General features: G+C 45.0%; 1 protein-coding gene across 3 annotated transcripts; it reads left to right on the top strand.

The window, feature by feature from the left end:
• The first annotated feature begins 53,280 nt into the window (after positions 1–53,280).
• Positions 53,281–254,078, top strand: RGS14 (regulator of G protein signaling 14). 3 transcript variants are annotated; one of them, XM_044280803.1, is made up of 15 exons: positions 53,287–53,422; positions 58,616–58,637; positions 75,695–75,855; positions 88,545–88,637; positions 94,596–94,739; positions 103,061–103,225; positions 105,655–105,784; positions 136,245–136,345; positions 165,222–165,425; positions 174,407–174,483; positions 183,318–183,444; positions 206,531–206,612; positions 218,789–218,841; positions 234,844–235,012; positions 253,237–254,078. In XM_044280803.1, exons 1-15 carry the CDS (start codon positions 53,378–53,380, stop codon positions 253,620–253,622), a joined length of 1,959 nt encoding a protein of 652 aa, XP_044136738.1. In that variant the 5' UTR covers positions 53,287–53,377; the 3' UTR covers positions 253,623–254,078. The 3 variants fall into 3 exon arrangements, with proteins under 3 accessions (XP_044136740.1, XP_044136738.1, XP_044136739.1); XM_044280805.1 differs by lacking the exon at positions 75,695–75,855 and having other exon boundaries at positions 53,281–53,422; XM_044280804.1 differs by lacking the exon at positions 103,061–103,225.
• Positions 254,079–288,358: the final 34,280 nt, after the last annotated feature.

Genomic DNA, 288,358 nt, shown 5'->3' with positions numbered 1-288,358 from the left:
CTTCACCTTCAATCTTTTACAGGGTCAGCTCACCTGCAGGCCTTTACCTACAACCTTTTAGAGGGTCAGCTCACCAGCAGGTCCGCACCTAAAATCTTTTAGAGGGTCAGGTCACCAGCAGGTCCGTACCTAAAATCTTTTACAGGGTCAGCTCACCAGCAGGCCCACACCTAAAATCTTTTACAGGGTCAGCTCACTAGCAGGCCTTTGCCTAGAATTTTTTACAGGGTCAGCTCACCAGCAGGCCTTTACCTACATTCTTTTACAGGGTCAGCTCATCAGCAGGTCCGCACCTCAAATATTTTACAGGTTCAGCTCACCTGCAGGCCCACACCTAAAATCTTTTACAGGGTCAGCTCACCTACAGGTCCTCACCTAATTATACCTAATAGGTAATTTGCACGCATGCTGCCTGGCTTTGATGTGGTAGCCATAGCTGTTTCTCAGGCTCCCTCTCCGGAATCGAACCATGATTTCCCCGTTACCCGTAGTCACCATTGTTTGCGCTGAAAATAACATTGAAAGTTGATAGGGCAGACATCCGACTGGATCATCACCGTCACGGGGACGTGCCATTGGCCCCAGGTTATCTAGAGTGACCAAAGTGACAGCAGGCCCTCGCCCATAATGTTTTAGATGGTCAGATCAGCAGGCCCTTGCTTTAAATGTTTTTGAGGGTCAGTCAACAGCAGGCCATCAATCATAATTTTTCAAGGCTGTTTATGATGCACTCCTTTATGTGTAACAAAGGGTGTATTGGAGTGCCGGTACCTTGTAATTTTTGGTAAGGTGCCAGGGTCTTTCATTGTTGCTTTAGTTCCAACTGTGTAGACTTAACACTAGTGTTGATCGAGCACCAAAGTGTTCGGGTGCTCTTGCCGAAGACATCGAGCATAATGGAAGTCAATGGGAAAACCCAAGCATTAAACCAGGGGTCTGAAGAAGAGAGTGCCTGGTTCATAGGAAAAGGTCAGAAAATGGTGGAGACACCACCGAAATGGTTCAGGAACAGCATGGTAAGGATGTCTGGATGCATCTTGGACTCCCAGGTCACTGCTGGTAACGATGTTGTTCGAGTAGTGCGCCACTTTTACAGACTGACAATAATACGCACCAAACCGAAGATAAAATTGATTTTAGAGGAAAAAATTTTAGGAAACATTCTCTCCTGTATATTTACTTGCATATAAAGTGCAAGTGCTGCCAAAAATTGCAAGGAAGAGGCACTCCGATACCACCTGTATATCACATAAAGGAGGTTCTCATTCACATTGTGGTACAATTGTTCAGGTAGTGGGACTCCTACAGTCATAAAGCCTATGCACTAAACATTACAAGGAACCGGCGCCCCAATACACCTTTTCATACACAGTCTTGAAAAATTATGATTGATGGCCTGCTGGTGACCCTCAAAAACATTTGGAGCAAGGGCCTGCTGATCTGACCATCTAAAACATTATGGGTGTTGGCCTGCTGTCACTTTAGTGACTCTAGATAACCTGGGGCCGATCACACATCCCTGTGATGGCGACAATCCATTCAGATGTCTGCCCTATCAACTTTCATGTTATTTTCAGCCCAAACAATGTAGACCATGGGTAACGAGGGAATCATGGTTCGATTCTGGAGAGGGAGCCTGAGAAACAGCTACGGCTACCACATTCAAGCAAGGCAGCATGCGCGCAAATTACTATTAGCTATAATTAGGTATCGGCCTGCAGGTGAGCTGACCCTGTAAAAGATTTGAGGTGTGGGCCTGCTGGTGAGCTGACCTTGTAAAAGATTTTAGGTGCGGGCCTGCTAGTGAGCTGACCCTGTAAAATATTATAGGTGAAGGCCTGCAGGTGAGCTGCTCCTCTAAAACATTATATGCGAGGGCCTGCTGGTGAGCTGACCCTGTAAAGCATTATATGTGAAGGGCATATATGCAAGGGCATTATATGCAACGAATAAGCATGTGTTGATATGATGGAAAAGGACAAGGAGGATGAGAAAAGGAAGATTCAACCATATACCCTTGTTTGTGGTGGAAGGGGTGCATGGGAATACAGTGTATTCCATACATTATAAACAACACATTTAAAGTACCTTTATGTTCGTCAGCTATCCGCTGGTGGAGTCAGGAAGTCATGGTCAATCTAGGCATTGTTCATTTTTATAAGAGTCAACCTGTCAGCAATTTCAGTTGACAGGCGGATATCTGTTATAATGCCACCAACAGCACTAAATACCCGCTTAGACAAAACACTGGCGGCAGGGCAGGCCAGCACCTCCAAGGTGTAGAGCGCCAGTTTGTGCTCTGTGTCTAGCTTGGACACCCAGTAGTTGTAAGGCACTGAGGGATCATTGAGGATGCTGACACGGTCTGCTATGTACTCCCTGACCATCTTCCAAAATTGTTTCCCTCCTTGTGACACTAGGCCGCGCATCAGTGTGAGGGTGCTGGTGGGGTGTCATGAAACTGTCCTATGCTTTGGAGAGTGTTGCCCTGCCTCTGTTGGAACTGCTGTGTGTTCCCCTTGTCTCCCCTCCTCGGTTGGCTAAGGAACTACGGACTCTGCCGCCAGCAATTGGAGCAATTTTTCAACAAGGATCTTCTGGTGTTGCACCGTTTTTCTCGTCCTCTCCACCAGAGGAATGAGAAATGAGAAGTTCTCTTTGTAGCGGGGGTCGAGAAGGGTGAACAATCAAGTAATCCATAATAAAATGCGTATAACACGCAGTTTGTGGGAAAGTCAGCCTAACATAAAGTCAGCCATGTGTGCCAGAGTCCCAACAGGCAAGACTTCGCTGTCGTCATCAGGAGGATCACTCTCAATCTCCTCATCCTCTTCTGCCCACCCACGCTGAACAGATGGAATTAAACTTCCATGGGTACTACCTTCTGTAGCGGAGGCAACCGTTTCCTGCTCCTCCTCCTCATCGTCCAATTTGCGCTGAGAAAACAAACTGATAGTGGTCTGGTTATCACCCTGTGTAATGTCTTCCCCCATTTCCACCTCTTCCACATGCAAAGCGTCATACTTAATTGTGAGCAGCGAGCGTTTGAGTAGACACAGTGGGATGGTTACGCTGATAATAGCGTTATCGCTGCTCACCATCTGTGTTGATTCCTCAAAGTTTCTTTAAACCTCACAGAGGTAGACATCCATGCCCACTCCTCGACTGTGAATAGCGGAAGCTGACTGGAAAGGCGACGACCATGTTGCAGCTGGTATTCCACTACAGCTCTCTGCTGCTCACAAAGCCTGGCCAACATGTGAAACGTTGAGTTCCAGCACGTGCTCATGTCGCACAACAGCCGGTGAGCTTGCAATTTCAAGCGCTGCAGCAGCGTTGACAGACCAGCTGAAGCTGTCGATCACTTGGGCAAATGTGCACACATGCGGCGCACCTTTACCAGAAGCTCAGGCAAATTGGGGTAGGTTTTGATAAACTACTGAACCACAAGGTTGAACACGTGGGCTAGGCATGGGATGTGTCTGAACTTGCCGAGCTCCAAAGCCGCCACCAAGTTACGGCCATTATCAGACACAACCATGCCTGGTTGTAGGTTGAGTGGTGAGAGCCACACCTCAGTTTGTCCCCTAAGCATATCAGCTTCAGCTGGCCTGTTGTGGCTTCCCCACTGTCGTGCTACACTGCTTACAGCTAATGACTGGTGCTGCACATGGATAATTCGGAGGTGGAAGTGGAGGAGGAGGAGGAGAAGTGGCTGAAAACCCTGATTGACATAGGGTCCGCAATCCTTGGCGTCGGTAGCATCTGTGCCATCCCAGGGTACGACTCGCTCCCCGCCACCACAACATTCACCCAGTGTGCCGTCACGGAAATATAGCGTCAATGGCCGAATGCACTTGTCCATGTGTCCGTGGTTAAGTGGACCTTCCCAGTAACTGTGTTGGTCAGGGCACATGTGATGTTACGGGACAAATGTTGGTGTATGGCTGGCATGGCACACCTTGAAAAATAGTGGCGGATGGGGACTGCATAATGCGGGACGGCAGCCAATATCAGGCTGCGGAAGGTCTCAGTGTCCACAAGCCTATATGGCAACATTTCCAGGGCCAGTAATTTGGAAAACTGAGCATTTAGTGCTATGGCCTGTAGGTGGGTGGCTGGGAATTTTTGCTTGCGTTCAAAGGCCTGGGGTAAGGACATTTGGACGCTGCACTGGGACATGGAAGTTGATGTGGTCGCTGATGGTGCTTGCAAAGGTCCAAGTACAGGGCGGGAGGCATCCGGGCCTACGCCTTCGACAGGGGATTGGCCAGCACGTAACATAGGGGAAGAGAAGGCAGTGGTTTAACCCGCAGACACAGATTGTGGACCCAGGCTTTTGTCCCACTTATTAAGGTGCTTGGATGCCATGTGGCAGATCATACTGGTGGTGAGGTTGCTAGTGTTCACACCCCGGCTCATTTTCGTATGGCACAGGTTGCAAACTACTATTCTTTTGTCTTCCGCACTTTCCTTAAAAAAGCGCCATACTGCAGAACATCTACCCCTTGTCAAGCGAGATTTCTGCAAGGGTGTTTTCTGTGGAACAGTTGTGTGGCCTGTTTGGTGTGGCCCGCTTCTCCCTTTTGGCACCCCACTGCCTCTTCCAGCCTGTTGCGGTACTGCAGATCCCTCCCCCTCTGTTCTGCTGTCCTCTCTCGGCTTTCCACTTTCCCAGGTTGGGTCAGTGACCTCATTGTCCACCACATCCTCTTCTACTTCCTCACTCTGATCATCCTCCTGATTTGTTGACCTAACCACAACCTCAGTGATTGAAAACTGTGTCTCATCCTCTTCATCAACCTTTTGAGACAGTAATTGCAGTTGACTCATTGGCAACTGTGTCTTATCATCATCCACCTCATTAAACACTAATTGCCATTCCCACCGTCATATTCTTGTGACTGTGGCTGCTCAAAAGGTTGGGAATCACCATCAGCATCACAGCCACTTCCCTGTCCCTTACGGCTCGCCTTTTTTGATATATGCTTGAAAGTATGTCATATGTACAGTAGTGTAGGATTTGGAAGTGTATGCGCAAATTTTTTTACAAAGGTATTTGTGATGATGAAACGTTATATAGGACAGGTACCACAGGTAATGTCACTTTTTGCAGTGTCTACAGATAAAGTACACTGGATGTCACTTATATTTTAGGGATGAGCACACTTTAAACAGGAGATGTGGCGTGGATAATTTAACTGTCCGCAGTGGACACCGTCTACAGAAAAAGTACACTAGATGTCATTGATATTTTAGGGATGTGCACACTTTACACTAGAGATGTGGTACGAATAATTTAACTGTCCGCAGCGGCCCATTACATGGTATTTAGCGCAGGTTGCGCTACAAACACATATTGCTGCTGTCACACACAATAGTTCTTACAAGGACTTTTGGGTCTCTGAAATGTTTTTGTACAAAACAAATATTCAATTACACTCCCTACACTCTCTGTCCCTTCCTATGCTCGGCTCTCCCTGACTACGAATGAGCTGAACATGCACCCGATGACACGTTCTGGCCAGCCAATCACTGTAATGCCAGTAGCGAACGTGGCTACTGGCATTACAGTGAGGGCAGTACCCACCTGCACGTTTATTGGCTGCGTAGCAGCCAAGAAAAGTGCGGGGAGGAGCATGCTCGATCAACACTACTTAGCACGCAATGGCTACCATGATATACAGTGTGGAACATAAGTATTTGATACACTGGCGATTTTGCAAGTTTTCCCACCTACAAAGAATGGAGAGGTCTATAATTTTTATCATAGGCACACTTCAACTGTGAAAGACAGAATAAAAAAAAAATACAGAAAATCACATTGTATGCTTTTTAAATAATTAATTTGCATGTTATTGCATGAAATAAGTATTTAGTACAATAAAAAAAGAGAGCTTAAGATTTGGCACAGAATCCTTTGTTTGCAACGTTTTCTGTAGCTCTTGACCACGTTTGCACACACTGCAGCAGGGATTTTGGCCCACTCCTCCATACTACTCATGGATATACTTATCCTTCTTCTTCCTCCAAACACGGCGAGTGGAGTTGATACCAAGAAGTTGTATTTTGGTCTCATCTGACCACATGACCTTCTCCCATATTACTTTATTTTAGCGGCTCACCTTCTTTTTTGCTATGGGTAAGGTGCGCTGACTATATGACTCACCCCGTCAGACTGAATAATTGTGTTATAGATATGGACAGGCACACTTCATTTGGAGTATCCCAGAAATATCAAATGAATGCCTTTCAAATATTCATTTATTGATCCAAATTGTAAACAAACATAAAAAGGGTTAAAAATAGAACCATATAAAAAGCAATTTCCTATCCAGTATTAAAATATACTATAATAATTTATACCCATGCCCCTCTGTCTGCTGTGTATGTAGTGAACAGCTGTTTGCCTTTACCTCCTACACAGCCACCAATGGGGGACTCCACACATAACGTCTAACCATTCTATATTTCCTTTAATTTATACCCAGTATATTAACAATACCAGAAAAATTAATAAAATATAATAGAAAATAAAATCAGGCAAACTATTTTTTTTAAAATACCGGACTGTTACTTTACTGCCACGGGGGAGGGGGGGGGGGGGGGGGGCTATTGGCGCCATGATACTGGCACATGGAGGGAGGAGGAGAGAGGCACTTGATATTCGCACATTAGGGGGCAGGGGGAGAGGATGGCACTATGCTACTGGCACATTGGGGGCAAGAAATGGACATGAATCATGAGGGGCAGAAATGTGAAATGATGGGGGAGGCAAGAAATGGACATGAATCATGAGGGGCAGAAATGTGAAATGATGGGGGGAGGCAAGAAATGGACATGAATCATGAGAGGCAGAAATATGAAATGATGGGGGAAGGCAAGAAATGGACATGAATCATGAGGGGCAGAAATGTGAAATGATGGGGGGCGCAAGAAATGGACATAAATCATGAGGGGCTGAAATGTGAAATGATGGGGGGCGCAAGAAATGGACATGAATCATGAGGGGCAGAAATGTGAAATGATGGGGGGAAGCAAGAAATGGACATGAATCATGAGGGGCAGAAATGTGAAATGATGGGGGAGGCAAGAAATGGACATGAATCATGAGGGGCAGAAATGTGAAATGATGGGGGGGCAAGAAATGGACATGAATCATGAGGGGCAGAAATGTGAAATGATGGGGGGCAAGAAATGGACATGAATCATGAGGGGCAGAAATGTGAAATGATGGGGGGGCAAGAAATGGACATGAATCATGAGGGGCAGAAATGTGAAATGATGGGGAAGGCAAGAAATGGACATGAATCATGAGAGGCAGAAATGTGAAATGATGGGGGGAGGCAAGAAATGGACATGAATCATGAGGGGCAGAAATGTGAAATGATGGGGGGGCAAGAAATGGACATGAATCATGAGGGGCATAAATGTGAAATGATGGGGGGGGGCAAGAAATGGACATGAATCATGAGGGGCAGAAATGTGAAATGATGGGGGGGCAAGAAATGGACATGAATCATGAGGGGCAGAAATGTGAAATGATGGGGGGGGGGGGCAAGAAATGGACATGAATCATGAGGGGCAGAAATGTGAAATGATGGGGGGGCAAGAAATGGACATGAATCATGAGGGGCAGAAATGTGAAATGATGGGGGAAGGCAAGAAATGGACATGAATCATGAGGGGCAGAAATGTGAAATGATGGGGGGGGGCAAGAAATGGACATGAATCATGAGGGGCAGAAATGTGAAATGATGGGGGAAGGCAAGAAATGGACATGAATCATGAGAGGCAGAAATGTGAAATGATGGGGGGAGGCAAGAAATGGACATGAATGATGAGGGGCAGAAATGTGAAATGATGGGGGGCGCAAGAAATGGACATGAATCATGAGGGGCAGAAATGTGTAATGATGGGGGGCGCAAGAAATGGATATGAATCATGAGGGGCAGAAATGTGAAATGATGGGGGGGGGGGGGCGGGCAAGAAATGGACATGAATCATGAGGGGCAGAAATGTGAAATGATGGGGGAAGGCAAGAAATGGACATGAATCATGAGAGGCAGAAATGTGAAATGATGGGGGGAGGCAAGAAATGGACATGAATGATGAGGGGCAGAAATGTGAAATGATGGGGGGCGCAAGAAATGGACATGAATCATGAGGGGCAGAAATGTGAAATGATGGGGGGCGCAAGAAATGGACATGAATCATGAGGGGCAGAAATGTGTAATGATGGGGGGCGCAAGAAATGGATATGAATCATGAGGGGCAGAAATGTGAAATGATGGGGGGGGGGGGCAAGAAATGGACATGAATCATGAGAGGCAGAAATGTGAAATGATGGGGGGAGGCAAGAAATGGACATGACTCATGAGGGGCAGAAATGTGAAATGATGGGGGGGGGGGGGGGGGGGAAGAAATGGACATGAATCATGAGGGGCAGAAATGTGAAATGATGGGGGCGCAAGAAATGGACATGAATCATGGGGGCAGAAATGTGAAATGATGGAGGAGGCAAGAAATGGACATGAATCATGAAGGGCAGAAATGTGAAATGATGGGGGGGGGGGGAACAAGAAATGGACATGAATCATGAGAGGCAGAAATGTGAAATGATGGGGGGAGGCAAGAAATGGACATGAATCATGAGGGGCAGAAATGTGAAATGATGGGAGGGGGTGCGCCAAAATGTAGATTTGCTTGTGTTGACAAAAATCCTTGCACCAACCCTGGGTAAAGTACATTGCAGCCTATGTCTGCTATACTATAGATCTGTGGAACGCAACAGTAATTTTCAGAAGATCATAGAGAGGTTTTAATAACACTCGTATTCACCATGAAATAAACAATGCCTGAGCAGTGGGGGATGTCTCTATGTGATCTGACACTGTCAGCAATGATTGGGCAATGTGAGTGTGTTTAGAACATGCCCCATTGAGGAGCCTAACGCATGTAATATCCAATTATCAATTTCTTTATGCATCTCTAGGAGGAATGGTGGAGGAATGGCACAACACACAGTTCTAAGAACAGATTTTACAGCATTTTATAGCATGGAAAATGCAAGTATTTTTTAAAAACAGACTTGTCAGGAAAGTTGGACGTCCTCTTTATATTGACCATTTCAGGGACCACTATCGTACTTTGCTTCTTCTCTAACGACACTTTCACTTGTAGTTTTTATTGCAGTTTTTTAAGCCACTGTCAGGAGTGGATGGTAAAGAGAGGGCAACTATACAGCAAATATTATACTTAATTTTTTTAATCCATTTCTACTTTTGGCTTCAAGAACTGCTTCCAAATCCATTTAATCTAAATGACATTGACTACTTGTAGAGGCTGCATGCAGGGTCTGCTAACTACAGCCATTATCACAATTTTCTTCATCACAATGGAAAGTATTCACACTTTCCTAACATCAGTAGAATGTTATTGATTAAGTGCAAATGATATATGTGTGACAGGCCTGCTTCATGAATTAGAAATAGCGGCCACCGGGAATGTCGAGGAATGTAAGGAAGTAAAACAATATCAACTTCACTTTCTGTGATACTTTACCTACACAGAGGGGTACCCATAATCAGTAGCTAGCTGCAAGAGTCATTTTCAGAGTTCCTTTTGGTTGCAGAAGTCTGTACTAAAAGGATTGTCTTTTTAAATCCGACTTTTTAAAAAATAGTTGAAAGTGGCATTTTTTATGCTGCTATTATCCAGAGTAACACCTGTGTGCAGCACGGACAGCAGCTAGACGGGCGTTGTTACAGGTATCTGGAGCCATGCTGACTACAGTGCATCCCACAACTGCTAGAAAGTGTTTGGAGAAGGATCCATTCAGCAATGAAAACAATAGAGGTGGTCCCACAGATCCTCCATTTTGTTCAACCAAGGCGGGACATTTCTAGCCATGTGCCATGTTGCATGGTCTTGCATGGAAGATCTAATATGGAGTATATTCAGACCATGGTCTTGTTACCAGTGGGGTACCTCAGGGATCTGTTCTAAGACCCATATTGTTTAATATCTTTATCAGCAAAATTGCAGAAGGCCTCGATGGTAAGGTGTGTCTTTTTGCTGATGACACAAAGATTTGTGCGCAGTACTGGAGACCATATCTCCAGAAGGATATTGATACTTTGGAGAGAGTTCAGAGAAGAGCTACTAAACTAGTACATGGATTGCAAGATAAAACCAGGAAAGATTAAAGGACCTTAACATGTATAGCTTGGAAGAAAGACGAGACAGAGGGGATATGATAGAAACTTTTAAATACATAAAAGGAATCAACAAGGTAAAAGAGGAAAGAATATTTAAAAAGAAGAAAAACTGCTACAAGAGGACATAGTTTTAAATTAGAGGGGAAAAGGTTTAAAAGTAATATCAGGACGTATTACTTTACTGAGAGAGTAGTGGATGCATGGAACAGCCTTCCTGCAGAAGTGGTAGCTGCAAATACAGTGGAGGAGTTTAAGCATGCATGGGATAGGCATAAGGCCATCCTTCATATAAGATAGGGCCAAGGGCTATCCATAGTATTCAGTATATTGGGCAGACTAGATGGGCCAAATGATTCTTATCTGCCGACACATTCTATGTTTCTAATCCACCACAGGGAGGTGTATGTGATCTAAAAGGATGGATTGAGAGTGTGTTCCACATGGATGCGTGGCTCCAGAGAATGCTGCCACCACCAGCTTGTGTTCTTCCAGTAATGGTTGCTGGGTATATGTTCTCTGATGTATCACCTGACACTCCAATGTCCATCTGTTTGATGAAGTATAAAATGTGACTCATTGGAGAAGGCAACCCTTTGCCAATCAGTGGAGGTCCAATTCCGATACAGCTGTGAAAATTGAAGCCTTTTCTGCCAATTCGACTTTGTTTGCAGAGGTGTAGTGACCATCTGCTTTGGAGCCCCATATGCAGTAGGGTTCACCAAACTGTTGTTTTAGAAACACATCTGGTAGCCTCAGTTTCATAGTGGTAGTGAGTTGCTACACTTTAATGTGTTGGTCTGTGCTCAAGCACGTTTATAGCAGAGGTTCACCTCTCACATCAAAGGCAGCACATGAAATAGTTCACAAACTGAGCAGTTTCAGAAGTACAGCCACCCATGACCCAAAAGCCAATAATCATCCCTATTTGCCACTCTGATACATAGTCCCTTTTACCTATCACATCAACGAGGGATGTCTGCAGACTGTTTATCACACACCTTATAAACCCACCAAGCCAGCTCATGAAATATGACTTCCTTCATGAGCTATGTACTGCCGACACAAAAGTAGGAAGTAGTCACGATAACATGACTCGACTGAGTATATCCCTGAGGAGACTAGTGATGTGCATTTCTAGCATAAATCTCACTGTTGGACTGGGGTTCTTTGGGCCCACCAGAGGAAATTATTATTGTGCCCAACCCCCTTATGATCAAAATGTTGTAATAGATTTTGAATTAAATAGACTTTCTAGGACGTAATTAACTCCAAAGGCTGTTCCAAATAGGATTTTTCTCTTGGACCCTTAGCTTCAGAGCCTGGGCCCACTGGAGGATCCTCTGGTACTCTGATGGTCCAGTCAGATCCTGAATCCCTTCTTGCATAAAAACACACACTGAGCTAAACTTGCACATCCACAAGCAATGATGTCAAAGAAAGCAGGCTCTGAAAATAAAGATAGCAGCACAGAACTGCGCCAAAAACATATTGCAACCTACCTCCCAAAAGGTACACTTATACTTTACTATGAAATAATTAAGAATTTTGATAATGTCACATTATACTGTAATAGCTAAATAAGCATGGAGTAAGTTGGGTGAATGGGACAAAGTTGCAGTACCCAAAACCAGCTACCAAGTGTACAGAGTAATGTAAACAGTAGGGGGGGTAAGGGGTAGGAGCGCTTGTCTGCAGCCTCTTCAAGCTGCGGAATGGCAGGGTTGCTGAGAGTTGCGCCTTCACCGATCTGATATTGATGGACTACCATATGAATCCGTCACAAAAATTGTTATCTTAGAAATCTCCTTGAAGTCCTTACTACACACTGTCCTTGAGCAGTACAATTATCTCTCTTTTAGGAGGTGATCTATAGTTGAAGACATTAAGATTCTTCAACTATTTTGCTTGTTTTGCGATCCATGTTCCAAGAGATTTGTAGACACAACCTGCCATGTTCTCCTTGTAGTATAGCAATGTCCTGTCAATGAAGGTTGGTTTCCATGAGCACAGATGATCAAGGACCGTCACTAAGATATGACTAAGGGCTTTGGTGTCATGCACTGACGTGAGATATGGAAGGAGGGTTGCTATGGCAACTTTCCTGAACAAATATTGGACAATCTGCCTGCACTGTGTTTACCTGTCAGATGAAGTAAGAAACGTTCAGTGGGATGTGTGCTGCTAAATATATTTTATATATTATAGTCCTAGGTCAGGAAATAAGCCGGTACATAAAGCACATATAAGAAGTTCTTACTGGTCCTATGTCTTACACACATTTATATGTCTAGTGTGTATATATGTCATATATACAGTGCTGCCCATAATTATTCATACCCCTGGCAAATTTTGACTTAAAGTTACTTTTATTCAACCAGCAAGTAATTTTTTGACGGGAAATGACATAGGTGTCTCCCAAAAGATAATAAGACGATGTACAAGTGGCATTATTGTGGAAAAAAAAAAATTCTCAGCTTTTATTTAGATTTGAGCAAAAAGTGTCCAGTCCAAAATTATTCATACCCTTCTCAATAATCAATAGAAAAGCCTTTATTGGCTATTACAGCAATCAAGCACTTTGTATAATTGCAGACCAGCTTTTTGCATGTCTCCACAGGTATTTTTGCCCATTCATCTTTAGCAATGAGCTCCAAATCTTTCAGGTTGGAGGGTCTTCTTGCCATCACCCTGATCTTTAGCTCCCTCCACAGATTCTCAATTGGATTCAAGTCTGGACTCTAGCTGGGTCACTCCAAAATGTTAATGTTGTTGTCTGCTAACCATTTCCACTTTTGCTGTGTGTTTTGAGTCATTGTCATGCTGAAATGTCCACTGGTGCCCAAGGCCAAGTTTCTCTGCAGACTGCCTTATGTTGTCGTTGAGAATCCTCATGTATTGCTCTTTTTTCATAGTGCCGTTACTGTGATTAGATTCCCTGGTCCATTGGATGAAAAATACCCCCAAAACATTAGGTTCCCACCACCATGTTTGACAGTGGGGATGATGTTCTTTGGGTTGAAGGCTTCTCCTTTTTTACGCCAAATGAAGGAAACATCATTGTGACCAAACAATTAAATTTTTGTTTCATCTGACCATAACACAGAAGACCAGTCTTCTTTGTCTTCTCTGTCCAGATGAGCTTTTGCACAGGTAAAAAAATTACTTGCTGGTTGAATAAAAGTAACTTTAAAGGGCTTCTGTCACCCCACTAAAGTAATATTTTTTTTTGGCTACTTAAATTCCTTATACTGCGATATATCAATATATAATGTTCTTGCTCATTTTCCTTCAGCAGTTTCTTCAAAAAACGGACGTTTATAATATGTAAATTACCTCTCTACCAGCAAGTAGGGCGGCTACTTGCTCGTAGCAGCCGCATCCTCCTTTCATAAAGACGCCCCCTCCTCATGTTGATTGACAGGGCCAGAGAGTGCGCTCGTCTTCTGGCTGGCCCTGTCTGCGTTCAAAATCTGGCGCCCGCGCTGTACCTGTCTTCAGTTGGCGCAGGCGCACTGAGAGGAGGGCGCTCGGTCGGCTGCTCCTTCCTCAGTGCGCCTGCGCCGGGTGTAGATGTGACGTCATCGGCACAGGCGCATTGAGGATGGAGCGGCCGAGTGAGTGTCCTCCTCTCAGTGCGCCTGCGCCGACTGAAGACAGGTAGGGCGCAGGCGCCAGATTTTGAATGCAGACAGAGCCAGCCAGAAGACGAGCGCGTTCACTTACCTTGTCAATCAACATGAGGAGGGGGCGTCTTTATGAAAGGAGGATGCGGCTGCTACCAGCAAGTAGCCGCCCTACTTGCTGGTAGAGAGGTCATTTACATATTATAAAAGTCAGTTTTTTTAAGAAACTGCTGAAGGAAAATGAGTAAAAGCATTATATATAGATATATCGCAGTATAAGGAATTTAAGTAGCCCAAAAAAAATAATAATATGACTTTAGTGGGGTGATAGAAGCCCTTTAAGTCAAAATTTGCCAGGGGTATGAATAATTATGGACAGCACTGTATATATAAATATATATATATGTAATTATATAGCATCTGACTCGATGTCAATGAGTCACTTGTAAAATATTCTTTAAAATAATCAATGTAATGTAAACATAGTGAAGTAAGTTGGTTCATGACCAGAAGGATATTTCACTTACTAGAAATTCCATACATTGCTTCCAGATACAGCAAGATCTTGCTGGAGGCAACAAAAAGACTTGACCCAAATTTACTATTGTGGCTTATTGCATTCCAAAATGTTGTGCACTCTTTGTGCAAAATGTTGGATCTACTTGTAGACATATTAATTAAACAGTAGCTGTACAGCGCTGTGAACTAGGTACAAAATGCCAGCGCCGTTCAGCTCAGCGACCGGGTGACGATGGCTGCTCAGGACGGCAGACAGCCATCTTCTCTAGGGGCACAGGGAGATTTTTCCTCCCCCCTCCAACATGGATCGCTGCGATTGGCCGATTTCTGCAGACTGGCCAGTCGCAGCTCCGGATGATTTTTCAGGGGGGTGGAACAACGCTCCAGCCAATAGCAGCACTACAGCTGCACAGGAAAGGACTGAACTTCATTGCATGCAGCCATTCTATCTGGTGACTGCATGCAGAGATGTTCTGTGCCCCTCTGTGCTGCTGTTTGGCTTGCTGGGATTTGTGGTGCACCACCACTGAGACTTCAACTGTTCCTGTAAAGAAGAAGAAATAAGAAACTAAGAAGAACATCTGGAACTGCTGCAGTGATTTTTTTTCCCCATTTGCAGCAGTTCTGGATCCCTAAACCACCCTCTGTCCCTGTCCCGTCCCCCTTCCCCCCCATCCTTTTTTTATGGACATCATTTGGTCCATGTATGTTTTTATTTTATTTTTTACAATTTTTCAGCTCTGCACAAAATTTTCTACGTGCGAGCTGTGACCGCCAAGTGCTGTTGAGTGCATACCTGCCTTTTTTGGTCTTTTTTTTTTACCACATCTGTGCTTATTTTTTTGCCAATTTTTCCTTTTTTTGTCGAAAAGAAGAAACTGTAGTTATGGGTGTATATAAATATACATAGAGCTCTATATTTCTATATACAGTACAGACCAAAAGTTTGGACACACCTTCTCATTCAAAGAGTTTTCTTTATTTTCATGACTATGAAAATTGTAGATTCACACTGAAGGCTTCAAAACTATGAATTAACACATTAAAAAGTGTGAAACAACTGAAAATATGCCATATTCTAGGTTCTTCAAAGTAGCCACCTTTTGCTTTGATTGCTGCTTTGCACACTCTTGGCATTCTCTTGATGAGCTTCAAGAGGTAGTCACCTGAAATGGTTTTCACTTCACAGGTGTGCCCTGTCAGGTTTAATAAGTGGGATGTCTTGCCTTATAAACTGGGTTGGGACCATCAGTTGCGTTGTGGAGAAGTCAGGTTGATACACAGCTGATAGTCCTACTGAATAGACTGTTAGAATTTGTATTATGGAAAGAAAAAAGCAGCTAAGTAAAGAAAAGTGAGTGGCCATCATTACTTTAAGAAATGAAGGTCAGTCAGTCCGAAAAATTGGGAAAACTTTGAAAGTGTCCCCAAGTGCAGTCACAAAAACCATCAAGCGCTACAAAGAAACTGGCTCACATGCGGACCGCCCCAGGAAAGGAAGACCAAGAGTCACCTCTGCTGCGGAGGATAAGTTCATCCGAGTCACTAGCCTGAGAAATCGCAGGTTAACATCAGCTCAGATTAGAGACCAGGTCAATGCCACATAGAGTTCTAGCAGCAGACACATCTCTAGAACAACTGTTAAGAGGAGACTGTGTGAATCAGGCCTTCATGGTAGAATATCTGCTAGAAAACCACTGCTAAGGACAGGCAACAAGCAGAAGAGACTTGTTTGGGCTAAAGAACACAAGGAATGGACATTAGACCAGTGGAAATCTGTGCTTTGGTCTGATGAGTCCAAATTTGAGATCTTTGGTTCCAACCACCGTGTCTTTGTGCGACGCAGAAAAGGTGAACGAATGGACTCTACATGCCTGGTTACCACCGTGAAGCATGGAGGAGGAGGTGTGATGGTGTGGGGGTGCTTTGCTGGTGACACTGTTGGGGGATTTATTAAAAATTGAAGGCATACTGACAACCAGCATGGCTACCAAAGCATCTTGCAGCGGCATGCTATTCCATCCGGTTTGCGTTAAGTTGGACCATCATTTATTTTTCAACAGGACAATGACCCCAAACACACCTCCAGGCTTTGTAAGGGCTATTTGACCATGAAGGAGAGTGATGGGGTGCTGCGCCAGATGACCTGGCCTCCACAGTCACCGGACCTGAACCCAATCGAGATGGTTTGAGGTGAGCTGGACCGCAGAGTGAAGGCAAAAGGGCCAACAAGTGCTAAGCATGTCTGGGAACTCCTTCAAGACTGTTGGAAGACCATTTCAGGTGAATACCTCTTGAAGCTCATCAAGAGAATGCCAAGAGTGTGCAAAGCAGTAATCAAAGCAAAAGGGTGGCTACTTTGAAGAACCTAGAATATGACATATTTTCAGTTGTTTCACACTTTTTTGTTATGTATATAATTTCACATGTGTTAATTAATAATTTTGATGCCTTCAGTGTGAATCTACAATTTTCATAGTCATGAAAATAAAGAAAACTCTTTGAATGAGAAGGTGTGTCCAAACGTTTGGTCTGTACTGTATATAAATATATAAAATTCAATTAGTGTCAGTTTAGGATTTTGCACGAACGCACCATCTGCGTGCATGCATTTTAAAACCACCAAGTACAGTTTTTTATACTAGAGTTTTTGCACACACGCACAATTTTTTGGTGGAAAAAAAAAAGAGTTGCAGTTAGTGGTAGTTAGGTAGTTTTATATACAGTATATATAAATCTATTTTAGTCTGAGCACCGATCAGTAGTGTCCACCGATCAGTAGTGTTTTCACCGCTTTTTTTTGTGCAGAAGATACTTTTTTTGTACAGAAAAGAATTTATTTTTTGCAAATTTTTGTTCTCCTTTTTTTCTCCTAAATATATTTTCCAATTTATTACAAGCCCCTTTATGTGTGAAAGCACCTCATACCACACCCACACTAAATAAAGTTTTACACATTTCACACATTGCACCCCAATAAAATAAAAATGGCCCGTTCGACCCAACAAGTTTACTCAGCTGACGAGGCATACGCCATGCTTGCCTCTGATACTGAGTCGGCCAGTGAGGGAGAAGAGGATACCAATTTCTTCTTCTCTACCCCCCATCATCATCTGGTGATGAGGGACCCTCTAGAAGGCGCCCCAGGGTAGCAGCGGAGACAGCCCCCCAGAGTGATCCCATATGGACCCCACCCCCTGACGATTATCAGCCCCAAATTCCTGAGTTTGTGGGCAGCTCAGGAATTCAGATAGATTGTGCAGACTTTACTGAAATATAATTTTTTTTAAATCTTTCTCTCTAAAGATTTAATAAATTTGATGGTAACCCAAACAAAGTTATACCCCAGCAACTTATTTCCCAGAACCCCACGTCGCCCTGTGCTAGAACCCTAGGTTGGACCCCATTAAATGCAGCAGAGATGATGACCTTTTGGGGGCTCTTGCTGCATATGGGCGTTGTTAAAAAACCAAAGATGTATTTCTGGAGTGTAATAATATTACAGGCAATAGCTACTAGAGAAGGGTCGTTGATCCAGGGAGTTATTCTGATTGCCTGATTGGAGTCTGGAATTTTTTACTCCCCTAAAGTGGGGAAAATTGGCTTCTACCTCACAGGGTTTATTTTTTGCCTTCCTCTGGATCAACTTGCAGGTTAACAGGCCGAACTGGATGGACAAATATCTTTTTTCGGCCTTATGTACTATGTTACTGTGGCGGAACCCGCCTCGCCACTGGGCATTGGAGAGGCCTGGCTGGCCGCCTCCTACCTGCTGACTATGGCCCCTGGTGATTTGGTACGTTTGAATGCAATATTTGGGCATGTGGTATTTTATATTGCTGCTACTGGCCCTTTAATGGCCATCCGTGGACATGTCGGACTTTTAGGAACAATGCCCCTTTAAGACTGTGTAGCAGATTGCATTCAGGCTGTCTTAAATACTATGCATGTTATTATGTGTTCGGTTACATTGTATATGTGTATGCCAGGGTTCAAGTTAGTCCATTACGTTTGATAATTGTATTTTGTGGATTGCGTCTGAGACAATGCTTATTGTGTTGGTTAATTACGTCTCATACAATGCTCATTGTGTTTTGTTTATTGCGTTACAGACAGAGGGAAGGGGATTTTGTGTACAATTGCTGGGAAGGTTTAAATACTGTAGATACATATGATTGGCTGTTTTTGCAGAGCCTGTGGGTGGTACCTTGTTGGAAGATGTGTATAAATCAATGCTTGTGTTAAAATAAAGGGAGTTCCTGTTTTAAACCTCAAGGTGAAGTGTCGTCTCATTCTTGGGGGAGGATTTATTGCATGCTGTCCCAGTTTGACTGCTAGGAGTGAAAACCTATTCGTATGGTTCCTATTCAACTGCCTACAGCATTCATTGCTGGGAGAGGATTTATATGCTGGTTCGGTGATTGTGGTGTCTGCCAAAGTGCTTGGAAGCCTCAGGAAAACGCTAGGCGCATCCGTAAACGGAGGTACTCAGTCGGGGTGCCAGGAGATCCGTTACAGTGGTGGCAAGCAGTGGGATGGCGTCCTGGTGTGAGAGGAACAACACCCTGGAGACACAGGAATTATTATGGAGCGGCATAGAACCAACGAGTCCCTGGACGACGCTCGAGGTAGAAAAGGAATGTAACCGGAGGTTACAGAACCTCTTGGCACCACTGGTCAAGCCAATAGGAGAGGCAACCAGGTTGGACTGCAGAGAGAGCGCCCGACAAGAGATGTGGGAAGAAACCCTAGAAGGTGTCCAGCGTTGGCGAGGTGAGCGTCTTCCCAGCAAGGAGCAGCGGTTACAAGCCAGAGTGGCCCTACGGATACCTATGCTGGGAGAACAGGCCCAGGAGGAATTGGTGAGGCAACTTAATTCACTGGCATGGAGGGAACTGGGTCTCGATGATGCATACCAAGCGCTACGTTGGTACGCGGTTCAGCGGGTTCCCGGAATGGCCAAATTTGACAAACCCGAGGGCAAGGATTATAATGGCCCTGGCTTATTATGGGGGGCCTTTGCAGAACCGGAATTGTGGAGTGCGGCAGAGTCACGGCTTTGGGACATTTTTGACTACAGAGAGGCCGTGCTGGATCTCCCTATGGCCAAAGACCTAAGGCCAGACCTGATTGAACTGGCTGTCCAGGAATGGGAACTGGAGCAGGATTACCAGCACCTGTTCAGCTCCAGTCAGTCACCCTATACCCTGCAAGTACCACCAGAGCAGTGGGAGATCAAACAGAATTATGTGGACTTATATGATCCAGTGACACCGCCTGTCTCTAACCTGATGGGGCTTATGGACTGTACACCATTGGGAGCGGTGAGTTTCGTTCCCCCTCCCCAACAACTAAGTCCGTCATCAGGAGACCTGCATTCGGTACCTCCTACTCCCCAACCAGCCCCAGAAATGAGGGACCTTATCGACTAGTCCTGGGAAGACCCACAGATGGCAGGTGGAGATGGGACCGAGATCTCTCTACCGGCCCTACAGAGATACTGGGCAGCCGGCCCAGATCTCCAACTCCAGCAGCAGTACCAGGAGGAGGAGGTAAGCAACCCCTCCCCTCCACAGCCAACTCCAAACCAGGTACTAGGGTCAGTAGAGGAGTCGTTAGCCCCCTCTGGCCCCCTCCCAGCAGAAGAGCTGGCATCTGGGCAGAGCGCCGCTGGCCTCTGCCCTACTTGTCCCCTTACTACCCAGCAGGACTGTACTCCAGTCCCTCCAGCAGAAGAGCTGGCATCAGGGCAGAGAGCCGCTAGCCTCTGCTCCACCGACCCCCTTGTTACAGGGCTGGCTTGTACCCCCCTCGCCCCAGCAGAATTGCTGGCATCAGTGCAGAACACCGCTGGCCGCTGTTCCCCAAGTAGCCCCAGCGGTTTGCCTAGCACACCAAGGGGAGACAGCAAGCCCCACAACAGTGCAGATGGGACCGTAGTCTCTGTACCTGCACCACTGGAGATATGGACAGTCTGTCCTGGTCCACAACAACAGGACAATGTATTGGAAGGAGAGGCAGTCTGTTTTCCCCTACAACAAGGGAGGGTGTCGCAGAGAGAGGAGCCTGTTACCCCTTCCCCCCAGCAACAGCTTTGTTCAACCAGGGGAGAGGGCACCCTGGTTACCTTCCCCCCAAGTCATGGATCTACAACTGGGCACAAGTGGCAGGGGGCCATAGGGACAACTACACCTTTGGAGAAAGGCCGGCTGACTATCAGAGCCCCAGACCGCCTGGAGGTCTGGAGTCTGGATAGTCTCAATGGGAAAGGGGAGAAATGTGGCGGAACCCGCCTCGCCACTGGGCATTGGAGAGGCCTGGCTGGCCGCCTCCTACCTGCTGACTATGGCCCCTGGTGATTTGGTACGTTTGAATGCAATATTTGGGCATGTGGTATTTTATATTGCTGCTACTGGCCCTTTAATGGCCATCCGTGGACATGTCGGACTTTTAGGAACAATGCCCCTTTAACCACCTCCGGACCGCCTAACGCAGATTCGCGTTCCGGAGGTGGCAGCCCTGCGCACAGTCACGCATATATGCGTCATCTCGCGAGACGCGAGTTTTCCTGTGAACGCGCGCACACAGGCGCGCGCGCTCACAGGAACGGAAGGTAAGCGAGTGGATCTCCAGCCTGCCAGCGGCGATCGCTCGCTGGCAGGCTGGAGATCCGAATTTTTTAACCCCTAACAGGTATATTAGACGCTGTTTTCATAACAGCGTCTAATATACCTCCTACCTGGTCCTCTGGTGGTCCCTTTTGTTAGGATCGACCACCAGAGGACTCAGGTAGGTCAGTACAGTCGCACCAAACACCACACTACACTACACCCCCCGTCACTTATTAACCCCTTATAAACCCCTGATCACCCATGATCACCCCATAAAAACTCCCTGATCACCCCCCTGTCATTGATCACCGCCCTGTCATTGATCACCCCCCTGTCAGGCTCCGTTCAGACGTCCGTATGATTTTTACGGATCCACGGATACATGGATCGGATCCGCAAAACGCATACGGACGTCTAAATGGAGCCTTACAGGGGGGTGATCAATGACAGGCGGGTGATCACCCATATACACTCCCTGATCACCCCCTGTCATTGATCACCCCCCTGTCATTGATCACCCCCCTGTAAGGCTCCATTCAGACGTCCGCATGATTTTTACGGATCCATGGATACATGGATCGGATCCGCAAAACACATGCGGACGTCTGAATGGAGCCTTACAGGGGGGTGATCAATGACAGGCGGGTGATCACCCATATACACTCCCTGATCACCCCCTGTCATTGATCACCCCCCTGTCATTGATCACCCCCCTGTAAGGCTCCATTCAGACGTCCGCATGATTTTTACGGATCCATGGATACATGGATCGGATCCGCAAAACACATGCGGACGTCTGAATGGAGCCTTACAGGGGGTTATCAATGACAGGCGGGTGATCACCCATATACACTCCCTGATCACCCCCCTGTCATTGATCACCCCCCTGTAAGGCTCCATTCAGACGTCCGCATGTGTTTTGTGGATCCGATCCATGTATCCATGGATCCGTAAAAATCATGCGGATGTCTGAATGGAGCCTTACAGGGGGGGTGATCAGTGACAGGGGAGTGATCACCCTGATCACCCTGATCACCCCCTGTCATTGATAACCCCAATGTAAGGCTCCATTCAGACGTCCGCATGTGTTTTGTGGATCCGATCCATGTATCCATGGATCCGTAAAAAATCATGCGGATGTCTGAATGGAGCCTTACAGGGGGGGTGATCAGTGACAGGGGGGTGATCACCCTGATCACCCTGATCACCCCCTGTCATTGATAACCCCCCTGTAAGGCTCCATTCAGACGTCCGCATGTGTTTTGTGGATCCGATCCATGTATCCATGGATCCGTAAAAAATCATGCGGATGTCTGAATGGAGCCTTACAGGGGGGGTGATCAGTGACAGGGGGGTGATCACCCTAATCACCCTGATCACCCCCTGTCATTGATAACCCCCCTGTAAGGCTCCATTCAGACGTCCGCATGTGTTTTGTGGATCCGATCCATGGATCCATGGATCCGTAAAAAATCATGCGGATGTCTGAATGGAGCCTTACAGGGGGGGTGATCAGTGACAGGGGGGTGATCACCCTGATCACCCCCTGTCATTGATAACCCCCCTGTAAGGCTCCATTCAGACGTCCGCATGTGTTTTGTGGATCCGATCCATGTATCCATGGATCCGTAAAAAATCATGCGGATGTCTGAATGGAGCCTTACAGGGGGGGTGATCAGTGACAGGGGGGTGATCACCCTGATCACCCCCTGTCATTGATAACCCCCCTGTAAGGCTCCATTCAGACGTCCGCATGTGTTTTGTGGATCCGATCCATGTATCCATGGATCCGTAAAAAATCATGCGGATGTCTGAATGGAGCCTTACAGGGGGGTGATCAGTGACAGGGGGGTGATCCGGGAGTCTATATGGGTGATTACCCCCCTGTCATTGATCACCCCCCTGTCATTGATCACCCCCCCCCCCCCCTGTAAGGCTCCATTCAGACATTTTTTTTGGCACAAGTTAGCGGAAATTTTTTGTTTGTTTTTGTTTTTTCTTACTAAGTCTCATATTCTACTAACTTGTGTCAAAAAATAAAATCTCACATGGACGCACCATACCCCTCACGGAATCCAAATGCGTAAACATTTTTAGACATTTATATTCCAGACTTCTTCTCACGCTTTAGGGCCCCTAAAAAGCCAGGGCAGTATAAATACCCCACATGTGACCCCATTTCGGAAAGAAGACACCCCAAGGTATTCGCTGAGGGGCATATTGAGTCCATGAAAGATTGAAATTTTTGTCCTAAGTTAGCGGAAAGTGAGACTTTGTGAGAAAAAAACCAAAAAATCAATTTCCGCTAACTTATGCAAAAAATAATAAATTTCTAGGAACTCGCCAGGCCCCTCATTGAATACCTTGGGGTGTCTTCTTTCCAAAGTGGGGTCACATGTGAGGTATTTATACTGCCCTGGCTTTTTAGGGGCCCGAAAGTGTGAGAAGAAGTCTGGGATCCAAATGTCTAAAAATGCCCTCCTAAAAGGAATTTGGGCCCCTTTGCGCATCTAGGCTGCAAAAAAGTGTCACACATCTGGTATCGCTGTACTCAGGAGAAGTTGGGGAATGTGTTTTGGGGTGTCATTTTACATATACCCATGCTGGGTGAGAAAAATATCTTGGTCAAATGCCAACTTTGTATAAAAAAATAGGAAAAGTTGTCTTTTGCCAAGATATTTCTCTCACCCAGCATGGTTATATGTAAAATGGCACCCCAAAACACATTCCCCAACTTCTCCTGAGTACGGCGATACCAGATGTGTCACACTTTTTTGCTGCCAAGGTGGGCAAAGGGGCACATATTCCAAAGTGCACCTTTCAGATTTTGCAGGCCATTTTTTTTACACATTTTGATTGCAAGGTACTTCTCACACATTTGGGCCCCTAAATTGCCAGGGCAGTATAACTACGCCACAAGTGACCCCATTTTGGAAAGAAGACACCCCAAGGTATTCCGTGAGGGGCACGGCGAGTTCCTAGAATTTTTTATTTTTTGTCACAAGTTTGCGGAAAATGATGATTTTTCTTTTTTTTTCTTTTTTCCTTACAAAGTCTCATATTCCACTAACTTGCGACAAAAAATAAAAGATTCTAGGAACTCGCCATGCCCCTCACGGAATACCTTGGGGTGTCTTCTTTCCAAAATGGGGTCACTTGTGGCGTAGTTATACTGCCCTGGCAATTTAGGGGCCCAAATGTGTGAGAAGAACTTTGCAATCAAAATGTGTAAAAAATGCCCTGCAAAATCTGAAAGGTGCACTTTGGAATATGTGCCCCTTTGCCCACCTTGGCAGCAAAAAAGTGTCACACATCTGGTATCGCCGTACTCAGGAGAAGTTGGGGAATGTGTTTTGGGGTGTCATTTTACATATACCCATGCTGGGTGAGAAAAATATCTTGGTCAAATGCCAACTTTGTATAAAAAAATGGGAAAAGTTGTCTTTTGCCAAGATATTTCTCTCATCCAGCATGGGTATATGTAAAATGACACCCCAAAGCACATTCCCCAACTTCTCCTGAGTACGGCGATACCAGATGTGTCACACTTTTTTGCTGCCAAGGTGGGCAAAGGGGCACATATTCCAAAGTGCACCTTTCAGATTTTGCAGGCCATTTTTTACACATTTTGATTGCAAGGTACTTCTCACACATTTGGGCCCCTAAATTGCCAGGGCAGTATAACTACGCCACAAGTGACCCCATTTTGGAAAGAAGACACCCCAAGGTATTCCGTGAGGGGCATGGCGAGTTCCTAGAATCTTTTATTTTTTGTCGCAAGTTAGTGGAATATGAGACTTTGTAAGGAAAAAAGAAAAAAAAAGAAAAATCATCATTTTCCGCAAACTTGTGACAAAAAATAAAAAATTCTAGGAACTCGCCGTGCCCCTCACGGAATACCTTGGGGTGTCTTCTTTCCAAAATGGGGTCACTTGTGGCGTAGTTATACTGCCCTGGCAATTTAGGGGCCCAAATGTGTGAGAAGTACCTTGCAATCAAAATGTGTAATTTTTTGCAAAATTTTACAGCTGAAAGTGAAAAATGTCATTTTTTGGCAAAAAAATCGTTACATTTTGATTAATAACAAAAAAAGTAAAAATGTCAGCAGCAATAAAATACCACCAAATGAAAGCTCCATTAGTGAGAAGAAAAGGAGGTAAAATTCATTTGGGTGGTAAGTTGCATGACCGAGCGATAAACGGTGAAAGGAGTGTAGTGCCGAAGTGTAAAAAGTGCTCTGGTCATGAAGGGGGTTTCACCTAGCGGGGCTGAAGTGGTTAAGAATGTGTAGCAGATTGCATTCAGGCTGTCTTAAATACTATGCATGTTATTATGTGTTCGGTTACATTGTATATGTGTATGCCAGGGTTCAAGTTAGTCCATTACGTTTGATAATTGTATTTTGTGGATTGCGTCTGAGACAATGCTTATTGTGTTGGTTAATTACGTCTCAGACAATGCTCATTGTGTTTTGTTTATTGCGTTACAGACAGAGGGAAGGGGATTTTGTGTACAATTGCTGGGAAGGTTTAAATACTGTAGATACATATGATTGGCTGTTTTTGCAGAGCCTGTGGGTGGTACCTTGTTGGAAGATGTGTATAAATCAATGCTTGTGTTAAAATAAAGGGAGTTCCTGTTTTAAACCTCAAGGTGAAGTGTCGTCTCATTCTTGGGGGAGGATTTATTGCATGCTGTCCCAGTTTGACTGCTAGGAGTGAAAACCTATTCGTATGGTTCCTATTCAACTGCCTACAGCATTCATTGCTGGGAGAGGATTTATATGCTGGTTCGGTGATTGTGGTGTCTGCCAAAGTGCTTGGAAGCCTCAGGAAAATGCTAGGCGCATCCGTAAACTGAGGTACTCAGTCGGGGTGCCAGGAGATCCGTTACAGTTACTATGTTACAAAGATTACTCAGTATTGGAGTGTGGATGTCTTGTACGACACTTAAATTTACAGTAATGCCATGGCCTGTAATCGATTCCAAGCAATCCTGAAATTTTTGCATTACAACGATAATGCACAGTGCCCACCCTAGAATGACCCCGCATTTGACCGTCTATACAAAATTAGGCCCATCCTTGACCGCTTTAATGCAGTTTTCAGAAGTGTACACCCCAGAAAAAAATGTCGGTGTAGACAAGTCCTTATTACTTTTCAAAGGGAGGATAAGATTCCGCCAGTATGAAGGTATTGCATAAAAAGTAATAAAATCTGTGAGAGTAGCTCTGGGTACACTCACAAGTTCCGGGTTTACAAAGGGAGGGACACCCAGATTGAACCCCCAGAATGCCCCCCCCCCGTCCTAGGAGTTAGTGGGAAAATAGTGTAGGACTTACTGCACCCACTGCTGGATAAGGGTTTTCATCTGTACGTGGATAATTACTACACGAGTCTACCGCAGTCTTCCAGTTTCTAATTTCCAGTGGTACTGTGGTGTGCGGCACAGTATGCAAAAATTAGAGAGGCCTCCCTCCCTAGATCCCTGGTAGAGCAAAAAAAAAGAGACCTCCCTCCCTAGATCCCTGGTAGGGCAACCACTAAGAAAAGGAGAAAGCCGTGCTCTCCTCAATGAGAACATGTTGGTGGTTAAGTACAAGGACAAAAGGGATGTCCTTTTACTGACCACCATTCGCACTAACACCAGCTCCTCTGCCACTGCATGTGGTACCACAACCACTGTCCCCTAACAAGACTGCATCCTGGAGTACAAAATACACATGGGGTTGATCTTTCAGATCAAGTTCTGAACCCCTACAATGCCACACGAAAAACAAAAGTGTGGTACAAAAAGCTGGCCGTGCACCTCGTACAGATGGTGCTGTACAATGTGTTTGTGCTTTTCAAATCTAGAGGCCATCCAAGAACATTCCTACAGTTTCAAGAGGTGGTGATAAAGTCCCTATTTTTTTCTAACCAAGCAATCCAGGGCCCAGTACTTCTGCAAGTTACGGTGCCCGAGTTGTACCAGGGCAACAATTTCCTGGTGAAGTTCCCCAAACAGCGAGAAAGGGAAGGACCCAAAAAACATAAGGGGGATAAGGAAAGACCCCATTCACCATTGCGAAACCTGCTCTGAAAAACCTGGCCTGTGCTTAAAGGATTGTTTCAGAATCTATCACTCATCCATGGAACAATTTCATACTTGAGGTACCCTGTTATTTTACCACCTTATAACTGATTTTGTCCACAGAGCTATTAACTCATATCAACTTTTCACTAACCGCTACATATGAATTTCTCTAATACACCTGTTTTGTCGTCTAAAGTGCCCTTTCTACCACTTAAAATGTTTGTATGTGGGTGCTCTTTCCAAATTGGGGCTACTTCTTGGGGTTATTCATTTCTGGGGACCTCAGGAAATTTATTTAATACGACATGGCACCTAAAATACATGTCTGTTTATTCAGGTCTGCAAAAATTTTTTTGGTACTTTGCCTCTAGATACCTGCTGTCTGCCAATACAACAGTCTACAAGCACATATGGGGTGTTTGAAAAAAAAGGGGAGAAAATGGGGAACATTCACTGGGGTGCATTTTCTCCTTTAACCCCTTGTGAAAGTGAAAAAATGGGGTCTGCTAGTAATTTTTCATTTTTACTAATGTGTGCTTTGAAATGCTTTCTCTAGTATTTCTGCCTTCTGTGAGTCACCTGTTTGCTAAAAAGTACCCTTTCCACAACTTAAAATGTTTGTACGGGGGTGCTCTTTCTGAAATGGGGTCACATCTTGAGGTTTTGCACTTTGTCTCTAGAGACCTGCTGTGCACCAATACAACAGGCTACAAACACATATGGAATGTTTGCAAAAAGTCAAGAAATGGGGAACATATACTGGGGTGCATTTTCTCCTTTAACCCCTTGTGAAAGTGAAAAATTGGGCTCTGCTAGTCATTTTAAATTTTTACAAATGTGTACTTTGAAATGCTTTCTGTAGTATTTCTGCCGTTTGTGAGTTACCTGTTTGCTGAAAAGTACCCTTTCCACCACTTAAAATGTTCGTAAGGCCTCATACACACGACCGTTTTTTTTACGGTCCGCAAAAACGGGGTCCGTAGGTCCGTGATCCGTGACCTGATTTTTGGTGGATCCACGGACATGAAAAAAAAGTCGTTTTGGTGTCCGCCAGGCCGTGCGGAGCCAAACGGATCCGTCCTGAATTACAATGCAAGTCAATGGGGACGGATCCGTTTGACGTTGACACAATATGGTGCAATTGCAAACTGATCCGTCCCCCATTGACTTTCAATGTAAAGTCAGGAGTCCCTTTTATACCATCGGATCGGAGTTTTCTCCAATCCGATGGTATATTTTAACTTGAAGCGTCCCCATCACCATGGGAACGCCTCTATGTTAGAATATACTGTCGGATATGAGTTAGATCGTGAAACTCAAATCCGACAGTATATTCTAACACAGAGGCGTTCCCATGGTGATGGGGATGCTTCAGGTTAGAATACACTGAAAAACTGTGTACATGACTGCCCCCTGCTGCCTGGCAGGTGCTGACCCCCCCCCCCCCCCTGTTTTTAACTCACTGGTGGCCAGTGCGGCCGCCCCCCTCCCTCCCCTGTAGTTAACTCATTGGTGGCCAGTGTGGCCGCCCCCCTCCCTCCCTGTAGTTAACTTATTGGTGGCCTTAATGTTAGATCGGCCAAAAATCTACAAGCCCTTCGTTTTAAACATTACCTACATTGTAATAAAAGCACTAAATTGATGTCTGCTCTTCTAAAACACCAGAGAGATAAGTCCTTTATCCAAGCGATTAAATCCTTGAATGGAAGCAGATTTACAACTACGCCCGCCATTGCTGAGGAGTTCCGTAAGTTTTATGAATCCCTGTATAACCTAGGGGACGGGGGCGGAGGTCTTGACGTGGCCTCACAGATTAAAGAATTCCTTAAATCCATTAAAATCCCTGCCATCTCAGAGGCGGATGGCTTAGATTTGCTTAGACCCTTTACAGCAGAGGAGGTGAAGCGAGTTTTGGACACCATACCACTGGGGAAAAGCCCTGGCCCCGATGGGTTTCCCATTGCGTACTACAAAAAGTTCAGAGATATACTCGTCCCTTACTTTGTTGGCCTATGTAATTCTCTGCTCCAAGGAGAGACTCTTCCCCCCCAGGCTCAGGCAGCACATATTACAGTAATCCGTAAGGAAGGGAAGGACCAGGAAGCCTGTGGAAGTTACAGACCAATCTCCCTGCTCAACACTGATTTAAAGTGGTGGGCTAAATTGCTGAGTGCGAGGTTATCTAAGTTGTTGCCTGGGCTTGTGGGGGAAGAGCAAGTGGGTTTTGTGCCGGGAAGGGAGGGGAGGCATAATGTTAGTAGAGTGGTTCACAGTGTCTGCTACGCTAAGCGGAATGGGACCCCACTGGTACTGCTGGGAACCGATGCAGAGAAGGCGTTCGACAGAGTCAGTTGGCTATATATGCGCAACGCATTGGAAGCATTCAATTTTCCTGAACAGTTCATCAATGCCATATTTTCACTTTACTCGTCCCCATCGGCGTGAATTATGGTAAATGGAACTCGGTCGGACGCCTTCTCGATATGCAATGGCACGCGACAGGGATGCCCATTATCCCCTACACTTTTTATTCTTACCCTGGAGACTTTACTCCTTAAATTTAGACAAAGCCCAGCTATCCGGGGATTGCAGTTAGGCACATTTACTCAAAGAATGGCAGCGTTTGCTGATGACTTGCTTCTCATACTAACCGACCCACTAAACGCTATGCCTGAAGTCCTAAGTATCTTCCAACAGTTTGGGACGCTGTCCAATTTTAAGATTAACCTACCGTATATGCCGGCGTATAAGACGACCCCCAACTTTTACACTGAAAATATAGAGTTTGGGATATACTCGCCGTATAAGACTACCCCTTTTTCAACACACAGCAGTACATTACTGCATCCCACCACCATCCCTGGGTACCTCTGCCATCCCTGAATCCCACCACCATCCCTGCATCCCACCACCATCCCTAGATACCACTACCATCCCTGCATCCCACCACCATCCCTAGGTACCACCGCCATCCCATGGTATCACCACCATCCCTGCATCCCACCACCTTCCTTGTCCTCCCTCCCTGCCTCCCAGACCCTAAACATGTGCCACCTATACCCTGAACATGTTTTTGTTATGTTATTCTTCATATTCACATTCACATATGCACATCTGCGCCGCACTTAGATACGCCGCACGGAGATCTCGCACATGCGCAGGAGCGAAATGCGAGCGGCCGTGAGGATCCCGTGTATCCACGCTCGCCGCATGAAATCTCGCACATGCGTAGGAGCGAAATGCGAGCGGCCGTGAGGATCCCGTGTATCCACGCTCGCCGCATGAAATCTTACACATGCGTAGGAGCGAGATGCGAGCGGCCGGGAGGATGGCGGTACAAGGAGCATACAAGGTACAGAGCAGGGGGGAGGCATACAAGGTACAGAGCAGGGGGCGGTATACAAGGTACAGCGCAGGGGGGGGCATATGCCGTGGGTTACATCGCAGCTCTCAGCTGCTGGGGATACAAGGCAATAGCCCGGGCTCTCTCTGTTGATAATTCGGGCGTCCCGGCACTGCAGCGCCCGCCATACCCGGCGTATAAGACGACCCCCGACTTTTGAGAAGATTTTCATGTGTTAAAAAGTTGTCTTATACGCAGGAATATACAGTAGATAAATCAGAAGCACTAGGGGTATCTCTCTCAAACACACAACAAGATAGGCTTAAAGGTATGACACCCTTTAAGTGGCCTCCGACCTCTATTAAATATCTAGGTGTCAATATATCTAAGGACCCGGGACTGCTGTTCAGGATAAACTTCCCTCCTCTGCTGAAAAAGATTGAAGTCTTCTTATCCAAAAACTCTTTGCCATTCTTGTCCTGGCTAGGTAGGAAGAATGTAGTTACGGTCTATGTACTACCCCAACTATTATATACCCTTAGATCTCTGCCTCTGCACTTACCAGCCAATTTTATAGCCAAGCTTAGATTGGCGATTGGGAGATATATTTGGGCAAACAAAAAGGCTAGACTCCCCTTCAAACTACTTACTAGAAGGAAGAAACAAGGAGGTATATCACTTCCAGGGATAGAACAGTATATTCAAGCCATTCACTTGGAGAGATGGGTTGCCCTGGCGAGACCTTGTCCCTTGTCCATGCATATAGATATGGAACTCACTCTTTTAGATTATTCAGCGGACTATATGCTGTGGTTCCCCTTTAAAAAGCCAGATAAAAATGCAATACTTAGTGTTATCACACAAGGAACTGTCATAGCTTGTAATAAGACAAAAGCACTTAATATGGGGAAGGGGAAGCTGTCACCTCTAACGCCACTTAGAATGTTACCTCAGATCTTGAGCTCATCTCATGTTGAGACCAGTCCCATTTGGAAGTCGCTGCCGGGAGTAGTAGTAGTAGGGGATTTAGTGAAATCTACTGTCCAGCAAGGATATTATACCTCCCTTGGTGAAAGTAATAGTATAAAGTGGGATTTCCTTCAGGGACAGGACTTCGAGAACACATGTGCCAAATTCAAAAAGTCTAAGTTTGTTCCTCTGGAGGAACCTACCTGGCTAGAAACATACATACTGCACCCCAAACAGTTGATGAGGGATAGTGGTGATAGCTCTCCTTCTTATGTGGAAGCTTGGGAGAAAGAGTTGGATTGTGTGCTGGAGGATTCGGATGGTTTCTCTAAGTGCATCTTAACACAAGAAAACTCCCTGAAAATACTCACTAGATGGTACAGAACACCCGAGTGGTTATATCAAGTGGGGTTGGGACAAGATGATCTCTGTTAGAGGTGTGGGGAAGGTAGGGGAACGCTGTCACATATTTGGTGGTTTTGCCCGAGGCTGAAGAAATTCTGGGAGGGTGTCGAAAAAGCGATTAACCAGATCTGTTGTGTGAACCTGAAGCTCTCACCGAAATTGGTCCTACTATGGCTGCCCAGGAAGGACTTCAGACCGGGCAAAACGTGCCTACCCACATACATGATAGCAGCAGCCAAATTATTAATACCTGTAAAATGGAGAGATAAGGAGCCACCGTCCTTAGAGATGTGGCATGACAAAATGGCAGACATATGCAGAATGGAAGAATTAGTGGGGTGGACATACCATACTAGAGAGAGATATTTGCGAGTATGGGAACCATGGTTAAAATATGTGATAAGGAGGGAAGGAGACAATTTCGATGAATCTAGAAAAATTTAAGTGAACCAGCCATTTTGGAGACACACCTTAAGGTGTTGAAAAGAGGTGATTTTGAGGAGGCCGGGGAAGACAGGACCCCCATTTGTTTTTGTATGTTGTTATTTTTTCTTCTCTACCCTTATGTCTGTTTTTCTCCAAGCACTTAATTATACATCTAGGGAATGGCAAATATGTTTTGCGTGATTGCAATGGACCACCTGCCTGTATTGTCGGGTTGATACCCTGGAAGCCCAAAATGTCTTGGAATATGATAATGTGGTTATTTGTAATCTGTCATCTGCTTTGTGATGTTTATACATGATCTGCATTTATTATGTACAAGCTATATTTCCTGGAAAACAATAAAAAGAGATTTGACCAACTCATTGGTGGCCAGTGGGGTCCCCTCCCTCCCCTGTAGTTAACTCATTGGTGTCAGTGGGCCCCCCCTCCCTCCGCTGTAGTTAACTCGTTGGTGGCCAGTGGGCCCTCTCCCCTCCCTCCCCCTCCTAATTAAAATCTCCCCCCTATCATTGGTGGCAGTGGAGAGTACCGATCGGAGTCCCAGTGTAATCGCTGGGGCTCCGATCGGTACCCATGGCAACCGGGACGCTACTGCAGTCCCGGTTGCCATGGTTACTTAGCAATTTGTAGAAGTTTCATACTTACCTGCGAGCTGCGATGTCTGTGTCCGGCCGGGAGCTCCTCCTACTGGTAAGTGAAAGGTCTGTGCGGCGCATTGCCTATAGCACAGACCTGTCACTTACCAGTAGGTAAGTGACAGGTCTGTGCTATAGGCTTCTAAAATTCTAAGCCTTCTAACGTCCTAAAAAAATAAAATTACATTTAGAAAATGATGCCAACATAGTAGACATATGGGGAATGTTAAGTCATAAATATTTTATGAGGTATCACTTTCTGTTTTAAAAGCAGATAAATAGAAATTTTTGAAATTGTGAATTTTTCAAAATTTTTGGTAAATTTGGGATTTTTTCATAAATAAAGGTGAAATACAGTACAGACCAAAAGTTTGGACACACCTTCTCATTCAAAGAGTTCTCTGTATTTTTATGACTATCAAAATTGTAGATTCACACTGAAGGCATCAAAACTATGAATTAACACATGTGGAATTATATACATAACAAAAAAGTGTGAAACAACTGAAAATATGTCATATTCTAGGTTCTTCAAAGTAGACGCCTTTTGCTTTGATTACTGCTTTGCACACTCTTGGCATTCTCTTGATGAGCTTCAAGAGGTAGTCTCCTGAAATGGTTTTCACTTCACAGGTGTGCCCTGTCAGGTTTAATAAGTGGGATTTCTTGCCTTATAAATGAGGTTGGGACCATCAGTTGCGTTGTGAAGAAGTCAGGTGGATACACAGCTGATAGTCCTACTGAATAGACTGTTAGAATTTGTATTATGGAAAAAAAAAAAGCAGCTAAGTAAATAAAAACGAGTGGCCATCATTACTTAAAGAAATTAAGGTCAGTCAGTCCGAAAAATTTGTCCCCAAGTGCAGTCACAAAAACCATCAAGCCCTACAAAGAAACTGGCTCACATGTGGACCGCCCCAGGAAAGGAAGACAAAGAGTCACCTCTGCTGCGGAGGATAAGTTCATCCGCGTCACCAGCCTCAGAAATCGCAGGTTAACAGCAGCTCAGATTAGTGACCAGGTCAATGCCACACAGAGTTCTAGCAGCAGACACATCTCTAGAACAACTGTTAAGAGGAGACTGTGTGAATCAGGCCTTCATGGAAACCACTGCTAAGCACAGGCAACAAGCAGAAGAGACTTGTTTGGGCTAAAGAACACAGGGAATGGACATTAGACCAGTGGAAATCTGTGCTTTGGTCTGATGAGTCCAAATTTGAGATCTTTGGTTCCAACCACCGTGTCTTTGTGCGACGCAGAAAAGGTGAACGGATGGACTCTACATGCCTGGTTCCCACCGTGAAGCATGGAGGAGGAGGTGTGATGATGTGGGGGTGCTTTGCTGATGACACTGTTGGGGATTTATTCAAAATTGAAGGCATACTGAACCAGCAAGGCTACCACAGCATCTTGCAGCGGCATGCTATTCCATCCGGTTTGCGTTTAGTTGGACCATCATTTATTTTTCAACACGACAATGACCCCAAACACACCTCCAGGCTGTGTAAGGGCTATTTAACCATGATGGAGAGTGATGGGGTGCTGCCCTCCACAGTCACCGGACCTGAACCTAATCAAGATGGTTTGGGGGGAGCTGGACCGCAGAGTGAAGGCAAAAGGGCCAACAAGTGCTAAGCATCTCTGGGAACTCCTTCAAGACTGTTGGAAGACCATTTCAGGTGACTACCTCTTGAAGCACATCAAGAGAATACCAAGAGTGTGTAAAGCAGTAATCAAAGCAAAAGGTGGCTACTTTGAAGAACCTAGAATATGACATATTTTCAGTTGTTTCACACTTTTTTGTTATGTATATAATTCCACATGTGTTAATTCATAGTTTTGATGCCTTCAGTGTGAATCTACAATTTTCATAGTCATGAAAATAAAGAAAACTCTTTTATATGAGAAGGTGTGTCCAAACTTTTGGTCTGTACTGTATATCAACAATCAAAGAATGGCTTGGATAAATAAAAGTGTTCCAAAGCTATTACAACATAAAGTGACACATCTCAGATTTGCAAAATTAGGCCTGGTCAGGAAGGGGGCAAATGGGCCGGATGTTAAGTGGTTAAAGTCATTAATCCACTCATTTAGGCCTCATGCACAAGACCATGCTGTTTTTTGCGGTCCGCAATTTGCGAACGGTCGGCCCATTGTAGAAATGCCTACTCTTGTCCGCAAAACGGACAAGAATAGGGCATGCTATATTTTTTTTGCGGGGCCACGAAGTGAATGGGTCCGCACCCGAGCCGCAAAAAATGCGGCTCGGATGCGGACCACAAAAACGGTCGTGTGCATGAGGCCTTACTCATTTAAATACATTTTTTGCTGGTTTACTATAACATATTGTCCTTCTGTAGCAATAAGTACAAATTATAAAACTCTATGGTAGATGGGGATGCCATTGTTATTTTTTCTGCTGCTTTGAGGGAAGATTATATCTGCTAGTATAATAGTAGCTATTGATAGCATTCGCTGTGTAAGTGTATATACATAGATTGCTGTCAGCCTCTGATAGCTGTACATGGGGTAGGTGTTATCAGTGATTAATAGCATTCTCTGTGTATGGGCTTATGCACACGACCATATGACCTCCGAGACATACAGTCCGTGAGCGGGCCATATGTCCCAGAGCGGCATACATCGTGCACACGGGAGTGCACAGCATCATAGGCTTATTTATAGAACACGGTGCTTTCCCCGATTTCCGCTTGGGGAAAGTGCATCTGAAGAGGAATGTATACGGTAAACAGATACTCCAGACAGATGCCATACTGTAATATCTGTCACCCTAGAGTTTCATTGTAAAAAAAAAAAAAAGTATATTTAAATATATGTTTTCTACTGGACTTTGCATGATGGAAAACCATACAATACGGCGCTGTGTATATGTTTTTCTTACAGTGGAACTCAACGTTAACATATATGTTTTTTGCATACGTTAAAGAGGACCTTTCACTGCTCCTGACATGCCTGTTTTATTAGCTTCATGCATTCCCCATGTAATAACAATTATGAAGCATCTATTCTTATGTCTGCATGTTGTGCCATTCCTGTATTATTTGCACTAGAAGTTATGAATGAATTGCTAGCAGTCTGCAGTAAGGTTATAGAGGGGAGGTAACAAGTGTGAGTCTGTGTAGGTACACATACCCAACTTGTTACCTCCCCTCTGTACAATTACTGAAGGCTAATAGCAATTCAATTATAACTTCTAGTGCAAATAATAAAGGAATGGTACAACATACAGACATAAGAATAGATGCTTCATAATTGTTAACACATGGGGAATGCATGAAGCTTTTAAAACAGGCATGTCAGGAGTGGTGAAAGGTAGTGTTGGTCGAACACCAAAGTGCTCGGGTGCTCGAGTAGAACACCTTGGGATGCTTGGGTGCTCCGAGCACCCGAGCACAATGGAAGTCAATGGAAGAACCCGAGCATTAAACCAGGCACCCCTGCTCCGATCTGGGGAGGGTGTCTGGTTCATAGGAAAAGGTCAGAAATTGATGGAAACACCACTGAAATGGTTCGGGAACAGCATGGGGAGGATGTCTAGATGCTTCTTAGACTCCCAGGTTGCTGCTGGGAACGATGTTGTCCAAGTAGGACGCCACTTTTACAGACTGACAATAATAGGAATTCTTTCCTGTATATTTAGTTGTATATAACGTGCAAGTGCTGCCAAAAATTACAAGGAAGAAGCACTCCGATACAACCGGTATATCACATAAAGGAGGGCCTCATTCACATTGTGGTACAATTGTTCAGGTAGTGGGACTCCTACACTCATAAATACTATGCACTAGGGGAAAGGGCTGCCAAAAATTACAAGGAACTGGCACTCCAATACACCCTTTATTACACTTAAAGGAGGGCATCATACACACCCTTGAAAAATTATGATTGATGGCCTGCTGGTGACCCTCTAAACATTAGGGGTGAGGGCCTGCTGCTGAGCTGACCATCTAAAAAACATTATGGGTGAGGGCCTGCTGCCGAGCTGACCATCTAAAAAAAATTGTCGGCAAGGGCCTGCTGCCGATCTGACCATCTAAAACATTATGGGCGAGGGCCTGCTGCCGAGCTGACAATCTGAAAAATGTTGTGGGTAAGGGCCTGCCGTTGTGCTAACCATCTAAAACATTATAGGCAATGGCCTGCTGCCGAGCTGACCATCTAAAAATTTAGCGGTGAGGGTCTGCTGCTGAGCTAACCCTCTAAAACATTATGGTTGAGGGCATGCTCGTGACCCTCAAAAACATTATGGATGAGGGCCTGCTGGTGACCCTCTAAAACATTATGGGTGAGGTCCTGCTGGTGACCCTCTAAAACATTATGGGTGAGAGCCTGCTGCCGAGCTGACCTTCTAAAACATTAGGAGCGAAGGCAGCCTAATAAGCATGTTGATATGATGAAGGAGGAGGAAGAGGACAAGAAAAGGGAGATCGAACCATATACCCTTTTTAGTGCTGGAAAGGGTGCATGGGAATATAGTGTATTCAATACACCATAAAAGCCACATTTAGAGTGCCTTTATGTTCAGACGCTTTCCTCTGGTGGAGTATAGAAGTCAGGGGCAATCCAGGCCTTGTTTATTTTTATAAGAGTCAACCGGTCAGCATTTTCAGTTGACAGTCGGATGCGCTTATCAGTTATTTTGCCCCCAGCAGCACTAAATACACGCTCTGAAAAAACGCTGGCAGCGGGGCAAGCAAAGAGCGCCAGTTCGTTCCACGTGTCCAGCTTGTACACAAAATAGTTGTAAGAGACAGAGGGATCACTGAGGACGCTGACACAGTCTGCTACGTACTCCTTCACCATCTTGCAAAATGTTTCCCTCCTTGTGACACTAGGCCGCTCATTAGGTTGAGGGTGATGGCGTGGTGTCATAAAACTGTCCCAGGCCTTGGAGAGTGTTGTCCTGCCTCTGTTGGAACTGCTGTGTGTTCCCCTAGTTTCCCCTCTTCGGTTGGCCAAGGAACTACATACTCTGCAGCCAGCATTGTCAGCTCGAAATTTTTGGAGCAACTTTTCCACAAAGACCTTCTGGTATTGCACCATTTTGCTCTTCCTCTCCACCATAGGAATGAGAGATGAGAAGTTCTCTTTGTAGCCGGGGTCCAGAAGGGTGAACAACCAGTAATCGGGGTTGGCTAAAATGCGTACAATGCCAGGGTCATGGAAAAGGCAGCCTAACATAAAGTCAGCCATGTGTGCTAGAGTCCCAACAGACAAGCCTTCGCTGTCCTCATCAGGAGGATGACTCTCAATCTCCTCATCCTCTTCCCCCTCTTCTACCCATCCACGCTGAACAGATGGAATAAAACTTCCATGGGTACTACCCTCTGTCTCCTGCTCATCCTCCTCATCATCCAATTTGTGCTGAGAAGACGAACTGAGGGTGGTCTGGCTATCACCATGTGTACTGTCTTCCCCCATTTCCACCTCTTCCACATGCAAAGCGTCCGCCTTAATGGTGAGCAGCGAGCGTTTGAGTAGACACAGAAGTAGAATGGTTTACGCTGATAATAGCGTTATCGCCGCTCACCATCTGTGTTGATTCCTAAAAGTTGCATAAAACCTCACAGAGGTCAGACATGAATGCCCACTTATTGCTTGTGAAGAGCGGAAGCTGACTGGAAAGGCAACGACCATGTTGCAGCTGGTATTTCACTACTGCCCTCTGCTGCTCACAAAGCCTTGCCAACATGTGGAAAGTTGAGTTCCAGCATGTGCTCAAGTCGCACAACAGTCATTGAACTGACAATTGCAAGCGCTAATGCAGCGTTGCCAGACCGGCAGGAGCAGGGTGGCTGGGTATTTGCGCTTTTGTTCAAAAACCTGGGGTATAGACATCTGTATGCTGCGCTGGGACAAAGTAGTGGATAGGCTAGCTGATGGTGCTTGCAAAGGTCCAGGTGCATGGCGGCAGGCATCCGGGCCTGCGTCTTGGACAGGGGATTGGCCAGCACGTAACACAGAGGAAGAGGAGGCAGTAGTGTGACCAGCAGACACTGGTTGTGGACCCAGGCATTCGGCCCACCTATTAGGGTGCTTTGATGCCATGTGGCGGGTCATGCTGGTGGTGGTGAGCATGCTCTCCCAACACTAGTGAAAGGTCCTCTTTAACCTTCTCAGGTCCACCGCACGCAGGATTGCGTCCTGGCGGCGGCCCTGTTGTTCCTCCTAGACGCGCCGGCGCGTCATCTCGCATGAGGCGAGATTTCCTGTGAACGCGTGCACACAGGAGTGCGCGTTCACAGGATCGCAAGGTAAACCAGTGGATCTACAGTCTGCCAGCGGCCATCATTCGCTGGCAGGCTGTAGATGCGATTTTTTTTAACCCTTGAAAGGTATATCAGACACTGTTTTGTTAACAGCGTCTGATATACCTGCTACCTGGTCCTCTGGTGGTCCCTTTTGCTTGGCTCGACCACCAGAGGACACAGGCAGCTCTGTAATAAGTAGCACCAAGCACCACACTACACTACAGTACACCCTCCCCGGTCACTTATTAACCCCTTATTGACCCCTGATCACCCCCTGTCATTGATCACCCCCTGTAAGGCTCCATTCAGACGTCCGTATGTGTTTTGCGGATTTGCGGATCCGTAGATCCACGGATACGCAAAACATGGACACAGCGGATCTGCAAAACACGGACACCGGCAATGTGCTTTCCGCATTTTGCGGATCCGCACATTGCCAGAACTATATAGAAAATGCCTTTTCTTGTCCGCAATTGCGGACAAGAATAGGACATGTTCTATAGGCTCTACAAAAAACGCTGTGTTTGCCCGATCAGGCCTGATCTTGTGCGCACACTTGCATTCAGTCCGCCCCCACCGCCGTGACTGAACTTTTTTTTTGTGATCACTGCAAAAACACCGTAAAATCGCTGCGGCGCTATAAAGATCACTTTTGAGGGGCATGGCGAGTTCATAGAAGATTTTTTTTTTATGGCACAAGTTATCGGATTTTTTATTTTTTTTCTTACAAAGTCTCATGGTCCACTAACTTGTGACAAAAAATAAAATCGCACATGAACTCACCATACCCCTCACGGAATACAAATGCATAAAATTTATTAGATATTTATATTCCAGACTTCTTCTCACGCTTTGATCCTCATGACCCCATTTCGGAAAGTAGACACCCCAAGGTATTCCCTGAGGGGCATATTGAGTCCATGAAAGATTGAACTTTTTGTCCCAAGTTAGCGGAAAGGGAGACTTTGTGAGAAAAAACAAATAAAATATCAATTTCCGCTAACTTGTGCCAAAAAAACTAACTTCTATGAACTCTCCATGCCCCTCACGGAATACCTTGGGGTGTCTTCTTTCCAAAATGGGGTCACATGTGGGGTATTTTTACTGCCCTGGCAGTTTAGGGGCCCTAAAGCGTGAGAATCCAAAGGCCTAAAAATGCCCTCCTAAAAGATACTCATTGGAATTTGGGCCCCTTTGCGCACCTAGGCTGCAAAAAAGTGTCACACATGTGGTATTGCCGTACTCAGGAGAAGTAGGGCAATGTGTTTTGGGGTGTATGTTTTAGGGCTGCAATGATTAATCGATGTAATCGATAACCCGTTGTCGATTAATCCAGTTATCGAATAATCGCCGATTCGTTGCTATGCGGGCGCCGGGCGGACGGTTTACTTTAACTCACTGCATCTTTATTTTACCTTACAATCGTGACGCTCCAGTAACAACTAACAGGCAGAGCGGAGGGCGGCGTAACGTCACTTACTCACGTGACGCACTGCTCCGCCTCCTTCATTCATAAAGTGGGCGGAGCAGTGCGTCACGTGAGTAAGTGACGTTACGCCACCCTCCGCTCTGCCTGTTAGTTGTTACTGGAGCGTCACGATGGTAAGATAAAATAAAGATGCAGTGAGTGATTAGTCTGCTGTGAGCAGCGGGGCCGGGGCTGTTATGGGGAGGGGGAAATCTGTCTATGGCACTGCTATGGGGAGGGGGGAAATCTGTCTATGGCACTGCTATGGGGAGGGGGAAATCTGTTTATGGCACTGTTATGGGGAAAGGGATCTGTGCACTGTTATGGGGAAAGGGATCTGTGCACTGTTATGCCAATAACAGTGCACAGATCCCCTTCCCCATAACAGTGCACAGATCCCCTTCCCCATAACAGTGCACAGATCCCCTTCCCCATAACAGTGCACATATCCCCCTCTCCATAACAGCGCCACCCACAGATCCCCCTCTCCATAACAGCGCCACCCACAGATCCCCCTCTCCATAACAGTGCCATCCACAGTTCCCCCTCTCCATAACAGTGCCATCCACAGTTCCCCCTCTCCATAACAGCGCCACCCACAGATCCCCCTCTCCATAACAGCGCCACCCACATATCCCCCTCTCCATAACAGCGCCACCCAGATATCCCCCTCTCCATAACAGCGCCACCCACATATCCCCCTCTCCATAACAGCACCACCCACATATCCCCCTCTCCATAACAGCGCCACCCACATATCCCCCTCTCCATAACAGCGCCACCCACATATCCCCCTCTCCATAACAGCGCCACCCACAGATCCCCCTCTCCATAACAGCGCCACCCAGAGATCCCCCTCTCCATAACAGCGCCACCCACAGATCCCCCTCTCCATAACAGCGCCACCCACAGATCCCCCTCCCCATAACAGCACCACCCACAGATCCCCCTCCCCATAACAGCGCCACCCACAGATCCCCCTCCCCATAACAGCGCCATCCACAGATCTCCCCATAATAGTGTCGTCCACAGATCCTCCCCATAACAGCGCCATCCACAGATCTCCCCATAATAGTGTCGTCCACAGATCCCCCTATAACAGTGCCATCCACAATTTGTTTTAATATGGCCTTTGAACATAATTTTCAAGTAAAATCATATAAACCGCTTTGTTTTGTAATTTTGTCGTTTTTCCCGATTAATTGATTAATCGTAGAAATTAATCGGCAACTAATCGATTATTCAAATAATCGTTAGCTGCAGCCCTAGTATGTTTACATATACCCATTCTGTGTGAGATAAATATCTCAGTAAAATGACTAAAATTGGAAAAGTTGTCTTTTACAGAGATATTTATCTCACCCAGCATGGGTATATGTAAAAATACACCCCAAAACACATTGCCCTACTTCTTCTGAGTACTGAGATACCACATGTGTGACACTTTTTTGCAGCCTAGGTGCGCAAAGGGGCCCAAATTCTAAAGAGCACCTTTAGGATTTCACAGGGCATTTTTTGCGCATTTGGATTCTAAACTACTTCTCACGCTTTAGGTACCCTAAAATGCCCGGACAGTATAAATACCCCACAAGTGACCCCATTTTGGAAAGAAGACACCCCAAGGTATTCCGTGAGGGGTATGGGGAGTTCATGTAAAATTTTATTTTTTGTCACAAGTTAGTGGAATATGAGACTTTATAAGAAAAAATAAAAAACTAAAAATCATTTTCCGCTAACTTGTGACAAAAAAAAAACTTCCATGAACTCACTATGCCCATCAGCGAATATCTTAGGGTATCTACTTTCTGAAATGGGGTAATTTGTGGGGTGTTTCTACTGTCTGAGCATTGTAGAACCTCAGGAAACATTACAGGTGCTCAGAAAGTCAAAGTGCGTAAATTCACATTTTTGCACCATAGTTTGTAAACGCTATAACTTTTACCCAAACCAATAAATATACACTTATTGTATTTTTTTTTATCAAAGACATGTAGAACAATAAATTTAGAGAAAAATGTATATAGAAATGTAGTTTTAATTGAAAAATTTTACAACAGAAAGTGAAAAATTTCATTTTTTTGCAAAAAATTTGGTCAATTTTGATTAATATCAAAAAAAGTAAAAATGTAAGCAGCAATGAAATACCACCAAATGAAAGCTTTATTAGTGAGTAGAAAAGGAGGCAAAATTCATTTGGGTGGTAAGTTGTATGACCGAGCAATAAAGCGTGAAAGTAGTGTAGTGCAGAATTGTAAAAAGTGGTCTGGTCATTAAGGGGGTTTAAGCTAGGGGGGCTGAAGTGGTTAAACATAAGAAAAAATGTGATGTGAACTCATCCTTAGATGACTTAAGCAGAATAGAAGGGGTTGTCATCATCATGTCATTGTGCATATATAAATATTAGTGGGGGTCTTTAAGCTCTATGTTTATTAAGCAATAAGGTGTATTCATGAAGTTATGTTTGTAGATGGAACAATCTTATGTAGTCATCAACATTTGTCAGTGTACAGCTAGACTGAAAGAGTGTGAAGATGGATATTTTCCTCTGGCTTAGGCCACCAGTGCTTGGATATATTTAGAACTTCTGTCAAATTTGTTTAGCATTTTCTTCATGTCACGTAAAACCCTTTGGAAAAGCCAAAATTCACTTGATACAATGAGCAGTTGTTTAAAAATGTCTTTAAAAAGTGGTGAAGCAAATTATTATTTTCCACTGAACTTGACTGCTCTCATTAATAATTCCTTATCTCTAAATATGTCCCTTTCTTCTCATTCTTAGCGTTCCCTTCAGTTTTTGGACTTTTCTTTCTGGGAGGCCAGAAACACAAAAAGCCGACTGTCTACTTTAAGGAATAAATTCAGAGCTTCTAAATCATTCTACATCAACCGCTCACTGGAAAAGAGGGAGGTAAGAATGCAACATTGACTGAATGCCCTCCACTAAGTAAAAGGGCTGAAGGCATCAGTTTCAAATATTTGACTTATTACAAAGTCTTGATAATATTTGCAACAATTACTGGAATTTAATTTATTGACCTTGAATTCATATATCCTAGAAGATGACCTGCAATGCTGCATGTTTTGGCCATATCCCTACATTGGTGACATTTCCTTTTCACTATACTTGTCAAAAATTCTATGATAGCACAGGCCTTAGAAATAAATAAAAAAGTGTCTTAAGGAGTGGTGGAAGGTATTCAATAATTTTGCTCAGCCTGTCTTGGTTCAAATGATCACATTCTCTATGTTTAAAACCAATCCTAGAATCTAATTATGGCAGCATCAACTCTTAGTAATTCATGTTGGAAGTAAACACATTGAGTTGCTATGCTATATGATCATGATATCGCAGTCTCGTAGATGTTGCATAAGACAGTTCCTGCTTTCTAAAAGGAAGTTAAGGAATATGTGTCAGACTGCAAGTCAGAGGGATACTGTAGGTTCCTTTTTGGTGCAAACAACTAGAGTTGCAGATATTTGGTTGTTTCACTACATTGTTTTGTCTAAATCTAAAGTACTGTAAATTTTAAGTTCTTAGCTCAATATTAGGGTCCCTTTTATGGGCTAAGCATGAACAAACAAAGTGTACAAACACTGGTCCCTGATAATTGGCTTTTGTAAATGTGCAGTTCACCCGAAAAGCAAGCAAATGTTCATTTGTTGGCACCAGAAATATTAGTTTGTTGGAAGCACATCACCCTGGTTAAATAGTGTTATGCTTCCAACAAATAATAAAACTCTGTAGGGACGAATGATCATAGTAATAAATATTGATGAGCGGCAGTGGCAATATTCGTGATATTCTTTTCGATTGCGCTATTATGTGCTACTAGCTACATAAGTGATGAAAATGGTTGGCAGCAACTTTCAAGATAGTGAGGAAGAACTCCTGATCACGGTAAGTAATTGTACATTACAGCACTGTTTTAGATTAAAATTCCTTGCATGTCATAACAATAGCTTTATATGCAGATATAGTTTTTCATATTATTCGAGATCGCGCCAATTGCCACTACCAATTCGAATATTTTATCGCAATACATACAACTTACTTCACCTATAATCAGGTCTGACAACATAATACTGATTGATGAACTTAGTATTGTTATGACATCACAGCACTATTTCTGTAGCATGTATGTATTGACAGCAGAGAAATCTCTGTCACATGCACATTGCACATTTATTTTCCTGCCACACACTATAACCTATACTATCTAACACTAACTATATGGATTATATATTTCAGCTAACTATCTCTATAACCTACACTACACCCTGCACTGGACCCTATCAGCTACACAATTCCCCAATTCCCTATTACTATCTTACACTAAATATCTGGAATATTTATATGCGATTTGGAATGTAATTTAAACAAACACAGCACAGTATTCAAGCTCCTCTCTCTCTCACATGAAACTCTACAAAATGCCTGCTGGGGAGTGTCTTCATTTATATAGTGAAGGGGTAGGCCACTTTTCTGTTGGTTGCTAGGGATGTTGCTAAGCTGTGACAAAGCCTTGTCATTGGCCCACAAGCTAGAAGAAGGGAGCGATGATCACCTGATGTGTACTGTGTTAAAAAAAAAAAAGAAAAAATATATATTCGTCATTACAAATATATAGCACTATATTCTAAATATTCGCGAATTCTTGAAGTGCCGATATTCGCGATAAAAATTCGTAATACGAATATTCGCACTCAACACTAGTAATGAACCATCCCCAATCATTGCCTAATCTATTGGTACATGTAAAAGTGCCCTTAGTCTCATTTAGCTGAGTCACTGTTGGTGGATAATATTGTTTTTTATAGTGGCTAATTTACTTAGATTCTATAATTATACTAGACTGTAATGGAAATCAGTTATCCATGCACTGACTCCCTGCACTGTAAATAATTGGAGATGGAGGAAGCAACAAGATTAAACTCAGGGGTTACTGATATGTCATAGATCGGTGGTGGTCCAAGAGCTTTGACCCCTACAGGTCTCTAGAACAAGGAGTGTAACAGTCACGTACACACACACACACACACACACACACACAGTGGGGAGGATAGTGACCACTGTGCTCCACTCTCACTCCTGGCCCTGCCTACTTGCCTCACGAGTCCTGATGATAGGGGACAACTGGAACGCAGTCCCTAACGTAGGACACGTCCTGGGAGGACAGACAAGACAAATAACGGATTGTGAACGGACCGGGTCAATACCAAGAGAGTAACGCAGTACAGAGGGATAAGCAAAGAATAGTCAGGAGAAGCTGAGGTCAAATACCAGAAGAGTAATGAAGTACAACAGGAGTCCGCAAAGAATCGTCAGGGGGAAGCCGGGGTCAGAATACCAGGAGAGATGCTCAGTACAGGAGGAGCAGGCAGAGGATGGTCAGAGAACACAGGATCAGGAATCAAAAATCGCCAGGAACCTAAATTAACAGGCAACCTGTGGCCAGCAGGCTGCCTGTTAAATACTAGCTAGCTGGGGTCATGTGACGTGGCTAGCGTAACATGACCGGCACTAGGAAGTACAGCTGAGCACCGAGTGCCCAGCTCGGTGCTCAGATCTCGCCTGGTTGCTGGGGAAACTGGGGATGCCGGCCACGCGGAGGAGACATGTGCGGCCGGTCCGTCCCACCTCTTATCACCAAGGAGACGAGGACGCTGTGTGCGTCCTCGCTCATGCACAGAAATGGGATGCTTGCGGCGCTGAGGAGAGCGAGCGCCTCGGCGTCCCGTGACAGTACCCCTCCTCTTAAAGCGACGGTCTTTCAGGATGTTTTTTATGAAATTTTCGAACAAGTCTAGGAGCATGAACCTCCCTAGCAGGTATCCAAGATCGCTCTTCAGGTCCATACCCCTTCCAGTGAATCAGGTACTATAAGGAATTACGCACTCTCCTGACATCTACTATCTTAGACACTACATACTCGACAGCATCATTAACAAGAAGCGGCGGAGGTGAGTCTTTCGATAGTACAACAGGCTAAAAATATTTTTTAAGTAGAGATTTATGAAACACATTATGAATGTGGAATGACTCGGGCAGCTCCAACCTAAACGATACCGGATTGATCACCTCCATGATCTTATACGATCCAATAAAACAAGGAGAATTTTTTTTAGAAGCTACCTTGAGAGAGAGATTCTTGGAGGACAACCACACCTTATCCCCAACCTGAAAGTTCACCCCCTTGGAACGTCTCCAATCGGCCTTGAGTTTCTGAGAACTTTGAGCCTTTTCTAGGTTCGATTGAACCCGGGCCCAAACTGTGCACAGTTCAGAGGAGAGACTATCCACCTCAGGGTTAGAGGAGGAGACGGATGACCCAGAATGAAAACGGGGATGGAAACCATGGTTACAAAAGAAAGGGGAAACCCCAGCAGAAGAATTAACACGGTTATTCAAAGCAAATTCAGCCAATGGAAGGTATTTAATCCATATTTGCTGGTCATCAACAACATACAACCTCAAGAATTATTCCACGGACCGATTAAGGCCTTCAGTCTGCCCATTACTCTCAGGGTGATAGGCGGAGGAAAAAGACAATGAAATTTGACATTTTTGACAGAAAGCCCTCCAAAATTTGTCCCCTGTCTGGGATACCATGTAACTGAGCAATTTCTTTCACAAAAATGGACGCCAGGGTTTTGGCATTCGGGAGTTTAGACAGGGGAATGAAAAGGACCATCTTGCTAAACCTATCGATCACTACCCAAACCACAGTCTTACCCTCTGCCGGCGGTAGGTCAGTAATAAAGTCCATCGAGATATGGGACCAGGGTCTACTGGGAATGGGGAGGGCGAGTCCTAGGTGTCTTGGACCTAGCACAAACCTCACAGGCTGACACGTAGGACTTGACATCCCTAGTTAGAGTAGGCCACCAATAAGATCTAGAAACCAGATCCTTAGTGCCCTCAAAACCCGGATGTCCACAAAAGGCAGAATCGTGACACTCATATCGTTCATAAAGTTTTGGAACACAGCTGGGGCATTGCTGAGTCCAAAAGGCATAACCTGATATTTAAAGTGTCCTGCCGGAGTATTGAACGCCGTCTTCCATTCGTCTCCCTCCTTGATTTGGATAAGATTGTATGCCCCTTTCAGGTCAATCTTGGAAAACCAGGTTGCTCCAAGAACCTGGTTAAATAAATCTGGACTCAATGGGAGAGAGTATCTATTCTGGACAGTGATCTTATTTCATCTCCGGTAATCGATACAAGGCCTAGGACCACCATCCTTTTTCTTAACAAAGAAAAACCCCGTTCCCATAGGAGAGACAGAAGGTCTAATGGGCCCTTTACGAGGCTCTCCTTAATATAATCTTCCATGGCCTTGCGTTCGGGCTTAGAAAGATTATAAATTCGCCCCTTAGGAAACATGGCACCTTCTACTAACTTTATGGCGCAATCATAAGGTCTATGGGGTGGTAGAATCTTCGGAGTTGGTGATGAGAATACATCAGAATATTCCCTAATGACTGTGGGTAATGTATCAGACTTTACTGAGACCCCATAGAACCAAACAAGAAAAAGGCCTCACTTATAATGCCATAATTAAGGGCAAACAAGAAAAGCAACTATAAAAACCTAAAGTGTTGTCCAACAAACAACAAATGAATGCCCAATGTAAAATATATATTATTTTATTTCATCAAAATAGACAATACATGATTCTTAGAATAATAGGAATAACAAGAAAAAGGTTTAGAGAGGTCAACAGAACAACCCCTGGATGCCGCAGTCCCCAGGTCGATATTTCTATAACCCACCAAAAGATGGAACACATGTCAAGTGTATATAGAATATATAATATGGTGATTCACAGAAAAAAAGGGGGTTATTTCATATACAAACCCCAGAAAAATGATTCTGACTGTGATCATCACCTATATATACAGTATATCCACAGGATGAGACTCAAATGCTGGATCTAGATATACAAATAAGAGCATAGGCAAAATATAATGCCCCTATGGGATGTAAAACAGATAGATAAATGAGACTCCATGCACCAGACCCTCATGAGAGCTGTAAGCAAAAACTCATCCGTGGCTAACTTAATAAAAAGTCATAGCATACCATGAGACATGATGGAGGGCAGAGAAGGTAGGCACGAGACAGGCAAGAAGACCCCGACGCGCGTTTTGCCTCAGCTTCGTGAAAAGATAATATGAGTGTGGCCATAGACTCCTATTTATATCCCCCATGTGGCTTCAGGGCATAATATAATTAAATATAATGTAACAGCTAGTACTTACTATTGAGCGCTCCTGCCTGATGATGCACACTGAGTCAAACATGGCGGCGCCGCATTCATCAGGAGGAGGGGTGGAACACAAACCATGCGTTCCAACCCGCCTCCAAGGAAACATAGCGGTGTCCCCACCTGACCCAGCACGCAGCGCATCATAGCACAGCGCTGTATTAGCCAATCAGAGCAAGTGAAGATCGAAATCAAAATGGTATTAGAGCCGCATCCAGTATACTAGATACTCTTATACACATAGAAAAAAAGCCCAATATATGAAGTCCGCATGGGGGATAACATGAATAAGGAGCAATGGTAAAAAGCTGAATACATCTGAATACATATATATTTTATTATTAACAGGAAGGTTTAGCAGCGAGTATGGGGCTTGGGGCATATTAAGGCACATTCCAAATAGACGTCTTTCAGAAGAACATATACATCATATTGTCACGTGGTGGGGCACAGCGCATACCACACATTATAATGCACAAAAGTCTGCAACATCACCACCATTACACATACTGTGAATACTTTTTTCTGTGAATCACCATATTATATATTCTATATACACTTGACACGTGTTCCATCTTTTGGTGGGTTATAGAAATATCGGCCAGGGGACTGCGGCATCCAGGGATTGTTCTGCTGACCTCTCTAAACCTTTTTCTTGTTATTCCTATTATTCTAAGAATCATGTATTGTCTATTTTGATGAAATTAAAATAATATATATTTTATATTGGGCATTCATTTACTGAGACCCCAGCCTGTACCACGGACAAGCACGAGTCACACTTAGGTCCCCATTTCACCAACTCCCCCTTGGACCAATCTATAGTCGGGTTGTGTAATCGGAGCCAAGGCAACTCTACAACAGGTAAGTTCTCCAGGACTAAAAGGGAACATCTCTCAGAGTGGCACACACCCACGGTTAGAGAAACCTCTGAGGTACATGACCTCACCATACCACCAATCAGGGGAGTAGCGTCAATCGCCATGACATGGATAGGTGTAAGTAGAGCAAACATAGGAATACCCAGTTTAACAGCATACTCAGAGTCAATTAAGCTGGCTGCTGAGCCAGAATCAATAATGGCCTTACCCGGCCATTTATTAACCCCCAGAGATATTGTTATGGGTACCAAAAGTTTTCATCTTTAGGTTGCCTTACTTTAGGAGACTTGACGGAGAGGACCTTCCTAGGACACTGGTTGATCCAATGATCAGGATCTCCGCAGTAGAAGCACACTCCACGTCTGCGGCGAAGATTCCCTCCAGTCATGCCAACCTGCATGGGTTCTTCGGTTGAGACCTCAGCGTTGTCTCTGAGATAGGCCTCAGGCTGGACCACCACCTGAGAAGAGAACTGTTGCTCCTGTCGTCTCTCTCTAACCCGTCGGTCAGGTCGGACTACAAGGGTCATCATCTCCTCTAGGGTCTCTGGAAGTTGATAACTGACTAGAAGATCCTTTAAGTTATCAGACAGACCTGATTTAAACTGACTCTTAAGGGCTGGATCGTTCCATCCTGAGGTGACACACCACCTTCTGAATTGGGTGCAATACTCCTCCGCAGGTAGATTGCCCTGAACCAGTGCCTTTAGAGCCGTCTCGGCTACCAGAACCCTGCCTGGTTCATCATGGAGGGTACCCAGGGCCTGAAAAAAAAACTCCACTGATGTTAAACAACTAGCGCCAGCAGGTAAAGATAATGCCCAGTCCTGGGGATGACTCTGTAGTCGGGAAATAACAATGCCCACGCGTTGACTCTCGGGGCCAGAGGACACGGGGCGCAAACGGAAATAAAGGGTACTGGGAGCTTAATCTGGGGCTCTAAATGCGGCCTAGAGGCCTGAGGAATGGAAGAACCTTGTCCTAGCTCAAAAGAACAGAGTTTCTCTCCTAGCTACTGCACCATCTGCGTCAGGTCAGTCAGGGTCACCCGAGGCCCCTATCACCAAGGAGACGAGGATGCTGTGCGCGTCCTTGCTCCTGCACAGAAACGGGACGCCGGCGGTGTTGAGGAGAGCGAGAGCCTCGGCGTCCCGTGACAGTGAGAAGCACATGCGTAGAAATGGGATCCACAGAAGTCTACGGGCCCGTCTCGATTCTTTCATCAGCAGCGAGAAAAGAGAGCATGCTATAGATGTGCTTCTCTCCCCTCGTTCTAGGGATTGGTGGGGGTCTCAGCACTGAGACCTCTATCGATTTAAAGTTTTATATGTATCTATGACATATCAAAATTGTATTTAAAAAGTTAGTGACTTAACTATGCAAGAAACTCCTTTACATAATTCACCAACTAAACCAAGCATACACATACACATCAATATTTATTTAAATTAAAATAGTAAAAAAAAAAAAAGCAAGGTCCACAAAAAACAAGGACTGCGGATGTTATTAAATTGTAATGTAAATGATAACGTGACTACAAAGCGATAACAACACGTTCACAATAATGACCATACGAAGCGCAAATGCTTACAAATCAATACAAATGCATCTCTCATAATTCTAGAGTTTATCAATAATGTGTTGGAATATATTAAAAAGTATGCGTAATATGTGACTTGTTTTAAGTGGCCAGCTATTCTTCTAGGCATGAACTGTAGGGTTTACATCCTTTTTTTTATTATATTCCAACACGTTATTGATCAGCTGTAGAATTATGAGATATGCACTAGTGTTCTGGCAGGCAGTTCTGCAACCCAGTAAATATGTCGAGAATAGGCTGGACAAATACCAAAGGCATATTTCAATGCTAGTGTGAAACTAGCCTTAATGGGGAAGAATAGATACTGGTTCCTTGTCATTCACAGTATTTAAAAAATCCCAGAATGAAACCTTAAAGACACCAATATTTTTCTGTCCTATTGTAACAATTTACTAATAGTGTTGAGCGTGAATATTCTGATCGCGAATATCGGCACTTCGAGAATTTGCGAAAATCTAAAATATAGTGCTATATATTCGTAGTCGCGAATATTCTAGATATTTTTTTCATCAGTAACCTCACTTCTTGCTTGTGGGCCAATGAGAAGGCTGCAATATCTTTGTCTGAGCTTAGCAACATCCCTAGCAACCAATAGGAAAGTTGCCTGCCCCTTACTATATAAGAACCTCCCCAGCAGCCCTTGTATGCAGAATTTTGCAGATCTGAGAGAGAGAGAGAGAGAGAGAGAGAGAGCGCAGTGACATTGCTGTGCTCTGTGCTTTCATCTGGATCCTATTCCTTATCCAATTACATTAGATAGTTAGTGGGAGATAGTCAGTGTAGGTTAGATAGTGATATAGTGTAGCTGGTTCCAGTGCAGGATGTTAGGTAGTGTGATAGGAATTACTGTGCAGACATATGTGTTACATACATGCTACAGACATAGTGCTGTGATGTCACAACAATACTTAGTGCACCAATCAGTAATATCTACTCAGACCTGATAAAATGTGAAGTTGCATTTATTGCGGCAAAAATATGCGCATCATTAGTTCCGATTTGCGCAATCACGAATATATTGGAGCACTCTATAAGGAGTTCTTACTCACAGTCTTGAAAGTTGCTGCCAACTATTTTCTCCAGTCTCAGGAAACTTCTAGCAGCTTGACAAATGTAGCAAAAGTGAGCCACGCCTGTATTGCATGCAAATTGCATTGCTGATTTTCGCAATCAAGAAAATAATGGAATTTATGGCGAATATTAGGCCATAAATTTGCGAAATATCGCAAAAACGAATATTGCTTATGCCGCTCATCACTATTTACTAATTGCATATAATATCATGCATGTTGCTATAGAGGGTGCAGATACAGCAGTCATGCATAGGACCTGGTCCCTGAGGGGGCCCAACGGACCCTCTGCTACAGATGTTCCATTGATTCAATATATTTGTGGTAGTGACACACAATAGAAAAATAACATGAGCCTTAAAGGGCTATTTTAACCTGAAGAATGTATCACCCATGCACTGGATTTGTAATAAATGCTAGATTGGGGCCAGAGAAGGAAGTGGCATAGTTCGACCGTTCCTCTATTCAAACTCCTCCTAGCTGCATACTTGCAGCTGGCTTCAACCAGGGACTGAGGTCCCCTGAACTAATGATCAGTGGAGATCCAAGTGGTTGGGATCCCACAAATCCCCCAAAAACTTTAATAATATAAATGTAACTTTCTATTCTTTCAAAATAAATGACCATTGAAAACGCCATGTTTATGATTATACATTTTACGACTAAATTGAGTTTTATAACTAATTTTCAAAAATTATGGTCACCTTGACGTCAGAGAAGATGAGCTTTGACATGGTGTTTTGACCCCCAGCTTTCACGATGACATCTGTATACATTAAAAAATAGTTCTTCATTTGAGAACTCAGCTTCCTGCTGCGGTTAGTTTCTGCAGCAACACTTCCTGTGGCTTTGGTGGAAAGAGGTAGTATGGCTTATGGGGATGCTTGAGGTTGATAGGGTTGGGTGGTGCTGTTTTCATCCAGGCTCACTAGTTCTTCAGAAATGACAAACATTACAAAAAGCGTATGAGGGGATGCCAGGGAAAATGAAATTTCTAGAGGTTCCTCATGGCAGACTGGTAAGTGGTTCATTCTTACTGATGACAAGCCTAGCCAGATAAGGTCACTACAGAAGATATATCTGTTGACTTTGCCTTTGTTGCTGTTTCTTCACAAGACATTTAATTCATGTTAATGAATGCATGTCTCCATCATGCTGGAATGCACTATTTTAGGAGATGTGGGTTAAAGTTAAGAGTTGCAATTTGGAGCACGTTAGATATTTGTAATAATTAATCCCCTCTCGTGGCTCTTGTTGCTCAGTGTTTATGCTATCCAGCCTGGTCTGCCTATCTTCCAGTAAATATTACCGCCCCATATAAATAGGCAGATACACAGCTGTGCACAGCAATACATCCCTACACTATTTCCTGCTTGTTTTATTGCTATCTAACTATACTATGGAGGTAACTAATCTCATAGAACACATTTCCAAGGAACAGATCAGAGTAGATCGTATCAGTAAAACAATATCACACGTTCTTTCTGATGTAAAAGATGTAGAGTGAAATGCATGCACCTCAAGGATTTATATGCGAGGAGTTTTGGTACAGTATTGGCTAGCTTAAACTCCACCAATCATTGGCATTAGGGGTGCAACTAGCCATTCTGCTGCCAGAGGCAAAAACTGAAATGGCTCCAAAACTCCTCAACGCCAATCTCTTAACCAAACCCCTTCCCTCCAGCCCTATTGTTAGAGACATACTTGGAAAATATTACATACAGAGCTACAAAGCATACAGGGTAATAGAGCGCCACATACTGTGCCCACTGTGCTTTCCATTACTATACTGCAGAAACAGATAATCCCCCTTCTGCTGGCCCCTCTTGCCCCTATCTGGTGTTGCCTGAGGCAATTGCCTCACATCGCCCCATTGGTGATGCACCCCTGATTGGTATGGGGGTCCCAAATCTTCTGTTCCTCCTCACCAGCATGTCCTCTACAGGAAGGAGTTTACATGGAGGCTGCCGCTCCATTCATCTCTATGTGAAATATGAAACATCTGAGTAAGTGCACGGCTAGTAATATGGAGCAGTAATGTTCACCCCAAATTCGTACAAAATCCTCCTCTCTGCAGACCTGCTGGTGAAGAGGAGGAACGTGATGATAATATTCCACTCTAATACATTAGGATGTACTCATATCTGCATCAAGGATTTGGTTACAGATTTTTACAGAACTTAAGCATAATGGATCTTATTGGATATTTGTGACTTTTTATCTGTCAGTTTTTCATGTATTTGTCCTGCATAAAGTAATGTATAAGCCTTCTGTCTGCCAGCTGAAGCCAACTGTCTTCTTTGTGGATGGGGGTAACAGTAGTAAGTATATAAAAATGACGTAGAGAGAAAATCTAGTGTGAACAGAGCCTTATGTTATTCAACCTAATAAACACAAACATTTTCATTTAAAAAGAGGTTGTTGTTCCAAGACAAAAAGGGTTGTCCCATTATAAGAACCTATCCTCCATACTGTGATTGGCAGGGATTCAAGGTCTGGGGCCAATGAAAATGGGGGCCTGTGTTCCTCTGTTTTCAGCTCTATGGGGCTGCTACAGATAACCACTTGTACTTGGCCATCTATGGCAGACCCATTTAGTTGAATGAAGTGGTCGACACACATGCATATTAATACTACAATATGGGTCTACCAGAGATAGCTGAGCACAAGCGGTTAGCCATCTCTAGCAGCCCCATAGACACATTTGTGTCCACCACTCCATTCAAACACAGGCCTCCGTTCTTATCCTGTTTATAGGGTATATGTTCTTATGATAGGACAACCCCTTTAAAAGTTTATCTGTGACATTGGTGCCCTACCCTTAGGAGGTCTGAACTATGAGAACCCACTGATTAGCAGAATGAAGGGGTATGCAGTAAAAGAGTGATGTGCCAGGATAGACCATGAAATGAAATTCACAGAGAGGCCCTTGGTTTTTGTGAAACACATACAGCTTTCTTATTAAGTGCAGATGTCTTATTATTGTATGTGCCTTATACAAGGTAAAATGGGTAGAAACCTTAAAACAATAACATATTTACCATTTAATATTGTCCCAAAATGGTTGGTCAAATATCTGTACACTAGGTAACTTACAACCTATCATTGCTGTTCAGCGCAAAATAAATGATAGTTTGCTGTTGGAGTACGATGTAGCGTAGAGTGACAGCATGATCTAGTTCAAGGATAAGCAACCTCCGTCACTCCAGCTGTTCTGAAACTACAACTCCCAGAATCCTCCTTTCACTTCTATGGGAGTTACAAGAACAGCCGAATAAGGCCCCATGCACACGGCCGTGTTTCACGGCCGTGTGCGGGCCGTGGAACCGCGGCCTGGATCCCTCCTGCGAGCAGGAGCGCACGGCGTCACTGGTTGCTATGACGCCGTGCGCTCCCTGCTGCCACCGCAATACAGTAATACACTGGTATGATCTATACCAGTGTATTACTGTACTGTGCCGGCAGCAGGGAGCGCACGGCGTCATAGCAACCAGTGACGCCGTGCGCTCCTGCTCTCAGGAGGGATCCAGGCCGCGGTTCCACGTGAACAACGGCCGTGTGCATGGGGCCTAAGTGTGCATGCTGGGAGTTGAAGTTTCATAGCAACTGGAGTGCCAAAATTGCAGATCCCTGATCTAGTTAAAGGCACTGGGTGTAGCGCACTAGCACTATGAAAACGGATATAAATAACAGATCAGTTCTCAACAAACAAGACTGTCACTGAAAATATAGAATTAACATTTAACCTTTAAAGAGCCTCTGTCAGCAAGATCGACCCTATTAAAGTAGACATATTGTCTGGTAGGGTTGATTATGCTGATTAAAACAGTAACAGCTTGAATACCTTGTAGCAGAGATACCTTGATTTTTATGTTTAAGCACATTAGGTAGTTCGAGCACTAGGGGGGGGGGGGGGGGGGGGGCAGCAGCTCTTGGAGCATCATTACAGCTAAGCCCTCCGTCACTCAGTTTACTCTCCCTCCCTTATGATTGACAGGGCTAGACAAGAGCCCTGCCTGCTCACTCCTGCCGCTGTGCCACCGATATGATTCTTCCTTGTAGATATTATTGTAAATTATTGGTGTCAGTGTGTTGAAGCAAAGCCATGCATTCTACTAGGTATGGATAATTTGCTAATTGGCTTATATTTGGGTGCCTGTCTGTACAGAAAGGAGAGAGTGCTGTGTGGGGACAAGCAAATATGATCATGTGATCATATATGACCATGTGATCCTCCCAGCAGCTGTGCTCCTCCACTATGTGTGAAGCCACTGGTGTTGTCGAACTACCTAATTTCCATAAATATAAAGATCAAGATAACCATAACCATTCAAGCTACAAACAAAATAAATATATTGTTTCACCCAGCACGATCAACAATACCAGGAAATATGTCTGGTTTAATAGGGTTGATCATGCTGACATCCTAAGAGAAAGATACTAGATCCAGTTACATAAATGGAGAGGTTAACATCTAGCAAACATAAAACTATGTGCCGTGGGCAATCCACAGGTACTCTTTCATGCACAGGGATAATTAACAATGTTCTATAAGCCTTTTGATACTAGGAATTAATAACATTCATAAAGGCAATTAAAGATAAAAGGATGTGTGCCCATACACATTAGAGAGCTGTTGGCCTAGTATCCACTTCCCCTACAGAAGTGCCCTTTCCTTTCTGCATAGCATGCATCTATTTCAATGGGGAGAGGCAGGGACGAACTGTGAACTTGAAGTGGTCCTGGAAAAATGTCCCATGTGGTACGCAGGTGCAAAATAACAGACGGTGAAGCAACACAAGTAGATAAGGCCGTATGCAGGCTGGGACAGCAGAAGTAGGTTCGGATTATCAAAGTGGCTGATGCTGGATAATAAATTTGGCCACCTTTACCCTGGGTTCAGACCTGAGCGTTTTACAGCGCGTTCCTACGCGCTGTAAAACGCACAACAGGCAAGAACCAATGATTCCCTATGGGAATGGTTCTCACCTGGGCGTTTTACAGCGCGTACGATCGCGCTGTAAAACGCCCGACGCTCAAACAAGTGCTTGAGCTTTTTTTTGGGCGTTTGTCGCGCGTTCCCGCACATAGATATTCGGGAACGCGCGACAATGTGTGCACGCCTGTCTCTGTATGCGCGATTGTAAACGCCCATACAATCGCGCATACAGAGCGCTCGTTTCAGAACGCTCAGGTCTGAACCCAGGGTTAGACTTTCTAGTCTGTTTATACCAACTATTCATTGGCTTACTTTACACCTGAAGTTGGTGCCAAAATGTTAGTGCTCTTTGTCCCAACTTAATTCACACCCCCTTTATTGTAGCATACACCCTTTCTGTGTTTTTGTTTCAGTATGATCATACTTGCTTTGACCACTTACATAATATACTGCACTACTAGTAGGCTCCTATACTTGGCAGACCTGTAAAACATTGTTAAAGGGGTTATCCCATGATTTATGTAAAAAATGAAAATCAGACATCATATAGTACACGACATTACCCTACTAACAAAGCTAGAACCAGCCCTGTACCTCACATGGGTCCAGAGATCTCCCCATTCACTGCTCCAATTGGTCTGCTAGATTACCTTCAGCTTTGCAGGTTGGGGGCCATGACCTTTTTGCTGCAGCTCTCTCCCTGTAGCTGCCACTGCTTGTTACAGAACATATGGCTGGAAGCAGTTGAACATTGAGTGTTTTGTGGATTCGCTAATTGTGGATCCACAAAACATGGATACCGGCGGTATGCATTCCGCATTTTACAGACCGCATATGGCCGGCACTATGATAGAAATGCCTATTCTTGTCCGCGATCTTTCATTGAAATGAATGGGTCCGCACCCGTTCCGCAATTTTGTGGATCTGAATGAGCCCTTAAACAGAGAATGTCTGACCATCTCAGTGAGATGGACAAAAATAAGAAAAATACCAAACAGCAGATGGCGTTAAACAGATACATTTTATTGAACAACTCACCGGCTCTACTAAATTTTTAACTACAAGCAATTACAAAGGTATTCAGATCCAATTGCTGGTTTGAAAAATGTAGAATAGCATATCTTTCGTGACAACCTCTTTAAGTATTGGCACTGTTCGAGGGAAAGGGGTGGTTATTATTGCAGTGGAGTGACAATTATTGATGTATATGTATAACCAGCTGTGTATGCATGTATGTACATCATCAGTTACAACTGTATTATTCCTTTTCAGGTTTTGGCAGTATCTGATGGAGGTAAGTCACCTGAATTAAAGCACTGTGCTCCCCGTAGCATGCTGGGCTGCACCTTTTTGCAGCAGAGTTAAGGCAAAACTGTTAGGGAGTTAAGTGTTTCCAGCCTTATGTAAAGAAAGCTTAGTGGTTGCACAATGAAAAGTTATGTAACTTTCTAATATTCTTTGAGTTTTAACGCCGTACTACTTCCAGTTAGTGATGGACGAACATGTTCGCGAACCGCAAATTCGTAGCTGGTCCCATAATTACTAGAAGTGCACAAATAGTCCCACAACATGGACAGTGACATACCAGATGTATTATTCGAAATTGCGATCTTACCGCTGGTCCAGTGGCGTCACGACTAGTATCAACTAGCGTGGGTGGGGCTAAGCTCCATTCAAGTAAAACAGAGCTTAGCCCCTTAGCGTGACGTCACTTGGCCAGCGGTAAACAGCGAGAAGGCCGCGGCGCTGCCCACCGATCAGATGCTGATGATCTATCCAGAGGATAGATCATCAGTTAAAACAAAGTGCAGAACCCCTTTAAGCAAAAAGCATAGATGTGGTATGCAATAACAAGTGCTCAGCGGGACTAAATCAGGTAATCAGAAACCATATGTCCTACCACAATCCGGGGGGTTCCAGTGCACATCCATGAATCCCGGAGGGAAAGCAAAAACCATCTATCCCTGGGCTAGATGATGATGTGGTATTGAAGGACAGGGTGGGCAAAGAACTGTCCCTGATATTGCCCTACAGGGGGGTGCTATTCTGGCCCTGATAGCCTAACCACAGACCACCCGCCCTGATAAGAGCGACCGCACCCAGAACCTTACCCTATATAAAAATGGCCCTAGTAACCCCCTAGCCCTCTGACTTCCAGGTGATCACTATATAGATCTATGTGTTTTTGACTCATAAAAGTATATTATAAGTATATCGCACCCCTCTGTGTATCACACCTATCGATAGCACACCTATATCAGTCCTTAAAAAGACTTTTGTGGCCCTATTAGCTAGCGTTTGGTGTCCCTAACAGCCTGTCCCTACTCCACACAGCAACCTCTCCCTACACTGGCAAAACACTGAATGTAAAATGGCGGCCAGATCAGGTTTATTTATAGGGTAGGGGGTATGTCCATGTGCTGAAATGTCTCAATTGGCTGTCCTGTGCCACCTGATGGATGTGTCATAGGTCAAAGTTCATCATAATGTAAAAGAATATGGCAAGCGCAAATTTCTCCATATGTTTGCATGTTCGACGAATCGCGAACACGCAAAGTTCGCCATGAAACGACCGCCGAGCGAACCGCAAGGCCATCTCTACTTCCAGGATCTCTGCTTGCTGGCAGTGTTTAGAGATTTTCTTTTTTGGGCTACCTGCACATGTTTCGGAATTGCATAAAAAATTTCTACAGTAATTCTCCAAGAATCCATAAGGAAATATGCAGTTGAAAAAATCCATACCAGAACATGTAGATTTTAGTGCAGATTCCATTGCAGATGTGGCATTTGGTGTGGCAGGCGCAGCACTATGAAGTGCCTTTTGCGCTGTGGCATTAGAAGAATTTTGATATCTATGACTTTTAGTCTAACCAGACTGTCTATTACTCTGTAATTCCTCTAGCACTGTTCTATGGAAACAGTAGGTTTAAAGAGTACACCAAATGCTTGCAATAACATCTTTATTAACTTCAACTTTTCTTAATATATAACACTGCCGCCTCCGCAGCAGATAATCCATGCACATAACACGTGTTGAAAAGATATCGCCAAATGGCAGTATGATTAAGATGTTGGTTCAACTGTTCAATCTTGTCATTCAACATAAAATGGTTGATATATTTCTCTCTTGAGTATCTGTACTCTCACTTTAAGTTATTTAAGCACTTTATGATCTCTCTGAGAGGTATATCTGAGATTTAACAGTTCTACTGGCTAAACTGGGTTTGCAATTTGCAGTAACTATTTGCAGATGATCTGGTATGGTTGTATGCAATTTGGATTGCAATATGAATTTGAATTTGGATTGTTAACTTTGTATGCTTGCAATTTGTATTTGCAATTTGGTGGAACTGTAAGTCAACACACATATAACTGGTTCTAATCACTATACTAACAGTAGGAACATTATATAACTGTTTTAAAGACCTATTTTGGCCTCTCTGCTTCCATACAAACACAGCTGTGGAGTGAATGTCTCCTCAGCTCCTGTCTCTGGTGAATAATGATTCCAGCAGCTCCTGCTAGGGGAATTCCCAGACATGCTGTGTGTGAGGCTAGCTGTGATTGGTGAAAACTCTTGCTGTGTGAGAAGCTGGCTGTGATTGGTCTAGACTTCTGCCCAGCAACAACAGATTAACAATGTGCTTTTTGTTGTTTCTGCTGTGTCACTGAGCTTACCTTACATAAAAAAAATGAATCTTAAAGCCATATTATCTTTTTCTGCTTCTGTGAACACAAAATATAACAGTTATATGACATTCAAAACATGATGTCACAGTAAATAACTCTGATTTTGTCTTTAACACATAAACATAGGAACTGTATTAAGACTATTGGCAGGTCTAGCTGTTTACACATATAAGCTATACTAGCAACCTAGCACAGGTCCTAGCTGGCCAGGTACATTTGGCTAGTGTGAAACTACAAAAAAAATAGAATACTCACATCCCCTGGTGCTTCTGTAGCTCCATTGAACTACTACAATACCAGACTTTTTATAGAACCTGGTCTCCTGCAATGACATCTCACCCCATGTGACTGCTGCAGCCTAAGATTTCCACAGCATACATTGCACAGCAGAAGATCGAACCACCGTAATACTACTGTCCTGTATATTGCAATATAATGAATGAATGGAGTTGCATTGTGACTCACAAGTTTCTATGACCCTGAATCAGTAGTTGCAAAAAAATTCAAATCTGCTGGATTTCTTATGACTGTGGTTTGCAGTACGTACTGTAGTGGGTCACAGTGCCACACCATTTACTTTCCATATGCTGCCATGTTCAGTAAAATAGCTGACTCAATAACTAGCTGCAGACTGTCTAGAGACAATGGGATGTTTTGATCCACACGACAGGGAGATGCAGCAGTGTCCGTGCAGGGACCCAGAGCGACGCGGGTGCCAGGGAGCAGGTACGTATAATCAGTAGTTGCAAAAAAATTCAAATCTGCTGGATTTCTTATGACTGTGGTTTGCAGTACGTACTGTAGTGGGTCACAGTGCCACACCATTTACTTTCCATATGCTGCCATGTTCAGTAAAATAGCTGACTCAATAACTAGCTGCAGACTGTCTAGAGACAATGGGATGTTTTGATCCACACGACAGGGAGATGCAGCAGTGTCCGTGCAGGGACCCAGAGCGACGCGGGTGCCAGGGAGCAGGTACGTATAATGTATATGATGGGCCTGGGCATTGGGGGGATCTTTTAGAATTTGGATAACCCTTTTAAGTTAAACCAGAAAACTAGCATGAAAAAGTCACAACCTGCAGGTTTGTTACTTTTTTAACATCCCTTGCACAACTTTGTTTTTTGCGCAAGTGGCATCTCTCCACTAGTAATTTTGGGCAAGCATGCTCTCGGCCGAACACCGCGTGTGCTCAAGCGATGCTCCCCGCACATTTGTAGGCTGTTATGTAGCCAATAAGCATGCACATAGGTACTGGCACTCACTGTAATGCCGTAGCCATGTTGGCTACTGGCATTACAGTGATTGGCTGGCCGGATCGCGTCATTGGGTTCTATATAGCACCTGATGACACGTGTTCGGCTGAGTCTTAGTCAGGGAGAGCTGTGCTGAATAAGGGACAGATAGTGTAGGCAGTGAAATAGTAATATTTTAGTGAACAAACTTGTTAGAGACCCAAAAGTCCTTTTAAGGACTATAGTTGTATCTGGCTGCAATATATATTATTAGCGCAACCTGCTCTAAATTGCGTGCAATTGTTAGGGCTGCTTCTGATAGTGACACAACCTCTTCTATATCTTTTATTTTACATTTGCGCAACCTAAATATCTGTGACATTCAGCCCAATTGTTTGGCCGCTGGTGACAACGACATTACCAGCGATACATCTCCTGTATAACGTTTGCGCATCCTAAATATCAGTGACATTCAGTGTACTTTTTTCATAGACGCTGCGGACAGCAACATTATCTGCGGTACATCTCCTGTTTAACATGTGTGCCTCCTAAATATATCTGTGACATTCTGTGTACTTTATTTGCGCACACACTTACAAAACCTGCGCTACTGTACGTGTGACATTCTTGCAAGCATATATACCATTTAATATGAGCAAGGTGAGCAGTAAGGGACGGGAAAGTGCACGCAGAGGCCGTGGCCCTGGCACAGTGAAACTGTGCCTGCTGCCAGAGCACAAGAAACACACTCATCCATGATAGCTAGCTTCATGTGCCAGTTTGCAGGGCGGCACAGGACACCACTCTCAAAGTCAGACCAGTGCGACCAGGTGGTCAGTTGAATTGCAGCAGATAATGCTTTCAGTCGGTTAAGCACCACCCTGTCTTCCAGAAAGTCCAGTCTCAGTAGCCAAGAGTCTGGTCAACAGAATCCTCACCCTGATACTCCTTCCTCCCACCATTGAGAGTCTTGGCAAACAAGTGATCCCACACTCGGATATTCCGAGGAGCTCTTTTCATCGCCATTCCTTGATTTGAGCATCTCGACAAGCCCGCTTGAAGAGGGACATGAGGAAATATTGTGCCCCGATTCCCAAACTCTTGAGTATCCACAGTCACAAGAAGATGGCAGTGGGGAACGGCAATTAGTGTTTCACGAGGTGGATGATGATGATGAGACACAGTTGCCAATAAGTCAACCACAATTAGTGTCTCAAAAGGTTCATGATGAGGATGAGACACAGTTGTCAATAACTGAGGTTGTTGTTAGGTCAAGTCAGGAGGATAACCGGAGTGAGGAAGTGGAAGAGGAGGTGGTGGACAATGAAGTTACTGACGCAACCTGGGGTGGTGGCAAGCCGAGCAAGGACAGCAGTACAGAGAGGGAGGGATCCGCAGCACCGCAACAGGCTGGATCAGGCAGTGGGGTGGCATAAGGGAGAAGGCGGGCCACACCAAACAGGCCCACAACTGTTCCCAGGAGCTCCCCCTTGCGGCAATCTCCCTTGCAAAGGGGTAGGTGTTCCGCAGTCTGGTGCTTTTTTTAAGGAAAGTGCGGACGATAAAAGAATTGTCATTTGCAACCTGTGCTTTACCAAAATGAGCAGGGGCCTGAACACTAGCAACCTCACCACCACCAGCATGATCCGCCACATGGCATCAAAGCACCCTAATAGGTGGGCCGAACGCCTGGGTCCACAATCAGTGTCTGCTGGTCACACCACTACCTCCTCTTCCCCTGTGTTATGTGCTGGCCAATCCCCTGTCTAAGATGCAGGCCCAGATGCCTCCCACCATGCACCTGGACCTTCGCAAGCACCATCAGCTAGCGCATCCACTTCTTTGTCCCAGCGCAGCGTACAGATGTCTATACCACAGGCCTTTGAACGAAAGCGCAAATACCCAGCCACCCAGCCACAGGCCATAGCACTAAATGCACACCTTTCCAAGTTGCTGGCCCTTGAAATGTTGCCATTTAGGCTTATGGACACTAAGACTTTCCAAAGGCTGATGGTGGTGGCTTTCCCGCATTACTCTGTCCCCAGCCGCCAATATTTTTCACGGTGTGCAGTCCCAGCCTTACACCAACATGTGTCCTGTAACATCACCCGTGCCCTGACAACGCAGTTATTGGGAAGATCCACTTAACGACTCACACATGGACAAGTGCTTTTGGCCAGGGACGCTACATTTCCCTAATGGCACACTGGGTTAACGTTGTGGAGGCCAGGAGCGAGTCATACCCTGGGATGTCACAGGTGCTACCAACGTCAAAGATTGTGGCCCTACTTCCATCAGGGTTTCCGCCACCACCTACGTTCGTGGCTGCAACCGCCAGTTCTCCTCTTCCGCCTCCACTTCCACCTCTGAATTATCATCTTGCAGCATCAAGACATCAGACATCAGTCAGTAGCTGGAAGCAGTGTAGCATTGCAGTGGGGAAGCAGCAACAGAGCTGTGGCAGGGGATAAGAGACCAGACTGAGCTGTGGCTCTTGCACTCAACCTACAACCAGGCATGGTTGTGTCTGATAATGGCTGTGACAATGCTGCAGCAGCGCTTGCAATTGCCAGCTCACCGACTGTTGTGCGATGTGAGCACGTGCTGGAACTCGACTTTCCACATGTTTAACAGGCTTTGTGAGCAGCAGAGGGCAGTAGTGAAATGCCAGCTGCAACATGATCGTCGCCCTTCCAGTCAGCTTCCGCTCTTCACAAGTGACGAGTTGGCATTGATGTCTGACCTCTTTGAGGTTTTACACAACTTTGAGGAATTAACACAGATGGTGAGTGGCTATAACGCTATTATCAGCGTAACCATCCCACTTCTGTGTTTACTCAAACGCTCGCTGCTCACAATTAAGGCGGACGCTTTGTATGTGGAAGAGGTGGTAATGGGGAAGACAGTACACAGGGGAATAGCCAGACCACCCTCAGTTCGTCTTCTCAGTGCGAATTGGATGATGATGAGGAGGAGGACCTGGAGACGGTTGCCTCCGCTACAGAGGGTAGTACCCATGGAAGTTTTATTCCATCTGTTCAGCGTGGATGGGTAGAAGAGGATGAGGAGATTGAGAGTCATCTTCCTGATGAGGACAGCGAAGTCTTGTCTGTTGGGTCTCTGGCACACATGGCTAACTTTATGTTAGCCTGCCTTACCTGTGACCCTCGCGTTGTATGCAAAATAGTGCAATAACAGAAGGTCCTTGTGGAAAAATTGCTCCAAAAGTTTCCAGCTGACAACACTGGCGCAGAGTACATAGTTCCTTGGCAAACCAAGGAGGGGATATGAGGGGAACACACAGCACTTCCAACAGAGGCAGGGCAACACTCTCCAAGGCCTGGGACAGTTTTATGACACCCTGCCAGCACCCTCAACCTGATGTGCGTCCTAGTTTCACAAGGAGGGAATAATTTTGGAAGATGGTGAAGGAGTATGTAGCAGACCGTGTCAGCATCCTCAGTGATCCCTCTGTGCCTTACAACTATTGGGTGTCCAAGCTGGACACATGGCACGAACTGGCGCTCCACACCTTGGAGGTGCCGTCCTGCCCCGCCACCAGCGTTTTGTCAGAGTGTGTATTTAGTGCTGCTGGGGGCATAATAACTCATAAGCGCATCTGCCTGTCAACTGAATATGCTGACCGGTTGACTCTTATAAAAATGAACAAGGCCTGGATTGCCCCTGACTTCTCTACTCCACCAGAGGAAAGCGGCTGAACATAAAGGCACTCTAAATGTGGCTTTTATGGTGTATTGAATACACTGAATTCCCATGCACCCCTTCCACCACTAAAAAGGATATATGGTTCAATTTCCCTTTTCTCATCCTCCTCCTCCATTATATCAACATGCTTATTTGGCTGCTCTCGCTCCTAATGTTTTAGAGGATCAGCTCAGCAGCAGGCCCTCAACCATAATGTTTTAGAGGGTCACCAGCAGGCCCTTGCCCATAATGTTTTTGAGGGTCACCAGCAGGCCCACAATCATAATGTTTTTGAGGGTCACCAGCAGGCCCTCGCCCATAATGTTTTAGAGGGTCACCAGCAGGTCCTGGCCCCTAATGTTTTAGATGGTCAGATCAGCAGCAGGCACTCGCCCCTAATGTTTTATATGGTCAGCTCAGCAGCAGAACCTCACCACTAATGTTTTAGATTGTCAGATCAGCAGCAGACCCTCGCCCCTAATGTTTTAAATGGTCAGATCAGCAGCAGGCACTCGCCCCTTATGTTTTAGAGGGTCAGCTCAGCAGCAGACACTCACCCATAATGTTTTAGATGGACACATCAGCAGGCCCTTGCTCTAATAGTTTTTGAGGGTCACCAGCAGGCTATCAATCATAATTTTTCAAGGGTGTGTAGGATTGCCTCTTTTATGTGTAAAAAAGGGTGTATTGGAGTGCCGGTTCCTTGTAATTTTTGGCAGCCCTTTCACTTAGTGCATAGGCTTTATGAGTGTAGGAGTCTCACTACCTGAACAATTGTACCACAATGTGAATGAGGGCCTCCTTTATGTGATATACAGGTTGTATCGGAGTGCCTCTTCCTTGTAATTTTTGACAGCACTTGCACTTTATATACAAGTAAATATACAGGAAAGAATGTTTCCTAACAATTTTTCCTCTAAAATCGATTTTATCTTTGGTTTTGTGCGTATTATTGTCAGTCTGTAAAAGTGGAGTCCTACTCGGACAACATCGTTCCCAGCAGCAACCTGGGAGTCCAAGATGCATCCAGACATCCTCCCCATGCTGTTCCCAAACCGTTTCAGTGGTGTTTCCATCAATTTCTGACCTTTTCCTGTGAACCAGACACCCTCACCTCTTCAGAGCACAGGGGGTGCCTGGTTTAATGCTCTGGTTCTCCCATTAACTTTCATTGTGCTTTGGTGCTCGACCAACACTATCCACTGGCCTTGCCAATTTCCCAAAAAGGGGTATAGCGGGGATGTGGCCGACAGCCCCAATATATTTAGCATCTTCTACACCAGTTTACTGGTGCAGAAGAACACTGAAATCTAGTAGATTGCAGTTGAGGTGCACAAACTCTCTTCAGAGAGACCCAGCCTATTAGAATTAATTGCCGGCATCCCCGGTCATCACAGGGGGATGCAGGTATTTACCCGTAATCGCACACTTCTGAGTTTTTCACCCTCTAGATGCTGTGATCACATTTGATCAAGGCATCATAAGGCTGTAATGTCCACAATCAGCATTATTGCCGGTCATGGACATTAGCTGCAGGCCTCTGCTGTTTGAAACAGTAGAGATCTGCTGGCTATGACGCCCGCTGCACACATGAGCGGGCGCCATAGCTAGCAGGTCTCCACTGTTTCACACAGCAGAGGCCCGCGGCTAATGTCCGTGACCGGCAATAATACTGATCGTGTACATTACAGCCTTAACATGTACGGCACTGGTAACAAGCGGGTTAAGGGCTCATGTACACGACTGTTGCCTGTTTTGCAGTCCTCAAAATTGCGTATCCACAAAACATGGATACTGGAATGAAAAGATTTTGCGGAATGAAACGTCCAGGCCATAGTCCTATCCTTGTCCGTAATGTGCACAAGAATAGCACATGTTCTATATACAGATGCAGACAGAAAATGGTGTGCTGTCCGCATCTTTTGCAGCTCTATTGAAGTGAATGGGTCCACATCTAACCCACAAAAAATGTGGATCGCATCATGACAAAAGAATACGTTCTAAGGTCTCATGCACACGACAGCATTTGGGAACAGCATCCGATCCATATTTTTTGCAGGTCAAACACTCTTACCATTAAAGAGGACCTTTCACCTTGAAAAACATTGTGAACAAAGTATGCTGACATGGAGAGCGGCACCCGGGGATCTCACTGCACTTACTATTATCCCCGGGTGCCGCTCCGTTCTCCCGTTATGCCCTCTGGTATGTTCACTCTCTTAGTTATAGTAGGAGGAGACTGCCCTTGTCCTGTGGGCGTCTCCTTCTCCTAGGCTGCAGTGCTGGCAAATCGCAGCGCACAGCTCACAGCCTGGGAGAAAAAAAACTCCCAGGTTGTGAGCTGTGCGCTGCGATTGGCCAGTGCTGCAGCCTAGGAAAAGGAGATGCCCACAGGACAAGGGCAGTCTCCGCCTACTATAACTTAGAGAGTGAACATACCAGAGGGCATAACGGGAGAACGGAGCGGCGCCCGGGGATAATAGTAAGTGCAGTGAGATCCCCGGGCGCCGCTCTCCATGGCAGCAAACTTCGTTCACAATGTTTTTCAAGGTGAAAGGTCCTCTTTAACCTCTATGGGTCCACAAAAAAAAAATGCATTTGTGTGGCCATTCCATATAGTACATATCCTATTCAATTTCACTCGGCAGATAAAATTAGCCATTTCTACTGATGAGTGACAAAATTACAGTCTTCTGTACTGTTGGTTATAGACCATTAGGCGCCTTCTTTCCATTTGTCTTTTTTTTTTTTTCATTTTAAAATTCACTTTTATTTTTCTTCATTAAAAGTATTATTGATAGGCAAGAATATGATTAAAACTTGCAGTTGAGAGCTGCTGTGTTTGTCACATTTGTGTAGCTTCTGCACTTGCAACAATGTCGACATTGATAGATACATCTCTTATCTCAGGAGACCACAGCTGTGCGCTGCTGACAGCTTCCTCACTTCACATATAATTGCTCTGTCTCCTATTACAATAAACACAGCCTCTACAACTGTCCCTAAAACAGATTAGTCGTCCTGCCCCCTGACATGTTTCACCACTACATGGCATCCTCAGGGGATTGGGTAGATGCAGAAACTGGGTCCGCAGGGGCATGACGTGAGGCTACGGTGGGCCGATGGGGGTAGTAGTTGCATTTACTCCCGGTTAGCAGATCTTCCCTAGGCCAGCGTGCAGTGAAGGGGAAGACAGCACTAAATCCTCCAGGGCACTCTCCAGTACAAGGCTGACCAGTCAGATGGTAGTTGAGGTGGCCTTGATGGTATAGGTGAATATAGGGTGCTTTTGGGCCTGGGACCTCGGTGTTTCGTGACACCAGCACAGTTAGGTGCAAAGGTTGGTGATGGAAAGAATGATGAGTCGGTTGTAGTAAAACAGTTGAACTTTTACTTAGCAATCATTTGTCTTCAGGTAGTCAGAACAGTTCATTTATATGGTAAAGCAATAATATAAGTATTGGTTCAGATGTATTCCTTATAACAGGCTTGGCAATTGTTATTTGAGGAGTTTTCCTTACTTTCTATATCTGTATATCCCTTGTCCACTCTCTAGCACTCAGGTACTGGATATAAGAACTCTTACTAGTCAGTAGCAATCCACAGGGCGGTCTCCCTGCTAACAAGCATCAGTCTTCTGCTCCATTCTTTGGAAAGGATGCTCACTGAAGAATTACGGTCCACTATGTCCCTAGAGGCATGTGGTAAAGGATAATTTTGCGCATTAATCATCCGGCTGTGTTCTGGTACTTTTAGGTTCCTCCTGGTCACTGCTGGTTGTGAAGTCTTTTGGCTCTGTGCTATGCTGCTGTAATATTATTATGCATACTCCCTTAGCCTGGCCACAGTCAAGGGGCTGGAATAGCAGCTACATGGTGGACTAGGTCTGATCTGCTCAATCCAGTTCTCTCTACCACAATAACCTACTTTATTAGTAAACCTCAGACTATATAAAAGTGATGCCAGCATCACCTAGGGGCGACTAGATGTAATGACCTCCTAACAGCCTATTAATAGGACATACAGGTATATACAGAAATACATTAGACAAAATATCAAAAGTTTGAAGTGCCCACAACCATCACTGAGTGGGACACCGCACAGAGACAGTATCCGTATTCTGTGGATCCGTGGTTTGCGGACCACAATATGAATATGGTGGTGTGCATGAGGTCTAAGGCTGTGTTCACACCTGTGTTATTTCCATTCTTCTGCTCTGCTGTAAGAGCAGAACAATGAAAATAACGTTAGTACCACAGAGATATTACCGCCATTCCTGCCCTTCGTCACTCGCGTTGTGTGCATAACTGTCTGGTGGATGTTATGTCACACAGAGAGGCTCAGCAGAGAACTGGGAACTGGATTGCCGATGTGTTTCCAATCCCGCAGCCCCCGGTGAAATCACAGCATGATGAGTTATGTCACTGGTGCGCAAGTGCTGTTTTGGCCTCACCACATTTAGCATCTTTTACACCAGTTTTCTAGCATTAACTAACACTAAAATCTTCTCCAACCAGAGGCTGGCATAGATTTCTGTTTGGGCACCTGAACTGATGGATGCTGCGCCTCATTTATTATGAGATGTATGCCCCGTCATAAATTAGGTGCAATCTGACAGCATGCCTGCTTATCATAGCCCAGTGTTAGACCACACCCCTTTAAAATTAACATCATGTGTTAAACCATGCTCCCAAGCCACACGCCCTTTTGTTCATTGCTTAACATGGCCGCTCTTTTTTGTTGGAAAAAGTGCCAACCCAAAGCATCTACCAAAGTGACCTGGTAGCCCCAGCTTTAAAGGGGTTCTCTGAGCTTTTAATATTGATGACCTATGCTCAGGATAGGTCATTAATACAGTCCTGTTTAAGACCAACTGAAAAATGGCAAAAAATCATATTTAGCATGGCTGGAACTTAACAAGGTTCCAAGTAGAGCTTCAACATGCAACAAGAAGAAATGGGAGTGAGACAAAACATTTTTTGACCATTCAATTTAATGAAAACAATGAATAAACTGAAACAGGCTGATCAAAAGTTTAGGACCACACCTCCCAAAAAAAAACTAAACCCCCCAAAAATAGAAATCCAACTTTCAAACATGAACTCAGTAATGAGTAGCTCTGCCGTTATTGTTCATCACTTCAAATATTTGTTTCGGCATGCTTGATGCAAGCTTTTCTATGAGGTGAGTGTGAACATTTCTCCAAGTGGTGAAGACGGCCGCACGAAGACTTCTGGAACTGTTGTCCATTTTTGTAAACTTCCCTTGCCATCCATCCCCAAGGGTTCTCAATTGGATTTAGATCAGGGGAACACGCAGGATGGGCCAAAAGAGTGATGTTATTCTCCTGGAAGAAGTCCCTTGTCCTGCGGGCATTGTGTACTGTAGCATTGTCCTGTTGAAAAACCCAGTCGTTACCACACAGACGAGGGCCCTCAGTCATGAGGAATGCTCTCTGCAACATCTGGACATAGCCAGCGGCCGTTTGACGCCCCTGCACTTCCTGAAGCTCCATTGTTCCACTGAAGGAAAAAGCACACCAGAACATTACGACGCCCCCTCCACTGTGGGCGTAGAAAGAATCTCAGGTGGGATCTGCTTGTCATGCCAGTAACGTTGGAAACCATCAGGACCATCAAGGTTAAATTTATTCTCATCAGAGAATAAAACTTTCTTCCACCTTTGAATGTCCCATGTTTGGTGCTCTCTTGCAAAGTCCAAACGAGCAGTTCTGTGGCGTTCAAGGAGACGAGGTGTTGGAAGACGTTTTTTGTTTTTGAAGACCTTCAGTCGCAGATGCCGTCTGATGATTATGGGGCTGCAGTCAGCACCAGTAAGGGCCTTAATTTGGGTCGAGGATCGTCCAGTGTCTTGACGGACAGCCAATTGGATCCTCTGGCTCAGTGCTGGTGAAATAATTTCCACTATATTTTTGTGTTCCATAACCCTCAGGATCATTTCAAGAAATTCCAAATGACTGTATTACTGCGTCCCACCTCAGCAGCAATGGCGCGCTGTGAGAGACCCTGCTTATGCAGTTCAACAACCCAACCACGTTCAAAAAAGGCGAGTTTTTTTGCCTTTGCCATCACAATGTGTGACTACCTGACAGAAAATGACAATGAATCCACATCTTTGCAAAGATTTGGCCTTTTAAAGGTATGTGGTCCTAAACTTTTGATCAGCTGAAAAACAGCCTGTTTCAGTTAAATCGTTATTTTCAATTAATTGAATGCTCAAAAAATGTTTTGTCTCACTCTCATTTCTTCTTGTTGCATGTTGAAGCTCTACTTGGAACCTTGTTAAGATCCAACAATGTAAAATAAACTTTTGATCAGGACTGTATCAGATCAGCTGTATGAAGGGAAGGCAGGCACCATGAGCGCGTGCCCTCTCCTGTCTCTCTTCCTGCTTGCTGCTGCTACTGTATGTCTATGACGAGCAGAAAGAGAGAGGGGAGACAGCAGGCGTACACAGTGCACGTCTTCCCTTCATACAGCTGATCGACAGCGGTGACAAGTTTTAGAGAACCCCTTTAAAGGCTATTTGGGGGTAATTTTTTTAAAAATTATTATTGCTTTGTACTCATTGCGATCTAAAAAAAACACTTTTCATTTGGTCTTTATTAAAAATGTTGAGCCCTTTTCTCTATACACTTGAAATTCTCTAGAATCATGCTGTTTTGACACTGTTCGTCAGGCAGCTCAGCTGACGGCTCCTTATCTCTAATCTCTGACCTCCTAAACACTCATTATAGCTAATTTATTATCTTACTGATAAGAATATGGCTTAAATAAGTGTTTATGGCCTTTTAGTAATTTATAGATAAGGGTTATTAGATGACAGCACAAAGTGAAAGTAGGATTCACACAGCTAGAAAATCAGTTAAGCCTTTGTGACAGAACAGTTTATTATTTTGTTTTAAAAAGGCCAGTAGAAATAAAAAGATTTTTCAGCCCAAAATGAGTAAAATGCAATCAAAAAAAAAAAAAAAAAAAAAAAAAAAAATATAGCCTCCGAAGGTGTAAATAGCCTTTAAAGGGGTTATCCAATACTATAAAAATGTCCTCCATATGCTGGGCCCCTCACAATGAATATACTTACCCCGCTCCCCTTGCCGCTCCGGGTCCCCCTGGAGCTAGGTAAGTATATTCACTGTGAAGGGCCGGGCATATGCGAGTCATTTTTATAGTATTGGATAACCCAGGTAGAATCGGGTTTTGGGCTACCTGATTAGTCAATCCTCTTTGAGCTAAATACAGAAACAACAATAATTTATCTTCTGTCCTAGACGCCATCCTTACTATCATTATAATAACAGCTGTTACTTACCTGTAACTAGGTACAAACAGGTTTCTGTACATTTGAATGTAAACAATAATACATTTGTTCACTGACAGCAAGCAGATCCTGAAAATGTTTGGGAATTGAGATGCAAATGAAACAATAATTAAAGGCTATATACACCTTCAAGGACAATTTTTGTTTATAATTGCATTTTACTTATTTTTGGCTAAAAATCCTAATTTCTGTCACAAAGGGTTAACAGTTTTTCTAACTGTGTGTCTAGTACAGGCATCCTCAAACTGCGGCCCTCCAGCTGTTGCAAAACTACAACTCCCAGCATGCCCAAACAGCCTACAGGTATCATCCCTTAGCAGGGCATTGTGGGAGTTGTAGTTTTGCAACAGCTGGAGGGCCGCAGTTTGAGGATGCCTGGTCTAGTACTTTCACCTTGTGCCAGTCATCTAATAAACCTTATCTATAAACCACTAATTTAACAACTTATTTAAGCCACATTCTTATCAGTAAGCTAATAACTGATCTATAATGATTGTTTATAAAGACAGAGAGCAGAGATAAGGAGCCTGTCAGCTCCCCAACTGACAGAAAAAATAGAAAATCCTGAGGCTGCTTCAAGAGCATCTCAGTTATGTACAGAAAAAAATGCTCCATATTTTAAATGAAGACCAACTGAAAAAAAGATTTTTAGCTCAAAATCAGTACAATACAATGATAAAAAAAATCCAAAGATGTAGATAGCCTTTAAGCTTATTTCTCATAGGAGTGTCTTAAGGCTGTATTAGACAGCCAGATGAGGCAGGGAAGGGAAGCATTCCTTCCTAGCAATTGTCTGCTCACTAGTGGGGAGACCACTTATTACATGCATCATTATTCATGTGATCATTATGCCATCACTCGTCCCTATGCTGTCCAATTGTTTGCCAGCAGCAGATCGTGATTACACAGCACAATCTGCCACCAGAAAACAATGTTTAAGCAATCTTAAAAATCTGGATTGCCCGATGAACAAGTGTTTGCTCATTCATTGGGTAATCGGCAGCAGTATTACACTGCGAGAGCATCGTTAAGGATGAACTGACTGACATTAAGCCAGTCTAATACAGGCTTTAACCACAGGTAACTAGTCTGCTTAACGGCATATTCCTCTTAACCATCTCTCAGCAACTTCTGCCAGTAAACACAGAAAGAATTGTCAGAAACTGTCCTGGCAGTGTTTTTGAGATAAGAGGAGGTGAACAAGGCTCTTGTCAAATGTCAAACATGTATCTTCCCTTTTTCTTCTGCTTCAATAGCACAGACAGTGCATTCGGAAAATCTTCAGACAAACTTTTTTCACATTTTGTTATGTTGTGATCGTGTCCTTAATAAAAAGTTCAAGTTTCTCTCCCTCATACTCCACTCAGCACTCCATAATGAAAAAGTGAAAACACAATGTTCACTAATTTATTGAAAACCAGAAACTAAAATTCTACAAGTACCTGCAAGGACCTCAGAGCAAAATTTCAAGTGTCATAGTAAATGTTCTTATGTACATGCAAAATTGAAGTTTTTCCTTTTTAATATATTTGCAAACATTTCTGTTATCACATTCTCATTATGGGGTATTGAGTTCAGTTTGAGAAGAAAACTTGATTTTAGCACAAGGCCACAACATAAAAAAATGTGAAAGGGTCTGAAGACTTTCCGAATGAATTAAGAGAGTACAGGAACATATTTTTTAGAAACATGCACAGTCATGATGATCATTACAAAGGTAAGTGGGGCTTTATATGTTTGGACCCTAGCAGTAATATATGGGAAACCTATTTATACTAAACCTACATTCACACTGTCAGTATTTTGGTCAGTATTCTGCATCAGTATTTGTAATTATATTAAGAAAAGAGAGAAAAATATAAGGCTCCCTTCACACAAATTTAGATAGAGATTTTTGGAGTAAGAAAAATTAGCATGCTTTTTTATGTGACAAGCATTTTTATGACGTTTAAAAAAAAAATTTGTAGCATTTTTTTTATTGTGTGTTTTGCATATTTTCAAACAGTAGCAAAAACCCTACATTGCCAGACCATGTTTCCATAAAAACAAAGTCATAGACTGAAAATATGCACCGCAAATTAAGAAAAATGCCACAACAAAAATTGCATTGTTTGTATTGGATTTTATCATTACTATAGGCTTCCAGCTAACATTTGGCATTTTTCTTTTAAAAAAACACATAAAAAGACATACAGTGTGTGTGAAAGCAGCTTAATGGAGGGAAATGTTGAATGCTTTACACCCACTCGTATAGTTTTTGCGTGGGAATACTGATACAAAATAATGACCAAAATAGGCAAATGTGAAAGTGGCTTTTGTTGAAATAAATGTTGAAATAGAGTTGTAAGTTTGCTTATCTGTTTCAATTATTTTGTAGAGTTGAACAACACTGATTTAGATGGGCGAGGCAGTGACCAGAGTCTCAACAGTTTGCCTAGTGTCCAGACTGCTGGACTTGGGTCAGAACATTCAGTCGCCAGCTGGGCAGTATCATTTGAAAGGCTTCTTCAAGATCCACTTGGTGTTGAGTACTTTACGGTATGTTAAAAAGCACATAACATGATAACATAGTTCAGGGAAAAAGAAAATTCCTTCCCGACTCCAATCAGGCAATCAGAATAAGGGCTCGTATTTTGTGCTCTGTATACGGGCCGTTTTCTGCGTTCCGCATACAGTCCGTATACGGAACCATTCATTTCAATGGGTCCGCAAAAGATGCGAACAGCATTCTGTGGTCTGTCCGCATCCGTTGCTCCGTTACGTGGCCCCGCAAAAATGATGAGTCCTGTCCTATTCTTGTCCGTTTTGAAGACAAGAATAGGCATTTCTATAATAGGCCTCTTGTTCTGTTCCAAAAATTGTGGAAGGCACACGGGCACCATCCGTATTTTGCGAATACGCAATTTGCGGACCGCAAAAAACGGCACGGTCATGTGAAGGAGCCCTAACTCCCTGGATCAACGACCAATCTGTAGTAATTATGTTGTAGAAATATTAATAGTTGTAATCATCTCGCATCAAAGTTTGTGTAAGGAAAAAGGTAAATACCCTTTCCATCAGGCGCAGTCAGAGACAGACCCGGTTGTTACCATCTTGATTGAATTCTGAGCAACCCCTCCCGCCCCGCCCAGTCTGCGTCCTTTATTTACTAACAAAAGTAAAAGGGGCTGGGCCAAGACAAGGATACAGGAAGTGATGACATATCAAAGGACAGGGAGGGGCAATCAATGTGGCTGGGCAGACAATGGACACACCCCATCCCTGTATATGGAAGGATGAGTCATGCCCATTACCCGACCAGCCAGGTGGCCGCCCACCCCCATCACTGTCAGCATGGACCTCATTCAATACTGCTCCAAAGTGATCAGTATCTAATAAAGATCATTCTACTGGTTCTCATAGGTTTGAGATTATCTGCGAGGCATTGCTACGGCTATTGTCAGTATACGGTACAAGTATACCGACAAGGCAGATATGCATGTCTTAAAAGCAGATATGTATCCAGAAAGGGATAGCGAAGCCGCAGCAAAGGTATAATATGTATCTCTCGTTATGCAGACTTCACTTCTCTAATGTGTATAGACATTTGAAGGGAAGAAGCCCAGTGCTTGCACTTAGTGCTCACAAACCGGAAAACGCCCCCCTACACACTGAGAACACGTCTCCAAGCCCATGAGAAGGTTTTCATACTGACGGTTTTGCCACTGCTCCCGATTCAGCCAAAGTACCCTCTGCTAGAGTGCTCTCTGGCTAAATCCGACACAGGGAGACAGATGACAATCTATAAAAACTCACACACATCCTAAGGTAAAATGTCCGCATAATAAAATTTCCACAACAATTATAACCTGTAATATTATTACCCTCCAGAAACACATCCAGGCTCCTCTGGAACGCTTTTAGTGAACTTACCATCACCACCTCCTCAGGCAGAGAGTTCCATAGTCTCACTGCTCTTACCGTAAAGAATCCTCTTCTAGGTTTGTGTAGAAACCTTCTTTCCTCTAAAGCCTCATTCACACGTCCGTGCTCAAATCCGTGAGCAGGTGGTCAGTGATGCATCCGTGAAGCTGTCTGTGAAGGATCCGTGTTGGGTCAGTGTGTCAGTTTTTTGCTGTCCGTGTTGCATCAGTGTTTTACTGACACTGAACAGCTGAAAAATATTTTTCAAAGAATCTTTTCTTAATGATTCGTAAAACATGGATGCAACATGGATTGCATTAGTGGTTTTCATAGACCCATAGACTATAACGGCCGTGATGGATCCGTGAACATGGACAAAATAGAGCTTGCATCCGTGCTAAAAACACAGACCTACGGACCGTGCTAAAACACACATTAAAAAGAATGGGGACGTGTGCTGTCCGTGGAGAACACGTACAGCACACGTCCATGAAACACTGATGTGTGAATGAGGCTTAAATGTAGAGGGTATCCCCTTGTCACAGTGACGGGTATAACTATATCATGGGAGACATCTCTGTACTGGCCTTTGATATACTGTATATATACATAGTTATTACATCGTCTTTTTTCTAAAGTGAATAACCCTAATTTTGATCATCTTTCTGCTTACTGTAATCCACCCATTCCAGTTATTACTTTAGTGACAACTTTTGAACCCGTCCAAGCGCTCACAAGTCTTTCTTGTGCACAGGTGCCTAAAATTGTACATAACATTCCATGGGGAGATTTATCAAAACTGATGTAAAGGAAAACTGGTTTAGTTGCCCGTAGTAACCAATCAGATTCCACCTTTCATTTTTCTGAACTCCTTTGAAAGATGAATGGTGCGCTCTGCTGAGGCCTTATAAATCTTGCTGCAAATAACACGAGACTTGCTTTGTCTGGCGTCTATGACATTATACTTTGGTTTTGCACATAAATTACTGTTTCACATTCCAAAGCTGAACTTGGCTTCGTTAACGAGATTATGAAACAGTAATTTATGTAATTTCTATGCGTACAACCAAAGTGTAATGTCATAGATGCGAGATGAAGCAAGTCTTGCGTTATTTGAAGCAAGAGTTTTCTCAGCGAAGCCCATACATTTAAGCGCATTAGGGAGGAGATATTGTAGACAGAGTTTTCAAACAAATCAGGTTAACTCAAGTCTAGTTGCTACAGTTAAGTTTACTGCCAACTAACATTTCTAAGTCCTTTTTAAGTCAGTTTTATAATGAAATTCCAAATTAGTACATATGATGCAGTATGAGAATACATAAGAAATCCCTACATCTAGTATATGCAAAGGTACAGTTATAGGGGCATAATACAACCTAAAGGGGTTGTCTCACTTCAGTAAGTTGCATTTATCATTTAGAGAAAGTTAATACAAGCCACTTACTAATGTATTGTGATTGTCCATGTTGCCTCTTTTGCTGGCTGGATTCATTTTTCCATCACATTATTCACTGCTCATTTACATGGTTATGACCACCCTGCAATCCATCAGTGGTAGTAGTGCTTGCACACTATAGGAAAAAGTGTCAGCTTCTCTGGTGGCCGGGACCGTGGGAGCTCACAAAGGCTAATGCTTTTTCCTGTAGTGTGCAGGCATGACCACCACTGATGGATTGCAGGGTGGTCTGTAACCATGGAAACGAGCAGTGTATAATGTGATGGAAAAATGAATCCAGCCAGCAAAGGAGGCAATATGGATAATAAAATGCATTAGTAAGTGGCTTGTATTAATTTTCTCTACATGATAAATGTCACTTACTGAAGTGAAACAACCCCTATGAAAACCTTTATGCATGAAAAGTTAAAAAACGGTGTAAGGGATTAGGTAGCGGGGCTGTCGTCTCCTGGGTAGACAGGCACCGTTTAGCAGGCACACCGAAGAAGTTACAGTCCACACGGCAGGAACTTCGTTTAACTGACCTCAGCCAGTTTTATTGTCAGGTTGAGGTACAGAACATAAAACATAGCAAACAAAAATCCTAAGCCTGTCCGGCTCTAACTATACAGCATGAACCCTCCCTGACCAAGTGCCGGCCTAATACCAAGCACCTACACAAAATAGCAAAGTCCGTACCTCTTGAAGTGCTCGCACAGGCTCCATGCAGGTAACCTGTTCCCAGGCTGAGAGAGCTGTGTCTGCATTCTCAGCCTTATATCAGGCTAGCACACCTGAGAATTACCTGACAGCCCAAAAGCCGGACTGTCCGGATGGAGTGGTGCCCACCCTTCTCTCCCCACTCCAGCAACACAGGCCGTAAGAACAGGTTTTATGCAAACCCGAATTGCACAGACCTCTCCTGAACATTTCCCTGGTTGCTTTTAAATGACGGAAGTGAGAAATCTTGGGCACACATAGACCCCATCCACTACTTCTCCAGACACTCTGTCACATATCCTCCCCCCCTGTTTCAGACCCGGGGCTGGAACACATCTGGACATCAGACAATGTACACGGGACAAGGCATCTGCATTTCCCATTTGGGTCCCTGGCCTGTGCTTTACGGTAAACTGGTACTCTTGCAGGGCTAAGAACCATCTTGTTACCCTCCTATTTTTTTCCTTATTCTCACACATCCATTTTAAGGGAGCATGATCCGTGACCAATTCAAAGTGACGGCCAAGCAAATAGTAGCGGAGTGCTTCCAGGGCCCATTTAATAGCGAGGCACTCTTTTTCCACAATTGCATATTTTTGCTCATGGTCATTAAGTTTCCTGCTCAGATACAGTACAGGGTGTTCCTCTCCATCCCTTACCTGTGACAGTACTGCCCCCAGTCCCACCTCAGACGCATCAGTCTGTAGGACAAACCCTTTCTTAAAATCTGGGGTTATCAGCACTGGCTGAGCGCACAGGAGGGTTTTTAAAGTCTGAAATGATTTTTCAGCCTTTTGTGACCACTTGACCATGACAGAGTCTTTCCCTTTTGTCAGGTCCGTTAATGGGGCTGCAAGGGAAGCAAAATTAGGTATAAATCGCCGGTAATAGCCTGTAATCCCCAAGAAGGCACGGACTTGCTTCTTGTTTACCGGTTGAGGCCACCTTTGTATGGCTTCGATTTTGTTTAACTGGGGCTTTACTAGGCCTCGGTCTATGATGTAACCTAGATACTTAGCATCTTCAAGACCAATGGCACATTTTTTGGGATTAGCTGTGAAGCCTGCCTCACACAGGGAATTGATAACCGCCTGCACCCTAGATAGATGGGATTCCCAGTCTGGACTTTGGATGATGATGTCATCCAGATATGCGGCTGCGTACTGTCTGTGGGGTCTTAAAATCTTATCCATCGCCCTCTGGAAGGTTGCAGGGGCTCCATGCAAACCAAACGGCAAGACCACATAATGAAACAACCCATCAGGAGTGGCAAAGGCAGTTTTCTCTTTGGCCTCATTTGTCAGGGGAATTTGCCAGTATCCCTTGGTTAGGTCTAGAGTGGTTATATACCTGGCATTTCCGAGCCTGTCAATGAGCTCATCAACACGGGGCATTGGGTAAGCATCAAACTTAGATATGGTGTTCAACTTTCGGAAGTCATTGCAAAACCTCCAGCTGCCACCTGGTTTGGGGATCAGAACTATAGGACTGGACCACTGGCTATGGGACTCTTCAATTACCCCAAGTTCCAACATTTTCCTCACCTCTTCAGAGATAAGCCCTCTCCTGGCCTCTGGTATTCTGTAGGGCCGCAGCTTAACCCTTTTCCCCGGTTCTGTAATGATGTCATGTTTTATGACAGAGGTGCGACCTGGGATCTCTGAGAAAAAATCCCTATTCTTAAAGAGGAATCCCTGCACTTCTACCTTTTGTGTCTTGGCCAGGGAGTCGGGAACTGTTACCTCTGGCAACAGGGGCTTCCCAGAGCACCGCTGCTCTGGTGGGAAGGAGGTGTCAGCTGCAAGTGATAGTCGATCTTTCTACGGTTTTATAAGATTAACGTGGTATATTTGCTCAGGCTTCCTCTTACCTGGTTGACGTATTTTATAGTTTACCTCATTTACTTTCTCTATCACCTCAAAGGGGCCTTGCCACTTAGCCAGGAACTTACTCTCTACTGTAGGGATCAGTACCAGAACCCGGTCACCTGGTGCAAAGGTACGTACTCTGGCACTGCGGTAATACACCCTTTGTTGTGCCCCCTGAGCCTGGGCCATATGTTCTCGTACAATAGGCATCACCGCAGATATACGGTCTTGAATTTGTACCACATATTCTAGGACACTTCTATAGGGGGTAGCTTCTTCTTCCCAAGGATCTTTTGCTATATCTAGCAGACCCCTAGGGTGGCGACCATATAGCAACTCAAATGGGGAGTAGCCTATAGAGGACTGAGGCACCTCACGGATGGCAAACATGAGATAAGGGAGAAGGAAATCCCAGTTTTTCCCATCTTTGTCTACCACTTTTTTAAGCATGGCTTTTAGAGTTTTATTAAATCTCTCTACCAGTCCATCAGTCTGTGGATGGTAGACAGAGGTACGCAGCTGTTTAACTTTGAACAGTTTACATAACTCCTTCATGATGCGTGACATAAAGGGGGTACCCTGATCTGTTAGGATCTCTTTTGGTAGTCCCATGCGGCTGAACATCTGCACCAACTCTTTAGCTATGGCCTTCGATGACGTATTACGTAAGGGTATAGCTTCCGGGTAACGAGTAGCATAGTCCATGATTACGAGAATATGTTGGTGGCCTCGAGCAGATCTTACAAGGGGCCCCACCAGATCCATGGCTATTCTCTCAAATGGTATTTCAATGATTGGTAGAGGTACCAGGGGACTACAATAGTGTGGCCTAGGAGCCGAAATTTGGCACTCGGGGTAGGTGTCACAATAGTCTTTAACATCTTTATGGACCCCAGGCCAAAAGAACCTTTGAAGGACTCTGTCTGTAGTCTTTTCAGCTCCCAAATGCCCCCCCATAAGGTGACCATGAGCAATATCTAGTACCGTGCGTCGGTACACTTTAGGAACCACCAGTTGTTCCACCAGATCCTCTCCCCTTTTTACCACCTGGTACAACAAGTCATGTTTCACAGCCATATGCGGGAAACAAAGTCTGCCGTCCGGTTCCACCAGTTTACCATCAATAGACTTCACATTTTCCCTGGCTCTAGTAAGGGTGGGATCTTTTAATTGCTCAGCACCAAATTGCTCTTTCCGTACTGCCAGGTCTGGCAAATTGTCATTAAGTGAGTCTTCCCTCTCTGGACTGCTCTGACCCTCTTCTAACCTATCACTATGGTCAGAGACCTCAGGCTCCCCTACCATGACAGACAAGGGAAACGATTCACCATCAACAGAAGTCTCTCTTAAATACCCACACCTTTCGGTAACCGGTGGTAGGTCATCTCCATCCTGACAGGCATTTGAAAGTTTATGTTCCCATAGCTGCCAGAAATGTGGAAAATCCCGCCCCATGATGACATCATGCATTAACTTAGGCACTAAACCAACTATAAATTTTTCTGCCCCGAATCGGGTATTTACATCTACCACAGCAGTGTGATAATTACAGGTGTCTCCATGTATGCAAGTTACCGCCATGGTTTTCGTTTGCCATTTCCTGGGGTTTACCAAATCCGTTTTTACAAGGGTGACCAGACTGCCTGAGTCCAACAAGGCACTCACATCTTTACCTTCCACCGTAATAACACACATTTGTTTCTCCCCCGCAGTATTTAGTAATGCTACACACGCAGGCTGGGCATACAGTGATAAACGGCGGTTTATATATGAGGCATCACATTGCATTGGTTCACCATACATTGGGCAATTGGCAACAACATGACCTGGCATTTGACATCTGAAACATTTTATTAAGTCCCTATTAAGTCTCTTATAGGCCACAGATCTCCCTGGCATGGCTTGCCAGCTTCTAGAGCCTGGGCCTCCAGTCTCTCCACTTGCACCCACAGATACATCGCTTCTGCCAGCCCCCTTTTCCCTTAGAACAGTCTTACCAGGTAGTCCCGGAGATCTCCGCTGCAGGGCTGGGGGGCGCTGCGGCAGACTCAGTAGCTCCTCTGCGGATGTGTACCTCTCCACCATCTCCACCATCTGGTCAGCATTCTTGGGGTCACCGTGGCTCACCCACTTGCGCAAGGTAACGGGGAGGGCCCTTAAGTACCGGTCCATCACAACCCGTTCCACCATCTGAGGGCCTGTCAGGAACTCCGGCTCCAACCACTTCTTGGTCAGGTGTATGAGGTCGTGCATTTGGGAACGTGGAGGTTTATCCATACTGTAGTCCCAGTTGTGCACACGCTGAGCACGGACCGAAAGAGTAACCCCAAGGCGTGTAAGGATCTCCTTTTTTAGCATAACATAGTCCATAGCATCCTGATTCTCCAGGTCAAAATATGCCTTTTGGGGTTCTCCTGAAAGGAAGGGGGCCAACAGTCCGGCCCACTGTGCCTTTGGCCAACCTTCTCGCTCGGCAGTCCTTTCGAAGGTGGTAAGGTAGGCCTCCACGTCATCTGCGGTTGTCATCTTTTGCAGAAAGTGACTAGCCCTTATGGCGGCATGAGGGGCCTCTGCCATCCCTGGGACCCGTCCAGCGACACTGGTCAGTTGGTGCACCACAACTGCTAAGGTCTCCCGATCTTTTCTTTGCGCCTCTTGTGCAGCCTCCAGTTGGGCCGTCAGCCTGCGGCTGGTTTCCTCAAGCGCCTTTTGCTGCACTCGGGTAGCCTCCTGCTGCACTCGGGTAGCCTCCTGTTGAGATGCAACAGCTTGCAACATAGCTTTAACCACATCCTCCATTTTCCAAGAGGCAGAAAACAGTCTTTGGTGCACCGCACAAAAATGGACTCTGTCCCTTTAAATGTTCATTTTTTTATTTTTTATTATGCCAGAATTTGGTGTGCCCGCATCCTCCACCACATGTAAGGGATTAGGTAGCGGGGCTGTCGTCTCCTGGGTAGACAGGCACAGTTTAGCAGGCACACCGAAGAAGTTACAGTCCACACGGCAGGAACTTCGTTTAACTGACCTCAGCCAGTTTTATTGTCAGGTTGAGGTACAGAACATAAAACATAGCAAACAAAAATCCGAAGCCTGTCCCGCTCTAACTATACAGCATGAACCCTCCCTGACCAAGTGCCGGCCTAATACCAAGCACCTACACAAAATAGCAAAGTCCGTACCTCTTGAAGTGCTCTCACAGGCTCCATGCAGGTAACCTGTTCCCAGGCTGAGAGAGCTGTGTCTGCATTGTCAGCCTTATATCAGGCCAGCACACCTGAGGAGTAATTACCTGACAGCCCAAAAGCCGGACTGTCCGGATGGAGTGGGGCCCACCCTTCTCTCCCCACTCCAGCAGCACAGGCCCTAAGAACAGGTTTTATGCAAACCCGAATTGCACAGACCTCTCCTGAACATTTCCCTGGTTGCTTTTAAATGACAGAAGTGAGAAATCTTGGGCACACATAGACCCCATCCACTACTTCTCTAGACACTCTGTCACAACGGATAAGTTAATAATCGGACCAAAATGCAGCCGAAAAGAAAATTGCACTTGGATGAATGCACATTTTAACCATGGTTCAATAAAAAATGCTATATACTGTATATATTTTAAATTATTGGGAATTATATATATCAGATGACGTGTTTAGAATAATTCAGTCAATGTACCCATTGATTTGGTGCTTATGCAGGAGTCTCGGCAGATATACAATCAATATTTATCCAATATTTCCTTGTGCCCAATCAATGTGTCGACCTCATAGAAATAAATGGAGCGCTGGCCGCGCAAGCACAGCGTGCTTCCATTAATTTCTATGGGGATTCCGATTTTCGGTGGGCCAATAGGAAGGCTTTGTGGTGGCTGGACCAGGCACCGCCGGTCACCACTTTGCCGGCCTCGTGTCAGGCTTTGTTTTAGAGATAAGTGCGGGTCCCAAAGGTGGGACCCGCACCTATCAGACAATGGGGGCATATCTTAGTGATATGCCCCCATTGTCTGAGATGACACAACCCCTTTAACTTGTAATTTACAATGATAAATGTAACACACCAAATATTATAAAAAAGAAAAAGTGCATGTCACTAAAACAAAACCGCTATATGCTCTTGAAAATTATTTACAATACACCCTATCTTTGGTGCAAGGGTGAAAATATGCCAGACTGAACCTGACCACCATTAGACAACCACAACAGAAGGTCCTATACGCTACACAAAGGTGTCTTCTTACCCATCTGGCATTTGCATACCGTGGTCATATTATTTTGTCCTAGGGTGTCACGTAGAGGTATCTATTGGCATAGCATGCAGAGTTGGGTCTCGTGTGTGGCTGTATGGGATAATGTACCAGATAACCCTGAAAAATACTGTATAAAAGAAAGGAGGCTACTAAGCCTAACCATGGAGCACCTGCCCTGACAAGGGTGACCCCATCTTGAACCTCACCCTAGATATGGATCTTGACCCTATAGTGCCCGTAGCATTGCCTGACATGCCATGTTTCTATCCAGATGGCTATACACCTCAGAGGACCAACTAGCAAGACAATCTAAATGAGCACAGATGATATTACTAGAGGGCAATCGTGAGGTAAATTGTGATCCTACCCGTCACCTCACTAATCACGATGGGTATAATTATAAGCAGTCAATCGTTGCTTTCCTTTTTATTTCACATACAGCACCTTTTAAAGATGGTGCCTGCTATGTGTACTCCTAGAAGTCCCACCCAGCGCTGCGTGATACATCATTATGCTTAGCTGGTCAAATTTAGCCTTCCTGAAGTTCAGCATTTTTGTGCCTCCCCTAAGAAACACTTTTTTGAACGACAATTGGAAGGTTATTATTTTATGGTCACTATTTCCCAGGTGTACCCCAACTTGCACCTTTGTTGTTCTGTCAAGTCTATTGGTTAGTACTAAGTCCAGCATGGCTGTTCCTCTATCTTGAATTTGTCTTTTGGGAACGATAATTGCCTTGAGTTAAGAACCTGTTTCCTTTATGAGATTTATAGGTTTCAGTTTCCCAGTCTAAATCTGGGCAGTTGAAGTCATGCATCATAAATACCTCCATTTGCCTGTTCGCTGTGTGTGTGTGTGCCCTCACATAATTACTGCTCCCAACACACCAACTTACAGATAGGTCAGAATGGCCAAAATCATGGGCAATTCATCAAAATGACCATCTTGCTTCTCTTAGTCCAAGTCTGTCAACTTGTCAAAATGCCTTTGAGTGTGTTGTAGTGGCATTTTAGCAGTCAACTATTCTTTACCAAGAGGTACACTACCCAAACGTAGCCTCTGAGAGTGTTTTTATAGAGCAACAGGGAAGCACTTTTATGCCCTCCAGTAGCAAGACTCAGTGTCTAATCAGTCCACACCTGTAATCATTTACGCACCTGTCAAGTACTTTAATTTCATTGTTCTATGTAGAAATGGGAACAATTGTCATTACAAGTGTCAACTCTAGATGAAACATTTCATTGTTGGTAATCTTAGTTTTTCAAGCTGCAACAAAAAAACAATAGACACAGTTTTGGTTGGTATTATAAAAACTAAAGGTCCATGATTAATTTTTTCTGTGAGATGGTCACAGCACAATCACAGGTCACAGTGAGGTTATATGACCTCAAAGTTTACCTTTGGGGAAAAAGTTGTTGACTCCATAGGAGACTCCTAAGGTAGCATGATAGTTGCGATAATTAGATTTTACCACCACAACATCTAAGTCAGCCTAACCTCTTAAGGACTGAGCTTAATTTCATTTTTTCATTTTTATTTTTCCTCTCCAAATTCCAATAGCGATAACTTTTTATTTTTCTGTTCACATAGCCATATAGGACTTATTTTTTGTGGGACAAGGTGGTACCATTTAATTTGCCAATCTCTTGTACTGGAAAACAGTAAAAAATTATTTGTGGGGTAAAACAAAAAAACAAAAAAAAACACTATTCTGCTAGGGTTTTTTGTTTTGACATTACAGCATTACAGTTTCTTGTGGGATGAACTTTAGTTTTTATTGATACCATTCTTGGAGCACGTACAATTTTTTTGGGGGACAAGTATCACCTAACACCTGAGACTCCTGCTGATCAGCTGTTTGAGAAGACACAGAAGCTAGCAGTAGCGCCATGGCCTTCTCTCAGCTCATCAAGCACAGTGCCGTACATTGTATAGTGGCTGTGTCTGGTATTAAAGCTCAGCCCCATTCACATCAATAGGGCTGAGCTGCACCTCGGCCACATGACCAATTAACATGATATCACATGGCCTAGGTAAAGCTGGAAAAGGCTTCGGGCTAATTCAATTTGAATGTTGCAGCCTTCTCAAACAGCAGATACACATCCCGGGTTTCGGACCCCCACTGATCAGTAAAAAAAAACTCTCAGAAAACCCCTTTAGTGATACAACAGGGTGCTCATACATTGCTTTGCGGAATCAATGAAAGAGCTGTGCGTCTGCACACTTCGCCCTCTCCTGCCCAGCACTGATCAGTTCAGGCAGGGGAAGAGGCTGAATGATCATTCAGCACATAGAGGGGAGTGTTAGAAACACAGCCCTCTCCATCTTGAAGGTCTCCACACTACAGTAAAGGAGAAAAAAAGGGCAGATTAAGCTACAGCTGAAGGACCTTTGATGATGTCACGAGTGAGAGGGGCTAAACCAGGAAGACAGTAAGTGCTTGTAAGTGTAAAGAAAAGTGAGTTTTTATTAAAGATAGTGGGGTTGTTTTAGATGGGGTAGGCCTGCTCCTCATCATAAATTGTGCAGGAGATATCAATTGTGTGTGTGAGTGGGGGAATATTTGTCAGGTGTGTATGCAGCAGAACTGTGTGTGTATGAGTAAGATAAGCCCTTCGAATAAATGCCCAAAGCTTGTCTTCTAAGGATTGTGGTTAATGCCTCCACCAGGTTGTCACATTTACGGTGGGGAGGAAACCATGTTGTCAGCTTACTGTTCTGCATGGCAGTAGAGTCAACAAGCTAAAACTGGTCTGGCTGAGAAGTATGGGATACCTCACGCTTAGCTTCTTTAAGAAACAGTTAAAATAGAAATAGTTGTGTACATGACTGTAATAGACTGGTGTTAGTTGTCAGCAACAAATGCACTGTCCACTCATCATTGCATGTTAACCAGTGCATTTCTTCATACCACTAATGCCACCAGTTACCACAGGAGGTCTATAAAAGGGTGGGAATTGGCCTTGAATGCTGGGTCGTTTGTCACATTCTTGTTTGTTAACTGTATGATTGTTCATTATGTAATCCAATTATACACATCTTAAATCCCTTTCTGTAGGAATTTTTAAAGAAAGAATACAGTGCTGAGAATATATACTTCTGGAAATCATGTGAAAAGTACCAGAGCATTCCAGCAGATGATCCTGAGCAGGTATTAACGTGGTCATTTTCTTTTACATATTTTATAGTAATTTGGACATGTTTTTTGCTCAAATGTGGTGTAAACATTTGATGTTACACAAAGTAACAGTATACATTTAGCAAAATAGTAGTATACATTTAGCAAGGCTATTACTTTTAAATATGATACATATCTATATAAAGATATATGATATATATCTGTAGGACAGAACAATAGACACATTTTTGTTGTGTAGTGAAGTACAACTCTAGTAAATAATGATAAGTTTACCAATGGTTGTGCACACATTTCCACGATCTGATAGAATTAAACCCACTAAAGCAGATGGCCAGCACAGGAACAAAAATATGAATAAAAAAATATATAACAGATCAACTGGAATAGTTGATGCATTTCAGACCTACAGTAAGTGTCATAATGTCTAGTACTAAAGACTAGTAAGTATGTAACACATCAGCTATTGCTTTTGGTCCGAGTCATATGGTTTAACCCCTTAATGCATAATGCCATACATGCACAGCATTATGTGCCTGCAATTGTATGGAGCGGGCTGCTGGATCGCTGCAATGACGGTGAACGGTGATCGCGCCGAACCCCCTCATTTAACCCCAAAGATGCTGCAATAAACAGCAGTTGTGGAATCTGTGAGATAAGGCAGAGGGATGCAGCTCTCTCTCTCTTCTGATTGGAGCCCCCGCAGTGAAATCACAGAGCTCTGATAAGTTACCATGACAGCCTGGGGCCTGCTGAGTCTTCCCAGGGTTGTCATAGTAACCTCCCAGCTAAGATGTGCATGAGGCACAGCTCAGCAGGGTGCGCATCAAAATCCTATTCACTCTAATAGACCTGTATTAGGGTGAATAGGACAAGTGATCAAAAAATCCCATTTACTAGCCCCCTAAGGGGGCTAATATTTATTAAAGGGGTGTTCCCATCTCAGACAATGAAGGCATATGACTAGGATATGTCCCCATTGCCTTATAGGTACGGGTCCCTCCTCGTGTGCTTAAATAGCAGATAATAAACACTAAATTGACAAAATAAAAAGAATTGTAAGGGCCTCGGCCTGGGAGTAGTGGAAGGGTTTGGCTATAACAGGCAACACAGTGGCAATCTTCACACTGATGCACCCTAGGGCCTGGGCAGTGAAAGGAAGGTGCACCCTTTCTTCCTTTGGGGCACACCCTAATGTTGAGTCTCCAGCCTGATGGTACTTGGGGTGTCCTTGATGTTTAAGGTTTGGGTGCAAGGCTGTAGATGTAGGGTGGAATGGCTGGTGTATGGTGCAGGAGTCAGTAACCAGGCCAGATGTAGAAAGTAAACGTCTCTCTTTACTAAAGTGCAGAATGAGAATTGTAGTACATCCAAAACATGGTATCAAAACACAGTTCCAACAATTCACAGTGCAAAGCTCTCCAGATAGAAATGTATGGATTTGAGCAAGGATGGGAACATAGTACTCTTTCCTCTCTATCTTTTCAAACTCTCTCTCAGCAGAATCTATAGCTGGCAATATTACTCTTGCTATCCTGGCTGTAATATCCAGCTGAGGGATACAGAGCCAAAATACGACTGGCCAGGTCGTGTTCAAGTGTGACAAGTGCCTAACAATGTCTCTCTCACAGCAGTAACGTCTATCAGCTTTGATCAGAAAATACCTTACTGTCTGACTCCAATGCTTGGCCATGCAGATTCTGGACCTTCTTGGTTCTTTCCTTTATATCTTTTTCTTTCCTGAGTACTGTACAAATGGTGAGATATCTCACTCAGTAGATAATCCTAAGAGAAGATGATTCTCTCGAATTTTGGCCTAGTCCTGTGAGGAGTGGAGTATATGGAGCTGTATACTCCTCTTTCACTGCTAACAATCACTGCTTCCTTGCAGGGGTTGTGTCAGAGTTGGTTAACTTCATCATTTCCATACTGGGAATATACATGGTAGGGTTGAGGGAATCAAAGTATCCAAAGTGGACTTCGATCCGAATTTCAGGAAAAATTTGATTTGCAGCAAGGTCGAACTTCCTTGTGCTTCGTGGTAATGAATCAATTTTCCCTGAAATGGAGGAAAAAATCATACTCACCTCACCCATTTGCATGTGAAGAGGCCACTGAGGCCATCTTGATTGAAGATCCTGCGTAAATTCTTGCATGCGGTGACGTTTGACGTCACCATGCCGGCTGGTGTGATGATGTAATCACATCACTGCACGAGATCTCACATGATGTCTTCAATCAAGATGGCCATGGCAAGCCTCTACGTGATCAAGTGTTTCAAAGAACGCCAAAGAAGCAGAATCAAAGTTTTGATAACTTTGCTTATCACTAATACACGGCATAAAATGATATAACAATAAATAACAAAATAATTTTGTAAGTACCCTGGTCTGGGCACTTTATACACATAAATAATATAGACATAGTGATGAAAAGTATATAACCAAGTGTGTACATAGAAGGTGTATTTTACTAGTTATGGATCTATGTGATCCTGTAATTTAGCCTGTGGCCACCTTCTCCTGGGATCCTCAGGAACATGCTGGAAGACACACACTTTTTCGCTCTAATTGTAATAACAAATGTGGTAGTAACAATGATGCCTAGCCACATCAGTTACTCGCCTCACCAGTGGATGTTCAGCAATCGGTAGCCCAGAGGTAAATGTAATGATGCAAATCACCCAATAATTTCTCAATCACAAGATCATAAATGGACTATAATGTACAGTTTTAGGCACCAAAATTGTATGAATGAAAAAAGGAGACAGATGTTAGTGTGCAAAGCCGACTCGAAGTGACCCTCACTTTCTGCAAAGTGTACCCCTAGACTTAACCCCAGTAACCCCAGTTTTTCTATCTTGTTTCCTCCAGTTTCCATAAGAGGATATTGCATTTGCTTCTATAGTCTAGAGGTCTCTTGCCCCTGTGACAAACCACCCGCCAATCCGGTCGTACTATGCCACAGTTGCCATACAGTTCTCGGCCACTAGAGACTTCTGGAGGCGAATCCATTGTAAGCACAGGAGACATTTAAGATTGGTTGGTGTACCCATACATGATACAGTCGCTATTGTATGTACAATCAGTAAAATAAAATTATCAATTTCGCACTGGAAATAAAATTAATTTGCTGCCACCACTCTTCATATTGAATCGGGACGAAGAGACCCTGGCTAGCTAATCCTAAAGGGAAGAAATGGTTATTTGCAACCTAGCTAACCAATTAACAATTTATAAAAATAAAACAATGCAGTAATATGTCTTTTCTGAGGACAGAGTTCTTAGCATAGATCAGATCATCAAGTAACAAGGGCAAAACTGGAACAATGAAATTGTCAGCTTTTATTCTAAAAACTATACACGAAAATATATACATTAAAACTGACAGATAAATATACCTGCCAGTCGAAGAGATTGGTTGGATAGAAATAGGAAGGGCTTTTTTTCTGGCGGAACGCACCGGAACAGCGTTCCGCCACCTTTTGACATCGCAGCCTGAGATGCTCCAGCATCGCAGGCTGCGATGTATCAGCGGGGAGGGACTGGGAGGAGGAGCTGGGGGCCGGTGCGTTCACTGTGCTCCGGCCCCCAGCTCCAGACTAGTTATAAAATGTGTACAATTAATAAGAATTCTATTCATGAGGCCCCCTCTGTAGTAGAACATTCAATATAGCCACCCATCCTACTCACAGGGCTGTTATCTTAATGCAGGCCGGCCGGGCAGACGAGCGGCAGCGTCACTGACTGACGTCACGTGCCTGCGCCGCCTACTTTATGAATGAAGATAACAGCCCTGTGAGTAGGATGGGTGGCTATATTGAATGTTCTACTACAGAGGGGGCCTCATGAATAGAATTCTTATTAATTGTACACATTTTATAACTAGAGTGTACTGGAGTGGCAATGGGGGGGGGGGGGGTTGTGGATGGCACTGTTATGGGGTGGGGGGGTCTGTGGATGGCACTGTTAAGGGGGGGGTCTGTGGATGGCACTGTTATGGGGTGGGGGTCTGTGGATGGCACTGTTATGGGGTGGGGGGGTCTGTGGATGGCACTGTTAAGTGGGGGGGTCTGTGGATGGCACTGTTATGGGGTGGGGGGTCTGCGGATGGCACTGTTATGGGGTGGGGGGGTCTGCGGATGGCACTGTTATGGGGTGGGGGGCTGTGGATGGCACTGTTATGGGGTGGGGGGTCTGTGGATGGCACTGTTATGGGGTGGGGGTCTGTGGATGGCACTGTTATGGGGTGGGGGGGTCTGTGGATGGCACTGTTATAGGATGGGGGATCTGTGGATGCCATCCCCAGATCCCCCATTAACAGTGCCATCCCCATCTGGGAGGTTTCTTTGCTGGGCTGGGCTTTTATAGCCCACCCAAATTTTACTTGCATCCCTGTTCTCTAAAGGGGTGGTTTTAGGGGGCGGTCCTAGGGGTGGGTAGGGGCGTGGCCAGGGGAGGGGGGGTGAGTTCCACCACCTTTTCTCTGAGAAAAAAAGCCCTGGAAATAGGTAAGAGGTGGAAGGGAGTATAATGTCTGTAAGTTCTGAATTACCGTGGTAGAGTCCAGTAAAAGATAAAGTCTTTGTAAGGAATAATCCAAGATGGCGGTGTGCCCGTGTCCAGTGGGCAGTTGTGATGTTAGTCGACGTCAGATGATAGATGAAGGTCGCAGGACCTAAGTGTGTCACTGTTTTGACACGTACAGGTCCAGCCTTGTGTAATTGGAACAGGTGCAGTCCTTTGCCCCATCGGGAGAAAATCTGGCAGAATCTTTGCTTTGCCCGTTTCTCAGTACCCGTAAGTCAAATCAAGAAATAGAGTTGATATTTATAATCAGTACAATTTTACGCATCATCTGATACCAAATATGACTGGAAGAGCATACAGTGTGCCTGAGAACCATTATATCTCAGAGCGGGAATCTCCGATTGGCGGATTTCCTGGAAGGTGGGTTATAATAATCTGAACAATTCCTGAAGAGATTATTTATTTAGTATTTTCCTATCCTATGAAATATGAGGGAAATATGGGAAAATATGAGCTCTATGGAATGGCGGAATTTCTCCGTGTATCCTCCAGCTGTCTGATACAGATCTGTCCTTTTCTTTTAAAGCTCTCTGAAGGCTTAAGGTGGGAGGCTTCCTGCTGGGTTGGAGCCGCTCCAACTACAGAAAGGGAGTTTTTATGAGATTCTGTCAGAATACCAGATTGATGGGTACTTAACCTGGCATGGGGGCAGGAAGAGGTGCTAATTGTATCTCTGATCTGTGAGCAGTAACTTAAATTTGAATTACTTCTGGGTTGAAAAAAGATTTTAGCTCTTTGTGGTGATTCTGTGATTTTAAAACAGGACGCATTTGTGATTTCTTCGTATTGCTGAGGCCGCGAAGCGTCACAGCCCCCACCCTCATTCCTTTCCCCTCAGATAGTGAAACATATTTAAAGATGGTGCGCATTTTCTACTCATATTAAGCCAACACAAAGTAAGAGTTGTGCGTGTTGATGTAGGGAAAGTGATACATTGTTGTGTATCATAATCATAGTGCTTGTGGTAGTAATCAGGACATCCTGTATACACTGCATGTACAGAAAAATATTGTTGTATAATTCAAGGAAATGTCAAATGAGTCATGAAAAATCCAAAAACCTAAAGACACTAATTCTAAGAATAGCAACCACAACAGGTTTACAAATTTATTAATCATGGCTACCATTAGGTATGAAGTCAGTGCTCTTTTGAAGATGGTTTTATTTCCATTTTTGTGGATTCGTGCGGCTAGCCTGTGTGTAAATGAACCTCAAACAACATGAAAGATCTCCTGGCTATGTCAAGATGGACATTTTAACCATGGTTCAAAAGGAATTATGTGAGAATAAAAAAAAATCTCTATACATTTTAAGTTTGTGGGAATTGCCTATTATATATCACATATCAGATGACGTGTTGAGAATAATCCACATTGTTTTGAAGCTTTTGCAGGAGTCTCGGCAGATATACAATGAATATTTATCCAGTACTTCCTTGTGTCCAGTCAATGTGGATCAGCAGGCGCTTATTACAGAGGAGATGCTGGAGAAACCAACCCCTGACCTTTTTAAAGGTCAGCAGCTGCAGGTAACTCAAATGGTTGGGTATCTTTCCTACAAATTTCCTCAAATAAGCCAGTTTATCGCCATTTTTACTTGCAGCATATGTGTGAAATTTCTGCAGCCATCCCATTCATCTGAGTAAGGTTTGCAGAAATGCATTCAGACCACCCATTTAACAAGTTATATCCACAAATAAAATAAATGCAGCAATGGAAATGAAGAACATTTACAGTGGGGATTCCAGGTGTAGGTAGTGTCATGCATAATTTTTTGTACAAGGAAGGACTTTGTTGCCAACAAAATCCTCCATCTGAACACACCCAAAGGGCTCATGCACACAACCCTATGTGTTTTACGGTCCGCAAAAAATGAATCCGCAAAAAGTACAGATGATGTCTTGTGCATTACGTATTTTGCGGACCGTAAAACACATACGGTTGTGTGCATCGGAACAGCTGGCCCCTAATAGAACAGTCCTATCCTTGTCCCTAATGCAGACAATAATAGGACATGTTCTATTTTTTGCGGAACAGAAATACGGACATACGGAAACGGAATGCATACTGAGTAACTTCCGTTTTTTGCTGACCCATTGAAATGAACGTTTCGGTATATGGTCCGCGAAAAACCCAAAACGGACATGGAAAGAAAATAAGTTTGTGTGCATGAGCCCTAAGGGGTTGTTCACATGGCAGATTTTCAAAATGCACTGAAAAAGTCAGCTTGGAATCCACACTTTTTTTTCCAGCACTTTTTTTTATGTTTTTTTTTTGCGGTCTTTTTTAACCAACCAATGTGTGTTCAATACAAAGCTGCAGCTCAAGGTTTTTGGTGCGGATCTGCACCAAAAACACACACATGGACAACTTACATGGGGCTGTTTTTAATGCTTCCCATTCACTTCAATAGGAGATTTAGTGCGGAATCCACCCCAAGATAGGGCATGCGTTTTTCCAGGCTTTTTTGGAAGCTGATTTTGGGCAGAAACGCTTCAAAATCAGCGTAAAAAAACTCTACGTGAACTGACCCATAGAATCAGAATGTTGGAACCCGCACTGATCAGAAGAAAATTTTCTTGGTCTTGTTTTACCAGACACAATTTTACTCTTTGGTTAAGGACTCATGCACCAGAACGGAACCGTAGTGCTTCCGTGGGGTTCCCATCCGTGCTTCCACACTGCATCTCCAGATTTGCGGACCTATTCAAGTGAATGGGTCCGCATCCGTGATGCGGAATGCAGTTGCATGCCTAGGGTGTTTGGCACCCGGAGCGGGTCCTTTCTCTGGCACCTTCCCCCCAATACTTGACCACATACCTCTTACATCCAGGGACATCTCCTTTCATGTACACCTTCTCTTTCCCCTTCTCCTCCGTTAGACCGCCATGACAAATTCTTTCAGCCGCATCTCGTCTCTACAGAGTTTGTAACACAGACATGTTAGATTTCTGAGATTTCCAAAAGAGCTGTCAAAAATGAAAGGTGGAATTTGATAGGCTGCTATGGGCAACTAAGCCAGTTCTACTTTACACCAGTTTGATAAATTACCCCAAATGTTCCTATAGTGTTTACAGCTGCTATAAAGTCCCCTAAGGTGCCCCCAGTATTAATAACACTCTCTATTGTGCTCCAGACAATAATCCCTGTATAGTGTCCCCAGAAATAATAGAATTGCCCCTACAGTGCCTCCCCAATAGCAACGTCCCCCAAGCTGCCCCCATAAAGTAATTTCCCCCACACTGCCCCTACACAGTCATTTCCCCCACACTGCCCCATATAATAATTTCCCCCACACTGCCCCATATAGTAATTTCCCCCACACTGCCCCATATAGTAATTTCCCCCACACTACCCCCACATAGTAATTTCCCCCACACTGCCTCCATACAGTAATTTCCCCCACACTGCCCCATATAGTAATTTGCCCCACACTGCCCCATATAGTAATTTGACCCACACTGCCCCATATAGTAATTTGACCCACACTTCCCCAAACAGTAATTTCCCCCACAGTGCCCCATATAGTAATTTCCCCCACAGTGCCCCATATAGTAATTTCCCCCACACTGCCCCATACAGCAATTTCCCCCACACTGCCCCATATAGTAATTTGCCCCACACTGCCCCATATAGTAATTTGACCCACACTGCCCCCATACAGTAATTTTCCCCACATTGGCCCATACAGTAATTTCCCCCACACTTCCCCATATAGTAATTTCCCCCACAGTGCCCCATATAGTAATTTCCCCCACAGTGCCCCATATAGTAATTTCCCCCACAGTGCCCCATATAGTAATTTCCCCCACAGTGCCCCATATAGTAATTTCCCCCACAGTGCCCCATATAGTAATTTCCCCCACAGTGCCCCATATAGTAATTTCCCCCACACTGCCCCCATACAGTAGTTTCCCCCACATTGCTCCCCCACAGTAGTTTCCCCCACATTGCTCCCCCACAGTAATTTCCCCCACACTGCCCCCCCACCGTAATTTCCCTCACATTTCCCCCATAAAGTAGTGCCCCCCACACAGTAGTGTCCCCCACACAGTAATTTCCCCCACACTACCCCTTACAGTAGTGTCCCCCACACAGTAGTGTCCCCCACACAGTAATTTCCCCCACACTGCCCCCATACAGTAGTGTCCCCCACACTGCCCCCACACAGTAGTTTCCCCCACCCCCACACTGCCCCCACACAGAAATTTCCCCCACACTGCCCCCAACTACCCCCATAGTAATTTGCCCGACACAGTAGTTTCCCCCCACATTGCCCCATATAGTAATTTTCCCCCCTCATAGTAATCCCTCCCATAATTATTGCCCCCACATAGTAATCCCTCCCATAATAATTTGCCCCCAGACAGTATCCCACCACAATATTTTTCTCCCTCCTGTGTCCCCTAAAGTTGGCACATAAAGAAAATGAATAAATAAAAATAAATAAAAGCTAAATACTCACCTATGTCCAGGCGCTTGCTCGCAGAGTAAGGTGCGCACACTTAACTGTGCTGCTAAGTCCCGCACAGGCACGCGCGAGGACGTCATCGCGCACGCCCTGCGCTGGGATTTCACTACCATATAGGCCTTAGGCATACTAGGCCTGAAGCCAATGGAGGTGATCGGCGGCGGGGCAGGCAGGGAACTATGCGCTCCTGTGCCCTGCCGCAGTATGTGGGCGTCAGCGCTCCAGCAATGAGCCCTTCCATCTGTATTGATGGAAGTGTTTATTGCTTCTGGGCCTGACACCCGTGTGAGAGCCGTCACTCGGGGCAGACTTCCCCCCGCCCCTCCCTGGGTATGCCACTGGTGGAATGCACAGGGCTGGTTCACCGTGTATTGCGGAACCGCCGTATGCGTTCCGCGGCACGGAGCACAGAAACTGGAATTATAGATTTAACCGATCCTGGTTGTCACTGAGATTTCTCATTTTACCAAATGACCGATCAGCCTAGTTATACAGGCATATACAGTCTTGATCAAAAGTTTAAGACCACTTGAAAAATGGCAAAAAATCTTATTTTACATTGTTGGATCTTAACAAGGTTCCAAGTAGAGCTTCAACATGCAACAAGAAATGAGAGTGGGACAAAACATTTTTTGAGCATTCAGTTAATTGAAAATAACGATTAAACTGAAACAGGCTGTTTTTCAGCTGATCCAAATTTTGGGACCACATGCCTTTAACCACTACAGGGATTGCGTCCTTGAGACGGCCCTGTTATTCCTCCTGGCGCGAGACGCGAGATTTCCTGTGAACGCGCGCGCCTCGGCAGGTAAACGAGTGCATCTACAGCCTGCCAGCGGCAATCATTCGTAGATGCGATTTTTTTAACCCCTAAAAGGTATATTAGATGCTGTTTTGATAACAGCGTCTAATATACCTGCTACCTGGTCCTCTGGTGGTCTCTTTTGCTTGGATCGACCACCAGAGGACACAGGCAACTCTGTAAAGTAGCACCAAGCACCACTACACTACACCCCCCCCCCGTCACTTATTAACCCCTTATTAACCCCTGATCACCCCATATAGACTCCCTGATCACCCCCTTGTCATTGATCACCCCCCTGTAAGGCTCCATTCAGACGTCCGTATGTGTTTTAGGGATCCGCGGATCCACGGATCCGCAAAACACATACGGACGTCTGAATGGAGCCTTACAGGGGATGATCACCCCATATAGACTCCCTGATCACCCCCCTGTCATTGATCACCCACCTGTAGGGCTCCATTTATAAGTTCGTATGTGTTTTGCGGATCCTTACAGGGGGGTAATCAATGACAGGGGGGTGATCACCCCATATAGACTCCCTGATCACCCCCCTATCATTGATCACCCCCCTGTAAGGCTTCATTCAGACGTCCGTATGTGTTAGGACATGTTCTATAGGCTCTACAAAAAACACAGTGTTCGCCCCGATCAGGCCTGATCTTGTGCGCACACTTGCGTTCAGTCTGCCCCACTGCAGTGACAGAATTTTTCTGATCACTGCAAAAACACTGTAAAATCGCTGCGGCGCTATAAAAAGATCACTTTTGAGGGGCACGGTGAGTGCATAGAATATTTTTTTTTGTTGGCACAAGTTAGCGGAAATAGTTTTTTTTGTTTTGTTTTTTTCTTACAAAGTCTCATATTCCACTAACTTGTGACAAAAAATAAAATCTCACATGAACTCACCATACCCCTCATGGAATCTTAGACATTTATATTACAGACTTCTTCTCAAGCTTTAGGGCCCCTAAAAGGCCAGGGTAGTATAAATACCCCACAAATGGCCCCATTTTGGAAAGAAGACACCCCAAGGTATTTGCTGAGGGGCATAGTGAGTCCAAGAAAGATTACATTTTTTGTCACAAGTTAGCGGAAAGGGAGACTTTGTGATAAAAAAACAAAAAAAATCAATTTCCGCTAACTTGTGCCAAAAAAAAAAAAACTTCTATGAACTCGCCATGCCCCTCACGGAATACCTTGGGGTGTCTTCTTTCCAAAATGGGGTCATCTGTGGGGTATTTATACTGCCCTGGCATTTTAGGGGCCAAAAAGCGTGAGAAGAAGTCTGGAATCCAAATGTCTAAAAATGCCCTCCTAAAAGGAAATTGGGCCACTTTGCGCATCTTGGCTGCAAAAAAGTGTCACACATGTGGTATCGCTGTACTCAGAAGAAGTAGGTCAATGTGTTTTGGGGTGTCTTTTTACATATAACCATGCTGGGTGAGAGAAATATCTCTCTATAATGACAACTTTGTATAAAAAAATTGGAAAAGTTGACTTTTAGAGAGATATTTCTCTCACCCAGCATGGGTATTTGTAAAAATTCACCCCAAAACACATTGCCCTACTTCTTCTGAGTACGGCGATACCACCTGTGTGCCACTTTTTTGCAGCCAAGATGCGCAAAGGGGCCCAATTTCCAATGAGTACTTTCAGGATTTCACAGGGCATTTTTACGAATTTGGATTCCAAACTACTTCTCACGCTTTAGGGCCCCTAAAATGCCAGGGCAGTATAAATACCCCACATGTGACCCCATTTTGGAAAGAAGACACCCCCAAGGTATTCCAGGAGGGGTATGGTTAGTTCATGTAAAATTTTATTTTTTGTCACAAGTTAGTGGAATATGAGACTTTGTAAAAGAATAATAAAAAAAATAATCATTCTCTAACTTGTGACAAAAAATAAAAACTTCCATGAACTCACTTTGCCCATCAGCGAATACCTTAGGGTGTCTACTTTCTGAAATAGGGTCATTTGTGGGGTGTTTCTACTGTCTGGGCATTGTAGAACCTCAGGAAACATGATAGGTGCTCAGAAAGTCAGAGCTGCTTCAAAATGCGGAAATTCACATTTTTGCACCATAGTTTGTAAACGCTATAACTTTTACCCAAACCAATAAATATACACTTATTGCATTTTTTTTATCAAAGACATGTAGAAAAATAAATTTTGAGAAAAATTTATATAAAAATGTAGTTTTAATTGAAGAATTTTACAACCGAAAGTGAAAAATGAAGTTTTTTTGCAAAAATTTCGGTCAATTTTGATTAATATAAAAAAAATACACAGCAATGAAATACTACCAAATGAAAGCTCTATTAGTGAGAAGAAAAGGAGGTAAAATCCATTTGGGTGGTAAGTTGTATGGCCGAGCAATTAATTCAAAATAACGATTTAACTGAAACAGGCTGTTTTTCAGCTGATCAAAAGTTTAGGACCACATGCCTTTAAAAGGCCAAATTTTTGCAAAGATGTGGATTCATTGTCATTTTCTGTCAGGTAGTCACACGTTGTGATGGCAAAGGCAAAAAAACTCTCCTTTTTTGAACGTGGTCGGGTTGTTGAACTGCATAAGCAGGGTCTCTCACAGCGCGCCATCGCTGCTGAGGTGGGACGCAGTAATACAGTCATTTGGAATTTCTTAAATGATCCTGAGGGTTATGGAACACAAAGTGGAAGACCCAAAATAATTTCACCAGCACTGAGCCAGAGGATCTAATTGGCTGTCCGTCAAGACACTGGACGATCCTCGACCCAAATTAAGGCCCTTACTGGTGCAGACTGCAGCCCTATAACCATCAGACGGCATCTGAGACTGAAGGTCTTCAAAAACAAAAAACGTCTTCAAAGACCTCGTCTCCTTGAACACCACAGAACTGCTTGTTTGGACTTTGCAAGAGAGCACCAAACATGGGACATTCAAAGGTGGAAGAAAGTTTTATTCTCTGATGAGAAAAAATTTAACTTTGATGGTCCTGATGGCATGACAAGCAGATCTCACCTGAGATGTTTTCTACGCGCCACAGTGGAGGGGCGTCATAATGGTCTGGCGTGCTTTTTCCTTCAGTGGAACAATGGAGCTTCAGGAAGTGCAGGGGCGTCAAACGGCCGCTGGCTATGTCCAGATGTTTTAGAGAGAATTCCTCATTACTGAGGGCCCTCGTCTGTGTGATACCGACTGGGTTTTTCAACAGGACAGCTCTGCAGTATAAAATGCCCGCAGGACAAGGGACTCCTTCCAGAAGAATAACATCACTCTTTTGGCCCCATCCTGCATGTACCCCTGATCTAAATCCAATTGAGAACCTTTGGGGATGGATGGCAAGGGAAGTTTACAAAAATGGACAACAGTTCCAGACAGTAGATGGCCTTTGTGCGCCCGTCTTCACCACTTGGAGAAATGTTCCCACTCACCTCATGGAAACGCTTGCATCAAGCATGCCGAAACAAATTTTTGAAGTGATCAACAATAACGGCGGAGCAACTCATTACTGAGTTCATGTTTGGAAGTTGGATTTCTGTTTTGGGGGGTTTAGTGTTTTTGTGGTCTTAAACTTTTGATCAGCTGAAAAACAGCCTGTTTCAGTTTATTCGTTGTTTTAATTAAATTGAATGGTCAAAAAATGTCCCATTTCTTCTTGTTGCATGTTGAAGCTCTACTTGGAACCTTGTTAAGATCCAGCAATGCTAAATATGATTTTTTGCCATTTTTTAAGTGGTCTCAAACTTTTGATCAGGACTGTACAGTATGTACAAATAACTAGGAAGATTTACAATTTCCTGTTGTCACTATTCAGAAGCAGAAAGGGAATAAACAGATAGAATACAAAATCGGACTGATCTCGCAGATGTGCACATAAATTCATATCACTTAGGCCTCATGTACACGAGGCCTCTGTTCTGTTTTTCTTTTTGCGGATAGGATGGGGACCCATTCATTTCAATGGGTCAACAAAAAAATGCTAATAGTTCATCCGTTTGTGTTCCGCGTCCGTTGTCTGTATTTCCTTTCAGCAAAAACAATAGTACATGTCCTACTTTTTTCACATTTGCGGACAAGGATAGGCATTTATTACAAGGAATCTGTGGAAAAAATTGGATCCGCCCAAAAAAACGGATGCCGCATTCGGCACAACTGTCGCGGATCCGCAAAAAATGGAAGGCGCCCGTGTTGCTTTCTGCAATTTGCGTAATGGAACAATATATAAATGCCTATTCTTGTCTGCAAAGCGCGGACAAGAATAGGACATGTTATATTTTTATAGCAGGGCAGTGGAACGGAGCCACGGATGCCGACAGCACACGGAGTACTGTCCGCATCTTTTGCGGCCGCATTGAAATGAATGGGTCCGCATCCAAGCCGCCAAAACGGCGGCTCGGATGCGGACCCAAACAATGGCCGTGTGCATGAGGCCTAAATCATAGGAACTGTTTGGATCTTGAATGCTTATTAACTGAACATTTGGAATGTTTCCTGTTGTATAAGCTTTTTCCGATCTGTCCTTGGAAACATAGCAAAGAAATAAAATCACTAGTTCTGATTTTGCTTTTTGTTTTTTTTTAAATGACAGATCTTCAATTTGATGAAGTTTGACAGCTATGCGCGATTTGTTAAATCCCCGCTGTATCAAGAGTGCATGTTGTCAGAGGTGGAAGGACGCCCTTTGCCAAACCTTAATTTGTCACCTACCAGTCTAAGCTCAGGCAGCACTGCAATCACCTCTGGGGCAGTAAAGGTAATCTACAATCTGTAATGTATAGGAAATAGGCAGGCTCCACTACTGAAGTAAAGTAGGGTACAAACAAGTCCCACATGCCCAAAACAAGAGAGAGAGACAAAGTTGGCATGAGATGGAGGACCCAAAAATAATAATAATATTAAATATATAAAAAATATCACAAATGACCACAGTTAAAAGCAATTGAAAGGCAAACAATGCCATGACACAAACTGTCCTATTCATGTGACTAGGGTTGGCAGAAATCTATGTACATGCAAAATCAATGGTAGTCAGCTACATGAGACAAATTTTCAGTTAAATCTGCTGCATGTGAATAGACCCTAAGGCCTCATTCACACATACGTGGACCACGTACGCGCACGGCGTTCTTGGTTGCTATGATGCCGTGCGCTTCGTGCCGCCGCTGTACAGTAATACTCTCGTATGATATATACTAGTGTATTATTGTACAGCGGCGGCGGCACGAAGCGCACAGCCTCATAGCAACCAATGAGGCTGTGCGCTCGTGCACTCAGCAGGATGGGTTTTCACGGACCGTGGTACACGTATGCGTGAATGAGGCCTTAGAAGGTCAATTCTGTGGAGAGCTATACCTGTCAGAACACTTCTAGAGATGCTTATTGGAAACATTTGGAGACATATTTATGGCATATCTATAGAATGTGTCATAAATGTCTAAAATATCCAGGTTCTACCTGTATGACCTGCTCCTGTCTCAGGAAAGGGGCCCCACTGAGCACAGATGGGAAAGGACAGGGGGCTGCACATGCATAGCAGATCCGGCTGTATCATCTCTAAAATAGCCATGACGAATGTGGAAAAACGGAAGCGTTTTTCTCCGGTATTGAGATCCCCTGCAGGATCTCAATACCGGAAAATTTTAACGCAGATGTGAAAGTAGCCTAACCCTTCAAAGATCACCTGTTAGCTCTAGTAACATGTCTGTTTTAGTAAAAACTTGACTTCCAAATGGGGTTATTTCTCAGAACTGTGTGTGGGGTAATTTCTTTTGTTATCACTCCTGGAAATGTATCAATAAACTGACAAATGGCCATGAACATTCTTCTTGTAAATAGAATGAAGGCCTCAATGGCAAGGTGTTTCTTTTTGCTGATGACACAAAGATTTGTAACAGGGTTGATGTTCCTGGAGGGATACACCAAATGGAAAAGGACTTAGGAAAACTAGAGGAATGGTCAAAAATCTGGCAACTAAAATGTAATGTTGATAAGTGCAAGATAATGCACCTGGGGCGTAAAAACCCAAGAGCAGAATATACAATCAGTGATACAGTCCTAACCTCAGTATCTGAGGAAAGGGATTTAGGGGTCATTATTTCAGAAGACTTAAAGGGAACCTGTCACTAGGATTTTGTGCATAGAGCTGGGGACATGGGTTGCTAGATGGCCACTAGCACATCTGCAATACCCAGTCCCCATAGCTCTGTGTGCTTTTATTGTGTAAAAAAAACGATTTGATACATATGCAAATTTAACATAAAAGAGTCATATCTTACTTGTGTGACAGGGAAAAGAGTCATATTTTCAAGCTCTGACTCATCTCAGGCTAATTTGCATATGTATCAAATCGTTTTTTTTACACAATAAAAGCACACAGAGCTATGAGGACTGGGTATTGCGGATGTGCTAGCAGCGATCTTGCAACCCATGTCCTCAGCTCTATACACAAAATCCCAGTGACATGTTCCCTTTAAAGGTAGGCAGACAATGTCACAGAGCAGCAGGAAATGCTAGCAGAATGCTTGGGTGTATAGGGAGAGGTATAAGCAGTAGAAAGAGTGAAGTGCTTATGCCGCTCTACAGAACACTAGTGAGACCTCATTTGGAGTATTGTGCTCAGTACTGGAGACCATATCTCCAGAAGGATATTGATACTATGGAGAGAGTTCAGAGAAGAGCTACTAAACTGGTACATGGATTGCAGGATAAAACTTACCAGGAAAGAATAAAGGACCTTAACATGTATAGCTTGGAAGAAAGATGAGACAGAGGGGATATGATAGAAACTTTTAAATACATAAAGGGAATCAACAAGGTAAAAGAGGAGAGAATATTTAAAAGAAGAAACACTGCTACAAGAGGACATCGTTTTAAATTAGAGGGGCAAAGGTTTAAAAGTAATATCAGGAAGTATTACTTTACTGAGAGAGTAGTGGATGCATGGAATAGCCTTCCTGCAGAAGTGGTAGCTGCAAATACAGTGGAGGAGTTTAAGCATGCATGGGATAGGCATAAGGCCATCCTTCATATAAGATAGGGCCAGGGGCTATCCATAGTATTCAGATATATTGGGCAGACTAGATGGGCCAAATGGTTCTTATCTGCCGACACAGTCTATGTTTCTATGTAAAGGAAACTTTTCAAAGACAAAAAGATCAATTTTTTTCTATTCCTTACTTTAAGAAAAAGAAACTAAGACCTGGGACGTCATTACCAATTGGTGTTGAGGCATCCGGATTAGACAATTTAGCAGATGGTTCCAGAGTAAACAGTAGGTCCTTCAAGAGAAAAGATCGAAGAGGAAATGTGCGAGGTGAATTTAATGTATTCTAATATTTTACTTTTTAGATGCTGATTAACTGTAACAAAAAAAATGCTATTATGAATGGGACACATTTACAAAAGCACTGTATATTTTTAGTGGCCACTTTTCTTCTGCAAAAATGGCATAATTTAAGAGGAGCATGGACATCCAATAATTTACTATACAGTGTGTTCAGAAAGTCTTCAGAACCTTTCATGATGAGAAAGTAAAAACAGAACTTTCAGAATCTTTGCTAATTCATGGAAAAGGAAAAAAACTAAAATAATGCATTGACATAAGCATTCAGACTAGAGTTGAGCGAACACCTGGATGTTCGGGTTCGAGAAGTTCGGCCGAACATCCCGGAAATGTTCGGGTTCGGGATCCGAACCCGATCCGAACTTCGTCCCGAACCCGAACCCCATTGAAGTCAATGGGGACCCGAACTTTTCGGCACTAAAAAGGCTGTAAAACAGCCCAGGAAAGAGCTAGAGGGCTGCAAAAGGCAGCAACATGTAGGTAAATCCCCTGCAAACAAATGTGGATAGGGAAATGAATTAAAATAAAAATTAAATAAATAAAAATTAACCAAAATCAATTGGAGAGAGGTTCCATAGCAGAGAATCTGGCTTCCCGTCACCCACCACTGGAACAATTCTAGTAAGAAGCAGGGCGGCAATACCAGAGGGTTAGACGGATCGTTAGTGATAGGGATATGTGTCAAACAAGATTAGACGATATGACCAATAAATTTAGAGAGCGAGGCTACCCCCCTGATCTATTGAAAATACAGCGTAATAAAGCTGAGATTACACCACCAGATAGAACTAAGAAAGAAACAAGGATCCCCTTAGTGATTAAATACCATCCCTGGTCCCAGCGCCTTAGGACTATTGTTAATCAACATTGGCACATATTATCTAAGTCCTATCCACGGATAGGAGAGTTCCAGAGGCCACCCATGATATGCTATAAACGGGCAGAAAATATTAGGGATAAAATAGTCCGGGCGGATGTGGGAAGTAATAAAATAGAAAGAGGACAGAGTACTTTATCTACACCTAGACGGGGCACTTTTCCTTGTTTAAACTGTGTCAATTGTTCCAGCGTTATAAAGGGTTCATGTTTCTCCCACCCTCACTCAGGTGAAAATATTCCAATAAGGGGCACGTTCACTTGTGATAGTAGATTTGTGGTTTACATTCTTAAATGTCCATGTGGATTACTATATGTGGGGGAAACCTCAATGAGAATGAAGGACAGACTAAGTAAACACAAATCTACTATCCGTAAACAGAATTTATTACTCCCAATACCCCTTCATTTTTATGATAAAAAACACAACATCTCGCAGTTGAGGTATCAGATTATTGAAGGTGTATCATTACCCCGTCGAGGGGGTGACAGAAATAAATTGTTATTGAAAAGGGAGGCTTACTGGATCCATCGTCTTCAGACAATGGAGCCCAGGGGCCTCAATCGTGAGTACAATGTGTCCTGCTTCCTATAAGGCATTCGGCCTTATGCAATCTGATAAATATATTTCTTTTTTTCTTCAGCGTGATTAATCACTGCAAGAATGGACTATGTGACTGAAAATCTTCGCCAGTATAGAGTGGATATGTTTTTTGCGAATTTTCAATTGCGAATTTTCAATTGCGAATTTTCAATTTTCAATTGCGAATTTTCAGTTGCGAATTTTCAATTGCGAATTTTTCAATGCGAATTTTTCATTGCGATTATTTGATATGCGAATTTTATTTAATGAGGGAGGCGGAGCTTCTTTGATGATGTCAGTTCCTTTGTGTTTCATTTATGTATAAATAGCTGGAGTGTAAGATGTTTTATGCAGTCTGATGAAAGCACATCTGTGCTGAAACGCGTCACTATGCCATTTTGAATATGTGACTGAATAAATCTACATTGTGATCTACATCAGCGAAGTGCCGGTCCTTTCCTTTGAAACCACCACTGGAACAGTCCATTCTCAGATATTTAGGCCCCGGCACCCAGGCAGAGGAGAGAGATCCCGTAACAGAGAATCTGTCTTCATGTCAGCAGAGAATTAGTCTGCATGTCATAGCAGAGAATGAGGCTTCACGTCAGCCACCACTGCAACAGTCCATTGGCATATATTTAGGCCCAGCACCCAGGCAGAGGAGGGAGGTCCCGTAACAGAGAATCTGTCTTCATGTCAGCAGAGAATTAGTCTGCATGTCATAGCAGAGAATGAGGCTTCACGTCAGCCACCACTGCAACAGTCCATTGGCATATATTTAGGCCCAGCACACACACAGGCAGAGGAGAGAGGTCCCGTAACAGAGAATCTGGCTTCATGTCAGCAGAGAATCAGTCTGCATGTCATAGCAGAGAATGAGGCTTCACGTCAGCCACCACTGCAACAGTCCATTGGCATATATTTAGGCCCAGCACACACACAGGCAGAGGAGAGAGGTCCCGTAACAGAGGATCTGGCTTCATGTCAGCAGAGAATCAGTCTGCATGTCATAGCAGAGAATCAGGCTTCACGTCAGCCACCACTGCAACAGTCCATTGTCATAAATTTAGGCCCAGCACCCAGGCAGAGGAGAGAGGTCCCGTAACAGACAATCTGGCTTCATGTCAGCAGAGAATTAGTCTGCATGTCATAGCAGAGAATGAGGCTTCACGTCAGCCACCACTGCAACAGTCCATTGGCATATATTTAGGCCTAGCACACAGGCAGAGGAGAGAGGTCCCGTAACAGACAATCTGGCTTCATGTCAGCAGAGAATCAGTCTGCATGTCATAGCAGAGAATGAGGCTTCACGTCAGCCACCACTGCAACAGTCCATTGGCATATATTTAGGCCCAGCACACACACAGGCAGAGGAGAGAGGTCCCGTAACAGAGAATCTGGCTTCATGTCAGCAGAGAATCAGTCTGCATGTCATAGCAGAGAATGAGGCTTCACGTCAGCCACCACTGCAACAGTCCATTGGCATATATTTAGGCCCAGCACACACACAGGCAGAGGAGAGAGGTCCCGTAACAGAGAATCTGGCTTCATGTCAGCAGAGAATTAGTCTGCATGTCATAGCAGAGAATGAGGCTTCACGTCACCCACCACTGCAACAGTCCATTGGCATATATTTAGGCCCAGGCACCCAGGCAGAGGAGAGAGGTCCCGTAACAGACAATCTGGCTTCATGTCAGCAGAGAATCAGTCTGCATGTCATAGCAGAGAATGAGGCTTCACGTCACCCACCACTGCAACAGTCCATTGGCATATATTTAGGCCTAGCACACAGGCAGAGCAGAGAGGTCCCGTAACAGACAATCTGGCTTCATGACAGCAGAGAATCAGTCTGCATGTCATAGCAGAGAATGAGGCTTCACGTCACCCACCACTGCAACAGTCCATTGGCATATATTTAGGCCTAGCACACAGGCAGAGGAGAGGTTCATTCAACTTTGGGTAGCCTCGCAATATAATGGTAAAATGAAAATAAAAATAGGATTGAATGAGGAAGTGCCCTGGAGTCCAATAATATATGGTTATGGGGAGGTAGTTAATGTCTAATCTGGACAAGGGACGGACAGGTCCTGTGGGATCCATGCCTGGTTCATTTTTATGAACGTCAGCTTGTCCACATTGGCTGTAGACAGGCGGCTGCGTTTGTCTGTAATGACGCCCCCTGCCGTGCTGAATACACGTTCAGACAAAACGCTGGCTGCCGGGCAGGCCAGCACCTCCAAGGCATAAAAGGCTAGCTCTGGCCACGTGGACAATTTAGAGACCCAGAAGTTGAATGGGGCCGAACCATCAGTCAGTACGTGGAGGGGTGTGCACACGTACTGTTCCACCATGTTAGTGAAATGTTGCCTCCTGCTAACACGTTGCGTATCAGGTGGTGGTGCAGTTAGCTGTGGCGTGTTGACAAAAGTTTTCCACATCTCTGCCATGCTAACCCTGCCCTCAGAGGAGCTGGCCGTGACACAGCTGCCTTGGCGACCTCTTGCTCCTCCTCTGCCTTGGCCTTGGGCTTCCACTTGTTCCCCTGTGACATTTGGGAATGCTCTCAGTAGCGCGTCTACCAACGTGCGCTTGTACTCGCGCATCTTCCTATCACGCTCCAGTGCAGGAAGTAAGGTGGGCACATTGTCTTTGTAGCGTGGATCCAGCAGGGTGGCAACCCAGTAGTCCGCACAGGTTAAAATGTGGGCAACTCTGCTGTCGTTGCGCAGGCACTGCAGCATGTAGTCGCTCATGTGTGCCAGGCTGCCCAGGGGTAAGGACAAGCTGTCCTCTGTGGGAGGCGTATCGTCATCGTCCTGCCTTTCCCCCCAGCCACGCACCAGTGATGGACCCGAGCTGCGTTGGGTGCCACCCCGCTGTGACCATGCTTCATCCTCATCCTCCTCCACCTCCTCCTCATCCTCGTCCTCCTCGTCCTCCAGTAGTGGGCCCTGGCTGGCCACATTTGTACCTGGCCTCTGCTGTTGCCAAAAACCTCCCTCTGAGTCACTTCGAAGAGACTGGCCTGAAAGTGCTAAAAATGACCCCTCTTCCTCCTCCTCCTCCTCCTCCTCCTGGGCCACCTCCTCTTCCATCATCGCCCTAAGTGTTTTCTCAAGGAGACATAGAAGTGGTATTGTAACGCTGATAACGGTGTCATCGCCACTGGCCATGTTGGTGGAGTACTCGAAACAGCGCAACAGGGCACACAGGTCTCGCATGGAGGCCCAGTCATTGGTGGTGAAGTGGTGCTGTTCTGTAGTGCGACTGACCCGTGCGTGCTGCAGCTGAAACTCCACTATGGCCTGCTGCTGCTCGCACAGTCTGTCCAGCATGTGCAAGGTGGAGTTCCACCTGGTGGGCACGTCGCATATGAGGCGGTGAGCGGGAAGGCCGAAGTTACGCTGTAGCGCAGACAGGCGAGCAGCAGCAGGATGTGAACGCCGGAAGCGCGAACAGACGGCCCGCACTTTATGCAGCAGCTCTGACATGTCGGGGTAGTTGTGAATGAACTTCTGCACCACCAAATTCAGCACATGCGCCAAGCAAGGGATGTGCGTCAAATTGGCTAGTCCCAGAGCTGCAACGAGATTTCGCCCATTATCACACACCACCAGGCCGGGCTTGAGGCTCACCGGCAGCAACCACTCGTCGGTCTGTTGTTCAATACCCCGCCACAACTCCTGTGCGGTGTGGGGCCTGTCCCCCAAACATATGAGTTTCAGAATGGCCTGCTGACGTTTACCCCGGGCTGTGCTGAAGTTGGTGGTGAAGGTGTGTGGCTGACTGGATGAGCAGGTGGAAGAAGAGGAGGAGGAAGCCGAGAAGGAGGAGGTGGCAACAGGAGGCAAAGAATGTTGCCCTGCGATCCTTGGCGGCGGAAGGACGTGCGCCAAACAGCTCTCCGCCTGGGGCCCAGCTGCCACTACATTTACCCAGTGTGCAGTTAGGGAGATATAGCGTCCCTGGCCGTGCTTACTGGTCCACGTATCTGTGGTTAGGTGGACCTTGCTACAGATGGCGTTGCGCAGTGCACACTTGATTTTATCGGATACTTGGTTGTGCAGGGAAGGCACGGCTCTCTTGGAGAAGTAGTGCCGGCTGGGAACAACATACTGTGGGACAGCAAGCGACATGAGCTGTTTGAAGCTGTCTGTGTCCACCAGCCTAAATGACAGCATTTCATAGGCCAGTAGTTTAGAAATGCTGGCATTCAGGGCCAGGGATCGAGGGTGGCTAGGTGGGAATTTACGCTTTCTATCAAATGTTTGTGAGATGGAGAGCTGAACGCTGGCGTGTGACATGGTTGAGACGCTTGGTGACGGAGGTGGTGGTGGTGGTGTTGGTGGTACATCCCCTGTTTGCTGGGCGGCAGGTGCCAACGTTCCTCCAGAGGCGGAGGAAGAGGCCGAGGCGGCAGCAGCAGAATAGGCCGAGGCGGCAGCAGCAGAAGAGGTAGCAGGGGGAGCCTGAGTGACTTCCTTGGTTTTAAGGTGTTTACTCCACTGCAGTTCATGCTTTGCATGCAGGTGCCTGGTCATGCAGGTTGTGCTCAGGTTCAGAACGTTAATGCCTCGCTTCAGGCTCTGATGGCACAGCGTGCAAACCACTCGGGTCTTGTCGTCAGCACATTGTTTGAAGAAGTGCCATGCCAGGGAACTCCTTGAAGCTGCCTTTGGGGTGCTCGGTCCCAGATGGCGGCGGTCAGTAGCAGGCGGAGTCTCTTGGCGGCGGGTGTTCTGCTTTTGCCCACTGCTCCCTCTTTTGCTACGCTGTTGGCTCGGTCTCACCACTGCCTCTTCCTCCGAACTGTGAAAGTCAGTGGCACGACCTTCATTCCATGTGGGGTCTAGGACCTCATCGTCCCCTGCATCGTCTTCCACCCAGTCTTGATCCCTGACCTCCTGTTCAGTCTGCACACTGCAGAAAGACGCAGCAGTTGGCACCTGTGTTTCGTCATCATCAGAGACATGCTGAGGTGGTATTCCCATGTCCTCATCATCAGGAAACATAAGTGGTTGTGCGTCAGTGCATTCTATGTCTTTCACCGCTGGGGAAGGGCTAGGTGGATGCCCTTGGGAAACCCTGCCAGCGGAGTCTTCAAACAGCATAAGAGACTGCTGCATAACTTGAGGCTGAGACAGTTTCCCTGGTATGCATGGGGGTGATGTGACAGACTGATGGGGTTGGTTTTCAGGCGCCATCTGTGCGCTTTCTGCAGAAGACTGGGTGGGAGATAATGTGAACGTGCTGGATCCACTGTCGGCCACCCAATTGACTAATGCCTGTACCTGCTCAGGCCTTACCATCCTTAGAACGGCATTGGGCCCCACCATATATCGCTGTAAATTCTGGCGGCTACTGGGACCTGAGGTAGTTGGTACACTAGGACGTGTGGATGTGGCAGAACGGCCACGTCCTCTCCCAGCACCAGAGGGTCCACTAACACCACCACGACCATGTCCACGTCCGCGTCCCTTACTAGATGTTTTTCTCATTGTTATGGTTCACCACAACAACAAATATATTATTTGGCCCAATGTATTGTATTCAAATTCAGCGGGATATAAATTTGAGGCCTAGTATTTAGGCGCTGGGTGACCGGTATGGATTTAGTGACAGAATTAGACTTGGAAATGCACAGAAGCGTGTGTGTGTGAAGTTATTCTGAATGACCCAATGTGCACCTTGAATATTATATACCCTTTTAGGGATAGATTTCAAATAGCTCTGATATAGCAGAAACCACTAAATTATGAAATTGCTAAATTGGGAATTGTATTTCAACCCAGAACAAGAAATGTGCTTGAACGGACACTAAATAACTCGCCCAGCTACAGCACTAACGAGAGATTTAGCAGGATATAAATTTGAGGCCTAGTATTTAGGCGCTGGGTGACAGGTATGGGTTTAGTGACAGAATTAGACTTGGAAATACACAGTAGCGGGTGTGTGTGAAGTTATTCTGAATGACCCAATGTGCACCTTGAATATTATATACCCTTTTAGGGATAGATTTCAAATAGCTCTGATATAGCAGAAACCACTAAATTATGAAATTGCTAAATTGGGAATTGTATTTCAACCCAGAACAAGAAATGTGCTTGAACGGACACTAAATAACTCGCCCAGCTACAGCACTAACGAGAGATTTAGCAGGATATAAATTTGAGGCCTAGTATTTAGGCGCTGGGTGACAGGTATGGGTTTAGTGACAGAATTAGACTTGGAAATACACAGTAGCGGGTGTGTGTGAAGTTATTCTGAATGACCCAATGTGCACCTTGAATATTATATACCCTTTTAGGGATAGATTTCAAATAGCTCTGATATAGCAGAAACCACTAAATTATGAAATTGCTAAATTGGGAATTGTATTTCAACCCAGAACAAGAAATGTGCTTGAACGGACACTAAATAACTCGCCCAGCTACAGCACTAACGAGAGATTTAGCAGGATATAAATTTGAGGCCTAGTATTTAGGCGCTGGGTGACAGGTATGGGTTTAGTGACAGAATTAGACTTGGAAATACACAGTAGCGGGTGTGTGTGAAGTTATTCTGAATGACCCAATGTGCACCTTGAATATTATATACCCTTTTAGGGATAGATTTCAAATAGCTCTGATATAGCAGAAACCACTAAATTATGAAATTGCTAAATTGGGAATTGTATTTCAACCCAGAACAAGAAATGTGCTTGAACGGACACTAAATAACTCGCCCAGCTACAGCACTAACGAGAGATTTAGCAGGATATAAATTTGAGGCCTAGTATTTAGGCGCTGGGTGACAGGTATGGGTTTAGTGACAGAATTAGACTTGGAAATACACAGTAGCGGGTGTGTGTGAAGTTATTCTGAATGACCCAATGTGCACCTTGAATATTATATACCCTTTTAGGGATAGATTTCAAATAGCTCTGATATAGCAGAAACCACTAAATTATGAAATTGCTAAATTGGGAATTGTATTTCAACCCAGAACAAGAAATGTGCTTGAACGGACACTAAATAACTCGCCCAGCTACAGCACTAACGAGAGATTTAGCAGGATATAAATTTGAGGCCTAGTATTTAGGCGCTGGGTGACAGGTATGGGTTTAGTGACAGAATTAGACTTGGAAATACACAGTAGCGGGTGTGTGTGAAGTTATTCTGAATGACCCAATGTGCACCTTGAATATTATATACCCTTTTAGGGATAGATTTCAAATAGCTCTGATATAGCAGAAACCACTAAATTATGAAATTGCTAAATTGGGAATTGTATTTCAACCCAGAACAAGAAATGTGCTTGAACGGACACTAAATAACTCGCCCAGCTACAGCACTAACGAGAGATTTAGCAGGATATAAATTTGAGGCCTAGTATTTAGGCGCTGGGTGACAGGTATGGGTTTAGTGACAGAATTAGACTTGGAAATACACAGTAGCGGGTGTGTGTGAAGTTATTCTGAATGACCCAATGTGCACCTTGAATATTATATACCCTTTTAGGGATAGATTTCAAATAGCTCTGATATAGCAGAAACCACTAAATTATGAAATTGCTAAATTGGGAATTGTATTTCAACCCAGAACAAGAAATGTGCTTGAACGGACACTAAATAACTCGCCCAGCTACAGCACTAACGAGAGATTTAGCAGGATATAAATTTGAGGCCTAGTATTTAGGCGCTGGGTGACAGGTATGGGTTTAGTGACAGAATTAGACTTGGAAATACACAGTAGCGGGTGTGTGTGAAGTTATTCTGAATGACCCAATGTGCACCTTGAATATTATATACCCTTTTAGGGATAGATTTCAAATAGCTCTGATATAGCAGAAACCACTAAATTATGAAATTGCTAAATTGGGAATTGTATTTCAACCCAGAACAAGAAATGTGCTTGAACGGACACTAAATAACTCGCCCAGCTACAGCACTAACGAGAGATTTAGCAGGATATAAATTTGAGGCCTAGTATTTAGGCGCTGGGTGACAGGTATGGGTTTAGTGACAGAATTAGACTTGGAAATACACAGTAGCGGGTGTGTGTGAAGTTATTCTGAATGACCCAATGTGCACCTTGAATATTATATACCCTTTTAGGGATAGATTTCAAATAGCTCTGATATAGCAGAAACCACTAAATTATGAAATTGCTAAATTGGGAATTGTATTTCAACCCAGAACAAGAAATGTGCTTGAACGGACACTAAATAACTCGCCCAGCTACAGCACTAACGAGAGATTTAGCAGGATATAAATTTGAGGCCTAGTATTTAGGCGCTGGGTGACAGGTATGGGTTTAGTGACAGAATTAGACTTGGAAATACACAGTAGCGGGTGTGTGTGAAGTTATTCTGAATGACCCAATGTGCACCTTGAATATTATATACCCTTTTAGGGATAGATTTCAAATAGCTCTGATATAGCAGAAACCACTAAATTATGAAATTGCTAAATTGGGAATTGTATTTCAACCCAGAACAAGAAATGTGCTTGAACGGACACTAAATAACTCGCCCAGCTACAGCACTAACGAGAGATTTAGCAGGATATAAATTTGAGGCCTAGTATTTAGGCGCTGGGTGACAGGTATGGGTTTAGTGACAGAATTAGACTTGGAAATACACAGTAGCGGGTGTGTGTGAAGTTATTCTGAATGACCCAATGTGCACCTTGAATATTATATACCCTTTTAGGGATAGATTTCAAATAGCTCTGATATAGCAGAAACCACTAAATTATGAAATTGCTAAATTGGGAATTGTATTTCAACCCAGAACAAGAAATGTGCTTGAACGGACACTAAATAACTCGCCCAGCTACAGCACTAACGAGAGATTTAGCAGGATATAAATTTGAGGCCTAGTATTTAGGCGCTGGGTGACAGGTATGGGTTTAGTGACAGAATTAGACTTGGAAATACACAGTAGCGGGTGTGTGTGAAGTTATTCTGAATGACCCAATGTGCACCTTGAATATTATATACCCTTTTAGGGATAGATTTCAAATAGCTCTGATATAGCAGAAACCACTAAATTATGAAATTGCTAAATTGGGAATTGTATTTCAACCCAGAACAAGAAATGTGCTTGAACGGACACTAAATAACTTCGCCCAGCTACAGACAGCGTAACGAGAGATTTAGCAGGATATAAATTTGAGGCCTAGTATTTAGGCGCTGGGTGACAGGTATGGGTTTAGTGACAGAATTAGACTTGGAAATACACAGTAGCGGGTGTGTGTGAAGTTATTCTGAATGACCCAATGTGCACCTTGAATATTATATACCCTTTTAGGGATAGATTTCAAATAGCTCTGATATAGCAGAAACCACTAAATTATGAAATTGCTAAATTGGGAATTGTATTTCAACCCAGAACAAGAAATGTGCTTGAACGGACACTAAATAACTCGCCCAGCTACAGCACTAACGAGAGATTTAGCAGGATATAAATTTGAGGCCTAGTATTTAGGCGCTGGGTGACAGGTATGGGTTTAGTGACAGAATTAGACTTAGAAATACACAGTAGCGGGTGTGTGTGAAGTTATTCTGAATGACCCAATGTGCACCTTGAATATTATATACCCTTTTAGGGATAGATTTCAAATAGCTCTGATATAGCAGAAACCACTAAATTATGAAATTGCTAAATTGGGAATTGTATTTCAACCCAGAACAAGAAATGTGCTTGACGGACACTAAATAACTTTCCCAGCCAACAGGACAGCGTTAACGAGAGATTTAGCAGGATATAAATTTGAGGCCTAGTATTTAGGCGCTGGGTGACAGGTATGGGTTTAGTGACAGAATTAGACTTGGAAATACACAGTAGCGGGTGTGTGTGAAGTTATTCTGAATGACCCAATGTGCACCTTGAATATTATATACCCTTTTAGGGATAGATTTCAAATAGCTCTGATATAGCAGAAACCACTAAATTATGAAATTGCTAAATTGGGAATTGTATTTCAACCCAGAACAAGAAATGTGCTTGAACGGACACTAAATAACTCGCCCAGCTACAGCACTAACGAGAGATTTAGCAGGATATAAATTTGAGGCCTAGTATTTAGGCGCTGGGTGACAGGTATGGGTTTAGTGACAGAATTAGACTTGGAAATACACAGTAGCGGGTGTGTGTGAAGTTATTCTGAATGACCCAATGTGCACCTTGAATATTATATACCCTTTTAGGGATAGATTTCAAATAGCTCTGATATAGCAGAAACCACTAAATTATGAAATTGCTAAATTGGGAATTGTATTTCAACCCAGAACAAGAAATGTGCTTGAACGGACACTAAATAACTCGCCCAGCTACAGCACTAACGAGAGATTTAGCAGGATATAAATTTGAGGCCTAGTATTTAGGCGCTGGGTGACAGGTATGGGTTTAGTGACAGAATTAGACTTGGAAATACACAGTAGCGGGTGTGTGTGAAGTTATTCTGAATGACCCAATGTGCACCTTGAATATTATATACCCTTTTAGGGATAGATTTCAAATAGCTCTGATATAGCAGAAACCACTAAATTATGAAATTGCTAAATTGGGAATTGTATTTCAACCCAGAACAAGAAATGTGCTTGAACGGACACTAAATAACTCGCCCAGCTACAGCACGTAACGAGAGATTTAGCAGGATATAAATTTGAGGCCTAGTATTTAGGCGCTGGGTGACAGGTATGGGTTTAGTGACAGAATTAGACTTGGAAATACACAGTAGCGGGTGTGTGTGAAGTTATTCTGAATGACCCAATGTGCACCTTGAATATTATATACCCTTTTAGGGATAGATTTCAAATAGCTCTGATATAGCAGAAACCACTAAATTATGAAATTGCTAAATTGGGAATTGTATTTCAACCCAGAACAAGAAATGTGCTTGAACGGACACTAAATAACTCGCCCAGCTACAGCACTAACGAGAGATTTAGCAGGATATAAATTTGAGGCCTAGTATTTAGGCGCTGGGTGACAGGTATGGGTTTAGTGACAGAATTAGACTTGGAAATACACAGTAGCGGGTGTGTGTGAAGTTATTCTGAATGACCCAATGTGCACCTTGAATATTATATACCCTTTTAGGGATAGATTTCAAATAGCTCTGATATAGCAGAAACCACTAAATTATGAAATTGCTAAATTGGGAATTGTATTTCAACCCAGAACAAGAAATGTGCTTGAACGGACACTAAATAACTCGCCCAGCTACAGCACTAACGAGCAGATTTAGCTGGATATAAATTTGAGGCCTAGTATTTAGGCGCTGGGTGACAGGTATGGGTTTAGTGACAGAATTAGACTTGGAAATACACAGTAGCGGGTGTGTGTGAAGTTATTCTGAATGTACCCTATGTGCACCTTCAATATTATATACCCTTTTAGGGATAGATTTCAAATAGCTCTGATATAGCAGAAACCACTAAATTATGAAATTGCTAAATTGGGAATTGTATTTCAACCCAGAACAAGAAATGTGCTTGAACGGACACTAAATAACTCGCCCAGCTACAGCACTAAGGACAGATTTAGCTGGATATAAATTTGAGGCCTAGTATTTAGGCGCTGGGTGACAGGTATGGGTTTAGTGACAGAATTAGACTTGGAAATGCACAGTAGCGGGTGTGTGAAGTTATTCTGAATGACCCTATGTGCACCTTGAATATTATATACCCTTTTAGGGATAGATTTCAAATAGATCTGATACAGCAGAAACCACTAAATTTTTAAATTGCTAAATTGGGAATTGTATTTCAACCCAGAACAAAAAATGTGCTTTGACGGACACTAAATAACTTTCCCAGCCACAACAGGACAGCGGTAACGAGAGATTTAGCGGGATATAAATTTGAGGCCTAGTATTTAGGCGCTGGGTGACCGGTATGGATTTAGTGACAGAATTAGACTGGGATATGGCCAAAAAATAACCACACTATTGCTGGTTAAATGCACTTGGTGATGGGCGCAGCTTGCCCCTGATGTAGTATATGGCCAAAAAATGAACAGACTATTGCTGGTTAAATGCACTTGGTGTCACAGCTTGACCAACCACACTACTGAGGGTTAAATGCACTTGGTGACGGGCGCAGCTTGCCCCTGATTTAGTATATGGCCAAAAAATGAACAGACTATTGCTGGTTAAATGCACTTGGTGTGATAGCTTGACCAACCACACTACTGAGGGTTAAATGCACTTGGTGTGACAGCTTCACCCTGATGTAGGCTTTAGCCAAAAAACAACCACACCATTGAGGGTTAAATGCACTTGGTCGCAGCTTGTGCTGGCGCACCACAAGACACAAAATGGCCGCCGATCACCCCAGAAAAATGTGACTGACAAACGGTCTGGGCAGCCTAAAAACAGTGAGCAATTGAGGATCAGCAGCTCAATGATCCACAGCTGCAGATCGATCAGTTAATCAAGTCCTTTGGAGGAGTTAATCTGCCTAATCTCGCCCTACTGTCGCAGCCGCAACCTCTCCCTACGCTAATCAGAGCAGAGTGACGGGCGGCGCTATGTGACTCCAGCTTAAATAGAGGCTGGGTCACATGGTGCTCTGGCCAATCACAGCCATGCCAATAGTAGGCATGGCTGTGATGGCCTCTTGGGGCAAGTAGTATGACGCTTGTTGATTGGCTGCTTAGCAGCCTTTCAAAAAGCGCCAAGAAAGCGTCACAAAAGCGCGAAGAAAGCGACGAACACCGAACCCGAACCCGGACTTTTACGAAAATGTCCGGGTTCGGGTCCGTGTCACGGACACCCCAAAATTCGGTACGAACCCGAACTATACAGTTCGAGTTCGCTCATCCCTAATTCAGACCCTTTACTCTGTACTTAGTTGAAGCACCTTTGGCAGTGATTACAGCCTCCAGTCTTCTTGGGTATGATGCCACAAGGTTTACACATCTGTATTTGGGGATTTTTTGACATGCTTCTCTGCAGATTCTCTTAAGCTCTGTCAAGTTAGATGGGAACCGTCAGTAGACAGCCATTTTCATGTCTGTCCAGAGATGTTTAGGATTCAAGTCTAAGCTCAGGCTAGGCCGCTCATTCACAGAGTTAAACCACTCCTGTGTTGTGTTGGCTGTGTGCTTAGGGTCATTGCCTTGTTGGAAGTTAAACCTTCAGTCCAGTCTAAGGTCCAGGGAAATCTGGATCAGTGTTACGGGGGTGTCATGACCTATCGCGGACCCTGTTGTGCCTGGGGTCAGAAGGTTGCAGTGGGTTGCTACTCGCTCGGTTTCAAGAGATCGCTCCATTACCTAGTGGTGGGAATGGATTCCAGTCTAGATTTTCTGCTTAGGTTTGTGATCCTTTTTGTCCTATTTAGGAATCTGTAGCTCTTCCTTTCAGCTGTTTTCTGTCAGCCACTCCCAGATACTATATATTCTCCCTTTCTGCTTCCCTTTATAGATATAGACCTTCTTTGCAGATCTTCTATTCTGACCTCTGGTGGAGTTGCTGTGGAGCTGTTGGAACTGGTGCTGTCGGATCTCCGGTTCTCTCCTGTTTGTTGTCTCCCTTCTGGGATTGTTTGTGGTGTTTGTCCTTTCCCTGTTGTTACCCTAGGTGTCAGTGGTGATGACTAGTGCTCCCACCACCCTACTCACTACCTAGGGCTTATTCCAGGGTAAGTCAGGGACGAGGCACGTGATCAGCGTACGGGTTAGCAGCCTCTCTAGGGACATCAGGGCAAGCCAGATGCCAGCACTACGTGGGTTAGGCATCATTACTCCTCCCTCTCCCTAGTGAAAGGGTTCTCCCCTTCCCTCCCCTTGCGCTGCACGTCTGTTACCTGCCATATCAGACGTGATAATTATATTTTCATTAAGAATATCTAAGTACTTTGCTCCATTCAGCTTTCTCTCAAACCTAATCCATCTCCCTGTTCCAGCTGCTGAAAAACGCCCCTACTGCATGATGCTGTCACCACCATGATTCACAATAGGGATAATATTGGGTAGTGCCTGGTTTCCTCCAAACATGATGATTAGAATAAAAGCTAAAAAGTTCAGTCTTGGTTTCATCTTGTTTTGTTTTTCACTGTCTGAGAGTCCTTAAAGGGAGTCTGTCACCACATTTGACCATATTAGACAGATCCTATAGCGTTATATGTGCCACCCAGCAGTTAAAAACTGTACCTTTGTTGCGTATAACCGAGTCTTCTTTCTGCCAAAAATGAACTTTGAAGATTATGTAAATTAGCCCTCTCAAGTGCCCAGGGTGGTGCCTCAATCTTCCGAGCCCAAGACCGGACCTCCCCAACGGCTCATAACCCTGCCCTCCGTGTGCCTGTGCCCGCCCGTTTACTCCCCTCCCCTCGCCTTTTCCTTTGCGGCTGCGCGGACAAATTCGTAGCCGGCGCATGCGCAGTAGGTATTGCGATGCCCTGCCAGGATCGGGCATCGCATTGCGCATGCGCCAGCTATGAGTACTCGTAGCTGGCGCATGCGCAATGCGATGCCCGGTCCTGGCAGGGCATCGCAATACCTACTGCGCATGCGCAGGCTACGAATTTGTCCGCGCAGCCGCAATAGAAAAGGCGAGGGGAGTAAACGGGCGGGCACAGGCACACGGAGGGCAGGGTTATGAGCCGTTGGGGAGGTCCGGTCTTGGGCTCGGAAGATTGAGACACCGCCCTGGGCACTTGAGAGGGCTCATTTACGTAATCTTCAAAGTTCATTTTTGGCAGAAAGAAGACTCGGTTATATGCAACAAAGGTACCGTTTTTAACGGCTGGGTGGCACATATAACGCTATAGGATCTGTCTAATATGGTCAAATGTGGTGACAGACTCCCTTTAAGTGCTTCTTTTGCAAACTTTCATGTGTCTTTTACTGAAGAGAGTCTTCTTTTTGGCCACTGCCATAAAGTACAGATTTGTGGAGTGCTGCAGTCATGGTTGACCTTCTGGATGTTTCTCCCATCTTCACAAGGATCTTTTGAGCTTAGCCAGAGTGACAGTGACCATTGGGTTCTTGGTCACCTCTCTTACCAAGAGCCTTCTCGCTGATTACTTAGTTTGGTGTGGCAGCCAGCTTGGGTTGTTCCATTCCAAACTTATTATGGAGGCCATTGAACTCTTTGGAACTTTCAGTGCAAAAATGTTTTTACAATCTTCTCCAGATCTTCATCTCCACTCTATTCTGCCTCTGATCTCTACAGGCAGTCCTTTCCTCCTCATGGATTGGTTTTTGCTCTGATTTGCACAGTGAGTTGTGAGACCTTATATATACAGGTGTGTGTCTTTCCAAATCATGTCCAATCAACTGAATTTACCACAGGTGTATAAACATCTCAAAGATGAAAAATGAGAGGCTCACAAGCTAAATTGCAAGTCTCATAGCAAAAGGGTCTGAATACGTATGCCTATTTTTCCTTTTCAATTCATTTGCAAACATTTCTAAAATTCTAATTTCAATTTATCATTCTGGCGTATTGAGTGCAGATTTGTGGGAAAAACTAGAAATTTTGTTTATTTTAACACAAGGTTGCAACACAACAAAATGGGAAAAAATGAAAGGGTCTGAATACTATCCAACTGTATATTGATTTACACCCAACAAAAATAAATCATTGAGGAGTAGGATATATAGCATTGCAATAATGGGAAGTCGTAACATACATTTGAGATAAATGTTCCAGTGACTATAACAGATGTTTGTTAACATTACCTCCAAACAAACAAGATGATATAGGATAATAGTATATGGTCACCCGTCCTAATTATTAGGTTCAGGTTGGGGTTTTCAGCCACACCAATTACAAACATGCACATAAAATCAAGCACACAATCAGGTAGTTGCCATAGATAATGATTGGTAGTACGGTAGTATGGGTCATAGAGCTCAGCCACAAGTCAAATTATGAAAATAGATATACTTGACAGTATTCCCCCCAGCCCTAGTGCTAAAGACATATTTAGATGGCCTAGCCAATGATGCCTCCTCTAATGTAGGTGCCCTCTTTCCTCATTTTCTTCATTGGAAGCAGATGTCACGGCTGAGGATGGGGGAAATCCTCAGCCGTGCAGTGACGGAAGATGTCCAGTCGCTACTCGCCAGGAACACAGAATTAGGGAGCAGGTCACCTCCTGTTGCGTCCCTAATGCTGACCCTGTCTCCTACCTGCATGGGCCGACCTTGATGGCAGGAGGACCCATGCGCAGGAACCTCGGAGCCCTGACTTACCCTCCGTCCGGTCCCTGGGCTAAGGAGCAGGGTAAGACAACCCACTCCTCCTAGGAACGGAGGAGCAGGAGTCTCACTGGCCAAGCAGCATGAAGATGGGGGTACATAAACAGGACTACGGATAAGACAGGTGAACCCTAACAGTTCCACACATACCTGTCTCAGCCTAGCTGACTGGAACCCGTGCAAACGCTGTCCACACAAACAAAGGTAAACAGCACACACATGAAGACACACAGGGACCAGGACATCTATAGCTGCACAAAAAGCAAAGACACAGGACATCAACAACAAATCACGCAATGATAACATATGACCGGAAGGGTGACCCTTACAAGGAGATAGAAATCACAGGAGGCTGCTACAGCAAAGCATGACTGAAGCAACCTCTTGAGCCATGCCAAAGACAGAAGCTATATAGGCCTAAGTGGCCACACCCACCGGTCGTGACACACCCAGTGACATCACACACACTGGGAAGAGAGTTAACCCTTCCAGCACCACAGGAAAGAGAAAACACCAACTTAAAGGAACCGTGTCCAAACACAACAAACACACTGTGGTTGTTACCGCTGGCAACGACATGGGTGGCAACCGTGTCCTGGGAGTCAGCCCAAAGGCCGGGACACTGCCACCACATGTACACATCACCAAACGTTGCCACGGGCAACCACAGTGCAGGAAAGGTGTCAGTGCACACCACACAATACACAGAGTGCACACAGACAAACAACAGTGAATACATACACGCACACAGACTCCAAAGGGACCGCACACACACCTGTTGTCCGCGGCAATCGCACCCGAGACAAGAAACATCATGCCTCAAGCTGCGGTTGAAACAACAACCCAAACCGCGGGCAACAGTATGCGGCTCCCAAGGAGTCACGGACAAAACCGTGGCCGTGACAGCAGATCACCAGGATGACATCTTTCAGCCACATCTCGTCTCAGCAAGGTTTTCTACACAGACATCTTGGGTTACTTACTTTTCGATCATTCTCTCCCTATTTGTGCCCAACAATGTTATCTTGCTACTTCACCCAATATTGTGCCCTCTTTGCTCCCTAATGCCGTGGCAGCGTGGGCTTTCTGGGGCTCCCACTTGGTGTTAGGTGGGGTGCCCTTTATTTTAGGTAGACGAGTACAAGGCAGGAGGGCAGATGTAGGGGGTGATGGATGGATGATGGAGTCAATGATCAGGCCAGTTGGTTACATTAAATAAATAAAGTCTCTCTTTACTGAATTGATGAAGGGAGTAGTAGGCAAGAACAAGTAGGAAAGAGCAAGAGCAGCAATAGGCACTGTTCCAAAGTCTAATACAGCGTAGTCTTTTCTCAATAGCATGTATAACAATGATGGTAGTAGTAGTACTCCCTGCCTCTCTGTAAGTATACTTTGCACTCTCCAAATAACCACAGCATACAAATTTGTTCTTATTAGCTCTTTCTGCAGTTCCCAATTGCAGGGTGCAAATCTTAGATTTCGATGGCTAGTCCATCTCAAAGTTTTGGGGGTGCCGAAGCAATATACCCATTCCACAAGTTGTAATGTCTTTTTACCGTAAACGTGCGGTACCTTACTGTCTGAATCCAGCATGTCCTTAAAGGTTCTAGACCTTCTCTGAATGTCTACTCTGTTTCATTTCCCTCAGGGGTAGTCTCTCACTTAAGGTGTTCTCTCGTAGCTTTTCAGTCTCAGGAACAATGTTTCCTGGATGAGGCTTCTTTTTCGGCATACTTGGCAGGAGTTCACACATGTAGGTCTCGCCTCTAGCTCTGCACAACTAAGACTCCCTGCTGACCAGGAAGTGGGACTAGCCAGTCACCCTGTAAACTAGGCTAACACTGCCAGTGTTAACTTTTTGTTGCCCATACACAACCATTTTGGATACACAGTGCATAAAGAAATTAGTTATTTTAACATCAGCTCTTGGTAAACAACTTTTAGCAATGATCCGCTGGGTCACTGCACATACATTTATATGAAAAAATGCCCCAGAATTGTTATCATATGAGGAATACAAGTAGGTAATAAAAGAGCCATGTCAGGAGATGTTACAGGTTCTTGTTAAGGGTAAAACAGCAATAATAGCCTGGAGCTATTGTGCCAAAACTGTTTAAAAAGAGGTTTGCCTTCTGACTGTTCTTCAGTTACTTGTTAAACCAATTTACCTACTTCTTTCAAACAAGTAAACTTTTCTGGTAGATATTTGCTACTAACATAATTAAAGTGGTTACCCAGGAGGAGGAAGAAGGTGTGTTTTTTCCAGAAACAGTGCCGTGTCTGTTCAATGGTTGTGTCTAGAATTGAAGTTCAGCCTTGTTTCTTTGAATAAGGATGAGCTGAAAAACTTGGTACTAGAGATGTCACGAACATAAAATTTTCCGTTTGCGAACGGCAAACGCGAACTTTCGCAAATGTTCGCGAACGGGCGAACCGCCATAGACTTCAATAGGCAGGCGAATTTTAAAACCCACAGGGACTCTTTCTGGCCACAATAGTGATGGAAAAGTTGTTTCAAGGGGACTAACACCTGGACTGTGACATGCCGAAGGGGGATACATGGCAAAACTCCCATGGAAAATTACATAGTTGACGCAGAGTCGGGTTTTAATCCATAAAGGGCATAAATCACCTAACATTCCTAAATTGTTTGGAATAACGTGCTTTAAAACATCAGGTATGATGTTGTATCGATCAGGTAGTGTAAGGGTTACGCCCGCTTCACAGTGACAGACCAAACTCTGACAGACCAAACTCCCCGTTTAACGCACCGCAAACAGTTCATTTGCACAACGGCAAACTCCCCATTTGCACAAGGTTGGATACCAAGCTAGCCATGTCCCGTTCCTTGTTCTTACTGACGTAATTGAAGGTCTCTTCCTCCACCCAGCCACGTACAACACCAAGGGTCCCCGAAAGGTGACAACAAGGCCCCTGGGACGCCTGCTGTGGTTGGTCTTCCACCTCCTCAAAGCCACCTTCCTCCTCTGACTCCTCTTCTTCAGACTCCTCTCTCTGCGTTGCCGCAGGTCCAGCAATCGACGATGACAAGGGTGGTGATGGTGACCACAACTCTTCCTCTTCATGCTCATCTACGGCCTGATCCAGCACTCTTGGCAGGGCATGCTCCAGAAAAAACGCATATGGGATGAGGTCGATGATGTTGCCTTGGTTTTAACTGACCAGGTTTGTCACCTCCGCAAAAGGACGCATGAGCCTATAGCCATTGTGCATGAGCGTTCAGTAACGCGGCCAAAAAATACCTAGCTCCGCAGAGGCTGTCCTCTTTTTTTTTTTTGTAAAAAAAATATGTTCTTAACAGTCTAATCTCAGTTTCTTCCCCTATCAGGGGCCGGTGTATGGAATAGATTTTAGGAACTGGGTGATGGAAAAAGATGGTTGGTCGGTCCTCTTGCTTCCAATTTGGGGCACTGCGCATACGGCTTGCAATGTACTGTGCCACCAGATATGAGTGGTGTGTTTAAGTAGTACTATTCCTATCAGTTTAATCCCTGTTACGTCCCCTATCAGGGGACGTGTATGGAATAGAATTTAGGAACCAGGAGATAGAAAAAGATGCCTGGTTGATCCTGCTACTTTCAATTTGGGGCACTGCGCGTGTGCCGTGCAATGTACTGTGCCACCAGATATGAGTGGTGTTTTAAGTAGTACTATTCCTATCAGTTTAATCCCTGTTACATCCCCTATCATGGGACGTGTATGGAATAGATTTTCGACAACCGCAAAGAGTTGTCAATAGTTGACACACTCATGACATAAATTTTATTCCTCTATGTGTCAATCTTGGTGTAGTGAGTGAGTGCTTGTGCGCACGTTTGGGAGATTGCAGGCGATGGGGTTTTTTAAAAGCCTATGGTCGTGCTGAGGTAATTCAGTGACAATTAAGTGACCCAGAAAACAATGATTCTGCAGTGTGGGCCCATTGTTGGCCTAAGTAGGCTTTAATGATCACCTTAGATGATCACAAAGAAAATGAATGTTTTTTCTATGCAAAATTATCCAGCAGCAGTGCAGCACCAGAGGCCAGAAAAATTAGGCATGTATACATGCCTGAAAAATTAGGTATTGTTGCAGCAGATGTTTTCCAGGCAGAAAGTGCACTAAAACATTGCGGCTTGAACCCTAGTTCGAGGCAGATAAGTCACGCAAGTCATCCGGCATGCAGAGATAAAATACAGCAGCGTGGGGACCATTTTTAGCTCAAGGCAGCTCATCTCATCAGGCCTTTTTTAGTCAAATGTATCACCCACTGTCAGTCCCTTCGGGATCCATGCCTCATTCATTTTAATAAAGGTGAGGTAATCTAGACTTGTTTGACCTAGATGACTTCTCTTCTCAGTGACAATACCTCCTGCTGCACTGAAGGTCCTTTCTGACAGGACACTTGAAGCGGGGCAGGCCAGAAGTTCTATCGCGAATTGTGATAGCTCAGGCCACAGGTCAAGCATTCACACCCAGTAGTCAAGGGGTTCATCGCTCCTCAGAGTGTTGATATCTGCAGTTAAGGCGAGGTAGTCTGCTACCTGTTGGTCGAGTCGTTCTCTGAGGCGGACCCCGAAGGGCTGTGGCGATGCTTAGGACTTAAAAAGGTAGGAGGAGGATTACTTTCACCTCTTCCCCTGTTAGATTCCCATTGTGCTGTGACATCACCCTTATGCGCTGTGTAAAGCATACGTTTTAATTTATTTTGGAACTGCTGCATCCTTTCCGACATCCGGTAATTTGGTAACATTTCAGGCACTTTCTGCTTATACCGGGGGTCTAGTAGCGTGGCCACCCAGTACCGGTCGTTCTCCTTCAGCCTTTTTATACGAGGGTCCCTCAACAGGCACAACAGCATGAAAGACCCCATTTGCACAAGGTTGGATGCCGAGCTACTCATGTCCCGTTCCTTGTCCTCACTGATCTCACTGAAGGTATGTTCTTCCCCCCAGCCATGTACAACACCACGGGTACCAGATAGGTGACAACGAGCACCCTGGGATGCCTGCTGTGGTTGGTCTTCTTCCTCCTCCTCCTCAAAGCCACATTCCTCCTCTGACTCCTCTTCCTCAGACTCCTCTTCCAACGTTGCTGCAGGTCCAGCAAACGATGCTGATAAGGCTGTTTCTGGTGGTGATGGTAACCACAACTCTTCCTCTTCACGCTCATCTACGGCCTGATCCAGCACTCTTCGCAGGGCACGCTCCAGGAAAAAAACAAATGGAATGATGTCGCTGATGGTGCCTTCAGTGCGACTGACTAGGTTTGTCACCTTCACAAAATGAGCCTACAGGCATTGCGCATGAGCGTCCAGTAACGTGGCAAAAAAATTCCCAGCTCCGCAGAGGCTGTCCTAGCACCCTGGTCATACAAATACTTGTTGACGGATTTTTCTTGTTGGAGCAGGCGGTCGAACGTTAGGAGTGTTGTTTCGCCGCTGGATATCAGAAAAGTGCACCATGGCCGTGTAGGAACGCCTGAAATGGCCACACACCTTCCTGGCCTGCTTGAGGACGTCCTGTAAGCCTGGGTACTTATGCACAAAGCGTTGTACAATCAGATTACACACATGTGCCAACTTGCCCAAATTCAATGCCGCCAACAAATTGTTTCCGTTGTCACACACCACTTTGCCGATCTCCAGTTGGTGCGGAGTCAGCCACTGATCCACCTGTGCGTTCAGTGCGGACAGGGGTGCTGGTCCGGTGTGACTCTCTGCTTTAAGGCAAGTCAACCCCAAGACAGCGTGACACTGTCGTATCCGGGATGTGGAATAGCCCCTGGGGAGCTGGGGGGTGTAACGGCACCGTTTCAGCAGACAAGGGGTTAAAATCCGTTTAGGCGATATGCCCCTTTCTGAGAGACGGGCACAGCTACTGCAGAACACCAACCTCCCGAACTGGATACAAAATAGCACTCCAAACTGGAACCTCACAAATAGCTGTCAGCAGACGAACAGGAAAAGGATCCAGTCAGCTTACACTCCTGGCAATCAGTCTCTAACAGCATACAGGGAATCCCCCCAATAACGAGACAAGGCTCTGTCTTGAGGGTCAGCAGTGATCTGACTGTACTTCAAGTACAGCCTCTTTTATTGATAAAAACCAAACATAGTACTGCCCACAGGGTTTTGAAATCCAACCAATCAGTAATTCACAACACACACAATGTAAATACAGCAACCAATCGTTCCCGCCCCCTAGAGGACCAGAAGGGAGACTGCGACACAGGACAGATACAACATATCCCCACAATGCATCATGGTTTCCTCCTCTCTACCTGGGAGACGACCGAAGACAATCCAATTATCTCTCAGGACAAAGGGGAGATCACCAATACACATGTGGAGACAACAGGACAGATACACCATTTAAACACACAATGGGACAATAGAACCACACCCAGCATATTCCTCCCAAGCTGACAAGTTACACTTATTATAAGTTGTTACAACTTTGTGAGGTTACATTGTCCATACATATAACTTACATCAATTTAAACAGTATAACTTGGGGACAAACCTATCCAAAATTCCCTGGAATAGGTTCAGGGGTTTAAAAGTTACTATGGGCCATAATCCTGAGGCAAGAGGCTAGCAACCAGCCCCCTCCAAAACACCGTGGCGAGGTTGGTTTCGTCACACATCTCCCCCTTCCAGGGAAGACTAACCAGATACCTGATCTCACGGTCAGTACCTGAGTTAGTCTGGCAGTCCAACCACAACCCCATACTGGACCTGTTGAATTTTGGGGCCTGGCTCTGTTCCGTATGTCCCAAGCTGCTGAGTGGGCATCTGCGACTCCTTGCTGCCTTGTGGTTCTCCAGCTTGGAGCTGTAGGTACTTGGTGGGCAGAGGCCGACTGCGCTCTGCCCAGATGCCAGCTCTTCCGCTGGGGTTGCTTGTGGGGAGTCCGGCTCTGAAGAAGAGGATAGGGGGGGGCAGAGGCCGACTGCGCTCTGCCCAGAGGCCAGCTCTTCTGCTGGGGTAGCCTGTGGGAAGTCCGGCTCTGGAGTAGAGGATAGCGGAGGGCAGAGGCCGACTGCGCTCTGCCCAGATGCCAGCACTTCCGCTGGGGTAGCCTGTGGGATGTCCGGCTCTGGAGAAGAGGATAGAGGAGGGCAGAGGCCGACTGCGCTCTGCCCTGATGCCAGCTCTTCCGCTGGGAAGAAATCGGTGGGTAGCGCAGGCTCATCCCCTGCCCCCAGAACTCTGTTGGGAAGTAGCTGGGAAGGGGAGGGCTCGCTTACCTCCTCCTCCTGGTATCCCTGCGGAGATGGATGGGGATCTGGACCGACTGTCCAGCATCCCTGTAGGACTGGCACCGAGCCCGCGGTCTCATCTGCGCCCATGCAGAGGGGCTTGTGTTCCCCTTTTCCCGGTATCTCCGGCTGCTGGTGGATGGTGAGGCCGGTTGCCTCTCCTCCCCAGGACTCTGGTTGCTGTAAGGCAGAGGGACCCCGCATCTCCTCCCCCTGGAACTCAGGTTGCCGCTGGGGAGAGAGACCGGTTGTCTCCTCTCCCTGTGATATGCACTGCCGCTGGAGATCTGGGCAGGCGGCCCAGCATCCCTGTAGGGCCAGTAGAGAGACCTCGGTCCCATCTCCACCTGCCATCTGTGGGTCCTCCCAGGACCAGTCTGTGAGGTCCCTCAACATTTGCGAGTCAGGATCACCTGCGTCCACACCTGGCAACTCCGGCTGCCGCTGAGGGTCTGGGCCAGCATCCCAGCATCCCGGTGGAGAGCCCTCGGTCCCTTCTCCACCTGCCTGTTGTGGTTCCTCACAGGACCAGTCTATGAGGACCCCTACCTCTGTAGCTGGTACTGAAGCAGGGGATACTTCAGTCGGGTCTTCCCAGCTGTAGGGTTGTAGGTCTGGGACCGCCACCCAGCTCTCTGGCAGTGTATATTGGGACCGAATTGAGCTGAAGAAGTATTGGTAGTCCTGCTCCAGCTCCCACTCCTTTGTGACTAGAGATGCCAGGTCTTGTCTCACCTCTCTCGCTGTAGCCCAATCATGCATAGCCTCTCTGTAGTCATAGATATCCCAGAACCGGGACCCTCAAGCATCTCCGAACTCCGGTTCTGCGAAGGCCTCAAACAACAGGCCAGGGCCATCATAATCCTCACCCTCTGGTCTGTCGTGCTCAGCCATCCAGGGAGAGTGCCGAATCACATACCACCAGAGTGCCTGGTAGGCGTCATCTAGCCAAAGCTCCTTCCATACCAGGCTCTCCAGTTCTGTCACCCACTCATTCAGGGGCTCCTCTCCCAGAAGGGGCATTCGCAGGGCTACTCGCATCCGCAACTGCTGCTCCTCACTGGGGAGACACTCGCCCCGCCGACGCTGTACATCTTCCAGGGCCTCGTGCCAGACGCCTTTCCGGACTGCATCCCTCCAGTCCGGGTCATCATCCTCCTCGTAGTGGAACGCTGTTCGAAGACTAGCCGATTCCATCCTGCTGTAGCCAGGGGCGCTGTACGGATACTAGCGTTGCCCTCAATATACTCCACGAACGGTGTCTCCGAGCTGTTTCTCCTCACACTAGGACGCCATCCCACTGCTTGCCACCAATGTAACGGCACCGTTTCAGCAGACAAGGGGTTAAAATCCGTTTAGGCGATATGCCCCTTTCTGAGAGACGGGCACAGCTACTGCAGAACACCAACCTCCCGAACTGGATACAAAATAGCACTCCAAACTGGAACCTCACAAATAGCTGTCAGCAGACGAACAGGAAAAGGATCCAGTCAGCTTACACTCCTGGCAATCAGTCTCTAACAGCATACAGGGAATCCCCCCAATAACGAGACAAGGCTCTGTCTTGAGGGTTAGCAGTGATCTGACTGTACTTCAAGTACAGCCTCTTTTATTGATAAAAACCAAACATAGTACTGCCCACAGGGTTTTGAAATCCAACCAATCAGTAATTCACAACACACACAATGTAAATACAGCAACCAATCGTTCCCGCCCCCTAGAGGACCAGAAGGGAGACTGCGACACAGGACAGATACAACATATCCCCACAATGCATCATGGTTTCCTCCTCTCTACCTGGGAGACGACCGAAGACAATCCAATTATCTCTCAGGACAAAGGGGAGATCACCAATACACATGTGGAGACAACAGGACAGATACACCATTTAAACACACAATGGGACAATAGAACCACACCCAGCATATTCTTCCCAAGCTGACAAGTTACACTTATTATAAGTTGTTACAACTTTGTGAGGTTACATTGTCCATACATATAACTTACATCAATTTAAACAGTATAACTTGGGGACAAACCTATCCAAAATTCCCTGGAATAGGTTCAGGGGTTTAAAAGTTACTATGGGCCATAATCCTGAGGCAATAGGCTAGCAACCAGCCCCCTCCAAAACACCGTGGCGAGGTTGGTTTCGTCACAGGGGGGGGGCTGCAGTTGATGTGGAGCAAGACGCAGCAGCAGAAGAGGACTCAGCCGAGGAGGTTAGCGAAGAGGATGGACTAGGAGGAGTAGTGGAGGTGGCAGCAGGCCTGCCTGCAAGTCGTGGCGGTGTCACCAACTCCTTTGCAGAGCCATGCATTCCATGCTTGGCAGCCGTCAGCAGGTTTACCGAATGCGCAGTGTAGGCGATATACCTGCCCTTACCGTGCTTTGCAGACCAGGTATCAGTGGTCAGATAGACCCTTGGCCCAACACTGTGTGCCAGACATGCCATGACTTCCTTTTGCACAATAGAGTACAGGTTGTGGATTGCCTTTTGTGAAAAGAAATTTCAGCCGGGTACCTTCCACTGCAGTGTCCCAATAGCTACAAATTTTTTGAAGGCCTCAGACTCCACCAGCTTGTATGGTAAAAGCTGGCGGGCTAAGAGTTCCGACAAGCCAGCTGTCAGACGCCGGGCAAGGGGGTGAATCTGTGACATTGGCTTCTTACGCTCAAACATGTCCTTGACAGACACTTGACTGTGGGCAGATGAGCAGGAACTGCTCAAGGCGAGAGACGGAGTGGCGGATGGTTGAGAGGGGGCAAGGAGGACAGCTGTGGTTGACGTTGGCTGAAGATGCTGGGCCAGGAGGAGGATGGTGGCTTTGAGCTTGTGTGCTGATTCTACTTGTCATCATGTGTTGATCCCATAGGCGTTTGTGATGTGCGACCATGTGCCTTCGCAAAGCAATTGTACCTAGGTGGGTTTTGGATTTCCCACGACTCCGTTTCTTTTGGCACAGGTTGCAAATGGCATCGCTGTTATTAGAGGCAGACACACCAAAAAAATGCCACACTGCTGAGCTTTGCAATGACTGCATTCTGGTGGTGGCAACTGCTTCCAACTCGTCTCCTCCTCCTCTCTGTCTCCCCATCTGAACTTTCCCCCTGTTCATCTTCTCTTTGAGCGGGCACCCACGTGACATCCATGGACACATCGTCATCATCAACCGCTTTACTTGTATCTGACAACTCAGCAAAGGAAGCAGCAGCGGGTACAACATCATCATCACACCGTACGTCCATGTGTGTAATGCTGCCTGACTGAGACATATCCCTGTTATCTACATCCTCTGGCAATAATGGTTGCGCATCACTCATTTCTTCCAACTAATGTGTAAATAACTCCTCTGACAGATCAAGTGAAGCAGCTGTGGTGCTAGTGTTGGTGGTGGCGGCAGGCGGGCGAGTGGTAACTTGAGAGGTGCCCGAAGCTGAGCTGGAGGAGGATGGTGCGTCAAGGTTCTGAGCGGAAGCTGTAGAAGATTGGGTGTCCTGTGTTAGCCAGTCAACTATGTCCTCAGAACATTTCGAATTCAGGGTACTTGGCCTCTGAACACTGGGCATTATTCTAGGGCCAAAGGAAATCACAGCACCACGATCAGGACAGCCCCTGCGGGGTGGCCTGTCTCTGCCTGTCATTTTTTTTAGATTTGTTTAGTTGTACTATGCGTGCAAGCTACTGTGACACCAGATAATAGTGGCACTGTGCACTGGCAGAAGTTGGCAGAGTAGACGCTGTAGGCCTGACACATACGCTTGCAGGCAACTGCAACTGCTATTCTATTACAGTCAAAATAGTTTTTTTGTTTTTTTAATGTAATATACTCTGACACCAGATAGGAGTTGAACTGATGACACTCTGCACTTGCAGGGCTTGAAACACACATGCTTGCAGGCAACTGACTACTATTCCTTTACAGTCAAAATTGTAATTTTTTTTTAATGTAATATACTCTGACACCAGATAGGAGTTGCACTGGTGACACTCAGCACTTGCAGGGCCTGAAACACACACGCTTGCAGGCAAGTGGGCAACTGACTGCTATTCTATTTCGGTCAAATATATATATATTTTTTAATGTAATATACTCTGACATCAGATAGGAGTTGCACCAGTGACACTATGCACTTGGAGGGCCTGAAACACACACGCTTGCAGGCAACTGACTGCTATTCTATTACAGTCAAAAAAGTTTTAGTTTTTTTATGAAAGCTACTGTGAAACCAGATATGAGTGGTGGCACTGGGAAAGTGGGCACAGTGTACGCTGTGAGCCTGACACACATGCTGGCAGGCAACTGCAATTATATTACACGGGGAAAAAAAACAAAAAGCAGACTGATGTACTAGCCCTAAAAAGGGCTTTTTGGGGTGCTGTCAGGAGACACTGTCCTTACAGCAGATCAGATGAGTCTTTCAGGACTGGAGTGGACACTAAATACACTAGCCTAGCTATCGATTTCCCTATTAAATCAGCAGCAGCAGCACTGTTCCTCCTCTCACTGTGACTGCAGCTTCCGAATGAATCTAAAATGGATGCTGTCCAGGGGGGAGGGTCTGCTGCTGATTGGCTGGAATGTGTCTGCTGACTGTGAGGTACAAGCTATGTTCGCCGGGAACTATTCGCCGGCGAATAGTTTGGGACATCTCTACTTGGTACACGGCATCAATAGCACTGTTTTTGGATGTATCAAGAAAATCACTGTTTTCTAAGGTGTAAAGTCATACACATCCACAGTCTGTTGATCTTCAAATTTTTTTTTATTACTCCAGTATCTTATTTCAACACTCTTTGAGGTGATTGTGAATTTTGAAATCCTGACAAAATGGTGTTAGGGGCAAAATATGTCATTTGGTATTAATATCAAGTATAGAAGTGTTTTTAGGGCAATCTGTCTAGCCTTTTATGGCATATTTAGGATAATATTATGTCAAACACCCTGAGTGGATGTGTGTTGGTAGTACTTACATGCTTTCTTTATGAGTCAGGGCAGCAATGAAAGGGGTATTTCCATCTTGGACATTGATAGTATATAACTAGTATCCATGAAACGATACAATACTTACTTGGAAACTGACAACAGTTTCCAAAATGTTTCATAGCAAAACTAAAACCCATACTACAAGACCTGTGATTCTACCTGCAATGGGCAATACTCTACCAGAGCTATACTGTCTTGAAAGCCTAGATGATATGCATATGTATCTTATCAATCTTCTCAATCAAATTTTGACTTTTATATGGCGAGTGCGGATTCACTTGAACGGGAGCTGAGCTGCAGTACCCCGACATGGCCCCTACACTGTGTACGGAGATGCCCGCCTCAAGCTCCATACATGATTTAACTCCCAGCCCCATGGCTGCCTGAAACAGTTGTTATTCTGAGGATAGGTCATTGTTATCTGTAGCCCAGGGAATGCTGTTAATTTGACTGACATTAATTCACTTAGATCTTAGCACTCAGAATGCATAGCCTACCACATTTATTTTATTATATGTCTTAGACAGCAATGGACTTTCATCACGACGTGAGTCGGAAGGTTCTCTGAACTCAGCAACCAGCCTGGATCTGAACATCAGCTTCTCCCTCTCTGGAAAATCTGAGGTACCTGACATACAATAGATATACTCAGCCAGTTCATGAGATGTTCTACTATTGCTAATTTGTACAAGGTACTAGAGAACAAGTCTAGTCTTCACTATTTCACTGTATCTTTTTAATACTTGTAATTTCTTCCGCTGAAGAATCAGGTTGAAGATGATTGTCTTCTTAATGGCATAGTGTACAGAAAAAAAGGAAATAAAGTGCCAGTTTTTCATTTTTTGACAGTTTCATATGGTATTATAAAAACATGTGCTGAAATATACAGTAGTCTTTTTGAATTCCTTTTTCTGATACAGCTATTATTCTGGAGCCATTTTTTTTCTGTGCTTTTTTTTATGAAGTCCTAACTGCTGTCTCTCTCCTCCTGCAGAACAGAGTAGGGCATGGATTCATAGATTTTGGGAGGTTCAAAATTGGTTACAGTTAATGAAAAATAAAGGTTTGCATCTAAGACACAATACCCAAAATTTACATTAAAGTTGCCCATTGCAATCGATTAAGCAAAAAATAGGCTGTTTAAACTTTTGTGTTTTTTTTTTCCATATGGGTCACTGACTTTTATTAACAGGGCTTTCACACAAAGAAAGCTATTACAAAATGCTAGGATATGGCAAAACTTTCTGATCAGTGGGGGTTTGTCAGGACCCCCGCCAATTCTGAGAATGAAGGGGCTGCAGCCTCAAGCAACATCTATCCAATATAACATGTTAATGTATCACAGTAGTAACATAGTAACATAGTTTATAAGGCCGCATGCACACGAACGTATTTTCTTTCTGTGTCTGTTCCGTTTTTTTTGCGGACCATATGCGGAACTATTCATTTCAATGGGTCCGCAAAAAAAACTGAAGTTACTCCATGTGCATTACGTTTCTGTATGTCCGTATTTCTGTTCATCAAAAAAATAGAACGTCCTATTAGTGTCCGCATTACGGACAAGGATGGGACTGTTCTATTAGGGGCCAGCTGTTCCGTTCCGCAAAATACATACGGTCGTGTACATGAGGCCTAAGGCTGAAAAAAGACATCTGTCCATCCAGTTCGGCCTGTTATCCTGCAAGTTGATCCAGAGGAAGGCAAAGAAACCCCTGTGAGGTAAAATCTAATTTACCCCACTTTAGGGGAAAAAATTCCTTCTCGACTCCCATCAGGTATCACATACCCGGTACCAATGACACGGTATGCGATCCACCGAACAACCGCAATTAACCCCTCAGGTGCTGCTGGTCTCCGCCTTTCCTAATTTTACATATTTATAAACAATTAAAAAACATATTACTTATCGCCATGCCCGAAAAAGTTCAAACTATTAGAATATTAAAAAATATCTCCTATGCGGTGAACGCTGTAACAGAAAAAAATAAAACTGTATAATTTGCCATTTTTTATTACCTTGTCCTCCCCCAAAAAATAGGATAGGACTGTTCTATTATGGGCCAGACGTTCCATAAAATGCGGAATGCACGCAGCTTTTTTGGTGTTTTTATTATTTTCGTGTGGTGTCAAATGGTATCCAGTATCGCAATACTTTTTTATGGTATCGAAATCGAAAAAAAATTGGTATCGTGACAACCCTACTGATGACACCTTCCTCCTGTACCGATAGGTATTTACAGGAGGTGTAAAAAGATATAAATGTATAAATTACAAGTGTTAACCACTTCAGCCCCGCTAGGTGAAACCCCCTTCATGACCAGAGCACTTTTTACACTTCGGCACTACACTCCTTTCACCGTTTATCGCTCGGTCATGCAACTTACCACCCAAATGAATTTTACCTCCTTTTCTTCTCACTAATAGAGCTTTCATTTGGTGGTATTTTATTGCTGCTGACATTTTAACCTTTTTTGTTATTAATCAAAATGTAACGATTTTTTTGCAAAAAAATGACATTTTTCACTTTCAGCTGTAAAATTTTGCAAAAAAAACGACATCCATATATAAATTTTTCGCCAAATTTATTGTTCTACATGTCTTTGATAAAAAAAAAATGTTTGGGCAAAAAAAAAATGGTTTGGGTAAAAGTTATAGCATTTACAAACTATGGTACAAAAATGTGAATTTCCGCTTTTTGAAACAGCTCTGACTTTCTGAGCACCTGTCATGATTCCTGAGGTTCTACAATGCCCAAACAGTAGAAAACCCCCACAAATGACCCCATTTCGGAAAGTAGACACCCTAAGGTATTCGCTGATGGGCATAGTGAGTTCATAGAACTTTTTATTTTTTGTCACAAGTTAGCGGAAGATGATGATGATTTTTTATTTTTTTTTCTTCTTACAAAGTCTCATATTCCACTAACTTGCGACAAAAAATAAAAAATTCTAGGAACTCACCATGCCCCTCACAGAATACCTTGGGGTGTCTTCTTTCCAAAATGGGGTCACTTGTGGGGTAGTTATACTGCCCTGGCAATTTAGGGGCCCAAATGTGTGAGAAGAACTTTGCAATCAAAATGTGTAAAAAATGACCGGTGAAATCCAAAAGGTGCACTTTGGAATATGTGCCCCTTTGCCCACCTTGGCAGCAAAAAAGTGTGACACATCTGGTATCGCCGTACTCAGGAGAAGTTGGGGAATGTGTTTTGGGGTGTCATTTTACATATACCCATGCTGGGTGAGAAAAATATCTTGGTCAAATGCCAACTTTGTATAAAAAAATGGGAAAAGTTGTCTTTTGCCAAGATATTTCTCTCATCCAGCATGGGTATATGTAAAATGACACCCCAAAACACATTCCCCAACTTCTCCTGAGTACGGCGATACCAGATGTGTCACACTTTTTTGCTGCCAAGGTGGGCAAAGGGGCACATATTCCAAAGTGCACCTTTCAGATTTTGCAGGCCATTTTTTACACATTTTGATTGCAAGGTACTTCTCACACATTTGGGCCCCTAAATTGCCAGGGCAGTATAACTACGCCACAAGTGACCCCATTTTGGAAAGAAGACACCCCAAGGTATTCCGTGAGGGGCATGGCGAGTTCCTAGAATTTTTTATTTTTTGTCGCAAGTTAGTGGAATATGAGACTTTGTAAGGAAAAAAGAAAAAAAAAGAAAAATCATCATTTTCCGCTAACTTGTGACAAAAAATAAAAAATTCTAGGAACTCGCCGTGCCCCTCACGGAATACCTTGGGGTGTCTTCTTTCCAAAATGGGGTCACTTGTGGCGTAGTTATACTGCCCTGGCAATTTAGGGGCCCAAATGTGTAAGAAGTACCTTGCAATCAAAATGTGTAAAAAATGGCCTGCGAAATCCGAAAGGTGCACTTTGGAATATGTGCCCCTTTGCCCACCTTGGCTGCAAAAAAGTGTCACACATCTGGTATCGCCGTACTCAGGAGAAGTTGGGCAATGTGTTTTGGGGTGCCATTTTACATATACCCATGCTGGGTGAGAGAAATATCTTGGCAAAAGACAACTTTTCCCATTTTTTTTATACAAAGTTGGCATTTGACCAAGATATTTTTCTCACCCAGCATGGGTATATGTAAAATGACACCCCAAAACACATTCCCCAACTTCTCCTGAGTACGGCGATACCACATGTGTGACACTTTTTTGCAGCCTAGATGCGCAAAGGGGCCCAAATTCCTTTTAGGAGGGCATTTTTAGACATTTGGATCCCAGACTTCTTCTCACACTTTCGGGCCCCTAAAAAGCCAGGGCAGTATAAATACCCCACATGTGACCCCACTTTGGAAAGAAGACACCCCAAGGTATTCAATGAGGGGCATGGCGAGTTCCTAGAATATTATTTTTTTTGCATAAGTTAGCGGATATTGATTTTTTTTTGTTTTTTTCTCACAAAGTCTCACTTTCCGCTAACTTAGGACAAAAATTTCAATCTTTCATGGACTCAATATGCCCCTCACGGAATACCTTGGGGTGTCTTCTTTCCGAAATGGGGTCACATGTGGGGTATTTATACTGCCCTGGCTTTTTAGGGGCCCTAAAGCGTGAGAAGAAGTCTGGAATATAAATGTCTAAAAATGTTTACGCATTTGGATTCCGTGAGGGGTATGGCGAGTCCATGTGAGATTTTATTTTTTGACACAAGTTAGTAGAATATGAGACTTTGTAAGAAAAAACAAAAACAAAAACAAACAAAAAATTTCCGCTAACTTGTGCCAAAAAAAATGTCTGAATGGAGCCTTACCAGGGGGGGGGGGGTGATCAATGACAGGGGGGTGATCAATGACAGGGGGGTGATCAATGACAGGGGGGTGATCACCCATATAGACTCCCTGATCACCCCCCTGTCATTGATAACCCCCCTGTAAGGCTCCATTCAGACGTCCGTATAATTTTTACGGATCCATGGATCGGATCCGCAAAACACATGCGGACGTCTGAATGGAGCCTTACAGGGGGGTTATCAATGACAGGGGGTGATCAGAGTGATCACCCTCCTGTCACTGATCACCCCCCCTGTAAGGCTCCATTCAGACATCCGCATGATTTTTACGGATCCATGGATACATGGATCGGATCCACAAAACACATGCGGACGTCTGAATGGAGCCTTACAGGGGGGTTATCAATGACAGGGGGTGATCAGGGTGATCACCCCCCTGTCACTGATCACCCCCCCTGTAAGGATCCATTCAGACATCCGCATGATTTTTTACAGATCCATGGATACATGGATCGGATCCACAAAACACATGCGGACGTCTGAATGGAGCCTTACAGGGGGCTTATCAATGACAGGGGGTGATCAGGGTGATCACCCCCCTGTCACTGATCACCCCCCCTGTAAGGATTCATTCAGACATCCGCATGATTTTTTACGGATCCATGGATACATGGATCGGATCCACAAAACACATGCGGACGTCTGAATGGAGCCTTACAGGGGGCTTATCAATGACAGGGGGTGATCAGGGTGATCACCCCCCTGTCACTGATCACCCCCCCTGTAAGGATCCATTCAGACATCCGCATGATTTTTTACGGATCCATGGATACATGGATCGGATCCACAAAACACATGTGGACGTCTGAATGGAGCCTTACAGGGGGGTTATCAATGACAGGGGGTGATCAGGGTGATCACCCCCCTGTCACTGATCACCCCCCCTGTAAGGATCCATTCAGACATCCGCATGATTTTTTACGGATCCATGGATACATGGATCGGATCCACAAAACACATGCGGACGTCTGAATGGAGCCTTACAGGGGGCTTATCAATGACAGGGGGTGATCAGGGTGATCACCCCCCTGTCACTGATCACCCCCCCTGTAAGGATCCATTCAGACATCCGCATGATTTTTTACGGATCCATGGATCGGATCCACAAAACACATGCGGACGTCTGAATGGAGCCTTACAGGGGGGTTATCAATGACAGGGGGTGATCAGGGTGATCACCCCCCTGTCACTGATCACCCCCCCTATAAGGATCCATTCAGACATCCGCATGATTTTTTACGGATCCATGGATACATGGATCGGATCCACAAAACACATGCGGACGTCTGAATGGAGCCTTACAGGGGGGTTATCAATGACAGGGGGTGATCAGGGTGATCACCCCCCTGTCACTGATCACCCCCCCCCCCCTGTAAGGCTCCATTCAGACATCCGCATGATTTTTACAGATCCATGGATACATGGATCGGATCCACAAAACACATGCGGACGTCTGAATGGAGCCTTACAGGGGGGTGATCAATGACAGGGGGGTGATCAGGGAGTGTATATGGGTGATCACCCGCCTGTCATTGATCACCCCCTGTAAGGCTCCATTCAGAAGTCTGCATGTGTTTTGCGGATCCGATCCATGTATCCATGGATCCGTAAAAATCATGCGGACGTCTGAATGGAGCCTTACAGGGGGGTGATCAATGACAGGGGGGTGATCAATGACAGGGGGGTGATCAGGGAGTGTATATGGGTGATCACCCGCCTGTCATTGATCACCCCCCTGTAAGGCTCCATTCAGACGTCCGCATGATTTTTACGGATCCATGGATACATGGATCGGATCCACAAAACACATGCGGACGTCTGAATGGAGCCTTACAGGGGGGTTATCAATGACAGGGGGGTGATCAGGGAGTGTATATGGGTGATCACCCGCCTGTCATTGATCACCCCCTGTAAGGCTCCATTCAGACGTCCGCATGTGTTTTGCGGATCCGATCCATGTATCCATGGATCCGTAAAAATCATGCGGACGTCTGAATGGAGCCTTACAGGGGGGTGATCAATGACAGGGGGTGATCAGGGAGTGTATATGGGTGATCACCCGCCTGTCATTGATCACCCCCCTGTAAGGCTCCATTGAGACGTCCGTATGCTTTTTGCGGATCCGATCCATGTATCCGTGGATCCGTAAAAATCATACGGACGTCTGAACGGAGCCTGACAGGGGGGTGATCAATGACAGGGCGGTGATCAATGACAGGGGGGTGATCAGGGAGTTTATATGGGGTGATCATGGGTGATCAGGGGTTTATAAGGGGTTAATAAGTGACGGGGGGGGGGGGGGGTGTAGTGTAGTGTTTGGTGCGACTGTACTGACCTACCTGAGTCCTCTGGTGGTCGATCCTAACAAAAGGGACCACCAGAGGACCAGGTAGGAGGTATATTAGACGCTGTTATGAAAACAGCGTCTAATATACCTGTTAGGGGTTAAAAAATTCGGATCTCCAGCCTGCCAGCGAGTGATCGCCGCTGGCAGGCTGGAGATCCACTCGCTTACCTTCCGTTCCTGTGAGTGCGCGCGCCTGTGTGCGCGCGTTCACAGGAAATCCCGGCCCTCGCGAGATGACGCGTATATGCGTGTCTCTGCGCAGGGCCGCCACCTCCGGACCGCACATCTGCGTTAGGCGGTCCGGAGGTGGTTAATGAATCTTTTCCCACAAAAAAAAAAAATATATATATAAAATACATATATATATATATATATATATATATATATCTGCTTGTCTTGTCCTGCTCTATATTGCGGTGCTTTCAGATTTCATTGCATTTTTTGGTGACAGGTCTGTTCTATTAGTTGATCCTGCACCAGATGCTCAAACACTGTAGTTAGTAGCAGACATTTTATTAGGTGTACATCTTAGCTGCCATTACACATGTGGCTGCTCCAAGAACTACAACCAACGAGTTGCAATAACACAGTTGTCATCTAAGTAGTGAGACCCCTAGAGGCCATACACAGCATATAACATATTGCTACATCCTTTCCCTTTTAAATGAAAGAACAATGAAATATAACTAACACAAAATTGTGAACATGAACAAGTAGAACATAGCTATGAGGTGAGCCAGCTTTCTAATTGTACTGCCAGCTCATGTAACATATAAGGTTTCTTCACAAAAATCTTGGTGTTCTTCTGATTCTGGCAGTCTATTTTCTGTGACTGGTTGTCTCTGACCAGCGTCCTCTCCATGCACCTCAGCAGTCTCTGTTTCTTTGTTGTCAGTATTCATAGTCTCGTTGCTATGAGTGCCCATCTACTGTTCCAAGGGCTCTGTATCATCTCTTTCTTGTGTTTTTCTCAGATGTCTCAGATTTCTCCTCAGTCTTCTTTCTTCCTCTGTTATAATTTCATAGGACCATGGTCACAATTTTTGGACGACCTTTGCCTTTTGCCAGTGTTTGTCATATTTTCCTATTAGCTGAATCCGTACATTTTCATTACTCTGGAGAACAGGCTGATGTATTGTAATAGAAAGCTTGCTCACAAGCTTTGGCTTTAGTAGTTGACCGGCAGTTGGTAAGAGAGTCCTTGTACGTCTACTCATAAGCCGCTGTGCTGGACTGGTGTCTAGGCCTTGTGTGGGCGTGTTTCCGTGGTTCAGTATAGACAGGTATATATCTGTACCTGCCTGTTTTTGCTTTCAAATTTTGAGCTCTTCAGATGAAAATTAAGCAGTGTTATCAGAGAACCGAATATCAGGAATGCCATACCTGGCAAAATGGACCTTGAGGTTTTTTTTTTTTTTTTTTACTGTTTTTGCCCTGTATGTAGTAAATCTCCCAGAAGTTGGAAAAATAGTCCACGTGAACAGATCTGTTCCTACTTTTGACCATGGTGTGTTTGGAATTGTATGTGGTTGCAATGTCTCTTTCGGTTGCTTACACTATGCTATAAAGTTTTTTATGTGGTCATTGATTCCAGGCCATTAAACATATTCTCGTGCACGACGTAGACATCCTTCTACACCTAAGTGAGTAGAGCGCAATCTTTCTATTATGTATTTTCTGAGGGATTCCGGTATAACAGCCCTTTCTCCTTTAAAGATTATTCAATGCTGCACAGAGAGTTAATCTCTGATGTGAAAAAATAGAGAAACTTCCATTGGAGCATTGTTTGTATTTTGGCCATCCCTTCAAGATGACACTCTTTAGGACCTGTAGAGTTTTATCTTCCTCTGTACAGGTCTGTATTTGTTTCAGCCTGTCTTTTGAGACATACAGATATTCACACATATTGATGCTTTCAATGTCTTTTTCTTCTTCATTTGTGATGAGAAAGTAAGCTTTGCTTAGGGCATCTGCAATCAGTAAATCCTTCCCTGGACAGTAACAAATGTTAAAATCATATTTCTGAAGTCTTAAAAGCATACGCTGTAGTCTTTTTAGGGCATTCAGTAGTGGCTTCTTTTAAAGGCTTGTGATCTGAATGCACCACTACTTGTTGACCGTAGGTGTACTGGTGGAATTTCTCCAACCCAAATACTACAGCAAGTAGTTCATGCTCGATTGGAGCATATCCTTGCTCTGTTAGAGTTAAATCTCTGCTTGCATATGTGATTGGCTGTTTATCCTGCATTAGTGTGGCTCCAAGGCCTGTTTCTGAGGCATCACAATGTGCTAACACTGCCTGATCTGGGGCATGTGATGAACAGCGAGTAGGCAGGCCACGGAGCTACTGCCAGCGCTGCTGCCTTCTCAAACAGCTCATCAGCAGGGGCCCCGGGTGTCGGAATGCCGCCGATCAGATGCTGATGATCTATCCAGAGGATAGATCATCAATTTAAAAAAACTGCAGAACCCCTTTAAGGCTACAGGTACTCTTCTTGTAGACAGTCTTGTAGGCTGTATTGTATGATTAATTTCTAGTTTGTATTTACAGGCACCCATCACCTTCAAATAAATCAGCATACTCTGTTTTCATGAGCTGAAAATCCAAAATGCATTCTGCCTTTTGTTTCGGATTTTGAGCATTCTAAGAACGTTCCAGAGCCATGATGTTATGGGACTGCACCGTTATTAAGTCCCAGCAAAGGAATGTGAGCTTCCTCCTGCAGCACAGTAAATTCCACTCTGTAGCTCTTTCTGTTACACGGATTTCCTTATTTTAGCTTGCATGTTCCCATAGGTTTCAGAGCACTTTTGTTGTACATCACCTATACCTTATCAGTGGGCTCAATGGGAACCTGTTTGTTATGCAGAATAAAAGGAATTACATTGCAGCTTGCTCCACAATCCATTGGCTACTGAATGTTTGACTACATTGACAGTCTCTGTTGCAGGCTGCAGCTGCAGCCATGTGATGTCCTCTGTGCTGTCACTGTGTCCTGGGTCACTGTGTGAACGTGTTGTACTGTTTGCTGGTTTTCCATCTGCACATAGCTGAAAAGTGGTTCATCTTGCCACAAGTCTCCTCATATGCTGGACATTTCTCTGGTGTCCTCCATTATCTTCAGGCTCAGCAGCAGATTTGCATACATTTCTCCCAAGCCAGCTCTTCCCCCCTCAGTAATCTTTCTCTGAGGTGAGAGTCTCTTATGCCACACACTATCCTGTCTCTGATGAGGGAGTCTCTGATGTCCCCAAATCCACAGGTTGCAGCCAGTCTCCCCAGCTCTGTCACATATCTGTCCTCACCTTCCCCAGCCTCCTGATTCCTGGAGAAGAATTGTGACTGCAGACAACTGACACACCTCACACAAACTCCTGTCTCTCTGCCTGGAAAAACGACACTAACAGCCAAATTTTTGTGGGTGGAAGGTCGGTCACAGCTTTATTCTTATTCATTATTTTAGACTCAATCCTTTGAGAATAACCATCAACTATAAACTGCCCGGCCCAAAGCCGGTCCCCGGAGTGCGAGAAGCGCTATGCCACACCAAACATTGGTGCGCAAGTCCGCCTTCCCCTCCGTTGTAACTCTTGTAATCCTCCGACCTCCTGCTGTGACTTAAATCAGATCTGAAAAGAAACATGCAAAACAATCGGAAAAATAACCAAAGGGAGGGAGGGGGGGGGAAGCTTCCTTCCAGAGGTGCCGGAGACTAAGAGGCAGGACACAGGGATGACCCTCCTTTTTATTAACTCTAAGGGTGGTATCTTCACCCATTACCCCGCCCCCCCAAGGGAGGGGGGGAGCGAACACCAACAACCAGCTATGTAGCTTTAGCAGAAAGACAGTGGGATTTTAACTCACAAACTGCCAGCAGTGTCTGCAGTCCGGCGCGCCTGCGTTATACACTGTGGCGCTAGTAGACTGCAGACAACTGACACACCTCACACAAACTCCTGTCTCTCTGCCTGGAAAAACGACACTAACAGCCAAATTTTTGTGGGTGGAAGGTCGGTCACAGCTTTATTCTTATTCATTATTTTAGACTCAATCCTTTGAGAATAACCATCAACTATAAACTGCCCGGCCCAAAGCCGGTCCCCGGAGTGCGAGAAGCGCTATGCCACACCAAACATTGGTGCGCAAGTCCGCCTTCCCCTCCGTTGTAACTCTTGTAATCCTCCGACCTCCACGGAGGAGCCCGTGTACCTCTACACGGCGCTCCGACCCCCACCCAGCAAAAACAAGGCTTGCTTAACCCCATCCTGCAGGCCAGAGAGGAAAATGTCTAAGCGAATATCATTGAGGTGCACACCACCGGGCCGCATCAAACGCTGGTCGTCACCCTCCAGCTGGTAGCGGCGAATAACTACTCCACCCCGGGATCGAACAGAACGGGATATTCTAGCATTAATGGACCTTCTGGCCCTCTCAATTGAACCGGAATCCCTCGCACCCTGCCAAGTGACCCTGGGGATCATCTCAGACCATCCAATAACCACTTCGGGAAAGAAAGAAGGAATTCTTTCCAAATCCGCTCTAATGAGGGTAATGAGCTCTGCTACTTTCAGCAAGCAGAGGTCATTACCCCCAGCATGGTTTACCAGAATCACAGGGGAGCGTGCAAGCGTGCTGAGGTGAACCGTTTCCGGCAAAACCTGCGACCAGCGAAGGCCACGCCAAATGACTTCCACATTCTGGAAACCCAGGCACCGACCGCCGGGTCTTGATTCAGCTCTCTGACAAGCCCAGAACAGGTACGAATGCCCCACAAAACAGACCGTGGGTCGAGGGGAATCTGCAAGAAAATTAAAGCAAGTCAGGGCGGACATAAGACACAAAACAATTAGACTTCCAGCGACCAATACGTTGCACTTCAGCATCAGGTAACCCCGCCCTGGCAGCCTCCGTCGCCGCGCCAATCCTGAAAGAATGTGACCCATAATCCCCGGCAGGCAACCGAGGACAGTTAAGCAGCGCCGGAAAACCGAGCAAAGTTGAAAGCGGGTGAGAGGGGAGGACGTTGCATGGCATAAAAACAAGGGGCATGGAGGGCGAGATGCCGCGAATTCCGAGGTCGCCGCGACTGGGCAAGCAGGGCCGGGAATGCGATATAACGACACGCTAGAACCCCGGCCAAAATATCAGTTTTTTTTGACCGGCGGAGGCGAATGCGCACCAAGGAATCCGTAATAAGGACATCCTCTTGCAAAACACCCCCTGGCTGGAACTTGGACGGGGGGAGGAGCTCGCTTATCCGAAAAGCTCAGAAAAACGCAAGGCAAAATGCAGCGCAAAACAACAAGACTTCTTGCGGGGAAGGGCAAGCTTGTTGCGAGGCCTGAAGCAGTTGGACCAGTAGATGAAATGAAACCGGGCGCCGATGCTCTTTCCGCACAGCTCTTTCCGCACAGTCGATGGTTACGCTCAGACGATCCGACACAGAGGAATGGACCAGATGGGTCCCTGCTAGCGCTACCCAGCCAGCCCAGGCCTTACCATAACCCGTCCAGGGCCTAGGAGCCACTGAGGCTCTGATGAGAGGAGTCACTCGCTCAGCGGGATGTCCCAGAGATGGGCCGGGCACATGGAGCCCTCCGGTGAAGCTGCTGGCACTAGGGTCCGGAACTCCTGCCAATGAAATGAGAAAGCGCATCAGCAGCGCTGTTAATGATACCTGGAACACGAGAGGCACGAAAATAAATATTATCCTGTAAACATCTTAACACCAGGTGCCGAACAAAGCCCAAACCGGGGGGGATGAGGAAGACAACCGGTTAACGCAATGAACCACAGATATGTTATCCGTGCAAAAACATACCCTCCTATTTTGTAGCGAAGGTCCCCATAATTCGATGGCCACTATAATGGGAAAAAGTTCCAACAAAGTAATATTGGAACAAAGGCCCGCCGTGCGCCACTCCTGAGGCCAGGGAGATGCGCACCACTGCGTACCTAGGATGGCACCAAAACCGACAGAACCCGCCGAGTCAGTAAACAGGGACAGGTCGGGCTGGAAATATCCGGGAGCTGCCAGCACGTATGGCCGTTGTAAGAAAGCAGAAAACTGCGCCACCTGAAAGTCCCATTTAAGCTTGAGCGTTAAGCGTACGTGACACAATGTCCGACTTCGCCAATGAAGCACCCCGGCCTGCCGCTCTCAGTAAAGAGACTGCCCTGTCAAAGGAAACACAGGAGACTGTAGCGTCCTCCTTAGAAATCCCGTCATTGACAGAATCGCCTTTGGGGAAGGACAAATGATGTCTAAAAACTGCCCAATGGAGAAACCCGGATATTATCAAAAGGAGGGATGAAAAAGGGGCCAACTATTCTACTTAACTCAACCTCCTTCCGAATTTTAGACTGCAAAACCTCTGAATACCGGGGGGCACACGGAAGGTTGCCCGCACAGCTAGGGCGGCAGGATAACCAAAAAGGGATGGAAAAACCGAAGGAAAAACCAAACCTAAGCTCAGCGGAAGCCCTTTTATTGGGGTACAGCTCTAGCCACGGGGACATCTCTGCTACGCTCACTGAGCTCTTTTGCGGTAGAGGATGCGTTGGATCTGGCCGGCTGCTGGTTAGGGCATCGAATGGCCGCATGAGATCCCCCGCAGACGGAACACTCATGTTTGAATTTACATAGAGAGAAGAACCTACAGTGGCCTTCGTTATACATCCAGCAGGATCCTGGCCTGCGGATTGACACAGGCCCCTGACCGCTGGAAGTGGGGCCGGGGGCCGCTGACTGAAAGGGCACAGATTTTTGTGACAGCATCAGTCGCAACCAGAGGTCTGTGGATTTGACACCCCAACCGATATGCGGTAGAAGCGCCAATCGCCTACGGAACTCCTCGTCGTAGCGCCACCAGGCGGAACCGCCGTGGGACTTATAGGCGCTATAAACGGATTCCAAATACAGAAATAATTCACCGCAGCGCTCCGGGTGCTTCTGTGCCATGACATAACCCAAGACCGAGAAGGCCTGTAGCCAATTACCCATGGTGCGCGCCACCTTGGGCCGGCGATCGATGAACCTGTCTGAATTGGGGGAACGCTCTTTATCTACAGTATGCTGGTCTACAGTAACTAATGACCAGATGTCTATGTATTGGTTAGCCCAAATTTTCTCCATAGTGTCCATGTCCAAGTGCGCCCCAAAAGGAGACAGGCCGCAGAATAGCGATTCTTTATGATCACCTGCCCTAGGCGGGGCAGCAGGAGGGGGCTTACCTGCAGCAGCATTACTCCCGTCCAAGTGCGACAATAAAGATTTAAGTACCGGGACCAACTGAGGACCCAAAGAGGCCCCCCAAGCCCCCGTAAAATTCAACTCACCAGTAGTAGAAGGACCTGGAGGTTCGACTGGAGCGATTGGAGGATTCGGATCCTGAACCGCGCTGGCCCGGCTGGCCCCGCGAGAAGACCGTGCAGCTGATGCATGGGCACCCCTTCTGCGTCATGAATGAGACCTGCCAGCGATATCGCTGCAGGAGCTGACCTCCGATGATGAAGGTGACCGCCAACGAGACGATCTGGAGCGGGCACTTCTGTGGGACCGCCGCGCAGACCGTGAACGATGACGGGAACAACGTGGATGACAAGCTGCCGACCTGCGCCGATAACGGCGGTCGGATACATCAGATGAGCACCTTCTGGAATTGGGGCGTTCCCCCATATGCGCAATAGGGGCAGAGACCCCAGTAGGGGGCCCTAAATGTGCCATAAGCGATGAGGAAGTGGTGGGATTGGCTACAATAAAGTCAGGCAGGGTGGCCTGAGTGGGATTGGGGGGTAGGGGGAGTGGGTTGGCAGGAGCATTAGTGCAACTGTTGGCACTCCCAGGAGCCTGTGCCTCGGTAGAGGGGGCATCCCTGGGCTCATCTGCAGATGACACATTGGAATTTCTATTGCCCATAATCCCTGGGGTGACAGTCTGCAGCAGGGAGCTGAGGAGAGAGGAGCTTGCCTGCCAGGGAGCGGGAAACTGCTGAGGACTGGAGGGGGGCGGAGCCACAGACCACGCTGCCGGAAGCACTGACTGCACTCCGGCCAGCTCTCTGGAAACATCGCTACCCAGCTCAGTAACACAGGTGAGCGCAGCAGTATGCTGCGCTGCAGGGACCTGGGATGCCTGGGCACTTAGTGCCAGAGTGGGGGCAGAGATCACAGCAGATGTGGGCACACTAGCAGTGTTACTAGGCACTAGCACAGGCAAGGGGACAGAGGGAGCTCGGGGGTTAATGAAAGAAGCAGGGGGCGGGAGACCAGAACGTGCTGCAGGCTGAGCTGATAACACTCCTGCACACACGCTGGAGGCTGCGCCCCCCGCTTTGAACCTCTCACACGTGGAGGAGGGAGGGAGGGAGAGCTGAGTCTGCCTAGGGCTCTAGTACGCCGTTTAGGGCGGCCAGAAACTAAAGAGTCCCCTGCAGGCATAGCAGGAGGGGGCTCCTGCAAGCCAGCAATGAGGGATGTTAGGAAAGCTGGGTTTTCCTGGACTCTAGCAGCTAGGGCTGCCAGGAGGGCTCTGTCGTCGGCCATACCTTGTTAGGAAGCTTCCTTCCAGAGGTGCCGGAGACTAAGAGGCAGGACACAGGGATGACCCTCCTTTTTATTAACTCTAAGGGTGGTATCTTCACTCATTACCCCGCCCCCCCAAGGGAGGGGGGGAGCGAACACCAACAACCAGCTATGTAGCTTTAGCAGAAAGACAGTGGGATTTTAACTCACAAACTGCCAGCAGTGTCTGCAGTCCGGCGCGCCTGCGTTATACACTGTGGCGCTAGTAATCTCTCCACTGTCTCATTCTTTTTGGGGTCATGGTGCTTATCAAATGCCTGCAGGATGTCTGTCAGTGCCAGGCTGTCTGTGCTGTCTGTCAGCATGGTCTGGGCCTTTTTCCCTAACTAAATAATAAAACAGCTTTACTTTCCTCTGCTCATCTCTGGGTGCCACTGTCAGATCCACATACAGAGTAAACTCTTCCTTTCAGTGTCTCCATGTCTGTGAGAGATTGGAAGTGACATCCAGTTTCTGAGGGTGTTTCAGGCCACTCTTCATAGTGCAGTATGATAGGGACTCTGTACTGACAGTTGCTGATTCTCTGTACAGTTCTAGTGTCACACAATCTGTATTTGTAGACAGCAGACTTACTATTCAGAGGTCCTGTGCCCATCTGCCACCATGTTCTATTAGTTGGTCCTGCTCGAGATGCTCACACACTGTAGTTAGTAGCAGACATTTTATTAGGTGGACATCTTAGCTGCTATTACACATGTGGCTGCTCCAAGAATTACAAACGAGTTTAAATAACACAGTTGTACCATTATCTAAGTAGTGCGACCCCTAGAGGCCATACACATTTTCATATTTTCCAGTAGACATTCAGCTAACATCTGAATACTGCAATTTAGCCCAAAAATCCCCAAACTCTTGTTAAATGCAATAGTGGAAGGTCTACCAATTATATAAATGGTGTAAGCTTACATAGGCTGTCTAGACCTGCATTAGATTTATCACAGAGGCTCATGCTGGATGGTAAACTTGGTCCATGGCTAGATCATTTTGCAAAAATGATTGTCCTATTAGATGGCTTACTCTTCAATATAATTTTATGCCAGAGTTGTGGTGCAGTTTTGGCTTCCAATGTTGCATCCTATGAGATACTTTGTTTTTCTGCTAAGATTATGTACCTTTGGCTTGCTAGGCACAGCGAATTTTTCAAGAAAATTAGATGCATTCGTTTCCTCAGGAATGTGACAAATTGCACCACGGTTTGCCCACTTTATGGACTCACATTACTAAATATGGGCCAGTGTGTGAAATGTGTTTGTGACAATCCAGATGTAAGCCATGTATCGGGGTAGGCTCCCCAGGATACAGCGAAGTCACAAACAAGGAAAACAACTCCACCACCAGCTTTTGCCAAAACAGAATATTACTAAAACATGGCAATGAACACAACCACAAATGCTGGTAACATACAATAAATTTACATACACCCAGCCTGAAGGCTGAGACCCTTGTGCTGTACAGCGCGGCGCCCTCCGATGCATACAGGAGGAAAGTGTAGTAATGTTCCTACTGGCAGGCACAACTAAACTGCCACACCTTACCTGTTAGTGCCCTAAAAAAACAAGAATAACTGTATGGGTGTGTTGTAGGGGCTAGCCTGCGGTGCAACACAACAGCTTACAATCTTACAAAGCTCTACAGTATTCCCCCTCCAATAACTGGTGTTGTAACACGTGCCTGAGTATTCCTATTAAGCAAAACATCAGCCTGGCTTGCATAGGCGTGCGCAGCCTATTGCATTAGGGTGTGCACCCTAAAGCACAAACACACATGCCCGCGCACGTGTGTATGTATGTATGTATATATATATATATATATATATGTAAAAGAAAAACAATGGCGGCACCGGAATACAAAAAGGGTGCTATGTCCAGGGATGTAGCAGCTTACCCCATCAATAGGAAACGAAAAAAGGACAGCACTCCAAGTAAAAGTGATGATTTAATCACCCATGTGCAGGCAACGTTTCAGCTCATACAAGAGCCTTTGTCTATATAAAGGAAAAGTCCAGCGGGAGCACCAGCCAAGGTGTGGGTGCAGGGTCCAAGGTGGGGTAACGGCAATCCCCAATAGTATGCGCAGAAAAAGTAGGACTGCACTCCGAAATAGTGGTAAAACACAAAAGTTTTATTCACCCATGTGGCAAATCTTGCGACGTTTCAGCTCACACGAGCCTTCCTCAAGCATTCCATGCTTGAGGAAGCCGCGTGTGAGCTGAAACGTCGCAAGATTTGCCACATGGGTGAATAAAACTTTTGTGTTTTACCACTATTTCGGAGTGCAGTCCTACTTTTTCTGCGTATATATATATATATATATATTTATATATTATATACATACACAGACAGTCCGGGCCACACCCTAGCGTTACCGTGACTCCGCCTCTGCACCTCGGAACAATATATAGGGGGGGGGGGGGGACATAAGGTACCACAGTCAAAAATGGGGGGGGCACTAATAATTTTTACCACTTAATCATACTACTGAAAAAACCAAAATAAGTATATATAAATAAGATTTCAAAATACGTGAGTATTGCGGTATGCAGGGAAACCTTTTTATTGTACTATTCTAATACTTAAAAGACAAGCTTTCAAGAGTTTTCCTTTCTTCCTCAGTACTGCTTCAGACCTGAGAAAGAGAGAAACACTCTCCAAAACTTTTCTTTAGAGTTTAACGCAGTTTCAGCACTATAATAAAATAATTTACTTACAAAAGAAGCTATTCAGTCGTCTGCTGTGCTGTCCTCTGCTTTCTTACGCAGATCTTCCCCTCCTTTCAGTCTCTCCTCAGTGCGCAGGTGCACTGTTATGGGGGATCTGTGGATGACACAGTGTTATGGGGATCTGTGGATGACACAGTGTTATGGGGATCTGTAAATGACACACTGTTATGGGGGATCTGTGGATGTTATGGGGATCTGTGAATGACACTGTTATGGGGATCGGTGGATGACACACTGTTATGGGGAATCTGTTTGATTACACACTGTTATGGGGGATCTGTGGATGACACACTGTTATGGGGGATCTGTGGATGACAATGTTATGGGGGATCTGTGGATGACACACTGTTATGGGGATCTGTGGATGACACACTAATATGGGGGCATCTGTGCATGACACACTGTTATGGGGGATCTGTGGATGACACATTGTTAGGGGGGGATCTGTGGATGACACACTGTTATGGGGGATCTTGCGATGACACACTGTTATGGGGGATCTGTGGATGACATACTGATATGGGTGGATCCCCAGTTATGCTTCCCAGGGAGCTTTGCACTTTGGATTGCTGTGTCGAGACTCCTTAATGAGGCGCCACAGTGTTTTTGTAGCTGGTCTCCCTAAGGTCATTGTTTTGTTTGAATACTGATATGTGGGCATCTGTGGATAACACACAGTTATGGAAGATCTGTGGATGACATACTGTTATGGGGGACCTGTGGATGACATATGACTGAGGAGGGCTATCAGGGACATTATACGGGGGGGTGGGGGTGGTAATATAACTGAGGGGTATCAGGGTACATTATACAGGGGTAATATAACTGAGGAGGGCTATCAAGGACATTATACAGGGGTAATATAAGTTATATTGCCCCTGTATAATGTCCCCTGATAGTCCTCCTCAGTTATATTACCCCTGTATAATAATGTCCCCTGATACCACTTAGTTATATTATATAACTTAGGGGTATCAGGGTACATTGTACAGGGGTAATATAACCGAGGAGGGCTATCAAGGACATTATACAGGGGTAATATAAGTTATATTACCCCTGTATAATGTCCCCTGATAGCCCTCCTCAGTTATATTACCCCTGTATAATAATGTCCCCTGATACCCCTTAGTTATATTACCCCGCCCTATATAATTTAACCAGATACCCCTCAGTTATATTATATAACTGAGGGATATCAGGGTACATTATACAGGGGTAATATAACTGAGGAGGGCTATCAGGGGACATTATACAGGGGGTAATATAACTAAGGGGTATCTATCAGGGTACATTAAACAGGGGTAATATAACTGAGGAGGGCTATCAGGGACATAATACAGGGGTGAGGGGTAAGATAAGTTATATTACCCCTGTATAATGTCTGATAGTAGCCTAGCCCTCCTCAGTTATATTACCCCTCATGTACCCTGATACCCCTAGTTATATTACCCCCTGTATAATTTAAAAACCGTCAATGGTAGGGAGGCTCAACACCTGGATGGAAGGGTAACGGTGGGTTCACTGCTCACTGGGTCACCCACCCAGTTAAGGATAAGTAAATGTAGCAAGGAAAATAGCAGGCACACCAACTTCTGGAAAATAATGTAGAATACTGTATAATACTGTATTTGACTATTTATTCAAGCTATAATGCTCTATGCATAATTAACAGTTCAATAGTACAGGATATCACATAATAAAATATAAACCATAAAAATCACCAATTAAAAAATCACTCAATAAAAAAACACTAAATAAAAGTCACTATGTCACAGTTCAAAGAATGTTCAGAGGTCTGGCGCCCTCATATACGGACTCCAATGTATACAGTCTCCTGAAACGTGCAACAACTGTGGCAAAAAGTTATCCTATCTTATAGACCGCCCAATATAGTCTGGTAAATAGTTGCCAAGCTTAGGGCTCTTTCACATCTGCGTTATTGTCTTCCGGCATAGAGTTCCGTCGTCGGGGCTCTATGCCGGAAGAATCCTGATCAGGATTATCCCCATGCATTCTGAATGGAGTGAAATCCGTTCAGGATGCATCAGGATGTCTTCAGTTCCGGAACGGAACGTTTTTTGGCCAGAGAAAATACCGCAGCATGCTGCGCTTTTTGCTCCGGCCAAAAAAACTGAAGACTTGCCGCAAGACCGGATCCGGAATGAGTGCCCATTGAAAGGCATTGATCCGGCCTTAAGCTAAACGTTGTTTCGGCGCATTGCCAGATCCGACGTTTAGCTTTTTTAGAGTGGTTACCATGGCTGCCGGGACGCTAAAGTCCTGGCAGCCATGGTAAAGTGTAGCGGGGAGCGGGGGAGCAGCATACTTACCATCCGTGCGGCTCCCGGGGCGCTCCAGAGTGACGTCAGGACGCCCCAGGCGCATGGATGACGTGATCGCATGGCACGTCATCCATGCGCCTGGGGCGCTCTGACGTCACTCTGGAGCGCCCCGGGAGCCGCACGGATGGTAAGTATACCGCTCCCCCGCTCCTACTATGGCAACCAGGACTTTAATAGCGTCCTGGGTGCCATAGTAACACTGAAAGCATTTTGAAGACGGATCCGTCTTCAAATGCTTTCAGTACACTTGCGTTTTTCCGGATCCGGCGTGTAATTCCGGCAAGTGGAGTACACGCCGGATCCGGACAACGCAAGTGTGAAAGAGGCCTTATTAGATTGTCTCAGTGAGACTCTTACCACTCCATAGTACTGGATGTCAGACATCCCAACCTGCAAAAACTCATTTCAGGGAGGTGCACTTCTCATTTCAGGGAGGTTTTTTTTTCTTTCACAAACTTTTTATTACATTTTCCAAACATATGCAGTATCTGCACACTTTGCTCTATGGTGTGGAGGACTGGGCTCATTACCCTGCCCCAAATTTATTTAATATGATTAAAGGGATTCTGTCACCACCTATAATCCCTGTGAGCTAAACATATGCTCATGTCCAGGGTAGCATTCTGATTTCTAAGGTGGCCTTATAAAAGCTATTTGTGGCTTTATTCTGCGGAAAAACTGGTATTACTAACCTGTCAATCATTGAATTAAGGTGCCCAAGCAGTGGAGGTCTGTGGATGCATGTGTCACGGACGGTGTACAGGAAACAAGACAAAGCAACATGCATATATGAGTGGATCCAAAGCTAAGGAGCCAAAAGGGAGACCCCTGCACAAGACCTGAGACTTTCCCTGGCTGCTCAGCCTATGCAAAGATCCCAGAGGTGGAAGGTTGCATATCCACGTACCTCGACTATATAACCCCTGAACACCCTACAATAGTGAGGGGACACGACCACCGGCTCCCTACACCAGACACGGAGGGAGTCAGGGTCACCTGGGATCCAGCAAACAGAAAATAACAGATAAATGTTCAGCACTTAACTTTGTAGCAGACTGGAAAACAAGATCAGCATGCACACACACTCCAGGAAGTAGTATAGGCTGCCCAGTAATGCATTATGGGGTGGAATTTAAAGGGATGCAATCAGTCCAACTCCATGACAGCTGAGAGAGGCTAATGAGATGAGGAACTGAACAGCACAACAAAGAGAACTCAAGGAGGAGGTTCTGAAAGGCCTCTGTCAGAGCTTCTCAGCTGTCTGGTTGCGACAGTACCCCTCCCTCTACGAGTGGACTCCGGACACTCAGAGCCCACCTTCTCAGGATGGGACCTATGGAAAGCCCTGATGAGACGAGAGGCCTTAATGTCCGTCACTGGGACCCACATCCTCTCCTCAGGACCATAACCCTCTCAATGAACAAGGTACTGAAGAGAACCGCGGACAAGACGAGAATCCACAATCCTAGAGACCTGAAATTCAAGATTCCCATCAACCATAATCGGAGGAGGAGGCAAAGGCGAGGGTACAATGGGTTGAACATAAGGTTTCAATAAGGACTTATGAAAAACATTATGGATCTTCCAAGTCTGAGCAAGATCAAAACGGTAGGCAACAGGGTTGATGACAGACAGGATTTTGTAAGGCCCAATAAACCTAGGACCCAACGAGGGAACCTTCAATTTGATATTCTTGGTAGACAACCACACCAGATCACCAACATTCAGGTCCGGACCAAGCACACGTCTCTTATCTGCCACACGCTTATATCTCTCACTCATGCTCTTTAGATTATCCTGAATCTTTTGCCAAATAGATGACAAAGACTAGGAGAATCTGTCCTCATCAGGTAAACCAGAAGACCCCTCTCCCGAGAAAGTCCCAAACTGCGGATAAAACCCATATGCACCAAAAAATGGTGACTTATCAGAGGACTCCTGACGACGGTTATTTAAAGCAAACTCAGCAAGGGACAAAAAAGAACACCAATCCTCTTGATTCTCCACCACAAAACAGCGCAGATATGTCTCCAGATTCTGATTGACGCGCTCTGTCTGGCCATTCGACTGCGGGTGGAAAGCAGAAGAGAATGACAACCGAACCCCCAAGCGAGAACAGAAAGCCTTCCAGAATCTGGAAACAAACTGAGTGCCCCTATCAGAGACTATGTCTGAAGGAATACCGTGCAATTTGACAATGTGATCAATAAATGCCTACGCCAACGTCTTAGCATTGGGCAAACCAGGAAAAGGGATGAAATGCACCATTTTGCTAAAACGGTCCACCACCACCAGAATCACAGTCTTCCCCGAGGAACGAGGCAGGTCCGTTATAAAGTCCATGGACAGATGTGTCCAAGGACGGGAAGGAATGGGTAAGGGAAGGAGAGGACCTGATGGCCGTGAATGAGGGACTTTGGCACGAGCGCAAGTCTCGCAGGCTGCCACAAAACCCTCAACCGACTTACGAAGCGCAGGCCACCAGAATCTCCGAGCGATGAGATCCAGTGTGGCTCTTGACCCCGGGTGCCCAGCAAGGACCGTATCGTGGTGTTCCTTTAAAATCTTGTGTCTTAAAGCGAGAGGCACAAACAACCTCCCAGGAGGACAAAGATCAGGAGCCTCTGACTGGGCTGCCTGCACCTCTGCCTCCAATTCAGAAAAGAGAGCAGAGACCACCACCCCTTCAGCCAAAATGGGACCTGGGTCTTCAAAATTCCCGCCTCCCGGAAAACAACGTGACAGGGCATCTGCCTTCACATTCTTAACTCCAGGGCGGAACGTGACCACAAAATTAAACCTAGAAAAGAACAAAGACCATCTGGCCTGTCTCGGGTTCAGATGCTTGGCTGACTCCAAGTAGGCCAGATTTTTATGGTCAGTAAATACGGTAATAGGGTGTCTGGCTCCCTCTAGCCAATGGCGCCATTCCTCAAAAGCCAACTTTATGGCCAACAATTCCCTATCTCCCACATCGTAATTTCTCTCTGCGGTCATATCAGTGAGTGGTTTAATAATAGAGGAATAATTCAAAATAAACTTCCTGTAATAATTGGCAAAGCCCAAAAACCGCATCAGCGCTTTCTGATTCTCAGGAAGCTCCCACTCAAGCACAGCGCAGACCTTCTCGAGGTCCATGCGAAAACCAGAAGCGAAGAGAAGAAACCCCAGAAATTGAATTTCTGGAACCGCAAACACACATTTTTCCAGTTTCGCATATAATTTATTCTCCCTCAGGATGAGCAAGACTTGACGTAAATGTTCCTTATGAGTTTTGAAATCAGGAGAAAAAATCAAAATGTCATCCAAATACACTAATACAAATTTTCCCATCAAATGATAAAAATGCTGAAAAACGGCTGGGGCATTCATCAAACCAAAAGGCATAACCAAATTCTCAAAATGGCCCTCAGGGGTATTGAAGGCCGTCTTCCATTCGTCTCCTTTTCTGACACTGACCAGGTTGTATGCCCCTCTTAGATCTAATTTGGAAAAAACTTTAGCCCCAACAATCTGGTTAAACAGGTCCGGGATCAGAGGAAGCGGATAAGGGTCACGAATAGTGATACTGTTCAGCTCCCTGAAATCCAGACAAGGTCTTAAAGAACCATCTTTTTTCTTAACAAAGAAAAAACCAGCGGCAACAGGTGACTTCGAGGGTCGTATGTGTCCTTTTCTCAGACTCTCAGAGATATAAGCACGCATAGCGATCCTCTCAGGTTGGGAAAGATTGTATAAACGAGATTTAGGCAGTTTGGCGCCTGGGATGAGATTAATAGGGCAATCGTACTCCCTGTGCAGGGGCAAATCCTGAACTCCACTCTCAGAGAAGACATCCGAAAATTCAGAGAGAAAAGATGGTACAGTCTTAGTAGCAACCTCAGAAACAGATGTCGTGAGGCAATTCTCTCTGCAAAAGTCACTCCAACCATTTATTTGCCTCGCTTGCCAATCAATGGTGGGGTTATGTTTAGTGAGCCACGGTAGCCCCAACACTAGAGGAGTAGGCAAACCGCTAAGGACGAAATATGACACATCCTCAACATGAGCATCACTCACAATTAAACGGATATTGTGAACTATGCCCTTTAATGATTTCTGAGAAACTGGAGCGGAATCAATAGCAAAAACCGGAATATCCTTTCCCAAAGTGCGCACCTGGAAACCATGAGTTATCGCAAATTGATTATCAATGAGATTGACCGCTGCTCCACTATCCACAAAAATCTCACAAAAAATGTTCTTGCTCTCTAGCGCCACCCTAGCCGGCACGACAAAACGGGAACTACAAGCAAACGGAAAACCTTCAATTTCCGCCTCAACCCTGCCAATAGTAACAGACGGAACATTTTTAAAAGATTTTTTCTTGTTTGTTTCTTTATTACTCCCAGAAAACTGCCTGAATCTCCTAGAGGGACAAATATTTGCCAAATGATTTATACCTCCACAACAAAAACAAACCCTCCCATGCGAGCTGAATCTTCTATTGTCAGAAGCAATCAACCCCAGCTGCATGGTCTCCTGCTCAGAAGGGGCTGACAGCGACTGAGACCCCTGCGCACAGAATGGGACCGCTGCACTGTCCTGGGACTGAGTATGACAGGAACAGGACATCTCTCCTCTCTCTCTAAGACGCCTGTCAATACGAACGGCCTGAGACATAGCAGAGTCCAAAGAAATAGGCCTCTCATGAAAGGCAAATGCATCTTTCAATCCCTCTGAAAGACCATGGCAAAATTGACTTCGGAGTGCAGCATCATTCCAACCAGTATCAACTGCCCATCTCCGAAATTCTGAGCAGTATATTTCTGCGGATTGTTTACCCTGGCATAATAGACGTAGTCTAGACTCAGCCAGAGCAATACGATCCGGATCATCATATATCTGACCCAGGGCTAAAAAGAATTCATCCACTGAACGGAGAGGCCGTGCCCCCTCCGGCAGCGAAAAGGCCCAGGACTGAGCATTACCCCTGAGCAGCGATATAATGATCCCCACCCTCCGTTCCTCATCACCAGAGGAATGGGGAAGAAGGCGAAAATGGAGTTTGCAAGCCTCTCTAAAACGCACAAAATTCTCACTACCCCCGGAGAATGTATCCGGGAGCGAGATCTTAGGCTCAGAACAAACTCCATGAACGCAAGCTGAACCGGTCACTTGAAGCTGAGAAAAAGTCTTACGGAGATCAGCTACCTCCAATGAAAGACCCTGGAAGCGTTCAGCCAAAAGTGAAACCGGATCCATGCTTGAGACAGTTTTTGGCGGCTTATAATGTCACGGACGGTGTACAGGAAACAAGACAAAGCAACATGCATATATGACTGAGTGGATCCAAAGCTAAGGAACCAAAAGGGAGACCGCTGCACAAGACCTGAGACTTTCCCTGGCTGCTCAGCCTATGCAAAGATCCCAGAGGTGGAAGGTTGCATAGCCACGTACCTCGACTATATAACCCCTGAACACCCTACAATAGTGAGGGGACACGACCACCGGCTCCCTACACCAGACACGGAGGGAGTCAGGGTCACCTGGGATCCAGCAAACAGAAAATAACAGATAAATGTTCAGCACTTAACTTTGTAGCAGACTGGAAAACAAGATCAGCATGCACACACACTCCAGGAAGTAGTATAAGCCGCCCAGTAATGCATTATGGGGCGGAATTTAAAGGGATGCAATCAGTCCAACTCCATGACAGCTGAGAGAGGCTAACGAGATGAGGAACTGAACAGCACAACAAAGAGAACTCAAGGAGGAGGTTCTGAAAGGCCTGTCAGAGCTTCTCAGCTGTCTGGTTGTGACAGCATGGTGCCCGGCTGCACACATCGCCGTTCGTGCCCAGCGCCGCCTTCTACTCCTCATTGCCGCCTCTCCCTCCCCTCCCGCTTTGAGATCCCGCTCGTGCGCACAGGCTCAGCCTGATGCGCCATTGCAGACTGCTGGCATCGGCTTCTTCTTGCACTGTGCGCACGCGCTTCGATTCACTTGCTGACTCGCTGAGTCGGCTCTTGGTCTGAGTCAGGAAGTTTATTCTTTAAAACCCTGTGTGTAATTATCTACCCCACTGTAGGGAAAAAAACAAGCATCCAGGAGGTGTGAATTTAACACTGGGGTAAATAATATAATTAAAATGGAGGGTTAAATGTGTAAATGTATTTAAAAAATATACATCTCTCTCAATAGTTCTATAGCTACTGAATGAGACAGAAGAAGGGATGCCTTTAACATATATATCTCCTTGAGAAGCCAATTTGACCCTAAAGGGTTAATTCAACCTGTAATCTAAACTCTGTCCTGTCACTTCTCTTATCTCTCTGCTCTGCTATCAGTAAACCTTTCCGGGGATATATTGTTTTGGGATATATTGTTTCACATGCGGATGTCAGGGAGCCGCTATCTAATAGCGGCAGACTCCCTGAACCTCCGGGAGACTTGAGATCCCTGGGATGTGGAGAGTGCGTAGTTCGCTACACGCGTTTCAAGGCGACTTGTTTCGAGGCGACTTGTAGCTACTGAGAAAGAGGCAAGTCGCCTCAAAACACGTGTAGCGGACTAAGCACTCTCCACATCCAGTACTGGTCCGGACCTAAAGTACAGAAGAATTCTGTGGATATAAAGGAAATCTCTTGAAGTGGCCATCGCTAATACAGACCCCAACTGTGGTATAGGACCTGTGCACCTGCAATACAGACTTTTGCTGTGGTGTAGGACCTGTGTACCACATGACTCTACTATTGCACCAGCTGATCTGATCACCTGATCTGTCTATCAGGATCCCCAAGCAACGGAGCCGAGCGCTCGAAACACATGTATTCAGCGTCTCGGTGATAACATCTCACTCCCCACTCCTCGGAAGGTGTCCGTGCAGACACGTGAGTTAGCAATCCTGCTGACACACCAACGGACACTACAAATACTACGGAGTGGTAAGAGTCTCACTGAGACAATCTAATAAGCTTGGCAACTATTTACCAGACTATATTGGGCGGTCTATAAGAAGAGTGGTGCATACCTTTGGATAACTTTTTGCCACAGTTGTGGCACGTTTCAGGAGACCGTATACATTGGAGTCCGTATATTATGAGGGCGCCAGACCTCTGAACATTCTTTGAACTGTCACATAGTGACTTTGATTTAGTGTTTTTTTATTGAATGATTTTCTTATTGGGTGATTTTTATTGTTTATATTTTATTATGTGATATCCTGTACTATTAAACTGTTAATTATGCATAGAGCATTATAGCTTGAATAAATAGTCAAATACAGTATTATACAGTATTCTACATTATTTTCCAGAAGGTGGTGTGCCTGCTATTCTCCTTGCTACATTTTTTTATCCTATATAATTTAGCCTGATATCCCTCAGATATATTATATAACTGAGAGGTATCAGGGTAATACAGGGGACAACAGAGGAGGCGTAGCACTGTGGGACAGGGGGGTACAATGGTACATACTTCTTTTTTTATATTATATGCCCTCACCTCACCAGCTAGCTGGCACGTGAGGCACACAGATGCAGCGTAACGTGATGTCACTCAGCCTGCGCCGTACAGCACGCACCGTACGGCTCCCTCTCTGCCTCCGCTGGGTCCAGGACTCCGCCCCCCTATGTGAATACTAGCCGCCGGCAGCCCACAGCCAGGTATTGTAAATTAATTAATTCACAGTGCGGCGGGCGGCGGCAGCCAGCATAACAGACAGGGGAATCAGCGGGGAGCAGTGAGCACGGAGGTGACAAACCTATTAGGGTGTGCCCAGGCACACCTCGTGTGCACGCCTATGCTGGCTTGAGTTTGTGGGAAGTTTATCAGCTCTCCAGTGTGAAATGTCACTTTAAGTTATGAAGTCCTTGCAATGGACAGTAGCAACACTTGTGGCCTGACACAGAGACCCTAACTAACTAACTACAGACCTGGCCTCAGTCTCTAGGTGCCAACACTGAAATGGGGTGCGTGCACGATCTTACTGACCCGGGTATGCTCTGCATCAGCTGTTGACTCTGAACAGAACAAATGCCTCTCTAACAAGCATGCAGAACCGCAGTGTATGCAGCTTTGCTCCTCAGCTGTCATCAGTGTTCCTGGAAGCAATCCTCATTACTCTGGTCAGGTTCAGGGTCTTGGACGTGATCAGCTTCACTTAGCTGCCGCTATGGTCACTGAGGGATGCTCCCACACCTGGATGCCGTTGGATCCTCTGCTGACACAGTTCCTCAGTCTTAGCTCCCTCTAAGATGGCTGCTCCCTTTCTCTTCCTCTGCAGGTTCTGTGTGTAACTCCACCTCTCATGAATATGGAAATATGCAGTCTGTAGCTGTGTTTAGGAAACAGCGGCATCTTGTGGCCAAACAGCAGAATGTCAGTCCAGATCATTTAATTTAATCTACACAAAGTGTTCAGACAAGGAGAGCTGTTTCCCCATCTCACACATATACAGATTAGGAAAATGAGTGGTTTCTCTAGATTGGGAATGGACTGATAATGGGATGTGTTCTTTAGTTTACATTATTTTACCCACTGTCTTCCTTGGTCTGAAACATTTGTCTATTTTAGGCAGATTACAGTAAGGAGTCTGGCATTCCTCCGTAAAGTCATTCAACCCCTTTATCAGTATCAGCTTAAGCTGGGATGAAATGTGTTCAGAGTTTTATGTTTCTTGTGCATTTCATTTATTTTCTTTACAGCATGACAGTGGCAGCCAGGGCAGCACAGAACGCGATGCAGACAGCAAACCTATCAAATACTGCTGTGTTTACCTCCCGGATGGCACCGCCTCGCTCACAGCTGTCAAACCTGGACTAACCATACAAGAAATGCTGGCAGGAGTGTGTGAGAAGCGAGGGTATAATACTTCAGATGTTAAAGTGTACCTAGCTGGAAATGAACAGGTATTTGTATAGTAAAGTGCATAGAAGACATAATTAAGTACTGTTGGGCTCATTATATAGCAGAATCTAAAGTCTATAGAAAAAACTGCCATTTCAAATGACTGTACATCTTTAAGTAAACAATGGAAGAACAATTTTACAAAATAAATATAAATATAATGAGCAGTGGAATGGCTGGATGACATCAGTGGTGACACTATTGTCACTAATATTCCTGGAGTTGTTAGAAAATGATGTTTTCAGCTGACAAAAGCTGTAATGATGTGCCAGACATTTGTTGGACAGGTAACAGTTGTCTTTCCTTTTCACGTGTGACATTGAGAACCTTATTTTGCACCTTCTAGAAAAAACTGTTTACAAAAAAGCTGTTCAAGTTGCCCACATACGTAAGGACAACTGAGACATTCACAAAATGGCCTAAAAAACAAACTGGCCAATCACAGCTGGCTTACGTTTTTTTTTATAGTGCTGTTGATAAATGACCGACTGACTGTAAAATTGTGGCTTTTTTTGTGATTTTTGTAAAAAATAAGAAAATTAAGAAAAATGACACATGTAAATATACAGTGGTCCCTCAAGTTACAATATTAATTGGTTCCAGGACGACCATTGTATGTTGAAACCATTGTAAGTTGATTCATTGGTTCTAAAGCCCCAAAATGTCATCCAAGATAAGAGAAAATGAAGATTTAAGAAATATAAGCAGATAACTAAGGCTACTTTCACACTAGCATTTTGGTTTTCCGTTTCTGAGATCCGTTCAGGGCTCTCACAAGCAGTCCAAAACTGATTCGTTTTACCCGAATGCATTCTGAATGGAAAAGGATCCGCTCAGAATGCATAAGTTTGCCTCCGTTCAGTCACCATGGAGGCGGACACCAAAATGGCCTAAAACCTGCCTGACCAATGGAGCCAAACTGATCAGTTTTCTCCATTGACTTTCAATGGTGTTCAAGACGGCTATAGAAGACATAATACAGCCAGATCCATCCTGACACACAATGTAAGTCAATGGGGACGGATCAGTTTTCTCTGACACAATCTGGCACAATAGAAAATGGATCCGTCCCCCATTGACTTTCAATAGTGTTCCTTCATGCTGTAGACATAATATAACCGGATCTGTTCATGCAGTTGTATTATTCTAACAGAAGCGTTTTTGCAGATCCATGACGGATCCGCAAAAAACGCTAGTGTGAACGTAGCGTAAGACAGATAAAACAAGTCCATACATGTAACAGTCAGGAATAGCTGCTAATAGCAACTAATCCAGCTATCTTACCAGAGAAGTGGCCTTGATTGGTTGGATCTGACATTGTATGTTGAATCTAAAGACCATTGTATGTTGAAAATATTGTATTTTGAGGCCATTGTATCTTGAGGGATCACTGTACCGTTATTCAAGTCATTATGATCTATCCTCCTAAGTCAACCTTTGGAGGTCAAGCTTTGCAGGTTGGCGTTGTTATTAGCTCCCTGCTGCCCCGTCACTGTAGCTCCACTCCCAACTGTGACAAGCTGGTCACAGAAATGAGTGGAGCCTGGGTGCAACAAGAGCAATATAGGCCTTATTTGCATATAAAAAAAAAAAAGATAACTCGGGAACAGAGCCTCGGATCAACGAATGAAGAACGGTACATTAATCAGGTGAACCACAGCTATGTGTTTGATAGGGGGGTTGTGGGTGACAAATTGAATTGCAATCTTCAGTTACATTGTAAAATATCATAGATTATCATAGATTTCAAAGCTATCTTTCTTTAGGGTTCTTTAGGGTTCTGAAACACAAATCTCCTTAGTAATGCTACAGTATGGAGAAGGAATGTGTGGGATATCTAAGTGCATAGCTAGTCAGTTTTACTACTCAAGAAACAGGGCCATCTTTAACAAGGGGCAAAAGGGGCAGCTGCCCCGGGCCCAGTTGCTCCTAGGGGGCCCAAGGCAGCTCCCTCTTGAGCCCTGCTGGCCACTGCCCCGGGTGTCAGGCTGTCAGCTACACAGGTGGGTGCTGCCATGCCTGCCTGCCAGCACTCCAGGCAGCGAACTGTAAGAGCTGTGATTCTCTTAGGAGAAAGGACCTTAGATGACATCATCACCATGTAACCAGTAACCTAGCAATATTACTGGTCACATGGCTATGAGGTAATCAAAGGTCCTTTCTACCAGGAGTGTTGCTGCAGGAGAAGTTTGCCTTAAAGGGAACCTGTCATTAACTATTTGCTGACCTCACTGAGTGACTGAAATGCTGATTTGAGCGGTGTGTCACTCATGAGCTAAAAGTAAGGGGTTGCTGAGAACCAGCATCATAATCATTGCAGCACAGGCCTTGAAAAGAGTCAAATCTGAGAAGAGTCATGGTTATTCATAATCTCCTGCTCTCCTTGCCCACCCGCTGATGATTGGCCATTCTCTCCTAGAGAGAAAGGGAGAAAACTAGGTAGAAGCCTGTCAATCATCAGCAGGTGGGCAGAGAGAGCAGGAATTCATGAATAACCATGACTCTTCTCAGGTGGCCGTGACTGTTTTCCAGGCCCAGTCTGCAATGATTGTGATGTTGGTTCTCGGCAACCACTTACTTTGAACATTTAAATGACAGACCGCTAAAATCAACTCCCCTGTCTCTACTTTATTCTGCCGTTAGTATGGGCAGCATAAAGTTGATGACAGGTTCCCTTTAACTTTGGAGCTTTTTTTGGTGAAGATTACATCAGGAAAAGGGGACAGGGCCTGTTATACTAATATACTGTAAGCTACTGTATACTGTGGGGTGCTGTATACTGTGGGGTGCTATACTGCTCTACTGTATACTGTGGGGTGCTGTATATTGTGGTGTGCTCTACTGTATACTGTGGGGTGCTGTATACTGTGGGGTGCTATACTGCTCTACTGTATACTGTGGGGTGCTGTATACTATGGGGGCTGTATATTGTGGGGGGCTGTATACTGTGAGGTGCTGTATACCGTTGGCTTGCTGTATACTGTGGGGTGCTATACTGCTTTACTGTATACCTGGGTTGCTGTATACTGTGGGGTGCTATACTGTTTACTGTGAGGTGCTGTATTCTGTATAGTTTGGGGTGCTGTATACTGTGAGGTGCTGTATACTGTGGGGTGCTGTATATTGTGGGGTGCTATACTGCTCTACTGTATACTGAGAGGTGCTGTATACTGTATAGTTTGGGGTGCTGTATACTGTATACTGTAAAGTGCTGTATACTGTGAGGTGCTCTATATTGTGGGGTGCTGTATATTTTGGGGTGATATACTGCTCTGCTGTATACTGTGAGGTGCTGTATACTGTATAGTATGGGGTGCTGTATACTGTGGGGTGCTATACTGCTCTACTAAATACTGTGGGGTGCTGTATACTGTATAGTGTGGGGTGCTGTACACTATAGGGTGCTATACTGCATACTGTGGGATGCTGTATACTATAGGATGCTATGCTGCATACTGTGGGGTGCTGTATACTATAGGGTGCTATACTGCATACTGTGGGGTGCTGTATACTATAGGGTGCTTTACTGCATACTGTGGGGTGCTGTATACTATAGGGTGCTATACTGCATACTGTGGGGTGCTGGGGTGCACTGTAACCCTAGGCTGAGCCCCGGTCTCCTTCCTGCACAGGGGTGCCCGCTTCCAGCCTGAGCCCAGCTGCCCAGAGCACTGATCCTGAGCCGCTGGAGTCTTCATAGCTGGAAGTATTTACACTCATTCACTGTACTCTACCAGGTGTGTGGATTTTTTTGTGTGTGTGTTGTGGTGGAGGGTGTGATTGCATGCTAGGGTGTGGGAAGGCGGGATCCAGGGGGCCCCAAGTAAATTTTTATATTCAATATTAACCCCTTCCCGACCGCAATCCGTATATATACGTGATAGCTGCACATACCCGTGCAGCTACCACGTATATAAACGTTCTGGCAGCTCTGTCACGGACAGCATACAGTGCAGTAATGCTGGCAAGGCACCAATCAGAGTGGCCCCTTGCCGGCAATCGATCCGATTGGTTAGTCTGTGATCATAGCCTGAAATCACAGTGTCCTCTTCCCCCCCCCCGATCCGTGCAGCCCCCCCCCTGATCTGTTCTCCCCCCCCTCCGATCTGTACAGGCCCCCCGATCTGTGCAGCCCCCCCATCTGTGCCCCCTCCATCTGTGCCCCCTCCATCTGTGCCCCATCTTGTGTCCACAGACAGTGCCCCTCCTTGAGTCCGCCCCCTCCATTCCTCCTGCTGGCCGTGACTCCCTCCCTCCTCCCCCCCTTCCAGCGCTGCCCCCCGTTCGGTCTGCCCCCCTGCTGTGTTTGATGGTGGCGGCTCCTTTCCTGAGCCGCCGCCATCATCAGAGTGTCAGGTCTACGCTGACACTCTGCTGTAACCCCATAGATGCCGCGGGGCTGCTACCTTTCTCCACCATCGGGGCTGCTGCGCTGCGATGGCAGCCCCGATGGTTGCCCTGGCAACCGGACGTTTTGCAAAAGCGTCCGCTGTTGCCACCTACAGGGCATCTGATTGTATTACACTTTGCAATGCAAGAGCATTGCAAAGTATGGTGCAGCCCCACTGGATCTTCAAGATCCAAGAGGGACTTGATAAAAAAAAATGTGAAAAAATAAATAAAAGTAAAAATAAAGAAATAAAAATGTAAAATTAAAAAAATCAATTGCCTTTTCCTATAAAAAATGAAAAATAAAAAAACTATACATATTAGGTATCACCGCGTCCGTAACGACCGTCTCTATAAAGATATCATGATAGACCCCGTCCGATAAATACCATAAAATAAATAAAATAAAAACGGTGTAAAAAATGCCATTTTTGTCACCTTACATCACAAAAAGTGCAACAGCAAGCGATCAAAAAGGCATATGACCCCCAAAATAGTGCCAATCAAACCCTCACCTCATCCCGCAAAAAATTATACCCTATTTAAGACAATCACCCAAAAAATAAAAAAGCTATGGCTCTCAGACTATAGAGACACTAAAACATAATTTTTTGGGTTTCAGAAATGCTATTATTGTGTAAAACTTAAATAAATAAGAAAAAGTATACATATTAGGTATTGCCACGTCCGTAACGATCTTCTCTATAAAACTATCACATGACCTAACTCCTCAGATGAACGCTGTAAAAATAAATAAATGAAAACTGTTCCAAAACAGCCAATTTTTGGGTCACCTTGCCCCATAAAGTGTAATAATGAATGATCAAAAAATTCTATGTACCCAAAAATGGTACCAATAAAAACCTCAACACTTTTTGCAAAAAACGTGCCGCTGCACAAGACGATCAGCAGAAAAATAAAAAACATATGGCGTTCAGAAAACCAATCCAGCACAATCTGCCTTCCAAAAAATGTATGGCATTCCTTTCCTTCTGCGTTCTGCCGTGTGCCCGTACAGCAGTTTACGACCACATGTGGGGTGTTTATGTAAACCGCGGAATCAGGGTAATAAATATTGAGTTTTGTTTGGCTGTAAACCCTCAATGTGTTAAAAAAAAAATATTATAAAATGGAAAATCTGCCCAAAAAGTGAAATTTAGAAATGTAATCTCCATTTTCCTTTAATTCTTGTGGAACACCTAAAGGGTTAACAAAGTTTGTAAAATTAGTTTTGAGTAACTTGAGGGGTGTAGTTTCTACAATGGGGTCATTTATGGGGGTTTCCACTATGTAAGCCCCACAAAGTTACTTCAGACCTGAACTGGTCCTTAAAAAGTGGGTTTTGGAAATTGCTTCTAAACTTCTAAGCCTTCTAACGTCCTAAAAAAAATAAATGACATTTCCAAAATGATGCCAACATAAAGTAGACATATGGGGAATGTTAAGTAATAAATATTTTATTAGGTATGACTTTCTGTTTTAGAAGCAGAGAAATATAGATTTGGAAAATTTTGAATTTTTCCAAATTTTTGGTAAATTTGGGATTTTTTTAATAAATAATGATGAAATATATTGACTCAAATATATGACTATCATGAAGTACAATGTGTCACGAGAAAACAATCTCAGAATGGCTTGGATAAGTAAAAGTGTTCCAAAGCTATTACCACATAAAGTGACACATGTCAGATTTGTAAATTTTGACCTGGACACTGGGGCATCAATGACCCTTGGTCATGAAAGGGTTAAAGATGGCCTTGTCAAGAAGTTGCATATTGGTTGTTACCCAGCATTTTTAGAATTAAGATTGAAGAGGACGACCTAAGGACTTGATATTTGTAACTGTTATTTTAAAATAAAAAATACATTCTCAGTATAAAAAAGTCTTCATATAAAACATAGAATATTAATATATGTTGTGTTTAAATCTATAAAATTCTAATAAATTTAACCAGATAAATTTCCACCTGTAGTGTCTAGTATGTTTTAGGCATTGTGGCTGTAGAGTCATTCTGCAATAGATTGATTAACCACTAGATGGCGAGTTTGATCTTTGTATGGTGTGAGAAAGAAAAATTATCGTTCATGTCATTAATGAAACTTTCTAGCCCCAAATTTCACATAATTAGTATCACTCGTAAAACACACTGCACATGACAGAGATTACAATCTAATATATGTACATATCATTTGTCGATCAGTAGGTTTGTTGGCTACCCGGAATTGAGTGACAGTACATTGGAAAGTATTCTGTATCAATGTCCTCTTCACAGTAGGCCTGGTGCTGGACTTCATAGAGCTTACTAATAGCATACATTGCACACTGTCTAATGAGGGGCCAGGTGGAGGACAATTAACCCTCCGATTTTCTCATCCTATAATATAGCTATTATATATTATATAATATATATATTATTTGTGCTGGATATAAAAGCAGGGAAGCCACTTTACATTGAGCGTGTTGCATGTTTGTTTAAATATTGAGAAGAATGAATTATTGCATAAAGTTTGGTAATTTAATTTTAAATGTTCATTAAAGTCCCCTTTATATGGGCCAATTTTGAAGGAGATTGTCGGGAAATAAGTTTTCCTTCCTGACAAGTGCCTGCCCGCTGGTGGAGGAAACCGCTGCTATTACATTAGGGAGGAGCAATCACTAATGCCATCATTCATCATGCTATATTGACTCATTGCTTGCCAGCAGCAGAGCATGTTTACACAGCACCATCTGCTGCCAGCAAACGACAATTTTTGTAACCGCATGAATGATGTGATTATCCAATGAACGAGAATTTTGCTCATTCATCAGGGAATCGACGGCACCCTTACACTGCCAGATAATTGTTGATGAGCTTTCCTATGATTGCTTGTTAGCAATCATCTGGCTGAGAATCGGCCCGTGTAAAGGGTCCTTTACACTTTTTCCACATATCTTTTCTTACTTGCCTACATAATTCTCCACAGATGGTCAAAAGTTTACAATCCTTTATAAAATAACATAAAACACATTTGTAAAGGAGCTTTTCTAACTTCAAAGTTACTTTGAATCTAAATTTGATTTTGAATGTAGATTGTGAAAATGGCACAATTTTGAAGGACTTAAAGGGTACTTATCACATTGTTGTAATTCCTTCATTTAAATCCTTCTTTGTGGTTAAAAAGCATCTGTCAGCATGATCTACCCTACTAAACAAGGCATTTAGTCTGGTAGGGTTGATCACTCTAACAAAACAATACGCTGATTATGTATTTTTGGTTTCCCATTCCTGAGCAAATCACAATTTTATTGATATATAATTGAGCTTACTGGAGCAGCATGAGGTCAGCCAGAGCCCTCAGGAACCAGTTAGTAACATCCCTACAGCTTTAGTCCCCCCCCCCCCCCCCTTGACAAGTATAGACATCTCATCTACCTCTGTTTTCTTGCACCTGCACCGTTCCTCCTGGTCTCAGGAATTGCATATTGAATCAACCGCTGCTCTCCAAGCAGAGCAGATTCCAACTGAGCAAGCGCAGAGAACAGGGAGACATAATGCATATGTGAGAAGACAGGGCTCGGCCTTTGAACAGCTAGAATCTGCACTGCTTGGACAGCTGCAGCAGATCCAGTGTGCAAGTGCCGTGTCTGGAAGGCGCGGCGCAGGCTCAAGAAGACAGGACTAAATGAGATGTCTATACCTGTCAATCCAGGGGAAGTGAACAAAGTTGTAGAGCTGGGTGTTCTGAGGGCTGGGTGCCCCAGTAAGCTCATTTACATATCAATAAAAACTTGGGAATGGGAAACGAGAAAATACATTATCTGGGTATCGTTTTGTCAGTGTGGGCAATCCTACTAGGCTATATGCCTGGTTTAATAGGGTTGATCATGTTGACAGATGCTCTTTAAAGTGAACCTGTCATTAACTTTATGCTGACCTCACTTAGAGCAGCATAAAATAGTGACAGAAATGTTGATTTCAGCGGTGTGTCACTCATCAGCATCATAATCATTGCAGCCCAGGCCTTGAAAAAAGTCAAATCTACCAGAGAAGAGTCCTGCTCTCCCCGTCCATGTGCTGATGATTGGCAGTTCTCTCCTAGAGAGATAGGGAGAAAACTAGGTAGAAGCCTGTCAATCATCAGCAGGTGGGCAGGAGATTATGAATAACCATGACTCTTCTCAGGTAGATTTGACTCTTTTCAAAATCAGCATTTCTGTCACTACAGTATACTGCCCTGAGTATGGTCAGCATAAAGTTGATGACAGGTTCCCTTTAAGAGTTCTGTGGGCGGTTCTACTCGGTGACTAACAGTTACAGTATCTCTGTGTGCACACTTATGGAGGGAACACTGTCAATCACTGAGTAAGCCTCATGCTAGGAAAAACACATGGAGATACAGTATATGAATTGGGTTTCAACTAAAAATACTCACTGTACCAAACCCCTTCCATTCAAGTGTGGCTGCTCTGTCCCCCCACTTTGTTTTCCTGATGAATTCTCCACATAGGATATAATGGAACTGAAAATTTGTCCCAGAAAATCTTGTGTAGATAAAGGGGTGGTCTTTTCTATATTATGTTGTTTACTGAGTAATATGTTGACTGTACTTGCAGAAGGCGCTGGCCCTTGATCAGGAGTGCATCATTCTTAGCGACCAGGAAATCAAGCTGGAGAACAGGATCAGTTTCAAGTGAGTTGGGTTTCCATTTCTTGCACTGCTTTGGATAATAAAATAATTTACAAATCGTCTTCACAAAAGCAACAGAAATCTTTATGATACTCTGAAAGCTGTGGCAAAAATATTCCTATTTTCCCAATAGACGCAGCAATTTATTTTACACACAACCACATCATTCCCGATCAGGCAAATATAATAATAAATGTACAGAAAATATAATTTTTATCATCACAAAACAAGATTTGACATTTACACAGTAAGGAATAGTGGTGATAATAATATGTTTTTAACAGGTAATTTCTATCTTCTGCCCAATAGAAAAGACTTTCAATGGTTGGAGATAATTGTTCACATTTCTACAGATTATTGCATGCAAATTTAGTGCAATCTACTACCTGAAGAAGAGTGTTAATGTAGAATATCGGAGTACACAAGATGTTAATGTCCTTCAGCCCTAGGTAGTTTTTTGCATCTGATCTCTTGACGAAGACTGAAGCATGTATGGTATAATTTGAATAATATGAAGAAATGAAACACTGTGGACTATAATGTACCATAACCTTTATATTCATCTTTTGACACCAACATTAAATATTTAGTCATCAATAGAGATGGCCTTGCTGTTCGCCCGGCGGTCAGCCAATTGAGACATTTCAGCACATGGACATACCCCCTACCCTATAAATAAACCTGATCTGGCTGCCATTTTACATTCAGTGTTTTGTCAGTGTAGGGAGAGGTTGCTGTGTGGAGCAGGGACAGGCTGTTAGGGACACAAATCACTAGCTAATAGGGCCACAAAAGTCCTTTTACGGACTGGTATTGGTGTGCTATCGATAGGTGTGACATACTGAGTGGTGTAATATAATGTACTTTCTAACATAGAAAGTAGATTATAGTGCATTTGTATTGTGCAGCAGTTGTGTGCGGTTCTGCTGCGATACCGCAACTAGATAGAGGGACAAACGCTATTGTAATAAGTAATTGCAACTGGAGTGATATACCAGCTGCCCCCAAAAAAATCTGATTGAGGCAGGGGTGTGATATACCTATAATATAGTTTCTATATAGTGCATTTTTATTGTGCAGCATTTGTGTGTGGCTCTGCTGAGATACCGCAGGTATACCAAGGCTCCAGATGGCGACCAAAACGGTTGCCAATGTGCCTTAAAATTTGCAGATGGTGACAAGACTTTGTAGTCTTGGATACTGGACCGCTGCGCAGCCTAGTATCAGTTAAAGAACATGGCACGTGCCACGTTCTCTTCACTAGCACAGTGGAGAAGGAGAGAGTCCCTCCCCACTGTGACGTGGCCGCCACTGCCACCAATGGGGAGATAGCAGGGAGGAGGAGGGGAGGAGCTGTGTCCACTGCACCACCAATGAATGTAAAACATATTAATACAAGTATAGGCAGCAGTATCACAGGCCCGGCCTCAATAACAGGGCATTAACCCCTCAGGTGCCACATCTGAGGGGTTAATTGCCTCGGATCACATGCCCTGTTATTGAGGCCGGGTCTGTGATACCGCTGCTGACACTTGTATAAATGAATTAAAGAGGACCTTTCATGGTTCAAAAAAATATGAACTAAGTAGCAGGCTACATAGAGCGGCGCCCAGAGATCTAAGTGCACTTACTATTATTCCTGAGCGCCTCTCCGTTCGTCCACTGTGGCCCCCGGTATTTTCAACATTCAGAACAAGGTGGAGGAGACGCCAGTGTCTCTCCTTCTCCCTGATAGCAGCGCTGTCCAATCGCAGCTCAGAGCCAGGGAGGTTTTTATTCTCCCTGGCTCTGAGCTCTGCGCTATGATTGGACAGCGCTGCTATCAGGGATAAGAAGGGGAGACACTGGCTTCTCCTCCACCTTGCTCTGAATGTTGAAAATACCGGAGGCCACAGCGGGCAAACGGAGTGGCGCCCAGGAATAATAGTACTGTACCTCTTTTGGAGGACAAGGTAACTAAAAATGGCGAATTGCGTGGTTTTGATTTTTTTTTCCTGGTACGACCTTCACCAGAGAGGAAATATTTTTTAATATTTTAATAGCTCACACTTTTTCGGATGTGGTGATATGTAATAGGTTTATTTTTTATTGTTTGTAAAATTTATATGTAAAATTGGGAAAGGGGGCAATTTAAACTTTTAGTATTTTGTTTTTTTTTTTTACTTTTTTAAACTTTTTATTTAATAACCATTCCCCGTCTTAAGGGCTATAACCTGAATCTTTTCATCCCTTGTCCTATTCACCCCAATAGAACTATATTAGGGTGACTAGGACTTCACACTCTCCCTGCTGCCCTGTGCATAGTACACACAGCAGCAGGGAGATTACCATGGCAGCCAGGGCTTCAGTAGTGACCTGGCTGCCATGCGAGACTATCGGAGCCCCAGCAGTGTAATCTGCCTCTGCCACCAATGGAGGGTAGGGGACACTGTGGCCACCATATAACAATGAGGGTGGGGGCCTGTGGCCACTGCGCCACCAATGATACTAATAAAGGGGGGGGGGGGGCGGGCGCACTGCACCACCAATGATACTTATACTGGGGGGGGCACGCCGCGCCACCAATTAATGTAATTAAAGATGACCTTTCATGGGTCCAAAGAATATGAACTAAGTAGCAGGCTACATAGAGCAGAGCCCAGGGATCTAAGTGCACATACTGTATGTTGTGCTGTATTCTCCTATATGTAGTGCTGGCTCACTACTGTGACCTGCGTCCCATCTTCTCCGTCAAGTCCTTTTTTTAATGATATGCATTTTAAATTTGGCGACTAAAAAATTTAATTTGGCTCATTTTTTTTATTTTATTTTCTGGAGCACTGTATACAGAGGGACAAACAATATTGGAACAACTAATTGCAACTGGTGTGATATACCAGTTGCCCTAAAAAAAAATCAGATTGAGGCAGGGGTATGATATACCTATAGTATCATTTCTATATAGTGCATTTGTAGTGTGCAGCATTTGTGTGCAGTTATGCTGAGATACCGCAGTTATATAGAGGGACAAACGCCATTGGAACAACTAATTGCAACTGTGATATACCAGTTGCCCCCCACAAAAACTGATTAAGGGGTTCTATATACCTGCTTCCACAAATACTGCTCTTCTACAGGGTCATTTTGAAAATGACAGGCAGAGGAAGAGGCAGGCCATTCCGCAGGGGTGTTAGGGTCGGGCAGGTGCACCAGGCCGGAGCCTAAGTGGGAAGTTGGTGAAGATGTGTGGGATTTTTTTTAACTTATCAGCTGCTGATAAAAGTGTTGCCATTTGGAGCCTGTGCTGTCAACGCATAAGTCGCGGTAAGCCTAACACTCATCTAAGAACGACCGCCTTAAGAAGGCACCTGGCCTCCCATCACCGTGCCCAGTGGGAGCAACGCCGTCAGAACCCACAAGGCCACACTCCTGGTGCTCCATGTCCTGCCTCTTCTCCTTCTCCTTTCTCCTCCCATTTGTCCTCCACCTTCCACCGTGCCGTCGTCACGTTCATCTGTCACAAGGCAGGCTTCTGTGGCCCAAATGTTCGAGTGTAAAAAACTGATGATGCCGGATAATCCTCTTGCCCAATGGTTGACTGCTACATAACTTTGTTGTCCGTGGATGGGGGGCGGAGACCAAAGACGACATTCTCCTGGGCGATGAGCAGGAGCCAGGCCATTCCACCGCTTCCAATTGCAAATGGGGGCCTTCATGCTCCAGTGTTTGAAGAGGGACCCCCGTATAAAAAGCATAAAGGACCAGTACTGGCAGGGCCGGACTGGGGATAAAAACCAGCCCTGGAAAAAGTTGCATACCAGCCCCACAACGTTGCGTCATTATTTACTTGTTTATAAAATGGGAAAGCATTCATTTTAAAACACGTGTGTAAACACGAATATGAACTTTGCCCCACAATAGCTCTTTTGTAGAACCCCATTGTTCATATTACCGTTTTACTGGCTAGGGCAGCGCTAAATCCCAGCCATCAGTGCCGGTGACATCACCGGGGTTCCTGGCAGCCCCATGGAGAGCCTTGGCACGTCACCAGATCTTCAAAAAATGCCTTTGCCCTGTGTGATTTAGCGCAGGGCAAAGGAGAGCATCGGAGCATGAACTGCTCCGATGCTCAAGTCAGAGGGCCTGCCTGGGTGAAAATGGAGGTATGTCCGGGTTCAGCTCTAAACCCGAACCACCCCTTTAATTTATACTCAGATATAGTCCTCCTGTAAGTACTTGGCCTTCCCCCTCTGTCCTCCTCTTCCTCACCCCCTTCCCCTTCTGTCCCCCTTGAATGTATGTCAGCAGCAGCACCAGGAGAAGGACTGGAGCTGCAGGCTGCACAGGGACAAGTGAGTGACTGGCAACCCCTTCCTGCTGTCACAGAGTTGCTGGATTCTCTTGGAAAAGTTGTTGAAGTGCAGCTGCCTGGAGGTGGTGGGCTTCAAGCTTCTCACAGCCACTCTGACCATCATGCATGGAGTTTCAGCTGCCTGGAAGTGACCTCCAGGCTTCTATGTATGAAGGCACAGTAGACTGCTGGGAGCTGCCTGTGTGGAGGCTGAGCCGCCTGCTGGATGCAGAGAGCTGTGTGATCACTGTCCCCTCCTGTACAGAGAGCAGCAAGGGACTCTCAAGGAATGACATCAGCTGGGTAGATCAGCTTCTAGGATCTGGGCTCCATGGGCACTCTGTGACCCTGACATGCTTCTTTATACATCACAGCAAGGAGATTGGGGCAGTTGACAGCAGGGCTCTGGCTGGAGGTAGCACTTTGTGAAAGGTTGTCACACAGGTTGTCAGGGGCTGGGAGTGGAGAACATCTTGGTGTGTAACCTGGTGTCACTGTGCTGTACAAAGGATCTGCTGGGCATGGTGCCTCCACAGAGGGCAGATAATCAGATTGACTGAGGAGAGCTTGTACTTTGGAGAAGAATATGTGGCTTCATGTGACAGAGCAGAGGAATCGCACAGAAGAGTGTGTGGATGAGGATACGTCGTGTCTCCAGGAGCTCTGCCCCTGACATCTCCAAGTGACAGACACTGCTGGACCCCCCTGGCACCCTGCACACAGAGCCTTCCTGTATGTATGGCTGGTGCCAACTTGTGATCAGATCTGACAGTCTGAAGCCAGGAAGCGCTGCCACCCTGTCCCCAGGTCTGCTCTGTGCATGCACCCGGAGCCCTCTGTGCCCACGCCGGTGATGCCATGTCCGCAACCATAGTGGAGGTGATGTGGGAGGCTCTGGATAAAAAGCAGCTCTGGAGGTAAAGGCAGGGGCAGGGACCGTTACTACGGCATGAAAGATGTGGAGTCAGGTCGGGGCAACAGGGTGCTGTTGAACTCCAGTAGAGGGGACGGACTGCTTCTCCTGGGCACCAGTGACACTGACAGGGGCAGCGGTGTGGGACCGGGAGGGGGCTTGCAGGAGAGCCACCGAGGGAAGCAGGGAGCTCGCATGAGCTTATTGGGGAAGCCGCTGTCGTACAACAGCAGCCAGAGCTGCCGGAGGAACGTGAAGTACCGGAGGCTGCATAACTACCTGTGCAACGTGCTGGAGAGACCCCAGGGCTGGTCATTCGTATACCACGTCTTTGTGTGAGTACCGGACACCGTGCTGCTGTGTATAATGCACCGCCACTCGCCACATGTGGGCATGGCCCTGACATCCAATACATCAGGGAAAGCTATACTGTGCATTTATAATGTGTGCAGGGTGCCAGGGGGGTCCAGCAGGGTCTGTTACTTGGAGATGTCAGGGGCAGATCTCCTGGAGACACGACGTATCCTCATTTACACACTCTTCTGTGCGATTCCTCTGCTCTGTCACATGAAGCCACATATTCTTCTCCAAAGTACAAGCCCTCCTCAGTCAAATTGATTCCCTGCCCTCTGTGGAGGCACCATGCCCAGCAGGTCCTTTGTACAGCACAGTGACACCAGGTTACACACCAAGATGTTCTCCACTCCCAGCCCCTGACAACCTGTGTGACAACCTTTCACAAAGTGCTACCTCCAGCCAGAGCCCTGCTGTCAACTGCCCCAATCTCCTTGCTGTGATGTATAAAGAAGCATGTGAGGGTCACAGAGTGCCCATGGAGCCCAGATCCTAGAAGCTGATCTACCCAGCCGATGTCACTCCTGGAGAGTCCCTTGCTGCTCTCTGTACAGGAGGGGACAGTGATCAGTACAGCTGAACAGTATAGCTCTCTGTGATATATATTGGATCCCAGGGATGTGCCCACATGTGACTGTGCAGGCTGTCAGGGTTATGTAGTGTATATTAGTGTACATACAGTCTTATAATTTATAAGACTGTATGTAAATAATATACACTACATAACCCTGACAGCCTGCACAATCACATGTGGGCACAGCCTGGCCCCTTCTTACCCCCAGTATTTGCGGCTCCTCAAGTCCTCTCAGGGCTGTTTGCATCGGTCATGACGGCGGCATACACAGGGGTCGGGCTCTGCTTCCGGTCTGCGGCCTGGGCCCGGCGTATTGAATCTGGAGGTGAGGCCACTTGCAGGAAGAGATGGGTGGCCACACACAGGACAGCCAGCCAGGCCCAGGAGGATCACAGGCTGCTGCTCACAGTGACACCAGGTGGTCGGAGGGAGCAGTGCCGCTCCCACGGAGGCCGGCCGCCGGCCTGCTCAGCTCCTCCCACCGGCCACCACTACATCAGAGCTTTCAGATTCGGCCTGCTGGCCGCCGAAAAAGTTCAGCCACATTTTAAAGCGGCCCCAGGGCCGGCGGCCTACCGGGAAATTTCCCGGTATCCCGGTAGGCCAGTCTGGCCCTGAGTACTGGGTGGCAATGTACTTAGACCCCCGATACAAACACAAAATAGCGGACATGTTACCAGCATCACAGAGGGCTGTCACAATGCAGCATTTCTAGGCCTTGCTGTGAGAGATGCTGCATTCTACTGTTGCAGGCGCTGGCAGACGAATTTCCACCCACAGAGAAACAGGGGAGGGTACCAATCCTACAGCGCATACAATAAGTGGGTGGTTTGAAAATGTGTTGGTCACTTCAGATATGAGATCATTCTTGCAAATAACCCATCAACAGCCGCCCTCCGGATCCATCCCCAGGGAACGCCTAGACTGACAGGTGTTCGACTACATCGGGTTAACGGCCAATATGGACGCTCTGAGAAGCGAGGAACCCCTGGACTGCTGGGTGTGCAAGATTGACCTGTGGCCAGAGCTGGCAGATTTTGCCATGGAACTCTTGGCTTGCCCCTCATTGAGTGTCCTGTCCGAAAGGACGTTCAGCGCAGCAGGGGGAATAGTGAACGATATGCGCAGTTGCCTAGCTCACGAAAGTGTGGACTACCTCACATTTCTAAAAATGAATGAGGCATGGATCTCGGAGGAATTCCACACCTGTGACGACCACGTTTAATTGAATTTCCTTATGACAGCTCACAAATATCCACCACCACCCAGAACAAATAATGGTCCCTGTCTTAGGTAAATACAGCGGCATAAAAGGCCTTTTCTGTCCGGTGAATGCCTAATGTTTGGGACCTTGGAGGAATTCAACACCTGTGACGACCATGTGTTATTGAATTTCAACTATTATCATTAGTTTTTTTTTCAAGAGGGGGGATTTCGTTAGCCATGTTTTTAATCCAATTTTATATTTTTAGGTCTTTTACACATATGTATTTGACATCTATTTGTACTGGCTGCAGTAAAAATGATATCTAATGACCGTCTAATATACCTCCAGCCACATAATTGTTATTTTCTGTCTGGTGAATGCCTAATGTTTGGGGCCTGTACTACACTGGCCTGCAGTAAAATTGATATTGAATGGTCGTCAAATATACCTCCAGCCACATAATCACTTGATCGGAGAATGCATAATTTTTGGGGGCCGTAATCCACTGGCCTGCTGTAAAATTTATATCCATTGACCAATATTCCTTCAACCACATAATCACTTGATCATTTATGTACGGTGAATGCCTAATTTTTGGGGCCTGTAATCTAACTGGCCAACAGTAAACTTGTTCTACGGTGACCGCCTAATTTACCTCCAGACACATTATTAATTGTGCTTTTTTGTCCGGTGAATAAATAATTTTGGGGGCCTGTAGTCCACTGGCCACTGTAAAATTGATATTCATTGACCATCTAATATACCTCCGGCCACATAATCACTTGATAATTTATGTACGGTGAATGCATAGTTTTTGGGGCCTGTAATCTAACTGGACAACAGTAAAATTGTTATACGGTGACCGCATAATGTACTTCCAGCAACATTATCAATTGTTCTTTTCTGTACAGTGAATGAATAATTTTGAGGGCCTGTAGTCCACTGGCCTGCAGTAAAATTGATATCCATTGACCGTCTAATATACCTCCGGCCACATAATCACTTAATCTTTTATGTACGGTGAATGCATAATTTTTGGGGCCAGTAATATAACTGGCCAACAGTAAAATTGTTATCAGCAACAGTGTTGACAATATCAGGACTGAAGTCAATAGTCCAGGTCATACCCTACAGAGGTAATGCTTCATGCATTCAGTGGACACATACTATAGATAGAAACAAGCAGATCATCAGAGCAAATGCACAGAGAGATAGAACAGGAGCAATACATCTTCAGGAATGCTGAAAAACAAGCAGGTGTCTGCCCATTCTAAAATTTAAGAGCATGGTGACATCCAATATCTATGTTGAGGTTTCCCATGTGACTTGTTGGACTGGCGAGCCACCTGATAACATGACCTTCCTAATAGGGTGATGTATAACATGTATAACTAATCATTTGGCAGTCAAGAAGACTCACTAAACTGCTTCTGACAATTGATCTGTGGAATATTTTCAGTTTACAGATTGAACCAGTGAATAAAAGTTTGCGCATTGTGTCAAAGCCAACAAAGACTATACATGAAGCTTTGCAGTCTGCTTTAAAGAAGTATGGACTAGGTAACCAGTACATTGTTCTGCGTAAGGTAAGTAATGGACTTATATTTCCTTACCTAATTTTATAATGGGAAATAATCCTTTTACAAGCTGGAACATTTGATATAATGTTTACTGGATTCCATGGAATTCAGATTCCCAACTATTACTTAATGTGTCATACTGCAGCCAGATAGGAAAAATTTACGCGAGGTGCCATAGGAAAAATGTATGTGGGTCCACCCTCCCACTGAGAGAAAAATATGATTTTCTCAGTACTACAAGCCTTGTCATAAATGGGGATTTCTCAATCTGATCCTGGTGTGACTATGCAATACACGTGAAATGTAATGTGTGCCTACTGGCCAGGACTTAGAGAAGGGGTAGTCTTTGTGAGACATCACCTTTTAGACGCCTATTTATTGACTACAAGTAAACCTATACTTTCCTCAGTGGGATAAGTCCTAGGAATAGTATAGGGAAACCATGCTTTTCCATTGAAAGGCTAAACATAAGGATAAAGCAACCTTCCCACATCAGACATTTATGGCAAATTAGCAGGAAAAGTTGTAAATGGCTCCCGTTCAATTTGTCAATGTCTGTGTTGTGGAGGAAACAAACAGGAAATATATCTGCGTATGTCTGTGGCTCTTCCCATGTCAAATGGGGCTAAAGGGACCCATCATTTCTCAACGTTGAGATCTATCAGACAGTAATAGCATATCTGTTTCATGCTATAAGTGTCTGAATACCTCGTTAACCTTATTGGCGTATTGTTCAGACTGTATGCTTTGATATAGTCACTGTTTGGATAGATAGTATCATTTAGGTACAGTAGTTCCTTTCAGTAGACCAATTCATGGTCTGCTGTGAAACAGTTAGGAACCACGAATTATAACTGGATCTGATACTTTAAAATGCGAGATATCACAAGTGTGAAATTGATATATTAAAATAATATTTCCCTTTAGTACACTGTGTTTTTTCACTCAATAATAACACAACGAGAAATTCTCTATACTTTATTATTATAGTTCTTATAATTTCCCTTTCTTTGTCAGATACTTAAGGAAAGTCATTATGGCATGCAAGCATATTACATAAGGGGAAATGTAGCCAGCCACATGTCACACAAATTGCATGAGTCGGAAATGAGTCAGGGTTTCATTATCTTGTCAGATCGCTTATGTTCTCATGAAGGTCATTCAGTGTCTTAGCATTTCTCTGTGCTAATATCCTGATAAATGATTCCTCCTCACTAAATATGCTGTGACTGAAATAATGCAGTGATTTTAATAATCTAAAACATATTCTCATTACGCTGCAGTGTATAGGTATCTGACGTTAAAGGGAGACTCTGGAAAGGAATCCTTATATTAGGGCACCTGTAAGACTGAACTTATGAGCTTCCTTCAGGAACCACAGTTTTAAGAGCTAAACAGCTTTGGAAAAATCCTATACAGAGAACCAAGCACAGTTCTTACATGCAGTTATCAAGTCAATGGGAAAAGCCATAACAATCAGCATAAGGATTCTTTCACATTTGAGGCAGATTTTTCAAAACTGTATAAAAGAAAAACATTGTCATTCATAGCAACTAATCAAATCTCAGCTTTCAAAAGAGATTGGCCCGTTAATATGTGATGGTAACAGCTCATGCATACAACTAGTAATAAGCATTATTAAACTATGCGCACTGATGTATGATAGTTTAATATGAATAATTCATGGTTACAGGCAGGTCCGCTGACCTGTATGCTGGGGCCGTGCTGAGAACATGACCACTAATGGAAGATTCTGTCTAGTAGGGGCCTCCATTCACTTTTGTGATGAAGGCTACTGATGGAACAGTCATTTCTGAGTGCAGCGCAGGCACGCAGGTCAAAAGATCTACGTGTAAACATGAATTATTCATATTAAACTAGCATTTAATGGAGGTATACATCGAGGTATGCACCCAACGTGTACCTCTGATGTACAGTACAGACCAAAAGTTTGGACACGCCTTCTCATTGAAAGAGTTTTCTTTAATTTCATTACTATGAAAATTGTAGATTCACACTGAAGGCATCAAAACTATGAATTAACACATGTGGAATTATATACTTATCCAAAAAGTATGAAACAACTGAAAATATGTCATATTCTAGTTTCTTCAAAGTAGCCACCTTTTGCTTTGATTACTGCTTTCCACACTCTTGGCATTCTCTTGATGAGCTTCAAGAGGTAGTCACCTGACATGGTTTTCACTTCACAGGTGTGCCCTGTCAGGTTTAATAAGTGCGATTTCTTGCCTTATAAATGGGGTTGGGACCATCAGTTGCGTTGTGGAGAAGTCAGGTGGATACACAGCTGATAGTCCTACTGAATAGAGACTGTTAGAATTTGTATTATGGCAAGAAAAAAGCAGCTAAGTAAAGAAAAACGAGTGGCCATCGTTACTTTAAGAAATGAAGGTCAGTCAGTCCGAAAAATTGGGAAAACTTTGAAAGTGTCCCCAAGTGCAGTCACAAAAACCATCAAGCGCTACAAAGAAACTGGCTCACATGCGGACCGCCCCAGGAAAGGAAGACCAAGAGTCACCTCTGCTGCGGAGGATAAGTTCATCCGAGTCGCCAGCCTCAGAAATCGCAGGTTAACAGCAGCTCAGATTAGAGATCAGGTCAATGCCACACAGAGTTCTAGCAGCAGACACATCTCTAGAACAACTGTTAAGAGGAGACTGTGTGAATCAGGCCTTCATGGTAGAATATCTGCTAGGAAACCACTGCTAAGGACAGGCAACAAGCAGAAGAGACTTGTTTGGGCTAAAGAACACAAGGAATGGACATTAGACCAGTGGAAAGCTGTGCTTTGGTCTGATGAGTCCAAATTTGAGATCTTTGGTTCCAACCACCATGTCTTTGAGCGACGCAGAAAAGGTGAACGGATGGACTCTACATGCCTGGTTCCCACCGTGAAGCATGGAGGAGGAGGTGTGATGGTGTGGGGGTGCTTTGCTGGTGACACTGTTGGGGATTTATTCAAGATTGAAGGCATACTGAGCCAGCATGGCTACCACAGCATCCTGCAGCGGCATGCTATTCCATCCGGTTTGCGTTTAGTTGGACCATCATTTATTTTTCAACAGGACAATGACCCCAAACACACCTCCAGGCTGTGTAAGGGCTATTTGACCATGAAGAAGAGTGATGGGGTGCTGCGCCAGATGACCTGGCCGCCTCCACAGTCACCGGACCTGAACCCAATCGAGATGGTTTGGGGTGAGCTGGACCGCAGAATGAAGGCAAATGGGCCAACAAATGCTAAGCATCTCTGGGAACTCCTTCAAGACAGTTGGAAGACCATTTCAGGTGACTACCTCTTGAAGCTCATCAAGAGAATGCCAAGCGTGTGCGAAGCAGTAATCAAAGCAAAAGGTGGCTACTTTGAAGAACCTAGAATATGACATATTTTCAGTTGGTTCACACTTTTTTGTTATGTATATCATTCCACGTGTGTTAATTCATAGTTTTGATGCCTTCAGTGTGAATCTACAATTTTCAGAGTCATGAAAATAAAGAAAACTCTTTGAATGAGAAGGTGTGTCCAAACTTTTGGTCTGTACTGTATACCAGCAATGTGAACAAGTCAGTGATTTGCCATTATTAAGCTATGGGCACTGATGTCCGATAGTTTAATATAAATACTCTCCAAATAGTAGTCTTATTGCTGTGGGAAACAAAGTCCACCTATCCAGAGAATCACAGTTCCTGATGTATAAGTCCAATAAGAAAGATGTTTACCGCATCCACAAATATCCTAAATTCTTCTTTATTCCACTTCTCACATGAAGAATGTAATGTTTCGGCCCTTTGGGTTCTTCATCAATCATGTATTTTTGTATTTGTTGAAACAAGCTTCATGACTGTCCTAAAAGACCAGGAATGCTGAACTTGGCTATCTTTGGAACTACCATAGAGGTAATAGAGTGGCAATTAGCATGCACAACCTGCTACTCCATTTATTTCAAGGGAGCCGGTGAGGTACTGGACCTCTGCTGAACTCATAGTTATCCCCTACACTGTGGATAGGGTATAACTTGCTGCAACCAGAATGCCCTTTGAACACCTCTGTCACAGATCACCAGAAATAGTGTTATCAACCACCTCTCAGCCCGAGACCACTATGGATGCAGATAATAGCTAACTTCTCAGCCTTAGACCACTAGGAATCTGGAAAAGGAAAAAGCTAAGTCTATTAGGGTACACTAAAGCAGATTTACTAATATTGGCGATTCATATTTGGTAGGATGCACCAAATTTATTAAGAGACACAGGCCTCTTGATCAATTTAGTACACTGTCTGGCTCTCCATTCTCCAGAAATGGAGCTAACGTAGATTTGAACTATAACAATGCCGGTTCCTGACGTAATCTTTTGCTGCTCCTCTCCCACTAAGCAGGACCCAATTTCCTAGCCACTTTTAAAAAGTGTCAATAAGTCTGAAAAGTCTCAAATTATAGCAGAAATATGGTGTGCACCATAGTTTGTGACTTTTTTTTACACTAGTTTTGTGGTGTAAAACCATTAATAAATCTGGCCCATTGAGTTAATAGTAGAGAGCCTCCCCCATACTATGTTAACCTGAGGGCAGGGAGCTGGTTGGGCATAATGGGTACCAATACAACTTGTTTTGCTACAGAAAAAAATCATAAACTAACAATTAGCAGTGAGCCTGGTGATGTCACCGGCCCTAATGTGCAGGCTTTAGTGCTGCCCTAGCCTGTAAAGCAACTAGGGCAAATCTAAAGCCCGCCCATCAGTGCTGGTGATGTCACTGGCAACACTGCTAGGCAGAAGCCTCTGCCTAGCAGTGTAAAGATGTAAACTAAAAAGCCCTTGCCTCGCTTCATACAGAGCAGGGCAAGGGAGAGCATCACAGCATGAAATACTCTGATACTCATATCAGGCGGTGTCTGGGTAAAAAAGGGGATATATCCGGGTCCATCTCTGAACCTGGACAACACTTTTAATTGTGATACCTGATCGTAAAAAAAACAAATAAAAACAGACAGGGCCTTTAAGATACTTATTTAATATTAAATGATTCTAAAGGAACTAGTCTGCTACCATATGTCTAGGACTATTCTACTTCAGATGAATGTGGTGTATCATATTGTATGCTGCACATAATCTTCAATACCAATGGTCATACTGAATTATTCATGCATGCTATAGTAATGATTTAAGTATCGACTTACAACCAAAACTGATGAAAATAAGACTTCTGTGGATTTATTGTAGATTTCTTAGCCCATACATGGCTTTCTTGTGGTTTTCTATTGTGCAATTCTAAGACTGTAGAAGTAAATAACTGAAAGTGCCTAAATTGATTGCAGATATAGGACTGGATTACATTTACATAAATAATCTATGGTCTGCATGGAGATGAATCCGATAAGACGTTTACAATCACTAGTGTATGTAAGCCTAGACTGATGGGTCAGTCTTTGTTGCTTTCCTATATTTGGTAAGATATTAGATATGGCTTTACAGTAGCTAGTACTTTGAAATCTCACTAAGGCCTCTTGCACACGAACGTTGTGTGCCCGTGCCCATATTGCAGCCCGCATATGGCGGGTCTGCAATACACAGGCACTGGCCCGTGTGCACTCCGCATCATGGATGCGGACCCATTCACTTGAATGGGTCTGCAATCACGAAGATGTGGAGCAGAAGCACGGATCGTAACCCCACGGAAGTGCCACAGAGTGCTTCCGTGGTGTTTCTGTCCGTGCCTCTGTGAACCGAGAGCAAGGCAGGTGGTATGACTCCGCAACCAGAAAAGAGTGCGTACGCAGAAATCAAGATTAAGAAAATTGCATTTACTATCAATTAATAAAAGCAGGTTAACAATAAAACAGTATGAACAATTCAAGTCAAATACTACAACAATTTCCACCTTTGCTGTGTCCGTGTTCGCAGTGCGGACACTAAGGAATAGCAGTCCCAGGAACTATCCCTAGCTGACCCTAACTTTCAAGCGGGTGCGCACCCCCCTTATCCCAGTGGTCCAAGTGGACCTCTTACAGTTTGTGGCAGTGCACGGTGGGGCCCGATGTCGTCCTTTTCCTTTATAACCAGCGCAGGATCCGCAACAAAGAAGTCCTCCTCAGCAGGCCGGAAACCAGATGGATATAATCCAGAATTTTACAGTGACTGTCCGGTACCTCGACAGCACTGTGAGTCTCTTTACTGTTTGGGGCAATCCACTCAGTCCAATGTCGGCTCCACAGGTTAGCTGCTGCACACAGTCCTTTTTAACTTGGCTTCACTAAATGCACGGTCACTTTATACTCCATCCGTCTCTAGACTGAAGTTCACACAGCTTGGCTGCACAGGAACGTCCTTTAGTATATCCACACACGTCTTACACAGCACAGAACTTGCTTTCTATCTAGCCAAGATGGCAGCCGTTATAGTTTTCAGTCCCTCTTCCTCATTCATCCTGCTCACACTGAGGCAGGCTGACATCATAAGGGGCGTGTCACTTCAACACTTAACTGCTGTTTTAAAGAGCCACTATCACATTAATACACTTTCTCTATGGTAAACTTCAATGCAAATTGGTCCTATGCTGCCATCTACTGACCAAACGAATACTGCAGGCATTTACATTGATCTGTATTACTAGAATAGCATTATACATTAAATTTTAACAGTTTACCAGGATAACGAAACTTAGACACATTACATGACTGTTTCTTACATATTCCCCCCCACTTTAAGATTGGCAGTCCCTGCCAATGACTGAATATCCAGAGGGCTGTACTCTTATATGTAGAGTGGTAATGTACCGTTGTATGGCAGGCCAAATAAACTCGTCCTGCGCATACCGAACAGGGGGGATGCCAGCATTTGGTCTAGTGGTGCGTCTGAGAACCACTGGTATACTCTGGGGTACTGTAGCCATAGGCTGAGAAGGACCAGCAGACTCGGCACCAGAGGGGGCACAGGCTGGGGGCACAATAGTCACAGGTGGAACATCCTCAGGAGCGGGGATTGGCCAACAATCATCTTCATCATCGTAAGCCCATTCCACACCACCAGTCTCGGACTGTGGGAGCTCGTTGACATTATCAGTTCCATCACAATTTGCTTCTTTAGATTGACACAGGCGCAACATATTTCTGTGAAGTACTCGGACACAATCAGTTCCTTCCTTCTGAACTTCGTACACAGGCCCATTTGCATACTTGCGGGCAATTACACGATATGGCACAGCCTCCCACCTGCTTTCCAATTTTCCTTGAGGCTTCTTGACACGTACCAGCACCAGGTCACCTGGCTGCAATGGTGCCCTTTGCACTGGGGTCTTATCAGGATGAGAATTTTCTTGCAGACGCTGTCGCACCAATCGATGAACTGTCTCAAGTCTCTGCCGGTGTGCTCGCACCCAGGAGGCTGGATCTCTTGGAGGGAACCCATCCACATCATTTAACTGTAACTCTCCGACACTTCGCCCAGACCGTCCAAAGAGGAGGGTATAAGGAGAATACCCCGTTGTAGAATGGACCTGATTGTTATAGGCCCACACCATCTCAGACAAGAACTGAGGCCACTGTAACTTCTTGTCCTCCTCCAAAGTCCGCACCATCTGTAGCAGAGTTCTATTAAATCGTTCGCAGGCTCCGTTTCCTTGGGGATGGTATGGAGTCGTGTGCGACTTCTTTATCCCGTAGATACGTTGAACTTCTTTCATTACATGTCCCTCAAAGCAAGCCCCTTGGTCAGAGTGGATGCGTTGTGGACACCCGTACACTCGGATGAAATCCTGGCATAGGGCTCGAGCTGCTGACTCAGCGGTCTGGTCCTTGGTGGCGGTCACCACCGCAAATTTGGTGAAGTGGTCCACCATTACGAGGCAGTACTGGTGTCCACTGTTGGATGGGCCCACCATTAGGTAGTCTATCATGACGATCTCCAAAGGTTCCTGGGTCACTATGGTTTGCAGGGGAGCTCTTTGTTCTATTGCCTTATGGATCTCACAAGTTCGACATCTATGACATACTTCTTCGACCATTTGACGGAGAGCTGGACAGTAAATCAGTCGCTGTAGCCAACGAAAGGTCTTCTCATGACCAAAATGTCCATTCTTATTATGAGCCTCAAGAGCCAATGATTGAGCCAGTTCACTAGGCACTACGATTTGGTAACAAATGTCGATTTCAGAAGGCAGATATACCTTTCGGCATAGCACTCCATTTTTCATCTCTAACTTTTCCCACTAACTCAGGACTAATAGCATTTCACGGGTCAGTCGTTCTCTTTCCTCTTTACTGGGCTTCTTGCCTTTCTCAACACACTTGATCATTTTCGCCAGCCCCTCATGGGCCTGCTGTATTTGCACCCATTCCTGTAGTGAGGGGCCAAAGAAAGGAGCCGTTTCGGTCCCTTCCACTGCACACTGCATAGCAGTGACCAAGGCTTGTGAAAATCTGCTGAAGTCAGGCCTCTCCACATGCTCCAACTCATGATCCACGTCTCCGCTGGGGGCCTGGGTAGTTACCCTAGAAAGTCCATCGGCATTTTGGTTCTCCGTCTTGGACCGATACTTAATGCGGTAATTGAACTTAGACATTCGGGCTATCCACCTCTGCTCCAAAGCCCCGAGCTTGGCATTTTCCAGGTGAGCCAATGGGTTGTTGTCAGTCAGTACTAAGACTTCAGCTCCGGTCAAATACTCAGAGAATTTCTCAGTCATGGCCCATACCAGTGCCAACAGTTCTAACTTGAATGAACTATAATTGTCAGGGTTTCTCTCAGAATCTCGCAAGGATCGGCTGGCATACGCTATGACACGCTCTTGGCCATCCTGGAACTGAGATAGCACCGCTCCGAGACCATACAGGCTTGCATCGGTATATAGCTGGAAGGGCAAGTGGTAATCAGCATACGCTAAGATTGGGGCCGTTGTAAGAGCATCCTTCAATGCCTGGAAGGCGTGTTCCTGTTCAGGGCCCCATTTCACAGACCGGTTCTTTGGACCCCCGGCGGTGCCTCGTAGGAGAGCATTAAGTGGCGCTGCTACTCTAGCAAAGTCCTTAATAAACCGTCGATAGTAGCCGGCTACTCCCAGGAACGCCCTCACTTCTCGCAGGGTAGTCGGTGTCGGCCAGTCTTGAACAGCCGCTATCTTGTCCCTTGACGGCCTCACCCCTTCTCCTGATACACAATGACCCAAGTAATCAATTTCAGATTGAAACAACCGACATTTACTGGGTTTCAGTTTGAGCCCATGTTCCCGCAATCGTTGAAATACTTGTCCCAACTGGCGAAGATGGTCCTCAAAGGTTGCAGAGTACACTATAATGTCATCCAAGTAGATGAGAGTGAATTCAAAGTTGAAGTCACCAAGACATTTCTCCATCAATCGTTGAAACGTTCCAGGTGCATTTGTCAATCCAAAGGGCATCCGGTTAAATTCGTATAGTCCCATGGGCAAAATAAAGGCCGTCTTTTCCTTATCTTTCTCGGCCATTGGCACCTGCCAATACCCACTAGCCAGGTCTAGTGAGGAGAAGTAGCGGGCTCTTCCTAGTGCTGAAAGGGACTCCTCAATCCGAGGTAAGGGGTAGGAATCTCGTACGGTGCAGGTATTCAACTTTCGATAGTCTACGCAAAACCGAATGGACCCATCTTTCTTCCTTACTAGTACCACTGGAGCTGCCCAGGGACTTTGGCTTTCTTGAATGATCCCATTCTGCAGCATCTGGGTCAACAGTTCTTTCACCTCCTGATACATCTGTGGAGGAATTTGTCGGTAGCGCTCTCTGATTGGAGGGGTGTCTCCTGTGGGAATCTCATGGTAGATCCCTGTCGTACATCCAAAATCTTCAGCATGACGTGCAAAGGTTGTGCGGTTTTCCCATAACAGTTCATCTACCTTCCGGATCTGTTCCAGAGAACACAAAGAAGTCTCTATCTTCATCTGTTCTCGAATTGCACCGCCATTCCATTTAGGGGTGGGGTTCTCGCCTTCCCCCATAGACACGGTTACGGCCCATTTACCTCGTTCAGCCGGCCTCAACTGCATCGGGGTCGCTTTCCTCACTTCCTCCGGAGTCACATAGAGGTTAGCCAGCAGCCTTCCTGGGGTTAGGTCTACACTCTGATCCTGAGTGTTCACACATCGGAGGGGTACTCTCCCATTGCGGACTACTGCCAAGGAACGGGCTACTAGCGGATCAACACTTCTTCCGGCTGTCGGCAGTGGTTCTATCAACACAGCTATGCCCTCTAGTTTCCTACAGGTGCCTACAGGCATGGACACTATCATCTCCCGTCTGGGTGGCAACGTAACTTTTGTCTGCAGAGGGACCGAAATTCGAGCAAGAGGACACTGTGCATCTGAACTTTTCTGTAAGCCACATGTTCGGACCAGCCGCTGGAAGGCCGTTTGAGTAGGCCGATGGCTAGTGGTTTCTCTCCAATAACCGTGGCCTTTCTTTTCAAAGAGAATCTGATCCAATTCTTTTAACACATTCATCCCCAAGATGACAGGGACCTTTACTTCATGTGACTCCTGTACTACCACAATGCCTTTCTTGCCTAGATCTTGGCCACATAATCTGACATTCATCCAGGCCACTCCCACCACCGGTACTGGTAACTGATTAGCTGCGACCACTCGTATGAATGTATGGGGATCATATTTCACATGTCGCTGAAAATACCGTTTGTAACAGTCTCTACTCAGGGTCGTTACTTGGGAACCCGTGTCAATCATCCCGGTAACCGGAATACCTTCCAATTCCATCTGTATGATGGGACTTGCAGCGATCAGATCCTCTTCAGGGCATTCTCCTCTCATAATCTCCTTCTCAGTTTCCCCTACTGCCTGCCCTACTCCAGCAGGGGATTTCAGTTTAACGGCGGTCTCTCATAAGCTTGTCGCTGCTCTGGACATCTAGCAGCAATGTGGCCCACGCGTCCACACTCCCAGCAGCGTACTTCCCGTCGCTCTGGCCATCGGTTTGGGCCCCTTCGGTAAGCCCCATCGTTCTCTCCTGAGAGTTGTACTACATTATTGGGACCCCTTCGGTAGGGCCTATCCTCATCCCTCCAGTAGGGTTGTGGGTGATGCTGACCTTCTTGGTATGAACGGCCCACCCCTTCGTCTCTAGTTTTCTGGAGGCCTGCAATTCTCATAGAATTCTCATTACAATTGGTTTGTAGGTGTTCCATTTGCTCTTGCAATTTCTGCATTACTGTAAGTATCTCTTTAACTGTGCCTTTTTCCACTGTTTCTGGGCCAGAGCTAGCCCCCTGCGACAATGTAACTCCCACTGCGGTCTGAGGCTTCTGAACCATACTATTGGCACGTGAGATGGCCTCCACCTGTACGTCATGAAATTTAGCATCAGTCTCCCGTCGTATAAAGTCCTGCATAGCAACAGTCAAACTGCCATCACGGATCCCCAGGACAAACTGGTCACGGAGTGTCCGATCAGGGTTACAGAAGGCTGGTGAGCCCCCTCTTTCCTTCCCTTGAATATCTCGGAGCAGTTCTTGTAGGGCATTTGCATACTGAGGGAGGCTTTCATTCTCCTTTTGTACCCTCTGAAAGAACCGTGCCTGCATGGACCCCAGCAATGCGGTTTCTCCATAAATAGTCTCTAGAATCTGGACAACTTGCTCAAATGTCTGTCTTTGTTCAAATGGCCGCAATATCACTGTAGTCTTAGCATCTCCTTGTAATGTCAATATGGCTAGCTCTACTAGTACTTCTGGTGCGGTCTGGTACATGCGCTGTACCATTCGTATCTGCTCTGCCCACACACTCACAGACATATTATTGCCATCAAACTTTGCTAACTGACTCATTACAGCCCCTGCTGGCATTCTTCCTCCAGCACCATCCCTCCTAACGGGTGCGTCGCCGTCCATTCTGGTAGGCGGATCCTGCCGACTACGCCAATTTGTGAACCGAGAGCAAGGCAGGTGGTATGACTCCGCAACCAGAAAAGAGTGTGTACGCAGAAATCAAGATTAAGAAAATTGCATTTACTATCAATTAATAAAAGCAGGTTAACAATAAAACAGTATGAACAATTCAAGTCAAATACTACAACAATTTCCACCTTTGCGGTGTCCGTGTTCGCAGTGCGGACACTAAGGAATAGCAGTCCCAGGAACTATCCCTAGCTGACCCTAACTTTCAAGCGGGTGCGCACCCCCCTTATCCCAGTGGTCCAAGTGGACCTCTTACAGTTTGTGGCAGTGCACGGTGGGGCCCGATGTCGTCCTTTTCCTTTATAACCAGCGCAGGATCCGCAACAAAGAAGTCCTCCTCAGCAGGCCGGAAACCAGATGGATATAATCCAGAATTTTACAGTGACTGTCCGGTACCTCGACAGCACTGTGAGTCTCTTTACTGTTTGGGGCAATCCACTCAGTCCAATGTCGGCTCCACAGGTTAGCTGCTGCACACAGTCCTTTTTAACTTGGCTTCACTAAATGCACGGTCACTTTATACTCCATCCGTCTCTAGACTGAAGTTCACACAGCTTGGCTGCACAGGAACGTCCTTTAGTATATCCACACACGTCTTACACAGCACAGAACTTGCTTTCTATCTAGCCAAGATGGCAGCCGTTATAGTTTTCAGTCCCTCTTCCTCATTCATCCTGCTCACACTGAGGCAGGCTGACATCATAAGGGGCATGTCACTTCAACACTTAACTGCTGTTTTAAAGAGCCACTATCACATTAATACACTTTCTCTATGGTAAACTTCAATGCAAATTGGTCCTATGCTGCCATCTACTGACCAAACGAATACTGCAGGCATTTACATTGATCTGTATTACTAGAATAGCATTATACATTAAATTTTAACAGTTTACCAGGATAACGAAACTTAGACACATTACATGACTGTTTCTTACACCTCCACACCGCAAAAACACAATATTAGAGAAACACCACAATATTAGAGAAAGTGCTCTCAACATACAGGGCCTCATTTATCAAAACTGTCTAACAGTAAAAGTGTCTTAGTTGCCCATAGCAACCAATCAGAGCTCAGGCAGTTTTGATAAATTAGGTCCATAGACTATTATTATACTCACTTATATAGCAGTGACATATTCTGCAGCACTTTACAGATTAGCATCATGCTGTCCCCAACAGGGCTCACATTCTATTAGTATGTCTTTGGATCGTGGGAAGAAACCGGAGTACACGGTGGAAACCCACGCAAACACATACAAACTCCATGTAGATATTGTCCTTGGTCGGATTCCAGCAAGGGCCCCAGTGCTGCAAGTACCAGTGCAAACCACTGAGCACTGGTGACGTCATGTTGACAAGTCACTGGCCCATGGGAGAACAGATAAATCTCTCAGTGGGCCCCTGAACAAGGTTGGGCCCCCAGTTTCCTACCCTCTGTACGAGTGCCACATGGCACAGTAGACTGATCTACATACAGACAGGCAGCTTACAGCATCTCAACCAGCAAAGGGTCCATTCACACGTCCGCAATTCCGGTTCCGCACGGAATTGCGGACCCATTCATTTCTATGTGGCCGCACGATGTGCTGCCCGGATCCGAAATTGCGGATCCGCACTTCCATGTCCGCAATTACATTCCTGAAAAAATAGAACATGTCCTATTCTTGTCGGACAAGATTAGGCATTTTCTATTAAGGGCCAGCGATGTGCGGTCCGCAAAATGCGGAGCGCACATTACCGGTGTCCGTGTTTTGCGGATCTGTGGATCCACAAAACACACACGGACGAAATGAATGGACCCTAAGTGTCCATATAAGAACTGAGTATTATTTAACAAACTACCCAGCGTATTATTATTATAGATAGTGTTGAACAAATCGAAGCATCCAGAGTGGAATTGGATCTGAAGTTTAGGAAAAATCCAATTTGCCAGAAATTTGAATTTCCACGCACAAGGAGTTTAAGAAAAGGAGTTTGGAAACTAAGGTTGGATATAATTTCCTTGTGTGTTGTTGGCTTGGTTTTGCGTAGCCCTTCGGCTACAGCAGACAGGGTCTAGGTCTGAATCATATATACTGTTTTACTTTTTTACTGTTGTAATCCCCATTTAGTATGTGTTGCACAATTTACAACGCAGTCCAGTGCACATCTTGCATGATGTATGCAGTCCTGGAACAGGAGTTCAAGGGTGCATATTTTTGTTCTAGATGTGAGCAAATAACCCGTTTGGAATCGCAAATCGAGTCTCTAAACGGGCAAGTTGCAACACTGAGAGGCATTGATAATTTGCAAAAGAGTTTGCTTCTCACCGAGCAAGCACTCTTTGGGGTAGATGAGGGGGAGGGTGACAGAGAGGAGGCTGAGGAAAGTGAGGTAGCTAGCTGGGTAACAGTTAGAAAGCGGGGTAGAGGGAAGAGTGCCAGGGAGGCTAGCCCTGATCTGACACACCCCAACAAGTTTGCACGTTTGGCAGATGAGGGGGATGTCAGTCCGGGGACGGCACTGCTGCAGCCGGACACTTCCTCTGCCAGTCAGGGGAATGTCAGCTCCAGTAAGCAGGGAACCAGGAGAGCAGGGCAGGCCAGACAGGTGCTGGTAGTGGGCGACTCCATTATTAGGGGAACAGATAGGGAAATCTGTCACAAAGACCGTGATCGCCGAACAGAGTGCTGTCTTCCTGGCGCTAGAGTTCGACACATTGCGGATCGGGTTGACAGATTACTGGGAGGGGCTGGAGAAGATCCAGCGGTCATGGTCCATATCGGAACCAATGACAAAGTTAGAGGTAGGTGGAGAGTCCTTAAAAATGATTTCAGGGATTTAGGTCAAAAGCTGAGGGCAAGGACCTCAAAGGTAGCATTTTCCGAAATACTGCCTGTACCACGAGCCACACAAGAAAGGCAACGGGAGATTATGGAGATTAACAAGTGGCTCAAAAACTGGTGTAGGAAGGAGGGGTTTGGGTTCCTGGAGAACTGGACCGATTTTTCTATCGGCTACAGGCTCTATCGTAGGGACGGGCTGCACCTCAATGGGGAAGGGGCAGCTGTGCTGGGGAGAAAGATGGCTAGAAGGTTGGAGGAGTGTTTAAACTAGGGACTGGGGGGGAGGGTAATTACGTTATAGGACGGGAAGATAGTGCAGATAGAGACCGGGGGCAAAGTAATGGGACTGGGGGAGGAATGGAAGGAGGGACTAGAACAGTTCAGAAGGAAAGGTGTAGGGTAAAAAATATACATAAACCTCTCAAATGTATGTATACTAATGCCAGAAGCCTGACTAATAAAACTGGTGAACTGGAATTAGTGATGTGTGAGGAGAACTACAGGTCCTTCTAAAAAAATTAGCATATTGTGATAAAGTTCATTATTTTCTGTAATGTACTGATAAACATTAGACTTTCATATATTTTAGATTCATTACACACCAACTGAAGTAGTTCAAGCCTTTTATTGTTTTAATATTGATGATTTTGGCATACAGCTCATGAAAACCCAAATTTCCTATCTCAAAAAATTAGCATATTTCATCTGACCAATAAAAGAAAAGTGTTTTTAATACCAAAAAAGTCAACCTTCAAATAATTATGTTCAGTTATGCACTCAATACTTGGTCGGGAATCCTTTTGCAGAAATGACTGCTTCAATGCGGCGTGGCATGGAGGCAATCAGCCTGTGGCACTGCTGAGGTGTTATGGAGGCCCAGGATGCTTCGATAGCGGCCTTAAGCTCATCCAGAGTGTTGGGTCTTGCGTCTCTCAACTTTCTCTTCCCAATATCCCACAGATTCTCTATGGGGTTCAGGTCAGGAGAGTTGGCAGGCCAATTGAGCACAGTAATACCATGGTCAGTAAACCATTTACCAGTGGTTTTGGCACTGTGAGCAGGTGCCAGGTCGTGCTGAAAAATGAAATCTTCATCTCCATAAAGCTTTTCAGCAGATGGAAGCATGAAGTGCTCCAAAATCTCCTGATAGCTAGCTGCATTGACCCTGCCCTTGATAAAACACAGTGGACCAACACCAGCAGCTGACATGGCACCCCAGACCATCACTGACTGTGGGTACTTGACACTGGACTTCAGGCATTTTGGCATTTCCCTCTCCCCAGTCTTCCTCCAGACTCTGGCACCTTGATTTCTGAATGACATGCAAAATTTGCTTTCATCCGAAAAAAGTACTTTGGACCACTGAGCAACAGTCCAGTGCTGCTTCTCTGTAGCCCAGGTCAGGCGCTTCTGCCGCTGTTTCTGGTTCAAAAGTGGCTTGACCTGGGGAATGCGGCACCTGTAGCCCATTTCCTGCACACGCCTGTACACGGTGGCTCTGTCCACTGCTTCTGCAGGTCCCCCAAGGTCTGGAATCGGTCCTTCTCCATAATCTTCCTCAGGGTCCGGTCACCTCTTCTCGTTGTGCAGCGTTTTCTGCCACACTTTTTCCTTCCCACAGACTTCCCACTGAGGTGCCTTGATACAGCACTCTGGGAACAGCCTATTCGTTCAGAAATTTCTTTCTGTGTCTTACCCTCTTGCTTGAGGGTGTCAATGATGGCCTTCTGGACAGCAGTCAGGTCGGCAGTCTTACCCATGATTGCGGTTTTGAGTAATGAACCAGGCTGGGAGTTTTTAAAAGCCTCAGGAATCTTTTGCAGGTGTTTAGAGTTAATTAGTTGATTCAGATGATTACGTTAATAGCTCGTTTAGAGAACCTTTTCATGATATGCTAATTTTTTGAGATTTTGGGTTTTCATGAGCTGTATGCCAAAATCATCAATATTAAAACAATAAAAGGCTTGAACTACTTTAGTTTGTGTGTAATGAATCTAAAATATATGAAAGTCTAATGTTTATCAGTACATTACAGAAAATAATGAACTTTATCACAATATGCTAATTTTTTGAGAAGGACCTGTATGACATAGTGGGAATAACTGAGACATGGCTGGATGATAGCTATGACTGGGCGGTTAATGTACAAGGTTACAGTCTGTTTAGAAAGGATCGTCAAAACCGGAGAGGAGGAGGGGTCTGCCTCTATGTAAAGTCCGGTCTAAAGCCCACACTCCGCGAAGATATAAATGAGGGACATGAACATGTGGAGTCACTGTGGGTAGAGATACATGGAGCTAAAAACAACAATAAATTACTAATAGGAGTTTACTATAAACCACCTAATATACCAGAGTCCATAGAAAATCTATTACTAAACGAGATAGACGAGGCGGCAAATCATAATGAGGTGGTTATTATGGGGGACTTCAACTACCCAGATATAGACTGGGAAACTGAAACTTGTATATCTCATAAAGGAAACAGGTTCTTGGCAATAACCAAAGACAAATACCTCTCCCAACTGGTTCAGGACCCAACTAGAGGGACGGCCATACTGGACTTAGTATTAACCAATAGGCCGAACAGAACAACAGACTTGCAGGTTGGGGGACACCTGGGAAATAGTGACCACAAAGTAATAACCTTCCAATTATCATTCAAAAGAGCGTTTCTACAGGGAGGAACAAAAATATCAAACTTCAAAAAAGCTAAATTTAGCCAACTAAGAGAGGCCATAGGCCAAACTAACTGGGACAAAGTCCTCAAAAATAAAAATACAGCCACAAAATGGGATATCTTTAAAAACATCCTAAAATCTCATTGTGAGAGGTACATACCGTATGGTAATAAAAGGTTAAGGAATAAAAAGAAACCAATGTGGATAAATAGAACTGTAACGAAAGCAATAAATGACAAAAAGAAAGCATATCATTCACTGAAACAGGAGGGGAGCACGGAAGCACTGAAAAACTATAAGGAAAAAAATAGAACATGTAAAAAACAAATAAAAGCGGCCAAACTAGAGACCGAGAGATTAATTGCCAAAGAGAGTAAAACTAACCCTAAAATGTTCTTCAATTATATAAATGTTAAAAAGTATAAATCTGAAGGTGTCGGCCCTTTAAAGAGTAATGAGGGGGAAGTCGCAGAGAGCGATGAGGAGAAAGCAAAGCTGTTAAATATTTTTTTCTCCAATGTTATCACGATCGGCGTAACTGTCACATACGTGACACGGAGGGAGGAAAAGAGGGAGGCCCTGCCCTAGTGAGAGGGAAGGTGGTGACCCCTGACTCACCTTGCGTCTGGCACCTGGCTGCCCTGTCGTCCCTAGACGGGTTCCTCACCCGTACGCCGATCACGTGCCTAAAACCCTGGCTTTCCCTAGGATGAGCCCTAGATAGTGAACAGGGCGGTGGGAACACTAGTCCGCACCACTAGCTCTAGAGGAAAACACCAAGGGGAGGACAGACAATACAAACTAAACATATAATCCCAGGTGGGCAACAACAGGAGACAACAAAAGCCCAACAGGGATCCGGAGGGTAGCACTCTGGAACAACAACCAGATTCTCAGCTCCAGTGGGTCAGCATAGATGTCCAGGCAGGAAGCTCTATAACTGGCAACAAGAGAAGTGTGAGAGGAGAATATAAGGAGTTTGGGAGTGGCAGACAAGAAACAGCTGAGGAGGAGAAGCTACGGATCCCTGAGTGAGACAAAAAGGATAGCAAGGCAAACACAGAAAACAAACACTAAGAAACACCGTGATCTTTAGACATAGAGCGCGCAGCCACCCGCTGCGACTTCCTGACCCCGGGTATAACGGAGTCAGACGTGGCTCTTGACACCCTCGTGACAAATGTATTCACTGAGGAAAATAAATTGTCAGATGACATGCAGAATGCAAAAATAAATTCCCCATTAAAAGTGTCCTGTCTGACCCAGGAAGAAGTACATCAGCGACTTAAAAAGATTAAAATAGACAAATCGCCAGGACCGGATGACATACACCCCCGTATCCTAAAGGAATTAAGTAATGTCATAGCCAGACCCTTATTTCTGATATTTGCAGACTCTATACTGACAGGGAATGTCCCACAGGATTGGCGCATGGCATATGTGGTGCCAATATTCAAAAAGGGGCCAAAAACAGACCCTGGAAACTATAGGCCGGTAAGTTTAACATCTGTTGTGGGTAAACTGTTTGAAGGTTTTCTGAGAGATGCTATATTAGAGCATCTCAACAGGAATAAGCAAATAACGCCATATCAGCATGGCTTCGTGAGGGATCGGTCATGTCAGACTAATTTAATCAGTTTCTATGAGGAGGTAAGTTCTAGACTTGACAGCGGCGAATCAATGGATGTTGTATATCTGGACTTCTCCAAAGCATTTGACACTGTACCACATAAAAGGTTAGTATATAAAATGAGAATGCTCGGACTGGGAGAAAACATCTGTATGTGGGTAAGTAACTGGCTCAGTGATAGAAAACAGAGGGTGGTTATTAACGGTACACACTCAGATTGGGTCACTGTCACTAGTGGGGTACCTCAGGGGTCAGTATTGGGCCCTATTCTCTTCAATATATTTATTAATGATCTTGTAGAAGGCTTGCATAGTAAAGTATCAATTTTCGCAGATGACACTAAACTGTGTAAAGTAATTTACACTGATGAGGACAGTATACTACTACAGAGGGATCTGGATAGACTGGAGGCTTGGGCAGATAAGTGGCAGATGGGGTTTAACACTGATAAATGTAAAGTTATGCACATGGGAAGGAAAAATGCAAGTCAACCGTACATACTAAATGGTAAAACACTGGGTAACACTGACATGGAAAAGGATCTAGGAATTTTAATAAACAGCAAACTAAGCTGCAAAAACCAGTGTCGGGCAGCTGCTGCCAAGGCCAACAAGATAAAGGTAATTGATTGGGGCTAGTGGTTAACCAAGCCTCACTGATATTTCAGGGTTCAATATGCGAAAAGGCCCAACACTAGAAAGCGTGGGGAAATATCCTTGTTAAAATATAACTTTTATAAAGTATACGTTAAAAATACACCAAGGGATGCATCAATGTGACATACAAACATTTAGGGGGTCCAATTAGGTACCCCACCGCTGGTAGAGAAAAGGTAAGTAAATGGACCTGCTGCGCCTGTGAGGACGCAAGCAGTCTTACCCGACCAACCAGGTGGCTAGGATCAGTAAGGCTCTTTTCGTTGCCTGGACCGGACGGTGTCTTGGATTGGCAGGTTATCAGGAGGAGTGGTATTCCTGTACCCTATCTCACCCTTACAAACGGGGGAAGGGGGCTGCTCCCATACTGCCTATCTAAACAGAGTTCGCCCTTTTCAGGACGCCCCGTCCGGATACCTGTCCCTGGTTATGGACCTGATCCTGGCACTATAAAAATGCAATTTTCTTCAGACCTCCCGACGTGGCCCGTTTCTGTCCAATCGACTCCTCAGGGGAAATTGGTACGCGGAAAAAATAGCATATATCATATGTGACCACAAGTGGCAAAAAAGAGACAACTTGTGGTCAAATCAATGAAAAATTGGGGATGAAGAAGGTTCCTATAAATAAAATAGAATAGGAGCCAATATAATGACACCCCTGGTGTTGGAGTGCCAAGCCGCAGGGAAAAAGATAGTCCACTGCTCGTTGGTGTGTGGGATACGGTGGTCCTCACTAAAGGTGATGTCCCTCTAACTTCAGGGGTTCCTCTACATCTACCAGGTGGCTGGTAGATGTAGAGGAACCCCTGAAGTTAGAGGGACATCACCTTTAGTGAGGACCACCGTATCCCACACACCAACGAGCAGTGGACTATCTTTTTCCCTGCGGCTTGGCACTCCAACACCAGGGGTGTCATTATATTGGCTCCTATTCTATTTTATTTATAGGAACCTTCTTCATCCCCAATTTTTCATTGATTTGACCACAAGTTGTCTCTTTTTTGCCACTTGTGGTCACATATGATATATGCTATTTTTTCCGCGTACCAATTTCCCCTGAGGAGTCGATTGGACAGAAACGGGCCACGTCGGGAGGTCTGAAGAAAATTGCATTTTTATAGTGCCAGGATCAGGTCCATAACCAGGGACAGGTATCCGGACGGGGCGTCCTGAAAAGGGCGAACTCTGTTTAGATAGGCAGTATGGGAGCAGCCCCCTTCCCCCGTTTGTAAGGGTGAGATAGGGTACAGGAATACCACTCCTCCTGATAACCTGCCAATCCAAGACACCGTCCGGTCCAGGCAACGAAAAGAGCCTTACTGATCCTAGCCACCTGGTTGGTCGGGTAAGACTGCTTGCGTCCTCACAGGCGCAGCAGGTCCATTTACTTACCTTTTCTCTACCAGCGGTGGGGTACCTAATTGGACCCCCTAAATGTTTGTATGTCACATTGATGCATCCCTTGGTGTATTTTTAACGTATACTTTATAAAAGTTATATTTTAACAAGGATATTTCCCCACGCTTTCTAGTGTTGGGCCTTTTCGCAACAAGATAAAGGGTTGCATCAGAAGGGGCATAGATTCCCGTGATAAGAACATAGTCCTACCACTTTACAAATCGCTAGTCAGACCACACATGGAGTACTGTGTACAGTTCTGGGCTCCTGTAAACAAGGCAGACATAGCAGAGCTGGAGAAGGTCCAGAGGAGGGCAAGTAAAGTAATAACTGGAATGGGGCAACTACAGTACCCTGAAAGATTATCAAAATTAGGGTTATTCACTTTAGAAAAAAGACGACTGAGGGGAGATCTAATTAATATGTATAAATATATCAAGGGTCAGTACAGAGATCTATCCCATCAGCTATTTATCCCCAGGACTGTGACTGTGACGAGGGGACATCCTCTGCGTCTGGAGGAAAGAAGGTTTGTACACAAACATAGAAAAGGATTCTTTACGGTAAGAGCAGTGAGAATATGGAACTCTCTGCCTGAGGAGATGGTGATGGTGAGTACAATAAAGGAATTCAAGAGGGCCCTGGACGTATTTCTGGAGCTTAATAATATTACAGGCTATAGCTACTAGAGAGGGGTCTTCCTCTGGATCAACTTGCGGGATAACAGGCCGAACTGGATGGACAAATGTATTTTTTCGGCCTTATGTACTATGTTACTTAGTGGTAACAAATTAATTATTCCTAAAATGTCTGAAAATAAAAAAATTATATTTACCTCATCCACTTGATCGCGGATAGGCCGGCCACTCCTGTCTTGATTGAAAAACCACCAAAGAATTTGCGGCAAGCCTGATGAGGTCACAATTTGATCACGCTGGCCACATGCTGTGAGTGTGATCACGTAGTGAGGTCATCATGCTTGCAAGGTCTTTTGGCGGGTTTTCTTCAATCAAGATGGGAGCGGATGGCCTCTCTGTGCTCATTTGGATGAGGTGTGTATTTTTATTTATTTTTTTTAACCATGGATTAACCCCAGGGCACCTGAATGTGAGTCTCAGATGGTGTGATCAGCGTTGATCACAGAATTTGAGAGGTTAAATGACGGGGGGTGGCACGATTGCGGTTCCCCATCATTGCGCCCGCTCCATACAACATAAACGATTGGTGACTATGTAATTAGCAAATTTTTCAAAACGCTTATCACTAATTATAGATGGGTTTGGTAGCTAAGATGACTTCTAGGCACAGAGGCAGACCAGCCAGCTTCCTCTTTCACCAGGGACCCACCTTCGTGAAGTCGCTGAGGGGCCCCCATAGCCATTTTGCAGCATCTTGCTGCCCCCTGCTACTGTGTGACCATGTGTTCAAGGCAAGTACCAGTCAACAGGATCCTGAGAGAGGCTCCAGGACAGAACAGCCTGAGGCACATATATTATCAATTAATCACATATGTACGACCTGTTGACCAATAAAGAAGTTAGACTACAAAGAACAGTCCTCTTATTTGGAAGACAGGAATGGTTTATGGTGAATGACAGACTGCGCACTGAATGAACGTGTATGAAGACAGAACACACGGGCTAGGCAGCTGGCTACTACTGAAAAAAATGAGTTTGCTACAGTTTTAGGGATTTGTGAATTGAGGACAGGTAATATTTGTATGTAGCTGTACAGTGGGACCCCAAAATGTAGTCACCAATGCAAGTGCGTAAATATATCCTGATGAGGAGAACTGGAGCAGTGGTGCTGGATCTACTAAGTAAGTATTTTAATAGAACAAAGCGTAAAGGAAAAATAGTGATCTATAGTAATTTTTTTATTTTTTCTTATTTTTCTTAATCTCATCAGATTATGGAAATAACTGGTTGTGATATTTTTCTTTCAAACAGATGGGCGAGTCTTGTGCTTTAGACCACACTGCCTTTGTCAGTGAAGTGGCCGGACAGACTCTTGTTTTACAGGTTCATACAGGTAAGACAACTTACCTCCGTTAGCTCTTGTAAACTTGATTTGCATTCAGCCAATGTTTAGGGCTACAAATCCTTAGTATGAGGCCAGGTTATAGTGGCACTGTGATAAAAAATAAAGAAAAATAAAGCGTAAATGGAAAACCACTGCAAACTTGCATGCCATTGTGACCATTAGTCTGGGGTTCCTTCTGCTCACCATAGGAAATTTCAGAATGGCACATCTTCCATCCAAACATATACTTGACCACTTTTAAAGGGGTTATCTAATAGTAGAAATATCCCCCACAATGATCGGGCCCCTGCTATCCCTCCGGATCTCTGCACGGCCGCTAGTGCATCTCCCCTTTGAGCGCATCAAAACAGCCAATAGCAGGCCACAATGGTGACTATCCTCCCTAGCATTGCGGGTGACACAGTTTTATCCGCACAATGGGGAGATGCAGCAGTGGCCGTGCAGCCATCCGGAGGGACGCAGGTGCCGGGGACTGGGTAGGTATCATCTATAGGAGGTGCCCGGACATTGTAAGAGGTATATCTACTATTGGATAACCCCTCTAATGTATTTGTCATCTTTGATATAATTGCACACACAGGCCTAAAATGTGTCCTGTGCAGAGGTTAGGAGGCAGTAGATAAGCAGTGATATGACCTATTTTGAACAGTGGATCCTGTGTTATCTATACTTAGGTGATATCAGTCATTGCAATCCTGTCTGCAATGATAGTGAGATGGCTACAGAATGCCTTGACATATTTTAGGCCTAGTGGTTACTGTGAAAACTGCATGATTTTAATATTTTTTTTAAAGATATAGGGGGTCATTTATGAAGAGAAGTACGCCATTTTTTGGCATTCTTTTGTAGCAGATTAAGTTGCAAAAAGGATTTGCGGCCGAATCTGCAACATTTCCAAGGTCATGCCACTTTTCCGAGGTGGTGGAAAAGGGGGGCATGGTGTGGGTGGTTAAGGGGGTCGTCTGGCCTAATTTATCCTTTTTTATGTCTTTTTTTTTACATAGAAAAGGAGTTCAATCTACGCAAGCGAGAGAGCTGGTGCAGATTTAAGCATGTCACACGGCCAGCGCATAAAGCGCCAGCACAGGGTTAATAAGACCGGTGTCTAAAGCTCTTGTCTTAATAAATGACCCTGATAGACTTATGTGTAAGACATGTAAAATTAAACAAAAAGCAAAAAAAATAAAAATATATATGTTTAACATAAAAACATGATTATAACAATAGATTATTTTCTTCTGACACATTCCCTTTAAAGTTCCTTGCCTATAAGGTTTTGTACCGACTACTGGTGGCATCAGAATGGACCACACTGAGCATCATCGAAGGCAGCGAGAGATTGCAGCCTTATACTTTTACACAAATGGCAGAAGGTCACTTGCAATATTTTAAGCCCCTTTTTGCCAAAATGTCTCAACACCACAACCACATGAGCATATCATGTGCTAATGATATGATCTGCTGTTGTAATTCTGAAACAATTGAGAAACCACAAATGTGGTAAAACAATTACAGTTTTTACAGTTTTCCTCAGAGAACTCAACAAGGAAAACCACTAAAAAGCTGAGACAATGAATGCTGTGGATTGAAAAACTTGCAGCAGGTTCTAAAATTGATGTTTTGCTGCCAGTCTGAACTGAATTATTATTTTTTAAATCCTTTTTGCTAACGGTGTAGCTAAAGGTGGTTCAAGTTAGATGTCGTTACCGGCCCAGGAGCCTGAGGGGCCCAAAGACCCTTGTGCCACATAAAAAGACACTGGTATTATAGAAAGTGCATGCTGGTCAAGTTACACCTCTGACTGGAGGGAAGGGGTTAGTTCAAGAATTTGGCATGGCGGGGGTGCTGATTCAATGTTTGCCTCAAGCAGCACGAAGGCTATGTGCTTCCCTGCCCCTGGCCCCAAAGCACTAAGGGAAGGGGGGCCCAAGATGAAGTCTTGCTCCAGGGCCCACATGAGTCTTTAACTACGCCCCTGCTTTTTGCTATAACGACAGTCTGACTATATAGTATTTCATTTGAGCAGCAGTTTTCTCCAGAGCGGTTCTTCTTGCTGTAACCTGACAACCGGAACTTATAGTCTCTGTTGCCATTTTCCCCCCCAGGGTCCTTTAACCTCTTATGGACCGGGCTCATTTTCACCTTAAGGACCAGGCCATTTTTTGCAAATCTGACCAGTGTCAATTTATGTGTGAATAACTTTAAAACGCTTTTACTTATGCAGGCCATTCTGAGAATGTTTTTTTCGTCACATATTGTACTTCATGACACTGGTAAAATGGAGTAAAAAAATATTCATTTTTATTTATACAAAAATACCAAATTTACCAAAATTTTAGAAAAGTTAGCAAATTTCAATTTCTCTACTTTTATAATACATAGTAATACCTCCAAAAATAGTTATTAATTTACAAACCGGATTCCCAAAAAGTTGGGACACTAAACAAATTGTGAATAAAAACTGAATGCAATGATGTGGAGATGGCAAATGTCAATATTTTATTTGTAATAGAACGTAGATGACAGATCAAACGTTTAATCCGAGTAAATGTATCATTTTAAAAGAAAAAAAAGTTGATTCAAATTTTCACGGTGTCAACAAATCCCCAAAAAGTTGGGACAAGTAGCAATGAGAGGCTGGAAAAAGTAAATTTGAGCATAACGAAGAGCTGGAAGACCAATTAACACTAATTAGGTCAATTGGCAACATGATTGGGTATAAAAAGAGCTTCGCAGAGTGGCAGTGTCTCTCAGAAGCCAAGATGGGTAGAGGATCACCAATTCCCACAATGTTGCGCAGAAAGATAGTGGAGCAATATCAGAAAGGTGTTACCCAGCGAAAAATTGCAAAGACTTTGCATCTATCATCATCACCTGTGCATAACATCATCCGAAGATTCAGAGAATCTGGAACAATCTCTGTGCGTAAGGGTCAAGGCCGTAAACCATACTGGATGCCCGTGATCTCCGGGCCCTTAAACAACACTGCACCACAAACAGGAATGCTACTGTAAAGGAAATCACAGAATGGGCTCAGGAATACTTCCAGAAACCATTGTCAGTGAACACAATCCACCGTGCCATCCGCCGTTGCCAGCTGAAACTCTACAGTGCAAAGAAGAAGCCATTTCTAAGCAAGATCCACAAGCTCAGGCGTTTGCACTGGGCTTCATTTAAAATGGAGTGTGGCAAAATGGAAGACTGTTCTGTGGTCAGACGAGTCACGATTTGAAGTTCTTTTTGGAAATCTGGGATGCCATGTCATCCGGACTAAAGAGGACAAGGACAACCCAAGTTGTTATCAACGCTCAGTTCAGAAGCCTGCATCTCTGATGGTATGGGGTTGCATGAGTGCGTGTGGCTTTCACAACCAGACAGCTAAGAAGCTCTGACAGAAGCCTTTCAGAACCTCCTCCTTGAGTTTTCTTGGTTTTAGTTTTCAGTTCCTCATCTCGTTAGCCTCTCTCAGCTGTCATGTAGTTGGACTGATTGCATCCCTTTAAATTTATCCCCATAATGCATTAGTGTGTGGTTTATACAGCTTCCTGGAGTGTGTGTGCTATTGTGATCCTATTTCCCAGTCTTCTACAAGTTAAGTGTTGTACATTAATTTGTGATTTTCTGTTTGCTGGATCCCAGGTGACCCTGACTCCCTCCGTGTCTAGTAGAGGGAGCCAGACACCCTATTACCGTGTTTACTGACCATAAAAATCTGGCCTACTTGGAGTCAGCCAAGCGTCTGAACCCGAGACTGGCCAGATGGTCTTTGCTCTTTTCAAGGTTTAATTTTGTTGTCACGTTCCGCCCTGGGGTTAAGAATGTGAAGGCAGATGCCCTGTCACGTTGTTTTCCGGGAGGTGGGAATTTTGAAGACCCGGGTCCCATTTTGGCTGAAGGTGTGGTGGTCTCTGCTCTTTTTCCTGAATTGGAGGCAGAGGTGCAGGCAGCCCAGTCAGAGGCTCCTGATCTTTGTCCTCCTGGGAGGTTGTTTGTGCCTCTCGCTTTAAGACAAGATTTTTAAGGAACACCACGATACAGTCCTTGCTGGGCACCCGGGGGCAAGAGCCACAGTGGATCTCATCGCTCGGAGATTCTGGTGGCCTGCGCTTCGTAAGTCGGTTGAGGGTTTTGTGGCAGCCTGCGAGACTTGCGCTCATGCCAAAGTCCCTCATTCACGGCCATCAGGTCCTCTCCTTCCCTTACCCATTCCTTCCCGTCCTTGGACACATCTGTCCATGGACTTCATAACGGACCTGCCTCGTTCCTCGGGGTAGACTGTGATTCTGGTGGTGGTGGACCGTTTTAGCAAAATGGTGCATTTCATCCCTTTTCCTGGTTTGCCCAATGCTAAGACGCTGGCGCAGGCATTTATCGATCACATTGTCAAATTGCATGGTATTCCTTCAGACATAGTCTCTGATAGGGGCACGCAGTTTGTTTCCAGATTCTGGAAGGCTTTCTGTTCTCGCTTGGGGGTTTGGTTGTCATTCTCTTCTGCTTTCCACCCGCAGTCGAATGGCCAGACAGAGCGTGTCAATCAGAATCTGGAGACATATCTGTGCTGTTTTGTGGCGGAGAATCAGGAGGATTGGTGTTCTTTTTTTTGTCCTTTGCTGAGTTTGCTTTAAATAACAGTCGTCAGGAGTCCTCTGTTAAGTCACCATTTTTTGGTGCATATGGGTTTCATCCGCAGTTTGGGACTTTCTCGGGAGAGGGGTCTTCTGGTTTACCTGATGAGGACAGATTCTCCTAGTCTTTGTCATCTATTTGGCCAAAGATTCAGGATAATCTAAAGAGCATGAGTGAGAGATATAAGCGTGTGGCAGATAAGAGACGTGTGCCTGGTCCGGACCTGAATGTTGGTGATCTGGTGTGGTTGTCTACCAAGAATATCAAATTGAAGGTTCCCTCCTGGAAGTTGGGTCCTAGGTTTATTGTGCCTTACAAAATCCTGTCTGTCATCAATCCTGTTGCTTACCGTCTTGATCTTCCTCAGACTTGGAAGATCCATAATGTTTTTCATAAGTCCGTATTGAAACCTTATGTTCAACCCATTGTACCCTCCCCTTTGCCTCCTCCTCCGATTATGGTTGATGGGAATCTTGAATTTCAGGTCTCTAGGACTGTGGATTCTCATCTTGTCCGCGGTTCTCTCCAGTACCTCGTTCATTGGGAGGGTTATGGTCCTGAGGAGAGGATGTGGGTCCCAGTGACGGACATTAAGGCCACTCGTCTCATCAGGGCTTTCCATAGGTCCCATCCTGAGAAGGTGGGCTCTGAGTGTCTGGAGTCCACTCGTAGAGGGAGGGGTACTGTCACAACCAGACAGCTGAGAAGCTGGCAGAAGCCTTTCAGAACCTCCTCCTTGAGTTTTCTTGGTTTTGGTTTTCAGTTCCTCATCTCTCAGCTGTCATGTAATTGGACTGATTGCATCCCTTTAAATTTCTCCCCATAATGCATTAGTGTGCAGTTTATACAGCTTCCTGGAGTGTGTGTGCATGCTGATCCTATTTCCCAGTCTTCTACAAGTAAAGTGTTGTACATTAATTTGTGATTTTCTGTTTGCTGGATCCCAGGTGACCCTGACTCCCTCCGTGTCTAGTGTAGGGAGCCGGTGGTCGTGTCCCTTCACTATCGTAGGGTGTTCAGGTGTTATATAGTCGAGGTACGAGGATATGCGATCGTCCACCATTGGGATTATCGCATAGGCTGAGCAGTAAGGGAAAGAGCCAGGTCTTATGCAGGGGTCTCCCTTTTGTTCCTTAGTTTTGGATCCAGTGAGTCATATATTCATTTTGCATTGTCTTGTTTCCTGTACACCTTCTGTGACAGTGGCATGGGCAGCTTGCATGTCTGGAAAGGCACCATCAATGTAGAAAAATATATTCAGGTTCTAGAACAACATATGCTCCCATCCAGACATCATCTCTTTCAGGGAAGACCCTGCATTTTTCAACAAGATAATGCCAGACCACATTCTGCATCAATCACAACATCATGGCTGCGTAGGAGAAGGATCCGGGTACTGAAATGGCCAGTCTGCAGTCCAGATCTTTCACCTATAGAGAACATTTGGCGCATCATAAAGAGGAAGGTGCAACAAAGAAGGCCCAAGACGATTGAACAGTTAGAGGCCTGTATTAGACAAGAATGGGAGAGCATTCCTATTTCTAAACTTGAGAAACTGGTCCCCTCGGTCCCCAGACGTCTGTTGAGTGTTGTAAGAAGGGGAGATGCCACACAGTGGTGAAAATGGCCTTGTCACAACTTTTTTGGGATTTGTTGACACCATGAAATTCTGATTCAACATATTTTTCCCTTAAAATGGTACATTTTCTCAGTTTAAACTTTTGTTCCGTGATTTATGTTCTATTCTGAATAAAATATTAGAAGTTGGCACCTCCACATCATTGCATTCAGTTTTTATTCACGATTTGTGTCCCAACTTTTTGGGAATCCGGTTTGTACATTCCCCTTATGTCTACTTTATTTTTGGATCATTTTGGGAATACCATTTTATTTTTTGGGGACGTTACAAGGCTTAGAAGTTTAGAAGCAAATCTTGAAATTTTTCTGAAAATTTCTAAAACCCACTTTTTAAGGACAAGTTCAGGTCTGAAGTCACTTTGTGTGGCTTACATAATAAAAAAAAACACCCAAAAATGACCCCATTTTACAAACTAAGCCTCTCAAGGTAATTAAAACTGATTTTACAAACTTTGTTAACCCTTGAGGTGTTCCACAAGAATCAATGGAAAATAGATATCAAATTTCAAAAGTTCACTTTTTTGACAGATTGTCCATTTGAATACATTTTTTCCAGTTACAAAGCAAGGGTTAACAGCGAAACAAAACTCAATATTTATGGCCCTGATTCTGTAGTTGACAGAAACAACCCTATATGTGGTTGTAAACTGCTTTACGGGCACACGGCAAGGCGCAGAAGGAAAGGAATGCCATCCGTTTTTTGGAAGGCAAATTTTGCTGGACAGTTTTTTTGACACCATGTCCCATGTGAAGCATGTGATGCACCCCTAGAGTAGAAAGCATGTGATGCACCCCTAGAGTAGAAACTCCAAAAAAGTTCACTTTTTTGGCAGATTTTCCATTTTAATAATTTTTTTCCAGTTACAAAGCAAGGGTCAACAGCCAAATAAAACTCAATATTTATGGCCCTGATTTTGTAGTTTACAAAAACACCCCATATGTGGTCGTAAACTGCTCTACGGGCACACGGCAGGGCGCAGAAGGAAAGGAATGCCATACGGTTTTTGGAAGGCAAATTTTGCTGGACAGATTTTTTGACACCATGTCCCATTTAAGGCCCCCCTGATGCACCCCTAGAGTAGAAACTACCCCAAAACATTTCCCCATTTTTGGAAACTACGAGATAGGGGGGCAGTTTTGTTGGTACTATTTTAGGGTACATATGATTTTTGGTTGCTTTATATTACACTTTTTGTGAGGCAAGGTAACAAGAAATAGCTGTTTTGGCACCGTTTTCATTTATTGTTATTTACAACATTCATCTGACAGGTTAGAATCTAACTTAAAAAAAACTATGGCTCTTGGACTATGGAGACACTAAAACATGATTTTTTTGTTTCCAAAATGAAATAATTGTGTAAAGCTTACATAAATAATAAAATAGTAGACATATTAGGTATCTCCGCATCCATAATAACCTGCTCTATAAAAATACCACATGATCTAACCGTTAGATCATGTGGTATTTTTATAGAGCAGGTTATTATTGATGCGGAGATACCTAATATGTCTACTATTTTATTATTTATGTAAGCTTTACAAAATTATTTCATTTTGGAAACCAAAAAAAAAATCATGTTTTAGTGTTTCCATAGTCCGAGAGCCATAGTTTTTTTTTGTTTTTAGGCGATTATCTTGGGTAGGGTATGATTTTTGCGGGATAAGATGACAGTTTGATTGGCACTAGTTTGGGGTGTGTATGACTTTTTGATCGTTTGCTATTACACTTTTTGTGATGTAAGGTGACAAAAGATTGCTTTTTTTTAACACAATTTTATTTTTTATGGTATTTAACTGAGGGGTTAGGTCATATGATATTTTTATAGAGCAGGTTGTTACAGACGTGGCGATACCTAATATGTCAACTTTTTTTTATTTATGTACGTTTTACACAATTATTTCATTTTTGAAACAAAAAAAATCATGTTTTAGCGTCTCCATAGTCCGAGAGCTATAGTTTTTTCAGTTTTCAGGCGATTATCTTGGGTAGGGTATGATTTATGCGGAATAAGATTACTATTTGATTGGCACTATTTTGGGGTGCGTATGACTTTTTGATCGCTTGCTATTACACTTTTTGTGACGTAAGGTGAAAAAAAAGGCTTTTTTTACTTTTTTTTTTTTTTTTACGGTATTCACCTGAGGGGTTAGGTCATGTGATATTTTTTATAGAGCAGGTTATTAAGGACACGGAGATACCTAATATGTGTAGGTAGGTAGGTTTACATTTTTTGACCCAGACTTGGTTCTTGAAGATCAAGTGGATCTGATGTCTGTATAATACAGTACAGTACACTATATATTGTACTTTACAGTATTTTCACTTTACACTTAGTCTATTCAGACTTCTGCTTTAGCACCATGGAAAGCCAGAAGCCTGTGAAGGCGTCCGGTTGCAATGGTAACCATCACCCGCTGCCACAACAGAGCGGGGGCTGAAAAGGCACAGCAGCCTCCGATGGGAGAGGGAGCTCCCTCCCTGTTAATCCCTTCCATACAGTGGTCCCTACGGACCGTGGCATGGAAGGGGTTAAACGACTGATATCACAGCACAGATGTCAGCACTCTGCTTGCTAACCTGGAAATGAGAGGGGTTGGGCGGGATGATCGCGCGCCCAAAGCACCGCCCGCACCTTGCTCACTGGCAGATAATGAGTGCTGCAGGGGGGTTAATTGACCTGCGGTTTGAAGCGATCGACCGATATGGGGGGGGTTCACAGGGTGCCTGCTGATTGATTTCAGCAGGCACCCAGTACCGGTACGTCATGTGTCTCCAAGAGGTTAAGAGTACTAGTGCTTGTTTCGTGAAGCCAGTTGCAATGAAGAAATGTAGGTCTAGGAATGCCAGAGTGGTGTAAGGTGGCCTAAATGTCCCTTTAAGTGTACTTGTGCATGTGTCACGGTGCTCCTACTTGGATACGCTGGACCCCAGGTGTTGGCCCCGAAGTTGATGAAGGGGATGATGAAATAAATTGAGTCCAGACCTTGTGATGAAGTTCAATAGCAGCTTTGCAAGATTTGTTTTGGTTCCCAGAAGGCTTTCGAATTAACCATGACAGGCAAACAAACTCAACCCTTCTACATCAGTTGCTCTCTGGCTCTGCTGTGCTGATAGGCTGACTGAATAACTTCTGTTAAGTCCTCTTCTCCAGGTGGTTTAAAGGACCATTCTGGGAAGACCCTCCTCATCAGTGGCTTCGACTGCCAAGGCAGTTGGTACACCACCACTGTGGGGCTAAGCACGAAGGAGGTGCTGGACACACTTTTCCAAATGCTGAATGGTTGTTCGGGGTGCAGCAGTCCTGGGATGAGAGGCTCCGGTTCCGGTTGGGGTTTGTCACCGAAACGTGGCACTCCCCCTGCGGTCTCCCGCAGGTATCTCACACGCACAGCTGCTGCTGGGTCCTCCAGCCAGCACTCCGGTGCTGACACTGGAACAAGGGGCTTAGCAAGAAGATTCACCCCAGAAGCAAAGGGGCCTTTTGAAGACACCATCAGGGTGTTTTCGACTTGTTCCCTTTTGTACAGGCTTTGCTGGGCCTGCGGTAAATAAGGACATTTTACGGAGCGGCGTTTGACAAAAAGCTCAGTCCCGGTCTCGTCATATTGAATAAATTCTGTACCTCTTTCTACAGAAAACCAGACAACGGTCCTAATCCTTCGCTCCAGTACTGGATCGTGGGGCAGAGGTCGGTCCAACAACTGGACCACCCAGTTCTCAATGGCCCTGTGGTAGTCTCAGGTGTTGAAGGCGTAAGCCGTGACTTTCTGGGGCACTATTGGATTCAGGCTGTTGTAGGCCTTGCTCTTCCTGGGCAGCAGAGTGGTAACTCCTGCCTCCTCCGCCGCGCCAGCCGGTCCAGGGGAAGCTCCGGACCCCGGGTTGGGTCTCCAGACTATCTGCGACACCTGGATCTCCTGTAGGTCGTCGCACAGGCCGGGCAAGTCAGTCCCATAAACCATCTTGCTCCTGTTGGGCTTTGGCACCTCCATCTTATCTTTTTTCCGAGCCATCCCAACTTGTGAAGAAGGAGGGGCTTTTGTGGAGGAGTCTCCACTTACCTTCTCTTTGCTAGGATGTTGTTCCCTGTGGGAAGGGATGGATTTTTGCGCTCTAGATGGGGGCGTTCCTTTACTTTCCTGCTCTGACTGTGCAAGAAGAAGCTGCGCCATCAAAGTTAAAGATGGCTGATTAACTCTTTGGACGCCAGCGCGCAGTGTTTTGCGCCTGCCGCTCCGCAGCAAATTCAATAAAGTCATTCTTGAAGGGGTTTTTGTAAATCCTATAGGCAGTATAATCCAAGGGCACACAGATTTATTCTGGTCAGATCCTGTTCTGTGGGCTTTGTGGTAAAAGGACACACATGTAAATCCTGTTTGTGATGCCAAAATTTGCAGCAGACGCTTCCCGTCAGGGCCCTTTAAGAGTACTAGTACTTGTTTTGTGACGCCAGTTGCAATGAAGCAACAAGGACGTAGGTCCCCTTTGAGTGATAATGTGGGTGGTACCCAGGTGTAGGAATGCCAGAGTGGTGTACGGGGCCTAAATGTCCCTTTTAAGTTTACTTGTGCATGTGTCACAATGCTTCTACCTGGATACGCTGGACCCCAGGCATTGGCCCCGAAGCAATGAAAGGGGGGTGCTGAAATAAATTGAGTCCAGACCTTGTGATGACGTTTAATGACAGCTTTACTTGAATAAACTTTCTCCAACAGTTTCGGGCTTTGTTTTGGTTCCTAGCAGGCTTTAGCATTAACTCTGGCAGGTAAACATACTCTCCTACATCATTTGCTCTCTGGTTCTGCTGTGTTGACAGGCTGACTGAATAACTTGGTTTTAGCTGTCTGCTGCAACTTCTCTCTTTGTAGTCTGACTCTAGCTTAATCCAGGGAAAACTTCTCCTCGCTTCAGAGGCTCTAAGCTGTGGCCTCCACATTCAGCAGAGCTGAAGGTGCTCTAGCTGGCTTGGGCAAGGCACGTCAAGCAGGGACCTGCACCTGCTGCACACCCTCCCTTGGAAGGGGGTAAGCTGAACTGACTCTAACTAGAACTCCACTCTTCCTTAGAGAGAGGGTTAGAATGGAAAGAAGGGTTCCATTCTTTCTAACTGTAGCTCTGCCATGCTTGCTGCCACCTACTGGTGAACCAGGTACGTTACATAAACATATACAGCTGCAAAGAAATAGGAAATGCACAATGTGGAGGACTTGGAATAAATGCATAGATGAAATATTAACATACACAGATAGAAGCAGGGTGTAGGAGTGGTAATGCCACTCGGGGGCGTTACAGAAGCTATTGAGTAATCATCAAGTTAAACCTTTTTCACACAAGCGAGTTTTCTATCCGGGTGCGATGCATGAAACAAACATATAGCATCCAGACTGAATCCTGACCCATTCATTTTAATGGCTCTGTGTTTTTCACACATTATTTCTGCTTCTAGGAAAAATTGCAGCATGTTCTATTAGCTAACTGTGCATTTCTCACACAGCCTTGGCTGAATGGAGCTTGTGTAAAAATGAAAGGCATCTAGATGCAATGCGTTTTTCAGTGATGGTTGCTAGGAGATTTAGTTTGTAATTCTTCAGTTTTTCGTTATGATCATGAAAAAAGCATCAAAAACTGATTGCACCTCGCTGAAAAAACTGAAACATTGCACACAATCGCAGTCAAGACTGACTGAACTTGCTTGTAAAACCATTGTTTTTTCCTAAACAGATCCTGACACAATCCGTATCATTTGTGTGAAAGAGGTCTTATACTTATTTTAATGCAAATCCATTGATGTTTATTATATAGATTGGCTGCAAGAACATTAAATTGTATGTAAGTCACTGTCTCCATGATGATGCTGGAAAACGCAAATAGAATCTTTTTATATATAAATTTACAGATACGAAAGATGCCACAAATGCTGAAGGAAGTACAGCAGAACCACAGACTAAGGTGAGTCCTATGGATAGAGTCATAGGAACTTTCTGTATACATGTATTATAATCATAATTAATACTACAAATAAATATGTATTCACATGAATATGTGAATCAGTTCTTATACGTAATTAATGTTAACCCCTTCCTGCATAATAACTTTCATTCATGTCACTGTGATCACATTAATGATTGTTGAGCTTCTTGTTTTATGTTCACTTCAGCATCAAAATCGCAAAGTCTGGGGCTGGCAGATTTATACTTGCTAGAATTAGGCTGTGGGTTATACTTTAAGAGATGCCTGTGGACAGAAAACAATTTAATGTCATGTACTTTTTGAGGCAGCGTGTTTGTTAGTAGAGTACAAAATGGAGGGAGGTGCACATTCAGTTGGAAACACTGTCATAGGTCCAGAATAGTATCCAATTACAATAACTGAGTAATCCAAATGATGTGATGAAAAATACAGTAATCATAACTTTACTGAAGCTTCAATGTCACTTGGCAAAAACAGCAGAGATTTTTTGGACAGAAATGTTCTTTATGTATCTGATCAGGGTAACACACATTTTCTCTCCATGACTGTGCAGATTAAAAGAGTTTTCCAGGAGTTTTATACTGATGACCTACCCTCTGCATAGCTCCTTAGTATCTGATCGATGTAGGTCCATCTCTGACACCCAGGACCCTCGCTGATCAGCAGTAGCATGCGGCTTTCTCTCAGCCAGACAAGCACCAAGCACAGCGCTGTACAATGTATAAAGGAATAAAACGAAGATGGTGTGCTCATCTGGCTATAATGTAGGCGGAGGGACGGACAATGTCGGGAGCCTAAGCGTCAAGGTAGACATCCAAGTAAAGCAGAGAAAAGTACAACTTCCAAAAAATTGTGACAACATTATTAATTCAGTGCATTAAAAAACAAAAAGACAGTCCATACGCGTTTTGGATCTAGTAGTGTTGATCCTTATTCATGACAAAGAAAAGACCGTATGAGCTCGTATTAAATAATGGCCAGCTGAAAAGAAACAGGTGGCCATAATTTTGGTTTTTAATGAACTGAATTAATAAAGTTGCCACGATTTTTTGGAAGCTAGACTTTTCTCTGCTGTACATTGTAATAGAGCAGTGATGTCGAACCTTTTAGAGGCCGAGTGCCCAAACTGCAACCCAAAACCCACTTATTTATTGTAAAGTGCCAACACTGCAATTTAACCTGAATACTATAGTTCAATATAGTATATCCTCTATGTACTTTATTATTTAGCTCTAATAGCTTACCTACATTCAGTGCCCTGCCTGTGCTGTTTATAGTACGCCCTGTGCTGATGAATGGCAGGAAAAGTCTAAGGCATATTGGTACACCATAGACTTTTTTCACAGTGCGGGTGCCCACAGAGAGGGCTCTAAGTGCCGCCTCTGGCACCCGTGCCATAGGTTCGCCATCACTGGTATAGAGGTTGTGCTTAGTATCGCAGCTAAGCCCCATTCATTTCTATGGAGCTGAGCTGTGCCTAGTCCATGTGATCGAATGTGACTTCACATGGCCTAGGAAAAGGCTGCAAGAAAAAGTCAATGCTGTGAAACATCACGCTGGAGCGCAGGTCCTGACCCCGATCCTGACCCCGGTGCCATTAAATGGATGAGGTGAGTTTTTTTTTTCTTTTTCTTAACACAAGTGGAGAGGGGGGTGGGAGTTAAAGACTGTACTAATGAGCACTCATTAGTAACAGTCCATACAGTGGCGTAACTAGAATTCTATGGGCCCCAGGGCAAACTTTGAATTGGGGCCCCCCACAAGACTCTGCCCCTCCCACGAGCCTCTGTCCCTACCCCTACCCCCCCTCCATATGAAACCATACAATAAAAAATAATACTCTAGTCACTATAATTCTGAAAGGGGGGGGCGCTCCGCCATATGAGGGCAGCCAGGGGCAGCAAATAATGAGGGGGCAAAATGAAAATTAAATACTCTGTGGACAAAAAAATTAAAATATATCGAGGAAGTGGGGGGAAAATGAAATACAGTGAGACTCTTACTATATTTCATTTTGCCCCCACCCACTCCCTCTATACATTACATTTTTGGCCCACAGAGCATTTTATTTTCATTTTCCCCGGGCCCCTCCGTATTTGCTGCCCCTGGCTGCCCTGTTATGGCTGGCGCCGGGGCTTCTGAATTTAGACACACTGCCTCACGGCACCACTGATCATCATGCATGTCCCCCCCTCCGTATGAAGCCGGACGCCGGTGTGTGCCATTTTTTGCATATAAAAAACCACCTACTCTTGTTTGTTCCGCTCTCCTCACTTGAGGGCTGAAGTGGCCGGCAGGCTCGTCATTCCTGACTGCTGTGATCCCGCGAGACCCGCCGCAGAGATCACAGGTCTCGCTCTAACAAGTAAGCGCAGCGCAGCCACACAAAATATAGGGAGGGCCCGTCGCATTTAATAAAAAACACTTGTGGGGCCCGCTTTACTCCATCTCTCCTGGGGGGCCCCCCTGAATTAGGGGCCCGGTCGCAATTGCGACTGCTGCGACCTCTATAGCTACGCCACTGCGTCCATATAGCAATACTGGCAATAATAATCAGGATGGCAAAAAAAAATTACCGCCTTGGTCGGTGAGTTACCGACTGGGTGGCAATCCTACCTGCACCCCATATATCATCCAGCCCTACTCCTATGATAAATCTGGTGCAGGTCTAGACTGCCTGTGTAAGCTTACACCATCTTTAGGATTAGTAAATCTGGGCCCTTGCGTTGAGATATTAGCCTATTAAGCTATTAGTAGATACAGGAAGCAGGTAACCTATAGGTATTGTCTGACCTTTTCACAGGCATTACAACGTGCAAAGGTCTGATATTCACTACAGGTTAGCTACCTCCACTATAAAGACAACTTTGTTTCAAAAGGAAGGGACCAAATCTGCATATCAGCTCTGAAGCTGTCTGCAAGGAGAAACAGTACCCCTTGAGCCCCATTAGTGAACGTGTACATCACTATTAATTGCATAATGGTATATGAGTAGGGATGAGCGAACTCGAACTGTATAGTTCGGGTTCGTACCGAATTTTGGGGTGTCCGTGACACGGACCCGAACCCGGACATTTTCGTAAAAGTCCGGGTTCGGGTTCGGTGTTCGTCGCTTTCTTCGCGCTTTTGTGACGCTTTCTTGGCGCTTTTTGAAAGGCTGCAAAGCAGCCAATCAACAAGCGTCATACTACTTGCCCCAAGAGGCCATCACAGCCATGCCTACTATTGGCATGGCTGTGATTGGCCAGAGCACCATGTGACCCAGCCTCTATTTAAGCTGGAGTCACATAGCGCCGCCCGTCACTCTGCTCTGATTAGCGTAGGGAGAGGTTGCGGCTGCGACAGTAGGGCGAGATTAGGCAGATTAACTCCTCCAAAGGACTTGATTAACTGATCGATCTGCAGCTGTGGATCATTGAGCTGCTGATCCTCAATTGCTCACTGTTTTTAGGCTGCACAGACCGTTTGTCAGTCACATTTTTCTGGGGTGATCGGCGGCCATTTTGTGTCTTGTGGTGCGCCAGCACAAGCTGCGACCAAGTGCATTTAACCCTCAATGGTGTGGTTGTTTTTTGGCTAAAGCCTACATCAGGGTGAAGCTGTCACACCAAGTGCATTTAACCAGCAATAGTCTGTTCATTTTTTGGCCATATACAAAATCAGGGGCAAGCTGCGCCTGTCACCAAGTGCATTTAACCCTCAATGGTGTGGTTGTTTTTTGGCTAAAGCCTACATCAGGGTGAAGCTGTCACACCAAGTGCATTTAACCAGCAATAGTCTGTTCATTTTTTGGCCATATACTAAATCAGGGGCAAGCTGCGCCTGTCACCAAGTGCATTTAACCCTCAATGGTGTGGTTGTTTTTTGGCTAAAGCCTACATCAGGGTGAAGCTGTCACACCAAGTGCATTTAACCAGCAATAGTCTGTTTATTTTTTGGCCATATCCCAGTCTAATTCTGTCACTAAATCCATACCGGTCACCCAGCGCCTAAATACTAGGCCTCAAATTTATATCCAGCTAAATCTGTCCCTAGTGCTGTAGCTGGGCGAGTTATTTAGTGTCCGTTCAAGCACATTTCTTGTTCTGGGTTGAAATACAATTCCCAATTTAGCAATTTCATAATTTAGTGGTTTCTGCTATATCAGAGCTATTTGAAATCTATCCCTAAAAGGGTATATAATATTCAAGGTGCACATTGGGTCATTCAGAATAACTTCACACACACCCGCTACTGTGTATTTCCAAGTCTAATTCTGTCACTAAACCCATACCTGTCACGCAGCGCCTAAATACTAGGCCTCAAATTTATATCCAGCTAAATCTGTCCCTAGTGCTGTAGCTGGGCGAGTTATTTAGTGTCCGTTCAAGCACATTTCTTGTTCTGGGTTGAAATACAATTCCCAATTTAGCAATTTCATAATTTAGTGGTTTCTGCTATATCAGAGCTATTTGAAATCTATCCCTAAAAGGGTATATAATATTCAAGGTGCACATTGGGTCATTCAGAATAACTTCACACACACCCGCTACTGTGTATTTCCAAGTCTAATTCTGGCACTAAACCCATACCTGTCACCCAGCGCCTAAATACTAGGCCTCAAATTTATATCCCGCTAAATCTGTCCTTAGTGCTGTAGCTGGGCGAGTTATTTAGTGTCCGTTCAAGCACATTTCTTGTTCTGGGTTGAAATACAATTCCCAATTTAGCAATTTCATAATTTAGTGGTTTCTGCTATATCAGAGCTATTTGAAATCTATCCCTAAAAGGGTATATAATATTCAAGGTGCACATTGGGTCATTCAGAATAACTTCACACACACCCGCTACTGTGTATTTCCAAGTCTAATTCTGGCACTAAACCCATACCTGTCACCCAGCGCCTAAATACTAGGCCTCAAATTTATATCCCGCTAAATCTGTCCTTAGTGCTGTAGCTGGGCGAGTTATTTAGTGTCCGTTCAAGCACATTTCTTGTTCTGGGTTGAAATACAATTCCCAATTTAGCAATTTCATAATTTAGTGGTTTCTGCTATATCAGAGCTATTTGAAATCTATCCCTAAAAGGGTATATAATATTCAAGGTGCACATTGGGTCATTCAGAATAACTTCACACACACCCGCTACTGTGTATTTCCAAGTCTAATTCTGGCACTAAACCCATACCTGTCACCCAGCGCCTAAATACTAGGCCTCAAATTTATATCCCGCTAAATCTGTCCTTAGTGCTGTAGCTGGGCGAGTTATTTAGTGTCCGTTCAAGCACATTTCTTGTTCTGGGTTGAAATACAATTCCCAATTTAGCAATTTCATAATTTAGTGGTTTCTGCTATATCAGAGCTATTTGAAATCTATCCCTAAAAGGGTATATAATATTCAAGGTGCACATTGGGTCATTCAGAATAACTTCACACACACCCGCTACTGTGTATTTCCAAGTCTAATTCTGGCACTAAACCCATACCTGTCACCCAGCGCCTAAATACTAGGCCTCAAATTTATATCCCGCTAAATCTGTCCTTAGTGCTGTAGCTGGGCGAGTTATTTAGTGTCCGTTCAAGCACATTTCTTGTTCTGGGTTGAAATACAATTCCCAATTTAGCAATTTCATAATTTAGTGGTTTCTGCTATATCAGAGCTATTTGAAATCTATCCCTAAAAGGGTATATAATATTCAAGGTGCACATTGGGTCATTCAGAATAACTTCACACACACCCGCTACTGTGTATTTCCAAGTCTAATTCTGGCACTAAACCCATACCTGTCACCCAGCGCCTAAATACTAGGCCTCAAATTTATATCCCGCTAAATCTGTCCTTAGTGCTGTAGCTGGGCGAGTTATTTAGTGTCCGTTCAAGCACATTTCTTGTTCTGGGTTGAAATACAATTCCCAATTTAGCAATTTCATAATTTAGTGGTTTCTGCTATATCAGAGCTATTTGAAATCTATCCCTAAAAGGGTATATAATATTCAAGGTGCACATTGGGTCATTCAGAATAACTTCACACACACCCGCTACTGTGTATTTCCAAGTCTAATTCTGGCACTAAACCCATACCTGTCACCCAGCGCCTAAATACTAGGTCTCAAATTTATATCCCGCTAAATCTGTCCTTAGTGCTGTAGCTGGGCGAGTTATTTAGTGTCCGTTCAAGCACATTTCTTGTTCTGGGTTGAAATACAATTCCCAATTTAGCAATTTCATAATTTAGTGGTTTCTGCTATATCAGAGCTATTTGAAATCTATCCCTAAAAGGGTATATAATATTCAAGGTGCACATTGGGTCATTCAGAATAACTTCACACACACCCGCTACTGTGTATTTCCAAGTCTAATTCTGTCACTAAACCCATACCTGTCACCCAGCGCCTAAATACTAGGCCTCAAATTTATATCCTGCTAAATCTCTCGTTAACGCTGTCCTGTTGTGGCTGGGAAAGTTATTTAGTGTCCGTCAAAGCACATTTTTTGTTCTGGGTTGAAATACAATTCCCAATTTAGCAATTTCATAATTTAGTGGTTTCTGCTATATCAGAGCTATTTGAAATCTATCCCTAAAAGGGTATATAATATTCAAGGTGCACATAGGGTCATTCAGAATAACTTCACACACACGCTTCTGTGCATTTCCAAGTCTAATTCTGTCACTAAATCCATACCGGTCACCCAGCGCCTAAATACTAGGCCTCAAATTTATATCCAGCTAAATCTGTCCCTAGTGCTGTAGCTGGGCGAGTTATTTAGTGTCCGTTCAAGCACATTTCTTGTTCTGGGTTGAAATACAATTCCCAATTTAGCAATTTCATAATTTAGTGGTTTCTGCTATATCAGAGCTATTTGAAATCTATCCCTAAAAGGGTATATAATATTCAAGGTGCACATAGGGTCATTCAGAATAACTTCACACACACGCTTCTGTGCATTTCCAAGTCTAATTCTGTCACTAAATCCATACCGGTCACCCAGCGCCTAAATACTAGGCCTCAAATTTATATCCCGCTGAATTTGAATACAATACATTGGGCCAAATAATATATTTGTTGTTGTGGTGAACCATAACAATGAGAAAAACATCTAGTAAGGGACGCGGACGTGGACATGGTCGTGGTGGTGTTAGTGGACCCTCTGGTGCTGGGAGAGGACGTGGCCGTTCTGCCACATCCACACGTCCTAGTGTACCAACTACCTCAGGTCCCAGTAGCCGCCAGAATTTACAGCGATATATGGTGGGGCCCAATGCCGTTCTAAGGATGGTAAGGCCTGAGCAGGTACAGGCATTAGTCAATTGGGTGGCCGACAGTGGATCCAGCACGTTCACATTATCTCCCACCCAGTCTTCTGCAGAAAGCGCACAGATGGCGCCTGAAAACCAACCCCATCAGTCTGTCACATCACCCCCATGCATACCAGGGAAACTGTCTCAGCCTCAAGTTATGCAGCAGTCTCTTATGCTGTTTGAAGACTCCGCTGGCAGGGTTTCCCAAGGGCATCCACCTAGCCCTTCCCCAGCGGTGAAAGACATAGAATGCACTGACGCACAACCACTTATGTTTCCTGATGATGAGGACATGGGAATACCACCTCAGCATGTCTCTGATGATGACGAAACACAGGTGCCAACTGCTGCGTCTTTCTGCAGTGTGCAGACTGAACAGGAGGTCAGGGATCAAGACTGGGTGGAAGACGATGCAGGGGACGATGAGGTCCTAGACCCCACATGGAATGAAGGTCGTGCCACTGACTTTCACAGTTCGGAGGAAGAGGCAGTGGTGAGACCGAGCCAACAGCGTAGCAAAAGAGGGAGCAGTGGGCAAAAGCAGAACACCCGCCGCCAAGAGACTCCGCCTGCTACTGACCGCCGCCATCTGGGACCGAGCACCCCAAAGGCAGCTTCAAGGAGTTCCCTGGCATGGCACTTCTTCAAACAATGTGCTGACGACAAGACCCGAGTGGTTTGCACGCTGTGCCATCAGAGCCTGAAGCGAGGCATTAACGTTCTGAACCTGAGCACAACCTGCATGACCAGGCACCTGCATGCAAAGCATGAACTGCAATGGAGTAAACACCTTAAAACCAAGGAAGTAACTCAGGCTCCCCCTGCTACCTCTTCTGCTGCTGCCGCCTCGGCCTCTTCTGCTGCTGCCGCCTCGGCCTCTTCCTCCGCCTCTGGAGGAACGTTGGCACCTGCCGCCCAGCAAACAGGGGATGTACCACCAACACCACCACCACCACCTCCGTCACCAAGCGTCTCAACCATGTCACACGCCAGCGTTCAGCTCTCCATCTCACAAACATTTGATAGAAAGCGTAAATTCCCACCTAGCCACCCTCGATCCCTGGCCCTGAATGCCAGCATTTCTAAACTACTGGCCTATGAAATGCTGTCATTTAGGCTGGTGGACACAGACAGCTTCAAACAGCTCATGTCGCTTGCTGTCCCACAGTATGTTGTTCCCAGCCGGCACTACTTCTCCAAGAGAGCCGTGCCTTCCCTGCACAACCAAGTATCCGATAAAATCAAGTGTGCACTGCGCAACGCCATCTGTGGCAAGGTCCACCTAACCACAGATACGTGGACCAGTAAGCACGGCCAGGGACGCTATATCTCCCTAACTGCACACTGGGTAAATGTAGTGGCAGCTGGGCCCCAGGCGGAGAGCTGTTTGGCGCACGTCCTTCCGCCGCCAAGGATCGCAGGGCAACATTCTTTGCCTCCTGTTGCCACCTCCTCCTTCTCGGCTTCCTCCTCCTCTTCTTCCACCTGCTCATCCAGTCAGCCACACACCTTCACCACCAACTTCAGCACAGCCCGGGGTAAACGTCAGCAGGCCATTCTGAAACTCATATGTTTGGGGGACAGGCCCCACACCGCACAGGAGTTGTGGCGGGGTATAGAACAACAGACCGACGAGTGGTTGCTGCCGGTGAGCCTCAAGCCCGGCCTGGTGGTGTGTGATAATGGGCGAAATCTCGTTGCAGCTCTGGGACTAGCCAATTTGACGCACATCCCTTGCTTGGCGCATGTGCTGAATTTGGTGGTGCAGAAGTTCATTCACAACTACCCCGACATGTCAGAGCTGCTGCATAAAGTGCGGGCCGTCTGTTCGCGCTTCCGGCGTTCACATCCTGCTGCTGCTCGCCTGTCTGCGCTACAGCGTAACTTCGGCCTTCCCGCTCACCGCCTCATATGCGACGTGCCCACCAGGTGGAACTCCACCTTGCACATGCTGGACAGACTGTGCGAGCAGCAGCAGGCCATAGTGGAGTTTCAGCTGCAGCACGCACGGGTCAGTCGCACTACAGAACAGCACCACTTCACCACCAATGACTGGGCCTCCATGCGAGACCTGTGTGCCCTGTTGCGCTGTTTCGAGTACTCCACCAACATGGCCAGTGGCGATGACACCGTTATCAGCGTTACAATACCACTTCTATGTCTCCTTGAGAAAACACTTAGGGCGATGATGGAAGAGGAGGTGGCCCAGGAGGAGGAGGAGGAGGAGGAGGAAGAGGGGTCATTTTTAGCACTTTCAGGCCAGTCTCTTCGAAGTGACTCAGAGGGAGGTTTTTGGCAACAGCAGAGGCCAGGTACAAATGTGGCCAGCCAGGGCCCACTACTGGAGGACGAGGAGGACGAGGATGAGGAGGAGGTGGAGGAGGATGAGGATGAAGCATGGTCACAGCGGGGTGGCACCCAACGCAGCTCGGGTCCATCACTGGTGCGTGGCTGGGGGGAAAGGCAGGACGATGACGATACGCCTCCCACAGAGGACAGCTTGTCCTTATCCCTGGGCAGCCTGGCACACATGAGCGACTACATGCTGCAGTGCCTGCGCAACGACAGCAGAGTTGCCCACATTTTAACCTGTGCGGACTACTGGGTTGCCACCCTGCTGGATCCACGCTACAAAGACAATGTGCCCACCTTACTTCCTGCACTGGAGCGTGATAGGAAGATGCGCGAGTACAAGCGCACGTTGGTAGACGCGCTACTGAGAGCATTCCCAAATGTCACAGGGGAACAAGTGGAAGCCCAAGGCCAAGGCAGAGGAGGAGAAAGAGGTCGCCAAGGCAGCTGTGTCACGGCCAGCTCCTCTGAGGGCAGGGTTAGCATGGCAGAGATGTGGAAAACTTTTGTCAACACGCCACAGCTAACTGCACCACCACCTGATACGCAACGTGTTAGCAGGAGGCAACATTTCACTAACATGGTGGAACAGTACGTGTGCACACCCCTCCACGTACTGACTGATGGTTCGGCCCCATTCAACTTCTGGGTCTCTAAATTGTCCACGTGGCCGGAGCTAGCCTTTTATGCCTTGGAGGTGCTGGCCTGCCCGGCAGCCAGCGTTTTGTCTGAACGTGTATTCAGCATGGCAGGGGGCGTCATTACAGACAAACGCAGCCGCCTGTCTACAGCCAATGTGGACAAGCTGACGTTCATAAAAATGAACCAGGCATGGATCCCACAGGACCTGTCCGTCCCTTGTCCAGATTAGACATTAACTACCTCCCCATAACCATATATTATTGGACTCCAGGGCACTTCCTCATTCAATCCTATTTTTATTTTCATTTTACCATTATATTGCGATGCTACCCAAAGTTGAATGAACCTCTCCTCTGCCTGTGTGCTAGGCCTAAATATATGCCAATGGACTGTTGCAGTGGTGGCTGACATGAAGCCTGATTCTCTGCTATGACATGCAGACTAATTCTCTGCTGACATGAAGCCAGATTGTCTGTTACGGGACCTCCCTCCTCTGCCTGGGTGCTGGGCCTAAATTTATGACAATGGACTGTTGCAGTGGTGGCTGACGTGAAGCCTCATTCTCTGCTATGACATGCAGACTGATTCTCTGCTGACATGAAGCCAGATTGTCTGTTACGGGACCTCTCTCCTCTGCCTGTGTGCTAGGCCTAAATATATGCCAATGGACTGTTGCAGTGGTGGCTGACGTGAAGCCTGATTCTCTGCTATGACATGCAGACTGATTCTCTGCTGACATGAAGCCAGATCCTCTGTTACGGGACCTCTCTCCTCTGCCTGTGTGTGTGCTGGGCCTAAATATATGCCAATGGACTGTTGCAGTGGTGGCTGACGTGAAGCCTCATTCTCTGCTATGACATGCAGACTAATTCTCTGCTGACATGAAGACAGATTCTCTGTTACGGGACCTCCCTCCTCTGCCTGGGTGCTGGGCCTAAATATATGCCAATGGACTGTTGCAGTGGTGGGTGACGTGAAGCCTCATTCTCTGCTATGACATGCAGACTAATTCTCTGCTGACATGAAGCCAGATTGTCTGTTACGGGACCTCTCTCCTCTGCCTGTGTGTGTGCTGGGCCTAAATATATGCCAATGGACTGTTGCAGTGGTGGCTGACGTGAAGCCTCATTCTCTGCTATGACATGCAGACTAATTCTCTGCTGACATGAAGACAGATTCTCTGTTACGGGACCTCTCTCCTCTGCCTGTGTGTGTGCTGGGCCTAAATATATGCCAATGGACTGTTGCAGTGGTGGCTGACGTGAAGCCTCATTCTCTGCTATGACATGCAGACTAATTCTCTGCTGACATGAAGCCAGATTCTCTGTTACGGGACCTCCCTCCTCTGCCTGGGTGCTGGGCCTAAATATATGCCAATGGACTGTTGCAGTGGTGGGTGACGTGAAGCCTGATTCTCTGCTATGACATGCAGACTAATTCTCTGCTGACATGAAGACAGATTCTCTGTTACGGGACCTCTCTCCTCTGCCTGTGTGTGTGCTGGGCCTAAATATATGCCAATGGACTGTTGCAGTGGTGGCTGACGTGAAGCCTCATTCTCTGCTATGACATGCAGACTAATTCTCTGCTGACATGAAGACAGATTCTCTGTTACGGGACCTCCCTCCTCTGCCTGGGTGCTGGGCCTAAATATATGCCAATGGACTGTTGCAGTGGTGGCTGACGTGAAGCCTCATTCTCTGCTATGACATGCAGACTGATTCTCTGCTGACATGAAGCCAGATCGTCTGTTACGGGACCTCTCTGCTCTGCCTGTGTGCTAGGCCTAAATATATGCCAATGGACTGTTGCAGTGGTGGGTGACGTGAAGCCTCATTCTCTGCTATGACATGCAGACTGATTCTCTGCTGTCATGAAGCCAGATTGTCTGTTACGGGACCTCTCTGCTCTGCCTGTGTGCTAGGCCTAAATATATGCCAATGGACTGTTGCAGTGGTGGGTGACGTGAAGCCTCATTCTCTGCTATGACATGCAGACTAATTCTCTGCTGACATGAAGACAGATTCTCTGTTACGGGACCTCCCTCCTCTGCCTGGGTGCTGGGCCTAAATATATGCCAATGGACTGTTGCAGTGGTGGGTGACGTGAAGCCTCATTCTCTGCTATGACATGCAGACTAATTCTCTGCTGACATGAAGCCAGATTGTCTGTTACGGGACCTCTCTCCTCTGCCTGTGTGTGTGCTGGGCCTAAATATATGCCAATGGACTGTTGCAGTGGTGGCTGACGTGAAGCCTCATTCTCTGCTATGACATGCAGACTAATTCTCTGCTGACATGAAGACAGATTCTCTGTTACGGGACCTCCCTCCTCTGCCTGGGTGCTGGGCCTAAATATATGCCAATGGACTGTTGCAGTGGTGGGTGACGTGAAGCCTGATTCTCTGCTATGACATGCAGACTAATTCTCTGCTGACATGAAGACAGATTCTCTGTTACGGGACCTCTCTCCTCTGCCTGTGTGTGTGCTGGGCCTAAATATATGCCAATGGACTGTTGCAGTGGTGGCTGACTTGAAGCCTCATTCTCTGCTATGACATGCAGACTAATTCTCTGCTGACATGAAGACAGATTCTCTGTTACGGGACCTCCCTCCTCTGCCTGGGTGCTGGGCCTAAATATATGCCAATGGACTGTTGCAGTGGTGGCTGACGTGAAGCCTCATTCTCTGCTATGACATGCAGACTGATTCTCTGCTGACATGAAGCCAGATCGTCTGTTACGGGACCTCTCTGCTCTGCCTGTGTGCTAGGCCTAAATATATGCCAATGGACTGTTGCAGTGGTGGGTGACGTGAAGCCTCATTCTCTGCTATGACATGCAGACTGATTCTCTGCTGTCATGAAGCCAGATTGTCTGTTACGGGACCTCTCTGCTCTGCCTGTGTGCTAGGCCTAAATATATGCCAATGGACTGTTGCAGTGGTGGGTGACGTGAAGCCTCATTCTCTGCTATGACATGCAGACTAATTCTCTGCTGACATGAAGACAGATTCTCTGTTACGGGACCTCCCTCCTCTGCCTGGGTGCTGGGCCTAAATATATGCCAATGGACTGTTGCAGTGGTGGGTGACGTGAAGCCTCATTCTCTGCTATGACATGCAGACTAATTCTCTGCTGACATGAAGCCAGATTGTCTGTTACGGGACCTCTCTCCTCTGCCTGTGTGTGTGCTGGGCCTAAATATATGCCAATGGACTGTTGCAGTGGTGGCTGACGTGAAGCCTCATTCTCTGCTATGACATGCAGACTAATTCTCTGCTGACATGAAGACAGATTCTCTGTTACGGGACCTCCCTCCTCTGCCTGGGTGCTGGGCCTAAATATATGCCAATGGACTGTTGCAGTGGTGGGTGACGTGAAGCCTGATTCTCTGCTATGACATGCAGACTAATTCTCTGCTGACATGAAGACAGATTCTCTGTTACGGGACCTCCCTCCTCTGCCTGGGTGCTGGGCCTAAATATATGCCAATGGACTGTTGCAGTGGTGGCTGACGTGAAGCCTCATTCTCTGCTATGACATGCAGACTGATTCTCTGCTGACATGAAGCCAGATCGTCTGTTACGGGACCTCTCTGCTCTGCCTGTGTGCTAGGCCTAAATATATGCCAATGGACTGTTGCAGTGGTGGGTGACGTGAAGCCTCATTCTCTGCTATGACATGCAGACTGATTCTCTGCTGACATGAAGCCAGATTGTCTGTTACGGGACCTCTCTCCTCTGCCTGTGTGCTAGGCCTAAATATATGCCAATGGACTGTTGCAGTGGTGGCTGACGTGAAGCCTCATTCTCTGCTATGACATGCAGACTAATTCTCTGCTGACATGAAGCCAGATTGTCTGTTACGGGACCTCTCTCCTCTGCCTGGGTGCTGGGCCTAAATTTATGACAATGGACTGTTGCAGTGGTGGCTGACGTGAAGCCTGATTCTCTGCTATGACATGCAGACTGATTCTCTGCTGACATGAAGCCAGATCCTCTGTTACGGGACCTCTCTCCTCTGCCTGTGTGTGTGCTGGGCCTAAATATATGCCAATGGACTGTTGCAGTGGTGGCTGACGTGAAGCCTCATTCTCTGCTATGACATGCAGACTGATTCTCTGCTGACATGAAGCCAGATTCTCTGTTACGGGACCTCTCTCCTCTGCCTGTGTGTGTGCTGGGCCTAAATATATGCCAATGGACTGTTGCAGTGGTGGCTGACGTGAAGCCTCATTCTCTGCTATGACATGCAGACTAATTCTCTGCTGACATGAAGACAGATTCTCTGTTACGGGACCTCCCTCCTCTGCCTGGGTGCTGGGCCTAAATATATGCCAATGGACTGTTGCAGTGGTGGCTGACGTGAAGCCTCATTCTCTGCTATGACATGCAGACTAATTCTCTGCTGACATGAAGACAGATTCTCTGTTACGGGACCTCTCTCCTCTGCCTGGGTGCCGGGGCCTAAATATCTGAGAATGGACTGTTCCAGTGGTGGGTGACGGGAAGCCAGATTCTCTGCTATGGAACCTCTCTCCAATTGATTTTGGTTAATTTTTATTTATTTAATTTTTAATTTAATTCATTTCCCTATCCACATTTGTTTGCAGGGGATTTACCTACATGTTGCTGCCTTTTGCAGCCCTCTAGCTCTTTCCTGGGCTGTTTTACAGCCTTTTTAGTGCCGAAAAGTTCGGGTCCCCATTGACTTCAATGGGGTTCGGGTTCGGGACGAAGTTCGGATCGGGTTCGGATCCCGAACCCGAACATTTCCGGGATGTTCGGCCGAACTTCTCGAACCCGAACATCCAGGTGTTCGCTCAACTCTATATATGAGCAATATTTATTCCTTTTATTTTAACAAATGTTCAATATAGGCACTCATGCTTGCCCCCAGTATTCCACGACTGTGTGCTGACACAGATGATGTCAAACTGTGCTATCAGAGGATTTCCACCAAAATAGGTTTCCATACATTGAGTCACAAGGTAGAATAGTAGCTAAAGTTTGGCAGTTATATTGTCATTACTTGCAGAGATCCTGGCATTTTTCTATTTTGCTGCAGCTGCACATATTGTCAAAGTGACTTCAGGAAGCACAAATATATTAGAAAAATTTTAATATCTCTGTAAGTAAAATAAATATCTTTACCTAAAGGCTGCTCATTTATCTTTACCTTGGTGGCACATTTAAAATTTTAAAGGGAATCTGTCACCTATTTTGACCATATAAAACCGTTAACATAGCAATGTGCAATAAAGTACCTTCTTACCTACATGTGTCTTTCTTTTATTCAACTTTTCATTCTTATTAAAAAGGGATTTTTCTGATATGCAAATGAAGCACGCCTCCTAAGAAATAAATGTCCTCCCACATACTTGCCGAACGGTGCCGCCCCCTCCACTACGTCATTTAATGGTCAAAATAGGTGACAGATTCCCTTTAAGTGTAAATCCACTTTAATCTGAAGTATCAGATATTGTCGTAGACTTGCATGGACATACTGTATATGTATATTTCATGTTCTTTTGCACTATTCTAATCCAAACCAATATGCTAGCTCTGTATCGATGTTATATTTAGAGTTCACATGAAGAAAGCTTATGGCAAACATAGAATAGAGATACATACTGTACTCCCATAATGCACATACGTAGTTGCTGTACTGCAGGGACAGTACTAATGATCATTATATGTCATACAGAAAGAATCTGTAAAGGAAAAACCTGTTGAATTGCGTGCTCCAAGGTTAAACCTTCATCACTGGACACAGAAAGAGGCTACTCATGATCATCATCCATCACTGGCACACAGGCGTAGTGGAATAAGACCAGACAAAGAAAAGATTTATCGACATAACCAGGATATTGAAGGTATAAACATGTTTACGGCTTTGTAGACTAGTCTATTACTTTGTAGTACCACGTAGACTATGCTCAATAGTTTCCGGAGGCTGATAGTATAGAGAATAATATTTGATTTCACTTTTCTTTGAAAAGAGAATAAAATGTATCTATAAATGTATAAATGTGTACCTCTATTAAATGTACTTCTATGCTACAATATGTTGCTATGTTTCTACCATATTGAAGATATGCGTTTACTTAACTCCTTAAGGACCGGGCTCATTTTCACCTTAAGGACCAGGTTTTCTTTGCAAATCTGACCAGTGTCACTTTATGCGGTGATAACTTTAAAAACGCTTTGACTTATCCAGGCCATTCTGAGAATGTTTTTTTCGTCATATATTGTACTTCATGACACTGGTAAAATGGAGTAAAAAAAAATAATTTTTATTTATAAAAAAATACAAAATTTACAAAAAATTTGGAAAAATTAGCAAATTTTTAAGTTTCAATTTCTCTACTTCTATAATACATAGTAATACCTCCAAAAATAGTTATTATTTTACATTCCACATATGTCTACTTTATGTTTGGATCATTTGGGGAATGAGATTTTATTTTTGGGGATGTTACAAGACTTAGAAGCAAATTTTGAAATTTTTAATACATTTTCAAAAACCCACTTTTTAAAGGACCAGTTCAGGTCTGAAGTCACTTTGTGAGGCTTACATAATAGAAACCACCTAAAAATGACCCCATTTAAGAAACTACACCCCTCAAGGTATTCAAAACTGATTTTATAAATGTTGTTAACCCTTTAGGTGTACCACAAGAGTATTTGGAAAATGGAAATTAAATTTAAGAATTTAAATTTTTGGGATAATTTTCCATTTAATCAATTTTTTCCAGTAACAAAGCAAGGGTTAACAGCAAAGCAAAACTCAATATTTATTGCCCCGATTCTGTAGTTTGCAGAAACACCCCATATGTGGCCATAAACTACTGTACGGGCACATGGTAGGGTGTAGAGGGAAAGGTGCACTGTGTGGTTTTTGGAAGGCAGATTTTGCTGGCCTGGTTTATTTACACCATGTCCCATTTGAAGCCCCCCTGATGCACCCCAAAAGTAGAAACTCCATAAAAGTGACCCCATCTAAGAAACTACACCCCTCAAGGTATTCAAAACTGATTTTACAAACATCGTTAACCCTTTAGGTGTTCCACAAGAGTTATTGGCAAATGGAGATGAAATTTAAGAATTTTAATTTTTGGGCTAACTTTCATAACTCCAAAAAAGTGACCCCATTTTGGAAACTACGGGATAAGGTGGCAGTTTTGTTGGGACTATTTTTAGAGTACATATCATTTTTGGTTGCTCTATATTACATTTTTATGAGGCAAGGTTACCAAAAATAGAAATTCTGAAATGTCATCTCCTTTTGCCATAAACTGTTGAGGAACACCTAAAGGGCTAATAACGTTTTTAAAATCAGTTTTGAATACCTTGAGGGGTGTAGTTTCTTAGATAGGGTCACTATTATGCAGTTTCTACTATAGGGGTGCATCAAGGGTTCTACAAATGGGATATGGTGCCCAAAAAAAAAGGTCATCAAAATCTGTCTTCCAGAAACCATACGGCGTTCCTTTCCTTCTGCTCCTTGCCGTTTGATCATAGAGCAGTTTACGACCACATATGGGGTGTTTCTGTAAACAGCAGAATCATGGTAATAAATATTAAGTTTTGTTTGGCTGTTAACCGTTGCTTTGTTACTGGAAAAAAAAACGGTTTAAAGTGGAAAATTTGCCAAAAAATAGCTGTTTTGGCACAGTTTTTATTTTATTTTTTGGACCGTGTTCAACTGAGGGGTTAGGTCATAGAGTATTTTTATAGAGCAGATTCTTACGGACGCAGCGATACCTCATATGTCTAATTTTTTTTTAAATTATTTAGGTTTTACACTATATTATCCTTTTATAAAAAAAAAAAACATTTTAGTATCTCCATAGTCTAAGAGTCAGTTATTTTTCTATTTTTAGCCGATTATCTTAGGTAGGGATGTGAGGACGGTTTTATTGGCACTATTTTGGGGGGAAAAATGACTTTTAGATCGCTTGCTATTAAACTATTTGTGAAGTAAGGTGACAAAAGTAACTTTTTTGCACCGTTTTTATTTAAATTTTTTGCCCGTGTTCATCTGAAGGTTTAAGTCATGGGGTATTTTTATAGAACAGATTCTTACGGATGCGGCGATACCTAATATGCCTAATAATATTTAAAAAAATAATTCGTTTTTTGTTTTAGTGTCTCAAGTCTGAGAACCATAGTTATTTTTCCCTCCGATTGTCAGTGGCTAAATTGGGGAAGGGGAATATAAATTTAGTACTCCATGGAAGTGTGGTACTCCCTGAAGCAACCAATAATGCAGAGGCCCAGATGATCGGGGCACGTGTCACACCGAGTGGTGGTGTCCTTCTGTATTCCCCTCCTGTGACACATTCTGCACCTTTTTGGGGTCCTTCCCTTCTTTCCAGTATGGTGGCCACACCTGGAAAGTGTTGGCCAGGGACGATCCGGGCGCCTCCAGTTCCCGAGCATTGTTGGCCAGGGACGATCCGGGCGCCTCCAGTTCCCGAGGTACTCCGGCCTGCTCTTTCCCTGGTCAGAAAAGATCAGGTCCTTGAGTATTGCCTCATAGAACTGAAGTAATTTCCCTGTATTGCCAGCGCTCCGGGACAGCACAAAAGTGTTGTACAAGGCAACCTGTACCAAGTAGACCGCAACTTTTTTGTACCATGCCCTGGTTTTGCGCATGGCGTTATATGAATTGAGGAATTGATCACAGAGATCCACTCCTCCCATATACCGATTGTAGTCGATGATACTCGCACAGGGACAGGGGTGATGCCGTTACCGTGAATTGTGGACAGTACAAGGACATCACTCTTGTCCTTTTATCTGACCAGCTACAGGTTTCCACTGGTAAAGGCACGGGTCTCACCCCTGGGGATAGGTACCTAGAGGGGGTGGGTAGGGAGGCTGCGTTGATTTTTCCGCACGGTCCCACAAGCAGATGTGGATCTGGCGGCGAGGGACTGGAACAAGGGGATACTAGTATAAAAGTTATCCACGTACAGGTGGTAACCCTTATCTAGTAGTGGGTGCATAAGGTCCCACACAAGTTTCCCGCTAACACCCAGAGTGGGGGTGTTACTCTCACAAAGTTTGTACAGCTTCACGCCATGCCTTGCCCACTTAGAGGGAACATACTGTCCGAAAAGGAGTCTTCCCTTGAATGCAATGAGAGACTCATCAACCGCAACTTCCCTTCCAGGTACATAGGCCTCCAGAAATTTGGCCCCAAAGTGATCGATGACCGGCCAGATTTTGTACAGGCGGTCCTCATCTCCGCTGCACTGGCCAGAGTCCAGCCACTGGCCCTAGCCAAAAAGGAGCCCGGGTGTTGAGCAACGAACTGTTGTGCGTACAGGTTTGTTTGCTCCACCATCAGATTTACAAAGTGGTCAAGGAAAAAAAAAGACTAAAGTAGTCATATTCAGTGAAGCCCACTGTGGAAATCTGGATTCCTGGTTGGCCTACAAAATCAGGAATCGCGGGCTCAAAATGCTCTGGGGTACACCATGCAAGTTCACCGGTAGGGGGCTCTGGTGGACTTAACTGGTGGGCTGGAAAACTAGTACGAGCCCCAGAGTTGCTTGTGCTAGTGTGGGCCACATGGTCCCTAGCATGGCGGTCCCCTTTCTCCGCCGCATTGGGGGCTCATAATCATCGCTAGATGATGAGGAGGATGCGGATAACAAAAGGAAAGTGGGGTAATCCTCATCCTCACTGGGGCTCTCGGACTCGGAGGCAAGCTGGGCGTATGCCTCCTTGGCCGAGAACATCCTACTGGCCATAGGGGAGTGTGTGTGTGTGTGTGCGTGCGTGGAATTTTTTTGTTTAGTGTGCGTGTGTGTGGGGGCACGAGTGTTCGCGGACTTACCCTAAACCTAACAGACCAAAAAAAAAAGGCCAAAAAATGATTATTATTTTTTTTGTAATTCAAACTCACTGATCAACCGTCCGAAGTTGATCAGCGGTGGGGTGTGCGATGCGCTAACAGTGGCCGGACGCCAAGAGTGTTGACCACAGTCAGCGTACGCAGATATGCAGGAGGGCAAGCTGCAGCACCCCTGGGGAGGGGGTCTAGGGTCACGTAGCTGTTCTGTGGACCCCAGACACCCGAATTAGGGGGATGCAACCAAAAACGTTATATATATTTTTTTAAACTAACCTAAACTTTCCCTGAATATCCCTGCCTAACCGAATCTGTCCCGAACCTTTCCCTAAATACCTTTAAGTGAAGGTGAAGGGGGTGCTGGGGTGCTGGCTCTGGAGATCCGTGCAGTGCTCCTCTCTCCTCGGCTCCCAGACACAAAAGGAGGAGGAGAGGAGCACTGCAATAATATGAACTGCCCACCCGCCCCTGCAGCCAAACAGAGACGATCCTGAGAGGTGATGTCACCATCACCTCTCAGGATCGCAGGATGGTGATTGGTGGTGTATTATCACACCACTGATCACCATCCTGTTCCGGGTTATCGGGTCCCCAGAGACCCGAATAACCCGGAAACACAGCAAATCGCAGGTCTGAATTGACCTGCGGTTTGCTGCGATTGCTGACACGGGGGTCACAGGACCCACCGGTTATTGTCCCAGGGTGCCTGCTCAATGATTTGAGAAGGCACCCATTTCCGATCACCGCCAGCCATGCGGCGGTGATTGGAACTACACATGACGTACCGGTACGTCATGTGTCCGCAAGAGGTTAAAGGCTATTTACACCTTTGAGGGCAATTTTTTTTAATTATGGCATTGTACTTATTTTTAGGTAAAAATCATCTTTTCAATTGGCCTTTATTAAAAATATGGAATCCTTTTTTGGGTACATAGCTTAGATGTTCTAATAGCAGCCTGTGGATTTTCTGTCTTTTCCTTCAGACCAGGAGCCGACTGACTCTTTATCTTTGCTCTCTGACATTATAATCACTCATTATAGCTTGGTTGTTATCTCACTGATAAGAATGTGGCTTAAATAAGTGTTTATGACCTCTAGGTATTTAAGGTTTATTAGATGACAGGCACAAAGTGAAAGTACCAGTCACACAATTAGAAAAGCAGTTAAACCTTTGTGACAGAAAGGCTCAATATTTTTAATAAAGGCCAATTGAAAATATGATTTTTAGCTACAAATGAGTAAAATGCAATCATAAACAAAAATTGCCTCCACATGGCCTTTAACCCCTTAAGGACTCAGCCCTATTTCACCTTAAGGACTTGGCCATTTTTTGCAAATCTGACCAGTGTCCCTTTAAGTGCTCATAACTTTAAAACGCTTTGACTTACCCAGGCCGTTCTGAGATTGTTTTTTCGTCACATATTGTACTTCATGACACTGCTAAAATTGGGTCAAAAAAGTTAATTTTTTTGCACAAAAAAATAAAATTTTTACAATTTTTTTTGAAAAATTAGCAAATTTCAAAGTTTCAGTTTCTCTACTTCTGTAATACATAGTAATACCCCCAAAAATTGTGATGGCTTTACATTCCCCATATGTCTACTTCATGTGTGTAGCATTTTGGGAATGATATTTTATTTTTTGGGGATGTTACAAGGCTTAGAAGTTTAGAAGCAAATTTTGAAATTTTTCAGAAATCTTCAAAATCCCACTTTTTATGGACCAGTTCAGGTTTGCAGTCATATTGTGAGGCTTAGATAATAGAAACCTCCCAAAAATGACCCTATTCTAGAAACTACACCCCTCAAGGTATTCAAAACAGTTTTTTCAAACTTTATTAACCCTTTAGGTCTTCCACAAGAGTTAATGGCAGATGGAGAAACAATTTAGAAATTTCTATTTTTGGGAAAATTTTCCAATATAATCAATTTTTTCCAGGAGTAAAACAAGGGTTAACTGCCAAACAAAACTCAAAATGGGTTGCCCTGATTCTGTAGTTTGCAGAAACACCCCATATGTGGTCGTAAACTACTGTTTGGCCAAACGGCAGGACATAGAAGGAGGGGAACACCATATGGGTTTTGGAAGGCAGATTTTGCAGGACTGGTTTTGTTTATACCATGTCCCATTTGAAGCCCCCTGTTGCACCCCTAGAATAGAAATTTCAAAAAAGTGACTCCATCTAAGAAAGTACACCCCTCAAGGTATTCAAAACTGGGTTTACAAACTTTGTTAACCCTTTAGGTGTTCCACAAGAGTTAATGGCAGATGGAGAAACAATTTAGAAATTTCTATTTTTTGGAAAATTTTCCAATATAATCAATTTTTTCCAGGAGTAAAACAAGGGTTAACTGCCAAACAAAACTCAAAATGGGTTGCCCTGATTCTGTAGTTTGCAGAAACACCCCATATGTGGTCGTAAACTACTGTTTGGCCAAACGGGAGGACATAGAAGGAGGGGAACGCCATATGGGTTTTGGAAGGCAGATTTTGCAGGACTGGTTTTGTTTATACCATGTCCCATTTGAAGCCCCCTGTTGCACCCCTAGAATAGAAATTTCAAAAAAGTGACTCCATCTAAGAAAGTACACCCCTCAAGGTATTCAAAACTGGGTTTACAAACTTTGTTAACCCTTTAGGTGTTCCACAAGAGTTAATGGCAGATGGAGAAACAATTTAGAAATTTCTATTTTTTGGAAAATTTTCCAATATAATCAATTTTTTCCAGGAGTAAAACAAGGGTTAACTGCCAAACAAAACTCAAAATGGGTTGCCCTGATTCTGTAGTTTGCAGAAACACCCCATATGTGGTCGTAAACTACTGTTTGGCCAAACGGGAGGACATAGAAGGAGGGGAACACCATATGGGTTTTGGAAGGCAGATTTTGCAGGACTGGTTTTGTTTATACCATGTCCCATTTGAAGCCCCCTGTTGCACCCCTAGAATAGAAATTTCAAAAAAGTGACTCCATCTAAGAAAGTACACCCCTCAAGGTATTCAAAACTGGGTTTACAAACTTTGTTAACCCTTTAGGTGTTCCACAAGAGTTAATGGCAGATGGAGAAACAATTTAGAAATTTCTATTTTTTGGAAAATTTTCCAATATAATCAATTTTTTCCAGGAGTAAAACAAGGGTTAACTGCCAAACAAAACTCAAAATGGGTTGCCCTGATTCTGTAGTTTGCAGAAACACCCCATATGTGGTCGTAAACTACTGTTTGGCCAAACGGGAGGACATAGAAGGAGGGGAACACCATATGGGTTTTGGAAGGCAGATTTTGCAGGACTGGTTTTGTTTATACCATGTCCCATTTGAAGCCCCCTGTTGCACCCCTAGAATAGAAATTTCAAAAAAGTGACTCCATCTAAGAAAGTACACCCCTCAAGGTATTCAAAACTGGGTTTACAAACTTTGTTAACCCTTTAGGTGTTCCACAAGAGTTAATGGCAGATGGAGAAACAATTTAGAAATTTCTATTTTTTGGAAAATTTTCCAATATAATCAATTTTTTCCAGGAGTAAAACAAGGGTTAACTGCCAAACAAAACTCAAAATGGGTTGCCCTGATTCTGTAGTTTGCAGAAACACCCCATATGTGGTCGTAAACTACTGTTTGGCCAAACGGCAGGACATAGAAGGAGGGGAACGTCATATGGTTTTTGGAAGGCAGATTTTGCTGGACTGGTTTATTTACACCATGTACCCTTTCAAGCCCCCTGATGCACCCCTAGAGTAGAAACTCCATAAAAGTGACCCCATCTAGGAAACTACAGGATAAGGTGGTTGTTGTTTTGGGACTATTTTAGGGGTAAATATGATTTTTGGTTGCTCTATATTACTCTTTTTTGAGGCAATGTAACAAAAAAATTAATTCTAAAAAATGTTCTACATTCGCTATTTAGTTTTGTGGAACACCTAAAGGGTTAACATAGTTTGTAAAGTAACTTTTGAATACCTTGAGGGGTGTAGTTTCTTAGATGGGGTCACTTTTTTGGAGTTTCTAGTCTAGGCTACATCAGGGGGGGCTTCTAATGGGACATGGTGTCAAAAAAAAAAACTGTCCATCAAAATCTGCCTTCCAGAAACCGTATGGAGTTCCCTTCGTTCTATGCCCTGCCGTGCGGCTATATAGCCATTTACGACCACATATGGGGTGTTTCTGCAAACTACAGAATCAGGGCCATAAATATTGAGTTTTGTTTGGCTGTTAACCCTTGCTTTATTACCGGCAAAAGGGATTCAAATTGAAATTTTGCCCAAAAATGGGTGTTTTGGCACCGTTTTTGTTTTATATTTTTAACACCGTTCATTCGAGGCGTTTGGTCAAATGTTATTTTTATAGCGACGACTTTTACGCACGCGACGATGCCCAATATGTATGGCTCTCAGACTTTGGAGACACTAAGCAGGCATCCTAAAAACTGCGGCCCTCCAGATGTTGTAAAACTACAATTCCCACCATGCCCTGCTGATGGCTGTAGGTTGTCTGGGCATGCTGGGAGTTATAGTTTTACAACATCTGGAGGGCCGCAGTTTGAGGATGCCTGCTCTAAAACTAATATTTTTTTGGGGAAAAAAAATTGTTTCTGTGTCTCCAAAGTCTAAGAGCCATAGTGTTTTATGTTCTCTAGTGGACTGTTGGGGATTATAAAAATTTAGTACTCCATGGAAGTGTGATACTCCCTGAAGCAATCGATAACGCAGAGGCCCGGATGATCGGGGCACGTGTCACATTGAGTGGTGGTGTCCTTCCGTATCCCCCTCTTGTGACACACTCTGCATCTTTTTTGGGTTCGTCCCTTCTTTCCAGTATGGGGGACCACACCTGGAAAGTGTTGGCCAGGGACGATCCGGGCGCCTCCAGTTCCCGAGGTACTCCGGCCTGCTCTTTCCCGGTCCGAAAAGATCAGGTCTTTGAGGACTGCCTCATAGAATTGGAGGAATGTCCCTGTGCTGCCAGCGCTTCGGGATAGTACAAAAGAGTTGTACATGGCAACCTGCACCATGTAGACCGTAACTTTTTTGTACCATGCCCGGGTTTTGCGCATGGCATTATATGGCGTGAGGACTTGATCAGAGAGATCAACTCCTCCCATATACCGATTGTAGTCGACGATACAATCGGGCTTGAGGACCGTTGCCGCGGTACCTCGCACAGGGACTGGGGTGGTGCTGTTACCGTGGATTGTGGACAGCATAAGGACATCCCTCTTGTCCTTATACCTGACCAGCAACAGGTTTCCACTGGTAAGGGCACGGGTCTCACCCCTGGGGATAGGTACCTGGAGGGGGTGGGCAGGGAGGCCGCGCTGATTTTTCCGCACGGTCCCACAAGCGAACGTGGATCTGGCGGCAAGGGACCTGAACAAGGGAATGCTGGTATAAAAGTTATCCACGTACAAGTGGTAACCCTTATCCAGCAGTGGGTGCATAAGGTCCCACACGAGTTTCCCGCTAACACCCAGAGTGGGGGGACATTCTGGGGGTTGAATACGGGAATCTCGCCCCTCGTACACACGAAATTTGTAAGTGTACCCTGAGGTACTCTCACAAATTTTGTATAGCTTCACGCCATACCTCGCCCGCTTTGTGGGAATGTATTGGCGGAAACTGAGTCTCCCCTTGAACGCAACGAGAGACTCATCAACCGCGACCTCCCTTCCAGGTACGTAGGCCTGCTGAAATGTGGCCCCAAAGTGATCGATGACCGGCCGTATCTTATACAGCCGGTCATAGGCAGGATCACCTCGGGGTGGACATGCTGCATTATCGGAATAATGCAGACATTTCCGGATGGCCTCAAACCGGGGACGTGTCATGACCATACTGTACAGTGGGGTCTGGTATAGTACGTCCCCACTCCAGTATTGCCTGACACTGGGTTTTTGGACTAGACCCATATGCAGCACGAGGCCCCAAAATGTCCTCATTTCGGCTGCACTGACCGGCGTCCAGCCACCGGGTCTAGCCAAAAATGAGCCTGGGTTTTGAGCGACGAACTGTTGGGCGTACAGATTCGTCTGCTCCACCATCAAATTCACCAGTGGGTTACTGAAAAAAAAACTAAAAAAGTCTATTTCAGTAAACCCCACTGTGGGAATCTGGATTCCAGGATTGCCAGCGAAATCCGGAATCTCAGGCTCAAAGTCCACTGGGGGACACCAGCTAAGTTCATCGGCAGGGGGCTCCGGTGAACTTATTTGGTGGGCCGGGAAACCAGTACGAACCCCAGGGCGGCTCGTACTAGGGTGGGCCACAGGATCCCTAGCATGTGTGGCCCCTGGGGGGGGTGGGGGGGGCTGGTGGTGGTGGGGGGCTGGTAGGGGGGGGCAAGTGGCAGGGGGGGCTCTGGGGTCTGATAGATGGATCAAAAAAGTTTTGTGTAAAAGTTCTTTTTTTTTTTTTTTTTTTCCTAACTAACTTTTCCCTTCTTTCCCTTCCTAATGGTGCCTCTCCCTCACTGACCCTAACCTACCTGAGTGGCGATGGGTGCAGGAGGGTGATGGATGCCGATTAGGGGGACACAGGAGCTGGTGCTGGACGATGCTGCACGGTCAGGGTGCTGGACAGGAAGAGGAGGGGAGAGAGGAGCGCAGGAAGTTTGAATCTCGCGCCTCTCTCCCCTGCACCAATCAGCACCCTGGACAGCAGTGTTCAGCACCAGGGCCAGCACCGCCTCCTCAAATCCTCGGACTGCGATTGGTGGTGTAAAATTACGCCACCGATCGCAGTCTTTTTCCGGTTCATCGGGTCACAGCACACCCGAATGGACCGGAAACGCAGAAAACCGCAGGTCTGAATGGACCTGCGGTTTTCTGCGATCGTCTATACGGGGGGGTCAAATGACCCCCCCCTGCGTTGTTACGGGATGCCGGCTGAATGATTTCAGCCGGCATCCCGTTCCGATTAACCCCCGCGGCGCCGGAATCGCGAATTAAAGCCATGACGTACCGGTACGTCATGGGTCCTTAAGGATTCGGGAAACATGCCGTACCGATACGTCATGGGTCCCTAAGGGGTTAACCACCTCAGCTCCCCTAGCTTAAACCCCCTTAACAACCAGACCACTTTTTACAATTCTGCACTACACTACTTTCACGGTTTATTGCTCGGTCATACAACTTACCACCCAAATGAATTTTACCTCCTTGTCTTCTCACTAATAGAGCTTTCATTTGGTGGTATTTCATTGCTGCTGACATTTTTAATTTTTTTTTCTATTAATCGAAATTGACCGAAATTTTTTCACTTTCAGTTGTAAAATTTTTCAAATAAAACTACATTTCTATATAAAATTTTCTCTAAATTTATTGTTCTACATGTCTTTGATAAAAAAAATGCAATAAGTGTATATTTATTGGTTTGCGCAAAAGTTATAGCGTTTACAAACTATGGTACAAAAATGTGAATTTTCGCATTTTGAAGCAGCTCTGACTTTCTGAACACCTGTCATGTTTCCTGAGGTTCTACAATGCCCAGACAGTAGAAACACCCCACAAATGACACCATTTCGGAAAGTAGACACCCTAAGGTATTCGCTGATAGGCATAGTGAGTTCATGAAAGTTTTTATTTTTTGTCACAAATTAGCGGAAAATGATTGTAAGAAAAAAAAAAAGGAAAAAAATTACATTAAGTCTCATATTCCTCTAACTTGTGACTAAAAATAGAATTTTACATGAACTAACCATACCCCTCACGGAATATCTTGGGGTGTCTTCTTTCCAAAATGGGGTCACATGTGGGGTATTTATACTGCCCTGGCATTTTAGGGGTCCTAAAGCATGAGAAGTAGTTTGGAATCCAAATGCATAAAAATGCCCTGTGAAATCCTGAAAGCTCTCATTGGAAGATATTTCTCTCACCCAGCATGGGTATATGTAAAAATACACCCCAAAACACATTGCCCTACTTCTTCTGAGTACGGCGATACCACATGTGTGACACTTTTTTGCAGCCTAGGTACGCAAAGGGACCCAAATTCTAAAAAGAGCACTTTTAGGATTTTACAGGGCATTTTTCACGAAATACCTTGGGGTGTCTTCTTTCCAAAATGGGGTCATTTGTGGGGTATTTATACTGCCCTGGCATTTTAGGGGACTTAAAGCGTGAGAAGTAGTTTGAAATCCAAATGCGTAAAAAATGCCCTGTGAAATCCTAAAGGTGCTCTTTAGAATTTGGGCCCCTTTGCGCACCTAGGCTGCAAAAAAGTGTCACACATGTGGTATCGCCGTACTCAGAAGAAGTAGGGCAATGTGTTTTGGGGTGTATTTTTACACATACCCATACTGGGTAAGAGAAAGATTTCTGTAAAAGTCAACTTTTCCCATTTTTTTAATGCAAAGTTGTCATTTGACAGAGCTATTTCTCTCACCCAGCATGGGTATATGTAAAAATACACCCCAAAACACATTGCCCTACTTCTCCTGAGTACGGCGATACCACATGTGTGACACTTTTTTGCAGCCTAGGTGCGCAAAGGAGCCCAAATTCCAATGAGTACTTTTTAGGAGGGCATTTTTAGACATTTGGATTCCAGACTTCTTCTCACGCTTTAGGACCCCTAAAATGCCAGGGCAGTATAAATACCCCACATGTGACCCCATTTTGGAAAGAAGACACCCCAAGGTATTCCGTGAGGGGCATGGCGAGTTCATAGAAGAATTTTTTTTTGCCACAAATTAGCAGAAATTGATTTTTATTTTTTTTTCTCACAAAGTCTCCCTTTCCGCTAACTGGGGACAAAAAGTTCAATCTTTCATGGACCCAATATGCCCCTCAGCAAATACCTTGGGGTGTCTTCTTTCCAAAATAGGGTCATTTGTGGGGTGTTTGTACTGCCCTGGCCAGCATTAGGAGTTTCTGCTATTCTCCTTATATTGAGCATACGGGTAATGAGATTTTTTTTTTCGTTCAGCCTCCTGGCTGAAAGAAAAAATGAACGGCACAGATTTCTTTCGCATCGATCAATGTGGATTAAAAAATCTCTGCCAAAAAAATGTGCAAAAAAAAAAAAAGGAGGGGAAAGGCGTCTGCCAGGACATATGTCGCTCGTGTAGACAGCTCACTACACTGGTGGTTGGGGCCACGAAACCTCCTGGATGCAGGAGGTTCTCAATGGTCTCTTCCTGAAATTTGAGGAAGGATCTTGTTCTCCCAGCCTTACTGTAGAGAACAAAACTATTGTACAGTGCCAATTGAATTAAATATACAGACGCCTTCTTATACCAGCATCTGGTCCTGTGGGAAAGTAAATAAGGAGCCAACATCTGGTCATTGAAGAGGGTCTTCCCACTGCTCCCTAGGTAGTCAGGGCAACCAACTGGCTCCAGGGTCTCATCTTTACCCTCATAGACTCGAAATTTGTGCGTATAGCCTGTGGCCCTTTCACAGAGCTTATTCAATTTGACCCCATACCGGGTGCGCTTGCTTAGGATGTATTGAAGCCAAGGCGCCCGGTAAAATGTATAAGGGACTCGTCTATGCAGATGTTTTGCTCAGGGGTATACAAATCAGCAAATTTGGTGTTAAAGTGGTCTATGAGGGGCCGAATTTTGTGGAGTCGGTCAAAAGCTGGGTGGCCTCTGGGATGAGAGGTGCTGTTGTCACTAAAGTGCAGGAAACGCAGGATGGTCAAAAATCGTGTCCTGGACATGGCAGCAGAGAACATGGGCATGTGATGAATTGGGTTCGTGGACCAATATGACCGCAATTCATGCTTTTTTGTCAGGCCCATGTTGAGGAGAAGGCCCAGAAAAGTTTTAAATTCGGAAACTTGGATGGGTTTCCACCGGAAAGACTGGGCATAAAAGCTTCCCGGGTTGGCGGCTATAAATTGAGTGGCATACCAGTTTGTTTCTGCCACGACTAAGTCCAAGAGCTCCGCAGTCAAGAACAGCTCAAAAACCCCCAGTGTCGATCCGATCTGAGCTGTCTCAACCCGAACTCAAGACTGGGTGGTGAAAGGGGGAACTTCTGGTGCGGCTGAAGTTGGGGGCTGCCAATCAGGGTTTGCCAGCACCTCAGGGACTCTAGGGGCTCTACGGGCCTGTCTGTGCGGTGGCTGCAACGGGGGAACTAATGCACGTGCCACTGTACCAGCTTCAACTGCCCTTCTGGTGCTCGCCACTTCACCATGTTCTACGGCAGTGCTGGTACTACGTCCAGGATGGGCTGCGCTGCTGGTGTATGCCTCACCACGTAATCCGACAGCGCCAGCCCCACTCTGCTGCCCTTGAAGCGGATCCTGCGCAACCTGTGGTCTAGCAACACGGGGCCGGGTATGCTTGGTGGTATCAGAGACCTCAACCTCATCGTCCGAACTTTGGGTCAGACTGCCACTGCTTTCTACAGTTTCGTATTCTGACCCGCTGGATTCGTCAGATGAGGGTTCCCATTCCTCAACCGACTGGGTCAGAAGCCTGTAGGCCTCTTCAGAAAAATACCCCTTACTTGCCATTTGGTCAACTAAATTTAGGGGGTATTCCCTGAGACTACACAAGAAAAAAAGCAAGCCTGTCTTACAAATGGGAGGCTAGCAAAGTACAGGAAGCCGCTGCGATTGATAAAAAATATCAAAACTGATTTTTTTTTTTATCGCCGCAGCGCTTCTGAAGTGATTGTGCAGTGCTAAAAAAAAATAATAATAATTTTGTCACTGCGGCGGGGCGGGCATGGGTGAACGCACGTGTGGGCGACCGATCAGGCCTGATCAGGCAAACACTGCGTTTTGGGTGGAGGGCGAACTAAGGTGACACTAATACTATTATAGATCTGACTGTGATCAGTTCTGATCACTTACAGATACTATAAAAGTACAAATGCTGATTAGCGATACGCTAATCAGCGAATCAGTGACTGCGGTGCGGTGGGCTTGGCGCTAACTGACGCTAACTACCTAACAAAGGGGCCTAAACTAACCTAAAACCTAACTGTCAATACTAGTGGAAAAAGAAAGTGACAGTTTACACTGATCACTTTTTTCCCCTTTCACTTGTGATTGACAGGGGTGATCAAGGGGTTAATTGGGGTGATGGGGGGTGATCTGGGGCTAAGTGTAGTGTCGGTGTACTCACTGTGATGTCTGCTCCTCTACTGGGACCAACCGACGAAAAGGACCAGCAGAGGAGCACAGAAGCCATTTAACACCTTATATTTATAAATATAAGGTGTTAAATGGCTTCTGATTAGATTTTTTTAAAGTCACCAGCCTGCCAGCGCTGACCATTGGCTGGCAGGCTGGTCACGAACTTCTGAAGTAACGATTCCCGGCCCGTACTGCGCATGTGCGGGCCAGCTCTGCTCGAAATCTCGCGCCTCACGAGAAGAACGCATCGGCGCGTCCAGGAGGAACAAAAGGGCCGCCGCCAGAAAGCGATCCTGCGTGTGGCGGTCCTGAGGAGGTTAAAGAGGACCTGTGGTCTCTCCTGGATGTTACATATATGTTTTGGTCAACTCTTTCCCCATGAAATAACAATATTGAAGCATCTTTCTTAAAGTGGTTGTGGGAGATAATTAGATCAATGATTCGGACAAGACCCCCCAATTAGCTAAATTATGTAATACTAACCTCCAGCACCATTCTCTGTGGTGCTGCTTGTTTACAAACTGTGGCGGTGATACAACGCATGACTGCTGCAGCCAGTCACTGTCCTCAGTGGTGTACTGTAATAGTACTGTAAACAAGCAGCAGTACTGGACCAATGGCACAGAGAACATGCTAGAGAAAGGAGCGAGTATAACATCTTTATTTATTTGAGCTAATTGGGGGATTCGTCCAGGATTTAGAATCTTTAAAAATTTAAGACTCTGCATTGTGCCATTCCACTGTTATTCCTCCTGGAAATAAGACTAAATTGAGAACTGGCTATTAATATGTCCTTTATATATGCTCCAGTATTTACTAAAAGAGACATGTCAGAAGAGTCGAAAGGTCTCCTTTAACTTTAAAGGGAATTGGTCATCGGATACCTTGATTAAATTCATCTGCCATGGGAGATATGGCACGTATGTGGTGAGCAGTGCACATGTGCCGATAGAGTGGAGAAATCAGCATTTATTTGTATGGAAATTAGCCCCTGGGTGTAATGAGGGTGTTGCAGTTGAACTTCATTGCACCCAGAGGCTCAGCTTGACTTCACTGCTTTGACTGACAGGACCAGGCAGGGAAGACAAACTCACACCTGGCCTTGAAGTGTCGAGGCAGCGTGTTTGGTGCATGCGCAGTACAGGCCTGGAGATTTCCCCATCTCTCCAGTGTGCTGTAAATGTAACAGGTTCTAGCAGAGCTCTGTACCTACAGTTTACAGTCTAATGATCTGCTATCTCATTATACACAGTTATACAATATGAAATTCATTGAAGCAGATTACCTGTATGAGATTCACAACTGATGAAAAAGATGCATCATATATAGATGGAAGAGTTGTAACTATGAATGTAATTCCAGTCTAACTTGCCTGGCCTTCCTCCATCAGTAGCCATCTTTAGTTCAGTTTCATACATCTTCAAGTCTGAAAAACGGTCCCATTGATCTGGAATTGCCACAACTAAATAGAGAGTTCCTGGAAAAATTGCAATTTGTAATCTGATGTCCGATTGTGGTCTTGAATATTCATGATTCAAATGTGCAAATATATTACAATAAAAGCATTAAAGGATTGATTCCAACAGCAGGAAGTGTTAGGCCCCTTTCACACGGGCGAGTTTTCCGTGCGGGTGCGATGCGTGCGGTGAACGTATTGCACCCGCACTGAATCCTGACCCATTCATTTCTATGGGGCTGTGCACATGAGGGTTGATTTTCACGCATCACTTGTGCGTTGAGTGAAAATCGCAGCATGCTCTATATTGTGCGATTTTCACGTGACGCAGGCCCCATAGAAGTGAATGGGGTGCGTGAAAATCGCATAGCATCCGCAAGCAAGTGCGGATGCGGTGCGATTTTCACGCATGGTTGCTAAGATGACAGTCTATTCACTGTATTATTTTCCCTTATAACATGGTTATAAGGGAAAATAATAGCATTCTGAATACAGAATGCATAGTAAAACAGCGCTGGAGGGGTTAAAAAAAATAAAAAAAAATTTAACTCACCTTAGTCCACTTGATCGCGAAGCCCGGCATCTCCTTGTGTCTCCTTTGTTAACTAGGACCTGTGGTGAGCATTAAATAGAGGTAAAGGACCTTTGATGATGTCACTCCGGTCATCACATGGTACGTCACATGATCTTTTACCATGGTGATTCACCATGGTAAAAGACCATGTGATGACCGGAGTGACCTCATCAAAGGTCCTTTACCTTTAAATTTAAGTTAAATTATTTTTTTTAACCCCTCCAGCGCTGTTTTACTATGCATTCTGTATTTAGAATGCTATTATTTTCCCTTATAACCATGGTATAAGGGAAAATAATACAATCTACAGAACACCAATCCCAGACCCGAACTTCTGTGAAGAAGTTCGGGTTTGGGTACCAAACATGCGCGATTTTTCTCACGCGAGTGCAAAATGCATTACAATGTTTTGCACTCGCACGGAAAAATCGGACATTTTCCCGCAACGCACTCGCCTCTTATCCGGGCAAAAAAACAGACGCCCGTGTGAAAGAGGCCTTAGGGCTGTTTCACACGAGCGGATGCTGTGAGTGACATCCGCTGCGTGAATGACAGCCAAGACCCGATGCGGACTGCAGAAGCACGGAGCATTAACATGATTGATAATGCTCCGTGCCTCTCTGTGATCTCTTTACTACGAAATCACAGTGAGATAAAGTTGTCATTGTGATTTCGTAATAAAGAGATCACAGAGAGGCACGGAGCATTATCAGTCATGTTACTGCTCTGTGCTTCTGCTGTCTGCATCGGGTCTTGGCTGTCATTCACGCAGCGGATGTCACGCACGGCATCCGCTCGTGTGAAACAGCCCTTAGTCTAGTGACATTCCATTAGTTTAGTATTTATTAGTCCACAAACTCTGACAATCTGGCACCGATCTGCTGTACAATGTAGAGTTCCAGAAAAATAGCTAATTGTAAAATTTTCCAAATACTTCTCTGCAAACATCCAAAAATTACTAATTGATGCAGGATCAAAAGATTTTTACTTTCCTGAGAAGTAGTAAGTACCCACATTAACTGAATTTTGTCGCCCGTTTTATTATTTAGATGTTTTTTGTTACATTTACTCATTTATATGTTTCATGTTTATATGTTATTTTCTCTATATTATCACAGGACTGGTTGAAATGCTGAATAGAGTCCAGAATACCCGGGCAGATGACCAACGTGGGATACTCTGTAAAGAGAACCTTGTTCTCCCAGAGTTTCTGAAACTTCCAATAGATGACAAATGTGATCATTGCCAGATAACATGCCAGGACACTGCTACAGTGATGGAAAGTGTTCACCCATGTTCAGATGTTTCTACTGAGAACTGCAATGAAAAAAATGTTTTGTCAGGCGGCACATTGCCATCACAAGAAACAGTGTGCTGCCCATTTTCTCACATAGAGAACACCAATGCTTCCACCTGTATTCCCATTGATAACCAAGAGACAGTGATGGCTGGCAATGTAACCTCTCTACAACCATGTACAGAGGAGAAGGACACTGTGCTTTAACCATTAACCTTTTCTTCTATTTATTAAAGTAATGTACTATGGATACTGGCTGGGTGTAGCTTGTGCAGGGTTGTAGCTATATGAGGCGCAGAGATAGCAGAAGCTTCTGAGCCCTGGTGCCTCATGGGGCCTAAAGGCCCTTCTGCCACATTAAGAGGCATCATTATTAAATTACACATTAGATCGGTGGTATTGTTGCATATTATGCATCGGGGACCCAGCACCATAAATTACACCTCTGGGCTTCTCATCACTCAACCATCATTCAGACAAGACCAAGCCAATATATAAACCACAGGTCTGCATTGCCATCATCCCATTTATGCAAAGATTACTGTTTACTGTATTATTTTGTATAATGGCAGCAGCTACTCTTAGCATTGCTTACTTTCTCATGGCTAATGTCAAATCACGATTATAAAGAACTTTGTGCCAATGATAAGATTGGTATTTATATCTGGCTTTGTGACCACTTTTACTTTTTATGCATAAACAATCAAATTTAATTGATGCTTGTCTCACAAGTAGGTCCTCTTCAGTCAGCTTAAATGGATTTTCTAGATTCAGAATGAAGATGGTTTACACCCAGAATAGACCAAACATATCAGATTACTGGGGATCTGACTCTTGGCACTCCCAGCAGTCAGAAGTTTGAAGGTGGTGCGCCTCTTGTGCAAAAATTGCGACCTGCTCATTGTTTACATCAGTCCGTCTACCTGCATGATGTTTAATTAATAGTCATTTGTCATGGTGGGGAGTGGGGGAAACCCCCCACCATACAATGTAAGAAGGATAATGATAGCAACTAGGCCATGATGCTGGGATCAGGAAGCAGGTCACCTCCTATTGCGTCCCTAATCCTCTCCCTAACTCCTAACCGTATGAGCGGACCCTGATGGTGGGACGGCTCATACCCTGGATACCTAATATCCTGAGTCACCCTAGAAATACCTACTTAAGAGCAGGGGAGAGACTACTTGTTCATCCACAACACGGAGGAACAGGAGTCTCTAAAGGCCTAGAGGCAAGGAAAGGGGAATTACCATATGCAGCATCTGGATCGACAGGTAAGAACACCGGAAAACTCACTTACCTGCCGCTGCCACTACGACTGGAACCCGAGCATAAGTACAGGTGCCCACACACCAAACAGGACACCGTACAGACAACACACACAGGTAGCCATCACTCCTGATACTGCCTAGAACCCATGCCGCAAGGAGCACGGCAGCCCCAGGCAGCACTGCATACAGACTAATGGTTAAAGCCTCCGGGAAACCAGCCCCCTCACGGAGGTATAAACGTACCGGGTGACGTATAGCATACATGCAGGGACCAACACCAACGAAAGCCCAGACATGTAACAACCAGCAAAATGCTACACACACCCAGAACATAAACCCACACCACACATACAACAAGTGAGGGTAAAGGTACAAGGAGGGTATATAAGGGAGGAAAATTTATGTTCCATAAGGTGGCCCTCAAGGACTGGGCAGAAACACCCACGCAAGGAGCAAAGCTCCAACACCAAGCATGTGTCATGGAAGGTGTACAGGAAACTACCGTATTTTTTGCCCTATAAGACGCACCGGCCCATAAGACGCACCTAGGTTTTTGAGGAGGAAAATAAGAAAAAAAATATTTTGAACCAAACGGTGTGCTTTTGGTGGTTTTTGAACTAATTGTGGTCTGTGGGTGACGCACTGTTATGGGGGATCTGTGGATGACGCACTGTTATGGGGGATCTGTGGATGACGCACTGTTATGGGGGATCTGTGGATGACGCACTGTTATGGGGGATCTGTGGATGACGCACTGTTATGGGGGATCTGTGGGTGACGCACTGTTATGGGGGATCTGTGGGTGACGCACTGTTATGGGGGATCTGTGGGTGACGCACTGTTATGGGGGATCTGTGGGTGACGCACTGTTATGGGGGATCTGTGAGTGACGCACTGTTATGGGGGATCTGTGGGTGACGCACTGTTATGGGGGATCTGTGGGTGACGCACTGTTATGGGGGATCTGTGGGTGACGCACTGTTATGGGGGATCTGTGGGTGACGCACTGTTATGGGGGATCTGTGGGTGACGCACTGTTATGGGGGATCTGTGAGTGACGCACTGTTATGGGGGATCTGTGAGTGACGCACTGTTATGGGGGATCTGTGAGTGACGCACTGTTATGGGGGATCTGTGAGTGACGCACTGTTATGGGGGATCTGTGAGTGACGCACTGTTATGGGGGATCTGTGAGTGACGCACTGTTATGGGGGATCTGTGAGTGACGCACTGTTATGGGGGATCTGTGAGTGACGCACTGTTATGGGGGATCTGTGAGTGACGCACTGTTATGGGGGATCTGTGAGTGACGCACTGTTATGGGGGATCTGTGAGTGACGCACTGTTATGGGGGATCTGTGGGTGACACTTATGGGGGATCCTCTCTGGATGGCACTGTTATGAGGATGAGGATCTGTGCATGACAGTTATGGGGGGGATCTGTGGATGACACATATATAGCATCTTATGCTATGTGTCATCCACAGATCCCCTCCATAAGTGTGGGGGTCGCATCTGCTTTTATAATGGGGGTGGGGGTCGCATCTGCTTTAATAATGACAGCGGGGCCTGTGCAGTGACTGTATTCTACTAAACGGGCCCCGCTTACTGTATAATCATATCCCTAATAGTTAATTGTTGTATGCATGTAAAAGCATAATGAGCGTTAATGAGCGCTGTGTATTACTTACAATTAGAAGCGCTCGCCGTTCGGAGCAGAGAGCAGAGAGGAGGCAGGCCGGGAGGACGGGCGCTGGCAGTGTGAGTCATACGTCATGCGCCCACGCCGCCTGCTTCATTCATAAAGTGGGCGGCGCAGGCGCGTGACGTATGACTCATGTTGACAGCGCCCGTCCTCCCGGCCTGCCTCCTCCCTCCTCTCTGCTCCGAATGGCGAGCGTTTTTAATTGTAAGTAATACACAGCGCTCATTATGCTTTTACATGCATACAACAATTAACTATTAGGGATATGATTATACAGTGAGCAGGGCCCGTGTAGTAGAATAGTCACTGCACGGGCCCCGCTGTCATTATAAATGCAGATGCCGCCCCCAGCCCCTCCCCCCTCACAGTTGATACACCCGCCGGCGGGTGTATCATTGAAAACAAGGCAAAATCAGCTACATTCGCCGTATAAGACGCACTGCTATTTTCCCCCCACTTTTGGGGGGGGGGGAGTGCGTCTTATACGGCGAAAAATACAGTAGAAGACACAAAATGAATATCCGACTCACTGGATCCAAAACTAAGGAACAAAAGGGAGAGCCCTGCATCACACCTGGCTCTCTCCCTGACTGCTCAGCCTATGCAAAAATCCCAATGGTAGATGATCGCATATCCTCGTACCTCGACTGTATAACACCTGAACACCCTATAATAGTGAGGGGACATGGCCACCGGCTCCCTACACTTGATACGGAGGGAATCAGGGTCACCTGGGATCCAGCAAACAGAAAAACACAAATGAATGAACAAAACTTATCTGTAGAAGACTCAGAAGTAGGATCAGCATGCACACACTCCAGGAAGGAATATAAACCGCAAAGTGAAGCAGTCTGGGAAGGGATTTAAAGGGATGCAATCAGTGCAACTACATGACAGCTGAGAGAGGCTAACGAGATGAGAAAATGAAGGCAAAACAAAAAGGAAGCTCAAGGAGGAGGTTCTGAAAGACATCTGTCAGAGCTTCTCAGATGTCTGGTGGTGACAGCATGGCTGCAGTACAACTGCACCCAGCCAGCAAGCCACAGGTTTATATTAAGCTTGCGACCGCACCCAGGAAACACCTTAATCCCCACTAGCCAAAACATTAACTACTTGCTCACCAAACAGCAGGGAGGCACACCTTAAAGGGGAAGTGCACATGCAAACGGCAAACTATACATTGCCCCTGGCAACCAGTCTGCACGTCAACCGCGTCACGGTCAAACACCAATATGACCATGACACCATGGTGCAGAATATTGTGTTTGATCTTATCGAAGATCTCAGGCAAGATCCTAAACCTCTGCTACGAGTGACTGAAATCACATATGCGTTTTTTTGGTGCAGTTTTTTTAAGCCTGAGCCAGGAAGGGATTTAAAGGGATGCAATCAGTGCAACTACATGACAGCTGAGAGAGGCTAACGAGATGAGAAAATGAAAGCAAAACAAAAGGTAGCTCTAAGAGGGGGTTCTGAAAGGCATCTGTCAGAGCTTCTCAGATGTCTGGTGGTGACAGTACCCCTCCTTCTACGAGTGGACTCCGGACACTCAGAGCCCACCTTCTCAGGATGGGACCTATGGAAAGCCCTGATGACACGAGTGGCCTTAATGTCAGTCACTGGGACCCACATCCTCTCCTCAGGACCATAACCCTCCCAATGAACGAGGTACTGGAGAGAACCGCGGACAACACGAGAATCCACAATCCTAGAGACCTGAAATTCAAGATTACCATCAACCACAATCGGAGGAGGAGGCAAAGACGAGGGTACAATGGGTTGGACATAAGGTTTTAATAAGGACTTATGAAAAACATTATGGATCTTCCAAGTCTGAGGAAGATCAAGACGGTAGGCAACAGGATTGATGATGGACAAGATTTTGTAAGATCCAATAAACTTAGGACCCAACTTCCAGGAGGGAACCTTCAATTTGATATTCTTAGTAGACAACCACACCAGATCACCAACATTCAGGTCCGGACCAGGCACACGTCTCTTATCCGCCACACGCTTATATCTCTCCCTCATGCTCTTTAGATTATCCTGAATCTTTTGCCAAATAGAAGACAACGACGAGGAGAATCTGTCCTCATCAGGTAAACCAGAATACCCCTCTCCAGAGAATGTCCGAAACTGCGGCTGAAACCCATATGCACCAAAAAATTGTGACTTATCAGAGGACTCCTGACGACGGTTATTTAAAGCAAACTCAGCAAGGGACAAAAAAGAACACCAATCCTCCTGATTCTCCGCCACAAAACAGCGCAGATATGTCTCCAGATTCTGATTGACGCGCTCTGTCTGGCCATTCGACTGCGGGTGGAAAGCAGAAGAGAATGACAACCGAACCCCCAAGCGAGAACAGAAAGCCTTCCAGAATCTGGAAACAAACTGCGTGCCCCTAGCAGAGACTATGTCTGAAGGAATACCATGCAATTTGACAATGTGATCAATAAATGCCTGCGCCAGCGTCTTAGCATTGGGCAAGCCAGGAAAAGGGATGAAATGCACCATTTTGCTAAAACGGTCCACCACCACCAGAATCACAGTCTTCCCCGAGGAACAAGGCAGGTCCGTAATGAAGTCCATGGACAGATGTGTCCAAGGACGGGAAGGAATGGGTAAGGAAAGGAGAGGACCTGATGGCCGTGAATGAGGGACTTTGGCACGAGCGCAGGTCTCGCAGGCTGCCAGTGCCACAAAACCCTCAACTGACTTATGAAGCGCCGGCCACCAGAATCTCCGAGCGATGAGATCCACTGTGGCTCTTGCCCCCGGGTGCCCAGCAAGGACAGTATCGTGGTGTTCCTTAAAAATCTTGTGTCTTAAAGCGAGAGGGACAAACAACCTCCCAGGAGGACAAAGATCAGGAGCCTCTGACTGGGCTACCTGAACCTCTGCCTCCAATTCAGGATAAAGAGCAGAGACGACCACACCTTCAGCCAAAATGGGACCCGGGTCTTCAAAATTCCCACCTCCCGGAAAACAACGTGACAGGGCATCTGCCTTCACATTCTTAACTAGTGTTGATCACGAATATTCGAATTACGAATTTTAATCGCGAATATCGGTACTTCGAGAATTCGCAAATATTTTGAATATTGCAAAATATATTCGTAATTGCGAATATTCGATTTTTGTGCAAATAACAGTTCATGCGAATTTTTATGCGAATATTTGTATGCGAATTTTATGCGAATTTTCGCAATCAAGAAAATAATGCCTGAAGATCATGAATTCACGAATATATGGCGAATATTCGCCCAAATATTCACGAAATATCGCAAATTCGAATATTGCCCCTGCCGCTCATCACTAATTCTTAACCCCAGGGCGGAACGTGACAACAAAATTAAATCTTGAATGAACAAAGACCATCTGGCCTGTCTCTGGTTCAGACGCTTGGCTGACTCCAAGTAGGCCAGATTCTTATGGTCAGTAAACACGGTAATAGGGTGTCTGGCTCCCTCTAGCCAATGGCGCCATTCCTCAAAAGCCAACTTGATGGCCAACAACTCCCTATCTCCCACATCGTAATTTCTCTCTGCGGAGGAGAGTATCTTCAAGAAAATGGCACACGGTCGCCATTTGGCAGGAGAGGGACCCTGAGACAAGACCGCACCCACACCCACCTCAGAAGCATCAACCTCAACTATGAAGGGTAGAGAAATATCAGGTTGTACCAAGATGGGAGCGGAAGCAAAACTCTCCTTGATATTAGAAAAGGCCTTACGCGCCTCTACCGACCAGGAGGAAAAATCTACCCCCTTTCTAGTCATATCAGTGAGTGGTTTAACAAAAGAGGAATAATTCAACATAAACTTCCGGTAATAATTGGCAAAGCCCAAAAAACGCATCAGCGCCTTCTGATTCTCAGGAAGCTCCCACTCAAGCACAGCGCGGACCTTCTCGGGGTCCATGCGAAAACCAGAAGCGGAGAGAAGAAACCCCAGAAATTGAATTTCTGGAACCGCAAACACACATTTTTCCAGTTTAGCGTACAATTTATTCTCCCGCAGGATGAGCAAGACCTGACGTAAGTGTTCCTTATGAGTTTTGAAATCAGGAGAAAAAATCAAAATGTCATCCAAATACACTAATACAAATTTCCCCATTAAATGATAAAAAATGCTGTTCACAAAATGCTGAAAGACGGCTGGAGCATTCATCAAACCAAAAGGCATAACCAAATTCTCAAAATGGCCCTCAGGGGTATTGAAGGCCGTCTTCCATTCGTCTCCTTCTCTGACCCTGACCAGGTTGTATGCCCCACTTAGATCCAACTTGGAAAAACTTTAGCCCCAACAATATGGTTAAACAGGTCCGGGATCAGAGGAAGCGGATAAGGGTCACGAATTGTGATACTGTTCAGCTCCCTGAAATCCAGACATGGTCTTAAAGAACCATCTTTTTTCTTAACAAAGAAAAAACCAGCGGCAACAGGTGACTTCGAGGGTCGTATGTGTCCCTTTCTCAGGCTCTCAGAGATAAGCACGCATAGCGACCCTTTCAGGTTGGAAGAGATTGTATAAACGAGATTTAGGCAGCTTGGCGCCTGGGGTGAGATTAATAGGGCAATCGTACTTCCTGTGCGGGGGCAAGTCCTTAACACCACTCTCAGAGAAGACATCCGAAAATTCAGAGAGAAAAGATGGCACAGTCTTAGTAGAAACCTCAGAAACAGATGTCGTGAGGCAATTCTCTCTGCAAAAGTCACTCCAACCATTTATTTGCCTCGCTATATCCTTTCCCAAAGTGCATACCTGGAAACCATGAGTTATAGCAAATTGATTATCAATAAGATTGACAGCTGCTCCACTATCTACAAAAATCTCACAAAAAACGTTCTTGCTCTCTAGCGCCACCCTGGCAGGTAGGACAAAACGGGAATTACAAGCAAACGGAAAACCTTCAATTTCCGCATCAACCTTGCCAATGGTAACAGATGGAACATTTTTAAAGGATTTTTTCCTTTTAGTTTCTTTATTACTCTCAAAAGACTGTCTGAATCTCCTAGAGGGACAAACATTTGCCAAATGATTTATACCCCCACAACAGAAACAAACCTTCCTATGAGGACTGAATCTTCCACTGTCAGAGGCAATCAAACCGAGCTGCATGGGCTCCTGCTCAGAAGGGATTGAGAGTGACTGAGACCCCTGTGCACTGAATGTGACCGCCGCACTGTCCTGGGACTGAGTATGACAGGAAGGAGTGATCTCTCCTCTCTCTCTAAGACGCCTGTCAATACGAACGGCCTGAGACATAGCACAGTCCAAGGAGGTCGGTCTCATGAAAGGCAAATGCATCTTTCAATCCCTCTGAAAGACCATAGCAAAATTGACTTCGGAGTGCAGCATCATTCCAACCAGTATCAGCTGCCCATCTCCGAAATTCTGAGCAGTATATCTCTGCGGATTGTTTACCCTGACATAAAAGACGTAGTCTAGACTCAGCCAGAGCAATACGATCCGGATCATCATATATCTGACCCAGAGCTAAAAAGAATACATCCACTGAACCGTGCCCCCACCGGCAGCGAAAAGGCCCAGGACTGAGCGTTATCCCTGAGCAGCGAGATGAAGATCCCCACCCTCCGTTCCTCATCACCAGGGGAATGGGGAAGTAGGCGAAAATGGAGTTTGCAAGCCTCTCTAAAACGAACAAAATTCTCACTACCCCCGGAGAACGTATCCGGAAGCGAGATCTTAGGCTCAGAACAAACTCCATGAACGCAAGCTGAACCGGTCACTTGAAACTGAAAAAAAAAAAAAAAGAGTCTTACGGAGATCTGCTACCTCCAATGAAAGACCCTGCATGCGTTCAGTCAAAAGTAAAACCGGATCCATGCTTGAGACGGTTTTGGCGGTTTATAATGTCACGGAAGGTGTACAGGAAACTAGAAGACAAAATTAATATCCGACTCATTGGATCCAAAACTAAGGAACAAAAGGGAGAGCCCTGCATCAGACCTGGCTCTCTCCCTGACTGCTCAGCCTATGCGAAAATCCCAATGGTAGATGATCGCATATCCTCGTACCTCGACTGTATAACACCTGAACACCCTATAATAGTGAGAGGGACACGGCCACCGGCTCCCTACACTTGATACGGAGGGAGTCAGGGTCACCTGGGATCCAGCAAACAGAAAAACACAAATGAATGAACAAAACTTATCTGTAGAAGACTCAGAAGTAGGATCAGCATGCACACACTCCAGGAAGGAATATAAACCACAAAGTGAAGCAGTCTGGGAAGGGATTTAAAGGGTTGCAATCAGTGCAACTACATGACAGCTGAGAGAGGCTAATGAGTTGAGAAAATAAAGGCAAAACAAAAGGAAGCTCAAGGAGGAGGTTCTGAAAGACATCTGTTAGAGCTTCTCAGATGTCTGGTGGTGACAGCATGGCTGTAGTACAACTGCACCCAGCCAGCAAGCCACAGGTTTATATTAAGCTTGCGGCCACACCCAGGAAACACCTTAATCCCCACTAGCCAGAACATTAACTACTTGCTCACCAAACAGCAGGGAGGCACACCTTAAAGGGGAAGTGCACATGCAAACGGCAAACTATACATTGCCCCTGGCAACCAGTCTGCACGTCAACCGCGTCACGGTCAAACACCAATATGACCATGACACCATGGTGCAGAATATTGTGTTTGATCTTATCAAAGATCTCAGGCAAGATCATAAACCTCTGGTACGAGTGACTGAAATCACATATGCGTTTTTTTGGTGCAGTTTTTTTAAGCCTGAGCCAGGAGTATATTCAAAAGGAATGGAAATATAAAGAAGTTATTTTACTTCTCCTTCCTGCTGGATACACTCCTAGCTTTGGCATCAAACGTTGCATGCACTTCAAGCAATAGGGTACTTTCATGTGGTGTTTTTATGTGCTTTTCTTTTTATGGAGTTCTTGAAGCCAATGTCAGGAGTAGGTAGTAAATGGAGAGGAATTACATAGGAAATAATCTACACCTCTTTTCGTTTGTCTACTCCTTGTTTAAGCTTTAAAGGGGTTGTCTGATCTCAAACATTGTGGAGACCTGCACCTATCTTTAGAACGAAGCACCGAAAGTGAAGGAGAGCGCACCGCACAAGAGCGACCAGTGCTCCATTCACTTCTAGTGATATGCCACCAATGTTTGAGGTGAGACAACCCCTTAAAAATGGCATCCCGATACTTAGTTTATAATGTTTGGACCCATGAAAGGTCCTCTTTAAAAGCACCCTAAGAGCAAGTGCAGAAAAAACTGGCAGAAATTTATTTATGCAATGTTACTATTGGAATTGCTCCAGTAGAAATGTCCCTATAACAATAAACCGCACTGTGAGGAACTTCAATGGTTTGTGCTTGCCCTGCAGGACTGTTAGCAGGTAGCCTGCTATAGGCCAGCCCACATCTGAACACTGTCATATATCTTCTATATGAAAGAATCTTCATATAAAAGAGAGGATAAAAAAAAATATATAAAAATTATATTATCCTTCAGGCGGACATAAAAAAAAACACCTCTAAGTTCTTTTTATCAAGTATCTTAATTTGATTTGTGCAAGCAGTGAAACAAAGGAACAATTGTATATGCAAAAATATATAATCGTTTATTATAAAAACCAAGAATATAAAAAAAATGCAACTGCAAAACAAATGATGAAGTTACAAAGTAACACCCAAAATGTACCACTCGGTGGTGTTGACACATCCCTATCTGATCACCACAGTATGATTTAATGATTTATGACAACCAGTGTCATACTTTTAACAAACTGACTCATATACCAAGAGAACCTTATGATCTTCAGTTATCAAACAGGCTATAACAATAAAACACGGATTTACAGGAAAATAACTGTTATCCCTTGACTCTGTTTTCCTATGACCAATCAAAAATATATGATATTAATATGATAAAATATTCAGCTCGGCAATCAGACTAAGGAAAATAACTTTCCAAGGGTTTAGTCCTCTTTTCAAATAATGTCAGATCTTCCATCAACAATATGCATCTTTGCTAAGAGAATAATCAGTATTATGGAGGCACCTAAGATTATATATTCCCACAGTATGGGAACTCTTGGCTATATATCGAGAGAAATATCTTATTAATATCATGAGTAGTAAACAAAATATACGTTACCGGGTCAAAAGGTAGACAGAGTTCAGATGGGACCAGTTCTGAAGAACTTTCCTAGTAATCCAAAAAGAATAATCCAAGTTTCTTCTGATAAAGTTTTTCTTTTTGATTGAATGAATGGATCAATGGATATATGGATCTTTTTTCCTCTCTCTATAGTTCTCTTTTGCTACCCCGCACACGAGTAATTATTCCCCCCCTTATGTAAGAATCATCCCCTTTAGATTAGGGATTCCCAATCAGGTAAGGTGGGTGTACTTGCATGCTAATAACACCATGATGTCATATCAACTCCTTATATGGTATAGAACAAATAATGAAATAATATAATATTGTCCATCTGCCTCCAGATGGCACTGTGGTATTGTAAATGAACATCACAACTTTAAGCATTTAAAATTAAATATCTATGTTCTCAGGACCTTGTTGACCTTTCTATATAAATCATTGAGGAAGGTCTTTCCCTGACAATTTTAATTACCTATATCCTGGACTTGTTGGAGTTGACTGTCTTCTCCTATCTTTTTGAAATATAGGTTGACTTGATGAAAATTTTATATAGCGGCTTTGATGCTTGGCATCGGAACTTGTACATTTCACTTATCTACATCCATGAATAACTATTGTTTTGAAATGGCATTTACTCTTCCCAGAAATCCAATTAACATAAACGTACTTGTTTCTATACCTTCTAAATGGTAAATACATGGTATGACATATATAAATCGATACATTGTTACACATAGATAATACATTATATGAATTATTGATTAACATATATTGTAAACTAAATATACCGTGCAGAGATATATATAATATAATTATGAATATATAAATTGAATCTCATACAGCAGGTGTGCCTCAAGGATATGAGTCCTTATCAAGCAACCTCGTTCCCTCCGGACAGGCATGTCTTAGGGAGTTGACTTACTCCTTACAGATGGTCCCATATCTTTAGCAATAACTTTTAAACACAATGTCCGTTTATGTTCACAATTTTTTTTTTTATAAACTGAACTTGCCATGAACTCATCTTGGCTCCCTCAGCCACATAATAGAACTTTGGTTCAGGCTGATTTTATTCTTAAAGGCAATGAGATGAGCATACATTTTGATTATAATGTCATTGGACAATATTGTATACGTATGAAAATGCACAACAACACGATTTATAGACTAAAGTGTTATTCTGATTGCCTGATTGGAGTCGGGAAGGAATTCTTTATTCCCCTAAAGTGGGGAAAATTGGCTTCTACCTCACAGTTTTTTTTTTTTTGCCTTCCTGTGGATCAACTTGGAGGATGACAGGCAGAACTGGATGGACAAATGTCTTTTTTCGGCCTTATGTACTATGTTACTATGTAAAGTCAGTCAGTGGATTTTTTGCACAATTAGCATTCCAATGTTGGCATTAAAATATTATTTTTTTTATAATAGAGAAACCTTGGTTTGCAATTATGTTGATTCAGGTTTTTATTTGACTTGCGGCAATATTCATATCGTATAACGCAGGGGTGTATCTATCACAAGGCAAACAAGGCATTTGCCTAGGGCGGCACTTGAAAAGGGGGCGGCAAAATGCCTTGTTTGCTAAGTGATAGTTACACAATATGCTAAATATATTTTTTGCCCCTTGTCCGATCCTTCATTATGCGAGCGGCAACGCCGGCGCCGCATAGTGAAGGAGTTGAAAAACTTACTTCCTCCCCCTCCTGACTTCCTCCCGACCTCCCCTGCCTTTTGCATCCTCACGTTGCCGTCGTGACGTCACACGGAGGTGGAGTCACGGGCCGGCAACGCTAGGGTGAGCCTTATCTCCTCCAAGGGCAGAGCGGATCCTGCACACGGTCACCGTGAACACTGAGGCCAGGCCCCGGCCACCAATGCACTGATCCCTGAGCCTGCTGTCATCAAAAACTGTAAGTACTTAAATTACAGTAATTCACAAAAAATAAATTACTTAGTTGTTTTATGGGGTAAGGGGGTTGGGACCCGTTGGGTGGTTAGAGGGGGGAGAATTAGGGAGGGATTAATACTGTACTAACTCTAGCTGCACATTGTTTTTTAACAAGGAAGGGGTGGGTCAAATTTATATTAGGGGGGTGCCCGAGTTTAGTCTCGCCTAGGGCAGCACAAAACCAAGATACACCACTGGTATAACGTTTCGGCACGTAGGCATCTCAACTGTTCACTCTAGTGTGGTTTACACACATTGTCTCCTTCTGCGTCTGCCTTCCTGCTACCAATTCTCCCTCTTCCAATCCTTCGGCATAGTATCTGAAGAAGGCCTGCGTGCCAAAACATAATTGCAATTGCAAACCAAATAAGCTGTAGTTGTATACTTAATTGGAAACGGGGTTGGAACCCTACTTACAGCTCCTCACAGAGTGCGACAAAGATTTATCTGAATAGAGTTATCAAATGTAGCAGATTGAGGGCATGCTGGGGATTTCTATATTTTCAGTATGCCCATTAATTTGATGATTTGTTACAGATTAAAACCTTTGCAATGAAAAGGATAAAATAATCTGTATTCTGACTCTGATTGTTGTAATACCGATTTATCCCTAGTGAGACCTCTATGCCTGGCTTGTATAAGCAGCTATAATCACTGCGGACAATCCTTATCAGATAGCTTGAACTCACCAACACCGAGTTTATCCGTGTAAGTTGCTTTATTCTGTAAGCCAGATAACAGTACAGCAGAACAGATGGATTCCGGTATTGTGCAGTCAAGCTTACATGAGAATACATGTGTACCTGTGCAAATCCCTGGAGCAGTATGAAGAAACAGGAAATGAGGCACACAGAAGAAGGGGTGGAGCAAGGAAATGAATGACATATATCACGAACAGAAAAACAAGTGCAATACCAAAAACAGCCACTGGATGGGAGCATATAACCAAATATAGACTATCTGAATGGTTCAATTAAATAAACTATATAGATTTTAACTGCGTAGCAGCACAATCTGTGTCAAAATCTATTGCTTATCCGAGACTAAATCGTTAATTAATGGTGCCTTTATCATGTACAGTAAGCCCCTGTGGGAGCCCGTGTTGATGATGGAAGTGGTTGTGATCCTGATGTAGTGTTGTGTCATTGTGCTCTACCTCAGGCTGTCACTCCCCAGGGTCCGTTGCAGTGAAAGCTATAGTAGTGAAGAATGAGGCCAGAGTTAAACGTAACAAAGTTAATTTTACATAAAGTGGAATAAAAAAAGTTTTGCCACCCCTGGTCAAAATTACTGTTACTGTGAACAGTTAAGCAAGTTGAAGATGAAATATTCTCCAAAAAGCATAACGTTAAAGGTGACACATTCCCTCTGTATTTTAAGCAAAAACTATTTCTTATTTTCAAAATAGCAAAAAAGGGCCCGAAAAAAAGTTTGGGCACTGTGCATGGTTTTTACCTAGTAGCCCTTTGGGAAGTATCACAGCTTGTAAATGCTTTTTGTAGCCAGCCAAGTGTCTTTCAATTCTTGTTTGAAAGATTTCCATGCAAAAGTCTTCTAGTTCTGTTAGAGTGATGGACTATCTTACATAAACTGCTCTTTTGAGGCCTATCTAGAGATTTTCAATGATGTTCAGATCAGGGGACTGTGAGGGCCATGGTAAAACCTTCAGCTTGCACCTTTTGAGGCAGTCAATTGTGGATTTTGAGGTGTGTTTAGGATCATTATTAGTGTTGATCGAGCATGCTCAGCCTAAAACCAGGTGTTCGGCCGAATACCGCGTGTGCTGGAACGCGATGCTTGAGTCTCTTCCCCCCACATTTGTTGGCTGCGTAGCAGCCAATAAACGTGCAGGTAAGCACTGCCACTCTCTGTAATGCCGTAGTCATGTTGGTTACTAGCATTACAGTAATTGGCTGGCCGGAACGTGTCATCGGGTGCCATAAAGCACCCGATGACATATAGTTCGGCTCAGTGTTAGTCAGGGAGAGTCCTTTTAAGGACTATTGTTGTGCCTGGCAGCAATATATATATATTAGCGCAACTTACGCTAAATTGTAGTGCAATAGTTTGGCCGCTGCATTACCGCCGTGACATTACCTGCACTACATCTCCAGTATAACGGTAGCGAATCTGAAATATCAGTGACATTCAGTGCATTTTTTTTCGCCGCTGGTGGCAGCGACATTACCTGCGCTACATCTCCAGTATAACGATAGCGCATCCGAAATATCAGTGACATTCAGTGTAATTTTTTTGCCGCTCATGACAGCTACATTACCTGTGCTACATCTCCAGTATAACGTTAGCGCAACCAAAATATCAGTAACATTCAGTGTAATTTTTTCTCTGCTGGTGGCAGCGACATTACCTGTGCTACATCTCCAGTATAACGTTTGCCCATCCTAAATATCAGTGACATTTAGTGTTATTTTTTTTGTTGCTGGTGGCAGCTACATTACCTGTGCTACATCTCCAGTATAACGTTAGCGCATCCGAAATATCAGTGATCGTGATGGACGGACATCGGCTGGGATCAAATGTTTGTGAACCGCGCGTTCGAGGTGGGGCCTGTCACGAACTATGGATCCGACCGCTCCGGATCCCACAGCTCTGACGTAGTGGTCTGTGACGGAGTCTGCGCACACACAGAGACCTCACGTGACCGGGGTATTACCACTCGGCTAACACCCCCCACTACACTTCGGTAACTGCCACCACGTGGGTTCCCGGTCCACGAGCCGACTATCCGGGTCATTCACTATCACACAGATTAGTGGATGATCCGGATATCACTTACTGACCAACCGCAGTCAATCACCCCCAGCTACAATTCCTAAATGCAATTTAACTAACTACCTGGTAACGTCTCTTCAAAGGCAAGGTACGTTGTTCAGCAGCTTAGAATATGGAAGACTTGGCCACTTAGATTTTATAATCTTTAATAAGCGGTAAAAAGCAGTGCAGACAAGTCTAATGAAAATGACTATAAAACTACAGAATAATAATAACAATATAAATAATCACGACAGTTCAAATGAAAGGGAAAAAGATGAAAGAATACTTAGTTTCTCTGGAGGGTTTCAGATGGTCGTTCATATGTCCTTTTTGAATCCTTGCAAACCCCTTTTCAGTATGTATCAGGGGAGACCCTCAAAGTTCTTCTGATACAGGGATATGCTGTCAATGTCCAATTAAGTGTCTGGTGATGTTCCATGGGTCTCACCCCTCTGTCCTTGTGCATGGATTTTTATGAACTCTGCCATGGGCAGGAGACTTACTCCTGTCAGCCAATGGCAGCAGAGTGACTGTCAATCCTAGGGATTGCCCCCAAGTGTTTTATGACCCCATCAAAGTTCAGTTCCTACAATGAGGATTATACTTAAGCCCGTATCTCCTTGATACATCGGCATATTTTTATACAGAATACATATTTGCGATCCTTATTTATTTACCTACAGAATGAGACCACACACGCTAATGCTGGGACCTGTAGTTCTTCTACCACCCATAGGTCAGCTAAGGAATCACATCCTCTAGTCATATTTGATACCCAATTAACCACAATACTCTGTAGAGCCTGGATCTGGTGTCAGAAAGGGCATAAGTTGATTCCTAAATGAAATATGAAAGTGGACTGGTTTTATGCCCAGAGCTAATTAAGGGCTATTAGCTCTCCTCAAACCAGACCTGGAAATTAATGACGTCACGCTCCAGCCAGGCTTGACAGCGAGCTGATCTTGGACAGGATGAGCTGGGCCTGGTGTAGCTTTTATGACCTTTTATTGCTGGCCTCAAAGAGTAGTGGTAATAAAAGTGTCCATCTATATCATAGGCGACCCAGGCTTCATGAAGATGAGAGTTCACAGTTTTTTACATAGGCCAGAAGCATATAAGATGGCTACCCAGAGGAATTATGTATGTATGCCGGCACACCTCCCTCTTTTAAAAGGTTGCCTGGGGAAATGGCCACAAGCCTATTCCACAGCAACCCAGCCGTCTCCGGCCGATTCTCCCTGCCGCGACAACCCGTCGGCATTTCCATGTAAACTACCTTTTCTGTGCTGCACGGTGAAGTTGTACTGCTGCAAAATCAGGCTCCATCTCAGCAGTTTCGCATTGTCTCCTGCGAGACGTGCCAACCAGCTGAGGGGATTGTGATCAGTGATCACTGTGAAATTGCGTCCATACAGGTAGTGTTGTAGCTTTTGCAGGGACCACACAATAGCTAAACACTCCTTCTCTATTGTGGAGTAGCTGGTCTCCCTGGCCAGTAACTTACGGCTCAGGTATAGTACAGGATGCTCCTCCCCGGCCTGGTTCACCTGACTCAGGACTGCACCCAGACCAAAGGCGGAAGCATCCGTGTGGACCACAAACTTCCGAGTGAAATCTGGGGCCTGAAGCACAGGAGCACTGGCTAGTGCATCCTTCAGGGCCTGGAAGCCTTGCTCGCATTCCGGCGTCCATGACACCGTCCTGGGCAGCTTCTTCTTGGTCAAGTCTGTCAGAGGCTTGGCCAGGGCGCTATAGTTCGGGATGAACTTCCTATAGTACCCGGCCGTTCCCAAGAAAGACATGACCTGCTTCTTGGTGAGAGGTGTTGGCCATCTCGTAATGGCTTTCACCTTCTCTATTTCCGGCCTCAGTGTGCCTCCTCCTACTCTGTGGCCTAAGTAAGTGACCTCATTCATGCCCAGCTGGCACTTGCTAGGCTTAACAGTTAGTCCAGCCGCAGCAAGTTTGTCCAGTACTTGCGACAGGTGCACCAGATGCTCCTTCCACGTGGGGCTATACACGGCAATGTCGTCTAAATAGGCGACAGCACATTCTTCTAGTCCTTCCAGCAAGTCATTCACAAGCCTTTGAAAGGTGGCTGGCGCATTCTTCATCCCAAACGGCATTACAGTAAATTCGTATAAGCCGAAAGGGGTGATGAAGGCCGACTTCTCCTGAGCCTCCGAGGTCAGGGGAATCTGCCAATACCCCCTGCTCAGGTCCATGATTGTCAGGTAGCTGGCTCCTGCCAACTTATCTAACAGTTCATCAATCCTGGGCATGGGGTAAGCATCCGAGGTTGTGATGGCATTCAGTTTCCGATAGTCCACACAGAACCTGGTTGTCTGATCTTTCTTCGGGACCAGAACCACCGGTGAGGCCCAAGCGCTGTGGGATTTCTGAATGACCCCGAGCTGCTTCATCTCCTCGATCTCTCTCCTGAGGTCTGCCTGGACCTCCAGTGAGACACGGTAGGCGGACTGCTTTGTGGGAGCATGTGTACCTGTGTCCACATGATGGACTGCAAGGTGAGTTCTCCCGGGTTTCCCTGTAAAAGTGTCACGGTGAGCCGTCAACACTTCTAAGAGCTGAGATCTCTGCTGGGACGAGAGTTGAGGGTTGAGGGTTAAGTCCACCTCCAACTCTCGAGTGTCAGCTAGCAGATCTAGTAGGGGGTCGGCCTCCTCCCTTTCGGGCAGGCTGCAAACCGGCATAACATGTGGCGTTCTCTCGTGATGCTCCTTGAGCATGTTGACATGAAACGTCTTCTGTCTCCTACCTCCCTCTCCAAGGCCCACCACATAATTTACCTTACTCAGACATTTGACAATGGGGTACGGCCCTTCCCATGCAGCTTGCAGTTTGTTTTGCCGCATTGGCAGCAGGACATAGACCTTCTGCCCCTCCTGGTAGATTCTCTCTCGGGCAGTGCGGTTATACCACTGTTTCTGTTTGCTTTGGGCCTGCACCATATTCTCCTGTACCAGACCTACCAGCGACTCCATTTTGTCTCGGAACCTGAGGACATAGTCTACTACTGAGACTTCAGTTCCGGCAACCCTGCCTTCCCAAGACTCTCTGATTAGGTCTAGGGGACCTCTTACTCGTCGACCATACAGGAGTTCGAAGGGCGAAAACCCGGTTGACTCCTGGGGAACCTCTCTGTAGGCAAATAGCAGGTGAGGTAGATATCGTTCCCAGTCCTTCCCTTGCGCCTCCACAAACGTCTTCAGCATCTGCTTCAACGTCCCGTTGAAGCGCTCACAGAGGCCGTTTGTTTGTGGGTGGTAAGGGCTGGCCACGATATGGTTCACCTGTATTTTCCTACAGAGCCCCTGCATTAGTTCAGACATGAACTGAGGTCCTTGGTCGCTGAGAAGCTCAGCTGGGAACCCCACTCTCGTGAAGATCCCCAGCAGGGCGTCTGCAACCTTGTCCGCCCTAATGGAGGATAACGCCACTGCTTCCGGGTAGCGCGTCGCGTAATCCACCAGGGTTAATATGAACCGTTTACCCGAACTGCTGGGGATGGCCAGGGGACCAATGATGTCCACGGCCACCCTCCTGAAGGGTTCATTAATTATTGGTAAGGGATTCAATGGAGCTCGGTGACGGTCTCCTGCTTTGCCAACTCGCTGACAGGTGTCGCAGGACCTGCAGTACTTGGCGACATCTGCCCCGAGGCCAGGCCAGAAAAAATTCTGCATCACCCGGGACTTTGTTTTGGTTATTCCCAGGTGACCAGCTAAGGGGATCTCATGAGCCACTTGCAGTAATTGTTCCCTGAACTGCACAGGTACAATGAGCTGCCTCTTGAGTGGCCCCACCCTACTGTCACTGTGGGAGATGTCCTCCTTATACAGTTTCCCATTGTCCCAACACACTCGGTATTTGTCTCCCTCAGTGGGAGGGCTGGCAGCTAACCCTCTTAGCTGCTCCAAGGTAAGGTCATCTCGCAGGGCCTGCTCAAAGGCGGCACTACAAGTCCCAGCCAGCTGTCCTGTGGCGAACAGGGACAGTGGCTGAGGCTCTGACGCGGTTAAGTCCACGGGGTCCGAACCGGTGGAAGGGGACACTTCCACTTGCTCTTCCCCAATGGAGCGTTCCGCTGCGGCTTTTGCAGCCCTGCGAGTGACGGGCAACACAGGCACAATAATGTCATCACATTTAACATTTGCACAACTTGAATCAGTTAAACACATGTTTGCTACCTGTGTACATACACCCGCCATCCCCTCTACATCTCCTGTCATAGGAGAACTGCTCCCACACACCCCACCTCCCACCTCCCGCGGTCCATCCCCAAGGTTATCTGATGTTACGCAAACATCCTTGCACAGTACCTCGGGATGTCCAGGGACCTCCATAGGGACGGGTGAGTCCTGTGTGCTTCCAGGGGGCACGTAGCACGAGACCAATCGTCCTAGGTCAGTGCCTAATAAAACATTTGTGGGGATCTCCGCAGAGACTCCCACCTCCCTTACTCCACTCCCAGCCCCCCAATCAAGGAAAACACGAGCTAGGGGAACATTAGGGCTCACCCCCCCAACTCCCGTGATGGTGAGGCTTTTGCCGGGAATAAGGTCTGCGTCATCCACTAGTTCAGGCCGAACTAGTGTGACTTCGGCTCCTGGATCGCGGAAGCCTGTGGTGCATCGGTTGCCCACAGTAACCGACTGTAGGTTGTCTGCGGTGTGTCTTGCAGCTCCATTCACTAACAGCACAGATGATGGGTTGCGGGCAAGCTTGCCAGGGGGTGCTGTCTTCTTCTCCGGGCACGAGTGGCTGAGGTGTCCTGGCTTGCCGCATGCATAGCACTTGCGCGCGTCTGTCGGTGTTGGCTTGACTCCTTCCGGTCTTTGTGCAGGCCTGTGAAAGGGTCGCTGGACAGGAACCGACAAAGCTGGCCGGGAGGAAGAAGCAGATGAAGAGGTTCCTCCCAGACGGGACAGAGTGTCTTTGAATGCCCGAGTGCTGGGCATGGCGATGTATTCATCGGCTAGCTCAGCCGCCTCTCGCGCACTCTTCGGCTTGTGCTCACATACATATTTTTGCACATCTGTGGGGCAATTGGAGACAAACTGTTCTCGGACCATCAGATCCGCCAGGGACTGCTTGGTGTCCTCTGTGAGGGGATCAGACCACTGTTGGAAGGTGGTCTGCAACTTGCCCAGATGGTCCATAAAAGTATCTCCGGGCCCTCTCCGCAGGGACCGGAACCGTAAACGGTAAGTCTCTGGAGTCAGCTGGTACTTGACCAGAATAGCCTTTTTGATGACCGCGTAACTGGTACGCTCTGCTAATGGTAGTCTGACCAGGGCCTCCATAGCTTTGCCCTTCAGTGCGGACATTAGATGTCCCGCCCACTGTGGCTCTGGTACCTGGTACTGCTGGCATGAGGTTTCAAAAGCATGCAGGAAAAGATCAATGTCACAGTTCTCTGACTCTATCACAGGCAGTTTTGGCTTGACCATCAGGGATGGGCCTGTGGATGTGGCATGCCGGTCGGACCCCTGAAGCTGTACTCGGGCCAGGTCCAGTTCATGCCTGCGGACAGCTTCCCGTTCTCGTTCTGCAGCCTCGCGCTCAGCCTTGCGCTCTGCAGCCTCGAGCTCAGCCTTGCGCTCTGCAGCCTCGAGCTCAGCCTTACGCTCTGCACGACGTGCCTCCAGCAGCCGAAAATATAAGTCCGGGTTACTGAGCATTAGTTGGTCCAGACCATTTTGGGATGACATAGAGACAGCGTTATGTCCAGCTAGAGGACTGCAAGCCCCAGCAGGCTGTCCTCCTCCCAGTTCATCATCCTCATTCTGGAAGGGGTCACCTGGCTCAGGGGCCCCAGAGTCTCCTCCATTCTCTGAATCCTGCAGGGATGACTCTTGACTCCTCCGTGCACATAACTCCTGGATAAGGACAGTCTTATTTTTCCCATATACTTGGATGCCTTTGTGCTCACACAGAGCTGTGATATCAGCCACGCTCAGGACGTCATAATTCACGGATTCGGACATTATTGCCAAATAAAAGATAGGACAGAAAACAAGAGAGAGGGGAGGGTACTGTCGTGAATTATTATTCTATCAAAACTAATGCACTGTGCTTCGTCTTCCAGAATTTTTCAATCCTTTAGTACAGAGTTATGGACATAACTTCATGCACTAATATTCTAAGCATACAGAATCCCGTAAGCTGCCACCATAAAAATGTCACGAACTATGGATCCGACCGCTCCGGATCCCACAGCTCTGACGTAGTGGTCTGTGACGGAGTCTGCGCACACACAGAGACCTCACGTGACCGGGGTATTACCACTCGGCTAACACCCCCCACTACACTTCGGTAACTGCCACCACGTGGGTTCCCGGTCCACGAGCCGACTATCCGGGTCATTCACTATCACACAGATCAGTGGATGATCCGGATATCACTTACTGACCAACCGCAGTCAATCACCCCCAGCTACAATTCCTAAATGCAATTTAACTAACTACCTGGTAACGTCTCTTCAAAGGCAAGGTACGTTGTTCAGCAGCTTAGAATATGGAAGACTTGGCCACTTAGATTTTATAATCTTTAATAAGCGGTAAAAAGCAGTGCAGACAAGTCTAATGAAAATGACTATAAAACTACAGAATAATAATAACAATATAAATAATCACGACAGTTCAAATGAAAGGGAAAAAGATGAAAGAATACTTAGTTTCTCTGGAGGGTTTCAGATGGTCGTTCATATGTCCTTTTTGAATCCTTGCAAACCCCTTTTCAGTATGTATCAGGGGAGACCCTCAAAGTTCTTCTGATACAGGGAATATGCCTGTCAATGTCCAATTAAGTGTCTGGTGATGTTCCATGGGTCTCATCTCCTCTGTCCTTGTGCATGGATTTTTATGAACTCTGCCATGGGCAGGAGACTTACTCCTGTCAGCCAATGGCAGCAGAGTGACTGTCAATCCTAGGGATTGCCCCCAAGTGTTTTATGACCCCATCAAAGTTCAGTTCCTACAATGAGGATTATACTTAAGCCCGTATCTCCTTGATACATCGGCATATTTTTATACAGAATACATATTTGCGATCCTTATTTATTTACCTACAGAATGAGACCACACACGCTAATGCTGGGACCTGTAGTTCTTCTACCACCCATAGGTCAGCTAAGGAATCACATCCTCTAGTCATATTTGATACCCAATTAACCACAATACTCTGTAGAGCCTGGATCTGGTGTCAGAAAGGGCATAAGTTGATTCATAAATGAAATATGAAAGTGGACTGGTTTTATGCCCAGAGCTAATTAAGGGCTATTAGCTCTCCTCAAACCAGACCTGGAAATTAATGACGTCACGCTCCAGCCAGGCTTGACAGCGAGCTGATCTTGGACAGGATGAGCTGGGCCTGGTGTAGCTTTTATGACCTTTTATTGCTGGCCTCAAAGAGTAGTGGTAATAAAAGTGTCCATCTATATCATAGGCGACCCAGGCTTCATGAAGATGAGAGTTCACAGTTTTTTACATAGGCCAGAAGCATATAAGATGGCTACCCAGAGGAATTATGTATGTATGCCGGCACAGGGCCCATGCACTTTAATAGCAGGAGAACCTTAAAAACCTTCAGGTCAGATTTGCCACCACCAAATACTTATTAGAAGTGCACAAATAGTCCCACAACATGGACAGTGATATACCAGAGGGGGATAAATGGCAAAAATTCCCACAAAAAATATGTACACATATTTTAATCAGGGGCCATTTTTATGCGTCTTAAAAGGGAAACTCTCAAAAATGTGTCCTGCTGGAGCCTAGAAACATTTTATTTTAGGCTACGGGCCCCAAAAATTTGGCATTCACCTGACAGAAAAGAACAAGTGATTATGTGGCTGGAGGTATATTAGACAGTCAGTGGATAACAATTTTACTGTAGGCCAGAACAGGCCCCAAAAATTATGCATTCACCTGACAGAGAAGAACAAGTCATTATGTCCCTGGAGGTATATTAGGCGGTCAGTGGATAACAATTTCACTGTAGGCCAGTGGAGTACAGGCCCCAAACATTAGGCAATTCACCCGACAGAAAAGAACAAGTGATTAGGTGCCTTTAGGTACAATAGGCATTCACTGAAAAACAATTTTACTGTAGGCCATTGGAGTACAGGCCCCAAAAAATTATGCATTCACCAGACCGAAAAGAGCAAGTGATTATGTGCCTGGAGATATATTAGGCGGTCAGTGGATAAAATATTTACTGTAGGCCACTGGACTAGAGGCCCCAAAAATTTAAATTGACAGAAAAGGCCTTTTATGCCGCTGTATATACATAAGACAAGGACCATTCTTTGTTCTGGGTGGTGGCGGATATGTGTGGGCTGTAATGAGGAAATTCAATTACACGTGGTGGCGCGGTGAAAAGAAACCAAGCTCCCCAGAACCTGTCCTGCTGCAGAGTTTGTTCAGGTAGTCATTAACGTCACGTTGCTGCTGGAGCAGCCTTTCAGGCATATACAATGTGGAGTTCCAGCGCGTCGGGCTGTCACAACCAAACATCTGACGGGCAGGTGGTGTTGCTGCTGAACGTCAGCAAGGTGAGCCATGGCCGTGTAAGATCTTCTAAAATGGCCACAGATTTTCCTGGCCTGACGCAAGATGTCCTGGACTACGGGGTATTTGGCAACGAATCGCTGCACGACTAAGTTCAGGACATGTGCCATGCACGGAACGTGTGTCATTTTGCCCTGTTTTAGCGTGCTCAGCAGATTGGAACTGTTGTCGCACACTACTTTACCAATTGTCAAATTAAGCAGTGTTAGCCACTGATCGGCCTGTGACCACAGAGCTGAAAGTAGTGCAGGACCAGTGTGACACTTGGCTTTCAGGCACAACAGCTGCAGCACAGCAAAGCAACGTCTCACCTGGCACGTCGAATAGGTACTGGGGAGATTGGGGGGTGCAGCGGAAGAGGCGGTAGCAGTGGAAAAGGAGGAGTCAGCCGAGGAGGAAACGGAGGATGGAGTAGGAGGAGAAGAAGAGGCAGGCTTGCATGCAATCCGTGGCGGCAACACCAAATCCACACGGGTGCCACGGGTTACATGCTTGACGGCCGTCAGAAGGTTCACCCAGTGGGCAGTAAAAGTTATGTAACTTCCCTGCCCGTATTTGCTACACCACGTGTCTGTGGTCAGATGCATCTTGGCATCGACACTGTGTGCCGGAGATATATTCAATTGCCGTTCAACGTGGCCCTGTAGTTCTGGGATGCCCTTCTGGGAGAAATATTTCCTTCCGGGGACCTTCCATTGTGGTGTTCCAATGGCCACAAATCTTCTAAAGGCCTCCGAGTCCACCAGTTTATATGGCAGTAGTTGGCGGGCTAGGAGTTTCGACAAGCCAGCGGTCAGCCGTTGGGCAAGAGGGTTATCTGGCGTCATCAACTTTTTATGCTCGAACATTTGGGCCACGGAAGCCTGCCTTCTGCCAGATGAATGCGACGACTGCATGGTGGAAGGCGGAGTGGAGGACAAATGGGAGGAGAGAGGAGAAGGAGAAGAGGCAGGACGTAGAGCGCAGGGAGTATGGCTTTGTGGGTTCTGATGGTGTTGCTCCAACTGGGCTCGGTGATGGGAGGCCAGGGGTCCTTCTTAAGGCGGTCGTCCCTAGGTGACAAAACCAAATCATTTCAGAACTTTTTCCAACTTTAATGGGAGCTATAAACTGCACCACTCAATTTAAAAACAAACTGAAATCTTTTAGGTGGAGCGAAGAAGACAAAAAAAAATAAAATAATGTGGAATGTGGTTGCATAACTGGGGATGTAGCTGTGTTCAGAATTAAGCAATCACATTCAAAATCATGTTAAATAGGAGTCAGCATACACCTGCCATCATTCAAAGTGCCTCTGATTAACCTCAAAAAAAGTTCAGCTGCTCTAGTTGGTCTTTCCTGAAATTTTCTAAGTCATATCCCACAGCAAAAGCCATGGTTCACAGAGGGCTTCCAAAGCATCAGAAGGATCTCATTGTTAAAATGTATCAGTCAGGAGAAGGGTACAAACGAATTTTCAAGGCATTAGATATACCATGGAACACAGTGAAGATAGTCATCATCAAGTGGAGAAAATATGGCACAACAGTGACATTACCAAGAACTGGACGTCCCTCTAAAATTGATGAAAAGACGAGAAGAAAACTGGTCTGGGAGGCTACTAAGAGTCCTACAGCAACATTAAAGTTGTTGCAAGAATATCTGGCAAGTACTGTACTAGCTATGTGGTACATGTGACAACAATAATCTCCCATATTTTTCATATGTCTTGGCTATGGGGCAGAGTGGCATAATGAAGGCCTTTTCTTACGAAGAAAAACATCCAAACCAGGCTACATTTTGCAAAAACAAATCTGAATTCTCTCAAAAGCATGTGGGAAAAGGTGTTATGGTCTGATGAAACCAAGGTTAAACTTTTTGGCCATAATTCCAAAAGATATGTTTGGCGCAAAAACAACATTGCACATCACCAAAAGAACACCATACTCACAGTGAAGCATGGTGGTGGCAGCATCATACTTTGGGGCTGTTTTTCTTCGGCGATCTGAAGAGGGCTGTGCACAGGAGATGCCCTCGCAATCTAACAGATTTGGAGTGTTTTTGCAAAGAAGAGTGGGCAAATCTTGCCAAGTCAAAATGTGCCATGCCGATAGACTCATACGCAAAAAGACTGAGTGCTGTAATAAAATCAAAAGGTGCTTCAACAAAGTATTAGTTTACAGGTGTGCACACTTATGCAACTATATTATTTTATTTTTTATATTTTTTCTTCCCTCTACCTAAAAGATTTCAGTTTGTTTTTCAATTGAGTTGTACAGTTTATAGGTAGCGGCCATCTTGAAACCCATGTCCTCAGCTGTATACACAAAATCCCGGTGACAGGTTCCCTTTAAAGTTCTGAAATGATTTATCTTTGTCTCATTTTTTTACATCACAGAAACCTGACATTTTAACAGGGGTGTGGAGACTTTTTATATCCACTGTACATTTGCAGTCTGCTTTTTGTCAACTGTGCACTACAAGTTCTGCCTGCTTCTACTCCTTCTCCTCCCTATCTGCTGCTCCGTCTCTCCCTATGAACTCCCCTCCTCTTCCTCTCTAGTGGGCAACCATGTGACGTCCATCGACACGTCATCATCGTCACCTTCACCACCACTGACATTAGAGATCTCGGAGTAGGCAGCAACAGCTAATCTGGGTACTGTTGTCAGACCGCTGGGTGGCATCCGTTGCTACCTCCTCTTCCTCATCCGATGCCAAGAATGGCTGCGCATCGGTAAGGTCTGGGAATGGAAGGTCAAATAATTCCTCTGACTCGAGTGGAGGGGCTATGGTGGTGGTGGTCACAGCAGAGAGTGAGGAGGGTGCAGATACAGAGGATGAGGAGGGTGCAGAAGCGGAAGGTTAAGTCATCTACTCAACCAATTCTGGAGCGTCCTTTGACGTAATTGCACCCACTTTCTCCAACTTCCCACTTAGACTCTGGCCTGGTACACCTGCCCGACCCCTATCACCCCGTGGAATGGCCTGCCTCTTCCTCTGCCTGTCATTTTCAAAATGACCCTGTGCAAAAGTCCCTAGAGAAGAGCAGTATTTGTGGAAGCAGGTATATCACAGGCCTCAATCAATATTTTGTGGAAGACGGTATATTGCACCCCTCAATCAGTATTTTGTGGAAGCAGGAATATAGAACCCCTTAATCAGTATTTTGCATAAGTAGGTAGATCACACCCCTTAATCATTATTTTGTGGAAACAGGTACAGTCATGTGAAAAAATTAGGACACCCTTTGAAAGCATGTGGTTTTTTGTAACATTTTTAATAAAAGGTTATTTCATCTCCGTTTCAACAATACAGAGAGATTAAAGTAATCCAACTAAACAAAGAAAACTGAAGAAAAGTCTTTTCAAGATCTTCTGTAAATGTCATTCTACAAAAATGCCTATTCTAACTGAGGAAAAAGATAGGACACCCTCACATGTATTCCCTCTTAAATTGGCTCAGATCTCACACAGGTATATCACACCAGGTGCACATAATTAGTAGATCGTTACTCTGCATGTTGAATGAGGCTTGCCCTATTTAAACCTCAGACATTTAGTTTGGTGTGCTCCTGACTGTTGAAGTGAGAGTGAGCACCATGGTGAGAGCAAAAGAGCTGTCAGAGGACTTCAGAAAAAAGATTGTAGCAGCCTATGAGTCTGGGAAGGGATTTAAAAAGATCTCAAAAGATTTTGAAATCAGCCATTCCACTGTCCGGAAGATAGTCTACAAGTGGAGGGCTTTCAAAACAACTGCCAACATGCCCAGGACTGGTCGCCCCAGCAAGTTCACCCCAAGAGCAGACCGCAAGATGCTAAAAGAGGTCTCCAAAAACCCTAAAGTGTCATCTCGAGAACTACAGCAGGCTCTGGCTACTGTTGATGTAGAAGTACATGCCTCTACAATCAGAAAGAGACTGTACAAGTTTAACTTGCATGGGAGGTGTGCAAGGAGGAAACCTTTGCTTTCCAAGAGAAACATCAAGGCCAGACTGACATTTGCCAGAGATAAAGTTGACAAAGACCAGGACTTCTGGAATAATGTTCTTTGGACAGATGAGTCCAAAATTGAATTATTTGGACACAACAGCAGAGGACATGTTTGGCGTAAACCAAACACAGCATTCCAAGAAAAGAACCTCATACCAACTGTGAAGCATGGAGGTGGAAGTGTCATGGTTTGGGGCTGCTTTGCTGCAGCAGGACCTGGTCAGCTCACCATCATAGAATCCACGATGAATTCTACTGTGTATCAGAAGGTGCTTGAAGAACATGTGAGACCATCAGTTAGAAAATTAAAGCTGAAGCGGAACTGGACCATGCAACATGACAATGACCCAAAACATACTAGTAAATCAACCAAAGATTGGCTGAAAAAGAAGAAATGGAGAGTCCTGGAATGGCCAAGTCAAAGTCCAGATTTGAATCCCATTGAGATGCTGTGGGGTGACTTGAAAAGGGCTGTACGTGCAAGAAACCCCTCAAACATCTCACAGCTGAAAAAGTTCTGCATTGAGGAGTGGGGTAAAATTTCCTCAGACCGATGTCGAAGACTGGTAGATGGCTACAAGAACCGTCTCACTGCAGTTATTTCAGCCAAAGGAGGTAACACTCGCTATTAGGGGCAAGGGTGTCCTATCTTTTTCCTCAGTTAGAATAGGCATTTTTGTAGAATGACATTTACAGAAGATCTTGAAAAGACTTTTCTTCAGTTTTCTTTGTTTAGTTGGATTACTTTAATCTCTCTGTATTGTTGAAACGGAGATGAAATAACCTTTTATTAAAAATGTTACAAAAAACCACATGCTTTCAAAGGGTGTCCTAATTTTTTCACATGACTGTATATAGAACACCTGAATCAATATTTGGTAGAAGCAGGTATATCGCCCCCCCCTCAATCAATATTATGGGTATAACAAACCACTCAATCAGTATTTTGTGGAAGCAGGTATATAGAAACCCTTAATCAGTATTTTATAGAAGCAGGTATATTCCACCCCTCAATCAGTATTTTGTGGAAGCAGGTATATGGAAAACCTGAATAAATATTTGGTGGAAGCAGGTATATCAAATCCCTTAATCAGTATTATCAATATTTTGTTGAAGCAGATATATTGCACCCCTCAATCAGTATTTTGTGGACGCCGGTGTATCGCAAAACTCAATCAATATTTGGTGGAAGCAGGTATATCACACCCCTCAATCAGTATTTTGTGGAAGCAGGCATATAGAACCCCTTAATCAGTATTTTGTAGAAGCAGGTATATTGCACCCTGTGATGAACTGCGACCGCCGCGGCCACAATACGTCACAAAACTGTCACAGCGCCCCTAGTGTTCAATCTGCAAACAGGCCTCTCAGCCACTTTCAGCACACCGACAGTCTAACTTGAGTCCGTACAGTCGATAGGCTGAAAGCGCAGGGATTGGACCGCCGATTGACCGCAAGTAAGCGTGGGTAGTTTAACTGCCGCCACCTTGCAATTTATGGGAGCAAGGAACCCACTATCTGGATAACAGAACCGAGTAGCTTTCTCTTCGGAGAGGCTAGGGTAAGTTTTTGCAGTGTTTGAAAACAGGCATATGGCTAGAGAAATGACTTGGAGGTCATTTATTATATATTATATATAATATATATATATATATATACACAGAAAAAAGATTCAGTGGCAGCACCGTCAATGGAGAATGTGGGTGCAACTGGCCCAATGCGGATAAAAGCCAATCCAAATAGATAAAATAACAAAAAAAGGGCAGCACTCCATCAAGTAAAAAATGAAAAAATACTTTAATTACCCATATGGGACAAGCGACGTTTCGGCTCAATGTGTGAGCCTTTCTCAAGCATTGAGCCGAAACGTCGCTTGTCCCATATGGGTAATTAAAGTATTTTTTCATTTTTTACTTGATGGAGTGCTGCCCTTTTTTTGTTATTTTATATATATATATATATATATATATATACACATATACATACATACACACAATGCAAATTATCAAGAGGTACAGTAATTATTAAAACAATAATCAAGGAAAGTATAGTCCAATAAACAAAAAGGGAGAAAAAAAAGAAAATACTTATTTTCCGCAGAAGAGATGTCTGTTGGTGAAATAGTCCGTTGCAGGGATAAAGTCCAAGAAACCTTTGTCCAGTGTAATAATCCGAATATGCCTACAGCCCACAGGTTCTCTGGCTGAGGCCATTTTCAGGTGTTGTTAAAAGTGGAGAACTCCTTTAGGAGATTCTAGGTCTTTGTTATAAAGGGTCCCAGAATCAAGGCGGGGAATTGAGAGTCTGCCTGCTGGGGCCGGCTGTATTTCTGAGATAAATGCCAGTTCTGAAATATGGTATGTGCCATATCTCGGGATGTCTCCGCTGTACATAAGTAACGAGCACAGATTCACATTCCCCACAAAATATGGAGTCCAGGGATACCAAATATGACTATTATACCTGGTTATATGATGGGGTAACACCATAACTGTACCTGGGCACCTCCTAGAGTTATGTTTGTCATATGTAAATGTCCAGTGAATTCTGAGTGACACGATGATGTAATTTTTACATCCGTAAGATGCATGGTCTCTCTTAAAAAGGTAAAAATCATATCTTAGATTCATGTTTCAATCTGGGAACCTTGGTGCCGGCCAGTCTGACTCAAACTATCTTACAAGCCCCTTATGGCAGCGACAACAAATGGCTCCCCCCAGGTGTAGTCTTCACACCTAGCTGTGATATCTCTGAAGAAAGGGAAGGTCTTTTGTGTAGGGCCAACCTAAGGAAGCCAGCTGTAATTGCGTTATCTGTTGGGCATCTATTGACTGACTTGAACAAAAGGACTATTTTGTTCTCTGGGTACACAGGAGGAGATGCTCTGAGTAATCAGATGGTAGGTTCTGGGGCCTAGGGAAATAAATACTGTTTAATAGACCTACTGATCAATAAGGGAGAGTAATATTGATAATATTGGGAGGACGGTTCAATATTCTCACGGATCATCTGTGACACACCCCTCAATCAGTATTTTGTGGAAACAGGTATCTAGAACCTCTTAATCAATATTTGGTGGAAACAGGCAAATCTCATACCTCAATCAGCATTTTGTGGAAGCAGGTATATCAAACCCCTCAATCAGTTGGGTTGATCTGGGTACTGTCATAAGACCGCTGGGTGGCAGCCGTTGCTACTTCCTATTCCTTATCCGATACCAAGAATGGCTGCGCATTGGTAAGGTCTGGGAATGGATGGGAAAATAATTCCTCTGACTCGAGTGGAGGGGCTATGGTGGTGGTGGTCACAGCAGAGAGTGAGGAGGGTGCAGATACAGAGGATGAGGAGGGTGCAGAAGCGGAAGGCTGAGTGATCCACTCAACCAACTCTGGTGCGTCCTTTGATGTAATCACATGCACCTTCTCCAACTTCCCACTTAGGCTCCAGCTGGGTGCATCTGCCCGACCCCTACCACCCCTGCGGAATGGCCCGCCTCTTCCTCTGCCTATTATTTTCAAAATTACCCTGTGTCAAACTCCCTAGATAAGAGCAGTAGTTATGGAAGCAGGTATATTGCAGGCCTCAATCAGTATTTGGTGGAAGCCAATATATTGCACCCCTCAATCAGTATTTTGTAGAAGTAGGTATATTGCACCTCTCAATCAGTATTTTGTGGAAACAGGTATATAGAACACCTGAATCAATATTTGGTGTTAGCAGTTATATCACCCCTCTCAATCAGTATTTTGTGGAAGAAGGTTGTAATGACCGGCGTCACGCAAAGGGAGGGAAAAGGGAAGGCCCTGCCCAAGGGAGAGGGAAAGGTGGTGACCCCTGACTCACCTTGCGGCTGGCACCTGACTGCCCTGATGTCCCTAGACGGGTTCCTCACCCGTACGCCGATCACGTGCCTAAACCCTGGCTTTCCCTAAGATGAGCCCTAGGTAGTGGGGCGGTGGGATCACTAGTCCGCACCACTGACACTAAGAGGAAAACACCAAGGAGAGGACAGACAATACAGACAAACATATATTCCTAGGTGGGCGACAACAGCAGACCACAAAGGAACAACAGGGATCCGGAGGGTAACGTTCTGGAACAACAACCAGGGAACGCAGCAACACAGCTCCAGTGGGTCAGTATAGAAGTCCAGGCAGGAAGCTCTATATCTGGAAGCCAGAGAAATGGGAGAGGGGAATATAAGGAGGTTGGGAGTGCTGGACAAGGAACAGCTGAGGAGAAGGAGCTACGGATCCCTGAGTGAGCCAAAAAGGGTTGCAAAGCAAACCCAGAAAGCTACCATACAGAAACAGCCCTATCTTTCTACCTAGAGCGCGCAGCCAACCACTGTGACTTCCTGACCCCGGTTATAACGGAGTCAGGCGTGGTTCTTGACACCCTCATGACAAAGGTATATAGAAACCCTTAATCAGTATTTTGTAGAAGCAGGTATATCTTACTCCTCAATCAGTATTTTGTGGAAACAGGTATATTGAAAACCTGAATAAATATTTGGTGGAAGCAGGCATATCAAACCCCTTAAATCAGTATTATCAGTATTTTGTGGAAGCAGGTATATCGCACCCCTCAAATCAGTATTTTGTGGAAGCCGGTGTATCGCAGAACTCAATCAATATTTGCTGGAAGCAGGTATATCGCACCCCTCAATCAGTATTTTGTAGAAGCAGGTATATCCCACCCCTTAATCATTTTTTTTGTGGAAACAGGTATATAGAACACCTGATTCAATATTTGGTGGAAGCAGGTATACCCCACCCCTCAATCAGTATTTTGTGGAAGCAGGTATATCAAATCCCTTAATTAGTATTTCGTGGAAGTAGGTATATCGCACTCCTTAATCAGTATTTTGTGGAAGCAGGTATATCACCCCCCCTCAATTACTATTTTGTGGAAGCTGGTATATCGCACCCCTCAATCAGTATTTTGTTGAAGCAGATATATAGACCCCATAATCAATATTTTGTAGAAGCAGGTATATCGCTAGCCTCAATCAGTATTTTGTGGAAACAGGTATATAGAACTCCTGAATCAATATTTGGTGGAAGCAGGTATATCGCATCCCTCAATCTGTATTTTGTGGAAGCAGGTATATCGCAAGCCTCAATCAATATTTGGTGAAAGCAGGTATATCGTACCCCTCATCAGTGTTTTGTGGAAGCAGGGATATAGAACCCCTTAATCAGTATTTTGTAGAAGCAGGTACAGTACAGACCAAAAGTTTGGACACACCTTCTCATTCAAAGAGTTTTCTTTATTTTCATGACTATGAAAATTGGAGATTCACACTGAAGGCATCAAAACTATGATTCAACACATGTGGAATTATATACATAACAAAAAAGTGTGAAACAACTGAAAATATGTCATATTCTAGGTTCTTCAAAGTAGCCACCTTTTGCTTTGATTACTGCTTTGCACACTCTTGGCATTCTCTTGTTGAGCTTCAAGAGGTAGTCACCTGAAATGGTTTTCACTTCACAGGTGTGCACTGTCAGGTTTAATAACTGGGATTTCTTGCCTTATAAATGGGGTTGGGACCATCAGTTGCCTTGTGGAGAAGTAAGGTGGATACATTGCTGAAAAAAGCAGCTAAGTAAAGAAAAACGAGTGGCCATCATTACTTTAAGAAATGAAGGTCAGTCAGTCCGAAAAACTTTGAAAGTGTCCCCAAGTGCAGCCACAAAAACCATCAAGAAACTGGCTCACATGCGGACCGCCCCAGGAAAGGAAGACCAAGAGTCACCTCTGCGGCGGAGGATAAGTTCATCCGAGTCACCAGCCTCAGAAATCGCAGGTTAACAGCAGCTCAGTTTAGAGACCAGGTCAATGCCACACAGAGTTCTAGCAGCAGACACATCTCTAGAACAACTCTTAAGAGGAGACTGTGTGAATCAGGCCTTCATGGTAGAATATCTGCTAGGAAACCACTGCTAAGGACAGGCAACAAGCAGAAGAGACTTGTTTGGGCTAAAGAACACAAGGAATGGACATTAGATCAGTGGAAATCTGTGCTTTGGTCTGATGAGTCCAAATTTGAGATCTTTGGTTCCAACCACCGTGTCTTTGTGCGACGCAGAAAAGATGAACGGATGGACTCTACATGCCTGGTTCCCACCATGAAGCATGGAGGAGGAGGTGTGATGGTGTGGGGGTGCTTTGCTGGTGACACTGTTGGGGATTTATTCAAAATTGAAGGCATACTGAACCAGCATGGCTACCACAGCATCTTGCAGCGGCATGCTATTCCATCCGGTTTGCGTTTAGTTGGCCCATCATTTATATTTCAACAGGACAATGACCCCAAACACACCTCCAGGCTTTGTAAGGGCTATATGACCATGAAGGAGAGTGATGGGGTGCTGTGCCAGATGACCTGGCCTCCACAGTCACCGGACCTGAACCCAATCAAGATGGTTTGGGATGAGCTGGACTGCAGAGTGAAGGCAAAAGGGCCAACAAGTGCTAAGCATCTCTGGGAACTCCTTCAAGACTGTTGGAAGACAATTT

This window comes from Bufo gargarizans, chromosome 2, assembly GCF_014858855.1.
Source record: "Bufo gargarizans isolate SCDJY-AF-19 chromosome 2, ASM1485885v1, whole genome shotgun sequence".
Taxonomy (NCBI): domain Eukaryota; kingdom Metazoa; phylum Chordata; class Amphibia; order Anura; family Bufonidae; genus Bufo; species Bufo gargarizans.
This window is presented reverse-complemented; position numbering and strand designations above follow the sequence as displayed.

Bases quoted from the DNA above. Each gene is read 5' to 3' on its own strand.
- RGS14 (XM_044280803.1), top strand. From the start codon at position 53,378: ATGCCAGGGAAAATGAAATTTCTAGAGGTTCCTCATGGCAGACTG. The intron at 206,613-218,788 runs GTAAGACAACTT...ATAAATTTACAG, and splicing joins TGTTTTACAGGTTCATACAG to ATACGAAAGATGCCACAAAT. The intron at 218,842-234,843 runs GTGAGTCCTATG...TATGTCATACAG, and splicing joins CAGCAGAACCACAGACTAAG to AAAGAATCTGTAAAGGAAAA.